The sequence below is a fragment of the Melanotaenia boesemani genome, chromosome 11, assembly GCF_017639745.1.
Source record: "Melanotaenia boesemani isolate fMelBoe1 chromosome 11, fMelBoe1.pri, whole genome shotgun sequence".
NCBI classification, from domain to species: Eukaryota; Metazoa; Chordata; class Actinopteri; order Atheriniformes; family Melanotaeniidae; genus Melanotaenia; species Melanotaenia boesemani.
In genome coordinates, this window is record NC_055692.1 from 18,746,252 (window position 1) to 18,981,622 (window position 235,371).

Genomic DNA, 235,371 nt, shown 5'->3' on the forward strand with positions numbered 1-235,371 from the left:
TGATGTCCCCAAGAAAGACTGGAGGATGTGTTTCTAACATCTGAAACTACAACACTTTCCAAGAAGGTTCTGCTTATGAATCATTTATGTTTAAATAATGGTTTTATAAGTTAGTCACAAACGGCTAATCCGTTTAGTCCTGTAGATAATCATTAGTCTACACTGTAAATTAATGTAGTATAAATATTCCTTTATTAGAAAATATGAAGTTATTTTTGACACAAGTGTGTAGTTTCTAATGTAATACGTTTAAGACAATAAGGAATAAACAAATCCAGAATGCAGAAAGTCAGCAGCTAAAACTTCGTGCCAGGGTCTAAAAATAATTTAGCCAGGATCATGAAGGATATTAAATATCAGCCATATAGGCTTCAGTTTATTGGGTTCATGAATGAAGTGTAAAAGCAGATTTTTTTTGGTGATTTATCCCTTTACCTTTAAAAGAAAAACAGTGAGGTTACGCCCCCTAGTGGAATGCTTTCATCACAGAGGATGAATATAATAGATCATTCATTAGAAGTCACCCGTCACAGATTTCCACACAGATCTTTCTTCTAGTCAGCGTTTCTGCATAGCTGGATACAGCGGACACTTTTTTAAACACAATCTTAAATTAAATGTATTTCTTTCACATTTGCTCAGCAGAAGTCCTGGTTTTGCTTTAAAAGAAGGCTGGACTTAGAACACCTTGTTGCTGCAGTCCTGCTGAGAGGACATGGTGCCTTGACCTTAAACTTACTTAAGTCAGTTTGTAAACAAAAACTGTGAACATTGCCAAGTCTGTAAAAACTGCTAGCTAGCAGCCCATGAGAGGAGCCCTGAACACCTCAAAGGTCACTGAGGATGATGAAGTGGTGTGAAAACATTGCATGTAGACTCAGGGCATTTGGGAATGAGGACTTTATGAAGCAGACAAAATAGTTCATACCTCCTGCAACACTCTGCTGCTTTCAGTTTTAGCATCTAGTGCAAGAAGGAAGGAAAGAAATGGATTCATCAAGACATTTAATAGTTCTTTTCAAATGATGTACACACAATGAACAAAATTAACTCAAAAGGTCTGATTAAACATTTGATTTCTTTTATACAGCATTTAATATGAATCAGCTGTCACCACACACACACACACACACTGAATTCACAGCCTCTATTGTAATCTGATAAAGGCAGTTAGCATAGGAGCACTCACACTGTAGAAATGATTTAAAAAACAGCTTCAGCGCAACGCCTTGAAAACAAATCCAGTTAGATGGACTGGATGCTGTCTAGCCTCGCTTTAGCCAAGACAGTTTGCTACCTATGTCTACGCTTTTTTACTTAAGAGTGGAACAAATCGTGACATCAGTTTGTCACCTGGGCCTTCATCTCCAGTGGCCATGGAGCTCAGGAGAGCTGCTCTGAGGACGCAGAGAGCAAAGAGGCAGAGAGCCCAAGAGGCTGTTGATGACGTAAGTAGAAGCAGTGAATATAAAACCCTCGCATCCCGAGGCTCTCTTCCAGTTTGCCACATGTACACTAACAAGACTACAGAAACACAAACACCAAAAGAAATGAAACCATTGGAATGACTATGCAAAACAGCAGTCAGGTGACACCTGCTGCTAGTTTATAAAACGTCAATATATATTGATGTAAAAATTAAACAGACATTTCCCACACACACACGTTAGACATTCTGTTTCCACAGATCCCACGGCTCCACAGATACTAAAGAAAAACTGTAAAATGACAAAGACAATAGTGTATTTTAAGTATATTTGTGTCTCATTTTTGGGAACCTAAAGCCAAAACCCCCTCACACGGGCAGTGGATAAGTAGAGTTCAGGACTCTTTATCGCATCTCAACTCAATTTAAGCCCAAAATAAAGGGGATGAAAATGATGATTCACCTGCAGATATCAGATCCTAAAAATAGATGGAAATTGGCAGAGAAGTGCATCTAGAAAACAATCACAGCGCGTCCTGCAGAGAAAGTCACAGGGACAGAAGTCAGACCGCCATCTGTCCCCAAATGAATAAGGGTCATTAATGGAGGGCTCAAGCAGAGAAGAATGGAGCAGCTCTATTAATTTAAAATAAGGTCCTGAAACTGAAGCAGGTGGTGGAAGCAAACATAAGTGGAGGGGACAGGATGAGACTGGCCAAGAGAACAGACCAGGAACTATCTAGTCTCAGTAAATGAGGGGGGAAAGAAGATGATTCAAAATGTCACAACAGGCCCTTAACCATACTAACGAAAGGGCTGGATGATAGAGACTGTAGTTAAACACTGCAGGGAGCCGTTTCTGCGCTGTGTGAGGTTGTAAAAGGCTTAGCAGATCAGGTGCGAAAGAGCAGGAAGAGGTGTCAGAAGCTCTGTGAGGGCAGCTGCTGGCTGGATGTAGAGGCGGTGGTTCAGTTCTTCAGCACTGCCTCGTAGCTCTGGAAGACACACTGGGCCACCTCTGCAGCTCTGCACTTCAAAGAGACCTGAGAGAGAAGAGTGGAAGATGATTTATGAAATAAAGAGCAAAACAATCACAAAAGTGAGTTTGAAGAAAAAGTCTTCCACTTGTGCAAAATCTAATTCTTTTCTTTGTTATGTTTTTAGAAACAGCAGATGTCTTCACAAAAAAAAATTCCTCAAGATTCACCTAAAATTAATGACAACCTGCAACTTAAAAATCTCACCCAGCAACTTCAGATTTGAGCATGTTTAACAGTTCTTTAGCTTATAGTGAATCAGGTTTTTGGTCTTTTTCCTTAAAAATAATCAGGTCAATCTCATCTTTCATTCAAATGCACTTTTATACCAGGAGGCAACATTCATTATTCACATGGGAGGAGAAAAAGATATTTGGATTAAAACCTTAATTCAGTCTTATCAAGAGCAGGCAGACCCACTGACAGAAATATAGATACATAAGCACACTAGAGGAAATAGAGACAGCCTGCCCACTCTTTGATGTTAGTCCCAGCTGGGAAAGGTTTTGGATTTAATGGAGCCTCTCATATCAAGCTTCCCTCCACCTCACTGCAGATACCATTTTCTCACATCCAAAAGCGCAGTGTTTACAGGAAACACAACACAGCTGGAGATCTGGAGTAGTTGCATCAGGTCAGGTTCTATAAAGCCGGTGCAGAAAAGACGTCACAGATACAAATGACAGCGATTCAGACTATTTAAAACAGTTTAATAATTAATTGCTGCACAGTGAAAACCAGCTGTGCCTTCCCTTGTGGCAGCTTGAACATTTAATAACCCACGTTTGTGTGGAAGTGGAAAAGAGCCACTTCCATTTGTCTTGCGTTGACAGCAAAACACACAAATCATTATAGTGCAGCTGATTCTGCTTTAATCACTCATTTCTTTTAATCACATTTGTTCCGCTGGAGTGAGGCTGAAATAGTTTGTAATGGTGGGAGAGATTCACAATGCAAGATAGTGACTGATAAATATTAGATATCAAATCTCAAGAGAGCAATGTCCTTGGAAAAAAGGGTGCATTTTAAAAGTCTGCATTTTGGATTAAGTGCTTGGATCTTGTACCGCTTTTCTGTTCCAACAGTCAAGACAGTCTGACCTGTATTTTTCATATATCAGTGTTCATTGCACTTGGTTTGAAATGGCTTTTTTTTGTATAATGTTGTTCAATAATTCATTATCCTGATTACAAGGTGCTATGTTCAGTCATTTTGTTTTAAGCCTCCAAATGTCTATCAATGACACTCGTACACTAATGTTTGCTCCATCATCTTAATTACAGTGATCAGCTATTCACCTGAAATTTGATGGTGTGACTGAGTGCGGTACAGTCATTAACACAATGTAGTCATTAAATAAAGCAGTCATACAGCACAGCCTCCCCCAACTCTGGCGTTGGTACACTCGGCACTCTTTACTAATGCATGCCGCTGCTGGCAACACTTAGACACAGCCGCGCTCTTATCAGCAAGATGTGAAGAAACGCTGAAGCTCCAGCTACAGTGCAGATGCTGCTACTGAGACAGCCTTAAACTGCAGCACTCAAACTCGGCTTAAGGCTTGTTGTTCAGATACCTGTGTGGTGAAAGTATGGAGGTGAGGAAATAACATATTGGATACGGAAAGACAGGTTTGCGTGTAATACAAATGGAATATGAGACGGGATTCCTGACTTTGTTTTACTTCTCCACCGTAATCTCGGGTCCTTCTTTCCTTTTTATCTTTAAAAATGAAGGACTTGTGACTGAGAACAGAAATTACGGAAGCAGACAGACTGAGCAGCAGCAGACTGTACATTTGCATATTTCTGAATTCAATGTGAAAAAATGGGCAAGAAAAGGTAGAATTTCATAAATGCTGCTCAGTTCATGATGACCAAAAAGTAAGGCTGCAAAAGGAAAGTGGTGTGGTGAAAGGCTTGTGTAAGCAGAAGGCAGGTGGGTAGGCTGGAATTAGTAAAAGAACATGCACAGAGAGACAGTGGGCTTTGAAGTGTAAAATTTCAGATGAGTCCCAAACCAGCCAACATGACTCAGGGGAAGGCTAGAAACCAGACTGCAATGAGCACAAGAGGAAGCAGGATGGAGAGAAAGACTGTTTGGTTATTAAGTGCTGGAAGTAACCATCATCATCATCATTATCATTATTATTATTATTATTATTATTAATGTTGTTGCTGTTGGGATCATTAAGCTAAAGCATACAGATTTTTTTTTAATTTATTAGAAAAATCCAAGAGACAGAAGTGGATTTCTCTGTAGGATAATGATCTAAAGCAAACCAGCTAAGGGAAATCCAAGAGATTGTCCCCTTCAGAAACCTGACCTAAACCACACACTGAATTTATGAATGAAATGAAAAAAATTTTTTTTTTTCTTTTTAGCTTAACTAGCTAAAACAAAGAAAACATTTAAACTGTTTGACCTTCACGTCTGAATCTTTTTCAGCAGGTCCTAAACAATGGCAAACTAAATACACTGCAACAGACCTTCAGTGAACTGCATCTATGCTGCCTTACAAATATATACCTACGATGCCTTTAAAAAGTGCTTCCAAGGTCGACTGGAATAAGGTTTTGTGGTTCGATGATACAAAAATTCAGCTTTTAACACTATGTTTGATGGACATTAAAACATGAAAATCACCACAAACACAACATCCCCATCCTGAAGCATGGTGGTAGCAGTATCATGATCTGGAGATGTTGCTCAGCAGCTGGCCCTAAAAGACTTGTCAAAGTGGGGGGGGACATGAATGGAGACAAACATTGCCAAAACCTGGAGGATAATCTGACTCAATTTGCACAAGAACTACAACATGGGAGAAGATTTATCTTCCATCAAAACAACAACCCCAAGCATACAGCCAGCACTAAACAGAAACGGTTCAAAGACAAGAAAATAAATGTTCTGATTTGGCTAAGTGAAGACCATATCTCAATAAAACTTGAGAATTTGTGGCTGGACTTGAAAAGAGATGTTCACACCTGATCCCTAAACAACCTGACAGTGCTGAAGATGTTTTGCAAGGAAGAATGGAGAGAGTCCAGATGTGCCAGCCTGATTGAGACAAATCACATAGACTCAGTGCTGTGATTCAAGCAAAAAGGTGCATCTGCTAAATACTGAACTACAAAATATGTTTTTAATTCTAAATGAAAGAACCTAAATTTCTTTTGTTGTGTGTGGGTAAATTCAGTAAAAAAAGTGTTAATGCTTTACTATGTGCCAAATTTTAATCAGTTATAAACTTGATCAGGTGAGAACTGATTAATCGGTTTGCATGTTAATTGGTTAACTAGTAGTGGTCATATCCACTGCCATCAACCCTTAAAGATGTGAAGTTGTTCTGACATTCAGATGAAAATCTAGATAATGGCATACAGCATTATTTTAGCAAAAACATCAACCAAGATTATAAGGTGAAAAAGATGTTTAAGTTATTTGACAGAATGTGCTTGTGTAGAGGAGTGGTGCATATGTTTCATGTGTACAGGAGCTTTGCGGTGTTAATTTCAGAGTTTTCTGAAAACACCAAGAACCAGCTCAAGAGGTGGGTAGAGAAATATCAGCAAACATCACTGGTCACGTTGTTGCCATGGGGACAGGAGATGGCAGATGAGGACACCCATGTCTCATGTCCACAAGATGAGCAGCATCCCAGTGCTCCACTAAAAAACACTATACAGTATAAATGAGCTTTAGGATGTGGGAGAAATGAGCTAAAAACTGGTAGCAGCTGCAACTGATAACAGTCTGATATTAAAATAAAACATGAAACAATGTGACAAAGTTAAAAATGGAGCTGAATGTGTGAATTCCATTATTTTTATTTTTGGCTGCCTGGCCTGCTACTTTGCACTTTTGCTTCACTCACCACCTGCACAGAGTTGTTTTTGGCTGCAGCAGGCAGCTGTTTTCAGCAACTGGAAGGTGTTAGAAAATGACTTTCTATTGTAGATGTGCTGCTGTGCTTGGGATTATTGTCCCGATGCATGGCCCAACTTTGGTCAAACTTTAGCTGTTAGACTAACTGCTTTTTAGAGAAGAAACTGCAGTTTAGTAAACTGCAGCTAAAAGCAGCGTAGGATGTGGAATTGGGACATAGCTAAAATAATCTCATATAAGTAGTGGGGCATCCTGGGAGAGTTTCGAGACACGAAAAAAAAAAAAAAAAATATAGGCCAAGCCATATTCAAACTGTAAATAGCAAGGGTGCTCGGCAGCCAAAAAAAAAAAAAAAAAAAAAAAAAATCCAACATATTCCCTTATTAATCCTTACAAGAAATAAATTATAAGAATTTTTGTCTTTCTTTAGACAAGTCATAAACCCCAGCAAACAAGCTTTACAGCGTTTTACTTGTTAATGTCTAAAAATAGCTGTCGACAAAAGGCTCTAGCAGATTGCTTTAATGTTGTGTGCCAAGAGAGTGCTGGGACCATACAGCACGCAGCAGCTTTCAGGACCAAGCACCAGATTACATACTGGGCTTGTAGCACAGTTACTGTGAAAGTCAAGCCCCATCTTTTCTATACAATTTGTGATCCATCTGTAAAAGCTAAGCAAGCCCTTCCAGCCATACTGAGGAATAATGTGAAGAATTAAATCAAAAGACAGAAGGCAAACATAACAAAAGCAGCTGAAGAACAAGAACACACTCCTGAATTATTGAATTTAACCTACAAATGGATGCACTGGGAAGTAAAAAGCAAGAAGTACATTCTTCCCTCTCAACATATAATCCTTAATCACTTCATACACATCATGTTTTCTCCTGTATGAAGTTATGATGTGTGACTAAACCGTAGGAGGTTTAAATCAGTGCAAGTCTGTAGATTTAATGAAACAAGTCTGGGTGACTGACAAATTGACTAGGCTGGACAGGAGTAAACAAAAAGACAGTTAAAGCCACCTTATAAATAAAACATGATGTGAAAGCAGACTGACTGATGAGCAGAGAGGAGAGTCACACCAAGGTCATTGCCCAAGACTGCTGATGTTCATTCTCTAAGCCAAACACAATCCATCAAGAATGGAGAAGGTGACAAAACACAGACACACAACATCATAATGGGCAGAGAAAAACATGTGCACCATCACATAAAATACCAGCAATGCACTTCAATCACTGACCAATCAGCCTTCACTCTTCAGTACGTTCATCACTCATTACTGCACATCCATCTCAGTCACATTTGCTTGTTCAGTCTGAGGCAATTGTGTCATTTGTCTCTGTCTGTGACATGCAGTGATGACGGTGTATGGTCACTCCATCATACTGGTTTCATTCAGTAAATAGATTTTTTTTCTACATTGTGAAAATTAATAGCTGTGAGAAAATTATGGATAGATATGGGAAGATCCTGGATAAGTTGCATGGTTAAGTGTTTCTCATGAAAAGGTATATTTTCTGTTATTTGTTGGGTATTGATGACCCCCCCCCCTAAAATTCACTAAATGGTAGATGTTGTGTCGTTATAAGAATTTCCCCTAAAATTTCCCTGCCAAAAATGAACAGTCTGCTAGCCATAAAAAACACATTATGCATATGACAAATAACACTCACTCAGTTGTTATTATGCAAACTCTGTTAAGAGATCATTTTATATAGTTATTACATTAAAAGGTTGAAAAAAAACAACAATAAATTACACTGTTGCAACTTAATATTCTTGCCATCCTTTAACTACCATCAGTCTCTGTGGGGTCTAATGCGCTAAATAAGAGTCGACTGCTCTGATTCGATTCACCAACTTTAGAGTGATATTATGGGCAGTGAGGGGTAGTGATGGGAAGTTTGGCTCTTTTCAAAGATTTGGTTCTTCTGGCTCGTCTCCCTAATAGAGTCAGCTCCATGGGCTCCCAAATGGCTCTTCATCGAATAAAAGTGGATTCGATTTATGTTGCGCTTTCCTGCTGACATTACTCAAAGCGCTTTACAGTGAATCCATTATTCATTCAGACCTCATTCATACTTGATGGGGGTAAGCTGCATGTGTAGCCACAGCTGCCCTGGGAACCACCACCAAACATTCATACACCAGCAATGCCAACACTGGAGGCAAGGAGGGTGAAGTGTCTTGCCCAACGACACGACAACAGATTGACTGGGGTGAAGCAAGATTCAAACCAACAACCTTCCAGTTTTTGGACCACTTGCTCTACCACCTGAGCCATGGCCTCTACTTATTTAGTATCACTTAGAACTTCATTTCCAGTCTAATCAAGCAGTTATGTTTGGTTTGAATGTTAGTAATCATTAAAAAAATTACAAGTTACTCAGCTATGATTAAATATTTCCGTCAAATCTTTAAATGAACAACTGAACTCAGAAAGACAACAAACAAATTACATAAATAAAAAAAGGCCAAAGACGTAACATTATGACACTTTTCTTCTATATGAGACTTATAGAAGATGTCCAACATCACGGTGCAAACACTGAATGATCTCAGCTTCTTTGAGAAAGAGATTCTGCTCTGTCCCGTCTTGTACATGGTTTCTGTGTTGCATTCTTGTCTAGTTTGCTGTCTAGCTGAACTTTGAGGTACTTGTATTCTTCCACCTCCTAGAATGTAAGGAGTGTTTTGTTTACTCTTGCTGCTCCCAAAGTCAACAATCATCTCTTTTGTTTTGTTAATAGTTAAGATGAGGTAATTATTTCTGCACCGCCTCACAAACTGACTGACCAGTTCTCTTTACTCAGCTTCTTGTCCATCACTGATTCACCCCACAACTGCAGATTCATTAGGAGTATTTTTGCAGATGTCAGGACTCAAGAGTTGTATTGGAAGTTTGAGGTGTACAGTGTGAAGAGAAAAGGTCAAAGTGCAGTCCTTTGTTGTGCTTCAGTACTACTGACCACCATCTCAGACACACAACGTTTCAGTCTCACAAACTGTGGTCTATTTGTTAGGTAGTCATTCATGCAGGTGGTGGTGGAGGTATTCATTTGGAATTTATGGAGCTTCTCACATTGAAGAGCAGGCTGAATTGCATTAAAAGCAATTGAGAAATCCAAGTAAAATGATCCTCAAAGTGCTGCCTGATTGGTACAGATGAGAGTGGGCTCTCTGATGCAGGTAGATGATGGCGTGTTCACTTGCTTATTAAGGTGAACCAATAACAGTCTCTCAAGGATGATGTGAGATGTTAGGGTAACTGGTCTGTAGTCATGTGGTTCACATGGTTGGGATTTTGTAGGTACTGGAACAAGGCAGGATGTTTTCCACAGCACAGGAACTCTTTTTGAGTTTAAATGTTCTAAATAAAGGTCGCTTGGAAAATCACATTTTTAGAATGTGTGAAAACCATAAAATATCTGATCAGATTTTAAACAACTTGGAAAATTTTACATTTTTATTTATGACACTTTTTTCTAATTGTTTTTATGTAGTTGTACAATACATTTACAAAAGAAAAAAAAGAAGAAAAGAGTCTTTGTTCATCACTAGTCTTTGTAATTTATAAACATTCATTTTAGCTGAAAAAGGCTATGATAAAAAGGAAATTAAGTCTTCAGTTGTGCAAAATCATTGATAATAATAATAATTCATTAAATACATACAGTACCAGTCAAAAATACAAATATATAACTAAACACAAAAGACATTCATAAAAAATTAACAGCAATTTCAACTTTATTAACAGCATACCAAAGGTTTTTTTTTTTTAAACAGTATCTTAAAAAAATGCAATACTAAAGATGCCACGTCTGTTACCAGTGGTATAAAACAATAAGTAAAGTACTCACCGTGTAATTTGGATTTCCCGCCTGGACCCTCAGCTCTGCCAACACCCAGATACCATTGGTGAGTTTCATGGACTGATACAGCATGTCCTGGCCATCCACTGTGCGCTTGGCTATGGTGAAGATGTTACTACCTTGCAGTTTGCTGGAAGCTGCATCTGTAAACAAAATAAAATAAATAAATGTTACATTTTCCCACTGTTATTCTGCTCATTTTAAATTTGGTTCTCTCATTGATTCCTGTCATGCTCCATGGCTGTCTGCATTAAATGTGTCAGACCGTGAAGAAATTCTTTTATCCCCTTATCATATCGGAACATTTTCACTCCAGCCCGCCTGTCCAACAAAGATATAGTCACAAATTCAAAATGAACTTTATTCCTCAGCATCGTTCTTGCTGAGCCCCAGCAGGATGTGAAATCCTCCATCTCTGTTCACAGAGCAGAAATCCAATCTGTCAGGGGAACTCTCCATTAAGCTGTCATTAGGAATTCTTCTCCACTTCAGCTGCTCTCACACTTGTGAAAAACTAAGTTATGAAACAAAAATAGGGACCGGAGCTGATGAATTCTCATCAAGAATGATTTGCTTCATTAGCAGGGGTCTAATTTTGAGGTTGACATGGCTCGTCGTGTCTATTTGCATATAGAAAAATGCTTTAGGACACAGCTGTATGGTAATATCTAGTCAGCTAGGGCATTCTCTGTTCTCCAATCATCCTTCTTACCTGAGCTGAGATGACAGTCTTTGATCTGAAACTGGGACTCATTGTCATTCGGAATATCTTTCCATGTGGCAAGGAAAACTTGTCGCTCTGTGGATGACGAGATGTGATCACAGGATAAGTCCAAAGAAAAAGCAAAGACTAACATATATATTGCATTTTTCCCCCCACAGTGCAGTAAAAAATATAGAAGTAGTGCATAAGCATTTCATTTTTACTGTAGACAAGGTTTCCTGCTGTGGTTTAGACTCTGGAGCATTAGCGTGCAGCCCCTGGCGACAATCCTGCTGCTAGCCTCATCAAAAGGCTCCACAGGAAGAAATGCCAACATGTTTTTAACCAAATAAATCAAACAGCAACCCAAAAACAAAATGAAACAAAAACAGACTACACTAGCATTGCTGTGCAATCTGTGAGTAAAGGTTCAGCCATACAGTCTATCAGAGTTCCAGCAGACGGACTGTGACATGGATACACGTCACACATGCATCAATCTTTCAGCGGGGGCTCATAAAGATTGTTGACGTCAGCAGGGCTTCAAAGGGGTTTTGAGTAAAGCATTTAAGGTAAACACTCACCCATCTTTCCGTCCTCTACGAACAGCATGCTCATGGGATACTGGCTGCTGAAGTAGAACACATCAATGTTGTTCTTAATAGCCACCTGCAGAAAGGTTTACATCCAAAGAGGAGGTGAGAGAACAACAGTGACGGGAGAAACAAGAAGCAAAACCTTCATAGACACACCATCAACAAAATTATGACAACTACTTTTAATTAGCAATTTAGAGTTCAATCAAAATCAAATACATTTTTATTTATAAAGCACTTTTCAAACAAAAAAGTAGCAAAGTGCTTCTGTCCTAAATATTCAACTAGAAATCTGCTAATTGTTTGATTTGCTGGAAAAACTTTTTTTTTTTTGCCACCTTCTGCTTTATTCTATTCTATTCTACAGTCATTTAGCAGACGCTTTTATCCAAAGCAACTTACATTTGAGAGTAAGAACAACACAAGCATGAATTCAAACAAGATGGGACATCATATTTTATCAACAGTATCATTCAGGCTGTCAATGACCCCACAAGTTTAAGCAAAATAACATTTCAAAGAGCTTCTGGTGACGTCAGATGTTAGGATTGTTTGGCTTTTGGCTCCATTATTAGGTGCTATCAAACATTTTCAGTAGAATTGAGGCGTGGTGATTGAAACCGCGACGGGATAATTACTTGTCAGTTTAAATAAATCAGAGACAGACAGTTTTCTTCCCACCGCGTCGGCCAATAATCATCTCAAGGGCAGAAAACAAACCAATACAAAAAAAAGAAGAAGAAAAAAAAGAATGAATAAGCGTCAGCTATTGAAAAAGCCATCACATAATCTCAGTGGAGGAAGGAGAAAAGTCAGTGACCTGTGAGGTGTGTGGGCTAGTTAGGCTGCAGCAGTATGAAAACACCACAAAGACTGAAGACTGAAGCCATCTCGAGATGGAAGCATTTCTCCTTCAGACAAAGTCTCACTGTTTCAGTGTGACCGTCATGTTATATGATCATTTTTGTCCAGTTCTTTAACTCGGATTCATCAGAAGACAGAAACTTGCTGGTATGGCCAAACCAGGTGTTTTCCCGTTTCTCCTTCCAAGAGGCAATTCAAATGTCCTTAGATTCAACTTAAAGACAGCTTCCTATAAACACAACCTTTGCGGATTGTGTTCTCCATTTAGCAAATTCTGAACCTGAGATGACATGATTTCTCTACCTTTTAGAGAACAAAGTTCAACAAAGTATCGATCTCTTGTTTGTGTTCTTACTCTCCGTCTGCCTGATCTTGCTCAGTATAAAACAGATGAAAACTTGCTGCATATTGATTTTCTTGAACAAACCACTGTAAAGTGGATCAAGTCCACGTATGGTTTATGAATGCTACTTCAGTGGATGAGATAAAGTCAAGGAAACTATCTAACAGGCAGCGCTGCTATATGTAGATTTTTTTCAGTTTCTTTAAAGTCTCAGAATTATCATTTTTAGGTTTACATGAATAAATCTCAAGTCTTCAATACAGAGTTTTTCAGTTGCCACAGACTGTCACTGGGTTTTTATTATACACGAGGCGGATCTTCTTTTCAACGGCACATCAAAACATTAACTTACAAACTAAATATATAAAAAATTATTCAACTATAAACCAGCTTTTGAAGGTGTTTCAAAAGGAGATGCAAATAAAGATTAAAAACATGGGGAGAGATAAGAATAGCAGACATAAATGGATAAAAGAGAAAAAACTGAAAACTACCTCAAACAAGATCTGTATTATTAATTCATCATCTATTTTCTATACTGCTTAGTCCAATTCAGGGTCACAGGGAAGCTGGAGCCCATCCCAGAAATTAGCAGGTGAGAGGCAGGGTACACTCTGGACAGGTTTCCAGTCCATCGCAGGGCCAACACAGAGAGAAACAGCCAGTCACGCTCACTAGGGAGAATTTAGAGTAACCAACTAAACTTACATGCATGTCTTTAGACGGTGGGAAGAAGTCGGAGTACCCAGAGAAAACACTAAAAACACATACACAGGGACAACATGCAAACTCCACACAGAAAGACCACTGTTCGTACCGCCGTATTAAAAATAGTATTAAAGTGGTATTAAAAATTAAAAAAATAAAAAGCAAATGTGTTAGCTTCAGCCTCTCAAAAGACACTTAGGGCCATGGAGACTCAAACTACACAAGGGCCCAAATATGAATGCTATGAAAAATAAAACTGTATACTCATCTTGATGTGAGGTTGTAACAAGAGGCTTTTAACCATCTGTACAATTAGTCCTTACAAGATATTCAAACAAATGAAGGAGCAATAGTGGAGGGAAACTGCACACACATTAAGAAAAATGGAAAAGATGCTGCCAGATGCTGATCGACTACACAGATATGGAAGATGTCCACAAAGAACAATAATTATGATGTTAGGTGCCCAAGATATGCTGACCTTTCTTATGTAACAATACTAATTTCAGCTGATTACTTCTGAACAAACACTCATTTGCATGCTAATACAAACAACTCCTCAGCCAATCACATGGCAGATGGCAGAAACTCACTGAATTCAGGCATATAAACATTGTCAGAACAACTTCCACAAGCTCAAATCGGTCTGAATGGGGAAGTTGGGGGATTTAAGTGTCTTTGAACATGACATGGTTTTAGGTGCCAAACGTGTTGGTCTGAGTATTTCACCGTGACTTGTATCAATGGTTCAGGCTGGCGCCGATGGTGGTGTAATGGTGTAGAGGATATTTTCTTGGCACACTTTGAGCCCCTTAGTGCCAACTGAGCACCATTTAAAAATCAAACACCACCTGGGTATTGTTCCTGACCATGTCCATCTCTTTGAGAGCACCAGTGTCCAGTTGACTAATCACGAAAACCTTTGTGATGCCATCATGTCGATATGAAACAACACCTTGTTGCTGTTTAATTTAAAAGAAAAATAGGTTTAATTTCATGGGTATTTTAAGTATTTTGCTGGACCTTTCTACTTTTCTAACAGTTTTCTGAAACTGAATAGATCAACTGAAACCACATTTTATTTAAAAAGACAGCAGATAACGGATAATAAAATTAGCAAGTCTTTGCACCTGTTCCAGCAAAACATGTCCATATGAGAAAATCATTTTTTACTAAATATTAAACTCCAGGAAGAAGGGTCATGGATACCTAAGATGCATATTTCCCTTTTTAGAAGATATGGTATGCATCTAAATTAGATAAATGAAAAAAAATGCTATTCAACAAGATGTATTTTTTTTTTTTAGAACAATTAAGCTCACGTCAATGCAGTCTGACAATTCTTTATACTTTAACACATTTATTTTCTATTAAAGGGAAGGATAGGTCACTGGCTGGCTACCTTAAAACAGAGGTATTCACACCATCAAAGACTAAGTGCTTGTAAGTATTTTTAGGCCCTCAAATAGCACAGTAAAAAAAACAAACCATACGTCTTATGACTATGTCGTTTCCTTTGATACATAAGTCTGGCACATGTTTGTCAGTAAAAATATGTTCTGGTTGTCATCGTTTACCACAGCTCCAACATATGTACAGCATCATGTCACTGAAGCCTTCATTTTAACCACACTGTCAGATTATAAACGTTTCACACTAAAACAGGGAAGAGATGCTGTTAATTATTCATGACCTTCACATGTGGTGTTTAAGTTGTGGTTATATCTTCAATATGTGTGTGTCTTTAGTGTTTCTTATTGCTGTTCTTGCTTGTACAAGCTGCCTTAGCAACCAGTAATTCACCACGACATCTCAGCAGATGAGCGTTTCGGTTTGTTGTGATACAGCTGTTCCTAATCGATGTGCTACAGACTTTTGTCCAATTTTCCCTTCTTCTTAAAATGATTTCCAGATGTTACATTTAATGGTGCATTGTTGCAAGCACCACCATTGTTGGTTGGGTATGTATTTACATTTACCCTTGCAAGCAATGACAGGGGTCATTTAAACCATTTTCACCACTAGTTTTGTATGGTGCAACCAGTGAACAGGTGGGTCGACTGATACATGGCTTACAAGGTTTGCAAACTCCTCTCACTCAACAACACCCCCAGTATAGTAATGGTGTTGACCCACACTGGTATTTTCTCACTCATGTTGATACAAAAATCATATTTTGACTCTGCAGGATTCTGTATAACTGTTGTCAGTTGGATTTTAATGATAGAAATTGCCCATTGACTGGTTTACAATACATTTAATTCAATTTAGAAGTCTGCATACCAAAGTAATTACATCTTTAATTGGGTTCCAATTCCAACTGGCTAAGCTTTACACCCATTATGAATCCTGTACAACAAAAAAAAGCTGTTTACAAGGTCACAGAGAAACTTGGTACAAAGATTAAATCATCTGTCTGGTGCAATTCAGCAACTAAAACTAATTGTTTTGATGCTTACTGTGCATTTCTCAGTCCAGAATCACAGTACTAGAGGGCTTTCTGGAATTTCCCTTATAGTTGACAGAACATCCCATTCAAATCCATTTCTCTAACCAGAGAACTTCATATTGTCATGCTAGTTTTAACTGCTGTGTCCCTGCAGAAGGGCTGATGGCAGCAAAGCAGTAAGAAAACCTGCATCCAAATTTAGTAAAAGCTTGTTCCTTAAAGCCCTGATTTGTGAGGGTTAATATTTCTTGGCAGCAGCTGCAGTAAATGTAAAAATGATTTTTCCCACACACCAGTAGTTAAAAGATCACTAATATGGTATCACAGGACAGCATCCTCCATCATGATGAGGGATGGGTGGGGGTAAATCATTTAAAATAAATATCTGGGAAATTGTCAAACAAGACAGCAGATCACATCAAAGCACGGTCCACAGGCAGCATAGTAGAAAGGTTTGCAAAGCTGCCGAGGCCAGGAGAAACAAAGGAGCCATGTGTTGTGAAACTACTAATGGCCACCCCCACCTCCATTCCCTCCCTCACACTCTTATCTTCTCTCTCCAGCTGCACATAGCAGCCATCTACCATTATGACCAGTTTAAAAGAAGCATCCCCATCAAAACCAAGCCAGGTTCATACACTTTTTTTATATGCAAAATATCAAAGTAGCTCTAAAGTTTTTTTTCTATGTTTAGACCCTATTTTATTCAAAGCATGGGAATTAAACAATGAGCAGTGAGAATCTATTACTGACTGATTAAGATATTTTCAGGGCAGTGTTGGAACAAGCAGTCAGCTCAATGGGATATATAAAGTTAAATGACTCAGAATTTAAAATATAGCCAATTTTAACAGAGTGAGCAGCAGAGTAATGCTTCCGTTTTAAGTATGAAAAACTCAGTACACAACCATTTAGACCTCAGAGTCAGAAGGGAAAACCTCATGCTTCAGTGTCCTCATGTTGCTGGTTGGCACACATAACATAGCATCTTTGGTTTGTACCAATTTCTGATAATAACCTCGTTGAGTTGCTTTAAAAGTTCAGTCCAGGATTATAATTCATGTAAAAATTACTTTGGAATGTGTAAAAAAAAGACAACAATCTCCAACCAAAACAAAAACTAGCCCAGTCAGACAGAATCCATGGGAAAATATTAGTGTGAAGGTGTTACCTGCAGGTTGTTGAGAGGATCCATCTTCATAACAGGTCCTACAGTATTAAGAGGAAGGGCCACTTCAATACTCTGGTTTGGGCTAAGAGGGGTCAAAACCTGGAGGGGACCAGCTGGAACAAGACCAAAGCTAAAACGGACAAAAAAAAACAAGTGTCACAAAATGTGTGTCCATACAGACAATGCTTGCTGAGATGTTTCTCCCACCTGTTCCTGTTAAACTGGACGGCAAAATCCGTCATGACACTCATTGCTTTATTAGTGAGAGTCATCTCCATTTGGATCACCCCAGAACGGCGGACAAAGGTGCCTGATATTTCAAGCCCCTTGGCCTTCATGGCTGGCAGCCAAACCTGAACAGAGTAATTATTTATAAAAATGGGTCTCTGGTTGTTTGCATCCTATCGAGGCCACATCCAAGTTTTTTTTTTTGCTGTTTTTTTTTTAAACTCACAGTTTTTGGTGAGCTGTAGGCTCCCATTGGCATCCCAACCCCACCTCCAAGATCAAACAAATCATCCAGACCACCGCTAACAGGGGCACTGAAAGGGACAGATGCTGCAGCTGGAGCAGCACCAAAACCAGCACCTATCTGCAGGTCACAAGACATAAAGCACATTCAATGTTTCAGTGTCATCCTGCATTAAGCAATCAAAGCCCAATAAACCTCATAAATCATAACTTACAGCAGGACTTCCTCCCAGGTCTCCACCAAGCTGAGCATGAGGAAGAAGAACAAAAAGGAACATTACAAATCATTTCCTGTAGTTGCAACACTAAACAATACTACAGGTTTAGACGAGGTATGATGGAGGTGAGTGAGGAAATGTCTTTCTCTAATTAATGACAGCTAAAGGGTTTAAACTATTAACAAGTCACTTAAGAATACATGAGGATCCTTCATGCTCTATAGCAATTCTAGTTGAGGGTCTATTTAATCTGACAGGTTTTATTCAAATGCTGCTGAATAAACAGGTCTATTGTGGTGGTGACAATGTTTTGGATAAAGTGAACTAAACTGCCAGTGCGGTACCATGGCTACAAAGTTGAGCTAATAACTACAGAGCAACACTCTGACGCAAAACAGAAGTGTGTTTTACTAAAAACTGAGCAAGTACTGAAAACAAATAGTGGAACAGAAAGTGCAAACAGGAACCAGTTACTGCTGGGGTTGACTATGCATGACACAGTGGTACAACAGGGCACAAGAGGGGTTGGGTTCTAGGCTAGTGCTGGCCTTTACTGGTCCAGCTTGGTCCCTTGGACCAACCTCAGTGGGGCTGTAATCTGGGGGTGATGGGGACTGATGTGGGATTTGAGGTGACTGAGGAGTGTCCGTCCGCAGGGGAATGGGCGGCTGATTGAAAGATGAAACACATCACACAGCCCACATATAAGATAAGAGGTGGACTCAAGGATTTATCGTCATGCTTACTGGACATATCAGAACAATAAAAAAATATATAAATGATGAATGAAAATGTTAAGGCTGATGAAACTATAAAATTAAACAACAGGGATTAAAGAGCCCACAATACACTTTGTTTTTTATTTTGCCTTTCTTCTTTCAAAGCGGTACATAAATGTTTTGTTTTGTTTGTTTTGCACATGTAAAAATCTGCTGAGTTATGAAGGTCTAAGTCTACAATAGAGGGTAGTTATTCTATCCCACAGAAAGCACTGTGTCTGAACTGTCCTATAACCCCTTTCTGGTTTTATGCCTGCTACTTATTTATAGCTGCATATGAACATTTTGCAGGATCTACAAACGTTTGGACAGTTCATCTATTACAAGGATTAAGTGCTAAACAACATGCTGGTCCTGGTTGGCAGCAGTTCTTATTAGAGTTGCAGGGCTTGCCAGGTGTGGCTTGCAATACTAAATATTTCTGATTGGTTCTGTTCTTCCAGTAACTTCTTTTGCAGTTTTATGTTTTTTCGTCTCATTGATCCCTATGAAAGCTCAAAAATTCTGTTTACTAAGCTGTATCACTATATCGGTTGTTAATTGAAATAAAAAAAGATTAAACTTTGGCCAAGCCCTCAAGTGATCCACATGCTCAGAGGAAGATGTGACATCGTACCCTGCATATTGTGTTTACGAAGGTAAATATGGATGCGCATGTGCATCAATTTTAGTTATTGTGTAATCAGAGCCAACAAAATTATGATATAATAGTCCTTTCATTGTTTACATTTGATATTGCCATGTCCTGAATCCTCCATTGATGAATTGTAACATCTGTCTCTTGTCAATGATGTAAAAATTGGATGAAATACTATATGACCATTCAGACAGAGGTCGCTTTGACAAATATCCGATATGCATCTGATTTAATACCACATTTGAAAGGGTCCCGGGTTAGATTAAAAAAAAAAGAAAAAAAGTCAGGTCTGTGCAGTTCAGACTCTCCTAAACAGATCCGATATGGGTCACATTTGAGCCACTTTTGCCTGCAGTGTGAACGTAGTCTTTGTGAATCCCTTGATGTTTGTCAACAATTACACTGAACATAATTTTCTTTGTAATATCATTTGAAGGTTCAATAAACAAATAAAAATTTACTCTTGTTGCATTTTAGAACAAACTTCCTATCTTCATTAGAAATGGGACTTATTAACCCAAAAATTACATTTTGAAATTTCACAAATGTGGGCTCTTTAAAATAAAATTTTCATAATAGCCTGATATGGTTGTTCCCCCTCCCCCCTTCATGTAGTTACCGGCTCAGACTCATCCCCCATCTGCAGGTGCAGCAATGAACAAAGAAAGAAGAACATAAACAGTCAAGGAAAAAATCCACAGGCAAAATGTTAAGATAGATTACCATCACTGGCTCCTATGAAGTCAGCAACTACACCCTACAGCTGCACTCAGAAAGTGGTGCGTAAATAGACATACCAGGCTGTCCAGTCCTCCTCCAAGAAGATCCATGGCACCCATCTGCATGCCAGAAGTAGGGGCTGGTGCTGGAGGTCCAGTGGTGGCGGGAGGCGTCAGATCCAAATTGAGAAGATCACCAAGCAGATCTCCCTGGGATGGAATGACAGCAGGGGGGGCATCGGAAACTCCAGCAGCAGAACCAGTGTCTGGGCTGTCAACACTCTCCCCACTGGAAGAGATAAAAGAAAACAAAAAGTTAAAGCGGACCTGTTATTTCCACTCATTCAGTCCTTTATTTTAGGTACCACAATATATTTACACCCATAATAACTTCAAACTGGTTGTAATTATGTAAGAATAAGGTAAGTGTCCTTCTAAAAAATAGAGGATTTGAGGGAAATGTAATTTGACTGGTCAAAGTCTTGGAGGATTTCTGAGGACGTTGACAAAGGGATAAGAGTGACTGGTGACAACTGGTCTGGAAGTTACGTTGTCTTGTAAACAAAATAAAAGCTGACAAACAACATTTTTAATAATGACATGTCCAATCCAGCTGTTCATGTCTGAGCCAAAACTGGATCCAGAGCATGAAGATGAACAGATGACAAACTGCCACAACAAAGTTTACAGCAGAACATCTTCAGTATGTTCATTACCTGCATCTGTGCAATATTATGAATTACTCTAAGTTCTTCTCCATATATATATTTTCTGTCTACTCCTGTGTTTGTAGGTGAAGACATGGAAAGTGTGGTAAAATGCCAACTGAAGCAGAAAAACATCCACTGCAGATATCTAGAAATGTAATGATGCTTACACACTCCCCCACGGTTACCTGAGCCTAAGTTACCTACTGTATGGTTTCTCTGTGCACACAATGAGTGAAGTACATGGGGGTTGGCAAATACAAACTATAGTTGCTTTGTGAGTAACTTCATGTTTGTGAGCAGATGTAGAAGCAGCAAATGGATACGTTCGGTTTCCCTGTCATTAAATGCTTTAGTACAAAAATACCGTCAGCCCCTTATATGCCTTTTAACCAACTCCAAGTTGTTAATGGCTTCTCTTTTAACATAATATGTGAGGCGCTTGGGGCACTCTGCCTGGAGAATTTAGCCGTATAAGGATATCCAAAAACTATGACATGATAGCAGCCAAGTTGTTAAAAAAAAAAAAAAAACAGTTTGAGCAGAATTCTGAGTCTTAATCAGATAAATTAAGTTCCTTCTGCATAAAAATATTAAACTATCTGATACATACTTCAGAGATACATTTTACTAATTGCTATGTTGCTACTTTCTTGCTAGTACATTTGTTAATTTGGGTGGACCAGCAAAAAATTAATTAAAAAAAGTGCACCCGAACAATTTTTACAATATCACTCTCAACACCTCCTTTAATACATTTTAAGGATTGCTTTTTGATCATTACCCATAGACATCGGTGGTTATTTATGTCATTGTGAACAATAATGAGGTAAACGAACATGTTCATCTTTATTTAATGTTAGGTAGGAAAAACCTACTTATTTTAAAAAATAAACTGAACTCAATGAAACTAAACCTTTCAAGCTATGAAATGGCTCATGATATTGTGCCGTTTATGGCTAAATTCCCTCTTCTGGATTTAGAATGAATTCTTTTTGGTGATAATTATCTACTTGGACTTGTTACGAAAGGCAGCTTGTCTTTTGCAAAATTATATACCCCGTTCAGGCTGATCAGCCATAAACCTCTAGTTTTTTTTTTTTTTTTTATAAACGACAGTCTAAACAAATAACCCAAACGGCTCCGGTCTACCTTCACTCCTTAATCCAGAGCTACACTCCCTCTCGACAGTTACGCTCTGCCAGCGAAAAACGCCTAGTGCTCCCACCACAACATGGTGCAAAGTCAGTAGCTAGACTCTTCTCTGTTGTCCGACGGATCCACAGAGTCCTTATCCACCTTTAAAAGCAAGCTAAAGACTCAGTTGTTTTAGGAGCATTTCCACACTTAGCTTAACTCTTCTACTCAATAGAATGAGTTAGAAAGATTTGTCCAGCTCTTTGGCTCAACCAAGTACTGAATAAGCTGTGTGTACCTATGTCCAAGTTGATATTGTTCGATGAAATCATGATCTTGTATTAAAAAAAAATTACTTTTTGCACTGCCTCTAGCACTACATGACAGCACCTGGGTCCAACTGGACTCACAGCAGTCTGACTACCACTTAATTATGACGTCCCTTCTAGTTTGAATTCTTGCTTGTGTTGTTCTTACTCTCTAATGTAAGTCGCTTTGGATAAAAGCGTCTGCTAAATGACTGTAGAATAGAATAGAATTGATTCCCATCAGTTCAGTTACGTCACACAGACATGGAGCTGCAGCAGGTTCAACTCTCATCCAGCTTTTCTTTTTCATTTAGCTCAGGCACGCGAAAAACTCTTAAATAAGTGTTGGTAATAGAAAACCATGTTTGAGCAAATTCTATAATATTCCACGTCTTACAATTAATTCCAGTTTTCAAGATCCTCATCTGCTCTTCACCGTAGTGGATGTTTAATGTACATTTCAAACCAACACACAACACATTATACAACTGTGGATCAGAACCAATCAGAGGGGAAGACCCATCCCTTCTCTGTCTTTATTTATCAGGGTGTTGTTCTTCTCTGAGCTCAGGTAAGAAGGAGAATGAACACTGATATTCAAGTAGGTCAAAGTCCTACACTTAGATCTGTAAAATGTTAAGCGTACCAGTATAAAAAAAAGTTAGTTGCACTAGACAAATTTTTGGTTGCACATGGTCACACTCTAGAGCCTTGATATTTTATTGAGATAGTAGACTACTACTGCCTGTAGTATTTAAAAATAAATAAAAAAAAAAGGATATTGTGCATAACTCACGATCCTGCACTGCCAGGAAGTCTCTTGTGCTGAACACCTCGGCTTCCTTCAACAAAAGCACTGGGAGGCTTGTGGTAGACAGAGGCCAGAGTGCCAATGTGACAGATAAGCTCCTCCAGAAGAGTCGGCTCAATCAGATCCGTCTCCTCAGAGATCAGGGGCTTCTCAGCCAGAACCACTTCCTTGGCAGCCACAGGGTCTGTGGAAAGCAGACGCCAGTAGATGTAGCCACGGTCCCTGAGGTCTGGGTTATCAGAATCCTACAGAAAGACATGGAGGAATGACGATTATTTTTCATGGAGTATATATAATAAATACTTAACATTAAGACTCTTTTCCCTGTAGCCTCCGATATGAGACGCTTAGCAATGACCAAAGGTATCAAAAACTGAGCAAGCCTCAGGGTAGTGATAGGATTTAAATAATGTATGCGGCAAATTGACACTGTAGATTTATCCAGAGTTTAAACAAAGTAAGTGAGTGTATCATTTCTGCTGCTAAGGATGGAATATTTGTACAGGGAAGCTGATGTCTAAGATCTATTATGGCCTGACAATACAAGAGATTAAATAACAGAAAATATATTTGGCGAGAAAATAAAAAATGGAAGCTACATTTGATGAGGACAAATTACACAAGAGAAAAAGACAGAACTGAAAAGCAGTAGATGAGAGAGGAAAAATTGTTTTATTTGTAGACAGATAATGGCAAGAAATGAAAATTATCAGTTCAATTGTTTTGGGTTTTTTGTCTCACCTGTGTTGCCAGGCTTAGGACCTGCTGCACCAACTCCTGTGTCTCTGTAGGCTTTTTCAGGAACAGCTTCACAATTGCAGTCAATAACTGCAGCTGCACCTAAAGATCACAGTAAACGTGCACAGTAAGTTAAAACTGTCCCTTTTTTTTAACCAAAACTGTAACATAGTGGCAAAATGTATCTTCATGACAATTTTTTACATAAAATTTTGTACTAAAACCCCAACAAATAAGTAGTCAAACACGGATATAGCTAATTTGTTCTTTCGAGGGCAGAGATGTATTTTCCATAAACTAAAATGTTCAAAAAGGGATCATTTGATGTTAAATGCATTTATTTCTACCCACAAAAGCCCCTCAATATGAGCAGAAAACCTTCTCTATGGTAATATTATGAAAACAATCTAAATATCTTAATACTTAGGAGAACCATCCTTTAATATTTTATACCCCCCTCATGAGCTGTGTCTTTAATAAAGTCTAAATTGAAACGAGTAACTACACAAGACTTGGCATACCCCACAGCGAGCTATGACAGACCATGAAAAAGAACAGCTATTCTATAAAATGTGTCCAATGGGTCAGACAAAAGAAGTTTTTTTTTCAACTGTAATGTCTTTGCATCAAACAGTTTGATAAAATGTTCAGAAATATTTCCCTACAGTGATTCCTCCCTTTTTTCTTTTTTAAATGAGCATATTATTATATTGATTAAACACAAGCCGTTCTTTTGTTGTACTGCTGTATGTGCCCCCCTCCTTTATCTGTGCTTTACAGCAGCTAACCAGTGGCTTTAATTATTTCCAATTAAAAAATGTGCTTTCTACTGACAGCAAAGACTATAAATAATTAGGTGTGACTACCATTAACATGTTGATTAAAAATGGAACAATCCCAAGCACTCTCCTAAACACACCTGAGTGCTTTCATCATGGAAACCTTCCAAAAAGCTCTCCAGCAGCTCATCAGCATTGTCGATGCGCTCAGCATATTCTCCCACAATCCAAATCATGGCTGCACGCGCCTCAGGCTCATCCAAGGAGTCAAGGTTCTCACACAGAGTGGCAATCACGCTCTCATACCTGGAAACAGTCACACAAAACAACATTATATGCATGCAAATGTTACAAGTGTTAAAGGAGGAAAAAACACAAATTCACAAAATGCTTGTTACTATAATTTACTGTACAGATAGTTTTGGGGTGTTTTTTTTTTGGAGAAAAAAAAGTACAAAAGAATTAAAGAACCACTACATTTGAATTGTGAGTAGGGTAGTAAACCACTGCCTACAATCATGTAAAAATGCATCATCCAGTAGATGTAGAACATCAGCAACTGGAGTCCTGTTTTCTGGGAGCCTGACAAATGTAAATTTATTCTTTACTCTCTTTACTAGCAATAATTTGGTCTTTAGAGTCTTTCTACTAACTGCTTAACCATGATGTCCCCTAAAATAGATGAGGTACTCCTGATTTGCATTAAATCCATGGAAATAAATAATTTATTTTACATATTGATCGAACTTCAAAGATAATTAAGCCAAACATGTGTTATTATTATATAGGACAAAAGTTTAACTTCATAGTGATTGATTCAGCTCAAGGTGCGAGCCACGCCAAGCTGGAGGTTTTGCAACGCTGCTCCCTATGAGGCTCTCCACTTCAGGATGATGAAGCACTGCTGTGTGGGAGAGGTTTGTCTGGCACATAAATCCAGTTCACAGAACAAGTGATGTTTCAGCCAAGTCACCCTGACCTTTGGCCAGGTGCAGTAACAACAGGGTCTCAAAAGAGTTGTCAACTACAAACAAATGTTCTTGTTGATGCTGCATTTTTCAGCTTTTTAGTCTGAATTTAAATAATGAATTAAGTGTTGGCAAAATATGTAAATAGATGACCACACTCATGTATAGGAAGAAACCTACTTGTTGGGGTATTTGCGGAAGATGTCCTTGATGACGACAATGGCTTCCTGCACCACATAATTGACCTTGGTCTGGATAAGATCTAGCAGAGTGCTGACACAACGCTCTGCTGATTGCTAAGAAATTCAAAGATTACACAAATACAGAAAGAAGATCTGTGTTTATAACATTTATGACAACAGACAGGACCACAATAAGAATGGAAAAATCTAATTTAGAATGACTTCTTTTTTTGTGTGTTGCTTAAAAAATGTTAAAAACAGACAGTAGCGTTTTACTGGAGTTATGCTGTAAAAACAGTTTCACTGATATTTTTTAGGCTGTGCTAATTAAGGCTTCATAACCCAACAGAGTAGATATTTAAGGATACTAAAGTCATTTGTCCCTCAGTCTGCAGTGTTGCAAACAGGCATACTAGCCTACCATGAGCCAACCATGCCACCTAGCTGTGTGTCTGGCTAACTGCTCTTTCTTCATCGTGTCCCTAGATGGCAGAATCTGCAGGACTTGGGCTGTTTGATTAAATTAACAAGGAATTATAAGGAAGAGGAAAAAAACAACTGAATTAATTTAGTGAAAGTTAGAAATGAGGCACCACAGATGTTGGGTGAGCTAAAGACAACTCAAAAATCATATGCTGGTGAAGTACAGGGCCAAATTAACATCCCTGTACTGCAGTTGTTATTGACCTGTATGTGTACATATTTACTAGAGTTACCACACACTGTGGATTAGTTTTGTGGCCAGTCAGCACCACATGGCAGAGGTCAGAGTGCTGCATACCTACTGATAGAGTTGCACCGTCAGTGGATTGATTTGATGTAGCGCCATGGTGACAGAAAGCTCAGGGTAGTTTTACAAACTTGATATCTGTAGTGTGCATTGTAGTGTGTAGTCACATCTAAGCAGTTCATTCCAGTTAAAATGAACTCCACTTTGTTTGTGCTTCTTTTGCACTGATCTGAGATTAGTTCTAATCATTGTCTTCAGCAAACACACAAACAAACTCATTTTCTTATCTTTTTAAGACCTAACTGTTAACTTAGTAATTGTTTTAATCGTTCGTGTTTGGCTGGATGGTTAACTTTAAATATGTCATCATGCACAGCAGCACACTCCTACACAACTTAACTGAAAACACCAATAAAATGGAGAAATTTTACTTTTTTGGAACAAAACCACTTTGTATCTGAAACTGTTTTTTGGTGGCCATGCATCACTTGCTATTTTGCTTTGACTGAGTTCAAGTTAAAGCAAAAAGAAGCACAAATATAAACTTGTTAAACTACACTGATGACTGCAGTTGACCATTATCTCCACCCACCTCCACTTTGATGGCACAACGGCCAATGGCCCTGACAGCTTTACGCACAAAGTCCACATCCACCTCGGTGGCGTACTCCTTTAACTCAGCCAGCACCTACAGCGAGACAGATAGCTGTGTTACTAACAATATCCATCTTCCAGGAGAATTCTAAGATCAGGATTTATTTTAGATGTGGGTGTGTTACCTGGGCAATATTAGCTTGAGATGCAAGACGAATCATGATGTCCAGTTTCTCCAGTTTGACATAAATTGGGTCATTGTACTTCACAAAGAAAACCTTCATTTCATGTTTCATGATCTCTGGGCTGAAAAACAAATGTTTGTAAAAGAAAAAGTGGTAAAACTGAAAAACAGCACACTACAAAAATATTAAGCTCTTCGTAAACAAACGTATAAAGAGCGTAAAAGAGAGCATCTTCCCAGGCTTACCGTCTCTGGACGATGAGGTTGATGTTTCTAAGAGCCACATACTGCAGCTCAGGCTCAGCAGAGAGGAGAGTGACCAGTGGAGGAGCGAGCTTCTTCAGCAGAGTGCCATAGTAGTCCAAGTCTTTGGGCAGCATCTCCATGAATTTCATTAAAACTTTAACTGCTGATAACACCACTGCAGAGTTGGCATGGGAGAGCCGTGGAGTGACACGCTCACAGATGCTTGCAGACGTTGAGAACATTGGGTGAGAGAGATGAGGGAACATAAGCCAAATGACACCCAGGAGGAGAAATTATTTTAATATTCTGGCTTACCTTTGGGACTCACGGTCATCACGAGGTGTGTAATTGGCAAGACAGTCAAGGATAAATATCTGTCCCCACTCTGTGCATTCATTAAGAGCTGTCAGCAACTTGTTTATGGTCTGAGGATTCAGGTCCAGTAGATTACTGTTGGGATGGGACTCTGCGATCTCAGACAGCGCTGCGACTGCATTTGCAACAACCTGCATTTGAAGACGAGTATAAACATTGACTAATAAAAACTTGGAAACAGCTATCTTAAAGTACATAAAGAATGTAACTGTTCTAACATTTGCAATTTCCCTCAGTGATATTAAGTTTCCTTTCATTCATAAACCTGGAAAGTTAAACATTTCAGTTCCTAGAAAGAGTTAATAGTATAATAAATAGCTAGGGTTTGTAACTAGCTCTAAAATGCAGAGTAAGAAATCTATTTGGCTAAATAACTAGCAGAGCCCAGTTTGATAAAGGATGTGTACCATGGGGTTGGAGTCAGAGATGAGATCTTTAAGAGTGTCCAGGAAGCCTTGGTCCTCCACCAACTGGGCATTGATATCATGGAGCTTTGCCACACACACAGCAGCTGTCTTTCTCACATAGGGGTCTTCATCCTTCAGACATTTTCTCAGAGGCTCACAGAGGTACTCAGTGATCTTGTCCACACGAATACAGCCCATTGTACGAACAGCAAGGGCCCGAATAAGAGGGTTGGGGTCTTCACAGTCCTGATAGGTGGAACAGAGATGTCACAAACTTAATCTTACATTTTATTTATTTCATTACTATAATAAAATTATTCTGTCTTTCTACACTTTATTCTATAACAAGAGCTGCTGTAACAAGTGAATTTCTCCACTGTGAGATAATAATGTCTAATCTAATCTAATCTAATATTTAATCCGAGATACATTCGGATTGAATCTAATATTTGTTTTCATTACTAATCTGCAACATGTCATCACACATTTTTAGTTGTCAGTACTTCTTAAGGATAACAAAAGACAAAAGGTAAAACTATGAAAACTGTATTTAAAGTATTATGTTGAGGATTGGTAATTATCATCCTCAAGTCAAAGAAACTCATGAGGGAAGTAACAAGGGACTTCCCACGGCTGTGGCAAGTGTCGCCCACAACAGCCTGAACAAAAACAATACTTCACCACCAAAACATTGATGCATGTTTTATAAAACTGCAAAAAAACAAACAAAGAAGAACAATACAGTCAGAAAATCCCATTACAAGATGCTAAAATTCTAAATATTCTTTTAACCTGTGACTTCAAACACACTTCTATAACACATATAACAAGCTCAAATAAAAGATTACTTTACTCGAATAGGAGATTTTTAAGTGATAATGTCAGATTGCTTTACCTTCACGAAGGTGTTAACAGCCATGATAGCCATGTCTGGCTGACTCTTGGCATAGTTCATCAGGTAAAGGTAGACCAACTTTTTCAGTTCCAGGTTGTCTGTTTGCATGCAGTTCACAACATCTGGGAACAGCGCACTGCAGGAGGAACACACTGTAATGTGACTACTGACTCAAAATGAAAGAATATCCATAGTAGATGCTTCTGCTTTACTGCCATTTGCTCACCTGACATCCTTGCCCACTGTCATTGATGCAATGACCTTCTTAACAGCCTCCTTCTTCTTTTCTTTCTTATCACTGTTGAGCTCTGCTTTGAGCTCAAAGATCTCCCCTGCACACACAAGTAAGAAAATAAATAAATCCCAATATGTAATCCATTTGGCATGAAAGCTTAAGGTATGCAGAAGTGTGTAGTAGTGCCCACATTGCAATGTGTTAACTGGAACAGAAAGTGAACTTTAACAAGTAGAGGAAGTTTTTGCCTATCACACAGAAGTATCTACTTGCCCTTTCTCTGCCTTGTCTTTTTTTCCTGACAACTTGCATGACTTCAGTGCCTCTTGGGAAGTGTTAAAAGAACACCCTCTTTGAAAACCAAATCTCTAATGGTCTCACATGTACCACTCCATAACAGTTGGAGAAATATACAAAAACAATAAAACATTTTAAAACCATGTTTTATTTTGTATAGAATTTTGTGAACATATGTGTTTCCATCATTGCAATTTCCCTGTGAGATTAATAAAGTATTTTTACTTCATCAGCTTAAAATCTGCCGTTAATATCTACAAATGGTGCAGGTTCCTACTTGGCAGAGTAGCCCCAAGCAGACACATCAAATACTTTCTACTGCCACAATCTTTTTTTGCAGCCACAATATTTTCTAGCTATGCTTGAAGTGTAGGGTGAGGCAACAGATATTCAATCAATTATAATCAGCAACTCAACCAGCAGATGAAAACTCCAGGAGAATTTGTAATCGCTTCTTGAAGTAAGTAAATTTATATTGCACTTTTCAAGAGCAAATGTGCAAAAGTGCTTCACAATAATAAAAACATAATCAGACAATGAACAAAACATCTTAATGATAAGAGCAGAAAAATTTTAATAAAACACAAATATAAAAGGCAAATACAAAAAAATCATAAAAATGATTAAAAGGCGTGTTTAAATGTGTTTTAAGCTGCTTTTTAAAGGTGTCCAAAGAACAAACAAATCTTAAATTCAATAGAAGAGAGTTCCAGAGTTTCGGGCGACAACCTGAAACGAACGGCCACATTTTGTTCCAAGTCTCGATTGAAGGACAACCAGCAAACCGATCAGATGATCTCTGATCTGCAGAAAAAGTTTGGGAACCACTGTGCTACGGTAAGGTTGTAGCAGAGCTGTAAACATGCCAAGCAAGAACCAAGATTTTAAATTGAATTCTAGATCTCATATTACAACAAGGCAAATATTAAAACCTTCCAACTGGGTCCTTGGGGAAGACCCTTAACGCTACTGCAAATGATGTAAGTCGCTTTGGAGAAAAGCATCTGCTAAATGACTGTAATGTAATGTAAATGTAATGATAGGGAGGCCAATGTAAAGAATGCAAAATTGCAGTGATATGATGCCTTCTGTGTGTTTTGGTCAACAGTCAGGTCAACTACCTGCAGGAGGTTCTGAGATGAACTGCTCAGACCAGTAAAATAGAAATGCAGTAGTCTAAACGGGAGGAAATAAGAGCCTGAATGATCATTTCCATCTCCAATGAGGTAACAACTTCTCTTAAGTTGGTAATATTTCTCAGCTGATAAAAACAGGAGCAAACAAAATTTTTGAATGTTTGTTCAGACTCAAAAACTCTGACTCAAAGATACAGTGGATTTACTGCAGATTTAAAAATCGAGCCTCTCTATTATACTTGGAGCCAAAGCTGATGGAGCACAGACAAGGACCTTAAGACCTCAAAGATCTTAAACATATTTAATGAAGCAGCATAATTATTTAAAGAGTGAATGCTGATATTACAAAGAATATACCTACTTTATTTATTTCTAGAGTTAGTAAAAAAAAAAAAACACTCTAAGCTCATGATGACCACCATCTAGATGACCATGACACAAAATGGCAATGATTTTAATATGATAACTTTAACCTCTCACTTAATGTTAAATATTGTATTTAATTTATTATAAAATATCAGACCTTTCTTGGTAGTGGTGAAGTACTTGGAGTCTGTCATCTTGGATCCAAACTGTCGGTTCTCCTGCATGAGATAGAAAGGATGGGAGAGATGACTCTAATGTCTTTGCTTAAGTGGAAACTTGCAGAAGCACAAGAGCAACAGGAAATATTAGAAGTGCAAGCAAAGGGAAATAAAAGGATTTCCTGTCTTCTCCTGACAGATTTCTTGGGGGGGGCAGATTTAAAAGGGAATGTTTTAGGTTAGCTTGGAAGGGGCAAACAATAACTTTTAAAGCCAACTTGGAAGGTTTTCTGCAGTATGTGACAAGTATTTCCTGCTCCTGTTTCCTGATTTCCACTTAAACAACAATCCCTCTTTAAGAGATCTTTGCCACTGTGTAGAATAACATTAAATTAACTGAATTGTTATCACTAATGTTTCTATTAAGGAGATGCATGTTCAAACTTTGCAAAATAAAGCAGGTATGCAAATTAATCACTGAAACATTCTTAAGAGTTTAAGATTCATTCACAAATCTCTGGCTTATTGAGAATAGTATAATAAAATTTGAATTTTAAAATACATGTGGATCATTTATATAGTTTTGTATGAATGACCCATATCTCCACTGCATATTCTTTCATCTTTATTTCTTTAAGGTGTTATTCCATGAACATTTGTAGTGAGTGTATATTCACAAATGTTTACCTGAAATTAAATAGACTGATGTAATCCCAGTAAAATCAATAAACATACTAACCTTTCATTAGTTCTACAGACATTACATAAAAATCAGATAACAAAATTGTCTTTTCGGAAACTAAGTGTTCCTACATAGAACTGTATAAAGAAAGTTATTATAAATCTCTCAGTCAGGACAGAACAACTAAGAGGCTATTAAGTGTATTTCGAAAACTTTTATCTAATGAAACAAGCAAGCATGGCGCTGTTATATGCGATAAGAGAACTGAAATCAGCCATTCATGTTTAGCATAAACTTGCGTATGGATAAAGTTTGTAAATAGTCATTGCTAACTTGCCATTTGCAAAAATAAATAAAAGTAGTTAACGTGTCAAGTTGATCATTTATTGGGTTTCAGTCGGATGTCAACATCCGACAGGTTGCTAACAACGCTACAGACGATTTAGCTAGCTGATTACGGGGCGTTTTTATCTATACATCATGGTACTGTCTCACCAATTAACACCAAGTGTGCTTTTGCGTAGTTTACAAGTGAATAATAATACCTTACTCAAGATGACCTTAACATATACTGCCAAATTAACTATAAAGTAGGGGAACGCTTTTTAACTGGCTAGCATCAGGCTACACTAAAGTTAGCAAAGTAACTCGAGTGTGTGCGGCTAGAAGACAATAAATATACTGTTAACGGCAACACAAAGTTGGCTAAAAATTTGCAGATTGTTAAGCATTTACCAAAACTGTTTGGGTTTTTACTCACGTAAAGCTGATTGGCCCATTCCTGCATGTTTAAAGTTGTTACAGTATATGAATGAGACTGTTGCTAAAAGGCTAGCGGTGTGTCTGCTGCAGTATGCCTGTCAGTGTCAGCTAGCGCCCGGCTACTTCTACAGCTAGCAAAGCTGAGACATGACCTTCTAAGTAGAGGCTTAAGGAAGCCTTTGCCGGGATAGTTAAGCTCTTAATCTATCGACCTAATTCAGACCTTACCCAACGAATTAGCGTACCTTCTGGAGTTAAAATGAAGCTCGCCACATAACGAATTAAAAGAGAAAACCTCCACAAACATCTTACCGTTACAGGCGTAGTAGGAGCAGTGATGGCCTTCGTCCCCTCCCACTTGATTTACTTCCGTCTTTCAACAAAATAACAACTGTCAAGGCAACGTCAGCTTTCATTGTGAATGTTTCCTATCACGAGCTCTATCATTAAGTGGTTTGAGGAACCATTTTCTACACTAAGTATTATTTGGATGCACAACAAACATGTGGTTGCTCATTGACATCATAAACAGGATCTTACTTATATGTATACATAAATATATCAAACACCGTTGACATGTACTCATCTGTCAGTTTAAGCCCCGAAAAAAAATGTGAATTGATCATATAATATATTTACGCGACGTTCAAATGAGTACTTCATTTTCACGGATTCAAGTAAATTAACTTATGGTTAAAAAGTGATGATCTGAATGTGATGCAATGCTCAACAAGCCCTCAAAATTAGTTAAGAGGCTGTGAAACTATGTAAAACCATTCTAAACAGGTTAAAACATTGTAAATAACTGTTTTCCTGAAAATAACAGTATTGGCATTAAAATTCTGGCATGTTTGAATCCATAATCCAAACCAATCCTGTTCTCTACACTTCTGGAACCACATGAAGAAAATGGAAGCATATTTATGAAGTTCAGAAGAAAGAATTTATTACAACAACAACTTGATAGCATTGTTCAGATTCAAAAAGAGTAGAATGTTGCAGTATTGCTATTTCATACACACATATTTCACAACGTCAAGCAATCTGTACATCTTACTGAAGATTTTGTGAAAATGGAACCAGATCACAAACATTCAGAGTTCACTGGATAAAGAGGAGTGAGAAATTTGCAAAGCTGTGTATAACAAAGAGCAAACTATCTTGTTAATTACTCTTGTTATGACTGACAAGTAAATATTTTCTCATGTTGTTTGAAGTCACAGTTCATTTTACCTGGCAGATGTGAACAACCAGTGAGACAAAATGCAAATAAGTAATAAACTTAAAATGAAAATAATTAGCACACATAATCCTTTTTACAAGCTAAACTGATAATCAGCTACTCATTTAATCAGCACTTATCCAACATACATCGTACATCATTATTTTTGCTTGAAGGATCATTTTAGGTTTCTTTTGTTGTTGCTTATTTAACTGGGACCATATCTAGTGTATTAGTTCTTTTGTTTGTTTTATAATATAGTGCTGTGGTAACTGACAATCTTTAAATGCCAAGCATTATTTGGATTCCCCTAAACACGTATTTACTTAAAATACTTGGGACAGAGATGCCCTATTAGCCCACTGAGAAATGATTCAATAAATAAATAAATTAGACTACCAATGCTCCCCTCTTTACTCAAACTCTGTTTATCTTCTCATACCATATGTACACAAAGATATACACACTCTGTATACTTTAACCTCATTCACTGTTAACATCCTGCAAAGACTACACTTTCCCTGTCATGTTAAAACTGTTGTGACTGTTTCAGTGAGAGTGTTTTGGGTTTTTCTTTTTTTTGTTTGTTTTTTTGCAGAGCACCGACACCACAATTCCAACTTTTCAAAGTCCTCGCCTGCTAAAAAACAGCTCTGTAAACTCTGAATGAAATTTTACCTCACGCACTGATGGCAACAAGCTTCAAGTTGGAACCTTGATATTCAGTGACAGTTTCATCATTCGTGCATTTCTGCACACATGCAGATACTCAAGCTAGAGTCGGTCTTCATTTATCAAACTTCACCATGTCATACCAGTGTTATTAACTTTAACATGTCAATCTGAACCTGGTGGAAAGGGAACATTGTCAAGAAACCCCCTTTTTTCCCTTTTTTCTTTTTTGTCTTTACAGCATATGTCTTTCATGGTTTCATGTGTCATATCTTTAAATAGTCACTAGAAATAAGAGGGAATAGATTATATTGAATCTGAATATATGAACACCTTATCTACATCAGAGATAATAGTTGAAATTGGCAAATGTTCCTTACTTTTTCCACATTCAAGCCCAGTCTGTTTAACTTCCATTATTATAAACCTCTAATAATGGCAATGTAGTGTTACAAATTGAAAACATTCAAAAATTAATCCCATGACTAAAATTTAAGGCAAAGGGAATTGTCAAGGCATTTAAAAATACCAATATTGCATAGCTAAGGCAGCACAGGCCTTAATACAGCAACTATGTACATTGAACTGTATTTTCCATGCCCTCTATATACAAAAATACCCACACCTCTCAGTGAGCACATCAGCATGTATTTACACATTCATTTTCTTCAGTATGTGATTCATGATGCTCACTAAACTCAAGAGTACATTTTGGTCAGAGGAAGAGCTCTCAAGTTTGTAGTTTCAGTGACAATGACACACAACCTCAGCTCCCCTCACATTTTTTACACCAAATCCATTTAAATGAAAGTAAAAATGCTTTACTCCATTAAAAATATTAAAAACATGAAAAATTAAGCATTAAAAAACAAATATCAACTACATTAACTGATTGTTAAAGCTGACAGTACATTAATAACACTTAACAATTGTACAGAAACTAAATGTAAATGTTGTTAACATCAGAGGAATGATGTTTCTACCTGTTTGTGTGTTACCTATTATCATACTAATATTATATTTGCTGAGTCACATGTTAAGATTAATGTGCAGAGACTTTTATGTCATACATAATTTAACTATCAAGGCAAGCAGACAGACTATGGCAACCACAAGAGGGAGCCTTTCCATCCGACTGAAAGGTTTAATATTTGCACTGTTTATAGAGATGAAGCTTCAAATACCTGGCACTTTACCATGCCCCTCGGTGGGGCACATGGCAGCACATATGTTTTCTCTCCATGTTTGTGTATGTGAGAATTTTACAAGTGTCCTGTTTAAAAAAAGAAAAAGAAAAAAAAAAAAAGAGAAAGAAAATCACATGATTGACAAAAGCGTCCCATGCACACTAAATATACAGTAAAGATAAAAACCATTCCTTTGGTAATAAATAATTTGGCTTGAGTGCAAAAAAAAGCAATGTGACCCCCCCCCACACACCCCCACAACTGCATTAATTCAGGGGAAATCTAAACCAATAGTGTGTTTAACATGCAGTGGAAACAATCTCTAGCCCAAACTTAACTCTGTCTTGATGTTTTGTTTTTTTTACACATTAGTCAACACTCAACAACCTCCTGTGTCAGTTCAGTTTTGTGCTACATCCAAGCTTCAGTGTCCAAGCTGCCGGTCTTTGCAGGGTAGGAGCACTCTTTGTTTCCCATGGCTGGAGAGCGAGACTGAGGATGGATCATATCAGTGAATGCCTGGTGCAGGCTCTTGCATGAGGCTGGATGAGAACTCTGAGGGGACAATGGCGGTGTGTGACAGGGCGAAAGAGTATCACGAGCGCAAAGATCTCTGTAGCTGACAGGGGTGGGGATACGTGAGGGGCTGTTCTGTGGTCTGTTGTCAGTTCGAGGCCTGAACCTTCCTCCCAGTTTGTGCTTAGAGATTGGACCTATCTTGTTTGCCTTCTTTTGTCCTGATTCCCCATTAGTTATTGGTAAAGTTGGTGGTGGGGATCCAGAGCGGGATTCACTCAAACTGAAGCACATGGATGAGTTTTCACTAGAAGAATCCTGGAAGGAGCAGTCCTCAGAAGGGAGAAAGGGCACAGGTGATGGACATGCCTCTGGAGGTGGGAGGTCATCACTCCATTCGCCATTTTCTAAGTCATAAGGTAAGTTTGGCTGATGATTTTCTAGTGGAATATCTCCTTCAGTCTGTGAACCCCAGCTGACTGGACCTGGATTACCTGTGTGCCCTCCTGCAGGAAGAGAACCTCCCTGATCTCCGTTCATATTAGTACAGTGAAAAGCAGGCTGCAAGGGGATGTTTTTCATCAGCTCGTCTGACTCTGTGTCTCCAGGACCAGGCAAGGAAGATGGATTTTCCCTCTCTTCTATTGAACTAGAGATGGCTGGGAGCTTCTTGAGACCTCCTCGACGATCCCCCCAATGTTCAGCCTCTTTTTGGACAAAACCATGAGGTCCTCCAAAATTGTGTCCATAAAGAAAATTTAATGGGTCCTCCTGTGGGAAGGGATGGGGGTTAGTCCTCTTGGATTCCCTGAGGTCAGGCAGTGTTCCAATCTTTCCACCCACATTCAAGGAGGAGGTGGAAGAGTTAGAAGAGGAGTAAGCAGAGTCAGTGACATTTGGGTCAGTGTGTGCAAGTACTGAATGTGCCCCTGTTAACTGCAGAGTTGCTCCTCCTGGAGCCTTACCAGCAGAAACTTTCTTGACCTGCTGTGTATTGGCCAGAAACTCAGCCTCAAAGCTGCGGTAAAGGTCCTGCTCCCTCTGTGGGTCTAACGCTGGCAACATCTGGAACCCAAAGCCAAGTCCCTCCTCTTCTAGTTCCTGTCGTTCCATTCCAGACCAGTTTCTATGGTTGCCTCGCCCAGCAGAGCAGGGTGCCTGCGAGATCCGAGAAGAGCGTGCAGCGTGATGATGAGAGTTTCGAGGAGATGAGTGTGGTGAACGTCGCCCTCCTGGGGTGACAGGTGGGAGTGGTCTGCCTTTCCCTGTGGATGGTGAGCGGGGGGCAGGAGGTCTGGGAGTAGTTATAGTCCTCTTGTTGGGGCAGCTGTTGCTGCTCTGGGCTCCTTTAATAGGAGAATTAGAACATGAGGATGATTGCCTCTTAGTGAACCCAACACCCACTCTTGGGGAGGAAGGGGGCACCTGTTTAGGTCGAGGGTCCTCTCGTTTTTCTGATGATGGAGATTGATGGTCTCTGATGGACAGACAGGGGCTGCCATCACTTGACCAAGTACGACTAGTTAACTTACTGTGACTATGGGAACGTGGTGCATGGAGTCTCTTTTGACCCTCATTTCCAGGGGTGCGTCCCCTCTCTGTATGAGATGTTCTTGCTCCATCAGGTGACCCTGATGGTGGGCTGGGTTTGAGTATTGGAGCAAGCGCAGTGCGTTCCCGTGAGTGGCTGCGTGCACGAGGCATTGTGGGCCGTAGGGATGGGGTTTGATTTCCAGCTCCTCCCCTCTCAATCCTATGCCTTCCTTCCTTGCGGTTGACAAGCAGAACTATCTCTTCACCAGAGCGCCGTGAAGTACCACCAAGAGAGTGTCGCACCCCTCCTCCTCCTCCTCCTCCTCCTTTAGAGGAGGCTGTAGATGAGTCACTGTCTCCAGAGAGACGTCTTGTCACGGGCATCATTGTCTCCTTATTCCTGCAATATAAAGAGGATGCAGCCATTTATATTTATAATACCGCCACATACTTAAATAGTCAAGAACCAAGGCACCAACCGATATAATCTTTCTTTATATGGTGACGTGGCATGTTTTGAGCAATGCTGAGGATTTGTGAGAATTTTCAACTTGTAACTGACCTACAGCTCATGTGTGTTTTGGAACAGTGGGCAGTGACAGCCAGGGGGATTACAGGGAAGATGAGAGCAAGTGGGGGCAGGATTAGAAGTCTCATAGATTTTATAGCCCAACACACACCATTTTCCTTTTTCAACCAGACACTGCTCCACAGTCATGCATCAGCAGGACCATCAGGTTTTACTGTAATTAATTAGCTCATGAATCAAAATGTAGGAGGAACAAACTTAGATGATGAATGATGATCAACACAGCTTCGGAAATATAAAAAGGCAAGCAGATACTGTGTTATTTCACTAAAGATTTTAAGTGTGCTTATAAATATATTTTTTAAGGAAGTAATAAACCCTATTTAGCCTGTTTTTTAAACTAATATTGATAAAATATATTAACCTGTTTTACCAATATATAATATGACAATAGGAGTGATTTCCCACCTTTATGTCAATTGTCAATTATTTAGGAATGAAATAAATGTGCAAATAAATGTGGTGCTGAAATTTTTATACATTTGTTCTTCATCACACTTGACTTCTGCAGTTATCCTCAGAAATTCATGCGAAACCATTTTGCTTGTGTGGAGCCCACCTGTTGACCTACTTCCACAGACAAGTTAGCTGTGAACAGTTGTCCTGGGATAGTTGTGAGATTAGCCTTCATCTAGTATGTCACACGTGAAAGGAAATAATCCCATTGACTCAGGGTTAATCTGAATGGGGTGATATCTTGACATCTAATCTGAACAGTGTTTTACAAGAGAAGTGAGCAACATATTGGCTTGGACCCACATTGAACCAAAACACTGCCTTTAAATGAATCATGTTTAACAATGGTGCTGCCACACTGATAAATTTGAATGGTAAGTGAGCAAGTAAACCTGTTTACCATGAAAACAAAAGAAAAAAAGCTTGAAAAACAGCTTTCACATATTCTGAAAATAGATACGGTACAGTACGGTTATCATGACTAATTAACTGAACGAAAGAGGAAGAGAGAAAAGCAAGGAGGATGTAGTTTTAAACAAATTTTTATCTACCTTCTGCCCAGTAGGAGGTGCTGTAAGGTGGCTTTGTGATGTGGATTTGTCAAGGCAATGTCACCTGAGATTAAATAAATCTGCTCTGGTCTAATCTGTGGCTTCCTGGTACATTTATATTTTCTGTATATGTCCGATTCTGTGTGTTTGTGTGCCCTGTCTGCCTGTCCATCTGTGGGCACCTCTCAATGAACAGCAAAAACTGACCTTGCCCTGCACGGCCACTTGTGAGAAATTAATTCTCACACTGATCTGGACATTTACGCTGATACACACACACTCACCTGAGAGGATTAAAGTGACGAGGTTCTGAGCGGTCTCGTGGCGGCCTCGGGAGCAGAGCACGAGCTACACCAGAGTCAAGCTCTGTGGGAAGAGCAGAGCTCTGAGATCGCCCTGGACGTGAGGAGGAGGAGGAAGCGCTCGGGGTAGAGAGGGGCTCCAAGGAGCGTCTGTCAGGGGGTTTGTAAGGTGCAATGCCATCATTTCGCCAGTGTGGGCCTGGGCTGGTGGAGCGAGAGGAGTGAGCACTGGAGGACTTGCTCTGGACTCCTTGACCTTGGCCACTAGCTTTGGCTTGATGGTAGCGGTGAGCTGTGGGGACAGATTGACAATAACTGGTTAAGACATACTTTTAAAACATACTGACAGACATATTGCACAATCACAAATGTTAAAGGCATCATCACTACGATAATTTCAAATTCAAAACCATCAACAAGTAAAACGTCGGTCTCATTCTAGATCCAACACTATCATTTAAAGAACATGTTAAACAAGTGGCTAGGACTATTAACTTTAACCCTCAAACACATCAGAAATAACTTAACACAGAGAGTTTCAAAGACATTCCTTCACTCTATGATTCTTTCTCACGTCGAGTGATGTCTGACGAGCTGCTCACTTGCCTGTCCTACAACTCTCAAACCCATATAAGGATTCTATAAAAATATACTCCAAGTACTTCATAAGAAAACTTTCTTTTCATTATTGCCACATGGCAAACACAAGTTACTAAACTTCCACAACATGACTGATTTAAAAACTGTGTTAAATATACAAGGCACTGCACGGTCTTGCACCTCCCCCAATGACGGAATTTATAAAACATAATGTCAATTACAACAATCCTGAAAAAAATTATAATAAAAATAAATAAAGCCTCTGTTAGAGAATGGTCATGTCGTTCTGCGGTGGTAACTTATGCAACGGCCTACCACCAACAGGGAGAGATGGCCCCCCACATACAATTGTTTCAAAGCTATACGAAAAAAGTTCCTATGATCAGACCAAGGCTGCACTTAAAAGCACAGAAATAATGTTTTGATGTAGTATTATGAAGATATGTGGATAACTGTGTAAAGGTTGTACATATGTGTGATGGTATGTTACTGTGTGTGCATGTATGTAGGCCTTTTTATAAGTCATTTGTATTGTATTTTTTCCTCCTGTTTCTAACTTCCTCCAGGTACAAAAGATAGAAATGAGCTTTTGGCTAAAATCCAGGGTGTTTTATGTGACATGTTTCCATATAATATTTATTAACATTAACTGTCCCTTTTCAAATAAACTATAATTAAAAAATGTTAAATTAAAAAAAAAAAGTAGGAGTGACGTACTTTTAATCACTATCTTGCATAATTTGTTTCTTCAACAGTAGTAGTGTTTGGGAACTGAAGAAATCATCTACTGTAGTTTTAAAAGGTAATTTTCATGAGTTCAAGCCCACAGAAAGAAACTCCATTTTCACATTCTGTTTATATTTTTATTGTGCATGCTAAAGTTTAAACTTGTAGATATAAATTCACTTGCAAAATGTGATCTCTGACGTCGGTCATGAGTGTCCTAGAACAAAATCATATCAGTTTTTAATGCTATCAAGCCCGAGGGCCTGAATATCAAGGCTGTTTGGATGAGCCACTGGAATACAGACACTCCTTCATATTCTCAGAACCTTTAAAAGATTTTATTTTCAGCAGAAGATAAAATCCACAGTATCGTTACTTCTGTAAGACTAAGACGCTCTTGTTTAACCCAAATTTGTTACTGAACGGTTGACAGTTAATTAGTTGTGAGATGCTTCCCTAATGCTTTATTTTATGTCATCTTTTTTCTATTTCCCCAGACCTATTCCAGCATGTTTAACATGTGGCACAGCACCAAACTCAAAATTAGCTTACATTTTTCAAAGATTATGATATATTCTATATTTTTCCAAGTATAGAGGTCCAAATGATAATTGAGAAAATAATTTAGTTTTTTTTTATTTGTATTTGATACAGGATTCTAACATTTTTTGGGACAGTTCTGTATGGAAAAATAAGTTTTATGTTGGGATGACCTGCTCTGCAGGCATTTTATTGGGTTGATTAGCAGAAAAAGATTAAGAATGACCAAATATTTTATTAATACCAATCTTGCGCCATTTTCCACACTTTTTTCATTATTTTTAAATGTGTTGAAAATAAAAAAAAATTAGATCAGTGTTTGCTAATAACAGAGCATAATATGTTAATGAATAATTTGTTTACAACCTTAAAAGTACAATGAAACTCTTGGCCAAAACAATAAAGTAACAAGAAGTGACCTCACCAAAAGCAGCACAGCGACATGGATCATGCTTGTCCAAATAATGCTCTAATGTGTCCCAGCCCCCTCCAACACGCACCATCACATGAGTACGAAGGACCTAAAGGGGGAAAAAAGAGAAAACAGGGCCTGAATAGAATAGATAATGTGACATACATAGATACACATTTATACCCAAATAAAATGGCCAAACATCTTGAAAGATACAACTCAATAGATATGGAAATTTCACAAACGAGCAGTTTGCTGAAGGCAGGCTGACCCTCAGTGTTACATAACATCTAAATGCTCCCCTCCCTCTCCCACAACTCCTCTTTCTCCCACATCACCCCCAGCTGCTGCCATTATGAGGCCTGTTCATTACTATGCCAACCCACAATTAAAACTGAATACAGTAGCTCACAAAGTGCTGTGAGAGACACTCTTTTTTTGGGGTCCCTTTCCCCCTGCCTCTAACGTGGCAGCAGGGTGAATTATATTGTCACAAGTCACCCCTGCTGCCCACTTGGCTTTTCAGCAGAGATTTTATTTATCCCTGGATAGCCATAACAGAGGGGGGTTGGTGGATATGTCACGTCTTACTCTCCTATGCTCTTCTTAGCACACACATCCACAAGATCAGAACAAAGAACCTCACTCCCTCCAGGCAGAGGCTGCTTTCATTGAAGCAGCACACTGTGCTTGATGTGACAGCCTCATGGACGCATCCGCCTGCCTTGGGTTGTGTAACACTGTCTGTCAGCCACATGTTTTAAAGGTTGTACCCACGTCTTTGAGGGCACATAAGGCTAGCTGTAATGTTAACTCTGCGTGGGCTGGCCCAGAGTTTATTTCCACCAAATTGCACACATGTGGCACAGCACCTCATCTCCAGGACGCTGACAATGGTCAAAGTGAGGCTGCAGGCAACACACGTGTACCACAGTCTCCCCCCACCTTCTCTCCAACAAAAATCCCTATCAACCCACTACAGGTCTCTTCATCTGCCATACTACATATGAAACAGTCAAAACAGCTGATCTGCTTATCTCTGTCAGACCTGTGGGCATAAACTGCTTACTCTCCGTTGTTTTGACCTTATGCCAGTAACAGGTTTACAGTTTGTGTGATGCTGCGTGACCATCATGAGCCAGCAGTGAAAAGTAAGGTTACACAAGGTTAATAGCATATTATCATATTTTGAGCATCACTGCAGTCTGCTTTGGACAGCACAATAAAAAGATTAAACAGTCTACTAAAAGACATTTACATACTGCAAACCATGTGCTGCCAACAACATGCAAGGACATAACTTACAACTTCTACGTATTGCCTTTATTATTGCTTTTATTCAGGCTGGCAGAGTAGTTTTATAATGGTACCAGCAACTTTGGATGCAAATAAATTTTCATTGCAGTGTGACAACCATGTGACTATGAGGAGCTTTACTGAAGGTGTAAAAATGCTTACTAAACTCCTATAATTTCAAAACAGCGTAACTTAACAAGAGCCTAATACTGTCTGTTGATAATAATCACTATTTTTACCATAACAGATGCTGAAATGAAACAGAAAAAGTTAGAAAGCAGCACACAGGTTTAAATGATAATATAAAGCAATTATAGCATATTTTGGGTTATAACTTACATATTAGTAGTTAATGAGTGATCAAAATAACATGGTGTACAGGGATTCAATTATTTTTTGTATTCTGCATCATCAGGAGCCTTCTGAGGCTGAATAGATGTTTAGGAACCATGTTCCACTTTAAATATGTGGCTCAGCTGCCAGCTTTCATAACTGCTGAAGGGGTATCACAGTCTTCACCACTACAGAGACCCGATCCCTGTTTCTATGGCAACAGTGAACAGAGAGACTTCTTTTCATCATTGCTGGGGCGTGTTGAACAGATTATTTTTTTTTTACAATCATGCTGTTGGGTTAAAAAACTAAACTCATGGTCCATTTCAGCTGTTGTTCCCTTCAACTGCAGGTTCAGTCTACTCACTGAGGAAAAACCCTCAGAGGCAAAGCTACCCTTCTAACAACCCCCTACCCCCTTCTGCACATGCATACCATTCAGCCATTTGCTTTCAGGCCTTCAATCCTTGTTTCAGCTGAGGATCCTTGTCTCAGCTTTAATAGCTGAATAAGGGCTATAAAAGCAAAGCTTCTGCCAGTTTCCTCTCATCAGAAGAAGAAGGGAAGTGTGCTGGGTGCACTTGTAGCTGCTTGGGCATGTGCATAATCACTGTCTTCCCCAGGGATGAATCAGGAGAGGGCGGAAAAGCATGAAGAGAGTCAGTCTGACAAGGCAAAGGCTCACAGGCAAACAAAGTCCAACCCAAATTTAAATACATCTGTTGAACTGAAATGGCCTCTTCAATAGGCAAACGTGGTTACACTGACCAAACATATCTCACTTATAAGAGATGAATGGAGGCCAGGAAAGAGGAAGGTTTCTGTGTTTTTGTTTTTTCTTAAAGGAGAGATGTCTTGTTTTGTTGTACGTGGAGTGAAATTCTTTCACTTTGTTCTCAAATACTCTCAAGTGGCTGTTTTGCTGTGCTCAGAGGATGCTAAAGACCTGGAGAGGACGAGACTGCTGCCTCCATTTCAACTCTTTGAGCTAGAGCAAACAATACCAACATCTAAATCTGGTTACAAAAACAGAATGTACATGATCTGATAGTCTAGGGATTTGAGCACAAACCACATTGTTGAAATGCCATTAGGCAGATAGTCCTTTTTGGATTCCCTAATACTCTGGGCAGATGTTTAAGCATCTGCACTGCTACACTGCTGTGTCTGGAAGCAGGGCCCTAAACTTGCTCTGCCTCATTTGAACCATACCCCAGCTGACTCTTCATTCAGATGTGAGCTTTCTAACAAGCTGCGGTATGTGAAATATCAAGTTCCCTCATGGAAGCAATAAAAACAACTCAACTAAATCTAACATGATCTAATAGAGTGTCTCAGCTAACAATAGCTGTTCCTTTGAGTAAAATTTTTTTAATAAAAGTTAAATTCTTATTTTTGTAAAGTTGGCCATCTGCACAGCAGTGTGGTGGTCAGCACTGTCACCACACAGCAAAAAGGGCCCTGATTCCCAGCTTTCTGTGTGGAGTTTGCATGTTCACCTCATAACCGCATATCTCACCAAGTAATCTGGCTTCCACCCACAGTCCAATAACATTCATGTGAGGTTAAATTCTCCCTAGAAGTAACTGTGAGTGGTTGTTTGCCTCTCTGATGGACTGGCGACCTGTTCAGGGTGTATCCTGCCTCTTGTCTGATAGCAGCTGGAACAGCTGAATTTGATTACATAATAAAAAGTCTTTTTGCTTTGCCTCATTTCTCAGTTGTGTAAACTTGATACTTGATATTTCACACCATCAGAACAATACTGAATTTCATCAAAAGAACAAGTCAACAGGAAATAACATGAGGAAAAGTCCTGCTTCTCTTTCAGATGAACAATGTCATTAAAGTCCCTTACAAACACTGTTGAATTACACATACTTATAGAAAATCCTGTTAAATATCTAGAAGTGGTCATGTCTTAGGAGGAAAGTGTGCTAAATGATTTATCTCATAGCACATATCACATCTCCTGGCCTGGACAAAGTGGTGCCACCAGAAATAAAATAAAATACTGATATCACTGACTGGCAAGAGAGTTTGACCATGAAAACCATCCAAGGAGTCCATTAATCTGGCTGCTGTACATTTTAGGTAAGTGAGACCAAATCAATTTCTGATATCAACTGGCCTTCCTGCTCTGTCCTCTGAGGCTTTGGTTTGATACAGTATCAACTCGTAAACTGAGAATGAGACAAGCAGTCCAGCAGGAACAGGCTACAGTCGAGATAAGCAGAACTCAGGAAATTACTTAAAGCTCTATTTGTGTCTACATAAAAAGTTGCATCCTGCTAGTGGGCCAGATGAAGGCAGATTGTAAATATTCATGTAAGACAGAAATCACAACACCCTCACTTTAACGAGCAGTTCACTAGGGTTTGACTCAGTCAAGCGGCTGAGTGTTGTATGTGTTGCTACATAACCCTGGTCCTCTTCAAACAACATATGATGCCATATGCCAGCACCATATGGCTCTGCTCAATTACTGCACGCCTTCACTTCTTTGTGCCAAATATACTAGCAGAAAATGTGTAACTTAAGGCATTTAGTATAATTTAGGGTCATTATAAAGGTTTTCTTTTTGGCCTATAATCAAGGTCAAGCTAACTTTATTAATACCTGAAGGTATAATGTGTTTTGCTGTAAAAATAGGAGAGGTCATGCTTTGTACAAAAATAAATAAATAAATACCAGACACAGAAGGACAATGCCAAATGCACAACACAAAACACAACACAAAAGTGGGTACTCATCTAAGCCTTGGATATAAATAACCATAAGAAGTATAAAACATCAGTATAAAAAACCTGGTCACATTTGGTCAAAACCTAAGACTGAAGAACTAAGAAAGATTGGTTTTTATTTTGTTTCTGCTGTTTTTTATTTTCTGATGGCAAAGGAAACATCAACTGTAAGTTAATAATGCTGAGGGTAAACAGAAATAAAAATAACAACAATAATGTATAATATGAACTTAAAGTGTGTCTGAACAGATTTGTTTACCCTGCCATGCCTGAATACCCCTCTTAACTTTGTCCCACATGGGCATTTTTTTTTTGTTTTTTTGTTTTTTTTTGTGCAGTTTTAAATTAAATGAGTTGTTACTGCCCCATCCAATGCTACTGTCATGGATACCTCTGTGAAAATGTGGAGATAGAGAGAAAGAGCGCTAACTGGGTGAGACTCCAATGGGATTAGCTATAACTATTATCTTTTACATTTAAAACATCTAACAAAGCAGCCTGCAAAGTTGAGTATAAAACAAAATAAGGCATGGAAAAATTTCCCAAATGGTCTGATTCTTTTTCCATTGTTCTGGCCTCTGGTGTGGGCTTATGATCACAGCTAACATCAGCTGTACAACATGAACAACAACAAAGTTTCTATTGCTGCAGAAACACTGCCATCAAAAATATAAATAATCACTTAAGGACTCTTGTGCTTTTGCTTCCTGCCTGCATCAGAACATTTGCAGTGCTTTCCTTGTAGTCGAGACATTTCAGAGTTGGATAAAGTGGCTGTGGACAGGAAATAATAGCTGACTGCTAAGCAGCTGCTCAGTGAAAAGAACTGAGCCATGCTGGGAGCTTGGCTGAGAGTGATGACTGTATACAAGAAGCTGTGACTTCAAAACCTTACAAACTGTTTATACAGCATTTCAGCTGCTTTAAAATAAAAATAAGGCAAGGTTATTTCACTTTGTATAATTCAACACCTGCACTGTAAGTCAGCTGCAAGTCAGATGACCCTCTTTACAAGAAGGTAAACTAAAAAGTGAGAGGTAATATTTTGTAAGAGTTCTTCACAGGACAAGACAATTCAATTAAACTTGTTTAGCACCAATTCAAGGCAAAGTAATCTCAAGGCAAATGCAGTCCAAGTCAATCCAATTTATTGTAGTCTAATAATAATAATAACAACCCAATTAAGACAAATGCATCATATCATTCAGAGTAGTCAAATTTATAATAACTATGTTCATATTAGCCAAATCATATAAAAAAATTTTTTTGCTGAGCTATGGAAACCAAAGGATTGCACCAAATCTTCCCTTCCATTGAATCCCCCATCCTGAGCATTCACAGGGCAGCAGGAGACAGTGGAAAGGAAAAACTCCCTTTAACAGGAAGGAAAACCTCCAGCAGCATTGGACACAGGAAGGGCGTCCATTGGCTTTGACTGGGTGGACAACAGGGTGAGCACATGACAGACAAAACAAACAAACAAAAAAACAATGTAGGCCCAATTTAAACTAGACCATTTTCAGGAGGCAGGCATTATAGATTTAGTTTGCCTGCAAATGTTAATAATATTATAACTACTAAATCTAAATATAGGCACACAACTGTCATTAAATTCATGAAAGTCAGAAATCTAACAATATTGCTCATTGAGGTACAGAAAAAAAGGTATAAATAAAATGCTTGCATAGACCCTTAATGCAATGAGAAGACCTACTCTGATGAAGATCAACGCACTGGAGTCTCCCACTTTGTACTTCCCTTCGGACACCTTGATCATTGGAAACTGAGCTGGACAGGAGCATTGGCCAAGAATCTCCCGCACCTGAGGAGAACAACAACAAACATTTTAACATTCAGGACTCAGAAACATTATATCTGCACAAGTGGGACCAAACAGTGACTTCTTCCTATTCTGAAATGGGATCATGTTTAGTCAGAGAAATCTGTGACTAAAAAGCTGGGCCTGAACACTATGTGTCAACAACACAATGACTGTTTTACAGTGTGAGAAATGAGCAGTCTTGGCTGCCAGAAAGCAGGATGGTGTTGGAGTGTGTGTCACCTTCCTGCCAGTTTTTCTCAAAACACCTACTGGGCGATAAAATGTCCTGCCCAGTGGTTTAAAACAAACAAAAAAAAACTCTATTATCTCATCTTATCAGAGCAATTTGGTCACAACAAAATGTCACAAAAATATATATCTGGCATTGCTAATGTAGCTTTGTAGATCTGTGGGCTTTCTGTATGTGACATCTTGAACTGAAAGGGTTAAAGAGCTCAGAAACCAAACTGATGGTGATGACGATGTCAGCAGGGCTAGGGGTGCCAGCTGCTTTTTGAACTGGGAGTCGGGGCCGGCGTCCTTGCTGTGGTCGGTGGGGGTGCTTATTAGTCAACTAGGAGTCAGACACAACTGCAGGGTGGAGTGAGATCAGCTTGTGTTGCACATGCCCAAGCTCTTGCCGGATTGGACAATGTTGATGTTGGTTTTGGCGTCTCTCTCAGACAAAGGCGTGTGCACACTTGTCGACCAAGTCGAGGGAAAGTGGGGCACCAAAGTGGAGGAAAGCACAGGAAGACAGGACGAGTAAATGCTCATAATTATGTGTACAAGAGCAACAGGAGTGTTTTTGTTTATATTAAAAAGTGATCAAATGACATGGGGGGAAATTTCAGGTGGTCCCTTCATGTTGTATACAGAGCTCAAGGGATATATTTTGCTTTGGGTTTGTGTGTACTTAGCTTAGAGCACATCCATTATTCAGAAGATTAAGGAAGCACCATGTTATTTTCTTTAAATAACACCCTTATACTATCCCATGCTAATTAAAAAGGAATCAAATCACCTTTGCCTCTGTTCTTCGTCTCACCTGCTTCTGTAGAGTCTCTGCTCCTTCCTAGGCTTTGTTGTAAACCAATCTTTATTTTTAGCCTGTGACCAACAGTATATTTGTCCCTTTTTTGTTTTGCTTGCTCTTTCTCTTTTTTCTCTTCCCTGCTACCATGTCTTTCATTCAGTCAGTAGGCTGACGAGCCCATTTTGGAAAAACCCCAGCTGGTGAGTTAATGGAAAGACTGCTATGGTAACAGACACACACACGGTCCCACTCCTTCCTTTTTGACTGCACACTTTGCCCCTCCAATTCTTGCTATAGTTGCTAAGTCTCTCATTCCCATAGCTGTACAGCTGAGATCATAAATTTTTCACAAGAGAGACAGTGTGAGACTCACACAGTGTCTCATAAGCGACGTCAAACAGGACAGACATGTACAATGAAGTTCCTGAATAATAACCTAATCAGTGGCGTCTCGGCATCTCTGACAGTTGAAAGTATTTACTCTGAAGACCTTTGGCATGAAGTGTGTGCACTTCCCATGTCTTTTCTGTGTCAACAAAAGCAGACACACTAAAAAAAATGTGATCACACACACACACACACACACACACACACACACACACCAAAGAATGAGATAGAAGGGGAGGAGTGGGAAAAAGTTATGCAGGAAACATGCGGAAGTAGAACAGGAATGCGGCAAAAAACTGAATGATAAATTATGGATAAAGATGCTTTCAGCACAGACTCACAGATGTTTGAGAAAGAAAATAGAGGCAATCTTCTGTGCCTATCTTAAAATAGGAATGCAGATATGTTTTTACAAGAGCAGAAAGAGACACTGTGACACACTCTTTAAGCTAAGCACTTGAATTTGTCTTCAAGGTGTGTCATGTATAAGTAACAATCCTTTAAAGATCCCTCTGCTCATATTACGTCATATCTGCTCAGCATGAGTCAACAATCTCTTCGTTCTTTTCCTTCCTGACCTGCAAATATCTGAGTGTCCATTCATGGAAGGGATTGGCAGAGCTTGAGGACTGAGTGAACCCTGGGGATCAGCACAGGAAATAGGAGGGGCACAGATAAAGATGTTTAGGTTTTGCTCTCCACATTATTTATTGATTTCAAGTCTAGACAACCATTTTACATTAAGATTTACAGCTTTGGAAAATGAGATCATAACAATGCAAACTCCAAGGTTGCCAGTATTGTTCTACAAAGAAAAACTTCTGTTGAATGATGAGATTTTTTTGGTCGTTGTGATACAAATACACTAACCCTGGCTCCAGTTTTGGTTTAGTGGCTTAGGTTATCAGACTGCAGATCAATAATACTCTGAGAAACCACACATCCATTTCAATATTTGTCTGCTCTCATGAGACAACAACTAATTTAAGACCACAGTTTGCTCGAAAGCTTTAATTAAACATACGTGGGTCTTTTTATGAGCTCTGTGCTGAGAATACTCATTGCTGAACTCCATAAAAACACTCACTTCATAGGAATTTATATACATTTCCAAGCTTTGACTTCTAAGCCTTCAAAGTGAGACAAAGGTTCATAAAAGATGACATGGCACAGTACATAAAGTATATTTTATATTACATAAACCTAGACTATTTATATATATATGTATATATATATATATATATATATATATACACACACACACACACACACACACATATGAACCCAACTTCGTCATCAGACTGATAAGCAAACACTGACAAAAGAACCAGGCCAGTGGGGGTGCCTGCTTGAAAAAACAACTATGTTTTGGGATCTTGAGGGACCATTGAACCACCAACCATAAGCCTTCAAGAGTTTGTGAATGCACACAGCTACATATCAAGCTCTATCCTTCTATTAAAACACTGCCAAAACAGCTTGTATAAACAAGCGCTCTGTTTACAACTATGCCACAGCCCACAAACATGGGATGACCTCCAACTAAATGATCTCTTTAACCAATACGAGGGTGTGGAGAGGTGAAAAATAACTGCATGGATGATAATAATGTTTTCTAATTATACTGAAGTTGCAGCCTAAGGGAATGAATTAATGTGCTGTGGCTCTAACAGGCTGAGCCAGCAGAGAAGAGATGGAAAAACTGGAATATATTACTGCCTCTGGGTCAGGTATTGAGTTAACATCCTTACGTGAGGAGGAAAAATAGTTTATACTTCTTCTTAATCATTTAGGGGAAACACTTTAATGCACTTTCCAAGTGATACTGATGGGTGTTCTCGCAGTGTAATAAGGAAAGGTTAAAGGAAAAAAATATCAAATTTTTTACATCTCACCTATGTGTTTATAATTTTTAACAGCTTATTTATTCATTTACACCCTCCTATATTGATCTCAACAGATTCCCCAGAGTGTGGCAGCAACCGTGACTTGACCCCGATATCTAGGGAGGAACTACTGTAGGGAATGGGCTGGAATGGGAGTGTGGCAACATGGAGATTGCAGATAAGCTCCTCTTAAGTAGTGACCTTCTCCTTAAAACCAAATAAGCATGCCCTCCTTTTGCCAGGGTGTTAGCACTTGGAGTAAAAATCTGGAAATAAATGCAGCATTAAAGGAGTGTACTGGCATTTAAGGAAACATAACTACACACGTTCTGACACCGAGTTAGATATGAAGATTGAAGCAAAGTCTCAGTTTAAAGCTATAGCCAGCAGCTGGAAAGCTTTGCAAGTCTCAACAGGGATAAACAGCAATCTTTGATCTGACAAAGGGAAACAAAACTGACAACAAGCACTTCTGAGGCTTACCAAAGAGCCAAAGCACCAATTTACAGAGTTTTTTTTTCTTTTCTGTAAAACAAGACACTTTATATTGATAAGCGTGTCTGAAAGGTGGTGGTCTATAAAAAAAAGTGTTTTTCTTGTCTTGGTACAAACAGATAAGTGTTTCTGAAAGGTCAAACTATTACTGCTAATGTTTTTAAAAGAATCACATGCTTTTATGTGGTTTCATACTGTTTTGTATTTTCTCAAATTGCAAAATGCAATCATCCTTGTTTCAGGATACACATCATCTGCTGCGTTAAGGCAGCCATTCTGTGTAAATTGATTTCTGTCTATTGGCAACATGATAAACAACCCATTGGGAGCAGGAGGGATGGAAGAATTAAACATCAGGGGTGTGCCTGACTCATTTGAATCATTTGTTTTAATGAGGCTCAACAGCATTCTGCACTCTGCTTGTACCAAAGAAGGTTAGAGGAATTTATGTTCACTCTCCACCTGAGACCAGCTTGAAGAGCCTGTAGCAGAAAAGCACTTACTATTCTCACAGACTGAAAGACGCCTGTTCAGATAGCCACCCAATTATATGATAATTATGCAAATGATTAGCTGATAACATCAAACACTACAATAAAGGGATAATGCAGGTAATATGCAAAGTGTGGAGTCAGCTTTTTCCACACACAACCTGCTGCACTGAAAACAGCCAGGAGTGAGACAATCTCAGTGCAAAACAACCTTTAAAACTCAAAACCACTAAAAACATGGCTGCATGTGTCACTGAAGGCTAACATGCTATCTCAGCAAAGCATGTGAGTGTGACCCAAAGCAAAGCAGGATGACCTACTTTTCCCCTTCAGTCTCTCTACTGTAGCTCTGCCTCCCAGAGCAGCATCACTCCAGTCAGGTTTAACAGAGTGTACAGTGAAGTCACTCAAGGCACGCCGTCTGTTGTCTACTCTCCTTTTTTGTTGCCTGAACACATGAATAGGACCATAAGATTAATGGAGCAGTGTTTACACATGAACAATACACACAGTATCTTCTCTGCATCACCCCTATGCTCTGGAGGTGTTTCCATCCAAAGATCAAGATGTCAGCCTTTGATTACTTTGCTGCCAACAGTGGCGATCTATTAATTTCCCCTCTTCCATGACAACATGTAAGACATACGGTTCCACTCTGCTTTATCATCTCCAGTCGAGAGAGGCGTTGGGGGATGGGAGTAGTGGCTCACATATATATGAACTAAACAAGGACTTAATGTGAAGCCTGGGGTGAGAAGAGACATGAACCAGTTTATCTGAGTGAGCAAGAAGAAGAGAAGACGCTGACAGAAGGAATTCAACAATGACTGTGGAGCATTGTGCTGTATAGATGCCGACTCTTTCAGTAAACATGGTATAAAATAGAGAACACATTAAGGAATTGTTAAGTGTGAATTCAATTGTTAGATGTATGTCAGTTTGTATAGCTACTGTATGTGTTAAATAGGCCCAGAGACAAATGGAAAGACCTGGTGTGTGCAGGAGGTATGACCATGAGTATTTGCCTGAGGTTCGATGCAGCTTACAGGAACATACAGATTTGGTCAAATCATAGCCATAATCCCTTTCTAATGGCAATATGAAAGTAAATCCCTAAATGCAAAGGACAGAATTTTGCAGACACATACAGCAAGGAGGGGCAGCTGCTGCCTTGTACACCTCCAGATCAGAGAAAAATGAACATTTTTACTCACAAGTCAAGATAAGACATGTCATACAGGCACTTCCTCAACTTTTAAGTGGAAAGGCATCCCACAGTAAGATGAGAAAGAGGAAGACACGGAGGTGGTTAGAGTTGACATGAGGGTTGGTAAACAGGAATCTCAACAGCTTATACCTATTTTATCCAGCAGGTAGTTGATGTGACACATTATGAGTTTACTGAGTCACTTCCCTGTTATGCAAGTGTTCAGGGACATATCAAAACTACTATAACTTTGTCCCATGCAGTTACTGTGATTCCTGAGTGACTACATGTCCAGAAAGGGAGTTCCTTTTTGAGCAACAGCCATCTGTTTGCATGTGACAACTCCCTAGAATAATAACATATAATCATATTATCTTCACACTCCATAATATATAGAAGAAGATGCAGGTATATACAGCATTTAGGAATAGCTCTTAATTCATAATACTGGACTTTTCTTTAAGAACAAAAAACAAAGTGCCCCAGGAAGAACTTTGTTGCTTTAAATAGTGCCATAAGGTGGTGCTCATACATGCGTTGCACAGCTCACATTTTCTGCTCGAAATGTAATCAGCTTCTTTTGAGTTAATCTGGTTCCACACATGCTTGTACACAATTAGCTCCTCACAAAAATCATGACAACGTAGCTAAATGTTGGCAGCTTATCAGTTTGCAGAAACATTTGATGAGTAAATCTTTGAAATGAAACACCCGTTAACTAATTATAATTATTAAGAAGAAATTTAACTGAAAGGCAGCAATATTAATTAAGTCACTGAGTCTGCATTAACCTGCATTAATAAGATTGCTATATGGAACTACAGATTGGATGCATTCTGTAGGGTTAACTTGACAAGTCCTGTGTCAGTGATCTTTGCTGTTCTGTGCAGTTTACATCTAAGAGGATGAAGATTTCTCCAGACACATGATGACTGAGGTCACTTCCTGTATCAGTCAAACGTAGTCGGATCTGTGAATCTCTCTGACAGATGATACTAGGTTGTGTGTCTTTGTGCTGAGAGATGTGTCGGTGACAGACATAGAAAAGAGGGGGCCTACACACTGGTCGTCCTCCTGTGATTGTTTTGTCCAAAAATCCACTTGGCTTGAATAATCCACGCTGCTTAGTCATATGAGTGAGAGTGTGCAGACTCAGACAATCTGGAAAAGAACAGCACACAACCCTACTCCGTATGCTCTACTCCTATTTCAATCTACAGAGGTCACACAAGAAAGCGCTCCGCTCTGCTGCCTGACAAGCATGAGTGTGTCTGTCGACTGTGTCCCCTCCTCCCTCTCATCATCAGTGTCAAAGACAGACATTGTTCTTCTCATCAGGATGAAAATATTAACTTCAGTCACACTTGCACTGCCCCACCAGCATGTGTCCTGTAGGGCTGTCTGTCTGCTCATTAGCTTTGCTTTGACATGCTCATGCCCACCAGGCAATAGGAAAGGTTAAACAGTTCAGCTCTTGAAAAGATTAAACATTTTTGGAATTGGCTCCCGAAAAAGTGTGTTCTTTGCCTGCAGGATATTTAATTGATTCTTGATGGAAAAGTTGGATGAAAGAGGCTGGAGAAGACTTGTGACATTTAAGAGGGGAGACACATACTGACCCCATAGGTGAACAGGAATTTAACAGTATGGTCTAACAAAGTCCTGCAAGCTCAAACCCACACCACAGGGAATCAATGGAACCAACTTTTTTTTTATAACATTGACATGATACTTTCAGATATGTACTTTACTTCTGACACATTTTTGTGTTTTACTGCGGGAGATATTTGACCTTCTATCAGGTGTTCTAGCACAAGACAAAATAGACAGGATGATATTTACTTTTGGGCAAGGCCAGAAGAAAAGGGCCTGTGGGAAACTATGTTCTTTACCCTGGGAAAATGGCTTAACAGCAAACCCCACTGTGTGATTAAAAATGTGAGCAGTGAGATCACCACTAGCACAATGCAATTATGACTTACTTTGGGTTTCTAGAAAGTCAATATGGTTATTAAGCGACTCACCAACTCATCCAAATTTCGCATATCACATAATACTCTCTTCTGCGGCCAGATGAACGGCTCTGGATCAGGTTCCTCTTCATCCTCCACACTCTGACAGCTCTCTTTCCGACTGTAACATCTGCTGGGTGAGCTTTGCTCGGTTGGCTCTCCTCCATCGAGACGAAGGCTCTCCTGATCCCGAATTTCCTCTTCTATCTCCTCCTCCAACTGGATCAGCATGGGGGCCAACATGCCAAACTTGGACCCTCGCCGCGCCACCTCAAGAAGACATAGGATAAAATTCTTCTCGTTGCATCTCTCAACCAAGTCGTTGGTCTCAAACATAAGGACGTCCTTGATCCAGAGCTCTTGCCTGCACCATGTGATGAAGTTAGACACATTATCTCGCGCCACAAACGAGCCAGGGACAACATTACGCGACTGAAAGACAACATCTTTTGATGGCACCTTCATGGACTGTGCTACCTCTGGGTAATTCAGCTGGAAGTCCTGCGCAGCGCGGTTCACATTGTTGGCGTGCCGACACAAGGCACAGCCCGTCTCCAGCCCATCCATAAAGGTGTCCGCAGTAATATCTAGATCATACAGAGTCTTCAGCCATTCGGCCAAATCCTCCTTCATGGCATACAGGTATTCTTCACTGGATTTAAAGGGCCGAATACTCTTAGAGGCGGCGGACTGAATGTTGCTCTGATCAGCCATATTGTCTGATTATGTATCAATAAAGTCTACTTAATAATTCCCGATTGTCTCATTGCACAACCGCGCTCCGAAACCTCATCCACAAAACACAGCTTAATAACCGCGTTGACGCACCCATGCCGATTTGCATGAGCGGTTTTTTACGGGAGCTAATTGAAGCCAAGCTTTGTGTTGTCTGAAGCATGTCGGGATGCAGAGTGTCCGTGGCGCATGGATGCGTTTTCCGGATGTCTACGAAACCCGTTTCCTCCACACAGCGCATCACTGGCTCCCGGAGTGAAAGCGAAAACGGATCAGCTCTGGACCCCGACACATACCCGTATACGACGACCACTTAATCTACCCGGTGAGTGGAGACTCTGGTCAGTTACAAATTTCCACGTGTCACCATGTCCACCCGAGGCCGTCAGCTTCTCACAGATGAAATCACGACCGCTGTTAGCAGCTCCGAGTCCACTGCTCGTGTGCCTGCGCACAGGCTCAGCCCATGTTGCGCCGCCTCTTGCGCTGAATGTGTTGACCTGCTGTAGCTTAAACTAGCAGAGCCACTCGGTGGCACATCCCATTATGAGGGATAAACGCTCGGCCGAGGAGAAAAACTTAACCCCATGTTCACCAACTTATCACCACACAAAAGTGTCAGATTATATGAAAATCATAGAATGGTCATTACAGACCAGAAAACATAGCAACTTAGAATAGTTGGACATTTTCCTCTAAGATTTGCTGTTTAATTGTAAATTAGCCTATATAAGAGAAATAATTATTCTAAAATTGTATATATACTAGTTAGGCTATAGTACAAATCTCTGAACCATTTGCAAAGGCAGCAGTTGATACAAATTATGCTTAAATTAAACCCCACAGCTGGTTTGGCTTATTGTGAACTTTTAACTAAGTGTTGCTAAACTAAGTGCACTAAATGTGTTCTTTATTCCATCTTACAAGAAACACGTTTTTTGAGTTTCTTTGTTTAGGGTTAAAACACAAAATAGTTTTAAATAACGAACTCACTGTTAAGCATCTACCCCCAAAAAGCCTGAAGCCACTGAAGGCCTTTAAAGCTTGCTCAGTATTGCGAGACAATAACTTGCATTATTCAAGCTCCTCCCTCTCAACTTTCTAATCTTAACAACGACTGAAGGGTATGACAAGGTAAAAGTCGAGCACTCACAGCATTGTCTAAAACAAGTAATCACTACGACTGATTTGTAGAAGACAGCTCACAAATCAGAGATCTCACACTAGCGGGGACAAGACCTGCAAACCCCGTGACAGCAAAACGTGGGACTGATGATAAATAGAATACAATATACTGTTATCAGTAGCTGAACCAACTGTTAACAGGGTACAAGCAGCCAGTTCCACAGCACATGATCTACTGTGGCCATAAAGATATTTGTTTCTCGCAAACTGTAGAAAATAACGGGTCTGTTGCACATGTGGGGAGAACTGGATTTCAAGTAAGCCCAAATTCTCATTGTTATCCTCTCATCAGGAAATATGTCAAGTTAAGAATGACCATGTAAGACTGTCACCGAAATGTATTATTGATCAAAATGCATTTGGAAATTCTGGTGAAACTCCTGACTGGTCTGTAGTTGCGTGCTTTAAAAAGCACTGGATGGGGAATCTGAAAATTAAATTAGAACATTACTATGAATCCAATGTGGTTATTGAAACACATAAAAATAGTAATTGTAGTAGTTCCACTTCTCTTCACCTTTGATTTTAATAAAACAAGACCATTTTCAACTCAACCTCAGTCTGTCATATATCAGCTCAAACCCAGAACAAGTGGTCATGTTGAAGTTTTTGTTTTGTTTGGTTGTTTTTTAAGAGGTTTTAAAGAACTCTTTTTGTATGATAATGTGTAACTTAAGTTTGTGGATGCAGTTGTGAGCAGTGTTTACCGTTTAAATGAAGTAAAGATTGTAGGCAAGATAATCATGGACATTCACTGCCTTGTGTAAGATTCTTTTTAATTATATACAACAGACAATGATGAGTATATTATTTAAAATGTAATGTTTACAAATAGTATTAGTAGTAGAAAGTGTTGGATCATATGCCTTTCACAGAATGGTGAGCCCCTTAATTAGCTTCTCCATAATGTCTTTTTTTCTTGTAAATAAATAAATAAATAAATAACCATCTTACCTTTTGCTAATTAACCTAATTTCCTGCAAGATGCCCTAACATGTTTATTTCTTAAGCATTGCTCAACTTTTGCAGTCATCTGTTGCACTTGCTTCATTTTCTTTTCTTTTTTTTTAAATTTTGCATGACTAAAATTCTGGATGAGCATATACTGTTTTAACTAATTATATGACACTTTAACTTTTTTCTTTTTATAAAACTTTTTCTTTTTATCTTTAAATCTGAGTGACGTTCATGTCATCTTCTCATAAAACTGTCTTAGAAAACCTTCACCCCCATCCTTTAATTCAACTCTTTAACTTCAAGGTTTATAAACCTGTAATCTAAGTTAAAAACTTTCTGACGTGCCTATAATTCTTCCCAGAATTCCTGGTCTCATTTCTACTTGAGCAACTCGTGTTTACTCTATGCATGTGACTGTTTGAATATAAGCATAGCCTTTGCCAAGAAGGAGGGCTTGTTTTCATTTAAAAAAAAAGGGATGTCTGTTTAAGAAAGGGAAAGAAAGGGGAGGGCAGAGGAGAGAGGAAAAAAGGGGTGGGGATTGATGAGATCATTTTTTTGGGCAGGCAGGAATGAATCAGCTTTTCTATCAGGAAAGAGAGCATGTGAGAATACCGCGCTTTATATTCACATGAACAATTACCAGAGCAAATGAAATCAGATGTAAGAAGTCAGCTGTCATGAATTCCCCAGGCTCTGTGGGGAATATTACCAGTTTAGAATGAGGAAGACAATAGAAAATACTTTTCCAAAACCACCTAGAAATCAGAAACAAAGAGGTCAAGTATCCACGTTTTATTAGACAGAAATGAAAGTGTGCAAGTGAACTAGAAATATTTAAGGTACTTTTGACTTCTATACATGTAAGTGTATGGAAAAACAGCCTTTATAGCCATGTGTTTGACAGCGATTCAACATTTGTGACAAAAACTACTTAATTCCATTTAAATAGTTATTTAATCAAAGACCATGAGACAAAATTTTATTCCAATTTTTCTTTTCATAGTTGATTAGCTTTTTTCAGTCCTGTTAATTTTCTCTGGCAGCAAGTCAGAGGAAGCCAAAAAGAATGACCTTCTGGTCTGAGGAAAAATAATTTCTTTGTATAATTTGCAGTCCTGCCCTTTTGTATCTGCACTCAGATGTAAAGGTGCCATAGTCATTTAATCAAGAGCCACTAGTTTCAGTCCAACCTGCCCACCTACTGGCAAACAAGTTAACAGCTTTGACTAGGCTCATCTGAACAAGTGCTCAATTGAAACAGCAGGGTCAGTGATTACTTTCATTTTAAGCCACGTTTATTTGATGTGCATCATTTCTAATTCAGTTATACAACAAATTCTCTTCTTAAGCTACATCATAAAACTGTTTCAGTTTTAACATTAACTACAGCTGAAATGACTACATATGATTAAAGAACCAGTTAACTGCAATGAACACAGAAGTGTCATGTTTGACAACCTGAAAGAATCTCGTTTCATTTAGTGACATTCAGTAAATAGGCGCACAACTTAAAACATCAAATCAGTAAAATTTTATTTCCCAAGTTTACATCATACAGTTCTAAATAATGGGAAAAGGGAGGCAGTTACATTTACTAAAGAAAAATATTGCATTCTACAATACAATGTCAAAGCTAATCTGCATATTAAAAAAAAAGGCAAAAAAGAAAAAACAGTACAAGATGCTGCATAAACATGGATAACCTAAAACAAAAATGGAACCACAAGTTGACCAACTGCACAAGTTGTATGAAAGCAGTTCTATGATAATCAAAATATGGAATCATAAATTAAAAGTTCTATTAAAAATCAAATTCCACATGAAGTTCAGGAAGTTGTCCTTCAGTAAGGTCGGTCTCTACGCTCCAGGCGATGATCCCTAGGAGTGAGATGACAAAATAAATGACAGAGCTTCAAAGTCTTACCATCATAAACACAGAACACATTCAGAACACATCTGAATTATTTGCAACAAAAATGTGAATATAGCTAACAGCAGGGCTCCAGACTGCGACCAAAATGAGAGACAGTGCGAATGAATTTTTTATCTACTCGCACAATGGCGACCAATACATTTGCAGATCTTTTTCTTGCAGTAGTTATAAATGAATTTATTTTGTCGCTAACAAACTTCTGCTTCCCTCTTCGGCCCAGTAGCTCACAGAATGCGCAAATTAGCTGCTGGTTTGCCGACTCAAACTAACTTCAATACGAGAAAAGGAGACGAACACCAACGAAGAAGACGGCAGCCAACGTGCATGTGAGCTGGGACGAACAACCAGTGTGATAACTTATGTGTGAAAAGAGGCGGGTCTTGGGGGGATTGATTATTCCTCAGTGTTGCCAACTTAGCGACTTTGTCGCTATATTTAGCGAGTTTTCAGATCCGTCTAGTGACCAAAAAAAATAAAATAAAAAAAGGGGACTAACAACAAATCTAGTGACTTTTTCTGGTATTATTGGAGGCTTTAGGAGACTGATGTGAATGAATGTAGTTTACTCTTGCCAACGAGGAGCGGGTGCTGTACAGACCCATTCCCCGTCCACAAGCACTCATACCAGGCTTGGTCTTCTCAGAGCAGCACACAGCTCACCAGCTGCATTCAGAGCAGACGACGTTCACCTCTGTTTCATGACCAGGGCCAGGCTGAAAACAATAAATGTGTTAAGCTGCTGCTGGAGGATCCTGCGCTGGCTTACCGTCAGATAGTAATGTCCATTAATGAAGAGTGTGGACAAAAATATTTAAAAAGTTAAGTGTTGTGAAATGTTCCAGACTCCTAATTAAAAAACAAAGTACACTTAAAAAAACTGAACTAAAAATAAAGAAAAATTGACTAAATTATTGCTGTTCTAAACATCTTGCCTTTCCCACGACATCCCTCTTTATGTCAGCATCCAACACAACTATATGTACTAGGCTGATTATGCCAATAGCTACTTTTCTCACTGAGGAGTGGGAACAGTGGCTGGAGAGGAGTATCAGTCCCTGAAGCTGTTTATTGCCAGGAACTACATGGAGCAGTCATACCATGCCCTATGGGAGGGTGGTGCCAAAGTTGCCGTTCTGCTTCGACTACAAAGTGAAAATCAAATCATTTGATTTGACAAGTGTCTACTTGTTTTGTATTAGTGTGGCCAGTAAGATTTTTTTTTATCTCAATTACTGTAAACATTGTAATTTCTGAATTTATTGTTCAAGTATTTATCATTAATACAGTGAAAATGACTGGAAATGTGAATATTTGCTATGCAAGGGCGATTTCAGTGTGCGCCCCTAAATTTTCTGCTTGTGCTCCTAAAAATTTAAGTTAGGGGCCACTGTGCTCCTTGTAAAGAAAAAGTTATTCTGGAGCCCTGGACTATTAATGGAATAATTCCTACCTCATATCCATCTTTCCACCTGGTGGTCCCATTCCTCTTCCACCTCTGCCACCCATTCGGTCCATAGGTGGTCCTCCACGCCCGGCCCCACGGAATCCTCCTCTGTCCATTCCACCACGCCCCCTGAAGCCACCGCGGTCTCCTCCCCAGCCTCCACGGAAGCCTCCTGGTCCACCAGGGCCACCAACTCCTGCTGGCCCACCGCGGTCCATGCCTCTTCCTCCACGCATTCCCATTCCACCTCTGCCTCTGTCACCACCTGGAGGAAAGGGGGGGCCACCACCCAATCCTTCTGGTTTGGGAGCTTTGCACTGGTTACATTCCATCCTCCAGGCAAAGTTCTGGTTGCCACAACCCCTAGGAACACAAACCAATACACACGTTACAAAACTATTTCACACTTCCACAGAAAAAGCACTCAACAATGGAAGACATGAAGATAACGTACGGATTTGGACACTCCCAGTCCCCTGCCCTCTGTTGCATATTGCCTCCTGTAGGTCCACCTCTGCCCATTCCACGTGGACCACCTCGTGGACCAAACCCACCACGGTCTCCTCCACGGCCCATCATACCTGAGGAACAAATTACCACACTTTTCTATATGTTGTCATGAAAATATTAATTATAGCCTCTTTAACTTTAGATGCAAAAAGCTTCAATATGGAACAGGGTTTATCAAACAGGTTGGTTACATGAAGCATGATGAGCCCATGTGTATTTTTTTTTTTTGTTTGTTTTTAACTTATTTACATAGGTATTTTCTCACTAGTAGTCGACTGTAACATGGCTTCAGATATTGTATAAACAAATACAGTTGACATTTACCTCCACGGCCCATCATGCCATCTCTCATGGGCATACCACCTCTCATTCCACCCATCATGGGTTTCCTGCGTGCCATGGACACCTTTATCCTTCGGCCTTGGAATTCTTTCCCTATAATTTAAGATATTAAACTTTGACTAATGCTTTATAGATTAATATATTTCACTGAGATTTGCGTCATGTCTGATGTTCAGTCTATAAAATTATACCATCAAAATGTTCCACAGCCGCTTTGGCACAGATGGGCTCTTCATACGACAGGGTGGCATCTCCTTTTGGCTTTCCGGTGTCTTTGTCTGTGTATATGTTTATAGCAGGCTGGCCAAGTCTGCGATTCAGCTAGATACAAAAAAAGACAATTTAGCTTCCACATTAGCTGTACTTGCAACGATATTCCAATGAGGTCTGAAAACTTTGGTGTTAAAAAAAAAAAAAAAAAAAAAAAAAAAAAAAAGTTGTTTAGTGGCCCATTTACACATGTACTGGACAAGAGGGAGACTGGATGGAGGACAAAGCAAAAATATTTCTTAGAAATCAGTATTCATGACAACTTCAAAGATAAAAGAGAAAGCTCCTAATAAACTAATAAGTTGTGTTGATGTCTGAACTACCATGTAACCTATCTACTACACCAAAGCAGTAGATAGCCACTTATATGTAAGGAATTTGAAACATGTACCAATTGATATCTCCACTAGTCATATTTGGTACAACTTCTGGAATATAACAAGCTGGGCAAACTCTGGAAAAGCTTTTTTTTACCTAATGTGTACATTTTCATAAGCAGCCCCACTAGAAAATATTAATTTTAAGCTTGATTCTTACCCTTATTGGGCCAACATGCTTAAAGAACTCTGCCATTTCCTCCAGGTTAGCCTTTTCAGTCAACCCTGTGATGTAAATTGTACTGTTCTCAGAGTCATCTTGCTCTTCTGGCCGTCCTATAAGTAAGCACAGAACAACAAAATCAATTCATAAAATGTACATTTAAAGTTGGCATGAACTGTCAACAAGAACTTTAGTGAGAGTTCACTCACCCATATCACGTTCATCGCTGTTCATAGGCCCTGTAGTCCCATCAGTTGAGGAAGAAACAAAACAAAACAAAAAACAGATTGAAAGTCAGTGTGTGAAACTGAAAGTCTATACATGTGAAATACTACAAAACAATCCAGCCATTTCCTTATAGACGCATGACTCATATTGGGAAGTTGAAAATGGTATCTTATGGTACAAAATTCCCACAAGTGATATAAATTGAATTGAAAATTGAACACCTCAGACCCTTTGGCAAATTGTGTCATTTGAAAAGCCTTTAAGACCAGTGAGAAATCCTCAGGAAAAAAGTGGATTCAGCTCATTTGCTAGAGCAGCAAACAAACACTTTAAACGGATCATTAACCTGTCAAATGCTTGTCAGACCAGAAACAGTGACTGAATTATATGAAGTACCTCGGACAATATGGTCTCAGGCAAAAAAGAAAAAAAAAAAAAAAAAGAAAATGAAAGAATACTTTCCCCAATATTTTCAAATGCGTTTGTATAAATAAATTTTGTATACCACAATATAACATCAATACTCAAAGAATATTCGCCCAAAAAGTTTCTGGCTTTGAAAGGACTAACCAGTGTAATACTCGTTAACTTACCACCAGGCTTACTGAAGCCACCTCTGTCTCCAGCGCTGCTATGGGGGAATAAATGGAGATATGAAGGCTTTTCCTTTTACAGCCACTTCCATGGCTCGAGCAAAGTGGCTTGATTGAGGAAGTAATCAAAACATTCTAACTAACCGGACAGCAACTTCAAAAAATACGTCCCATAATTAGAAATACACAATCTAATTGAGGGGAAATGTATAATTTACGTGCAATTGCTTAACTAGCTCAGTACAACTTTAGTGACAGTTTGCAAAAGTAGTTACATTTGTGAAAAAGTATTAATGACTAACATGTTTTAATTAGATAAATGTGACAAATCTGAAACATTTGGACACAGGTAGAAAGATTTCAGATGCACTGATGGCACACATCTAGTACCCATAAACAAGCAATCACCTGAAAACATTACTTCTAATTTACAGCCGACTCATTAAAACATTCTTTGAAAAAATAGACAATGCATCTGAAATTTCACAAACGTATTGTGATTACATTCACCAAGTGATTAAAAACAAAAACAAAAAAACATGGTTAAAGACATAACACCAAAAAAAAAAAAAATAAATAATTTTTTACAGCATTTACCAAGCTTTTAAATTAAAGACAAGATCACTTTATAAACCCATCATGCTCATAAGAAAACACCATCCTCAGTTCTTGAAAAAAGGCAGACTTCGAATCTTTGTTTAAGCTCCTTCCTGCTGCTTAAGCTGGCGACTCTGTACTGAGTACAGATCTTTTTTTTTTAGAGAAAAGATGGTTTAATATGGCTCTCACTGTTACCTGTACGGTATAAATGTGACAAAGCATGTTAAAAAGTGCTCAAAAGAAATCAAACATTTGTATTCCAAACCACAAAACAATTTAAAACATTTCAAAATGACAGTGCCCCCCAACCCAGACCACTTAAATACCTGTGCAAAGCTAAAACTATACTACAGCACTAATTTAACATAACGGTTTAATTTATAAAAGTGTATTTTGTACTGTAGTAATGAATCAGTTATTAGTTATATTTAATTAACCACTACTTCAGTGACTTAATTTGACAAGTGCTTTGATTTTTTTTATTTAAGTTGCATATCAGCCTCCTAGGATAATTACCAGAAGAAAAAAAATACAGGAAAGATCACTGTCAAATAAAACAGCTGATTATTCACGTGGCACTTTTTTTTTTTAAAACTGAGCTTTAGTTTTCTGAGAAAGTCAAGGTTTCAAAACCTCATAATAATAATAATAATAATAATAACCTAATAGTCATGGCAGCCTCAAACAGATTTAATTTTTCATCTTTTCCCTTAGTTTTAGACATCCAATAATGAACCAAAACAAATGTGCAATAAAACTTATTATAATTTTAATAGGGCTTAAATTTATCATAACTTTTTGAAAGAACGAGTGTGGTTTTCCTACTAGAGGGGGAAAAAAAGAGAAAAGAACAAAACACTGTATAAACAGTCAGTCTGCTATATTTACAATTGCTTTTCAAGGTAGAATTTGTGCACCCAGGAGCAGTGGCCTGACTATGAAACAAGGTCAATACAACCAAGTTATTTTCAGGTGATCTGGCTTAACCAACCCCCCAAAAAGATTTTGTTGAGCAATACCACTTTGGTTATCAACTCTGTAAGTCAACCCAGGTGTTCAGACTCCAGATATGAGCACAGTCCAATAGTCAGAGTTGGGACAAAAACACTGCATTTCTGGCACCCTTTAACATAAAAGCTGCTACATATGAAGCAGGAAATATAGCTTAAAACTAAGCCTAAGTTAACTAAGTGAACGGGCAAGTGATGATACTTTGGTCAATATCACCCCTCAATTCATTGAGGGTTACTAGATAACATATAATGTACAATGAGATATCAAATCAATGTGCTGCATGTATAGTACCATTACTTTTTAAAAAAAAAAAAATCATATTCAGTCAGATCCCACACTAGCTCCTTTTAAATGGTATTTTCACCAAGAAAAAACTTAAAAGTATTAAAAACCAACCACAGGGCTTATTGTAAATGTACAATTTCATTCTCTGTCATCCCAGCAAAACAAGGTTTTGATGTTTTTCAGTTATCGAAATTTAATTTTAAATACTTTTGATAAAAGGTGGATTGGATGTAAATGCTACATCTTAGTATTATCTGATGCAAATAAAGTTTGACACACTACACGCTGTGTGGAAAAAAGAAAAAAATGATAAATAAATCTGCAATAAAATCTACCATAAACACTTGCTTTAGAGTTCCATGTCAACAGAAACAGCTTTACAGTAGTCAGTCTTTGTTTGGGCTACACATGCCTTTCTTTCTGATGAAATCTCTAATGAACAGACTTCTCAAAGAGAAAAGTCACTGATTGACTTGGAGGGAGATTAAATGGATACCTTTAAAATTTTTCCCCCTCCAAGCAAATTGACTGGCCAGGAAGCATGGCTTTAAATGAGTTGCTCTTTTATTCACAAAACCTAACCCACTCCAAAGAAGGTTATGTTTGATTAAAATTTACCATGGCAACAGTGAAAATTCAGAGCTGAACATAAACTCAATAAGCCAAAACTCCGACTTTTATTACAGGGTCCTATCAGTTGAAGTAAAATTACTTTCATGAAGGCTATACACTTCTGTGATTCATTAAATACAAAAGCAAAAACCTTGAGAGCTAGCTGTTGCATTGTGAATTTAAACATGATCACATTACACCAAAATCATTGTTTTGACGCATCGCAAAAAACCTTGACCACACCAGGAATATTACTGTAATGCATATACTTAATAAGCCCCAAGTTTTTTCATGTTTTTGGTGTAAGCCTCACTAATTTATTTCCCCACCTTCCAACTTTTGTATGTTGGTTTGACATTACAAAATACAGCCAGGATTGTTTTTAAAAATGTATATGCAAGAAAGCTAAACTTTGGTTGTACAACTTAAGACCAGTTTTAGATTGTATAGTTATAGTAACATTGACCACAGAAACTGAGGCAGATTTTATGAAAAAACACTTTTTGTGTGATAAATCTTTCGGGTTCATTGAAAGAAATACAGGTCAGATAGGAGAAATAAAATGAAGAAATATTATTTTAGCTCTTTGAAGTTTGCTTTTGATATTTTGCTATATTTGGCCATTTTTCAATGTTGCAATTTTTGTGTTTTGGTATAATTTCTTCAATCGAGTCAAATAGAAAAATGTCTATTGTCTGTAACCCTTAAAAAATACCTCAATCACACCCTGAAAATACCAATGAATTGACAAAGATAAAAAATGTCTGAAAGCGATACACTGACCCAAGTTAACATACATTTTAAATAAGTTATTTATGTTTTATGGAAATACTTGAAAAACCAAGGCCTGAAAAATCAGTGTCGGGACTTACTTGACTCCTAACTGTATTTTTGCCCAATTGTAAGTCACCCATGTATGAACCTTCTAATGAAATCCAATTGCGTTAATGTATAAATGTTTGTGCAGATGTTCTTGCAAAACGTTACACATTACCAGTAATACCATGACGATATCCACATTCCCAATTACCCCAAAGGCGATGTTATCATACGCAAACAATGTTCTACGATGAAGACTATTCAGCCTAAATGTTTATGCACAGGTCTCTGGTCAGAAAAACAAAATATGTATGAATTAAAAAATGGGATATTGTCTTACCTTCAACTGTAATGAGGCAGGGCTAAAAGAAACTTATAAGACTAATGTCTGATGGTCTATTTATGCCACCATGTGTAAAGGAGAGGCCAATAATTTATTAGAACTGACTGTTAAAAAAAAGAAGAAAAAAAAAAAGGAAAAGAAGAAGAAGAAGAAGAAAAAAGACATCGGTATACCTCAAGACAATGAATTTGCAGAATTTGTAAGAGTATTTGCTTGGTTATTTCATCAATTTCAGCGTCTTAGCCCTGCCTCAAACAGCAAATGTACCTGTAGAGTCAGAATAAAAAAAATGAGATTACATGCTAAGGAAATACACTTACCCCATTCCACGCCCCATGCCTCCACGACCACGATGCATCATTCCACCTCTGTCAAAGCCATCCCTTCCAGGGCCTCTGCCTTCTCCTCCCCCCTGGTACCTCCCAGGCTCAGAGCCAGGGTAACCAGAACCTCCACCCTGGCCATCCTGTCTGTAGTTACCTATAAAAGCGCAAGGCAGAAGCATCAGTACATACAGTCTTCGTGCTTTGATTTTTAAATCCAAATGTTTCAGTAAAGATTCAAATGGAGCAATTTAGAACAGACAAAAATAAACTTACTGTAATGGCTGGATTGGCTGTAACTGGGCGGTCCACCTTGCTGACTGTACTGACTTGCTGGAGGCTGTCCATAGGAACCAGCAGCTTGAGGAGGGTATGCAGGAGGAGCTTGTTGCTGCTGTGGTGTCTGCTGTTGGTAGCCCTGCTGCTGGTTGTAGCCTGCCTGCTGACTCTGGTAACCAGGCTGTTGCTGTCCATATGATGCAGGCTGGGAGTAGCTACTTTGGTTGTAACTAGCTGGCTGGCTGTTTGCATTGTAACTGCAACAGACACGGGCAAAGACCAATTAACATGTAACACAGTAAGGAACCTATTGTATCTTTTGATTTCTACATTTATCGTCCATGAAGGACATACCTCTGAGGTGCCGCAGGGGCAGCCTGTTGACCATATCCGGGATAGGCAGACTGGGCAGTATACCCTGGCTGAGAGCCATAAGACTGGGACGCAGCTGGAGCAGCAGCAGCAGCAGCAGGAGTGCTGTCATAACCACTGGCTCCATAACCCTGGGCTGACTGAGAGTAGCCATGGGCAGTAGTAGACTGGGCAGGATACCCAGCTGTGGAAGAAAGAGAGCCATGTGTAGTGTTTAAAATGTGTGTCAATAAGTCAACTATTTGTTATCAAGCTAGTACTACTGTTTTTTTTTTTTTGTTTTTTTTTTTAAACAAAGTAGCTCAAGGCACTCACATAAAAGTTGAAAATATTGTGATTTTAGGTCACCAACCTGATGCTTGCTGGCCATATGAAGATCCATACTGTTGTTGCTGCTGAGGGTAACCTCCAGCTGCAGGTGTTGTCTGCGTGTAACTGCTGTCAGCAGCAGCGGCAGCAGGTTGAGCATAAGAGCCATAATTCTGCTGGCCATAGGTTTGCTAATAGAGAACAGAACACTGTTTAGGTGCTATGCAGTACACAGCACCAACTTAAAAAGGTCACTGGTGCAGTAAACAACAATACAGAACCAACACATAATGTCACTCACCTGTGCAGACTGTCCATAACTTTGTGATGGCTGGGCAGCATATGAAGCGTACCTGCAGAAAAACATGCTAGTTTTTAGCATAGGCTATGGGGTCCCCTTGCCTCCTAAATTTTAATTATTCGATTAATAATGGGGTGTATATTCAATAGTTTAACAATTAATATATGTCTGTCTCACAGTGATACAATAATTTATCCTGAATTAATGTTAATTATAATTCAATTTTCATATAATTCAGTAATTAATTTATTATAATTCCATTGCTTTTGCTTAGCATCCATCTCAAGCCTCCTATTCAAGGCCTTTGCTGCAGCAATCGACTCACTAAAAGACCACGTCTTAAAAATGAGAGTTAGCATGGAGATTCTTACCCCTGCTGAGCACTGGCTTGATTGTAGGAGCTGTAATCTGAAATGAACAGGTAAAAAAAAAAAAAAAAGTCAGAACGGTTAAACTTTTTAATCAAACTTCCTTTGCGCGCGCGAGGAGCACGTTCTATATAGGCCGCTTGGGTGGTCGCCATTCAATACGAAGGTAACTTTATAATAAATAAACCAATAAGCTGCGCCAGAACTAGCAGAGGCATAAAGTATGCATAGACAACATACTCAACATACACTCTGTTTGAACTGCTTATGCAATGTAGAACAAAGACCATGCGGCAGTTGACCGCAATGACTAAACGAGCTAACAAGACAAGGCCTTTCACGAAATGCTAGCTTTATTCATGGTAAAATAGTCAAGTACAGAAACGGTGAAACGACGGATAATAACGACAAACACGCTAGTAAGATTAATAAACGCAAATAAATGTTTTAGCTTTTTACCCAATTTATTTGAAAACCTATCTATATTATGAAAATTCCACACTCACCGGGAGCTGACGCCATTTTAGTGTACCCGTACGAGACGACTGGACGGAGTTGGCTGCCGTTCTTCTCCTGGGGTAGAGGGAAAAAAAGAAGAAGAAGAAAAAAAAGAGATGGTAATCTCGCGAGATATAGACGGCAAGGCTGCGCGGATTTTCATCATGATACAAAATAAACGTGGGTTTCCTCGCAATGTACCAAGAATATTTTAGATAATCTTTCTTCGGAAGGGGAAGCAGTTTGGAATATAACTGGGCAGCTTACACTTATAAATAATGCGAAGTTTGGATAGTTGTATTACACAAAACTATAAACAAAATCTTGACATTTCATACTGTCCTTTTAAAATATTCCTTTAAGCCTAACACATTCATCATAAAGTTGTAATTACTGTCAATTTTAATATAAAAAATGTAATCGTTTTACTAACCAAAATGTGGAACTATAGTGTCACATTTATAAAGTTCTGTTGTTAAAGAAATAAAATAGATAAGCCTTACTTACTTAGTCATTTAAACATTTAAATTTTCAGCTTTTTGAATGTGTAATTTTGCAGCTTTTCTTCACATTGATTTAGTTTTTCTTTTGGCTTGGTTTTTGTGTCCTTTTGATTTAGCTGTTTAAAATGTGTCTTTAAATTGTAAAAACAATTGAAATTTAATCTATAATAAAAATACACATTAGTTCCTTCAGATGTGTAAGGGTTTATTTTCACTTCCATAAGTAGCCCTATTATTAATAGTGTCATCATTATATTCTTAAACTTTTACCTATAACTTTTTTTATTGCAGAAATTTTACTTCTAGCATACAAATTAATTTTATCACTTAAGTCTAAGTTACCATTCAATTTGCAATTCTGAATTAAATACTTATATCTCGATCTGCACTAGTAATAGTAAAATATAACCATATTGAGATATGAGGGGATCTATTGAAAAACAAATACCTATGTGTTGACTTTCTCTTCATAAGAATGTGTCACTTGCAATTCCTTACCCAATACAGTGTGGAAGAGGCAAATTGATTTATGTATTCTTTATTTTATTGTATTTTATTTTTTAATACCAGATTGCTGATTATAAGTGTAAACCAACTGCATACTTTGAAAAATGTCATCAGATCAATTATATTTTCCAAAATTCTGATGTAAAAATTCCTCATACCAGAAAACAACACATTCTTTGATTTGAGAAGCTGGGGCCAGTTATTTTTTTATTACTTTTTTTTAAACTAAATCTGTTCATAAATAATTGTAAATAACAGTTATTTTTTTTACATCTGACAACCTTATAAATTTACTAATGTATTAGTTGTTAAATATGGTCTTTGTATTTTCAATCTGTGTGCTATATGCTGCTGACCCATTGACCAGGTCGCCCTTGAGATCTTGATCTCAATGTGTGTGTGTATTTGTGTGTGTGTGTGTATGTGTGTGTGTGTGTGTGTGTGTGTGTGTGTGTGTGTGTGTGTGTGTGTGTGTATGTATGTTTTAACCTAGTTAAATAAAGGTTTAATAATAAAAAAATAATAATAATACCATATCACTCGAGAAAATAATGCAGATGTGTTTTTTTTCTTGTCCAGTAGGTGGCGGTAAAAGAAGACTAAACACTGCGTCAGAACGTTGTCGCACATATAGCCATCAGAAGAAGAAGAAGATTGCGGAAGTTGGAAGCCGTTTGGTTTCCCCTACATTTTCAGGCTGACATGTTTTTAATTTGCAGCATTTAATAGTAACTTTTGAACCATGTCAATATTTTAAAATACCAGCTAAAATCGAAGACTTCAAGTTAATCTTGCGTTATGAAAGTGACATGTGAATAAAAGACTATCGTAGTCGGTACAGTAGCCATATCTGTGGATTATAACATAATTATGATTGAAAAAGCTGATATTAAAAAAATGCTGCGTCGTTTATTGTCAGTGAGACTTAGGTTTGGATCAGATCGCACTGGGTTCTGCCTGGGATCAGCTTTATTTCTAATATTGATGCTGTTGGTGTATTATTGGGGTATCCAGGCAAGTCTCCGCATTGGTCCAGGAGGAGACTTTCCAAGTATCACAGGTAACTACTTTATTGTTTAAAGCATCGGTGTCCCAGAGTTAGTTTAATTAAATTATATAACTCATTTTCTCCCCCTCAGATGTGTTTCTGTATGCTCTGAGTCATGATGACCTATCTTCTCTGCTGGTCAGTGTTACTCTCCTGCTGCTGTTTGGACCACATCAGGAGCAACACTGGGGAACAGTTGCTTTGCTGGCCCTGTCTATCCTCACAATGATCATACTGCCTTTAGTTTACACCCTGGGTATCTTTGTGTGTGGAGGTGAGGCTAGTCGAATTTGTGGTTTCTCTGCCATCCAACTGGCTTTGTTTACAGCACAGTGTCGACAGGCGAAACAGCGGAGGCTCCTAAGATGTTTGCCAGTCTGGTTCCTCCCCTGGCTTCTTTTGCTTATTGGCTTGCTGCTGTTACCAGGGACACCTGCCCTGCTTCACTTCTGTGCAATATGTGTTGGACACAACTGTATCCTTTTTCTCATAAAATAAGTCAATTATTGCTAATTTAAAATGTAGTTTGTAGTTATTTTGTGTTTCATATTGGTTATTGCCCCTTTTATAACCATTCTTTGTCTCTTCATTGTCATTCTCTGTGCCTTTATGGCTGTTCTGTATCTTGGTTTGGTTATTTTACATCTCTGTGACTGTTTTCTTTGGTGCTATTTTGCTTGTAAGGGGTTCATGCACAACAATGTATCTCTTGCAGAGATACATTGTTGTTCTTGGATAAGACCCAGGGCACTCAAACTGTTTGGGTCCTTTGGCCAATGCTTAGTGAATACATTTAGTAACCTTTCTGTTCATCATAGATGTGTGATTAGTTTCAAATGATTTTAGCTGAAAATATCCTACCATATCAGATCTATAATGGCATTTATTTCTATTCAAGTCTTTTTATTTTATTTTTTTTTAAAGAAAATACTTAATGTAACTTGCAGATGGTCAGCACTTTATTGGGATGTTGCAGGAACTGGGGGAGTTCAAGTGTTTGGATTTCATCCCTGACTGGCTATATGTTCCAACCTTGGCCAGGTTCAGATTGCCGACCTACACAACCTCACATAGGTGCTGTAACTATTAAATTATTATTGAATGTTTACAGTCATTGTCTGTGTCACAGTGGCAGAATTAATGATTTCTTATTTTGTTTTTACAGCTCACTTCCCCAGTTTACTCCTGTAGATCAGCCAAATGTGCCCCCAGTTAGCATAGCTTTCAACCAACACTCATGGATGGAACCATTACCTGCTTGGATAGTGGAAGAATCTACTGCACTGTCTAAGGCAGAGGTGCTGGAAGAGCAGATGCTAAGGGCAGGAATACTAGCCTCTTTAGAAGATGCTCCTGAGGAGGACCCAGATGCAAAAGTCGAAGTACCTAAATCATCTGTTTCCTCTCTGCGGTTAGTCTTTTGTGTGTGTATATGTGCAAATATGTCTATACTAAAGCAATCATTCAAAAGTTCCTGCTTATGTTTCCTCTCAGACTCCAGCAGCTGGAGAAGATGGGCTTCCCCACAGAAAAGGCTGTGGTGGCATTAGCTGCATCAAAGCAGCTAGATGGCGCCATTTCCCTGCTTATTGAGGACAGCATTGGCGAGAAAGCGGTGGTGGTATCCAAAGGGAAGAACCCTCCACCACTGCAAAGAACTTAAATAACCTCATACTTCTAGAATGAGCCTGTTAGAGTTTTTGAACTTGACTTACACTACGCTTGGGTTTTGCTGAGCTTCTGTATTCTCCCTGTGGGCCATATATTGAACTGTTTTGTGTTAAAAAGTCCTCTGGAAAATGGAGATGTAAGATTATGTGATCTCTAATTAAGTACATGCAAACTGTTTGGAATGTTTTTTGTACCTCTACATCACAAAGAGCAGATGTCATTCATTTAAGTTATAAAAGTATTTAATGAATACATCTGTACCACAAATGAGAACAGGTAACATGTTAAAATGAAAAAAAAAAAACAAAACCAAAACAAACAAATGAACAATATTTTATTACACTGATCATTTTGACAGGATTATCTTAACACGATAACACATTTGTAGGAAAAAAGTTCAAAATATGAAATGGTTACGCAACGGAATACGACATAAACTACAAATGATCATTTAAATAGGTTCACAATACAATAAAAGATGAAAAAAACAAAGTATTTTCATCAACCGACACAACAGTGGTAAAAACAGGTTCAAGTTCCATTCCATCCTTTGTGAGTGTCTGTGTTAAAGATTTTGAAATGGAAAGTCAAGTTTGCAGAGCGCTGTTTTTATTACAGCTTTTGTTTTCAGGTTGCAGCTTTATGTAATGTAAATGATTGTGCCTGTTTTGAACACATTAATGTCCAAAATACATTGCAGTCACATATCAATATGTACTTTCAGTGGGAAAAATAAACACTCACACTAGAAAACTACAAATAACTGTTAGCAACGCATAGCTCACACAGAGATGACTTCATGTTTTTAGTGCACTACATAACACTGAATAAAACAATATGATAGAAGTATAACAAAATGAATACTAGAGGAGGAGGTTTGCCTGTGTAAGTGTGTCCAACAAACTGTACATGCTCAATATACTTAAACAGTGGACTCTCAGATTGCTTCAGACTGCAGATATATATGAAAGGAAAAACAAAAAACAAAGCAAAAACTCTAACCCAGTCTCTCATCTCAAATCTGATTTCTCCTTCACTTGATTTCTCAAAATGACCCTCATTTTCCACAACAATTTATAGTTCAGGGAGCACCATAGAGGATTCAGATTTTCCTTTTTTTTTGTTTTCAAACATAATTTTTGTTAATTTTCTTTAGTTCTGTAAAAAAAAACATGAAATACATAAGCAGCTATTCAGAGCATTTTCTAAGGGTTTGGTTATGGCAATGGGAGATGGTGAAAGTAGTTGTCAGGTTATCAATGTAGCAGGGCAATGTGGAGTATCGGCAGAGTTTCCCTGAGGTGTTCCTCATCCTAAATCTGATGATAAAGCCCAGACTGGGCACCAGATACGGTCTGAATCTGTTGAGTGCCGATGAGACCTATAGGAAAGGAAGTCAACCCAGCCTGTGATCCTCAGGGTGAGCGTGGGGTTATTCCCCTCGAACCTTGGGGTTGGAGGACAGAGGGGAACCAACTCGATGTGGAAGTACACCTGCTCTCTTATCTCTGTAGAAACTAGGGGAGGTTGTGCCAAACGGTCCATCCCCAGACCCTAGATCCGGCTCTGTTGAAGAAAGACAGCAGTTGGAACAGGTCCTCCCTCTCCATCAGTATGTGCAGATGTATGCACTCTACAGTCCTCATCCAAGTCTACACTTAACCTGCTACTTCATTTTGATTGCCAGTTGGAGCCATACGGAGGATACAACAAAGAGGTTTCTGTAGTCAGAAAATATATATTTTGTGATTTTTTGTATCAGCTGAATAGATTTATTTATTATCTGCATAAAAAAAACAACAACTTTGGTTCAAGAAACACCTCTAATGGAGAAATCCCAAATACTAAAGTGATTGGGGGGAATTATTAATCAACTCAGGGTCACATTAACAGACAACGATAAAGTTAATGTTTTCCCTAAATTCTTGTGGAAATAATTTAGTATTTTTGTAGACATTCGTAAATGTTGCCACCAAAATCTCAGAATAATCAATTTGCTTAACTAAATATCTTTCATCCATTTTTTTTCCCCAACACATCAAATAACTCCAACTTATCTGTTAGCTATCAATATTTTGATTTTAATAGGATTTTAATCAATTTTATTTAATATTGTTAAAAATGTATTCACAATTTGCATAATTAATCCATTTTTCTCCTTATATGAATTATTGCTGATTGATTCAATAATTTATTTTGTTTTAGTCTCAAATCTTCTTTCATTTTCTGACATGTCCCCAAGTTCCCAGGCCATGTTTCCATAGTGGTTTAAGCTAAATTAAATTAACTGTGGCCTACAAAATCCACAGAGACCCCCAAAAAAGCAAGTCATGAAGCAAACGAATGAGAACTACATTAAGTGAACAAGTTAATGTTAAATTTTGAAAAAGATGTATTTCTTTACAGTTTTAAAAAAATTATTTTTTACATAAGTAGTTGCTTATATCTGGCTGAAATCTATTGAAATGTGCCAAACTGACGAGATTCTACAGACCAAATAGTCTACAAATCTGTAACCAGATTAAAAATGATCATTTTAGTCGGCCTTACCTTTTGTAAAAGTGACTGACTCAACTTTCCTGATCAAGAAATTTCTCATGGCTCTAATACTTTGGAATTCTGCATTATATCCAATAACCTCCTGACAAATAAAAAATGAACAATGCAAGCTATATATATATATGTTTAAATAAAAAATTCTTCAATTGCTACAAAAGAATTAATGTTGTTTTCTTAAAGGTTACTTGTCTACTAAAACACTGAAGAAAATGTGCATCACAGCACTCCAAAGCCAAAATTATCCTTTAATTATTCGTTTGCATCAATCAACCATCCAAAACAAAAAATCTGCAACTTCTAAGATACAAAGAAGGCGCTCCTAACATTTGAGAAGCTCCAAACAGGAACTTTTTGGCACAATTGTTCTACTAACAGGCTTTAATAAACTTATATGTAATTAGTATGTAAAATAAAGAAAAAAAAAATCCCTGAAAATGTCAAATCACAGATTTTCTTAATAACCATGACCACCCAATACAAGAGTTTACAACTAAAACCATGATCCATGATCCCACCTTTTTCTAACCAGCAGGAACAGACAAAGGCAGGTATGAAAAACAGACTGAAAGAAACAGGATTTTAAAACATTCAGGACTGCATCTTTCATAGCATGACCTTGACAGAGAAAAATATTTTAATATCTGTGCTGCCATCAAAAGATTTTAAAACCAATGAACATTTTAAACAAAATACACATTTTTTTAAATACATCTTGTTAGTAGCTTAATCAACATTTAATAGTTCAGTAACAAGTGGTTATCACTAACACTCCTTCTAACACTTTATCAACACTATCTAGATTATGTCTATGAGGTACGTGAGGGCCGGCGGGACTGTGGGTGTCTCAGCGTTACCTGGCCAGATGATAGCCTCCAGCAGAGTCACCCTGCGAGCCAGAAGCTCAAGGTCTGCCTGCAAGTCGAGGATCATCTGCAAGCTAATGTCCTATCAGAGAGCAGCGACAGGGGGACTGTGTGAGGGAGTGGAAACATCAGCCTGGGTCCTGGGGCTGCTTGCGACTGTTCCCACCTCCTGTCTCAGCTGTGAGGTACAGAGGGAGCATGAGCCCCCTCTGCCTCTGGCTTTGACCCCTGCCTAAAGCTGACCCTTCCTCAGGCCTCCTACTCACCATGAATACCGATCATAGTCTCAAGGATTAAAACCCTCTCGGCTAAGATCTTCAGCGCCTCTCTGATTTGATGTATTCCGTCCCCCTGTGAAGATAGATACAGCCGTCAAGGTAAGGAGCACAAGCTAAAGGACTGTTCGCCAAGATGCAAGTCATTTTTTTTTCAATACAGATCAGCAGTTAGAAGGTTAAAACAGTCAACATATCTGCCCAGCACGTTTATCCATTCCTATATTTCTCTACATCTCCATCATTCTCTAATCATGCTGCTATATAAAGACATTTTCTGCCATGCCAGACTGGGCAACATCAGCATGCACATTACAGACCAGCATGCTGGCAGCATCGCACAGCTGAAATACACTCTTTCAGAATATAGACATGATCATGCCATCTGCATTCTCTTTGTTGGGTATCAGCTCAGCAAGACACATATTTTAAGCTTTGCAGTCTTAACACTGCAGGTACAAAAGTTACCCAATGTCATCTGACTGAGCGACAGCCTGTGTAGGTTCGCACTGACTTCTCATTTGCTTTTCCTTCAAAGATAAGGTAGCAACCTCACGAGTCATACTTTATATCATGATAAAAGTAGTGGAATAAGAAAAGTAAAGCACAGAGAGACAGCTGATGCCATCATGATCTTCAAAGTAGGCATGCAGAGAAGAATGGCTGAAACTTTTTGATGCCAAGGTGAGTGATTCTTTCTAAGAAATATGTTCATAAATAAGACGAAGTAATGACATAATTAATGTGTAGAGTAAAAAAAAGGAAAAGTTACTTCAGGAGCCTGGTTCTGAGGATTGTTCATTGATAAAAATCTTAGGTGTGGATTAAAATGTCTCAAGCTAACTTGACTTTGTTAAGCCTCTAACATCTGTCACACCTTTTAGAGACTAATATTAATTTCTTTTAGTGAAATTTCTTAACAATTGCTGGATATATTGTTATAAAACATGCTGTTCATGACCCTTTTGGGGCACGAACATCAAGCAAAACCTGTTTTCTAACTTTCAGTTTCATAACTAAAGAAAGGTTTGTACATTTTTTACTTTGCCTTATTTCTGTTTTAATGACACTATGTTAGTTAATGCATTAGACAGGTCATTTATTTAAACATTAAGAATAAAGAAGGTTAAAGTAGTGCCATGCTTGTCATGCAATGTTGCATTGTGGGAGAAAAGAGGATAGCTGTATCCACTCCACTCACATCAGAGCACAACACCTCTTAACCCAAAAGGACCCACCACTGACACATAATGGGATGATTTGGCATACACACACTGTATTTCCTTAATGTTTCATTGAAATGTTTCTAAGAGAATATAATGAAACAAACTGATTAGAGGTAATGGAATGAGTGAATTCAAATCAAATCAAGTGTTTGCATCACTCAGACCTTTTATTCTCCTATTGTTTTGCATAACTACATGTATATGCCAAAATCAGATGCTGAAAAGGTGACTGTGAAAGGTAGCCATGGACACAGTAGCTTGCAGAGGGAGTCAGACAGCTTTAGGGTCAAGAGGACAGTGTCGTAACAGGGGCCAGCAGTCCAGCGCACACCCCAAGGACCGACAAAAACACATCAACACACAAAATCCAGCACCAATCACATACACTCAAACAGACACAACAACAGACATTGTATGATTCGTCGACAGGTATGAACGCGTGGGCTTCAGGGAAAAAGAAGTGCAGCTAAATACAACAGTTGGTGGCTAATCACAGCCACAAACACAATGATTGTTACAAGATTGTAACCATGACCTGAAATGCTGGTCAAAGTTACAGATAATTTAGAATAAACTCAATGCAATTTTAATATATTTTAAGATGTTATAACTTGAATGAAGATGTCTTACAACTAGTTTGTTCTTTTAAAATCAAAAGGAGGTACAAGAAACACACATTAAATATCAAATGCATGACAAAGGAATATTTTTCCAATGTTTGGTCTAAAGGCAGAATCTTCCTGCTCAGACCACCATATAAACCACCAACTACTGTCTTACCGGTAAGCCCTTCTCTCCTGGCTCTCCTTTGGGACCTGGAGTTCCCTGTAAACAAACATGATTTTGACTTTGAAAGAAGCGATCCAGGAGTTTACAGCTCCTTTTTAGTGATCGTGTTGTCACTGGTCAGTGGGCTTTGTGCTGCTCTTGAACGCAGATTACAGTAACTTAACCAGCCATGATTTGTTGTTGATGTTTATTTAGAGGTAGCTTACCGGCTCGCCTCTGAATCCCCTTTCTCCTGGGTAACCTAAAGGACCCTGAAAAATCAAAGGCAGGTTGCAGAGACCGGTTACTTTAAAAAAAAAACTTATTGAATCGTATCACATAAGCAGTTTTTGATTAAATTTGCCTTTTACCTAAGTCTGTCATTTGCTTTGACAAAAACACTACAGGTCAAAAGTGTGAACACACTTTCCCATGGAGAAAACCTTCCCTGAGGGGCAGTAGCTGAACTTTAGGGCGATTTTTATTTTAAAGAACTGAGGCCCAGATCCAGATTCTGGATACATTTTTTGCAGTTTAACTCTTAATCTAATATCACCTCTCCAAGAGGTTTCATTAAATTATGCCTTATAGTTTTTGTAAAATATTAGAGATAAAAAGCTGTGATCTTAAACTTGTGCTTGGGAGGATCTTGGCTTAACGGAGGGATAAACTAATTTAAACTGGGTACACTCACTCTCTCTCCACGTTCTCCTTTTGGCCCCACTGGGCCCTGCGCTCCAAGAGCTCCAGGTCTCCCCTGTTCAGAAAGAAATAAAATATAATAAAGAAACATCTGTGCAGTAACTAAACTGACAGACCTGAATTCTGTAAAGTGCAGGAACACTTACATTCTGTCCTTGGGGGCCAGGAGGTCCTACTGGGCCTCTAGGGCCTGGGGGACCTGTGTGGTAGATTGAAAGAATCATTATTTTTGACTGATGAAAAGCCCAAAGTTTGACCTGACATATGACAGTATTTCCAGGTATTTATGACTTTAGACAGGATCAGCCATCAAAAAACTATAGTGTGACAGAAGCTAACGAAGACGTCAGATTGAAACTAAACAACATCTGATGGATAAAGCTGAACAAATTACCAAAGGGGGTTTGTATATAACCACTTTCAGTATTAGAATGTTTCAGTGTGTGGACAGATGCTTTACAGCCACAACACAAACATCCTGCAAACAGTAAACACTCACCGATGGGTCCAGGAGGACCCTGAGGTCCTGGAACAGGCAAACGTTGTGAGTCATGGAAAGTGTTGGTGAAGAAAGGGTCTTTTCCACGATCTGGAAATAAAACAAAATGTGTGTACTAAACAGAATACAGAAGCCACTCTCCTGGATAAAATGGAAAACAGAAACTAAATTTGCCAGATTTCTGCCAGATTTAAACAACTTAAAATGACTGTATGAGGCATCTGTTATTGTATTATGCAAGTGTCATTTTATTAACTACCATTTGTACTATTTATACCCTGTCTAAGTTATGGGTTTCTAAGTACATCCAAATTTCACTGCCATGACATGATGGCGTTGTATGCTTTACTTTGTAACTTGTATGGAGTAATTCATGCGATGTCAAATGGTATTTTGGTATTGTAAATATAAGGTGATATTCAGAATGTAACATTATTATTTAAATAGATTTGATGATTAAGCAATAACTTGCATTGATGAGAAACATGTTGAAAGCTCTTCACTGTCTAATATTTGCCTCGGTTTTTGTGGCTATATTGGAAAACCTGATACATTTGAGTGAATAAAGTGCACAAATCAGACCTTTCCTAATCCTTTCTCAGGAGCTCAGAAGTTCTTCTTAACAAGCCCTCTAGAGGGCAGTGTTTTAAAAGTAACTGAAATTCCTCTTAATGGCTTCAGCAGTGTAATTAAGCTACACTATAAAGAGTAATGAAAAGTAAAGAGATCAGAGCTGCGTATTTATTAAAGTTATGTAATATTATGTTTGAAAATATTCTATATACTTTGTGTAACACTGATCAGTGCCAGACAATGACATGCATACACAGCTTAAGGACAAGAGGAAGAGACTGGTGAACGTGCGTGCTAGGGGAAGTGTGTGGCTGTTAGGTCATTTTACATAGACAGGAAACACATATCTAGTCACAGCATGACACATTAGAGATACGGACAAGAGGATGAGGAGGAAGATGAGGAGGAGGACTGATATCTATAAACATCCTCCAGCTGGCAGATTGTTGTAAACCACTAGAGGTGATATCCAAGCCACAGTGGTTCTCTGTGTGCCTTACTATCTCTAGACAAGTGCTACATGTTCTTCTCAGAACATAATGGCATCTATGGTTTTAATATTAAGCTATCTTCACACAGTCTTCTTCTTCACTCTGTAAAGCCCTGGGCTGCTGTTTTAGGAAACCTCTCCTGTTCTAAGGACGGGAATTCCAGCATTCTGATGCTCATGTGGAAGCTAAATAAGTGAGTGTTTTCCAAAGGAAGCACAGCGCAAGACTACCAGCCCCCGTCTCTACTTATGTTCCCCACTGTTACTTTGATGTTAAAGAAATGGCCCACAGTCTCGGAAATCATTGTGCCAACCACAGCACCTCTGCACAAGAACTCAGACCTTACAAATCTGCATGCTGCATACTTTGTTTTACCACTGAAACCATGTATAAAACCCGCCCATCTGTTGACCTTGAAAGAGCAGTCTAGCCCCCCTGCCCGTCTCTCACAACCCCCTCCCTCCGAGTTGTATGAATGGCCTGCTGTACATCTGGAAACTGTTGAGTGACATCACTTATAGACAGGTTCCCATCCCAGTGTGTGAAGACTGTCAATCCCAGAGTCTGCATCCATTTAACACTGTTTGACTCTTGGCTCCTAGACAAGGAGGAGCAAGTAGCAGATTAACGTCATCCTGTCTGTTTCTTTTTCATTTTGTCTTTTGTAGAGTCTTAAGTGTCAAGCTGCAAGTCTATAAAACCTGACACATCACACTAGAGAAACTAAATAAATAAATAATTGAAGGTGGCTGCATCCAAAACTGATTTTGTTTAAAAATGGGGTCACATTGTCTGGCCTGGTTCAGATAAAGACTTCTTACAAGAAGGATCCTGTAAAAAGGATGTTTTACATAAATCAACTTAGTAATGGGATTTTTTTTAACCAATGGGAGTCTTTCAAATCCACAGAAGTAAGATGTGAGTTTCTAAGCAGCATCATTCAGTCTAATCAAAAGAAAATAAATCACATTAAAGGGAAATACACTACAAGTAAAGTTAAAATGCAAATGGAAGCTGGATGATGCCTGGATAGTTGGTTGGATCAGAAAAGGAGTTTGTAAGTTTTTGTGGTTACATGTACATTTCTGTCCTCATTTCAGCAAGGTTTTCTGATAGCTAATTTGCTAGAGATAAAACAGGATAAACAGCTATATAATAACTCAGCATAAAAAGATGAAGATGCCCAAGAGGCACATTGTTTGTTGGGATCAATATTTGTGTTTCTATTGTTCTTTCTAATTGAGCATCACATACCTGCTCTGCAACATTTAACAGTAGAGTACAAGAGGACATTTACAGCAAATGAAACAATCATACTAGGTTTTCCATATGTCTACTAAAGACCACAACTAAGTAGATTAAAGTATAAAAACTTGCTGGAGAGAACTGAATGGAAGCAAAATTTCCTATTGGCACGATTGTTCTTTTTGATGAAGCACAGTAATGGAGAAGTCTTGTGCTCTAGTAGAGGTGACTGTGATGTTTCAGCCAGAACTGAAAATTTGTTCAGATTTAGGCAGATCAGATTATTCTGTTCAGTTTGAGATGGTTATATAAGCGAAATCTCAACCATGCAATCATCATGCACTTATCTCACATAGAGCATCTGGATAGGGGTTGGCAACCACAGTCCTGCAAGTTTTATAAGTTTTTCTATTTCAACACACCTAATTCACCAAGCAGAACTTGATAAGCTGATGGATCCATTTCTTTTTTAATCAGGCGTTAGAGCAGGGAAACATCTAAAATCTGCTGGACTGCAGCAGCTCTTGAGGACTGGAGTTGCCTAACCCTGGTCTGAACCAGTCATCAAATGGTTAAGAGAAAAATTAATTAATTAATTAAAAGTATTTTACAAGCTATTTATTTATTTCTATCAACAGTTATATAAAAAGTCTCTATGATCTTAAAGTGTATATTGAAAGTGGAAGAAGACCTGTGATGTCTGTAGATATGTGTGATGTCTGCTTTAGTGATGAAAAGAGTCATTTTAACCATTTGTTGTTGGATTTGTGTCATGGAGATTATAAGAAGTGTACTGGTTGTCCTGAGTCTTACTGTGGTCTGGCTCTGGGATGTGGGCACTAGGAGGTGATGGTGGTCCTGGAGGACCTGGAGGTCCTGGCGGTCCAGGCGGACCTGGCAGACCACTTTCTCCTGGGAGTCCTGTTGGACCACGGGGGCCCAAGAGGGGGGAAGAAAAACACAAATCACTGTGGTGACAGACATGCTGTAAAATTTTATCTTAAACTGTCTTGTAGTGATGCACAGCACATGGCAGACTGATAAATGACTGTGGGTGATGTGCTGATAGGAAGATAACCTGTGACAAAAACCAGAGAGAATGAAGTTTATCTGAAGTGTTGATACAAAAGGATTATTTCAGGCTGTGCTGAGTGTGTACACTTTGATATCTGTGAATGAACATGTGTGACAAGCAGAAGGAGTGTGTGTACTGGCTGATTTAGCTACTTTGTAATTAAAAGGAGGCAGATCATTAATAATCTGGTGCTGGAAACTTAAAAAGTGACACAGGGAAACTCAAATACATAGTTAAACTCTGCAAACTGTTACAGCCACAAGGTTCATATTAAATGAAAAACTCTGCAAGCATGCCACCAGCTTTTCTAATGTGTGTATAAATAAATCCTGTAAAAGGTCCATATGAGTTGGTCCCTGAAAGTGTCCCTCCACCTATTTCAGCCATTAATTTCAAGGTGGAAAAAGCATCACAACAACATCTGACCTCAGTGAGGGAACATTGCTTGCTGAACACCACCTCTCAGCCTCTGTCAAACCAACACTCACCACCTTTCTGTTTATACACTGATGCAACTGATGATGACAAACCACTAATTACTGCAATATGATGTTATTACAGCTTTGGTTTGACACGTCTGTAGCATTTTCTTTTAAATCAAGCTTTGGTAAAGAATTGCAGCGCAACTGTCAATGTTTAGGTTGCTTCATGGAGATTCTAAGTCGTAATCCACAGCACATATTAACAGTCCAAATTTTCCTTATGTAACATTTTAGGTAAAACTGTTCACGTTTTTCTTATACAATAACAGCTCCCTAAAAGAGCTGGGGATGCTGTGGCAATATCTGAGTAGATATTTGCAATACAAAGTCCACTTTTCTTACATATCTGGGTAAATTTGCATGACACTGATCACATTCCATTCCTGTGTTTATCTTTCTCTTTAAACTGGAAAAAAAATCTACACAATAAGAAAACACTGCACCTCTTCGGATACTTATGAAGTAATGGAGATAGAAAAAACAATAACAGCCCAGGCATATGGAAATCATAAGGACCTGGGGTTTGTATACGTAGAGCTCATGCTCCTTTTAGATTGAAGTCACATGGCACTTCGCAGAAAGTGGGTTTGTAGTTCAAGTTTCACTCTAAATCTCATCTTTACCCAGCAGCAGGCACAGAGTTGGGTTTATATGTTAGTCTGAAAGGAGAGACACTCCCTTTGTGATCCAGAGCAGAGGAATAACAGCCTATAGCGAGAGCAGATGTTGTGAAACACTTATAGCGCCATTTACTTTATTCATCATTCATGTTGCAGCTGAATTTACTTTTTTCCCCACAAAAGGTTGTTAATTACTTTAACATAACCAAAAAGCTCTAAATACAAAGAAGAGATTCATGATTTTGGTTTCTGTCATGGCTGATGACAATTTGATGACTATAAATAGAAGTATATGTTGGGGAGTTTATAAATATATAGTCAACAAAAAGAAAAAGTGTCTGCTGCCCATGAAGTGCTCCTTTTTTAGAAACATAATTTCAAATACAAACCAACAATATGCACAAATTCCAGTAACCAGAAGAACTCAGAAGTCGCTGGAATGCTCCAACATTTACTGTCTGCGGGCTGACTGAGAAGTTTAAGACAAATACTCAGACCTCTTTGATTTCTCAGCTCTTTGGTCAGTACTACGTCATTTAAACTGTTTGACTGTACATCTTTTTTGATGACAATCACACAACTTTACGTGCATCTTGACAAGCTGTGTCAGCATCTTGTAGGACAAGGTCCATATGTTTATCTAACAGCTGTCCACCAACAATGAGCTGTGTGTGTCTTTACCTTAAGTCCACTCTTACCTATTGATCCCGGAGATCCTTTTGATCCAGGGGTTCCAGATGGACCCCTTGGCCCTGCCTCCCCCCGAGGCCCACTGGGACCTGGCAGCCCTCGAGATCCTGGCTTCCCTAAGAGGAAGAAACAGCCATGAGTATTCACAAAGCTCTAATTGGCTTGACACCAGCTGAACAACAACAGTTACAACTTACCATCTCTTCCAGGAAGCCCATCTCTCCCCTTTTCACCTTGAGGACCTGAAATGACAGAGATGCTTTAATCGAAAGATTTATGTCTATAAAAAATATTTTGAACATGGGCCACTTCGAGAAGATGTTGTGTGAGATCTACTGGGGATGAGATGCATTTCAGCAAAAAGTGCTGCCATTATTGGTTCAAATTATAAGGTGTATAAAGTGTACTCATAACTTGTGTTCTCATGTATGACCTCACACCCTTTCACCTACATCAGCAGCAGTTAATAACTTATTAGACCAAAGCCCTACTTGTAGCCTCTGAAGGCAAAAGTAATTTTTAAAAAAGTAAAATTAGGCAAAGATTGATCAAGTATGGCTTGTTTGGAAGGAGAAAGGATTTTAACTTAAAATAACAGTTTACAAAGTTGCATCTGCACAAACATGATCTCTGCAACAATATCTTCTGGACAACACTACAGTGGAGATGTTTGAATATAACTTGCAGCAGCATATTTGGTGAAAGCTGAACTCACCATGACAGCACAAATATTTCATCCCAATTATCAAGCACAGTGGTGAGGTGGTGATGATTTGGACACCAAACCTGGGCACCTTACAGTTTTTAAGTCAACAATGAGTAACCAGAGTTAATTGTGGGCTTATCTGTCTAATAGCTAAAGCTTGGCTCAAATTAGGCCAGGCAACAGGAACAAAGCAAAGCAACAAATCTGGAACAGAATGGCTGAAAAGAAATAAGGTGTTGCAAAAGTCAAGTCAAAGTCAACCCGACTGCAATGCTGTAGTGGAACCTTAAGAGCTATGTTCTGATACATAAAAACTTAGAATTGAAAGAATATGGTTTTTCTTTTTCACATCTATCTCCACATCTAACAATTTAGCATGAAAACAAAATGAAAAAAAGAGACTAGCTTCTCTTTAAACAAGTCAAAATCATCAGTCTTAGCATGGAACTGCCCTCCCTCTGCAACGTTACCATGCAGAGCTTTGCAGATGCACAAGTACTTGATGCAGCTTTCTGTTCCTGTGTCAAAAACTCCAAGAGGACAGAAATATTCTGTCTGTTAAATAAGGAGCAGAGAATAAATGCACTTGGGGTGGTACTTTGGGCATAGCAGTAAACTACACTGCACCTATTTTCAACAGGACCGTCTCATTTTATACTAATAAAAAGTCTGTTTATAAAGGGACTAAACACATTTTATAGTAGGGTTGGTCAACTGTATGTTTTCAGCCATATCCAGTGCTGGTCATGACTCCAGGAAAGGAGGATGCTTTTATGCTTCCATACAGACACAGAGAGCTGAAAGTGAGGGGTGCAGAAAACTAGGCTCTTGCTTTTGTAGAAGGAAATGGATGTGTGTGCAGTGCAGGAAACAGGATATGAGCAGAGGTGAGCAAGTAGAGGACAGGAAAAGCTACAAGAGCTTATTTTTAATTGAATTATCAAGCATAAATTCCTGGACCCCAATTATTGGAAATACACACATTTGTTTGCTTAAACTAAAAATTTATGAAGACACGTCACTGTGATATGGCTACCTGCAGGTCCCTGCTCACCAGGGGCTCCCTGAGCGGGCACTGCCCCAATCAGTAATGAGGCCTCTGGAGCAGTTCCTCCTTTACTCTGAATGTTACGATGTGATATGGCAGCCGGTGCTGTGAGCAACTGCACCTAATACAGGAAAACATTAAATAAAGCACAGGTAATGTAACAATAAGCTCGACCGGAGCAGGCCTGTAAAATGATTCTGTGATTCACATTCAGTTTTCATTCACCTTTGCCTCGAGTGAGTTCAGCCTGTCACTCAAAGCTGTGATTCTGCTGCAGTTGAGGCAATCTAGAAAACAAAAAAGGTCTTTCTTTAGCTTTAACAGACATGTGAGTATACCTCTGGTATTTTGTCCTCAAGAAAAAGTAGCAACAAATTCATAGGTCTTACTTGAGATAGGCTCTCCTGTGCGAGCAGGCGGGCGCCGTACCATGGAGGGTTTCCTAACAGCCTCTTGGGCGACAAGCTGGTTCCCTGCATCTGTAATAAAAGATAAAGTAAAATAAAGAACATCACTTCTGTTACATGGATTTACTATTGTTGGAATTTTATGCCAAAAAAAAAAAACATAACCATTAGATTTAGAAGTTTCTATTTTCTGATAAACAGTTGATAAGAGATCAGTTTCGTGCCCTGGCCCAAAGAAATTACCCAGTGGGGATGTGTCTTGAATCTGCAGTGTTTTCTGAAAACCTAACAAAGGTAACCTATGTTGTATAAAAGTTTTTGGGAAATTGTCTCTCTTCTCCTTTGGTTTTTACATTAGGAAACATTTCCTTAATACGATTATGGTCACTAGTTTAACAGAGAACTTCTGTTCGGAGCAAAATAGAAAACAAAAGAGGGTTTCTGTAGGGTGGAACAACAGTGTTTCACAGTGTGCCACCCTTTTGGCAAGCACCGTTTCTACAGTTCTCAGTCAAATCCACTGTTCATTTGCAACTTCACTGTCATAAGGCCAAAATGATTAGTGCCAAAATACTGAACTTAATATCTTGATACAGAAGTCTACAATCCAGCAGGTAGCATCACATCAAACATCCCAATCTTTTTTTTTTTAGGATCCTTCATTTCTTTATACAAAAGAGATACACAAGTGAGAATCAGAACTACTAATCCCCCATGTAAACTGTTTATTTTAATACACCTAATTTAAAGATGATTATTAACTATAAAACACAATTGAATTAACTGATTGATCATATTCATCAAAGACACCAAACATCATTTGGTTTAAGGAAAAAGATAAAAGTGTTTGCTTCTGATTATAAAATGATTTACATTCAAAGCAAGCATTAACAGGTTGTTAGCTGTAGTGTATTTATGTATTCAGTGTCTTATCATTCCTGTGATTAAAGACATAAGTCTTTACAACAATCATTAAACAGTGTGCACACTGAATCTCTGTTAAACTGCTTTCCTTTTCCCTTGTTCCTTTTATGGAGGTGAAAATCACAAGGCTGGGATGAGAGACGTCTAAAGACAAACAAAAGTTTTCTTGTGTGAAGAGAATAGCCAGTCTCGGCCCGCATTTAGGTCTTTCCTTCATTTTATGAAGTGTGGTGGGAGTTTGTGTCCTGGAGTTCTGGATGTTTTGAATGGGCGGACCTTTGTGGAAACGGTTAGACTGACTCCATTGTCTGGTCTGGCCTTACTCTGGCTGGCTCAGGTGCTCCTGACACAAATAAGAGACTGAGTTCAGCACCTCATTAGCCAGCAGGAAGCGTGTCTTTCCCTTCAGTGGCCAGCAGCCACAGCTATGTCAAGTGCTACACTACAAGGCATGAAATAGCACCTGCAGTGCAGAGTTGGGGAAGGAGAGCTCTTATACTCTTGACTGCTTCACTGACTGTAACATCAGATGTCATAACCCACTGTTGCACCCGAGAAGGAAAATTAAAGCCTTACTGTTTTGAATAAAAATGAACATTTTTGGAACTTAAGATGCAAAAGAATATTGAGTTGACAGATTACCAAAAGAGGGGGACCAGAGAGGGCACAAGAGGACTTTGAAAAGAGCACACAATGCATGGTTTAGAGTAAATTGAGACTGCTCCAATTATTCTCCCTCCTAAACCTCTGTGCTCATGATTTCACTGTTTTAGGCTCTGGGTATGTCTCAGAGGATTACATGTGTAGATAGATTTAAACCATGTATGACCTGAGAGGGAAATGTTATGGCATGAGCTCTGCATGTTCTCTCTTACATGTTTCAGAAACAATCTAAGTCATGTACAGAGATGAGGAGAATACACACCTCATTCTGCTCTTCACTTCTCTGTACTGCACTTGAGTCCATATGGGGGAAGGTTGCAGAGACAAAGAAAGGTGTGTATGCGTGTACATGTACAAGCACATCCCGCAGACTTTTCCTGCAGAGCTCGAATCATGTGGATGGCTGCATTCAATAACAAAGGGGGCTGTGCGTTGGAAATCTAGTCTCTGCTCCTCCCCTCCCAATGCCACCTCTTCTTCCTCTGAAGTAAAGAACATTCAAGATCTCCCCCCTCACCCACACTCCAGCTTTTGTATGAGGCATTAAGCCAGCTTTGGCACAAGAACTGCTTCCTCCCACATCCACCTCACACACACATTTTTTCTATATTGCAACAGCAAATTTGAAATCCTGCAAGACCCCTAATTTCTTGTGCATTTCCTATGACAGTATCAGTGAACTTCATGGCCTGTGGTGTGTGTGCATGCAGACAGAGAATGCCTAGGATGCTTGAAGTGTGATCCAATGCTCTGTTAGCCAATAATAACATCATCCCATTATATCTGTTCTTTGATTTCAGTGGACAAATTGTCCTGCGGGGAGAGTCATAGTAATGTGATAATGTGTTTGACCTGTTTACCTCCGTGTTGCACTGGTCTCTAATCAGTGACTAAGTTATAGCTCTTCATTAGAGAAATACCCCCGCAGAGAGTTCAGCAGGCTGTGCTGACATCAGCCATCTCTTTGCACTTCTCCCTCTTGCACAAACTCACATAATTTAGTAATTTGTTTACAAACACCTCCCTAAATGATCTTTGCTCCCGCTGGTGCAACATCATTGGCAAAGTTGGAAGATCAGGGTAAAGTTTACTGCAAGAAAGTTATACTTTCCAATTTTAAAATCAGTTGTGTGTTCAAGAGTTTATGAAAGATGATCCCAGGTGGTTAGAGCCTGGGTTTATGATGATATGTAATGCACATGTACAACCTTGTGTCCAGAAAGGTTGTGACATTGTGAAATGATGATTAAATCCAATATGTCATGATTTAAAAATCACTTAAAACCTACAATATATTTAAATGAAATAATACAGATTTCATTGTGATCTGCGTCCCTGCGTCTCCTCTGAGATAGTTAAGCTAGTTAATTATTTCTCACTGAACTGTGGCTGTCAGCTCAGCACAGTGGGACTATTTTTGATTCATCTCAGCTCTTTTGTATAAGTGTTTTTAGAAAGAAAAAGTGAGGTTTTCTCATTCCTGCAGCACCCTCAGTGAAAATTAGTTTGTGCTTTCATCAATGCAGATAGAAGCTGAAGCCGATAAAACTTTGGACTACTGCAGAGCCATTTGATGCGGGACTGAAAGCCAATTAAATCCTTTTTCATTGCATTCAAATGCCAGATGTTAGTGGATGTCAGATAGTTTTTTTGAAGCAGAGTAAAAACAAAGAAAAAAGGCTTTAGAAATGGTTTTATCAGGCCACACATGTACACCTAAAAGTCTTAGTGAAGCACAAATTCCCAAGCTGCAGTAAACAAACAACTCTGAGAAGTGTGTAAAAATAATCTGTACTTGCATCTTATATTAAGCTGTACCTGGGTTCAGCAGGTGCAAATGTACATGTGCCTTTAATGTGGACTGAGTACTGATCATTTCACTACATTACTCACATTACTAAAAGGCTGCATATACATATACATAGACATTTGGCATTAAAACATAAAAATAACAAAAATGAATCTGTTACAAAAGCAAAATACAGAAGTGCTGACAGGAGTGAAAACACTAGCTTTAATAGACTGTGGACCATCATCAGAGACACACCAATGCCAAGTGTTATAAAAAGGAGAGAAGCACCTCATCTGAGCTGACTGCACTCAATAAAATGTAACATTTTACATTTTAGTTCACAAATGCATCAATAACTCAGCTGCTTCATTACAAATCTGATATTATTGACCTAAAAACTTATTTAAAACTCTGAGGAGTTATAGCAAAGAGGTGAACAGCAGTTAAACCTCTTATTTTCTGATCTGAGGAGGGAGGATGTGGGGTCTTGCAGGACTTCACCGCATGTATGACCAGAACACATGTGACCTAAAACATATTGTACAGACTGTATTATTAATGATTCATTGATGGATCATTTTTGCACTGATATCCAGTAAAAATAAACCTACAGAGTGCAGTCACTACTTAAACAAACTTGTCACACTCAGCTGCATGTACTGAGTGACCCTTGAAACTCATCATCTGCTTAAGTTAATTTGTTCTATGCTTGTGCAGAGAGACAAACAGGCCTTAATTTACAATTAAAACTATTGTTGTTCATTCTCAAAATCTGTGTGGATGATGAATAAATTCATTAAGAGAACTGAACTGTGTTGTCTCAAAGTTTGAAATCGGAGTCTGCCAGCTGCTGAGAATGGAAACACCTAGACACAAAAGTGCAGCATGCAGACATTGCAGAGCGCAAAGTCCTGATCCATCTCTGTCTGGTCAATTAGCTGAGCTCAGCGCTGCAGCATCATTAGTGATCAGGCGCTGACAGCCAAGCGGGAGGAGGCGTTTGTCTCTGTCTCTGCACTGGACAGACTGAAGCCTGCTGCTGCTGCCTTCAGACGAACACATACAAAGTGATGTGCTGTACTCTCAGAAACAAGCCAAGATGAATGGGGAGCCTAATCAGAACATATGTCTGCTGAGTGAGCTGTTTCTTTCTCCTATTTTTAAATCCACAAAAGACAAATTGAAACTATATGTTCCTGATATTGTTTTTTCTGCTCTCCTCTCACACGTTTTCTTCTCTATTTCCTTCTGCAACATTCCCACATTCAAGAAATGGTTTCAGACCAATCACGTCACTTTTAGTGTGATATGTAATTATTTTTGTTTTGTTTTTGTGTTGTGTGTTTAAATTAAGTAGCATCCACAAAAACCCAAGAGAGACTCATCATGAGCAGAAGTGGAACACCACAGGAACCATGTTCAGCCTGTGCCAACATTTTATTCACTGAGAAAATGACATTCAGAGGTTTTATGTATTAGTTTCTCATCTGATGAGCACTTATATGAAGTCACTAGTACGTATCGGTGACCCGCAGATTTAAGGAATCTCACGTTAGCACAGAGTGGAAAAGATGGATTAAGCATCCTTTTTTATCTTTATAGGCTGCTTTTCATTGATGACTGACTGAGATCAGTCTCAGGTATGAAGTGAACCACCAACAGCTTCTTGACAGCTGGCAGCTCTCAGTCTGCTGACCTGGCCCGGATTGTCTGCACAGATGCAAATTTCCATCTGAAACCCTTTGTTTACTATGCTTTCCCATGGACTTGGCTGTCTTTTATTAGGTGATTGGCTTAAATTGCAGGACACACTTCATCATTACCTTCCAATTGAAATGCCACTCTGCCTGTACGCCTCTAGGCCTGAGAGTGGAGCAGCCAACGCACTGGACTGGTTCAGCTATAATTACAGGTGAGAGGGAAGTGCAGCCATGCTGTAACAACTAGTCGGGTAATTGATCCCAGAAGAGAAGTTAAGCTGAGCAAAACTGAAGCCTCACTTTCTGATTGTTTGAGCTGAAAAACAAGTGCACTGAAGCAGTCAGCCTACGCTGGCATTTATTTTTTTTTTATTTTTTTGTTTTTTGTTTTTTCATAACTCTAGGTGAAGTGTTGCAATGACCTGATGCAAATAAAACCACAGTGGAGCCTCAAAGACCCTGAGGTGAGAGTATGCAAGGTCAAAGAAGCTCTCACCTCATGTACACACATCTCACCTCATCAGTCAGGACTGACATTTAAACCAAAGCAGCACAGGATGTACAATCACCACATCGCCATAACACCACTCTTAGCAAAATTTATAATTACATTTAGTCTTGTTTTTTCTTTTGAGTGTTTATACACACTTCCTTGCAGGACACTTCCTTGTGTGTTGTTTTTTTTCTAACATGCAAGAGATACCTTTTTTAGCAGCTAACTTTGAAAGCATACAAAGACAAACACAAAAATAAACATTAAAGATGCTCGTTCACTGTGACCAGCAGCATTATCACTTTGTCTCCACTAGTTCTCACATCACTCTTTTCAGCATTTCCATCCCATCCAGATGTGCTCATACACACAACCTCTAATCTTCCACAGGAAAGAGGAGGAGGAGGATCTCCTGCGTTTCCTCCCACCTCTTCGTCCCACACAGAGCTGTCTTTACCTTACCGTCCTTCTCAATCACTCTCCCTATCTTCTTCACTCTCTCTGTTTTCCAGCACATGCCTGAAATGATGCTGATGTCAGTGACAGGTATATAAGTCTGGCTACCCTTTCCCAGCAGGCATGGTGTGTAATTACAGAAAAGACTTGGTCTCAATGGTTTGAGTGGTGAAGATGTATGCCTGGGCTGCAGATCAGTGCACCAACTGGCTCTCGGGACCAAAGGGACCAGGGGTCATTTTGGGCACCAACAGCTACGAATCTAACACAGCCTCCCCTCCTCATCCTCTTGTAAGGCTCCTGCCTATTATATTTTCCAAAGTTTCATAATCTGAAGCCTATAGGTATGTCCCTCACAGTCACTGAGACCAGACAGCCGAGAATACCTGCAAGGCACTTGTAGATACTAATTACAGGAAAATGTATCTTTCTGTCAGAGTCACTCACCACATTCACCTCTAATTACTACGCAGAGCAGACCTATCTTTACCATTTATCTGCTGGTTTTGGGATGTGGAGTTTTTACCAGTAGCCTTAGTAATTGTTGCCTGCCTCAGTGTACAATGCTTCTGCAACAACAGATCCACAAAAAAGAAAGAATCTAGAGGCACAAAATCTGCAAGAATATGAGTGAATTTACAAATGAACAACTTTAAAGTTATATTGTCTATTTATTATTATTTTAAAAAAAGAAACCTAGAAAACAGCCCACAGCTGCACAGGGCAAAATGGAAACAATTCTCCTTGCCATGAAAGAAGACAATGCTGTGGTTTGTGTAAAGTGGCTAAAATAAGTGGTGAGTACTGTGAAACTGCAGCACGCTGAACTGAGATACTATGTGGTTGGGACAGGCTGCAAAACAAATCCACCCAGCAGATGTCTAATGAAAGCACAGGACAGAGGCTGACAATCCTCACAGCCTTCACTTTTATTAAGAGAGGCACATAAATGCCGAAGCTCCAGGAAAACCAGTGCTTTCTTATTAACCTGCTTTGTAAACTTTGCCTTGGTGATATTCTCCCATTCAATGCACTCATTTGGCAACTTACCCACTGACTCACTCAATATCTGTCCTTTCTGTGGTCACCAGGGAAACAAGTAAAAACAGGACAGAATAGAAGCAGACTGCCTAGATAAAACCACACACACTGCTGCTGCAGCTTTAGTGTGGCAGGGAAGCGACCATCATGTCTGTGACCCCTTCCTATAAAACACTCACATCACACAGTGGTATTAATTAAAGCATACTTGGATCAGCCAACATACTGCCACAAGGGGCCAACAAACAAAAGCTCTCAAAACACCCAGGACCAGAATTAGACTTCAGCACGTAGACACACATATGCATATTATGTCTCTGTCTTTGTGAGGACATTCTTTTACATAAATGCAATCCCTACCTCCTTATCCCAACCCCAAAGCCCCTCCTCATCTATTACTATAACCTGAAACGCACTGAGTCTCCAAGCATTAGATAGATCATTGGAAGGGGTGTGAGAAAGAAAAGATGAGTAAAAATGCCCTCTCTTAGACTGCCCAAAAAGCAGCCCTCTCTAAAATAGCTGGAGAAATACACACACACACACACACACACACACACACACACACACACACACACACACACACACACACACACACACACACACACACACACACACACACACAGTAAGTTTTAGTTAAGTCTGTTTGGGAAGTTATTCCCAAGGAGACAACAAAAAGATGTAACTATATGTTATTATGTTATTATATGTTATATGTTATATGTTATTATATTCCATCTTTTTTGTTTGAAGGATTTTTATTTTTTATTGTCTTTAGTCTCATTGAAGGTCGGAGATCTGCATCCTTTTCATTCTTTTACCATCACAATAAGGCTCTGTTGCCTTTTTTTATTTCTTTATGGCAATGTTACTTACTTTCTTTTTATTATTAATATCATTAAGTAAAAAGTCATTTCAGCAAACCAAGAACTACTGGTTTATTGCTGCTTCTCTTAATACTAACTGAGCTGGAAAACAACATTGTGTTTCAATAATGTGGGTTTTTCCATCACCACTTTCCACTGACATCAGCATTGTTAAAAACTTTTAGGCTTAATAATTTATTTGAATGGATGACATGAGTCCAATGAAAGGATGCTAAAATCAGCAAGCTAATTAGACGTTAAGTCTTTGTTTCTTCACTTGATGAATGTGACAGAAACAATGACTAATCCTTTATGATGAGGATATATATTCAACATGTAACTTTAGGTTTTGAAATATAACTTTTCAACTGAAAAATGAAGTTATATTACAGTATTTGTGATTTTTCCCCCCCCCTTCTAAAAGTTTCCTTAAGCCTGTAATGCAGTGATGCAGTAAGTGTGCACTTAGTGTGTTTTTTTTATAATCTTACTGAAGAACATGAGAAAAGATACACAAGAGCAGTTAAGAGAGTTTTTTGTTTACTTGCTCACTTGTAGAAATTCCTCTCTAATTACTTTTTAATGCAGATTTGCTGTATTTCACACATGTGGAGGAAGAAAACCAGTTATTTAGAGGTATTTACAGAAAGTCAAAAGGTAGCTCAGCCTTGATTAAACAGTGAAGCGCTGATTCTCCATTCTAACTACAAGAAAGTCTTTTTTGGAAGAAATTGCTGTGTAGAAATTAAAAATGAGGGATTCCTGGACTTGGGTGCATTTTAGTAATGTAAAATTTCAGTTTCCTGCACAGGATAATTTGTCCAGCACTTCCTAAGACAGAAATTCTGCATTGCAAAGATTAGAAAAGCATTGCAGTTGCTGTATTTCAAGCTGCAATTCAAAAGTCTCAGCAACCAGCTTGAAAGTACTGCATGTGAAGCACTGAATTACTGTAGACTGAAGTTATAATGGGAAGGTGAGATGCCTTAAAGAAAGTTCTGGTGACTCTGAAATATCCAAACAAGGCTGGAAAGACTAAACAATGAAAAGATGGTGAATTGACCAACTGCTATAATAACAGCAGTGTAAAAGCAAAAGTTACACACTGCTGCTCCTCTGCAAACACATCGTGTTAAATGCCTGACCAACACACCTTTTACTCTGACCCTGTTAATTACCGTGCAGAAGTTGACATGCGCTCCAGATCACTGTGCACAGCTGCAGCCAAGCAGAAAGCTGTCCACTTCTACACACCAACATTCTGCCCTTCTGTTGTACACACTTGGAGCTGGGTGAGTAAATCTCTTAGCATTTGAAGGACACATCCAGTCCAACACATACTTTATTTATCCAGCATTGGTCTACGCACTCACTTCTTCCACATAAGAGGCCTGTTGCTACACCAGCCAAATTTAATTTCCCTCTGGTGGTATGATGTGTACGCAAATACACATGAGAGCAAATCTTGTTTTCAATAATCTAGATTTTCCTTAAACACCCATGTAAACAAGAAAAACAATTGAGTCAGCTGCAGCAGAATCCTTGACAACCGAATACAAATGTATAATAATTTCACTGTTTGACAGTGGCTGCACTCATCCACGCAGAGCCAAAACACGGCTGCCGGTCCAGCTCCCCTTAGGTCGATATTCTGCTTCAATAGCAAATCGTAAACCTGCCTCACACTGCAGGGCTATAAATGAACTGAACACATCAGACCTGTGGTAAAAAAGGGGGCAAAACCTTTCCTTACTTTTGTTTCAGGTTTTCTTATGATTCAGCATCTTTCGCAGAACATTGTGCATTTCCACCACCGAAACAAATTATTTGATTTGTCAGCTTCCTTTGGGGCTCCTCATGAATCAGCCTAATCTTCATTTTGGCTTCATAAGATTGGGATTATTTCGCTGTGGAGGTATTCAGCTTTGCTCAGATGTTCGTCAGGTGGGAAATACTAGATTTAATTTTCTGTAATAGCAAAAGACCACTCCTTTACAACATGTTATCATTTTCTCCTTGTAAATATGCTTGACTGCCAATAACAGCAATATGTAGAAGCATAAACTCTCCTGAGTGTTGAAGTTTAAAGAAGGGACACTTTATTTATTACCGACGTTAAAATTAATTGTGTTGAGAGATATTACAGTTTATGATAGGGTTTTTAAATGTTTTCATGAAGCAAGATCCATTCCACATGCGATGGAGAATTAAAATATCTATGTATTTAGATTTGAATCCACACACAAATGCAGCTTCAGGTTTCTGAAAAAGCTCAAAGCTTTTGGAAAACTGTTACATGAACAGATCTTTAATGGAAGCCATTACAGCATATAAATGGACTCTTATTTCTATATGTTTTTACATGTAGAGAGGGAAAAATGAAGAACTTTGGATTGAGATGGAAGCTGTGTGGTTTCTCCTGTTTGTACATGAGGGGCCCTTAAATACAGTAAGTGTAAAGGAAGTATAGCTAAAGAGTTGGTGTTGCAATCTCTGACACAAAGAAGAAAGGTTAGAAATACTTGACAGTGCTTTAGTTGGGTTTATCTGTTATTATGTGGAAATTTCTTATGTTTTGCTATATTTTTTTGCGTTTTTTTAGAGCAAAGCAGGAAACATTCTGTAAAAAATGCCCATGTACATTTTTTAAATAAATTATTCCCTTTAGTGTTATAGCAGTTGAGATGGCTGCTGCAGTACATCTTTTACTACTATACTTAGATTGGACTGGTATTATATGATGGCAAATCTAAAGGAAAAGTTCAATCACTTTAGGCTGATGTGAGATTTAAATGACAGGTATGCAGCTTACAAGGGCAATCTTTGAATACATTTCAATACATTCACACTGTAAGAAATGATCAAATTCAAATAAGGTCAAGTAAAAGTATTAGTTTAATAAAAGAGGCACTTGGTCTGTATTTTGATTGGATCTCTTTTATTTGTCCTCTACCTATAGACAAACAGTGAGTTCCTGTTTAGACAATATGAGAAAAGTGTGAAGTCACAACCATTCTTGTTTTAGGGATATAAGGTTCATATAATCTTGCAGTGCATAACTCCAATTTCTTTATACTGTATCTCCACTTTAGGTAATCAGTCATAAGCCATAAAAACTCCGGTATAAGTGCAAAGCAGACGTGCACATCTGTTGATAAAAACTCCTAAGGCTGTGCTTGTGTCAAACATGAAGTGTGTTGGAGGACATCTTATGTTGTGGACCTGGCTGAGTTACATACAGTTTACAACTGTACAGACTGACTCAACAGTAGGATGTCAAAGCCCCTGATTTAGAGAGCTCATAATATCTCCTCAAATGAAAACCCTATTTGTAAAAAAATGATAATAAAATCACAGAATGGAGAGATTACTATGCATACTCAGGTAAGAGTGTTGTGATATCAGCCCCCTGATGATCCATCACTTGGTTACTTGCGACCACATATGCAAAAGTCCTCAAAGCAGCAGCAGAGAGCCAGAATCAACATCACTACCTCAACACTCCAGGTTCAGAATAGGATTGATGGTTCTTCCACACACTGCTACTTAACTGTCCTCACTAGCAGTGTAACGCTGCATCGGACCATCATTCTTTACATCATTATATATATCTGTGCACCTGTTTAAACACACACAACTGAGACTGGCCACAAAATAGTGCATCTGTGACAGAAGTTTGAATAACACAGCCATCCACCTGATCCAACAGTGTCCCACCTCAGCGTGCTGACAGACGGAGCCTCCACACTCACTTTTTCTTACAGACACACATCATCTTGTTTCAGCGGGAATAGAAACTGTAATTAAAGACAGCAGATTTAAACTTTTACCTCTCTCACTCGAGGACCAGTAGACTATTAAAGAAATGTGTTTAGAGGAGTGGTGCTGGACTCCAACCAGATGGTGATCTGCTGGTGTTGATTTCTGCACTGCAGATGTTTGTAAAACTTCTTGAGTATATCAACAATTAATCACTTACTGAAGAAACGTACATTCACTTCAAACATAACGCAAGCTACCAGAAATTTCTGTAATGTCATGACTGCTTGTTATATTTTAGCAACGAGGACATTTTATCTCATTAAAAAAATTAATAACATTTATATTCTATATAAATATATTTCTCATGTTATGACAATTAGATAAAAAATTATACTAAAAATAATACATTTGATGACCTCTAAGTCTTGGCACAGATAGTTTAGTCTGTTGAGGGTTTGTAGTATCAAAGCGTGTATTAGTGACAAATGCTTATGATTAGTCTTCATCCTAAGGTGACCTGACTCTCTGGCAGTGGTTTCAAAGTCTTACTGAGGTTAGAACACAGCCCAGAATTTGCATACACGTACATATGCACGCTCACACGATGAATCCACACATATAAATACTCCCACAGAATGAGTGAGTAAATAACTGTGAAGCTGAGCTCTTCTCAGTTTAATCCCTGCGTGAATGGTGTGCTGTGTACTAAGCATTCCTCTGTGTCTTTCTAAGGCTTTCTGAGGATTAGACCCCACTTACTTCCAGGGGCCGCAGGGTGGGATCAAAGCCGATTGAAGTTTTTGGGCTCACTGTGGTGGCTGTGGAGCAGACAGCTTGTACTCAGGCAGACTCTGTTGAACACGACACCATGGCCGAGACGTGAGATGGTGACGCAGGTCGCACACACCTGGTGAGGGTCAAACTCTCGCTAATCCAGCACAGCATTAACTGTCGCTATGCTGATTGATGGCTGGCTCGTAGGAGGAAAGACTAACCTCCTACAATAAAACAGGTATGCCGGACTTCGGCCCACTAAGGTTAAACAAACACAAATCACAAATGAAAGATTTTAATCATTGCTTTTCCTTGTCAGTTCTACAGTCTTCACAGCATGACGAGCCTTTTATGAAGAAGACATAAATGAAACATATATGTGACAGACAGTGCAGCAATCTGGACTTAATTCTACTTGGACAGCACTGCAGGCTTTAAACTGGCTAAATGTACATCCAATGAAATAGAAGACAGACAAAACAAACACGATGGTTGATCTGCAGCAACCTTCACACACCCCAAAAGATCCACTCAGCGCCTAACCTTTACCCTTGCAGAGACAAAAAAAAAAACTGGAGGTTTTCTTTAATCCATGTAAGTCAACACACAGGACGTGGATGAAGCCTTTTTGTGGCAATACAATGTGTTAAGCATTTGAATTAGAAAAATAGCCCACAGCAAGACTCACACACAGAAATGGTAAAGAGCTCTGAGATACAGCAGCAGGAATTAAAAAGGCTAACATGACAACACCCTTGAGGCACACTGAAAATAAACAGACTTTATCCACAAATATACCCAACTAATAATGAGGAATTACTGTGTCTGTGCATGTGTAGTATTCAGATGCTGGACTAACACCGGAGTAGACATGCAGTGCGTGCAAAGATTGAACTAATTACTGAATGCTGGAAGTCCAAAAGCTAATCTGTGTATAGTCAAAGCTATCTGCAGCATCTTGATCCTGATGACAAACACTAACACACAGCATGTTTTGGTAACTCCCTGGGAAATAAACAAAATGACCTTCAGGGGATTGCAGTGCCATACAGATAAGCATAATCACAGCCTGGCAAACAAAAAAAAGTTGATTGTGTGTTTTTTATCTTGATGTTGTATCCCTACTCTTTGTTCAATCAGAACAAACGAAGGATTATAACTCATGAAAGCCCTTTTGGGCACCACATGGACCTTCTCTCACAGGTGTCTTTTTGCATCTGCATGTTCTGTCTCAGCTGTGTCTGGAGAAAGACCAAAGCCCTTCACATCCAAGTATCACAACTTACAGTAATGACAACCCCTCAGATCTGGGCAGTGTTAACTCCAACATGAGATTCTGTCCCATGTCTGCTTTCTCTTGACAGATGGAAACAAAAAAAGATCCCTCATGCACACAGGGGTGCTATGGTTTGTTTGTCTTTTGCACCAATGGAGATAAGTAAGCATGCTCTATGTGCTCTACAAAGGGAAGATAAGGGAAAGAGGGCCTTCCAGGACTGAGCTGTGCAGATGACAAAACACAGACAAGAAACAGTTGATTTGTTTTTTCTACAACTCCAAGAAAAGACAAAAGTGAATATGTCCATTGCCTATTTATTAGAAGAATGGAGACAAAAATATCTATAAACGAAAGAAACACCTCTAACATATAATGCAAAAACATTTGATAAAATAAGCACAGATAAGCAGTTTCTGTATGTGAAATGTTCATATTCAGCAATTTAGGAAATTAAAAAGATAAAGTGTTTTTTTCTACTTTTTAAAATTCTACTGCCTTTAAACCTTAATGTCAACAGAATGTTTAAGATTATATAAGCCATCTGTAAATTATCTGCAGTCTGCTTTCACTGATTTATTTTTTTCAACATCTGTGCCATTCATAATCAAAAGACTACTATCTCAAACTCTAACATAAGCACAGCAGCAATGCATAATGCAATAATTAAGTTTTGAATAGAGAAATGAGTAGAAACATTAAAAACCACTGATTTACTTAAGGGTATTTTAAGCCTCAAAGACAGATTTATTTACTGTAGAATGAGTTATGCAAGAACTGAAGAACAGATGTAGGGATTTGGATTTGTTCTCATTTTTTGGCTAAGACACACAAGTGGGGACCACTGGATGAATCAGGCCAGGAAAACTCTCAGTCTTCCTGCATTAGTGTTAGTTCATGTCCAACTCTTTCTTTGTAGCTTCAGTTTGCCAAGTCAGAGTTGCTGCCAGGTGATGGATTGCTGCAACACCCATTCGCAGATGCTCTCAGTGTAAACTTGATGCTGTGGACATTTTACACTCCCACCACAGTTTGCAAATGAACCACAGTTCATTGAATATGCCACAAATCACTGAGAAAGCCAACAAACAAAATGAAAAAGGAATAAAGATAAGAGTGGATATAAAACAGGGGGAGGAAAATGGGATGCATCTATTCAGTGTTTTCAACCCCCCCCCCCCCCCCCTCCACACACACACACACACACACACCACTCATGCTCTACTCTTCTTCCATCTTACCAGAATGAGGGTCTTATCTCTGAAAAGCACTTCAACACAACATACCCACAGACAGAGCTGACTGTGTAAAGACTTCCACATGGGGATGAAAGCCGACACATAGAGGGGAGGCTGCCATGCAGAAGACTGGAGGCAGATTATCAGAGAAAAAGCAGATCAAAATCCAGCAGAACCATCACTGCCTATATGGCAGTGTAAGAAACAACAGGCCAAACAAGAGGCAAACAATGACCAGCCATCAATCATGTCTTATCCTGTCAGCTAATAAAACATATTGTGTGATCACAGTTTCAGGTCAACAAGGGTCGGTCGCCCCTGCTGGGCTCCAGCAGGGGCTGACGTGGTGGATGCAGCTCTTATCTCAGCACTGCATTACAAAGAAACACAAGCTCCCCCTCAGACTCCTCCCTGCTGGTATTCACAAATTTTTTTGTTAACAGCCATCCTGTGCTCCCTCCTCACTCCCACACCACGAGAAACTGCTGATAGAATACAAAAGAAAACTTCAGTACAAACTGCAAAGTAAACTTTAAATAACTGGGGCACCAAAAAAACAGCCATCTTTTTCATGACCGGCTGTTCGAAAAAACAAGAAACTCATATTCACATCCAAAGGTTTTTTTCTGCTTTGAGATTATGATTAATCTGTACTCATATTGCTCATTTTGATTGTTTAGCTAGCTGACTACAGCTTTTAGTCCTGTGCAACACAAGCCATTCAAAACAACAACAGATGAAATAAATGAATGATGAAAAGTTAAAATGGTGACATCAATAGATCTGACTGAATGGAGGGGATAATGCAGTGTTGTCTGGGCTGTGATTGCAGAAACTAGAAGCACGCAGACCTCCACCAGGCCATTGTAATTGTTTTTTATTATGCCAGTGATTGTGGGTATTATTTTAGATTTAGAAGCTCTAATGACAAAATTATCCCTATCTCCCCATAGTAAAGAATCCTGGATCTAGGCGTTGATCTGGATCACCCCCAAAATCTAACCACTTTATTCAATTTCTGAGATTTCCTGAAAATGAATCAAAATTCATCCATACCTTTTTGAGTTATGTTGCTAACAGACAGACAGACAAACCAATGCTACTGTTACATGACCTTGGCTCAGGTACTAACCCATGCATGTGTTTGGACTTGGAGATACCCCACAAATTCACAGAGAGCACAGAAAGTCCATAAAGAAGATCCATCTGAGATAAATTATTACAGCAATGCTGAACCCACCACACTACTTTGTGGGTCCTATCTTCCTTAGTAGTAGTTATTTGATGTGATTTGTTGAAATGTGCAATGACAGACAATGACAGACACATACTTTATCTAACATTTCAGCCATTCCACCAAATGAAGGCCATTTCCACTCCCATGAAACTATGTAAATTCAATACAAAATGACTAAAATGTTTCTTATTAAGCCAAGTGTCCTGCATTTTTATCTGATTGCTTATTAAAGATATACAACGGAAAGGGTTAAGGAAAACTACCTAGAAAACTAAACAAAATAGCATCCACTTTCTGTCTCATACACTTTACCAAGAAATATACTTAATAAAATCCGTAAGACTCTTTTTCTTTTTTTGCATTGTTGCATGTCTCCATATTTCATTGCTTTAATTATTATTTTCATAGAGAATCTATAATATTTTAGTTAAAGTAACACTAACTTTTGGCAGATTTTGCAGCCTTTCATACATTTGTTGTATCTCTTCTTCTGTCCTTTTCTCTCTTTCCTATCCTTTCCTTTCTTTGCTGAATCAGTTATGGTGCACATTCAAATGGCCAGTGGGATGACACCCAGCTGCTGGTATGTGACACAGTCCTTAAAGAAAAATGCAACTGTTCCGTGATGCTCTGTGCCAGAAAAAAAAAATTGATTCTTTAAAAAAAATATTTTTGTAATTTTTCTGGGTTTTTTGCTCAGTTATGTGAACCCATCTGAAAAATTTGGGAGATTCTGCAAGTCCCATGTTAAACAGGAAGTTGCATCAGCTAGATCTTCTGAAGGTCAACGGAAGACCAAACGTGACTTGTAACTTATATTTTGGATCTCTTTGATATATGGTACAAATGGCTTTCAATCTTTTAGAAAAATACAATTTGCATGTCTATCCAGGGATTTTTTTTGTCACACACATAAATTATTTCAACAAGAAACTAACCATTTCTTTAAAAAACAAACTTGGTTGAAGGGAAAACAAAGGAATTTGTTGACATGCTTTTTAAATGTTCCATAAGTTTTAGTAACAGGAATGAGAAAAATGCAACAATCTTTGGCTTAGAAATCTACATACAGCTGCCTGAGATTGACCAGTGCACATTTTTAATAGCAGCATTTATGTTTTACTTGATTTAATTTAGAAAAAAAGATGAGAAACTAAGTTTAAATAGGAACGATACAACAAACTTATGGCATCTCTTTGGTGAAATGATAAATTTTTTCCCCTATTTTTAAGTGCCAGCCCTTTTCCCAGGTGACTTGCTAACATGCCAAGAAATACCTGTAAATATAAACACCAACAGTTTCAGATATTCAATCTATACAAAACAGAAAAAAGCAGCATATAAAAAAAAAAATTACAGCATCAAATATGAGTAGAGATGTCAGACTAAAGAATGTTTGAGTGCTAAGAGAGTGGCTAACCATGTCTGGCAAACATGTTGGTATTTTAGTTACATACTGCCATAATCAGTACAGTTTTAATCACCATGTAAAGAAAGTTGTACTTTTTAGAGATTATATAATATTTGCTCCAGCATATGTCACATAAAGTCAACTGGTCATATTTAGACACTGCTGCATGTGGTGAAGATAAGGTTTTATTATTAAGAATCACAAGAGATAAGTCACACGACTGTTAGAAACTAACAGTGTAATGGGTCTTTTGTGGCTTTTCATGCATAAATTGTGTACAGGAAAGACCCCCCATGGTCAGTAGCGGGCAATTTATCAGACCTGTCCCAGTCCCAGCAGCCATGGCGAAGTGCTGAGCCCCAAACTCCAGAGATTAACACTCCTCCTTTGGAGGCAGCAGAACACTCTGACACACACACTAAGATAAAACATCTGGCCTGTCTCGGCTAAATATGTCTCCCATGTGAGCTCGTGTGCAGAGTCTGTCTATTTTCCTTGAGTGAATATCTGTGTGAGTGTGTATTCTTATTGTTTTGATATCTAGCAGTGTGAGTCGGACCTTGGCTAAGAACAGCCTGATCTCTCCTTCCATTTAATAAAAACTGGATGGATGCGTCCACCGGTTCGCTGTAATCCAGACAATGTCCGAAATATATCAAGCTGTGAAACCAGAAGTGGAATCCCTGAACAGGATTACTCGCAATAGTAGAACACAGACCAGAAAAACTTTCACATAACTTCAAGATGCAATTGTTAACCAAACCAATGGAAGCTTTTATAAGTTCCTCATCCTCTTACTCACCCTCGGTCTCTGCTTTTAAAAGATTTATTAACACATCTACAAACAATACATGAGGGCTAATTTTGCTGACTTTGTACTGTATCTGTTTAATTTGCAGAGTATTAAACTACTAATGAAACCTATAAAATCACAAGTAACAATTTAGGGCGAAGTCACCTTTAAAATTCATTGTACGCCCATTTACATAAAACTATAAATAAAATCGTGAAAGCTACAGAATTATCCATGACATCAGGACTCCACACAAGTAGAACATGAAAGTAATTTTAACTGTTTTATTACTTAAAGTAGGTCACCCACCCTTTTTCTCCCACAAGGGTGGGACTGTCAGAGACATCATAATTCACAAATGAAATGCAGCCCCTGAACCTCAAAGCTGATCCTTTTTTTGCAAACATTTGTGATAATTCTTCTTTCTGTGCACTGGCTAGGTAATAAAAGACATCAGAAGCTGTCAGAGCTTTGATGCAACTGGTGGCTGCACAGACAGGGTGAAGTAATTTTTCCTACAGAACTAGCAAGGTGTGCAAAGAGTTTTCAGGCACGCCAGGAGCATCAAAACTCCAGTGGCAATAGCATCTATCAAGGGCTGGGAGATATTGGGAAGCAAATGAGTGGTCAGTTCTTGAATTTTATTTGGTGGAAGCACCAAAAATATAAGAAAACATAGGGATTTGAGTAATTTGACAAGAGCAAAATTATCCTAATGAGATATTTTGGTCATCTTCAAAGCACAAGCTATTGTCAGGTGCATTAAATATAGTTTAGATTAGGGACCTCAGGTCCACTGTCCTGCTGGCTGTGGACGCTTCCCTGCTCCAACACACCTTAGTCAAAAGAAATGGATCCATCGGCTTGTTGTGAGGTTTAGGACAATGACCTATTAATCTGAGTCAGGTGTGTTAAAGCAGGGAACCATCTAAAACCTGCAGGACCATAGCCCTGGAGGGCCAGAGTTTGAGATCCCTGCTATAGACAATGGCAACAACAAGTTTCCCATGAAACAACAATACAATAGAAACACTATTGTGGCATAAATATCTGCAACCATTAAGGCTGACAATGATGAAAAAAATGTCAAAACAGGCATTGCAGCTTGCTACACAAGACTGCTGAAAGCTGCTTACCACTAAAACATCATGTCATTTTGAGAAAGCACTAGCAGGATGCATGATGGGAAGCAAGAGAGTTGGCAGAGGTGATGTGATGCATTCGGCTCTGGTATTATTATAAAGTTTAGTGTTTATTTAAATAAACCACCTGCCATTTTGCAACTTACAGTACTTGCTGCTTGATGCCACACAATGTCAGTTTTTGTTATTTGAAAATAATGACTGGATAAATGCTAAACACCGTGGCATCTGTCAACACCATGGCTGAATCACAATTCAAATAAACATACGTGGACATAAAAGTAAAGTTAGCTTCATCCATGTATTTTTGTCAACAAATAAACAAATTTTTAGGTGCAGACATTCCCACAAGGTCAGCTAAGCTCAATAGTAAACACAAATTAAAATTTTACAACAGTGTCAAGCCCACAAATTAAGTTTTTGGGCTTCATTTAGATCCAATAAGCAAACAACTACATAAACAAATAATTTAGAATTATACCCAAATAAACTATGTCAATACATACAGAGTTCACCTCAGCATCTCGTCCCTTTCAACCTCTAGATTTCATTGATCCAGCTCTCTCTTAGCTTTTTTTTTTTTGAAAAATAAGTAATATTACTGTCTACAAACAATGCAAGATTTGGTTTTTTGTTCAAGAGACCGTTTGACAGGGCTTGAAATGGCCATTATGTGACTCATACATGAAGATAATTAGCTAACAGTCACCCATCAACCCTTTCTTTTTCTTATTCAAGGTTACTCAAAAGAATAAACTGTGGGCTTAACAACCTCCCTGAAAGAGGCAGTGATGTTTAGGTTTTGTGATTAGTGATGCAGAGTGCCTGGGGATTTCATTTTGGCATATGGAAGAAGTTTGTAGCCTTTGGTATGATGCTGCATATTCCTTAGCCAAAAAGCACCTAAGCCAGGCAGCGATTTTTAGCGCTTTTAATCAACAATGGCTCACAACTTTTTCAAACTAGATCAATCAAACTGCTGATGATAGCCATCCACATTCCACCCGTCTGTTGCACAGTCTCTTACTCTGATCCTTCAGGCACTGTCAAAGAGGAGGGCGGCTGCTTGGTGTTGAAGAGACTGCCTTGATCTTTACCAAGAACTTCCTGAAAAGCTCCAACAAACTCAGCTGCACTTTTAGAACAAAAAGTAAACGGGGAGTAGCTCAGGCTATAGTTTCCGCAGTGTCAGGTGCAGCAACAGGAAAGGAATTCCAGCTTGGAAGAAAGAGCTGCTCTGACAGATGAATGATCCTGAGCTGTGTTTGTAATTCATCTCCCAGCATGCCCTCTCACGGACCTGGGAGTGTGTGAGGCTTTCATCATAATAATGCCTCAGCACTGACTCTGTAAGTTTGATGTATCTCTGATCGGTATCAGTGCTGGTCACAGATTTCAGCCTAACAGTGAAGAACAAAAAAAACATAAGTCCACACCATACAATGTACAATTCCCTATAGATGTCAGTCACCCTTTAAACATTGTGTCACTTGCAAAGGACTCTTTTTTCCTTTAGTCATTCTGTCGATTTACTAATATACTGGAGCTAAAAGAGGCACATTGTGCTCTCGGTGTCAAGCTTTGGGTGACTCAGAAATTTAAGACAGACCCTAAATACTCACATCAAGAAATTTTCTATCATAGTCTGATTACAGTTCTTCCACTTCAAGAACAATACTTGCTATTATTCTGCAGGAAAGCTCAAACCCTGCACCCCTCAATCCTCTGCCCTTTCACCCCTTTGGCGTCCCCATGGCTATCCACTCACACCCAGGGGGTAACAGTGTACTGACTGTGAGAGGGTCAGTCTGAGCAAACAAAGACCCACAAATCTAATTTTACCTACATTAAAATGCATGGCCTAAAATGAACACTGTGGTTATGGCTCATACAGAGAGTATGAATGATGCTCATCATCGTTATTATTTCAATCTGTCTTTTTAGCAGTAACATGAACAAGCATTTCCATTCCAGAAAAACCCTCATTTCCCCTCTCTTCATGTTTTTTACAATGTTTTTTCTTCATCTGGCTTAAAACAACAATGGCATCCCATCTCTTTGTAAGCTTCTGACAACAAGAGAGGAAGAAAAACATCCTGCATTCCACCTTTTCTACCTGGCAGCACTTTGGGAAACCTGTCCCAGCTTTGCTTTGCCACTTCTTCACCAGTGAAGTTGTTCTTATTTTACATACTCATCTCTTTCTCCATCTAAGAGCGAGAGAAATAGATTATCTCCCCCTGTCTGAGTGAGATCAGACAGAAGAGAAGAGGTGAGAGCTGAGCTTAGGCTTTCAGGACAAACTGTAACTCTCCACTTCGATGGGGTCGAGGACCCATCTGGCTGCAGATTTAGTAACTCTGCTTCAATAGAGCTTTGTTTACTTGAGTAGCTAGGTTTACACAGGCAAAGTGGAGGGTTCATATAAAACGCATTAACTGAGAATAATCCTTCTGGTCTTTTATAAATAGGATGTAATGATGGGGGATGTCCAAAGAGGCTAATCATTCTGAAAAAAAAACTGAGAGGCTAATTTGTGTCCAGGCAGTGGTTCAGTACCAGATCCTCTGAGCTGTACAACCATGAATCCAGACGTATCAGTATCACACGGTTTCAGACTGAAAGTCAGCAAAAATAAAAGGTCCTCATATAGGAGCCATGACAGGCGACTTTTGTTCCATCTAAAACAATTCAAACATAAAAGAAATGTTATAGCCGTTTGAACAAGAACTATCTGAATTTTCACACTGTTTTACTTTTGTATCAGTTATCTGTGCTTCGTCTGCATAACATAATTCATGTTCCCATGTGAGAAAATGTAGTGAGAAAGTAAATAGCTGTCTGAAGCAACTGAATCAACTATTTTAATTTTGGGTTTTTATATGAAAAATGAGGACCATACTGAGGCTTTATGGGAGATTTTAGCTTTAAAATAACGCATCAGAAGCTCAGACCTGTTCAGAGCAGAAAGCTGCTTGTAAGATGACTAGAATGACAAATCAAAACCTCAGTATGACTGCAGCAGACACCAGGAGGATTTAACAAACTCTGGAGTTGTGGTGCATTACTTTACTGTGTAGCAAAAAAACACAAATATGAGCATAATTGGAGGAGCCATCACAAGAAAACTTCTCTTGAAATCTCAGAACAAATTTCAACATCAGAAATTTGCAAATTAGAATTTGAAAAAAGGCCTCATTAAGTGCTGTGGACTAGCGAAACAATGAGCAAAGGATGCCCAAACTTTTACAAGCCCCCTTTATCAAAGACCTCTCAAGTGAAGGAAGCCTTCTTGTGCTCTCTAACAGGTTCACAGCAAAGCCAACCTTCTGCTTGACTAAAGTACAGCATGAACTGATAATGTATGACCTGACCGCTGTTGCTATTAATAAGCAGCCCAGTGTTGAATCATACTGTCTATCAAATTATAATCTATAATAACACTGGCAGTGTTACGACTGTTATTGTTGTACATTTGGTTAGCGTAATTTGATGAGTGTTGTCTGGCTGTCGGCCAAGGTGTCTCTACAAAGCTGAGCAGACATGTTTTCATGGGATCACACACTGTCCTCAGCAGGTCAGATGGAGCCCTTTAGAAAAAAAAGTAAATAAGAATATTCAGACTAGCCAAATGAAATAACAGAGCCATGATAGCATGAGTGACTTAGTAAGTTGATCTGATTTTTTTTTTCTTTCAGTTTGTATGACCGAAGTCATCTGAGGTGTGAAAATGTATGTTTGATTTTAGTGTGTGTGTGTGTCATGTGTGTGTGTGCGTGTGTTCAAACTTGATGCACGTGTGCTTGAGGGAAACAGGTGTTTTCTGTACTTTAAATTTTTCTTGTGTGAAAACATGAGTGGCCTTAGCTGAGAACTCAGCATGAATGATTGGGAGAACCATAAACAACTGAGTAAGCAGGAACACACAGACACCCTATCTGGACTGTACTTACAATTCTGAATGAGGTGGAGGAAGGGGAATCATTATTCTCAACTCTGGTCGTGGCGAGGGTCCAATGAAAACAGCAGTGCTGTTAAAGCCCCCCTGGATGAGTCCCAGAGGTAGGTGGAGCGGACAGAATGCGGGCCTGGGTTTAGAGGTTCAGAGGTATGTCCTGTTGTTAATGAGATCACCCCATTGGGCCTCTCTGGCTCTGAGCCCTCACATTGCCTCATTAGCCACACCACAACTGCTACCACCTTAAAAACTGGACCTGGACCACATTGCCAGAGCAATTGTACATCACTGTTTCCTCCTGAAGTGATCTCAACAAGATATGCGTCTCCAGGTGAACACAAAGGAAGTGCCAAACCATGCTGAGATTTTCTGTCGAGTACATAACAATAAACAAGCCTCATTGTGTTTGCAGACCTGTATAAATATATATGCATCATTTGGGCACCATTGGTTGGGTGTATTTTTTGTCTCTTCAAAATTGACTCGGAAAAAGAGAAATTATTACATTAATTTGTAGGTGTGTAGATATCTAAATGAGACTCCACACACATACAAACATGGACAAAATTGTTGGCACCTGTCTGTTAATTAAAAAAAAACTCACTAAAATAGCATAAAACTAAAAAAGGTTTCAAAAATAAAAACTTAATAATAATTTAAAAAAACTGTTAAAATCTTACTAATGAAACAGGTCTAGACAAAAATGATGGGACCCTTAACTTAATATTTTCTTGCACAACCTTTTTAGGCAATCACTGCAATAAAAGCATTTCTGTAACTCTCGGTGAGACTTCTGCACCTGTCAACAGGTATTTTGGCCCACTCCTTGTGAGCAAACTGCTTCAGTTGTCTCAGGTTTGAAGGGTGCCTTCTCCAGACGGCACGTTTCAGCTTCTTCTGCAGATGCTGAATAGGATTTAGATCAGGGTTCACACAAGCTCACTTTAAAAAAGTCCAATGTTTTGCTCTTAGCCATTTTTGAGTGTTTTTAGTTGTGTTTTTTGGGTCATTATCCTGTTAGAAGACCCATAACCTGCAACTGAGACCAAGCTTTGTGACACTGGGTAACTAATTTTGCTCCAGAATGCCTTGATAATCTTGAAATTTCCTTTTATCTGCACAGATTTAAGACACCCTGTGCCAAATGCAGCAAAGCAGCCCCATAACATAACTGAGCCTCCTCCATGTTTCACAGTAGAGCTTTTGCTTAAGTTTTGCATCTCTGAGCATAGAGCTGATATGCCTTGCCAAAAGGTTCCAGTTTATTCTCATCTGTTTAAAGGAAATTCTCTCAGAAGCTTTGTGGCTTCTCAATATGCATTGTGGTGCATACTGACACACAATGTCAGTATTTGTTGAAAGCAAATCCACCACTGTCGATTTGCTTTCCTTCTCCCATGAAGTCAACTTTGGCTCAAACAGCAACGGATGTGTGATCTGACACCGATGTACCTTGAACATGGAGTTGTGATTCACACCATGTCACCAAACAGCACAGTGACTACTTATCACTCTTTAAATAGACAGACTGATTACAAGTTTGAAGGCCCCTGTGGTGCCAATTAGCAGACACACCTTAGTTAAACATGTCCCTCTGGTTTTTTTTTATCTTTTCTAGGGGCGCCATTTTTTTTAACAGGTCTGTTTCATTAGCTTGTTTTTTACAACAACAATTCAAAAGCAATTTTACGATTTTCATTGCTTCATTGTCAGTAAATTTTTATTTATTATTACTTTTGTCAGTTTGACGTTATTTCAGTGACCATTGTGGGTTTTTCTTTCATTAACAGAGGGGTGCCAACAATTTTGCCCATGTCTGTAAACTCAGACAATGTAAGACAGCAAGGGTCCTCCAAGATGTTGTTTTTTAGTGATGCATATCTTATGGTATGTGGTCTATTAGTATAGAATATAAATCACTTAGCATTTATCCTTATTTTATGTGTATCTGAAACTCATACTCATTCCTAATTCACCACATTGGGATGTTTGGTCTAACCATCACTGTTTTAAGCACCAGACAACCCTTTATCTTCATCCTTTACTGTGTAGGACAGCTCAGTGCACCTAAGTAAAATAGTTCCTCAACACCAGAAACAGACGGTGTAGCTGAATGATCTCTGCTGATAACATGGCTGTCACATGACCTGTCACTGAGGGCAATCAGAAAGTCAAAGAAAAGCTTGTTGCAAAGGAGGGAAATGCTGGAAGCCATCTAGCAAACTAGCTTTGCAGCTTTAACCATAAGATACAACAACCAAAGAACAAACTAGGGTTAAAAAAGCCTAACAACAGTCGCACAAAGGACTTTATTTTTATAAATCAGGGTTCGATTCCTCAATTGACCTTGTCAATGTTTAACGCATGTTAAAAATTAGACTATGATAAGGTATCAATGGTATTCAAATATGCAGGAAAGGAGCCATTGACTAAATAATAAAACAGTGTAAAAAGTTTATGTTGTTCTTCTGCTCCTTGTCTCCTTTGTATTAGATGTTTTTTTTCTCTGAATGGAGATTGATCTAGATACACATGTGATCAACACACTAAACCTATTGGGTTACAGGCTGCACACAGTCAGCCGCAAAGGGACCTGGTTTACTGGTGCAGATTATGAAATTCACATCACACAGGCCTCCTGCATGAGCAGACATTGAAACGTGAATTGGCTTTAAGACTGCACTATTGTTCTTTTAAATGGCATGTTTTTATACACAAAACCTTTTCATTGTGCTCTGCAAGATTAAAACATGAAGAAAAACACATTTTTAGTTATTAAAACAAATTAGATCAAGATTGGAGCTCAAGATGTGAGTTCAAGGAAGATAATGAAATTGGGGGTGAAGTTAAAAAATTTTTTTAACTAATTTTGACATATTCCTCAGTTTGGGGTTAGCCTCAGTCTGGATCATAATATAAATCACAATAACTCTTTGTACAAGTATTTGACTTCCAGTGCATACCGCATGTGTCGACATGTGACCACCTGAGTCTCTGATTTGAGTCCTGGCCAGCTGGACCTTTACTGTATGCCACTCCAATGCTCACTTTAGTTTGTTTCCCATTCACTACTCATATCTAAACTAAGACAATGGAATGTCCCAAAATAACCAGTTTGAAACTTTAGCAGCCGGATACAGGTTAAGCTTTATTTATACAATTACCTTTCCTTGCAAGTCACATGAGGCCATTTTTCTATGGCTAAGATATTTGGCGCCTCTAGGAAAATCCAGCTCTTCTGTCAGGTTGGAGCTCTAAAAGCTAACCAGGCATTTCTCCAATCAGACCGACTGCTGGTACAATTCATCCAAAGCTTCTTCCTGTCTTCAGTCCAGGATCACAACCATCAGCATCACTCCTCTCCTCCCAGCTTAAAACAGAGTCAGGCACATGAGCATATGAGAATATATGCAACAAACAGCTCAAAAGTCAGACAGGGCCAATAACCCTAGAATTGTACAGGTTTGCCCAGAGTGCTGTATATAGCGACTGGAAAGCTCAGTCCAAACTCTGAAAGGCTGGATGGCAAGAGGCCATAAATGATGTCACCACAAGAAGATAGCTGTGATGTGGTGGTCTGTTTGTGCTTTAGTATATGTTGGAGTGGATTAGGTTTTCAGTTTTGGTTAATAAAATCCCCACCCACTGTGCCACAACACTGGATCTTCTCTTATGTGGTGTTGTATATGTTTATGAACTTATAACAGTAACCAATGAGCAGCTGGATCACCATGACTACTGGTTGGTGGATAAAACCACAGAGTGATGTGGTATAGGTCATTCTTCTGTTTTCATGTGGGATACATAACTGCATTTACAGGAACTCATGCAACTGAATGGTGTAAGAGTGTGAAAGAATGAATTTATGTGAAACTAAAGCTCAAACATTCAGTTGTATGATATAACATAAATTGTGAAAAATTGATAATTGAGTCATTGTCCAGATTTTCATAGTCCTGCTTTTCAAATGTGAAGATTTGTCTTTGTTCTTATATGAACTTTAATTTAAAACTTTTAGGTTGAACTGAGTGTTCGGTTACACTCAAAGGCACCTTACTTTTAAAATTCCTTTTTGACAACATTTTTGTATAATCAGATCACTAAAATGAGTTAGATCAAGATCTAAATTTTCTTTAAAAGCAAGTTTCACCAGCAAGATGGTTCCACGTACAGGTTGGCATGTTCTTCCCCTGCATGTGTGGGTTCTCTCCGAGTAGTCAAGCTTTTTCCATGGTCCAAAAACATGCTTGTTAGGTTAAGTAGTGTTTTTAAGGTTTCCTTAAGAGTACACTTAAGTGTGAGCAGTCGTCTCGCTGTGTTGGCCCTGTGATGGACTGGTGACCTGTTAAGGATGTACCCTGTCTCTCAACTTGGATAGGCTCCAGTCCCTCTGACCCAGTATGCTGAATGGAATAAGCAGGTATAGATAATGGCTGGATAAATGGGAGATATTTTATTTTTCTTATTAAACTATAATCTGGTTCAAGTTATGTAAAAAATCCTGACAATTCTGTCAAAATATCTGTCAATTGGTCATTCTAATACTCTATTGGGGAAGGGAAAAAAGTCCAGTTATAAATGATTGTTTGACCATTAAACTGGGCATCGGGGCATCCTTATGGCACTTTATATTGAAGAAAGTAGATTAAAGTAAAAAATTATTCATTTTGGTGGCAGGACTAATGACATATCAGTCTATATACTGTAATTTGAAACATCCAGGGTTTTAAGAGATTACAAACTTGCAGAGGGCTGCCGGCTGCAGCTGGGTCCACTGAACTGTAGGGAACCAGCGAGAACCCGAGCCTGCCTGCTACATCAATGCTGCTATTGTGTCAGCACTGATGTCAAAACGTCAAATATGTTTCATTACCTAAGAACAGTGGTGCTGTGTTATGCGGTACCAACATCATGCCACTCCTAACCTGCAAGTTGAGAGATGGTGATATCTTGACAGGCAGGGAGCAGACGGGTTAATGCAGCTTTAATAACATCAGTTGCTGAGTGAATTAAAGATGAGATAATGGAGGTTGAGCCCACACCTTTGCTTGTGGATTTTAAAAGGTTGAATTTTTTTTTTTTTTTTTTTTTTTTTTTTTTTTTTTAGTTTCCATTTTTTTATATCATTCAGCAAAATAACAGCTTTGTCTCTGGGTCACTTAGTCCACCAGAAAGAGAGTGTTTTCCCTTTCCTGTTCATCCCTGTCAGGCTGTAAAGTGCCTGCCTGCTTTTGTGTCACTTAGTCGGAGCACCAGTCCACTTAAACAACAGGACGAGGGGAAATACCTCAGCTTTATTGGGGACAGAAGAATACTCGAGCTGCCATGACCTGCATGTTTGTGTATTTGTGGGGTGTGTGCGTGTCTATTTTCATCCTTTAAAGTTTTTTGCACTGCTGACTCTGCCCGCTTTATTTCTCTCTGACTGCAGGAAAAGCAGTTTTCAATGTATTCCAGAGGGAAAGTCTTGGGAAATAATAAATAAATCAGCAAGCTGAAGAGACATTTCCAGTCCAGGAGCCAGATGCATAAAACTTAACTCAGACTCAAGGCTAAGTGTACATGAAATTTTAAAGAAGGTCCAGAGAAAGTACCTTGCATCTGCATTTTTTGAAGTTAGATTTCAGAATATATGTAGCCCAACAATGAAAGAGATTAAATCAGGTGCAGACAAAATTAATAGGATAGTTAATGTAATTTATTATGCCTTTTAATCATCTTGGATGTATAAGAAATTACCCTACCATTGTGTAATTTTCCTTGGCTCCTGGATTTACAAAAAAATGAAGACAATATCTACAAGTCTTATCATCTCACAGCCTGCAATCATTTTGCTTTACAGTGAAAACTGTATGTGGTTTACATGGAACATTTCAATCCATGCTATAGAAATAGTATCATAATTATTGGTCTGTATTACAATTTAAATACCAATCTGTACTATGAAACATAATTTTGGTAATTTTACAAACCGCTGCAAATACTAGAACTTTTTTATAAAACACATGATGGTGCAGAAAGAAAGGACAGGAGAAGAGAAAAAGAGAATTCCTCCTCTATTTGCTTTAGTTATATTTAGGGTTTGGCTGGTTGATGTTTTCAGTGCTGTTGTTTGGTAATTAATGATCATCATGACAATTCCCCAGAGCCGAGAAGCAAGGGCTAAAAGGGCTGGACGCTCCCATGTCTAACCTCATCTGGGTCTCACAGCCAGTTTGCCTTAACTTCAGCTGCTTCCAATTTGGGCTCGGTGCTTATGAGTTGGGTATTTCCATAACTATGAATATCAGCTGCCATGGCCTTTTCTGGTTTCAACCTGCCATGAATGCAACTGATGCACGGTCATAGACTTTGTGTTCTCAGTACAGAAATAATATTGGGTGTGGGTGTAAGTGCAGCAAAATCTGACATCAAATCAGTTTTCTTTTTTTTAATGAATGAATTGGAGCAAGAGAATAACATTAAGTACACAACACCTGCAAATGCAAACAGGAATGTGACTGAAAAAAAGAGGAGGGTTAAATGAAAAGGTGGCTAAGTTTCTGTTGCAATTTTGACAGCATATCTCTGTGTGGTCTGACAGGAGTGGGAGTGGAGGTCACCTTGCCTTGCTCAGCCCCCTCTTTTTTGACCTCAGGGTGTAGTCCCTCCACTCACAGCTACTAAAGGCTGCTGCCATTAAAGAAACTAATCACACTGAACAGCTGCATCCTTCACTGTATAAATCCTCAATGCCTCGCTCTCCCACCCACACATTGACTCTGGCAGACAAATACTGTAAACCAGCGTCCACACACTCCCACTCTTTCCTTACTAATAGCAAGCTGCAGCCGCCTGATGTTTAAATCACGAGGTTTAGTGTGTAGGCCTGAGATAAGCCGCGTTGAGCTGTGAAAACACAGATTACATTTCTGCGGCTTATTACAGACAGCGTGCTTCTGCCTCCCAGCCATACCGTAATTGTGGCCCAAAAACCACAGCCTCTACTTGGCTGTGAGATACGCCCCCACCACCACCACCACCACCATGCCCGTGGCAGAGCTTTGACAGCCGTGCTAATTCAAGTTTGCATTCACCTATATGTTTTCTGCATGGTAGCCTCCTCTTGCGATAAGCTGCAACCATATTTCTTTTAAGCTTCTTCCTCAATGAATCAAATCAAGAACCACGTCAGCAGCTGTCTCGTAGTGTCACCTTCACGCTTTTAAGAATCTGTCATAATTAGCAAATAGGAAAGAAAAAGTAAAAAAATATTTAAGAAAATGTACAGCTAACCTGACTGCTGAATGTGCAGTCACCTTCACTGCTGTACTGTACGTCAGTTAACCTCTATGAGTCTTCAAGAGCCAGCTAAAATAAAATAATGTTGCTTTTAAGGGATAAATTTGATATTCTCATCACAAAATTGCCTCTAAATGAGGTACAATTTTGATATTTGTGTCTGATGTAGCATAAGTTAAGATATCCCAACTGAAAACGACCACTTACTTAGTTGGAATACCAAAGCCAACCAGGCATACATTAAATCCCTGTTTCTGGCAGGCTATGAAAGAGCCTCCATCTGCAAATACTTAGCCCTTTTTTTTCCTCTGGCTCAATCAGTGATAAAGACCATTGTATTCCTGGTCCAAAAGTAAGACAATATCTCCCAAACCTCATAGAAAACAATTAGGTCCTGTAATTACACAACTGGCCTGGAATTCAAGCCAAGTCCAGAGGTTGGAGTGAAGAAGAAAGAGCTGGTGAGTAAATGTGAAAGGTCCCTGTCTCATGCAGCGTTGTCTTATTCTTGCACTCTGACTGAGTATGTTTGTTTATCAGTATGGGTGTGATGTAATGTTTTGCTTTTGAAACTCTTGCTCTCAGTTTGCATATGTCTAGAGGACAACATGGGGGGATCTTTGGCCATTATGATCTGTGCACCATAGCTCTGGCTTTTGAGGCAAATAATCCAAAGTTTAAACTTGGATATGTTTTCTTTACTGCTCAGTTACATATGTTGACCGACAGGCAGAGAGGAGAGAACAAAGGTTCACAAGAGAAAACAAAGGTTCTCATTTAGATCTAAAATATATCAGTGACTATACTTGCAAATTATAACACACTTCCTTACTTCTTTTAAACCTTAAAACATCTCCAGAGACTCGCTGCTTTGGACGTTGTTGAGATCTGCTGTAAATCAGGCTGGCTTTGGGATCCAGACATGGCCGGAGGCTTTTGGGGTGGCTGGGTGAAAGTGTGGTAGAGCTAAGAGTGTGAGTACATGAGCAGATCATACAAGATTTCCACAGTCTGTGAGAAACAGACAAAGAGAGGAAAAGTAATGATGGGAGCAAAGGTATTTTATGAAAGCTTGAACTCCACAAGACTTCTTTAGAGATGTACACATCCTGGGAAATACTTGTTTTTAATGTCTCACCTAGTTTTTGTTCTTTTACACGGTACATTTGATTAGTAAGCAACTAAGTAGTTATACATCTATTTGCTTGTTAACAGAACTAATACTTGTGTGTCTCGGAACCACACACAAGTATTAAGAACCTGTTTTTCACACCGCATGTGAAATGAATGAATGCAATGAACTGTGAGTGCAGATTTAATTTCACTTAGCAACACTGTGGTAACAGATTTTCGCATGATCTGGACTCCAGTTTTTCCTGTATGGCAGCATAGTTTTATTTCTTCTTAAAGTGCAGAGTGAGGCAGACAGTGGTGGGGATATCAGGTTCTGAGCTGGCAAGAGGTTCTGCTCACATGGTAGAAGCAGAACAAAGCGCCGGTGGCCCTGGATGGCATCCATGGTGCTGAGGAGTAAAGGCCTGTGAACGGAGCCTGTCACTTCCACTCAGATGTGCCTATGATCTGAGCCACCCGGAACGACGTTCAGATAAGTGGCTAATCCCAGCATCCCCGCTGGTTTGACAGCCCCCTGCTGCCATGACAACTGGAGGGGAATCTCCTTCGGCAACAACTTAATTGGATAATTTCCTCCCAGATTCACTTTATGTTTCATTCCTTTTGTTAAGTAAAGTCTGTAATTTCTGTCAGTGTGTTTAGGTTTGTATTTTTTTCTTTTACTTTGAGAGCGTGGTAAGTCTTAAACGGGGGTAATATTCTGACAGTTTGACCGTTTCAGCAGGAAAACTGGAGATATTTATCTAATCTAAATCACTCTGCAGCAGACCACAGGCCAGTGGTGACTGCTGAGAGTTGTTCTTAGCTCACCTGGCAGTGGGAGCATAAAAAAGTTATATAGCCTGTTTTCAGCACCACAAAAAAGTGACCACTTTTACCACTGTAAACATTTATTGTCCTTTGTGTTACACAGCTTGACAATTTATGTTACACCCATTCAAGCCCTGGGTCACGACATAAACAGACACTCCACCCCTCTCCACAGACTGCAGAAACCTGCAGATTAGTGCCAGAGGAAGTCATTATACACTCTCTGTCTGTGTGTGTGTGTGTGTGTGTGTGTGTGTGTGTGTGTGTGTGTGTGTGTGTGTGGTGGGCAGCTACTGAAGTAAAAAAATGAAAACAGAAGTGCATGTTACTTTAAGAGGAGAAAGACTTTGTTCCAGTTGGATCACAGAAAAGAGCAAACCTTTACGTGGTACATTTACTTTTGGAATAATGACATTAAAAGTGATTAATAAAGTGGGGGTATCTGACTCACCCAGCAGAGGCCGAGGGATCTTGTTTCTTAACTTCATTTAGAGGACAGAAGCTGCCTTATGTAAGCCTAATGGAAATCACTCCTGTTTTAAAGTATGACTCGCGCAAGCACATTGGAAAGCATGCACTGTATTCAGGTTATGAGGAAGCAATGCAAAATGCAGGAATGATGATAAGCAAGTGAGTTTGAAGGCATTAAGAATACTGAACAGAAAGTCGGGCAGCAGAGGAAAGGCTGTAGTTAAAGGCAAAAAGCGCAGTCATTGATTTCTCTAACATTTCCAAACGTGGGATGGTGGTGCCATCCCAAACTCTGACTGTTTTTCATTGCTTCCAATTGTTGTTCAGTTCGTATGTGCACATGTCTGAAAACTTCTTCTGTCTTGACTTACCTTCCTCACAGGCGGTGCCACTGAATCCTGGACAGCATTTCCACTCTAGAGAAGTAACAGTGCGGTATACCATTTTGTACGAAGGTCTGACCACTGTCTTGTAGCTGAAAAATACACACAAAATCTGAAGCCATCACATGGACAAAAATGATAGCAGTAAATTCATTACAAAATCTAATATCAGAATGGATATTTTATCACTGCCAAAATCCTAAATGCAGCTACATTCAGCTTGAATGTTGATTGTTTGAACATTTTCTTGAAAGGAGTCAAAAAGAAGCCATTTCATAATGAATAAGATGGTGCGCTGCATGCAAGAACTGCACTGGACAATGAGTGTTTCAATCAGCGGTTGGTCGTCTCTCTGTTGGCCCTGTAATGGACTGGCAACCTGTCCAAGGTGCACCCTGGCTGTCACCTGATAGCAGCTGGGACAGGCTCCTTAACCCATTGATTGACCCTGAATTAGAGTGTATAGAAAATAGACAGTTTGTTTCACTCCACCACAAAAGAGATCTTTGACCTCTTTATTACACCAAAACTGACTAAGGATAAAGACCCAACTTTAGTACCCATACAATCAGAAGCAGTCCACACCATAGATTGTTCAACATATTTATGAGATTGCCAACAAGAGGCAGCAAGTCTCTACAACATGCAGACGTGCTTTTGCAGAGCCCCAACGCACAGTAGGTAACAGATGTTACAGGGCAGCTGATTAAATATTTTTTTTCAGTCAGGTACTATCATCAGAACTTCTCCCAAACTTTAAATTACAAATGAGAAGGTGAAATTAGTGTTGCTGCTTTTTGTTTGTTTTTTGTTGCACTTGCCCACATTCATATGTGGCTATAGGACAAAGGTGTAGAAACGAATAGTGATGCTAAAGAAATATCTCACATGTTAAAAAAAAACAATATAAATGCACAATACAAAAAAACAATGATTGAAAAAGGAAGTTTCCACAGTGGATCGGTATTTTAAGGTTCTTATCTTTAAAGATGAGTGTTATAAAAGTCCCTTCGCCTCTCACCTGCCTCCTGAGCATCCCTGTGGCCAGCGGCATGTCTGGTAAACCCGCTGGAGGATTGTCCCGTTCTGCACCTGGCAGGTCACTGTCTTAGTGACTGTATGAGGACACCAGTTCCTGAAGAGAGAAACAGACAAATGAAAGGAAGTAATACAGTGTAAAACACATCAAATGCAAACACATCATATCATAGAATGCTCACAAAAGCTAATTAGCCATACAGCTACATTTAGCATGCTGTGGTCTTCCCTCGTCCACCCTTTTGTTTTTAGACTTCTTTACAATGTTTGCAATGTTTAATCAGCCGCAAGATTCACGGGGGTGTATTTACACTGAGATCTGTGTTCTTATCAATACACATCCGTTTTTACATTAGCTCTCAGAGGAGGTGAGGTCATTCAGAAGGGAATAAAGAGGACAACAAGGTCTTAAACAAACATGAAGGTTTCTCATTGCAGGTTACCACTGGGTCACAAGTTCACTCCCTTCCCCGAGGGGCTTCATAAGATATTGTCAAGACTCACTGAGGCTGTTAAACAAGACAAAAAGCTTACATGAAGACCAGAGATATAGATCTAATAATGAGGTGTGATCATAGAGCAGCTATTTTTAAAGCCTCCAGAGGCAAAGTGTGATATTTGACCAATATCTCATTAGGATATTAGAAAAGATATCAAGTTATATAAAAGCTGATTTATTTGTGAGAAGAATGAGAGCTAAATGGTTTAGTTTAATCCACCTTTAACAAGAGCTGATGCCTCTTCCTGAACATACAAGAGAGATGTTTCTGAAAAAAGTTCAGTTTGAAAGCCAACTTTTATCTCAGTCCGCAACTTAACACTGAACACTTTAATTTGTGGAAAATATTGTAAGACTGCTGAGCTACTAAATACAACAACTATTTTATCAACAATGAAATACATAAATACCTGCATCATATTCATCAGAATATAAGAGAAATGAGGAAACAATTACTAAGGCCTGTTTTGGTACAACCACTATATATAAAGACAGGAGCTCTAGAAACCACAAAGCAGACTGTGAGGCCAGCAGCACAAAATACAGTGTGTGTGTTGTGTTGCCAGTGGGTTTGCAAGAGTAGTGGGATATTCCCTCCCGCCAAAGTCTGTTTGTCAATATGTGAGACCATATGTTAGCATGTATCAGACACAGTTTACACTAAAAGAAACCGCCAAAGGCAAAGGATGTGAAGCAGCCCTGAACCAGCTCCCTTTAACAATCCCCACATGTTGTGGTGGCCGCACACACAGACCTGAGTCAGTGAGCAGGAACACCTCTATACATGCCTGAGCAAAGTCTGTGCAGGCATATTTTTATTTGAATTATCAAGTGATGTAGACCTTTTCTATTGATGTAAAATTCATTAAGCCTGCACTACAATGATTTTTTTCTACTATTTGCTTCTTTCTGGAAACTTAGAGTGACAACATTTAGGGTATAAACAACATATTGGAGGCACTCCTAAAAAGGGCTGAACTTTGCAAAACTACAGCACAACCTGAATTAATGATAGACTTCTCCAGTATGGGAATGAATTTGCAACATATTATATAAATATATGTCCGACATTCATGTATCTTATATCAATCAGCTGTGAGACTACAAAAATGAAAGTGGATCTATATAATTTCCCTATGACTATTTTTCCTGATTTGAAAAAAAAAAAAAAAAACTGACTTTGAAGGAACTGTGGTCATGTAGAGCTGGGAGGTGGTGGTAGGAGAGTCAGTGGTTGTACCCTGACTCCTCCCTACCACTTATCCTCCAGACCCAGCAGATAAACATCTGAGTTTCCCAGGCTGAGAGCAGGTTTCACCTGGGAACAGCCAAGCTGTCACCAGGGGGTACATGGAAAGACGTGGGAGGTGGGTTTTATGTGGGAGGTGGGTTCCTTGCATTGCACATATGCAATTAACAAAAAGGAAATGACAAATGCAGTTGCTTCAGTGAATGAAATAACAAGAGCATTTACCATATGATTTACAATTTCTTGAGTGGTTTAAAAACTATTATACACACAACTGGCAATATAGTATTTTATGAACAATATTTTATTTAATTTTTTTTTTAATAATATGACATATAAAAACAAGCTTTTTAAAAGAACACTTGGCCTTCTACATATAGAAAGTAAATTTGAAGATAATCTTTAAGAATATTTGTATCAGTTGGCTGCAGGCAACATCATGAAACTCTCTTCCTCTGCCAGCAAGCTGCTGAAAACTCCTGCACACAAAAGGAACACAGGTGTTCAGCACACTGAGTCTTTTACTTTTAAATGTTTTATAGTCAACACCTTCCTCTTACCCGAGGCACCCATGTGTTATGAAGTGTGAAGCCCACCAGCACCATGCTGTTTCACTGGCAAAACACCAAGCAGGCCCTCAGTGAGTATCAGGTCTCAAAGCACACATGGCACACTCTGAATGCTGGGCCCAAGCTAAATAAATCATCAACCATCACAGTCATATGTAGCCACAGCCAACCATTAGGAAAGAAATCCAGAAAAATCGCAGCTTTGTCCCATCTGTTCCTCAGCGCTACAGACGCCAAAATAGGAAGACATTGGATAGAAACAAAAGAAAGCTGAACCCGTTAAATGTAATGTATGCAAATGTAGACAGTAAGCTAGTTAAAGAAAAGAAAACCTTATATGCTGCATTCTTACAGAGTGTGCCCTCATTTCACCCCGTCTGCATCTTTTTTCCATTATGCTACTGAGTTGGTGGACTTTCAGCAGCAGACTGTGTGAGGAGGAAGAGCATGGGAGGCAAAGCCGTGTGAACTGACAAGAGGGTTGATGAGGGCAAAACGCAGATAAGACCCTGGAAGAATAACATCTCAGTGAATCCTTCTCCATCCAAACATCCATTCACGTACAGTAGGAGGAGGAAAGCTGAATGCTCAAAGATATGTTTGAATTGCTACAAGGATTGAAATCTGGAGGAATTTCTTCAGATTTCTGTCTGTGGGAAAATGCTTGTGGAGAACAAAGGACAAAAGACTGATGTGGCAAATGGCCAGACTGAAGAAAACTAGAAGAGATGAGAAGAAGCAAGAGGAGAAAGAGAGGGAAGTTAGGACATTTCTTCATGAAGGTCATACTAGGAATGACAACAGGGAGATGAAATAAAAGAAAATTATAAAGCAGCGTTGGTCTCTTGGGACAAAGGAGAGGTATATGATTAATGTGGCACACCAACAAATGTCAAGGAGACAAATAGAGTACAAGTCAAGGTGAAATTAATGAAGAGAAAAGGTAACTACATTCCTGGAGTTGTAACTGGCAGGTTAGGAAAAACAGAGAGAACCAGAGTAGCCTATGAGTGAACAGTGTAAAAGAAAGTAAACCTGATAAGAGTCACATTCAGTCTTTAAAGTGGAGGAAGAGAAAAAAAACTACAAAAGAAAAATGAATAGAGCTGTTGTGGATTTCCATTAATTCGTAAAAATATCAACAGTATTATATCTGGGAAGATGCTGGATAATTATCTGAGTTTATTATTTCATGGCTTTTATTGGAATCAGCTAGTGAATTATGTCATTTTAATTTTTAACGTATTCTTTGCCAGGTCAGATGCAATTTGAAGTGTTGTTTCAATTCCTTCTCATGCATAAAAAGTCTTTTTCCAAACAGGCAAAAATCATCTGAAACAAGTTCATAAACTTCTGCATAGGTTGAACTTTTTTTTTATTCATATGTTCTAAATGCTTTGATAAAAATTATCAAGCTATTAATATGATCATATTGTGACTCATTTGATAACAAAATCAGAAAAAAGGGTTGTCCTGAGGTGTCTGGAACTGAGATGTTGGCAGCAGATAGTTTGGGACCTACAGGCTGGGGTCTATGGAGTTTCAAAGCTGGGTCAACGGCTTGAGCATTGTCCCAATGGGGGAGGCCACTGCCATCAAGGAATGTTTTTGGCATGGGGGAGGGTATGCTTGGACTGCTTTGTCAAAAACTGGTGATATAGCAATGATCGAAAAAAAAAGCTGATAATTTTCCCACTATAGAAGCTGTAACTTTGTCATTTTGATTAATTTGATTATATAAAGTTTGATCTGCAATCACCAATTACAAAAAAGAGCCTTCCTGCGTCTTTCCAATGTTTCCATAAACTTTAAAGTTATATGAAAGGACAAACTAAAGCCCACTAAAGCCGCCCAACTATTGTCCTACTGGAATCTCAGTCGCTTTCATTCCCGTGCTTAAAAAGAACATGGATTTGGTTAAGATAGAGGAGGAATGAGGGTGGCCACAGGGCTCAGGCTGCTTGTCAGACCATGACAAGTCCTCCGAGCGAGGATAAAGAAGTGAGTGAGACAAGAAGTGAAGAATCATCTACCTCAGTAACCTCACAGTGTACTGTGCTAACATGGTCATTAAGAAAGACAAGAGCAAATTAACACTTTTTAGCTCCTGATAAAATGATCAAATCAGTCAAGAAATTATGCAAGAGTTCTTATCTCCTTTGATTTTTGTAATCAGATAGGGACGGTGCGAGAGAACATTGTTGGCAAAGGTCTCTTTGTGACGTATTCCTTTCCCAGTCAGCTGAAATGAAAATCTACCTTTGTACGCTCTAATGACAAGTTGTTGTTTTTTGCTTTATGGGTTTTTTTTGTCACCCAATATCAAAACAGCTTCCTGAAATCCCCCCATCTTTGTTTTTTTTTTTTTTTTTTTTTGTTTGGTATTGTAAACTTACCATAAGTGCTGCAGATCAGGTCAGACAGCAGGTGGACTGAGACATTCAGCTCATCGCATGTCACCTAAAACCCACAAACCCCTCTGAGGACAGTGGCAGATTCAGACCAGCAGCTTTCTCTCTGTCTATTCAACCCTCCCATCCGAAAATACTTAAATCTTCCCAAAACAAGCCGGGATGCAGTGAAGTCCCAGCTGCTCTTATTTAGTAAACATGTCCACAAATGTCTGGCTGTGATGGATGTGGGAGCTGAGCACAGAGGTGAGCCAATGGAGCGACGCAGGCTGGGGGGATGCCAAAAGCTACCTGGACACACCCTCATCAAGAGGGGCTCACTGCCTCCAGCCATTTTCAGCCCACACACACTCAGTGTGGCAGTGTAAATATTTCATCATTCTCATCATTACAAGATGACCTGGCTTTAAACTGAGTAACAGTGCAGCAGAGCTGTGGTTGCCTTTGTGTTTAGTCTAGAGACTCCTCCTAGAGACTCATCAACAACTGTGCTGTTATACAGAAGATCAATCATTACATGAGACTATCTAATCCCCTTTTTTTCATTCATTGACTATTAAGATCATACAGATCAATGCTCCCTCATTCATGTGACCCTGTCCTCATTAAAGAAGGATTTCTGTGGATGAACCAGGGTTCTTAAAGGCATTCCCCTCATCATCTGAGAAGATGACAGAACTGCTGCTGCATCTTCTGCTGAAAGGAGAGCAAAAACACACCTCAGAGATGGTGGAGGTGCTAAGAGGAGGTACATAGAGAAAAGGTGGGCCCACAACGAGGACCGGACTCAGCAGAGTAATGTGTGCTGCCAACACAGGAAAAAGGAAACCAGCTGTCAGGAAGACAATAGGAGCTGGTAGATGGATGGAGATGGGAGTAGCTCTGCAGAGTCATTCACTAAATAAAAGACTCACAAAACTTAGAAATACACTAGAGTGGTCATTTTATACAACAAGACACATTTGATCAGTAGCCTGTAGCAGCAAACAAACGTTAATGATACGAAGAGGCCATAAGTGAATGCATCCTTACCTTTTCTGATAGATTGAGGTGTGAGCGGCTGCTGCCTGGTCTCTGCTCAGCTGCCTCCCGGCTGAATATGTTTTGTAAAGTCCCGTCTTCCAGGTCCCGTTAACAAACGTGGCCAGCCAGAGTATCAGCACAGTCCAAAGCAAACTTTTTCTGCATAGTGCGGACACGCTCTCCCGATGGTGCGGTCCCATTTCCGTGGCATCAAAAGTGTGGCCAGGGAAGTTTTTAACGTGTCCAAATTGCTCCGGTTAGAAATTTGTCGAGTCCAGCTTGGAGGGGAGATGTGTCAAACTGCACCCGGTAGGCTGAAGAGGACGCGCATCCTTTTCACTAAAGTAGAAAATACACACTTGGAAATGAGGATGTATGACACTGACTCATTTGTACAAGAGCAACTCCTTCAGTCCTAACAGAGCTACAAAGAACTACACACGCAAAGGACTCACGCTTCTCGTTTGCCTCCTTTGAAAGTGAACCTTGAACACAAGTGTGTGTTGTCCTTCCCTCTCTGTGTGCTCTGCCTACCTCCGTCTGTCCGTGCTCATATCCAACAGAGTCTTTCCAGCAGCGGGCATGAAACCAGTTTTATAGTCTCCTCGGGTCTTTTAAAAGCACATCCCGCAGTCTTTTTTTTTTTTTTTTTTTTACCTTGCCCCGTTTCAACAGCTCGCAGAAGACAATACGCGCTCAAGGGGAAGGTACTTTTAAGCAGCGTGAATGAATTATGGGGGTGCAGTCTTTTAAGGTTGCTCCGAAATCATGGGAGCTGTGCAGCTATTATTTGGTATAAACAACAGAGTAAAGAAACTGATGCCACAGTCGTTTGAAAAGTTACTGTTAACGTTTGTAAACGTATTATTCACACACCACAGGCCTAAAACATATATTTTAAGAATAAATAGAGCAATGAATTAAGGACTATCCATCCATCCACTAATGTAGACCATCAGTGCAAACAGCCGTTAACCACAAGGCTGTGGTCTTCTCCAAACTAAACACCTGCCTTGCAAACCAAAACTAGGAGCTGATCTGTGGTTGGAGCCTCGCCAGCTACAAAAGATGCTACAGACTGCAAAGTTTGTCCGTGCAACTGTCTTGTAAGCTAAAGTTCCATTATGTCCTGATCTACTGAATGTGCTATTAGTCAATGTTAACACTTTCACACTCAGAGGAGCCTTCAGACTGCCACTTTCAGTTTGGGATCTTTTTTGTACAACAGAGAGAACTGGATTTTTTATAAAAAAGGTGATTGAGCCCACCTGTTTACAATCACAACATATGGCAAGTTATGGATTGGGGTGGGCCTGAGCTGAAAAATGGTGTGTAAGAGATTTTTTTATTTTCTTTATTTCAGGCACCTCTATGTGTTTTATGAGGTCACTCAGAGCAGACAATGGTGCCAAGCAGTTAGAGGTTGATGTAAATCCCTGCAGACACATACAGCTGAAAATAATTTTAGCCTCTCAGGATAGAAGTTTAGTTTTACTGAGATGATTTTTTTCCTCACTGGTCATTGCTTCAATTACTCTTCTGCTTCTATTATTTCCTTCCTCTTTACTTCACAAACTGAAAACTATCTATTACCTATTGTGATTGTTGATGTAAGCTCTTCCCAGTCATGTAAAGGTTCATTAAGCAACACAACAAATCATTCTTTCCTTCTTTTCATCTGGGGAAACAAGATACCGCCGTCCTGTGTTTGGTTATAAACATGCTCTGATCTTAACTCTTTATGATAGTTGTACCAGTTAAAGCTGGAAATGCTCCTGCTTAACCTTTACCCTCCACCATTCAGACAGGATCCTTTTAGAATACATAAAATGGTAATGAGATTCATTCTGGTGAGCTCATATGAGGGTCAGGGATTTAAAAGGTAAAAAAGAAACTTAAAAAAATATAGCATTGCTTTTCTTTTATTCACATCCAGAGACTAGAGTTTAATCCAAGCAGCACATGCCTGATTACAGCTGCATTTTCATAGTGAAGGCTACAATTATGTATCAAAACTGTCACAGTTTTCATTTATGTTTGTCAGTGAAAAACTGCCAGATCTTATGAGGATCTGGCAGCTGGTTTCTCCAGTGTTTCCACTGTGGTGTGGAGAAACTGCTGCCTCGACTGTGCAGGAGGCGGCACATGATGCAGAAATGACCCAGTGGAAATTGCTGTGTATTCTCTCCAACACACTGAGAATGGAAGATGAATCTTCTGTGTGAGACAAAGCAGCATGCAGGTCAACAGAAAGGGCACACTCTCTACAGCACACACACACACATTCATGCAGTCAGTGAGAGCAAATGGTCCGGAGTCCAGGCTATTTGCTGATGCATTTGTAAATAGTCTGAATATCTGGAGATTTTACTGGCAGACTTGGTGGACCAACTCTGTAGAAAGTATGGAGCAAATCTTTGGGACATTTGTATTCTGACATGCTTTGGAACACCCCAACAACTTTTCTGGACTCCTGTGCATGTGTAAAAGCAGCTATAGAATTTTCTTATATTTGAGCTCTGAATTTTCACTTTAATTTGAGGGACAGGGGTCTCTTTAACCTGCAATGAACACTGGATTGTCAAAATTAGAATATTTAAATTAGATTTGTGTTTTCAGCACAAATTTCTGCCACTCAAGATTGAAGAATTTTCTTTAATACAACTTATAGTTTTTAAAAAATTATAGGTTTTAAAAAGTATTTTTCTTTTTTAGGTTATTCAGTAAATGTAATTGGGACTGTAAATGAGACTGCTTTTCTCAACAGAACTCTATAAAATCAAGGTTAAACAAATCTTTTAAAAAAAAGTTTGTATTTGCCCTTTCTTCCTCTGTCTGCTCCACATAGTGTCTCTATGTTGCCCGTATCCCTTGTGCTACACAAAAGGGGGGATAACCATAACAAGCCCTGACTTAGCTGGTCCTGGTTGCTCAGTGAAGTACTTCATTATGGCTGCCCCCACATAGCAAGTCAAACAGCTCCTTTCTTGTTGTCTTCCTATATTACCATCCCTGTATGTCAAAGAAGAGAACACAATAGAACACAGGTGCATCAGGTTCGGAGCAGCTGCAGATGTTGTTCTCCTTCAACTTCTCCAGAAAACACATTTTAAAAAAATACTGTGAAACTCTTGTTTGTCTTTTGTTTGTTTTCTTTTGAAAATAATTATTCCTCAATGTCTTTGTCCATTGTTATTAAAAAACTATATATAATTGTGTATTTAATGTATTTCTAATCAAAGGTCTTTAAGAGAAAAGTCTAATTTATCATACATACATAGACACACACACACAGCATCCATTTATTTTTAAGCATGTGAAGCAGTTTTAATTACAATACTTATTACCAATAAAGCACAATGTTTAAATTCTTTCATTTTTTTCTTAGTAATTTAAAATCTTGTGAAGTGTCACTACACAGATAAGATAGATGAGGAACTTTATAACCATGTGCTGGATATAATCTACGCAAGCGATGAGAGTGCAGCGCATGGCTCATGGATGAAGGAATCTCCAGAGATGGTGGGTGTATCTGTAGGTCTCATTAAGACCAATTAAGGGTACATGTTACAACCCCGGCTCTGCTGGGGGAAAAGGGGTAGCAACATTAAAGACCAGAAATAATATTGTAAAGGTAAAGGGATTATTAAACAAGAAAAAAGGGACTAAAAGTAAAAGAACACAATCTGAAAACAAAAGACAAAGAAACTCAAATCCAAACAATCCCAACAAAAGAGCTATACTAGTGCTTGGTCTTAATAAAACCTAAGACCTAAAGCCATTCACAAAACAATAACAAAGAACAAAGACCAAAATCAGACCACCTAAGGATTTTCCACAGCCTTTAAAAAACAGGTTAACCTAAGTCACAGGTTAGCAAACACACAACCACAAGTCCAAAGACCTCAATTGGCAAGCTGGTCTACACAAGCACAGCTGCCCTGAATGCCTAGAGCTCCAGGCAACTGTCAGATGATTGGGTCAATCGCAGGTAGGTGATGACGCAGCCAGCCAATCACGGATGGGACATGGCACTGCCAGGTAGTTGCTGTTGGGTTCCAGACAACCAGCCAATCACCTGGCTGCAAAAAAAACACAGCAATTTAAATGCATTAACAAAGTCCAAGGCCTGGGGCCGTAACAGGACAGCTGACTTATATTGTTCTCCTTACAGCAATAGTGACACTGTTATGGGCCTGTTTTGCTTTAAGAGGGAGCAGCAACTGAGGAGTCACAGACAAATGTCCCCTTTGTTAAGTTTTTGTATAAACTGTCTGGTTCAAAAGCTTAAATAACACCACAAAGATATTTAAGTTCTCTTTGAAGCAGCAGCCACCTTCAGCAGACAGTCATGGGTCAGCTGCTAGAGCCACAGTGGTTAATGGCAAACAACTCCGGTAACTGCAGCAGCAGACCATGGAGGTGATGAGGCAGATGGCCAGAGGGTGGCAGCAGTTTAAGAATATAAAATAGTTTTTGACTGATTTGAAACCATCTAGGTTCCTTTCAACCAACTTACACTAAATAAACAAAAAAATGGGCTGTGAGTGGGGTGAAAAACATTTAAATGGACACGGAGTCAATTTAGGAGCTGGTATGTCTGAACAGACCGAACATTTCTTGTTAAGAAACATTTCCAGTGTTACAACATTAAAACATCATAACAAGGGGTCTTACAACATTTCGCTCACACTCCAAACATATGTATGTTAGGTTAATGTGTGTGAGCTAAAGTGTGATTGTAACTGATCGTCTGTCTCTGATTTTTGATAAACTGACAACTGACTACAGCTCTTTCCTGATGTACACTGACCCGGATCTGCACAAAATGTATTTGAACTGAAAAAAACAACTATATTTGTTTATTATATCATTAAAAAAAACAATTAAATAAAACATGAATAGGTATTCAAATGTAGGCGTTTTACACCTGAGACATAATAATCACTGAATCTTATATAAGTGAACATGCTCTTACTTTAAATGCTACTTTAACACATCCAGTTTCATTCAGGCTTACCAAAACACACCAACACTGCCTACACTAAGCTTTGTGCATTTTTAAAGTCGTTACAAGTCTGAACTAAAAGCAAGTAGAAAACTGTTAATAGTGTTAGCCTTTTAAAACGTGCACAGTCCATCCTCATGCAGGGAAACATAATAAGAAACCATATAGTTTCTTTAATAATTTGTAGACAGCACACATGATATCATCAATACAATTAAAAATCTACGATGTAAACTTACACTTATATGAATTTGGAGCTGTCATAGACCAACGTCTAGACCATAATAAAATAAAATAATAATAATTAAGGCGTTAGTAGAGTTGTTGGAGAACCAAATGGCAGTGGTTGATGCTACACTGCCATCTGCTGGTGAAGTGACTAAAAGAATTAGAAATGTTATTTGAGAGAATCCTCAAGAATCAGCCCAACTCCTGCTTGTGGATTACCAACTCTATTTAGGATTTCCTCATTCTGCAAAGATCTTTAAGGTGAAACTCTTTGTCGGTTTATTTTTGCCAGACAAGTTATCAGGTTATCATCAGCTGGAAGGGTGATAATTTAACATATACAATCAATGTGTTACTACAACATTTAAATAACTTGTTGCTGTTTTTAAGAAAAAAAATATGTTTTAATGTGGATACTAAATTGGTATAATTTGGTGTAATAAACAGTAGTTTGCAGAGGATTTTTTTTCTGAGTTAGTCTTTCTTAGTTCTTGTATACCAAAGCTAAAACAATTGAATGTTAGCAACTATAATTTAAACATTTTCAGTATATTTACATGAACTTTGATCCTGTGAGTAGGACGTAACATTTCCTGTTAATGGTGACAAGCTGAACACGAGAGTACATACTCTAAAACCTCAGATGAGGCTTTGACTGTATTCTCACACTCTACATCCTGCAGACTGGCTCTGTGCTGGTCGTATGCAGAGAAGGAGAAGCACAGTCGTGGAAACCTTGGTTTGATTGTCACCTATAACAATTCAGTAGCTGAAAAAGTGTAGTTAACTGGTTGTATGGAGATCCTGAACATTTACTTGACAAAATCTTACAACAAAGTAGAAAAGTACCCTGGGAGAGTCTTTAATATGTTATTGGTGAAGTAACACTATACTGATTGTTATGTTTTCTTTATTATTATATATTATTATCTTACATAAGCGGTACATTTAGAATATGTATTGTTTCATGAAATGATTTGAGGATTCAAAGAGTTTATTGTAATTCAATCAATAGATAAACAAACAAGGTAAATTAAAAATCTGAATAAAAATGACTAAAGATATATACAAAAAGGTTGTTATAACTAGACTAAACCCAATGAAGACAGTATAACATGCAGAGTGTAACATATCTCAGCAGTTACATTCAGGTGTCTTGAGTGACATAATTGTACAGTAAGGTACGTTAGTCCAGATTGGATTACAAATATTGTCCATCTTCCCGAGGTATGCAACCTAAAGAACACCACCAGAGTTCAACAGTCTCAAAGCGGTCAGGAAAAAGCTGTTCCTCAGTCTGGTAGTCTGTTTCTGATGCACCACAGTGTTCGCCCCAAAACATGAGAGTTAAAAAGTGCATGTGCAGGATGGGTGGAGTCCTTCAAGATGCAGGTAGTGCTCTTGTGTTGGAATTTTCTGAATTCCTCTTTTAACTGTGAATCAGAAACCATCCCCAGAGGTAATACCTGCTTTACTTTTAGAATTAGAGGAAATCCCAATCATTTGTACAATGCTTGATTTACCACAATTTCCTCCATATCTAACATGCTTCTTTATGCCTCAGATGAATCTGGCTGAAGTATCAGTAGAGAACTAACCAGTGGTCCACATGCAGGAGTCTATAGTTGAGCTGCAAACCAGCTTGGATTTGTTGAGATTATCTTGTGTCTCACAGGTGTTGGCTGGTGAGGTGGGTTTGAGCTGTAAGTTGGGTGAAGCAGCTCAGGGATATTTCAATGGTCCAGTTCCTACTTTTTGGAAAAATTTTGGCACCTGACACTTTGTAGTCCTGCAGCAACTGGATGAGCCATTTCAACAGGATTTATAAGTGAATATAGCTAATGGATATGGATGGGGACATCCCACTACACCAAAGAGCTATCTAGAAAGGAGTAAACAATGACTTGAACAACTCATTCTCAAAAGCTTCCCAACTGAGATGTATTGCATAGGATTCTGTTGTGGACAACAGCCACTGCACACTTTTACACTTTAGTGTGCTTTACTCTTTGGATGTTTCTCCCTGCTTATTCTGTAATTTCTCATGTTTTGCACCTCAGGATACACTGAGGACACCTGTGTACACATTTCCAGATCTATGAACTGATATGTATATCTCCCATGGGGAACACCAGGGAGTGTATTTGTGTTTAAATAGTGACTGAAGATGACCTCAGAATTAGTGTGCTATTCAGCTTATAAAACTGCTTAAACGCATTGTTTAATATTAGTTAGTATTATATAATTTATACATGTAAATCGAGTTTGCATCTGGCAAATAAAAGTCATAGCATAAACTTAATTTCCTAATGAGTAACCCAAATAAGACAAATACATGTGCAAGTAGATATACAAGTTTCGAAAATAAATGCACAGATATCATTACTTCACAACTGTATTTGTTCTCATTATTTTCTCACTAGATGGCAGCACATAGCAGCACTGAGGTTTGGCGTTTGGTCAGTGGCTCCAAGTGTCTGCGTAAAAATAATGAACCCAGGGTAATCAGAATCTGTTGGGCCTAAAAGTGTAAAGATTTTGAATAATGAACTAATGTTTGCTATTCAGGTGTTACAGTTGCATAGATATGTAATGAGGGCAGTGGCTTTAGAAGACTTCTGTTGATACTGAAGAGAGACTGAAAGGGTGGGATTATGGTTCCCTTGTTGAACCCTCATAACTGGGGAGAGGTCAAGGAAACGCACATAAATACTGACAATAAGCAGCAGATGTCTTTCATTTTTGGAACAATATAAATAGAGCAGGACAGCAACTGAAGCAATGACCAGTGAGACAAAAATCCAGTCACTCTGAGAGGTCAAATCATTTTCAGTTGCTCATGTCTGCAGGGATTTACATCAACCCTTTACTGCTCTAGTTCCCCCTTGGCACCACTGTCTGCTCAGAGCAGCTTTTTAAAATGCTGCTGGAAGCAAAGACCTGGCAGACCATTTTCCAGCACAGACTCTCCCCAAAATATGACCCTCCATACATTTTTTTTGTGAATTGGCAGGCTTGTAATTCCTAACTAGTTTCCTGAATCCAAACCTTCTTATAAAATCACAGTATTTGTATTTGTAGTCCACATCAAACTACATTTACACTGCAGATCACGTCTAAAATCAAGCACTGGAAAGAAACACTTTTATGAGCCTGAAATAAAATTAAAATAAATAATTACACACATTTTTACTGGCATGAAGAAAAAAAAGTCTTTAATATAAAAGAATTACAACCTGGAGTGTCAGTTAATGAGGAAAAAAAAGGAAAAAAAAAAAATCATGATTCTTTATATTAAATAAAGGAGACAATTAGGGATGTATTAGCAGTAATAACCAATTACATCCAGTTTTAATTAACAATCATTGAACATACCTTGCATTAATAAAACAGTGGCCCTTTTCACACAGCCCGTTGTCAGCCTACCATGAACGTGAATGTGCCTGAACACACCCGTAAATCACTCAACAGATATCAAGCAAAGGTGAACATTTTAACCTGGTTTGTGCTGTTACAGCTCAGATGCTGTATGAAAAGGGCTCCAGATTCCCAGCTGCCTCATTAAAAATGTGTGGCAGTACCTTTATGTGGCAAACTGTGTTGCCAGAGTGAAAGTGCAAAAGATAATGAACACAGTGATGATATTTATGTTGGATTCCCTTTGAGATAGAAAAAAAATCCCAATACCAGTTCCAGGCAGTAATAAAAATATTCAACTACTTGTGCCTGACATCAAGAGAAGAGATAATTTAATCTTCTTGCATTAAGATTTAATACAATCCAGCCACTGTGCTAAATACAGATGCAGGATCTTTCAAACCGAAGGGCTCAAACCAGCAGAGCTGAGTCAATAAATGGATGCAGCAAACTTTCCAAACATGGAGATTGGACTGAACAGCAAGTGGAAGGTGTAAAAGGCAGCACTGTGAAAGTACAAATGTTAAAAATACACCCCATTAACATTCATCTGTAATTCTGAGACAAAATTTTATAATAAATTAAAAAAATAATTCTGTAAAAGTATATACATCTTATAACACACCTGCCCAAACACCAATTAACATCAAACAGACAAAAATCCTTTGCTGTGTCTCAGCATCATAAATGAGACACTAAAATTTAGGGAATGATACGACGAGCCATTGTGTGGATGGACTTTTGTAAAAGAACTCAACCACACAGTGGCACAGGAACTACTTCTCTAGTACGGTTCTTTTATCCAGTGTTTCAAAACCAGATCTGCCAAAACAGAAGCTCAGTGAAAACACTAAAAAAGGCAGCAGTAATACGGGCAATTAAGCTAAAATTAATACCGTAGAGAAAAAAAAAATTAGGGGAAAAGATTTTTTTCTTGTCTTTAACAGCTTTTCCAAATATACCTTTAAAATACAATGTCAATGACTTTAGCCTCAGAATATTCTGCGGTGAAGCGTACTGATCCTGGAAGAAAATACCCTCTAATACATACATTTGCAATAAGAACTAATCTGATCTGTGTTCTTCAGACTGCTGGGATGGAAGAGGTGGTTCAATTCATAGTTTGTGAAACCTCATAATTTCTTCTAATAACTAAAATAAATGTGAAAACCAGCTTTGTGCCATCTGTAAAACGTGTCTTCATCAGCACAAAGCCCTGGCTTGTTCTGACTCCATTTATCAGCTGTGATCATCATTACATAGTCTCTTCACAATAAGCCGTCATGCTCAAAGCTGGAAGGCAGGAGGGAGAAAGAAAAGGGGCAAAACTTGACTCCTGTCCCACTGTAGAATTTATTCTGGAACTCCACCCTGGAAAAGAGACAAGAAATTGTGTTGGGAATATTAAAACAGAAATAATTTAAAGCACATTAACACTAATAGTACCACAAGTGCTTACCAGTGCAGTCGAAGAGCATGAAGGAATGCAGACAGACCCTCCATGACAAGGAGGATAGACACAGTGAGAACAGCAAACAGGCCAAACACTGGAACTAGGAATAAAACCCCAAGAGTGGTGTCCATTCGTAGCCCCACTCTCATCACCATGGCCCACAGCACCTCTGACAGCTCTGAAAGCAGTGAAAAGAACATGTGTACTGTCAGTTTACATAAATACAAGAAACAAACAGTCGCTTAACTAAATTCAATCAACATATCACTTATTTTTTTATCTGAAATCTTTGGCTTGACTCCTCTTACCATTGTGTGTGAGAAGATTTACTTTTTATAGAACAAAAAAACTCATACAGACAACAGCAAATGAGAGGGATTAAAATGTGACATGGCAAACCATCATACTCACGAGCATGCGCCAGGCTCAGAGCCCAGAGCCTCAGGTAGGAGGCTGTGTTGGAGATGCAGCCCAGACAGTACTCTATAGTGTGAATGGCTTGATGAAGCAACTCATCTGCAAAGTTAAACTGTAAAATAAAAACAGAAGTCAAGATTACAGAAAGAAACCAGAGAAAAATGACTGTTTCTAATATTAAGGAAGTTCAGGCTTATTGTTTGCTGTGCAGACCTCCTCTGAGTGGTGTTCTCCACTACTGGAGAGATCGCTGTGACTGCTGCCTTCCTCCATGTCATGAGCCCTCAGGAGGTAAAGCTCCTCTTCACTGTTTCGCCGCACACGCTCATATCCCTAAGAACATACAGATATACAGCTAAACAACATAAACTAATTATTTCAATAACTACAGATTTAACAGTATTCTATAAGTAAATGTCCACATTAAATCAAAAACATGGCATGTAGGTGCACGTTTAACGAGCTGATGCATCTCAAACTCTCACCCTGTACATTCCTAGACGGCGGCCTCCATTCTGAAGCCAGTAAAGGTAGACTGGTTTCCCCAGCAGTAACACCGGCACTGAAAGAACAGCAATGACCACCAGAAATGCCTGAAGGCCAGTCTGTTGGAGGAAACATAACATTTAGTACTGCATGTTTCCTCTCACTGAGTACTGTGCTTTAAGCTACATTAGATTGGATCTAATCTGAAAAAAAAGCACAGAGCTTTGCACCTGTCCTGGATAGAGGGGCTGCACTGCTTCACCCTGCATCAAGAACATGTTGATGAAGTGGATGAGAATGCTTGGAGCATGTCTGGAATCCTTTGCAGAGAAGACCAGCCACTTGTATAAGATCATGAACGCCAGGTAGCCAAATAAACATAACAGGAAAAGGAGCTCCGGCAGAAATACCAAGTAGAGGTTGTACTTCTTCCTGAAGTATCTGTTTTTATTGACAAAAAGAAAGAGGATGGTTAAACCATAAAACTGCTTATTTAGGGAATTTTTCAAATAACAAAACTAGTAATGTAACTCACAGATGATTGTAGGTGCTCAGAATGACCCCAAAACTCATGTGTATGATGCCCACTATCACTGACATCTTCATCTTATAAGAGTTAAGGAATGTGAGGCGGTTTGATGCCAAGTTCCATATCTTTAAGATAGATAGATGATCAAATATTAGTTGTAGGTAGTGAATGATTTATGCAAACAGAGAACAGCTTCACTAAGGAAGGGGGGGGGGGCGGATTTTATAACATCAGTCCCCAAGTCTGCACTTTACCACATGTGTGTCTCTTTGCACTTCCATATGTTAGTATAGTGATAACATTGGATTAACATTTCAGCGCCTTTAAAAATATTAACATATTGTGTCATGCTGGTTTGCATTCATTTAACACAGGTGATCTTAACCAATTATATTTCTCCTAATCTTAAATGGCACTGGATTACATCCTTAAATGTGTTACCAGTAGCTATGCTTGTTTGGTGCATCTACATGTTTTTTAATTCGACTGTTGATAAAATGCTGTTGTATAAAGACAAGAACAAAAGAATATTGCTCAACAAAAATAGTAAAAAAGCCCATTATGACTTCCGGTAATGGCCGCACTCTAGACAGTCACGCGTAACCTGCTCCGATATATTTTCATTTTAAAATCCTGTTGCAACTTGCAGACTTGAGATTTAATTAGCACAGGCGAAGTGTCCCAGTGAAGAGACAATGCCAAACGTAAAGACGAGCAGGGAGAAAGGGAAATTAACGACACAGTCAAAGCTGCCACCGGACTTTGGGAAACATCAAGAGCAAAAAGTTAGCAAAGAGGCTAATCCTGCAGAAGAGGCTAACACTAGCCTGGAAGATGCTGTTTCCCCTTCGGCGTATTCTCCAGAGCAAGAGAGCGAACTCAGCCTTGTTAAGAAAGAAATCATAACAGCGATTCACGATTTAAAAGGCGAGCTAAAAGGCGAGTTTACGGGCAGATGTGATGAGATTTTAAAAGCGGTAGATGAAACGAAGACTGAGATAAGTAACTGCACCGAAAGAATTGCACAAGCGGAGACACGTATTTCTACAGTGGAGGATGATTACGCTACACTTGCGGACATGGTTGAGAAGTTGGAGAAAAGGAATAAAGCCCTGGAGAACAAGGTTATTGACATGGAAACAAGATCCCGCTTAAACAACGTGCGCCTGGTGAACCTGCCCGAGGGAGCGGAGAGCATGGACCCGTGTTCGTTTTTGGAAAGCTGGCTGCCAGACGTATTGGACTTGGCCCCATTGAGGACGCCGATAGTACTGGAACGAGCGCATCGTATTGGGCCTAAAAGGAGCGCGGAGGAGCCACCAAGAGCACTAATAATGAAGTTCCAAAACTATAGACAGAAAGTGGCCGTGATGAACGCTGCAAGAAAGAAGGATGTCATTTTGTACAAGAATATACGCGTGAGACTTTACAATGACTTGGCCACAGAAGTTCACAAACAGAGGAGGCAGTTCGACTCGGTACGTCAGCAGCTGCGAACCTTGGGCCTGAGACACGGGATAAGACCGCCTGCTAAACTACTGGTAACACATAATGAACAAACGTACACATTTGATAAGCCATCTGAAGTGCAGCAGTTTATAAACAAGATCCAAGAAGGTAATGTTACAGTGGTCAATGAGGCTGACTTGCAGTAAGTTGTGAATATAGTATTTTTTTTACAATCAGGGCTTGATGATGGAATTCTGCACTTTTTGACAATTTAAGTTTTTAAATACTGGCCTTTAATTTACATAGATACCTTTTTTGGTATACAAGGTGACACTTATCTGAATATTAATGGTGGTTTGTAAAACCTAATGTTTTTTTTTTTTCTTTTTTTTTGGTGATGCTTGGAGTGAGCACAGGCTAGGTTTTCTTTCTGCTTTTCACGTTTTCCCTGCTTTAATATTATTATATTTTAATAATATTGTCTTTTACGCCTGTACACAATTTACAAGAACAGGTGCTTTATATTTTACAAGGAGTGAGTTTATTATATATTTTATTTTTACTTTTTAACACATTAGAAGCCAGTGGGATTGATCCTAGATCTGTCCCTTAAGGACAGGGGAAGCTACATAGATTGGGGGGAATTTATCACTTAGTGTGAGATATGGGATTATTTTTTTTCACGTTCAGTGTGTTTTGTGTTTTGTTCCGTAGTTCAGTGGTTAACCTTCTCAGACCAGTCACTTATTACAGTAAATCATATTATGCTTTCTTTAATGTCACAGAAGGTAAAACTTAAATTTTTGTCTTGGAATTGTAGAGGTTTGCAGAAAATTAAAAAGATAAAGCAAGTTATGAATAAGCTAAAAGATTCAGATGCACAAATTGTATTTTTGCAAGAGACACATACTGCTAAGGAAGATCATGTAAAAATACGTAGAAGATGGAAGGGTATCGTCCATGCAGCATCATTTAACTCACAGGCAAGGGGAGTTATGACTCTCATTCACAGTTCAATTCCTTTTCATGTATCTAATGTGATTGAGGATAAATTTGGGAGATATTTAATTATTCAGGGATCATTAATAACAGCAAATTTGAATTTGGTTAATATCTATGGCCCAAACGTGGACGACCAAAAATTTTTCACAGACCTCTTCCTCACTTTATCTGCTCTCCCTGGGGAGTATATCATTGCAGGGGACTGGAACTGTACATTAGATCCAGCTAAGGACCGATCCACAGGTGTGGATCAAACTCATAATAGAAGTAGGACCATCATTAAACACTTTATGAAAGAATTAGACTTAATAGATGTCTGGAGGTATCTAAAACCTAATGATTTAGCATACTCTTGTTATTCTAGTACATATAGGATATTTTCTCGAATTGATTATTTTTTTGATCTCGGCTACGTTGATCTCCAGAATAGAGAACTGCTTCTACGATAGTATTTTGCTATCCGATCATGGACCCTGTGGCTTTATTTATACTGATCAGAATCTTCTGAAAGACCCACCTAGATGGAGTTTAAATCAAAAATGGCTTTTAGATGACAAATTTATTGAATATATTGGAAAAGAAATAGACAATTATTTTAAAGATAATACAACTGAAACTTCAGCAGGAATTAAATGGGAGGCCTTTAAGGCTTTTTTGAGGGGGCATATAATAAGCTATACCGCATCTAAATCTAGAAAATTTAAGGAAAAGAGATTAGTGATAGAGGCCAAAATAAAAAACGTTCAGGAACAGGTAATTATTAATAATTCTCCTACTTTAGAAAAAGAATTACTACTTTTGAAAGCAGAATATAACAAATTGTCAGCCGATAGGGCAGCTGCCGACATCATTAGGCTTAATCAAACATTTTACGAAGAGGGAGAAAAGACTGGGAAACTGTTGGCGTGGCAGATTAAACAATTAGAAACAAGGAAAACCATAAGTTCCATTATTAAGGGTAATGGGGATGTGGTAATTGACCCTGTAGAAATAAACAAAGAATTTAGATACTTTTATGAGAAATTATATGATTCCCAAATACAGTATGACCCAGGTGCACTAAATGCTTTTTTGGATAGATTAGAAATTCCCCAAATCCCTGATCATTTTGTGGAAATACTTGATGCGGACTTAAATGAAGGAGAAATTGGTAAGGCTATTGATGATATGAAAGCGGGTAAGACCCCAGGCCCAGATGGGCTTCCAACAGACATTTATAAAAAATTCAAATCAAAACTGCTCAAACCACTTTTGGAAATGTTTTTAGAAGCATTTCAGTGTGGTAATCTACCAAAGTCTTTGACAGCTGCGATTATAACATTATTACCAAAACCTGGGAAACCTAGCAATCGTTGTGAAAATATGAGACCGATAAGCCTGTTAAATGCTGATCTTAAAATCTTATGTAAAATTTTAGCAAGACGGATACAGGATACATTACCCTATATAATACATAGAGATCAAAATGGGTTTATCCTTGGACGACAGGGGTTTCACAATGTTAGGAGGGTCCTTAATATCATTCAGGGTCTGGGGGATACTACAGATAAGGCGTTCCTATCGTTAGATGCCGAAAAGGCTTTCGATAAGGTGGAATGGCCTTATCTTTTTAATGTTTTGAAGCGATTTGGTTATGGGAATATATTCTTAAAGTGGGTACAGTTACTGTACTTAAATTCAAGGGCAAATATAATAACAAACAAAAATATCTCAAAGTCAATTTTGATAAAGAAAGGATGTCGACAGGGGTGCCCCTTGTCACCTCTTTTATTTACTCTGGCGATAGAACCTTTGGCAATAGCTATACGGACACATACTGACATATCTGGAATATATATTCATCATATTGAACACAAGGTGGCACTATACGCAGACGATGTTATTCTGTTTGTTTCTCAACTTAGGAAATCAATCCCAGCTGTAATGGAACTGATAAATGCTTTTAGTAATATCTCAGGATATACAATTAATTATATAAAGTCGTCCATTTTACTACTTAATGAGAGGGACATTGAAGATCCAGCCCCAGAGGTTCTGTGTTTTAAGGTCGTGGATCAACTTACATATCTAGGTATAGAAATTAGGCCGAAATTGAATCTGGTCATTAAATCTAATTACGAGTCTTTGGTGAATGACCTAACAGGTTCGGTGGATAGGTGGACGTCGTTACCCCTCTCATTAATCGGTAGAATCAATGTAATAAAAATGAATATGCTCCCTAAATTGTTATATTTATTTCAGAATGTACCTTTGCCCCCACCTGATGATTTTTTCAAAAAAATTAAAAAGTTATTTATAGGATTTATTTGGAAGAACGGTCAAGCTCGGGTTAGACTGTCACTGTTGCACTTACCATATAATAAAGGAGGATTAAAATGCCCAAATATAATTTGGTACTATTGGGCAGTTCAATTGAGATCAATAAAATTTTATTTTGAGTCAAAAGATGTCCCCCAGTGGGAAGAAATGGAGTCAGAAGATCTAAACTTACCTCTGCCACAATATCTTTACTCCAATAATTCCTCTAATCTAATAAGGCAAACTACAAATCCTATTGTTAAAAATATGATCAGAATCTGGTTTAGGGTACGCAAATATATTAACGAGCCAAGTAAAATATCTTTGTATAGTCCAATTTGGGGAAATCAGTACTTTATCCCAGGGAGAGCAGACCCCGTTTTTCAACAATGGGCCTCAAAGGGTTTGAAGATAATGCAGGATCTATTTATGCCTAACTCAGAGAACATGATGTCTTTTGAGGAAATAAGACAAAACTACAATATAGATAAAAAATATTTTTTTAAGTTCCTTCAACTTAGAAGCTTTTTTAGAGCCAAACAGAATAATACTCTATCCAAACCTCAAAAAACAAATTTAGAGAAAATTGTTTCTAAAAAGAGTTTAAGTAAAGGTGCTATATCAGAGTTGTATAATTTACTACTGTCTAATTCAAATGAAAACTCTATGACAAAAAAAATGGCGTGGAATGATGATTTATCGATAAATATATCACAAGAGGACTGGGAATTAGCATGTACTAAAATCCATACACAATCAATTAATACCCGATTTAGGCTCATACAATATAAATGGTTCATGAGAACATACATCACACCAGCAAAATTGAATAGATATAACCGTAACATACCAGATGTATGCACAAAATGCAATGAGGAGAAAGGGACACTGTTCCACTGTATGTGGCAGTGTACTAAAGTTCAACTCTTTTGGGAGGAAGTTAATAAAGCAATGAACATTATTATATCAAAAAATATCCCAAAGAACCCTGCTCTTTTTATTTTGGGAATTTATCCTGAAAAACATAGCTTTACTAAGAAGGAACAAATAATGATCAGTATGTGTCTCCTGCAAGCTAAAAGAGCAATTGCCATATTTTGGAAAAAGACAAATCGGCCCAGCCTAGTGTATTGGGTAAAACAAATGCTTATAGTTTTTCCTCTAGAAAAGATCACATGTATTAGAAAAGGGAAATTAGAAATGTTTGAGGATATATGGGGACCTTTCAGAGACTTTGTGGAAAATGTGAACTTGGCAGGTCTTAATGAAGAAGAAGAATTGTGAACTTGTGTTTGTAAACTGCAAACCTTATATATGTATGTATTATTGGAATTATTTTGTTACTTTAATTTTCTTATTTAAATATTGTGACATGGTGAATGTATTTACTTATTGAGCGTGTCTATGGAAAAGTGCTGTGTCTAGGAGAAGTGTTTTGCTTGTTGTTGAATGTTTATTTTTGTTTTCTAATTAATGTTTTTGTACTGTGCTGAGATTCAATCCTGTTGAACAGTTGTAAAATTAATAAAATACAGTGTTCTAAAAAAAAAAAAAAGCCCATTATGATCAAACACGATGGCCATCCTTTTATATTCTACTCACCGGGTCAATCCCCAGAGGGTAAGGTCCTTTGAAAACTCCAGTAATGTTTGGATCCAGAGTAAGAACACCATTTCCACGGAGGACCTCATTTCTATGAAGCATGAAGAAAAACATTAGTGCAAATTACATGTATGACAATATCCTACCACAGCCTTTGTGGGAGAGCTCTTAATCTGAGTCCTGCTGTTAAGTGAAGGCGATATTCTGCATCTTCTAGTGATAATAATAATAATAAATAATAAGACATTTTATTTAAAAGCGCCTTTCAAAACACCCAAGGACACTGTACAAAGGAACATTAAAATAGTTTAAAAACCACTATGTACAAAACAAACATTAAAACAGTTAAAACAATAAGTGCAAAACTAAACAGAATGGAGGACAACAGAAAGATGGAGAATGACTAGATGGCATAGGACTGTCTGAACAAATGTGTTTTGAGTTGTGATTTGAAGAGAGGAAGAGAGTCTATGGTACGGATGTCAGGGGGAAGAGAGTTCCAGAGATGGGGAGCAGAGCGGCTGAATGCTCGGCTCCCCATGGTGGCGAGACGGGCAGGGGGGACAAGAAGCTGGAGAGAAGAGGAGGAGCGAAGTGAACGGATCGGAGTGGCAATGTGCAGGAGATCAGATATATATGGAGGGGCCAGATTGTGGAGTGCTTTGAATGTAATGAGGAGAATTTTAAAGTTAATTCGTGGTTTTACGGGGAGCCAGTGAAGTTGTTGTAAGATGGGGGTGATGTGAGTAGAAGGGGTCCGTGTAATGATGCGTGCTGCAGAGTTTTGGAGGAGCTGCAGTTTCTGGAGGGATTTATTGGGGAGACCAAAGAGAAGAGAGCTGCAGTAGTCAATCCGGGAAGTAACAAGACTGTGGACGAGGATGGCAGTGGTGTGGGGGGTGAGAGAGGGACGGAGACGAGAAATGTTTCTTAAGTGAAAATATGCAGACCGGGTGACACGGTTAATGTGGGAGTGAAAAGAGAGTGTGCTGTCGAGGACGACACCCAGACTCTTTACCTGAGGGGAGGGAAGGACAGTTGAATTGTTTATGGAAATTGGATAACTGTTAGTGATGTTACTGATGTGAACTTGCCCTGAAAAACGTCCATTTTACGCAAACACAGAAGAGAAGATCCAATAGTCAGAAACTTGGCTTTCTTAAAAAAATAATTAAATAAATAAATTAGTCTTTTTTTTTTTTTTTTTCTATAAATATATACATTTCTTTCCAATAACCAGAATGGGTTTTCTTTGTCCTTCTGTTTTTTTTCCTTCATTGTTCATTCAAAGTTCTCAGGCTATAAGACAGAGAAGAACTAGGTGGGGGAAGTTCATCTTTAAAGACGTTGAGCAGGAACAAATCGAGGACATTACCCACAATTACAATCAGCTTCAACCTCATTGTGGAGGAGAATTCTTTACTGGACAACACTGGTCACAAACCACCAAGAACACTGAAATGAACCAATGCATACATGACCAAGCTTTTGGAGGACAAATTAAGTTAAATAAATTAGTCAATAAATAAATATCAAATACACAAACATTTTTTCCACTTCAGGGTCTTAAAAGGAAAAGAAACCTGGAAACACATCTATATACACATTTTATACTAAAGGCTGCATTTCTAAATTCCTCTTTGTCAGCACATACTTACGTCCACACTTGTGCCTTGAACATGGCATTCACACTCCACCCAGAACCAAAGATATTCAGGGACTTCGAGAAACAGTCATTGTATATCAGACCAGTGTAGATGGAGAAGAGGCCCATCATCAGAATGATGTAACGGCCCTCAAAGAAGGTGTTCCAGATCTGCCAATACACAACAAATACACAAATTAATTTTAGACACACTGCATGTCTTACATGCTTCAGAAGACTTCCTCACCTCATTCCTGGTGTTTTTAAGTTTGCGGTTGTTCTCAGAAAGCACCATCCAGAAAGCAAAAAGAGCCATGATTATTCCGTGACCCAGGTCCCCAAACATCACAGCAAACAAAAACGGGAAAGTTATGATTGTGAATGGAGCTGAAAATTGGAAAAGAGAGAAGAGCAGAAAACAAAGGCTAGTTGTTGTAGAAACACTGAGATTTACAGACAGTGCCAGCAGTAATAATCACGAAAGCACGGCATGAAGTTTACTGACAGAAAAAGATATAATTCCAAAAAAACAAAAAGATTGTTTGAGTTGTATCAAATGGCTTTTATGGCTTTTTATTACATTTTGACCCCTGTAGTGTATTACTGAAGGAAAACAAAATAAAGAAACAACAAAAAACCAAAATAATGATACATAAATCACAGAAAGACAGTTAATCTCACCCACCAGGGTTTACCTCCCTATAAGTACACACTCCATATGCATCCACAATATTCTGGAAGCCAGAGGTAAACTTGTTGGTCCTTATCAGGGTTGGAGGAGTGTCAGTGGTGGGGATACGATTGACAAATGAGGGAACTGTCGCTCCACTTTTTCTCTGAAATATTCATGTGAAATGTAAAGTTACTCTTGAGAGAATTACACATACTAATTAAGTTTGCATAAAATAAGTAGCTCATGCAGTTAAAAAAAATGTTTAAACATGAAAGGGCTGTGGATGTTATGTCCATTGGTGGTTCAGATATTTTAGCATAATGTTCTCAGAGAAGGAGCTATTGGAAAACAACACATAAAAAAGTAGGGCCATTCTTAGAATTATTTTATTGCATTTTTTCTAATATATATGACTAACAGCCTCCAAACAGTATCAACAATGACCCCTTAGTGCTCAGTCCACACAAAAAGTATTTGTCTACACAAAATAACTTCATTTCATACTTCTTTTCTCAAAACCAGAGTTCTTGAGAAATGTGCTGTGATTATATAAAAAGAAGTGGCTGCTGGGTGACCAGAGTCGAAAACAGAACCACTTTGTTTAAGGTTTTCTCACCGATCCAACTTCCAGGGCTCTTCGAAGTTTGGGAATGTCACAGACAGGACACCACACCTCCGCGATCAGGCACTTATTAGTCACATCAAAACTGCACAGGTTCAAAATGTAGTAGATGGCCTTCATTTTCTTGACCTGGACAACCCAGGTGTAGACAGATTCTGAAGCCTTGATCAGGACCTGTCTCAGATAGTCCTCTGTCCTATGAAGTACCTGGATACAGTAATACATGATGGATAAGACTTGGTGACATTTAAAAGATATAGAAAAAAGAATAATAATGACAATTTTAAACTTCTATGATTTTGTGAAGGCTGCAAAAAATCTGATAAAAGATAAAAGCAGAGTAGAAAAGAAGTAATGAATGAAGGGTGTGTACGAATGAAAAAGTTGAAAAAAAAGGAGTCTCGTGTTGATCATGTGCTTCAGATGTGAGCTCAATTCTTTCTCAGTCACAGCAGGTAAATGCTTTGCTCCTGAGATAAACCCAACTACAGTATATAAACTGCCTCAGAACAACAAAGTTCATCTTTCAGAGAATACATGAGACGTTTCAGTTTGCGCTGTGACCACCTTAAGCAAGTTTTATACTCGCGCGGCATCTGCATACGGTCGGGCCGCTGTAGCTGACGCTGGTGAAATGTGCTCTCACTCTCGAGCATATGGTACTACATCATGTTGCAGTTTCTGTTACGCAATTTCCGCACAAATTCAACAAGAAGCTACAGAAATCCAGAAAAAACGTAATCACAAACCGACCAATTACAAAGGAGCACTTCCATGCGCTGGAAGAGGTTTGCATCAAGCCTCTGCGGACTTATGCAAAGCATACGGCGGTGACACCGTGACCAACCATACACGGACACTGCATGAGTATAAATCCAGCTTTAGTCTAAAGTGTGTTACTGTTTCACAAAATATGAAAAAGATTTTCCACAAGACAAAACAAAACAGGTAAAACTCCTGATATAAATTACATAGGTTGCTTTTAAAGCAAGGAGATGGTAACCAACCCTCTGTCAATTATTTAACACCTGGATAATTAAATACTTAATGAAATAAAAGGCACTAAAACATACTGTATGTAGATCCTGAATACGAGTTCTTAGTCCTTCCACAACATCGTCCCTCTCCTCGTTGCTACTGGGATACGGGTACAAGTGACAGTGGTAGCTATGGACAGAAAATAACATATTACTCACAACACACTACTTGCTGGCCATGAAAAAGAAAAATATAAAAACAGATGTCAGCCTGTGTATAGTTTAGTTACCAATCACAGATCTTCTTCACTTTCTGGCCAATTTGATCTCCCCAGTAAGAGATGAGGAACACCACACTTTTGGTAGACTCGCCCTGCAGACAGAAACAATACAAAGTCAGAGACTTGATACTGTCCACAAAAAGAAGCTTCAAATCCAGAGGCTTTCAAGTCATAGCTATATTTTCCGTAAGAGAATTTTTCATAAGAATGGTCAAAAATAAAGATCTATAATTGTAAAACAAAACTTCCTTTTAAATAGTTTAGTAGTAGTAATAGTAGTAGTAATAGTAGTAACACAAGAAACAGCAGGAAAAAGCATAAACTTTTCAACCTAAGTTTTTATTTCCTAAGAAGCATGAACGTCCAACATTATGGAATAATTCAGTAGTATATGTTAAGTCTGCCTGTAAAGTTTGTCTGATTTTCTTGCATTGAAAGCATGTCTGACATTCCTTTGGTGATCTGCTGCAGCCTTACATGCCTCGCCTCTGCTCAAGCAGAGGAAATGGATAATGTGATCAGTGCCGTTTGTCTAAGTGGACTAGATCTCAGAACTTATTGTATACAAGGACAACCAGGAGCAAAGAACTTTCTTATTTGTCCCTTATCTAACAAATTCACACATGGTGACAGATGTAGGACTTTTCTCTACTTTTCTTTTATTAAAAGTGATCTGGAATTTTCCATTTTCTGCATTGCTTCTTGACTCAATAAGACACACAAAAATGTGATGTTCATTATTTTTTTGTGGGCTATGGACCAGATCATATCAAACAACTTTTATTTACTCATTTAATTATTTTTAAATATTACAATTAAGCTAACAATGAAGGAGAAATATTCAGATGGTATAATTGGATTAAAAAGATTTTACTAATATACATCTCTTTCTTTTAATTATAACTTTTTAAAAATAAATTATAGTTTATTGCTTAAATTATTGTGTTTTACACAATGTCCGAGTGTACTGAAACATTGTCAGTTGCTCTTAAAGACATTTATTGGTACTTGTGCTTTTCATCTTGTCATGTTTGTCCTGAAAAACATCCATTATACGCAAAACATCCTGACTGAAATGTCAAGCGTCTTATCAACAATGATTTGAAGCATTGTTCTTATATCTAAATAAATCAAGTTTGTTATCTTGTTGTACCAAATCAAACATCTTGTGAGGAAAAATATTCATTCAATGCAAATTTCTTAGAGAAAAATGCAACATAACACTAAAAGTCAAGTCTTCTGTGCCAATCAAGAGCAGCGTTTGCTGCGAGCAACCTACTGTATCAGGATCTTCTAGGTACTCTTCAACCTCAGCATAGCTGAGGATAGTATAGCCTTTACATACTCTCCACAGCATCCGCTCAAAGGCCTCGATCTTTACCCTCTGAATAAGCCCAGAAATGAAACTGCAAGAGAACGAGGAGAACAGTCTAATGTATGGATCCACTTGGGAACACAAACTTCATTTCAAAATATCCACAGCGTCATAAATTCACAAATGAAGCTGAATAAAATAGTTTAAATTCTTCTTAAACGTTGTTTTCATAATCCCTTTTTCATTTTTTTAAGAAAGTCTGCTGTTGCATCAAAGAGGAAAAATGTGTGTATTGCAAACCCCTTATTTTACTTAACCATGATGCCTAAACTCTCACAATAGGGGATTTTAACAGTGTGTGAACATTGTTATTGAATGTGTGGAATTTAGTTAATGTCACCGCAACCTCAGCTTAGCTTTCATCCTTATAATTAAGCACACTGAAACAGCTCTGTGTGGCTGTAACGCAGAGTGTCTCTGACGGGACTGCAGATATAGGATTTCTAGAAAGTATTCAGACGCCATGAACTGTTGAACACTTGGTGCTGAATATCTAATGATGAAAAGACCATCTTTCCATAAGCCTTTTCTCAATAATCCATGTTGGAAAATGAAAACATGCTTCAATAAATATGTGTATATGTACCCACAAGAAAATGGGGGGGAAAAAAAAAAAAAAAAACTAAACCTCCCTCATGAAGGACTTTCCAGCTCATTTTTATTTTATAGTCTGCTTCCTGTTCAAACCCCTTCTCTTCTTAAAAATCACTGGGGCCACTTGAAACGAGTTTGAAAACCCTGATTCTGATCTAAGCCTGCTCACTTCTTACAGCAGCAACTGTCCCTAAAGATTACAGAGAACTTGAAACATTCCTCATCTGAGGCATGAGCAACTGTGCAAAACCAAACTATTCTCCTTCACAATACTACAAACAAGATCTAAACTAAATTTATCCCCAAGAAACACTAATATAAAAGTCACTCACCCCAGTTTGGCCCCTAGCCTCTGCATGCTGCTGTAGTCCATCATTGTGTCTTTTTCTAGGAAGGGAAACTCCTCATATTGAACCTGTAACGGCTCCCTCTAAAGGAAAGACAAAACACAAGAAGGTTAAAGAATCTAAATCAAATTCAGCAGAAGACTGTTATTGCCATATTAAGAAAAACCTAATTAGAATAAAAAAATTCAGATGAAGTTTCAGACCTCAGCAGGTCTTTGGACGAAATTGCGGGTGATGCGTAGCATGTGTGTGTACTCTGTCAGCTCCAGCAGATTCTTTTGTAACCTTTCCTTATTCCTGGTCACTTCCCCCAATTCCACCTCAAGTCTCTGCAGTTGCTCCTGTGAAACAATGTGTTTGAATATGAGTAACAAACATAAAATAGCAACAACAACAACAATAAGGAATTTACCATTATAGATATGACATGCTTGGGTGAAGGAGCCACAGGGTTCACGTCTCTATCTGGCAGTGAAATGTCGGCTTTCTTGACTTCCCTCAGAAGATATCCTATTAAAAACAGACAGCAATGCTTTGTTAGACACACACACAGAAAAAAAAAGTTTCTACATGTATCCAACTTTCCAGATACCAAGGACCGATAACACTGGAACTGAATCCATGTCTGACAGTGTGTTATTCCCTTCTTAATCTAATAATCCAGGGTTTAGTTAACTAAAAGACTGCAGTCCATTCAACCAAGTCTACAACCAGCTGACATTTCTCATGACTGTAGGACCACTGGCTCTCAATTCATCTGCAAGAATATCCTCTTTGGCTTTGTGTCCCTCCTTTTACCTCAACAGTCACATCATTGCTTTATCTTACTCCTGTGAGGGGAGTATAATTATATTTCCTGCTCAAAGACTGACAATGAATGAATGGACACTAACAAAACAAAGAGCCTTGTTTAAAAAATAAAAAATAGCAGTTTATTCTTACCAAGGATCCTTTCCATTTCTTCACATTTTTTGATCTCGTTGACGTGTTTTCGCTGGAAGGCGTTAACATTGGGATTGAGCTGAAACAGGTGTAAGAGAATTGATCAGCCAGGCTTTGAATGATGAACAATCTTCATCCAATCTCATCACTGAGACAGTGTGAAACACACTGATATTTTCTGTTCTTAACCCTAAGAACAAACTGTAATGAACAATTTCTCTTTGCCATGTGATATTAACGACTTAAGTGTTTTTGCCATTTTCATACAGCACGACTATTTAAAGAATTGTTATACATTTTTGTCAAATATACAGCTGTTCGGATATTAGTTACCTGTAAAGTGAGATTAGTTAGTAAATTATGTTGTAATGATCAGAATAATAGTTACTTTCCCAGCATCTGGGCGGAATTTAGTTAAAGAGCAATTCAAACAAGATTACAATGCTTCATACAAACACCAAGTAGTGGTAATTTCATTCACATGTGAACAGATTAAACCAATGCAAATTACAAGAAAATCATGTTATCATAGTAACCATACAGCTTGCTACAACTTGTATACACTTTCTGATGACATGGACACTTACATGAGAGGGGAATACAGAGTATTGTCAACTTTGCGTGAACGTAAAGTTGGGCATTAAGTTGTTTAAATGTTTATATCTATTCGGGTACTTACGTCTCTGAACTCCACCAGCCCCTGTTCTCCAAGTTCACTGATGCAGTCGTATGCTGATCCAGACTGCAAAAACAACTGGGCCAGGCACATCTCCTCACCTCGGAACAGAGAGCCCATCTTGACAGCTGGTTCTGATATTTCCCTGCTTTTCTGACGAGCTAAAGAAACTAACTTTAGCGATTCCTGTGAAGCCTATGTCAGTGATCGTCAATCAAGTCATTCCTTGTCCTTTCATGATGTCGCTCAGGTGATACTACAAAATTGGACTTGCACAACGCTGACTTTAGATAGCGATTGTCGCTGCAGCAGAGGCTGTTCCGGTTAGCTTGCTAATTGGTTAGCCGGGTAAGCCGTGTTCTTGATGACAATTACTTTCTTCAAAGTTGAATCTGAATATATGAGAAAAAAAATATCGCAACGGCTAGCGTGGCTCTTACCAATGTGTTGAGACAAGTTTTCTCACAGTTTACAAAGTTTTAGACGTGCGTTTGTCATCTCTAAACTCTCCACGTCATTTGACTTCGCGTTACTGAATGCGATCAACTTCCACAGTAGCAAATGTTTAGACCAATGAGCATCATCCTCTGGAGTCTGCGCAGTGTAACTCTGTATTTATGTTTTTTATCCCTCAACGCTGTCTGAAAGTGGACGCGCGCCTTCAGACAAACGCCTATATGCATTTTTTCCATTTTCCTTGTTTGGATAGCCTTTATTTATTTACTGTATGATAAATTGGTCGTTTAAGTGCACATTACTAAAACGTATTCACATGACAAACCATTTCTGTTTTCATGACTGAATTAACTTGAGTGTTCAGTTGAGGGAAAATGTGAAGATTGAGGCTGTAAAAAGTCTTTTATTTCAAGTACAACACTAACAAACCAGAAAATGTTTCAGATGAGTGGGGGCAAAGATAAACATTTTAGGAAACTGTATTGTAAGTGATCCATGAATTTCTGCTCTTATGTTATCCACTGGGTCATCCAAGATTTGAGTCATCCACACAGAAAGTTCAGCAGTATAGGAAAAAGTACTCTGATCTTTTAATTAGTTGAACCATTAAAAATATTACAATGGTGCATTACAATGTTGTATTTTAAATGTACATTACTACACAGAACCATTTCACATAGAAGAATAAATGTGTAAATGGAATTTCTCTGTACTAGCTGCATGGTGATTGTCTTATCAGCATTAATTAGTTTAGTCAAATGACTATCAACATAGATGTCATGACCCTGAGTCAGTCATGAGACTAATCTCAGGAGTGGAAACATGATTAATGAGGTACCGCAGGAAAAAGAAAAACAAACTTCCGCCTTATAAACCTTTATTTTTTTACTAAGATAAAAATCAAACATTTGATAGCCTAATTTACAACTTAAGAATTCATGTATTTATGTCAGAAAATATGTGACATCTTAAGTTATAAAAATACACAAACACACACACACCACATCTCAATCATGTAATTGAATCCCAGCCAGACACTGGGCTGAAGTCATAGGGTGGGAACCACCAGTTATAGCTTTAATATGTTGTATTTAATGTAAAACCTGTGTTGTTTCCTTGTTAACTGAACCAGATTAAAATCTGACTTATTAAACATATAATAAAAAAAACAAACTTTTTTTTACAGGGTCTAGATGATGACCTTTTGTAAACCTTCTGTCCCTAAAACCAGAACCCTGAAGTGACTCTTACTGCACAGAAACATAATAAAATGACTAAATTGGACTGAATTAGATTGGAAAACAGTACAAGTACGACGCTGTGATCAAAAGCACGTTCTCAGAAGTTATTATAAAAATATTTTATTACAGAATGGTGAATCAGTACAACTGGGAATATTCACACAGTTATAAACATTACAATAAAAAATAAAATTACATACTCCTTTCTATTACAACATTTTAAAAAGTCTTTAATGGACAATGAATTACAACACCCTTTAGCCTCTGGCTCTCCAATTATCTGAGAGTCATCTTTTACATATTTTAGAGAGCGGTGCTATACCAGACCTGTCTGATTTGTCTCCATGGAGTCCCAAGAATCGAGGCAGCGATAAAAAAGAAAACCAGGATCATGCCCTTAGCCAATGACTGAGAATATGGTTCACCTGTGAAAAAAGTAAAATAAGTATTTTTTTCCACTCTGACATGAGCATAAAGCCACCTGAACATTAGCAAGGATGAGACTCTGCTGCTTTTGTTCAGCTCTACTGATGCAGACAATCACCTTGACAGTGTATTTAGCTCAGATTATACTTTTTGTTGCATTTTACTTATGAAAATAAGTTTCTATTTACGGAATGATAACAAAAAGGAAGAAAATAATTTCTTCTCACATTACATAAATTCCTACCTGTGTAATATCTGGTGATGGGAAAGGCAAGCTCAGGCCAACACACATCATTCCTGCTACAGTCATATTCAGTAAAGTTGATCTGAAAACTAAAAGGTAAAAAGCCAAAATAAAACAAGACTGTATGTTAGAATCAAGCAGGTAAACGTAAATTAGTTTAGCTGGTTTGCAACTCTCTGTAAGAACCTTGTCATTGTTACAGCACCTGGTTTTTGGTGGTTCTGCGTTGACAGGGATGTCAATGAAAGTGACTGAGGAAGTGATAGGGAAAAGCTGAATCTCCTCACATAAAGACTTCCCTCCACAGTCCCACGTCCAGGTGGACAGGCTATAGCTGAAAATAACCAAAATAGCCTCATTAGTGGCGGTATTATGACTCCCATTGATCTGAGAATAAAATATGAAATGTGCAACTCCATGAATATATATCTGATACACACCTTACTTGTAGATCACGGATTTCCCTTTGAGGTACACCTTCTACCAGGCCAGTGATAAGACTCCAAACCAGAATATCCTGGTGGGATGGAATACCACTGCAAGTGCTTGCAGTGTCGTTCACAGTTGTGCTTGAGTTCAGTGTCACAACTGAAATGAATACATTTTGTGAAACATTTAGTTAGAACAGCAAAAAAAAAAAAAAAGTCCACAATTTGGCAGAAATGTTCTAAAATTCATTTCACAAATGGAGAGAGTACCATAGCAAAACAGAGTTAGTGATATTAACAGATATATGATCAACAAACACACAAAAACCAGTTTCTTTGCATTATAAACTTACAGCTTATGTTCATCCAGTCTGTTAGAGTTAGAAGATCAGGGTTCCCACGCTTTGCCACATATGTGGATGTAATCAAATCTGCCTGCAGATTAGTGACCACCTCTCTAAATGAGAAAAACAAGTTTAAACCACACAGTATATTCGCGTACAGCATTTTGCAGAAAAAACATTAACTCATGCTGAGCTGCTGACCTTAAGAGATTACACTGAGTTGGGATCTGTTGTCCGACAGGTAGCAGGCATCCTGACGTTGAATTCTCCCCAAATAAAACTACTTTCTTCTCAGCAGTGGAACAGAGTCCATCATGCACTGGTAGTCAGACCAGACAACAGTGAAGAGAACTTGTCTTTTAGCATGGACTGAAATATATTTAATTCAATATAAATCTAACTACATACAGCAAGCTAGCAATCAACAATATGACTTGAGCTTTACCTGGTTTCCAAATACTGATGGACGTCCTTTGCATTGACTCTGAATTATTGTCCATAATTCCAGCTATAACAGGCTTTCCCACCTGATAACCTTTATGAAATGCAGGTGTTATTCAGTTGTGACTACTGTGCTTTTAACAAGGAGCCCCATTTCTGGGACAAAGTACTGTCTCTTGCTCCTACCTGGGTTCCCGGAGTTGGGTTCAGCAATGAAATTTCCATTGAGAAACACAGCAGAATATCTTGTAGTTAATGCTGCTACTTAGAGGACAGAAAAGGAAACTGAGTCACAACCTCAAGCACATTTATTAACTTTGGTGATAAACTGTGTTATGGCCACTCGTTATAGCCACTTACCACTAACATCTGAGATAAGAGTCCCAATGGTGCGTGTCAGTGTGATAGCTGTAATACTATTTCCTTGCCAGAAGAATTTATAATCCAAGGCCAACGTCACATTTTCACATACCAGCCTGTGAGCTTCAGAAAAATATCAACACATTTCAACATTAGGTTAAAGGTCATCTTAAGCTGCTCTAGTGATGATACTATGTTGTAATCTAGATACTATACCAGTAGAGGAAACTGCACTGATTTCAGAAATAAATGGATTTAAGTCAGTGGCAATGTCATCAGTTACATTTACCACGACATCTCCTGAAATAAAGAAACCAACCAAAATTAAAAAAGTTTAAGAACACAGAAAAGTACTGCTGCAGTGTATTTAGCAAGTAAAACCCACCGCCTTGACCATTCATCACTTGAACGCTCAAATCTGCTGGTAGTGTCTGTAATGGGAATCCAGTTGGACAGGAGTGGAGAAGAGTTACACACTCGACTTCAAAATTTTTCAAAAATGCAACAGGAGCACTGTTTACACACTGTCCGAGGACCTTCTGTGGGGCATAAAGATACATCTTTAATGTCACAGCTCTGGCAACAGATACAACGCAGGATATTATCAAATATATTAAGAATATTAAGAAACAAAATACATACAACCAACCTGAGGAATACTGAAGTACTGGTTGTTTAATGTTACAATTGGTCTACCTTGAACATATAGATTAACTGGCATGGGAGCGGACAGTGTCTGCCTTTGGAAGGATGGGCCAGACTTAGGTGAACTAGATCAAATAAAGAGCAAAAAATATGTGATGAAATCATGTCACAAAACTTACCAAATGATGGAAAAATAAAACAAAACAAACAAAAAACATTAAATCCCTTCTCACATTGTGCTGCCATGGTAAAAGAAGCCAAGATAGGGGTTGTTTTCAGGTGGAGAAGTGACACAAAGAAATGGAAACCAATCGGGGGAATTTTTAGAGGACTGCACAGAGCACTGATAATCTGGATCGGGAGAGACCTGTCCCCCAAAGGGCCCTGGCAGACAATAGGATGCAAACAGCTTCAAGTCTTCACTAGAGCAGTCCTGTTGAAATAGAATGAGTGCATTTATGTGCCAGGAAACCCTCATCTGCTCAAAAAATAAATTAATAATATAGAAATACCTTGTCACAGCAGCAGCGAATGTCACATGATCTGACTGTTAGGTCACAGGGACAAGGCCCCAGTGGTTGGTACACTTGATTTGGAATGACTGTTTTATTATCTGAAATGGGAAAAATACTTTATAAAACTTATGCAACTCTCAAAGTGCTTTTATCCATAATTAGAAAACACATTATGATAAGGCACAAAATAAAAACTTTATTTGAATTACCATATCCAGTCCAAGCAGGAAACAACCGGGCATGTATGGTGGCCTGGATCAGTAATGATGCCTTGGGTGTATTGCCAACACAAGCAGTCACCTGAAGGGTTTCCAGGACACACAGCAGCTTTGTACAACAGTCAGTGTTTGTATCATTGTCACTACATGCATGTAGACTTTGATTTCGTGTCAGCTGAACCCGAACTGCAGTCTGGGAACAAAAAAATAAATAAAAAATACAACAAAAAAATGCATGAGCATAAGGCATGGGTGCATTATTTGGTTATATTAAGTTCTGCAGTCCTTGTGTCTTACTTCAGCTCAGACTGGCTTCTTACCTTTTCCACCTGTTCCTTTGTGAGCATCCATCGTGTTACTTCAGGAACACATGATGGGGATCCAACGCTCCCTGTAAAAAACAATCATCATTACCAAGCACCAATGCAACCCAAAATGGAGACAAAAAAAGCACAATTACAAAGCAGTCCCATATCTCTTTACTGTCACTGAACAGCTTTATGTGCAGGCGATAGTTCTCAGGGAGCATTTTTACTCATTTTAAGGCTTTCTACCTGTTGTGTTGGATGGAGACACGGTTCTCAGATTCAGAGACACGTCTGATGTGTTTCCGAGCAGAAATGCGGTGACTGTGGGTCCAGTAGCAGTTAAGAATGACGGCTGGAAAACTGTGAAACAAAATATTACTATTCCGTTTTAACATCGCATGTCAGCTACATAAAAACGAGCTTAAAATAAAAAAAAACTTTTGACCTTAAAAGATGACTGATAACATAATTATCTTACCAACAATGTCCTGAGCGTGAACCAAGGAAATGAAGAGCAAAACATATGTAACCTGGCGCGAAATGGACGCAGAAATTAAGTTTACACCCACATTAGCCATTTGGTAATTACAGAGTCGACATTTGTAAACTGTTTGTGATGTCTTAGCAACACAGATTTCCACAAATCACCGTCGATAAATTCTTGTTCTAGGAAAACAGGAGCTATAAAAGTGCTCTGAAGTGAGCAACAGTGACCTCTTTTGGCCTGGAGTAGTAACTGTATTCAATAAGTACAGGACTCCTAGTCGTATTTATAGGTTTCCTACTTTTACCTGTTGCAATTAAAGACATTGCTTTCACAACCTAATCCAGTGACGTGCGGTGAAGTTTATGGTTGATGATTTATTGATTTACAATTGTAAGAACTGAAAAGAGCATCTTATTTCAAAATTCATTCAATGGCATGCAACTACTGGTGATGCTTCACATCCTATCAGCATTCCTCTATCAGTTACACTCACACACCCACTGTTACTGACTCTTCAGTGAGAAAAGTAGCTACTGGTTGTCCTAAAAGTCGCTAGAAGTCGCTAAATGACATAATCTAATGTGAATAATAGCCTGGTACATATAGCTGTAATGGAGGCTGCAGTGGAGAGGAATGTCATGGGAAAGGCAAAAATGGACGAAAAGACAAGCTAAAAATGTTTAAAAAGGCAAAACTAATAAATATTAAACAAATTCTTTGGCTAATATTTTCTTTTATTCTAGTTTAATTTTATTAAATGTAGGTTGTTTTCTAATTAGGAGGCTGCAACATTTCACAGCACTTGTATTCCTCCACACTCTTCATTAATAGACATTAATATCTGACGGTAAGCCAGCGCGGGATCATCCTGCACCAGCTTTGAACGTTTCATTTTCAGCCTGGTCATGAAACAGGTGATCATCTCCTGCTCTGAAAGCAGAGCTGCCAGAAGGCTCTTTTCATTGCTTTTGGACAGGAGAGGGGCCTGCGCAGCCCCTTATTATTATTATTATTATTAATAATAATAATAGTAGTAGTAGTAGTAGTTATAATAGTAATAATAATAATAATAAAACAAATATCTTCTAAAACTGGGCTTTATGTTACAGACCACACTTCCAAGTGTTAAATCTTTAACATTCAATATGAAAGTTTACATTTGATCACAAAAGCAGGCAGTCCAAATATATTTTACTTGAACCTTCAAGTTTCATGCTGATGTTTCATGTGTTTGCCAGTGTTAGCGTTTCTTTCGGCAAACGTGACCGGTGAGAGCTGCTGAATATTTCAGCCGCTAGATGGCAGCATGTCCCCGTCACTATGGGAACTAAGATGGTAGAAGTAGAATTTTGCCACGTGACCAGCAAAGCAACGTGTTTTTAGTAATATGTCAACATTGTAGTGGGAAGCTAATCAAATATAAGAATGTCGTTTGAAAATCTAATGAAAACTCTGCAAGACTGTGTGATCACCGAGGATCAAACAGGTGAAAATGTCAGCCAAACCCTCAAACCTTTATATGACAAACTGTCGGAGTCCTCCAGGTTGGTTCTAAATATCGATATGAATGACAACTCACTCTAATTGTTGCTGTATTTAGTTTAAATGTCATATCAACGCCATGAATAATTCTACTTGCATGAACAGGAGTGGCGTGAAAAGATATAAGGAGCGATGTTTAGAGGAGGGCGTCCAGCTGCTAAGGCAACTATCAGAGCCTCAGCTTCGTGGTTTGGATGACAAACATCTCCTTCTCCTAGTCAGACTCCTCATATCCCTGCAGCTACAGATGGTCAACATTTCCACAGCCTGTCGTAAAGTGGACCAAGTCAGTCAGTTTATCAGTTCACCGTACATTACCCGAGGTAAAAATGTGATGTGGGGATGTATACTTATGTATCTGCTCGACAGATGTTACAACATTTGGCGAAGGTGGACCACCAGTTGGTTTTTAGAGAAACCCTTCATAGGTTCACCTTAATAGTCCAGAGTGATCAGGTACGCAACTCTCGCTCCCCTTTATTTGAGTTTATCTTATTTAAAGGCCTGCAGGTAATTGATCTCTTGTCTTTTCCTTTTTTTTAGATTTTGTCTTTGGAGGATTTGCAGAGAGGTTAGTTAAGTTAGAGGCTGTTTTTATTTGTCACTAATTTCATATGCAAGTTTTATTTATTTATCTATTTATTTTTAGTGTGTATGTTCTTGGAGGACAGCACAGTTGGTCGTGAGGTGTGGCGGCAGTCATATATGTCCATGCTAAGTAAAGTGTGTGAGTTATTCCCTGCTGTATTGCAACAAGAATTCCACAGAGATGGACCTCTCTGTTATGTTACTGTGAAGGTACACACACACACACACACACACACACAGCATGAATAATTGTTAAAATCCAGTGCATTCAAATCTTTTGTGTGATCTTGGTTACCGACTTGAGAACTGTGTTCCCTGCAGGTGTGTTTGCAGATATTTCAGTTATTGTCCAGTGAAGTTGCTCCTCTGGTGTGGGAAGAGAATCACAGGGGCCAAGCTGTGCAGACAATCCTGCAGGCGCTTATGGACATAATACTTGGACAGGTTGCTTACTTATTTGCTAGTTCAGAGTAATCTATTCAAAAGTCTGTTGTTCCAACTGTTTTGTGGGTCCTGTTTTGCAGTGCTGCAACAGGGATACTCGTCTTTTGGCAGGCACTGCCGTGGCCATGCTGATTAATACAGCATCAGAGAGCAAAGCAGGAGGGGCTGCCGCCTGGAGCCTGTTGCAGGTCTTTCACACAGGTGTGTAACTACAGCTCCATAAGCAACGTAAACAAGTCAGGCCGAAATAGTTGCTGAAAAGAAATAGTAGTTGTTGATAAAGGTGGCTCAAACAAAAGACACATAAGACTTTGATATTTTACAGATCAAGGTCTTTGTAAAGATCTCTTAGTAGACTAGATTTCAAGTAACTACCAGTTTGTCCAGCACTGGACACCCCAAGACATTTACCTCAAGAGCAGAATGTTTTATTAAAAGAAGTTCCAATAATCTCAGTATTTTGTGATGAGATCTGCAGGCAGTTGTTGGTGTCCATGAGTGGGTGATATGCCAGGAAAAGCCTTGTCTCAAAACAAAAGTATAGAATACAAGTTAATACACAAAGACCAGGTCTTTTGGAGTAATGAATTTGTTGTATATTTTTTGGCTTCAGTTACAGTTTATATTTGTAGTGCAAACCAAAGAAACCCCTTCACCTAAACATCTGGAATCTTATGGTAAAATTATACGGTTTGGAGCAGACCATGTTTTAGGTAAACTAGAAGTACAATTTTTAACAGGATGATGATCCTAAACAAATTAGAAAAAAGGCAAAAGCAGCCAAAAACTTTCAGCGTGTGGGGGAAACGGAAATTTTTATTTTATTTTTTTATTATTTTTTTATGATATAAGGACACTATTGAAATGTGAGACCACAGCTGTTTTTATTTTTTTTAATAATTTGGCTTCTGCGGAATTTATCATAGCAAAAAATATAAGCAAGTATGTATGTATGTGTATACAGAATTAGTCAAAAACCAACAGATTCAATGAAGTGATGATCATCTTTTTCTCATAACTGTATTGCATGTTTCTACTATATGTGAGAGATACATAAATAGATTTAATCTTTGTTGCACCAAGGTCTAAAAAGGTAGAAATTACACTACACATTCTACAAATGAGTGTGACTGTGGTGAGATTTCTGACTGAAGAGTTATTATTCCTCAGAGCCCTGGCTGCTGACTGTTGGTGCTCTGCAAGTAAAGTGTGTTCCTGCAAGGAAAGATGGAGTGGACAGGCTGGCCGTGACCAGGGGCCTCCTGACTTGCTGTCGTCCTCACATTTTACTCAGTTCCTGCGATGATGCTGCACCAGTAAATCTACTTAAATTTATTTAAATTAAAGATCTTTGTTGTGCCTGATTTTATAACTAAATCCTTTTTTTTTCTTTTTCAGACGTGCTTACTGCTGGAAGGTTTGTTTCCTCTGGTGTATGTGTTGTGTGAAGAGAAGCTAGATTTTCACTACTTTGTGTTGGAAGGTGAGTAACATCCAGAATTTGTGTGTTTCAATAATCATATCACATGTTTAAATGTGACATGTTATTGCAGTATTAACACTGTGGCTGAAGAGAGTGAAAGAATGTGTGGTGGATCTCTGGAAGATGACAGCTGCCCGTCTTCTGCCTGACAACAGCAGCCTGCGGCAGCAGCTCATTCATGTTATCTGGACCAACGCAGAAAGCCCAGTGAGTCACTGAACATCATCAAACAGTAATGTTTAGGTTCAAAGCATGATATCAAATCTAAGGACTTCTTTATAATACAGAATGTTGTTTATAATTAAGTCTTGCTAATAGTTCATATTACACTAAACTACTTGACATTCTCAGCTTTTGATGGTGTGACTTTACATCATGATCTGAGAGGGCTGTGTGTGAAGTCTAAATTTGTTAATTAACACATTAACAGCTTGCTTGTGACTTGGGAGACGATTAAAATCTGAAAATTCCTATCTAGACTGTGTTTCTGTTTAAAAGAAATTAAGACAAAGGCATTATCTTGTATGTAAAGAAGCTAAGAACGAGGCTTAATTGGAGACTCTTAATCTTCCACTGTCTCTTAAAAGAGCTGTATTTGTCTGCTTTATGTTACTAACTCTTATGTCAATGGTGAATAATCACATTACTGGCAGAGCTGTTTAATGACATCTGTCTGATGTTGCATTGTCAGGTGGAAGGGGTGCCTGAATTTGCAAGCAGTGCCTTTATTCAGCTGCTGAACCTCTATGAGATGGACTGTGAGCAGTTTTGTGATGCAGAGAAGACATTTTATGCTACACTGCTTCAACGAATAATGAAACTACCTAGGGAGGCCAAAGCCAAATATCATCACCTTTCTGCCCTGTTGCCATATCTGGATACTAACATGGTGAGGATTAAAAGTTATTAGTGCCTTAATGGCTTTTAAATTATTGCTCAGTATGTCATTGGTGCTATTTTATGTTTCTCTGTGATCTTTCAGGTGCTGGATCAGTACGTTGAAATACCCAGTCATCTCCTGAAGTGCTTATCGACCAACCACCTATCTCCATGTGGATCAGAGCTGTATAAATGTCTGATCCAGCAGCAGAGGAGAGAGCTACAAAAATCTGCCTCACTCACAGAGCTGGATCTAGCTGGACACTGGGCGAAGCTTTGGCAGCCTGTCCTTCATGAAGCTTTGACATCTGAAGTGACTCTTTTACAGAACAACGGCTCAACACACTTATTACCCTGCACCCTTCAGGTTTTCCCCTCTTCTGTGGACCATCTGCTGGCCTCTCTGGATCCTCATGTGCCCGGCCACCTCCACGCCTGGGCTTGTATCTTGAGCTCTTACCGAGCCATAACTGGTGGCTCTCCGTGGGCTCTTCAGGGTAGCTCCACCTTTGAAACGCTGCAGCTAGCTCTGGGGTCTGCAGATGACAAAATCCGTCTTGCTGCCCTTAATCTGCTCAGCTGCAGCTCAAAGACCAAAGATATCCCAACCACAGAGGAGTTGACTATAATGAGGAGGTTCATTCCTCAGAACCTGAACTGTGAGTCCTCGCCGTTTCGTCAGCATCTTCAGGCTGGAGTGAGGAAATTTCTGGTTCGTATCAGAGATGGCTGCTTAGCACATATCAGAGGACCAAAGGGCAAAAAGAAAGGGGATGCTGCCTACTACCAGAGCTCACAGGATGTGTTGGAGCAAAGAATAGGTGAGAATATAGTGAGTTGCTTCTTTATATCTGACTTGTATAATTAGCTTACCTTTTTTGTTGTGCTCTTTAAAGTATTTTAACATTTTAAAATTCCACTTCTGACAATAACAAACATTATTTATGTAGCATTATTTCAATAATACTGTAAGTACTTTATAAAATTGTTCCTGTTACATGAGTATAGTACAGTAGTTGTTGTGCAATAGTCAATGCAAGAGCACACAAACATATGCCTGTTTTTTCTGTAAATCACTAACTGACCAGATTTCTAAGAAAATCTTAAACTGGAAAAAAATACAAATAAATAAACAAACCTGAACATAATCTTAGCATCAAAATAGAGGTTGGCATCATATAATGCTGTATAAAAGTCCTGAGCCACCCCTCACTTCTTCATACAGTATATAGCCAAAAAAATGGAAAATATGTTCAGTAAGATTTTGAAACTAGACTTTCAGTTTCTGTTTTAGAAATGAAGAATAACAGGATCATTTAGGTAAAGAAGGTAATAGTGAGACGTTATCAGAGATCTAATCGTAAGTCAGAATCAAAAGTTAGGTTCAGAAAAAAAAAAAGTCATATTTGAAGTGAGGTTGTTGTAGATTGTTGTATAAATTTCCCTTTACCAGTACCCACTGAGAAATTAAGAAAACAATTAAGTCCTTGATGACTGAATAGGACAGCATGTCTTAAGAGTCAGTACAAGAATAACAAAAACTGCCTCTGATCCATCTTCCAGACCCTGTTCATTTTTTATTTTATTAAGCGGTCTTTTTTTTGTTTAGAAAAGCTTTATTGTTTGTCTTACAGGGTTTGTGGAGTGGTTAAGCCAGCTTCCATACAGCTCTCTGGCACCAGGACACAGTTATCAGAGAAAGAAGACTGCACTGCTGTTGCTGTCTGCAGTGTTGGAGACCTGCACAGACACCTGGAGCCCTGACAAGAAGAAGGGACAACCTCCAGGTCAGTGTCTTTAAAAATGTTAACAGAAACAAACCCATTTATATGGCTGAATATAGTGCAGATATATACTCTATTGTATTATTTTTGTAGCAAATATAGGAACTCTTATTAAATGCGCCAGACAAAGAGGACAGTGGGATTTCTTCTGTAGGACAAAACAACTGGTCCTTATCAGCTGTTTAGAAGATTCTACTAGTGAGGTAAAACTGACTTGTCTGACCATTAGATTTTCTTTTTGTTTAATCTGAAAAAAGTATATGATGCAGCCTGTTTTTTCCATCAGATTCGGGAGCTCTCCGCTGGGTTGTTGTTGAGATTTTTTCCACCCAGTTTCCCAGCTGATATCACTGAAGTGCTAAACCTGAGATCTAAGCAGCTTCTTTGCAGTCCTCGGGTGCAGGAGGCTCAGATGGGAGCGCTGATGATGAAGGTCCTCCTCCAGAAGTAAGCCACACCTCCTGTCATCCCCTTGTTCATAGACCTGCTTTAAATGATCAGTTCTTTGCTCATCTTTCCATAGATCAGGAGATCTTCTTGAGGACTGCAAAGTGTACTTTAAAGGCAGCAGTGGAAGGAACTCCAAATCATCATGTGTGGTCACATGTGTTGTGAAGGAGCTGGAGCAGCATTATGAGACCGCCAAAGCAGACATGATGTTTGCTGCCAGAACCAAGCCCATTCATGGTAAAAGCTAGGGTCTACATACATTAATTAAAATGATACTGAGCTTTGGAAACATTTTTCCTTTCTTTAAACCCTTCCATGAATTTATTTTGCAGGCGTGCTGTGTGCCCTTCAGAGGTGTCTGCTTGAGATACCGAACAGAGTCTGTGACATACTGGATCACCATGTGATCACTGAGGTGCTGGACTTGCTGGAGAATATAACTCTGCTACTTCTCGCTGTTCTGTATGGAGACTGCAGTACTTGTATCACTAAAAAGGGTAATAAAGCAAGCTGCAGAAATATGGCTGACTTATTTCAAATTTCATTTTGACACCATGTGCTCTGCTGCTGTCTTGCATCTTAGACGCCCCACCTTCTTTTTGTGATATGGGAAATGCAATCAGCTCTCTCATATCCCAGGAGTCTGGAGCTGGTCCAGCTGACGGAGAGGAATGTGTCCTGCTGTCTGAAGAGCACAGCCTTGTTCTCACATGCTGCTGGGTCTCCCTCAAGGTTTGACAGAAGCACATGAACCATTTTGGATGCATCATTAAATATCAAAATATTTAAGAAGTGTTTAAGATGTGTTTTTTCTCTTTTTTTTTATTTATTTATTTATTTTTAGGAAACAGGAATTCTTTTAGGTTCCCTAGTGGAGAAAATTCTTACAGAAACCAAACAATCCAGCAATCATCTTCTAACTAAACAGGACCTTATTAGAGCATCAAAGCTATTTAAGAATATTCTTCTCAAATGCCGTCACTGGGTACGTTTTCCAAGTATATTTAAAGGCATCAACCCTTAATCTCAACGGTTCCTTTCTGAAAAGTAGATTTTTCCTCACCAGGGGGCAGTGGAGGGTTGCAGTCTGGGCTTTACAAAGTTCTGCGTCTCCCTGTTGAGCAGCAGTGATCCAGAGCTTAAAGATATTCCAGCCCAGATGCTCAAACAAGTGAGGGATGCTTGTACATATTTTTCTTTGATAAAAGAAGATCCTGGACTGCCGGTGTATTTATCTATCCCACTCCTATTTCTAAACAGGGATTGGAGGTTGTGCAGTGCCCTCGTTCTACATCGGTGACCCGGCGGGCTGCGGGGTTGCCCCTGTTGATCCTGTGTGTTGTGTCAGCAGAGGAGGCCAGTAAAGCAAGGCCGCTATTAACCCTCAGTATGCAAACCTTACTAGACACAGCCAAAACCCCTCTGGATGAGAACTGGGATCAAAAGCTGGATCTGCCACAGGTGTGTAAATGCAGCAGCAAGAACCAGGTTTTTTATTACTTATAATGTGAAAGATGGATATGATCTACATGAGAGGCCCTGTCCATTTTAGGTGTGTGCAGTTCATACTCTGCAGGCTCTGGTACGCGGTGCAGGTTTGGGAGTAGCCGTCCTTCGGTTTGCACCTGCTATAGCCATCTTGTCACTCACTCTCCTTAGTTCTCCCTCCTGGGCCATGAGGAATGCTGCTCTGCAACTTTACAGTGAGACACAGACATTTGTAATTTAACACCTGGCTTTCTTTGTAATATTAAATACCTTATATAAGGAGAAATTGTGTATTTATCTGCCCATTAATTATATTAACTACTGTCATTAAGTGTATAATGTGTCAGAAAATTACCCATTTTGATTTTTCCAAACAAATTTGACTTTTCCTAACTGCACTCAAATTTTGCCATTATAACTGATCAATTTACTGCTGTTTTAAATCAGTTAGATTGTTCTTTAGTAAATACTGCCTCTATAACATTAATTAAAATCTGTCTCTAGGCTCTCTTTGCTCGCGAATGCTCGGCCAGCGGTGTAGTAGTGGTGAGGCTGGCCCTACCCAGCTTAGCATGTCGCCGGCTGCGTTCTTTGTCCACTATCATGGGCTCCAGCTCTTCCTCCTGGGTGAACTGAGAGGGGCAGCACAAGACCTCCAGGATCCAACCAATAATGCCAAGCTACACCTCCAGCCATCACTCTTCCCTATCCTCACGCTGCTGGCACAACTCCAACCTGGCGTCCAAGACTCAACAGAGTGATTACTGTTTATATGTTTTTAGATAGCTTAATTTGAATTAAAGAGGCTGCATTATCTTTCAGTGTTGAATAGTTTTCTGGGCAGTAAAAGTGCTGCAAAGATACAAAGTTCCAAACTATCAACCAGATGGATTTTTTTTTTAGACACGTCTAGTTTATTATCTGGCTTTTTTCTATTTTTACTTGTTTTTATAATCATGAAAAACATTTAGTGACATGTTTGAAGATTTATTTGGCCAATTAGAGCAGAACTGTCTTTCCCATGTCCACAAGAAACAAAAATCTGTTTTGTGCATAAATCTCCAAACTGAATTTTATGACTGATTGCCCTCTTTTTTTTCTCTCTCTGTCTGTCAGAACTTTGTTGGACTTCCTGCCTCCCTTACTCCAGCTGTCTGCCAGCCCTATTTACAGTGTGAGAGTGATGGCCTCCAAGGCTCTGGTTGCCATGACTCGCCCCTCAGAGTACATGAGCATCCTCATCAAACTGACTGCTCAACTACCCGGTCCTCAGGATCGCTGCTGCCACAACCAGCTCCATGGACAGCTGCTGCAGATCAAAGCCATTCTGGAAAGAGCTCTCTGCACAGACAGGTGAGACTTAAAAGAGCTGTTTATTACTTCATCAAACACTTTTCTGGCTTTGAAATCCTGCAGTGCTTCTGTTGGTAGTGGCCCTTCAGATGACCTGAGTGAGGTGCTGAGCAGAGTGCAGGCATCGCTGTGGATGGCCACTGAAGCTCAGCATTGTCCCCTAATAAGAGCGGTTTACATCAGCGTGGTCGACTCTCTACGAAGACACTACTGTGAGAGCTTCACATCACAACTCAGTGATGCACTCATGCATGACCTCCAAACACCTCAGCAGAGTCTTCAGGTGTGTGACATGCAAACAACCATGTGAGACAGAATTATTCTTTTATGGGGAAATTTTAGCTTATTTTAAGTGTGCATGATTACTAAAAAGCCGGATAGTTTTAAAGTAAACAAGCATAAGTAAAAGATTTCATCAAAACCTGAGGTTTCTCTGTATAAATTAACTTTTTATTACAAGTTTTGGTTGATAGAGGTGTTTATGTTGTTGATTCTCCGTATTCCGTCATATTTTGATGACATTTATTAGGAAAATAAATGCTGAATTCAAGCTGCCGGTTTAAAATGGTAAATTTCTCCTGGCTCAGAATACTTGATATCAGTGCTCATGAATGCATAAACAGAGCTGGAAATGTGTCTGGTGCCAAGTAAGTTTTTATTATAAGTGAGATTAACTTATAATTTTATTATAACTTGTTCTGAAAAAAATCTTAATGTTTCCAAGGTATTTGTTAGTCAAATGAGTTGACATTATTCATTGAGTTCATTCATGTGTTTATTCTTTTTTTCTGGTGCTCAATCTGTGTGGTCGACACAGGTTGGGCTGTCATCCTTCCATCAACGAGCCATCCGCTTCCTGTGCATGGATCTAAAGTGGGCTTGTAAAATCTGGCACAGCTTCCCTGAAGCGAGCCCTGATCTGAGACTCTCACTGGTTGCCTGGGTGCTGGATGGGCATGGTGTGGAGCAAACTGGTTTGAAAAAAGTCATCCAAAGGGTGTTGCAGGTAATATGTGATCTGCTCACGACTTCAGCATAAAACCAGCTTTGCAGCTTGAGTCGTTACGAACTTCTTACAAGACAATGTCAGGATAAGTTGGAGTTAATGATTAGATTAAATCTAATTCTTTCTGAGTTTAATGAAATTTTCACCCTCCTGCATACCAAAAGGATTGTCTGTGGGCTTTTGTGTTATTTAACGAAGGGCTTAAAATGCAAACATGCAGAGAGCTTGTATTTACTTGTGTTAAAGTTTGTGGAAACCATTCAGATTAAGTCTAACAGATAAATTATCTCTAGGTCACCCAGCTGTGTCTTGTGTATTTGAAGATGGTGTTCACCTTACTCAGCTTGATAAGATGTGGTAGATAGTAGATAGAATACTGTTTTTTGGCCTTCTGATTGATTTTACAGCATATGCTTACATTTGTTTTCATACATTTATGTTTCATTGTGATAAATCAGCACTGCTCAGTATGAACTGTAAGTGAGGAATTTGGTAACATTCCTGTTGAAATGTTTTCTGTCTCCAGACAAACTTAAAGGAGGCTTTATTAAGCCACAGTGTGGCGTATCGCACAACATACCTTGCAGCCTTGGTTGTAGTGATGACTGCCGGTAGAACTATGTTAGCTCAACCTCTTCCACACTCAACCTCACTAGTGGAAAACATTCTGCCTGACTGTCTGGATTTGTTGCTGAGGGACCTGGAAGACCAGAGAGGAGGGCCAGACCTCCTCTCCCAGGCTCTTCATGCTGCTAGTCTGCTTCTTTCCCAGTGCTCAGATTCCAGGTTTTTAGTTTATTTTCTAATTCTCCACTTTATTTTGTAATTCCACCTTTGAAGATTTCATTCTGTAGTTTTGACTTTCTGCTTCTGTTTTGCCATATAGTCTAACGATTGCCATGCTTCAACGCTGGTGTAGCATCTTGGAAAACCAACGAGCTCCAGATGCACCTGAAATACTCAGAATGGCGTGTAGTGAAGCTCTTTGTGTTGCTGGAGTTCCTCTTATGAGCTGCAGCCTGAGGGAGCACAGTCCTCCCCCTGCCATCATGATCCGGTAATGGAAATCTGATCATATTGTCTGTCAGTTGATACAACAGATATACAGAATTTTAAAATATTGAATCTTTTATGGTTTAGGCTGATCAACACAGGCCTTTACTTGCTGCAGGACCAAAGCCAGCAGGTGAGGCTGAAAGCAGCCTGTTTTACCTCTTTGCTCCATCATTCAAGAAGAGGAGAGAACCAGAGCAGCGTCTACCTTGTGCAGGTTAACCAGGCTCTGCCCCTCCTCCTGGATTTGTTGCTGGAGGAATTCTGGGATTCTCCTGCCACACTAGAAGTGCTGCTGTCTCATCTGCCTCCGTCTGATCTCAGATCTGTGCTAACAGAAGCCTTGGCAGAAGGCGGGTGTGTTACTTCACTGAATCTGTTTTCTTTACAAACTGAGAAGCCTCCTCAGAGTGTGCTTAGCTGTTTCTATTCCTCTTTTACTCAGGTGCTCCATCCTGTATGAGCAGGATGAGGCGAATGTGTTTGCAGAGCCCTCTGTCATGTCTGCACAAGTGCTGCCTTACCTCCTGCAGATGGCTGAAAAATCCTTTCAGTCATCTGCTATGGCAGAGAGCCTGAATTCATGGGCAAAGGAGAATGCTGCACAGGTGCTGGATAACCTAACAGTCTGCCAAAAGCTCCACACAGGTACCACATTAGCTTGTCAGTTTCAGCTGTGATATATTCCCAATTTTCTTCACTTTATCACAATGTTTTATCTTTTTTTAGCTGAGACACTGACTCCCTCTTGGCTGGCTCTCCTCATGGATTCTCGTTTCCACAGCACTCTGTGTGGCCTCTTGACCAGGGCTACCCTTCTGCTCCGTCTGCTGACAACATCTACGCGTGTACAAGACATTTGTAATCTTTCATCGATGCGCACGAGTCTACAAGATGTTTGTCGACTACTCAGTCAGAATGGTGTCCACTTACAGTGTGCTTTAACAGCTGCTGTGGCTCGAGAGCTGATTATTTGACAGAGCAGGAGAGCTGTTTATGAACACTCAAAGAGTGCAGCCTTATGATGTGACCCAGTATAAAATTACCTGTTGATACTTTAAGAATGCACATGACTTACATGTCTCTCCCTAGTCTTAAATGAGTAACTCAACTGCTGACACTGCAGCACACGGGCTAATGAAGTTGCATAAGAGTCCAGTGGCAGCTATTACTTGAGTCCAAAAATTTGTTGTGCAGGAAAAAGACCCTCTGATTACTGAAAGTCAGAGTAGTAAACATTTCCTACTATGACATGACTTTCTGAAGCTTTATTCAGTTTTTCAAAGCAAGCTTTATTATGCAGAGTTACAGTCACCACAGCAGACCGAGGTCAGCCTCTCTCACCATCACCCCAAGCATAGCTCTTTTCTTTTGTTGTAAGGTGTATTCAGCAGCAACTGCAGCAAGACTCACGCTGATGCAGTGATGTAATGCAACAGCATCTGGGAAAAAAAACTGTGTGCTTGGTAACCAGCAGGGGAATATGCTGTGCAGTTTAATGTTCCATTAGAGGCCTTCTGCTTGGATAAGTGTCCATTTGACAACCTCATGAGGAGTGCTGATGATTGAGTGGATCTCATCGAGAGCAGGTGGTTGCCCTGCAACAGACCACACAGTAGTGCAGTGTTACATCATCAGATCTTCCTCCACTGCTGTTGATGAATGGCTCACAGGATTAGACAAACACTGACAGCAAAGATATGCTATGATTGGCTGTGTTAGTTTCCTTGTAGTGATTCAGTTCTTAGTGTAGAGTAGACCAGTGTTAACCAGAACAGTTTTCAGTTATTTATTTGTTTTTTGCTTCTAAATGCACTTGCATTGTACATCCATCAATTGTTTAACTGTTGAGTATTTGGATAATACCTCAGTGATGACAATAAGCTTGTGTTCATGATTCATACATAAATCTTCTGCAATGTGTCTCCATGACCCACCTAAAGTCCACGCCCAATGTACAGAGCTCAACAGCATTAACATCTGAAGGGAAACCGTTTATATCATAATAAAAATTGAGTTGATGCTAAATAACGACAGCTGCAGGGCAAAAAAGGTTTTAAATTTTTGTTTTTTTTCAATATGTCTGAAAATTAAGGTGTCATTTTACAGTAAGTTGTATGTGAGTTTAAGGTGAGCATGACTAAATTTCCTGAGGGCAAAGTGTTTATACAAGTGGAAAATGGCCATCTGCCTGAATATGAGCGTTTGCCATCGTAACTGAGGGTATCTGGGCTCTCTGTAAGCCATCATCCTGCTACTTAAATGATTAACTATGGCAACAGGGAACAAGGCCAAGTACAGTGGGTACAGCCCTCGCCATGAGGAGTGTGTGCATAAATATGGACGTTTGTGTTCCATTTAAAGCATGAACGTGTGTTTTTTTTTCATTGTTTTTTCAGGTGTAGTCCTCTGAATTTATTGTGTATTTTGATCCTGACAACAGTTGAATGAGATGAGGATAATTGGGGCTTTTTTTCTGCAAAAATGTGTCTTTCATGTGATCAGAGCTTCAAACTGCGGAAGGAAAACTCCACTATTCATTCCAAGTAGTGCATTTGAAGACACTAGCTCTTTATATTGCTGGATTTTGGCTTTTGGTTTATTTTGTAATGTAAAATAATTGAAATATTTTAATAAATAAAGAAATCAACCAATAGCAGTTGCTTCCTTTTCTGACAAAAAAGGCTTGACTCAGTTTATCTTTCAGCTGAGATAAGTCCTAGATCTGGAAGCTCATTTCTTAAAAATCAGTGATAGTGGGAAGGGGGGATCTGTTATCAATTATTCATTTTTATTTATTCAAGTGTAGACTTTTCCAAGTTATTTCATGCAGTTTTTCCACTTCAGAATATATATATATATATATATATATATATATTCATCTTAATGTCTACATATACATTACCTACAAATGGGATTGTTCATACAAACTCATTTGGCACAGTTTCAATAACTTTTTTGAGTTTTCTGTGACTGTATTTGAAATAGGACTTCTTACATTGTAAGACAAAATACAATTTGCGGAACATGTATTGTTGTTGACAAGTGAAACACCTCTGTCAAAAAAATACATATTTTATAACATGGCTCATAATGTTTATCATCTTATGTGAAATTCATTTAATCAAAAAATATATTGTAAATCAATATGGAAAAATTTCCACTGTAATTATGCAACATGAAAAATATAAAATAGTTTTAAGGAGATTTTTGAACCCTAAACTTGGTCAATAATTTAGTTTAAAAGATTTGAAGGTGGTATAAAAACAAATTATGTTTATCTTTAAAAATATAAAGATTAAAAAGTTCAAGTTTTATTTAATTGTGCTTAGAGATTATAGCAAATCGTGTTAAATTCATGGGCAACTGAATAAGAAAAAAGAGATCAGACAGGAAAGTTCAGAGTGATGGACAATACTTGGCAGATGCTGTGTGTTTGCTCTGGTGATTGTCTGAAAACCAGGTAAGCATCTAATTGAAAAGTGGCTTAGTGAACGCTGACTGAGTCATGAACTGTGTGGCCTTATTAACAGTCAGCCAACAGTCACAGGGCCCCCTGTGCTCTAAACACACAGCTCCCTGTCATCAGACAGAGAGTATTGGCAGCTGTCCTTTATTACTCTCTGTAGGGTCCACTTCTGACTAAATCCACCAGGAAAACAGGCCTCATGGGTTGAAGAGGAAGACTGGGAAATGGGAAGATTGCAGATGCTCCCCGCACTTAGAGCCAGATAAGACTCTACAGGGGAGTGGTGACTCAGAGTATATTGAAATGGAAATGGGGAGCAGCTATTTTTAAACAACCACAGAAAATAGACATGAGTAGATGTCTTGGATATGAATAAGATGGATGTATTACAGAAATAAACATGAAGATCTTGTCTCAAACAAAAATATGAATGAATATCCTTGATTTTTTTTAGGCTGACTGTTCCAGAGCTCTCTGAGAGCTACAGACCATGATAAGATGTCAGATTACTCTTTAGCTGATGTCCTCGACTGGGTATATTTTGCAATGCGCGCGTGAGTGCATGTCTGTGTGTGTTAGAGAGAGAAAAAGAGAGGGAGCGAGAAGATTTGTGGTGAGGCTTTAGGACCTTGAGGTTTGTGCTGCAAAAGGGCAGCTCCTCCTCCACAAGGCTGTTTACGAAGAAAGCTGAGCTCTGACAAAAACAAGGGCTGGGGCTTTAAGCGAGTGGAGCAGTGTGTTCCATGCACAGGCTCTTTCTCCATTTGAAACAAACAGCATTTAATAATACTTTCCCTCATTTTTAGAGAGAGAGAGAGGGGAAAAGCTCATCATGTTCAGGGTTAATTCTTCCCATCAGCTCTACAAAATGTTTTTCTCTTTGCACGTTGTTTTCCTGAGCGTGGCCATTGTGCACAGCAGCGCATCAAACGGAGAACAGAAAGGTAAAATTACGCATGGTGGACTGTTTTGTTTTGTATTTATTGTGTTAGAAATAAGAAAAAAAGTGGTACATGTACCTAATATACCAAAACATGCGTAATACTCAATTTTTGATCTTCTTTATTAAATGCACAACATGTTTTAATGGAGTTTTGCTGTTTTGTTTTCAGACTGTATGAGATCCAGTGGTGTGGACTACCGAGGAGAACAGCAGAGCTCCTCCTCAGGTCTGACCTGTCTGAACTGGATCAATACTACAAGGGACTATGATGTTGAAATCCGTCCAGATTCACAGACAGGTAAACAGTCTAACGAGTCTGTTCCTGCAGCCATCAGTGAAGGAGATCAAATTATTTCTAATTTATATATTCATCTATATTATCTGTAAGTTGGAATTATGAAATTATCCATTGTTTCCCCGATAGTTTAATTACACTGAGGACAGGATACTCAAAATGTAACACATGTTGAATCAAACAATGTCTGTATAACATCTGGAGAGGAAACACTCCCCCCCCCCCAACACACACACACACACACATACACACACCAAACCACCACAAAAAAAAAATACAGCACACATTTGAGATTTGGTGCCACTGATGGGCATGTTTGTATTTTTAAATGTCTTCTTGCAGCAGCAGCTGTTTCCATTGTTTGTGTTCATGGCAGCCTGTTCATTGTGGTGTGAATGATTCATGAATCCAGTGCTTTTTTCACACAGTGTGTCAGATACTCAGAGACAGGTCTGTATTTCCACAGGGAATCGGTAACACACATACTGTTTTTATCGCTCCTCCTGTAGGTGCTGGAGATCACAATTACTGCCGAAACCCAGACGCCTCTGAAAGGCCTTGGTGCTACATTGCTGGCCCAGATGGGACGATTCAGAGACAATTCTGTGCAATTGAAGCATGCAAAGGTCAGTAAACACTGAACACAAAAATATTACGAATATATTTTTTACTGTTATATATAATATAATTAACTTTCATGTAAACATGTTGAGAATTTGTGGAAAGACTTATAAGTCAGCTGCAAAGAACATGAACAGCACTTGTTTCTTCTCTGAATGCTTTGGATTCTCTGAAAGATTATATCCTTAAAATGATCATTATTAAAAAAAAACTTGGATGGTTTTTAGGGGGAAAACAATGTGAAACTTTTTGTAAGTAGGCCAATATTCTCATGAGTCAACACAACAGTGATGCAGTCAAGTTACTGCCTTTTATAGCAGAAAACATTTTAAAAACTTTTCTCTATTGCTTTATTTCCTACAAAAAACAAGTTGCAAGTCAGTATTCGAGATGGATTACTCACAGTTTACTTTTCTGAGTTATTATTAACATTTAGTCAGTCAGTATTAAGCTGCTGTGAGAAGTTTTTATGCTTTACTTCCTGCTGAAGCCAACAAAAGTCAAACAACAACAAAGCCCTGCACACGTGTCCATAAGTTCACACTGAAGAAACCCAGCCCCAAAGCTGTGCTCATTGGCACAGAGGAGCTGCTTCTCCTTGGAAACAGCAGCTAATTGGCTGTTGCACTTTATGCCTTTTTTTTCTATCTTGGGCAGAGTTCATAAACAACTTAGACGGAGGAGACAGAAAAGAATTAAAGAGCGGATGTTCACATTGTACCTCTCTGCTGAGAGGTGAGCACACAAAACTTGTTTATGTCTTGCACTTATAAAAAAAAAGAAACATGTTTCCAAATCATCTAGGCAGTTTACGTTCCAGCAACTTCATGAGAGAAATCTTGGAGCTGACCCTGCTGTCAGGGAGGGATTGGCGTCATTGGACCAGCACTAATTTTAAACCACACGGTCCAGATGATGGACTTCTAGTTAAGTCTAAATGATTGTACAGATTAAGGTAAATCAGATGAAGCCTTATGTATCTAAATATGAAGACAGAACACTGTGGTAACATTAGAGGGTGGCTACATGGATTGTTATTCTACACACACACACACACAAAAAAATTTTTTTGTGTGTGAATGGGATATAAAATTTAATTTAATGGAATAAAAGAAGAGGAAAATTTGTATAAAAAAACTGATCATGGCACAAGTACTTGATTTCAGATGGAAATCCAACAGCAAAGCACCCACAATAATTGTTTTTAATGATCTATACACATTTAAATATTTAAAGAATTTGTGTAAAAATGGTATAAATTCATATTTTGCACAGCTTGAAAAGAGGAAAAAGAACAAGAGAAACAAAAGTGATCTCGTGGTTATGGATTAAGATCAGTCCCCTGGTGTTGGAGATAACATGGGCCCAACTGAACAGGATGTGGTTAAAGGAGGACAAAGGAGTATAGCATGCAACCGAACACACACCTATATTCGTACATCACAGACTGTGAAAGGGCTCTGCCTCAAATTCTTCATAACTGTACAAAATCTAGTTTAGAAAATTGAAAGAAAATCCAACTATACCATTTACTTGCATGTAGACATCCAAGGTAACACGCTTATCTCAGCTTTAGTGAGTTATACAATGATAGAAAAGGTAAATAGACCATCTTTGTCTATGCTATTTGGTAAAATGATCACATACATAGTCATAATGTAGCCTGTCAACTGATCAGTGGATTTTAATTCTGTTAATAGTATTTACATGATAAATATTTGGACTATTTGTGTTCAAATAGCAAAGGAATCAGGGAATTTTAAGCCTATAAAATGACTTAGAAAACATTTAGGAACACTCCGTGATAGAAGCGCGACAAAGAATTTCCCTTCAAAAAAGTTGTTTAATCTTGTCGTTTTGTTGTGTCTGTAGAGCAAACTTCAGCTGTGCCAGAAGAGACTGAATCCCTCAACGCAACAGGAAGCACATCCTCCACACAGAGCTTCCAGCCGGTGAGGTCGGGAGCTTCTCATGGAGAAATCGCCGCCGTGCAGCCAGTGATGGGAATCAGCCAGCGAGTGCGCACAGGACCTAAAAAGAAGAAGGATCTTGGGACTCTCGGTATGTTGCACTATGGGTTTTTTTGTAAGATTTTGGGAATGCACACTTGCAGTTTGATTTATTGGAGAAGAATTGACAAACTTATATTCAAACCCTCTTTTTGGTTTTCAGGCTATGTCCTTGGCATCCTCATGATGGCCATCATAATCGTTCTTGGAGTGGGCATCACATTTGGCTACTTCTATAAGAGGTCAGCATGGGTCTTTTCATTTCAGTATTGGAGAGGTTTTTATAATTTATCTACATATTAGCTAGCCCAATGTGCTGCTTTTTTCCTTGGTCTCTTCATTGTAAGCCATTAATATATTAAATACATTCACTTTAACTGCAATGTAATGCCACAATATAATAAAAGCACACATCAAGGGTCTCTTGAGTCAAAACTATCAACTGTTGCTGATGTTCCCAATTCAATTGTTTTATCAAAACAGAACATGAGGAGGAGCATGACAGGAAATTAAATGCTTGCAGTCTATTCTGAGCGTTCTTATTTGATGTTCTCAGAATGGAAAGTGCATGGAGGACAACAAACAAAGGGATGTCCTAATTGCTGTGAAAGAATGTTCTCCGGTTCCTGTAGGCACATAACAAAATGCCCTCTCAGAATCTGTAGAGTGACATATCTGATTAGTAGTGCCTTTGTCACCACTAATTTCTATTTATAGGAGGTGATTATTGATAAGGAGGAGAAGCATATTATGTCATAGGGCTTATATCTGCCCTCAGTGTACAGTGACATCACCTTCAGCAGTGTGGTAGATGAGTTGCAGGTATGTTCCAGTTACAAGTTGTTATGATCTTACAATACAAATTAAGACAAATTTTCATTCTTCAAATGTTAAGAGAACACTCTATATGGATTCTTCTCCTAGTGTTTTATTATGCAGTCAGCCTTTTTATTTAAAAGAAAAGTTTGAGAGGAGCATGGTTACATTAGCTTCTGTTAAATATGACAATCTCCAAGGCTTGAATCAATAGAACACAGCTATGATGGGAAGTTTGCTTGGCAACTTGCTCCAAGAGTTTCTGGAAATAGTCCTTCACAAAACAAAGGTGCTCATAAATCCATCATAATACTTAAAACTGAAATTAAAAACCCTCGTGATACATAGCGAAGCAGAAGTTGAGTTGCAGGATATGATGTGCTGCCGTAGGCAGGTAGGAGGTGTTTTGAATCTTTGGTTTGTTTTGGCTCTAGATCGGTATAAAGCTGCAGCATGCAGCTTCATGTCACATGATAAACTCCTTGTCAGCTTGTCAGTTCTCTTGTTTTTATCACATTCTGTCCCATTTCTTTGCTGCAGACCAGGCATTGCTATCTACACACAGTTTATCTGAAGCCTTTTATCACAAACATTATGCATGGATGTCACTACAAGACTACTGAAGACATCTCTATAAAGGATGTATAACTATGTCTTAGTTATAAAAAAATGAGCTATGATTCAGAGCTCGGTGATAGCTGCTTATCTGTGTGGAAACTATTAAAACAATATTCAAAAGGAATTAATCAAAGAGTGAATAATGGGTTTACCCATTAAATATGTCACTGTGGGCCACATGTAACCATAGCATGCAATGCTCAATGAAAATCTAAAGTTAATATATGTTGGAGACCCCTGCTGATTCTAAATATAAGAAACCCACACTTTGGCTTTTCCATTGAGAGCCCTCACTATTAATCCCTGGAAGGTCCTAAACATTTCCCTCTTTGGCGCCTATTGTGGATTAGCCTTTAGTGACCCCAGAGGGGCCCTCTGCCCTCTGCCCTGTTTTCTGTGATCTAGATCTAGTGCAACTCATCTTTGGACAGCAAAATGTGGTCTTACATTCGCTCTGTCATGTTCTCTCAAGGAGGAAAACCTCACTTTAACTTATCCTGATCCAGGATCATTTAAATAAGGATAACTATAAACTTTTTATCACCAGAAAGGGGTCAAGCACAACAAGTTTGTTGGAGTAAAATAGAGAGAAGGAACAGACAAAAGGCAGAAAACAGTTCAGGAAGTATGCAAAAGCTAAATATTAAAAAAAGCTAGGAGATAATTAAAATAACCAGTGGTCCATGCTGAGCTTCCTTTGTGGATGTGCTTGTACCCCTTAGAGGTAATCAATATTTATTTTTAAGTCTTAAAAAAAAACACAAAAAATTAAGTGACACTTCTCTTTTTAAACTAAGGTTTTGCACATTGGGCAGATTTCCCTTGATATTTATCAAATTCATGTTGAGATTTTTGCATGTTTTATGTGAGCTGTCTGTAAACGATTTTCTATTGATTAACAAGAAAAAAACTTGTTAGACCAACATTTGCCAGATGGTCAGAATCACAGCTCCAGATGATTTTATGTCTGTTTTTTCCCAGCTTTTTGTAAATAAAGCTTTTGTGCTTGAACTCATTTGTGACAACATGATGAAAATGTGCTTTGATTTTAGGGGTCGAGACTTGAAAAAGCAGCATGAGCAGCGAGTGTACGAGCGTGAGATGCAGAGGATCACCTTGCCCCTGTCAGCCTTCTCCAATCCCACCTGTGAGCTCATAGACGAGAACACCATTGAAATCACAGCAGAGCATGAGACCAGCCCTGTGCAGGAGGGCGGAGACCCTTTAATGGGCCAGCACGCTGGCACGCCTGGAGCATGAATAGACATGTAGTCCTCCAACAGGACTGTGATATGTTTTGTTATTGTTCTTTTTTTTTTGTGGACCAAAACACTCCCATTTTCTGGTTTCTCCTCTTCACCTCCTTGAGTGACCTCGATTGAAAAGGAGCTGAGGAGCAGTGTTGACTCCAAAGAATTTCTTGGTGTGTCCGCTGTTTCTCTTCTCCTTCTTTCCTTTCAATGGACACAGTTTTAACAACCGGATCCACAAAGGAAAATCTGTTTTTAATGAGGACATGCCACGAGCTCTTTAATATTCATATCTGATTATTTTAAGAGGTGACAAAATGAGGTCACAGGCTCTCTCCTACATAAAAAATAGCGTGAACATCGAGCCAGATGGATTTTGACAAGTCAGTGTTTGATAAAACCAGGTCTTAATGAACAGACGGTGTTTGGAACTGTCGATAAATCTTTTGTTTTCCAAAGAAGAAGTGATTACACAATGAGTATGTGCTAGACTTTGACCTGTGTGGCACACTGTCTGTGCTGAGGGAGACGAGAGCCATGTTTGTATAAAGACTTTTTTGTCTTTGACACACACTGGTTACACAGATGTGTCTCTGAAAATAGTCATCCTCCCCTGTGACAGGATGCATGAGGTAAAACAGGCCCGCAAAAGACAAGGGAAGGCTTCCAGCTCAGAAACTGCCTTAGCATGATACTTATGAATGTATTTTATCCCATTTGTACACTGCTGGGCCAGTGTAGGTGTAGGTTGAAAAACAATGACGTTGTTATTGACAGAAGTGAAAGAAGACTTGCCCTTTTCTTCCACAGGTTAAGGAGTGACAGGAAATATACAGTGCTCTCAGGATGCATGAGCACAGTAGTTAGTCCTCAGGACAACAGACAGGATGAGAAAAGAAGAAAGCCCAAAGTCTGTCTTTGCAGCGCAGGATAGTATGTGTGTGTGTGTGTGTGTGTTGTGGTGATGGAGCCTGGTGTCTAGATTAGATTCAGATTTTTGAATGATTCACTTGATGCTTCAGAGTTGACACAAGAATGAAGTAGAGTAGGAACAGTCCTGAGTTTGGTGTTCCTCATGTAAAACATAATTGCATGTACATGGTTACCTGCTGTATGTTTGCCATTCAGGGGCCATTTTTCCATCTTAAAAACTACTCATTGAAAAAAAAATGTATGAATGAAAGAAATCATCACAGAGAAGATTTTGTCTCTTTCATAAGGTGCACTGTTATTTCTTACTGTATGTTATGTTTCGTTTGTCATGTAGCATGTAGTCACTCCAGCTCATCTGGTTTTGTGGTTATTGCTGGACTTTCATCATTGGTAAATCAATGGTTACTACTGCCTAATTATTTCAAGCATCTGTTGTAGTTTGCAATTATTTTGTCATAAGTTATCAAAATAAAAAAAAAAGTCCCAACATTTGGTTTAGGCACTTGTATTTGTATGAATGTTGCCGTTGCTAAGACTGAAATAAAAGGAACTCAACCTGAAGTCAAATGTATTTTGCCCATTTTAGCAAAGGAGAAATTTATAAAGACACATTCCAGTAGGAATTTTTTGATTCTAAGCATCTCATAGCAGGAACATTTTTTACAACAGCGCCCTCTGTTGGCAAGTACGGAACAAACAAGTCTGCGTCAACAGGAAATAAAACATGTTAAATAAGTACAACTGAGGCTGAGATTACCTTTAAACTTATCATAGCTACAGCAACATTTAATCAAGATGATGTAAATTATTTATCATTCTTACTGTATTTGAGAATCTGAAGGTAAAAACCCAACAAAGGATGTTCGCTGTTAAAAGTTGTGCTGTACTGTTTCATAATACTAACATTCTTTAAGTCTAAACTAAAAGAAATAATTGAGAAATTAGTATTTAAGTCTTTTATTTATTGTAAATCATAGTTTAGAAATTGGGTATCCCAGGTAATAGTATAAATTGTAAAATTGAACAAGATTTTTCTATATTTAAATATTTTACTTCTTGTCAATTACAGAAAAAAATGAGATGAAAAACATTGTTCTTTTTAATCACATGACCAGTGCCTCAGCATATTTAAATCAAATATTACTGATTTTTATCCTGAATTATAACATCTGTTTTACTGCCATAAATAAGTAAATGAAAAAAAAAAACTAAACAAAAAAAAAGAGGTTTAATTATGAAACACTACAGTAATATAAATAAAAGTGGTTACAATTAGTCATCAGTACCTTGCATGATGATGGCAAACTGTTGCCGAAATGTCTAAAAATCTACAAACTCCCCATTAGAAAAATGAAATCCAATTAGAGGTATCATATGTACATACTTATATACATCGCTTGAAAAGAAAAAGTTGCTAGTCAGCTCTCGCATGACAGATGTTCGACAACAATCAACAGTCCAACATTCCTACAGAGCTCTTGTCATGTTTCACTTAAAAAAGAAAAAAAAATAACATAAAGTGTCATAATACATTCTGAAAAATAAATCATTAGACTAAAAGGTGCATATTTGAAAAAGAAATTACATCAGTGGTGCTTAGAAGAAAAAAAGAAAACATTTCCACCATGTTGTGCTTTAACTGCTGCTTCAAGTTGCACCTGTTCTGTTCATGCTGCGACTTTTACCGACACTACAGCTAAGTGTTATTGGCACCCCTGAACTTTAAGCAGGTTTTTAGAAAATCAGAACAAATACAAAGCAAATAGTTTTATGAAATAGGAATAATTGGGTAAAAAAAAAATCCTGTTAACCAAAAACACGCTTTTATATTTGTGAAGCACAAAAAGTGACTCACCCGTGCTTAATTTCAAGTTACCATGCCCTGAAAAAAAGTTGTTTTATATGAGGGACAGTGGAAACAGTGGTTGGCACCCTTACCTCACTACAACAATGCTTCTCTTTTAAAGTTCAGCTCTGCAGGTTTTTCATGCTCTCCTTGTGTTTTTAAATTTGGGTACATCAGTCTCCATCAAAGACTTCAGTTTCATCAAAGGTTCTCACAATGAGGAGTTTTTTGAGTTGTTTAAAAAAATCACTAAAAAGATACAGAAAGCCCAGTTTAAGCAATCTGAAATGTTATCAAGACTTTTGGACTGTGGAAAATGATTAAGCAAGACACCCAGGGAGCATCAAGGTGACCTAGTCCTATCAAGAGTGGACACCACTACTGCAGGTATGAAAACCCAACTAAAAGACAGCTGTTCACAAAAAATTACAATAAAATGAAACCAAAATACAAACATTTGGTTAGCAGTCCTGGAAAAAACCCAAACTTCAGTAAAACATGGTACAAGTTCTATCATGCTTTTAGGTTTCTTATGAGAAAACGAATCCATAAAAAAATGATGAAATCACAGATTAAGATGACTGAAATTAAAGAGTCACCCAGTGTAAAATAATAAAAAAAAAATTCCACTGAAAACCTTGAGAAAGAGCAGTAATCTGCTAATGCTGACACGCCTCAAACTTAAAGGATCTTCATGACTTAGTAATGTAACAGCTGGTATTAAAGGCTTTGTAACCAAATATAAGTGCCGTTAGTTGAGTTTTGGGTACATTTTTGTTTGTATGTTTGTTCAACTACATCTGGTTTAATTAATTAACAAAAACACAATTGACTCAATTTCATTTAATCCTCAGAAAATTCTAAATTGTGCAAAAGAGATTCAGTGGTGCCAACAACCTTGACCAACACCGTGCCTTGACAACTCTCACGATTTTTGTTTTCTTTACTGCTGAGGTGAAGCACCTCCTCTTTTAGGCAAGGACTGGCATGTGCATTCCATGCACAGCAAACAACTTCAGAGCCAGAAAAAACAAAGACTGTGGTCACGTGAGAGTTTAAAGTTTTCCACCTGAAAATGATGCCTGACCGCCAGAAAAGAGGCACCCTTTTTTTCTGTAGACTGTAAACATTTAAAACAACCATGTGTGTGATAAGTGGCAACTTGGCAAAATTAAATAAAAAATTTGTAACTAACACTTATTTTGAAATGTCTTTCCACTCTGATTGCAATTCACTGCCACACACAGAGCTATTCTCCCACACTGCGCGATTGGTCCAGCTATCTCAGGTTATCCAGTTCTAAAATGGCTCGGGTTAAATCAAACGTTCCTCTTTTTCTCATCCACGGTATTAGTGCAGCAGTAAAGAAGCATCATAAAAAGTACATTACTGGGCGAACAGGCACAGAGTCCTAGGTGCCATTTTCTGTCCTGCAGGAGTGGTCTGGAGAGGCAGCTGTTTGGGTTAGTGGCTGATCGGTGCCCTGGATTGGGTCTTTAGACCAATAGAGTCTACTCAGACTCTGGTGCAATTCGTCTAATTCGGTTGGCAGGGGGATTCCCAGCTCCTGGTTGAGGGAAAGAGCTTCAAACCAGTCCTCAAGCTTCTGGGAACACGGACTGTGGGAGGAGAAGGAAAGATCAGTGAAGGCACACAAAGGGGTTTAAGGTTAGAACCAACCTGACAAGGTTGAGAGAAAACATGAGGAAGCAATCTAGCAGTAGAGGCGTGTCCCTGTTCAAGCACATCCAGATGGCATCAGAAAGCTCCTTTTATTTTCTCAATTTCTTTCTCCTGTAAACTCTTGTATAGAGGCAATACTCAACAACACTAGACACTGGACTGGAGGCATGACTGCCTTCATAAGTCCCTTAAAATGTTTGAGACCGGTCAAGGTTTAATTATTGTAATTATTTAATTATTGAGGTATTGATCACTGACAAGACACCAGCTACCAGAAAGGATTAAGAACTGCCTGCATTCTTTTACTGGGTAACGCGCAGACAGGAACAAAACAGTCGGCAGCATCGATGGCTTTATTTATCTACTTAAGATTATCACACTGTTTGGGTTTTAAACCACCTTGTTTTGTTCATGACAACTATATGGTAAAGGTCAGTGTGTGTGTGTGTGTGTGTGTCTCTTGCACAACTGGATCTTAGGTGGGCATCAGCAGCTTTTTTTGGTGTTATTTGGCTTTGTTCTTGTGTTTTGCTCAGTGTTATGCTCTCAGGGTAAAGGCAGACACACCTGTCATGTGATCATTTGAGTAATCAACTCTATTCTTATGGTTGGTTTTAATCTTTATTACTTCGTTCCTGCCCATCGTTGTATAGTTAACAGCTATACAAAAATAAAACTTATGCAAGTAAATGAAATGTAATATGTTAACCATTACAAAACCAGCAGGTGCTCACCGGTTTTCAGGTGTGAGGTCACAACAGGCCACAGCCAACGGAAAGAAAGCTGGTGGGCAGTCTTCAGGGAGGAACTTTTCCACAAACTTGCCAACATTTAGGCCAAAATCCAGAGTCCTGGGGAGGCATTCAGGGTCTGCATAGACTTTTCCAATGATCTGAATCATAGCAATTATAATTAGATGTTAGGATTAAAGAAAATAACACATTATCACAGATGAAAGTATTAAAAAAATGTTATGGTGAATACATCAAGTACAGGCATCAAACAGTGGGTTTTTGACCATTAATGGATAAAAAAGCATGCAGCCTACTTTATGTCATAATGTAATCAGTAGGTGACATGATTGCATAACATGTTGAGGGTGTGCAGAACTGAACCAACAACCTCTTTAATCCAGGATTAAGAATAAAAGTTAAAACCAGCTCCTCACCTCACAAAGAACAATGCCGAAGGAGAAAATGTCCACCTTCTCATCGTAGCGTTTACCTGAGAAAATAAGGATAACTATATGTGCTTGCTGACCCACAGAATGTCTGATCATCGTACTTTAAGCTGATAATTAATTTTTCCTTTCTTTTTAATGACTCACCATTTAGCATTTCTGGAGCCATCCAGTAAGGGTTTCCCACAACAGTGTACCGCTTCTTTCGATCAATGCGCCTGAACACTCTCTTCTTAGTGGAGGGTTTTTCGGGGGGAGGCTTAATTTTCTCCTCCACTACCAGTCTGGACAGTCCAAAGTCAGCAACGACTACAGTGTTGTCCTGTTGATAAAAGACAATGTTTCACTAGAAGGTTACTTGATAAAATTTAAATATGATTTAAAGAAAGAAATCTCAATGAAATGTTCAAATGTTGTAGTTGTGAAATTTTACTGTATTAAATAAAATGCAATGTTGTAGTTTTTTATTTTTTTTTGGAATTTATATTAATGTTGTGCTTTTGAAATGTTGCTTGTCATGCACAATATCTTATATAATGCTGTATTTTCTTCATTTTACATCTTTTTATGACAAATTTAAATAAATCAAGCTTTTACCTTATGAAATTTTAAAAAGCCAAACCCTCCAATTTTTACTCTTCACGTTTTGTGATGTATAATGGCTGGTGAGATTAAATCAAATTCAGCTTTATTTGTATATCGCCAGTTCACAACAAAGTCATCTCATGATGTCACCTACCAGTTTAACCAGGCAGTTGTGCGAATTGAGGTCTCTGTGGATGATGCTCATTGAGTGAAGGTAGGCCTACGAAAAAAAAAAGTAGTACAGATTTGATTAGATTGGCCAAAGACAGATTTCTAATTAATCTTTATATATTATGGAATCCAAATTATGAACCACAAATTCAGATATCAAATCACTGTTGGACAGTCGCACCAATTTTAAGGCATCGCAGTTCCCTGTTTGTTTTGATCCCTCACTGCAAGGCTGCGTCAACATGTTAAACATGTCAGCTGCTAAGTAGCTGATTAAAGGTCATTTTAGATCAGATCAAAATAAAATACAATAAAACAGAAAATTTAGTCATTTTATATATCATAAAAATCGTTCTCTGCTTGTCACATTCAATTCATGAGCTTTGTGTTGGCTTCAACGTGCCACAAATTTGCATGTTTATGCAAACTGAGTTCTGCTAAAAAAAAATAAGAACAATAACATGAGAAATACTCACCATGCCAGAGGCGATGCTCTTTGCAAAGCTCACCCTTTGTTCCCATGGAAACAGATCCTGTAAAGAGACAATAAAAATCTTCCTCAAAAGATGTATGTACAACAATCTTACAATTGTTACAGTAATAGTAAAACAATCCTTCATTGGAGAAAAAAAGTCAGAACTGGTCTTCTTCCTCATACGTCTAATACTTGTAAGATTACAGACAAAAGACCCCCCCTCTCTCCTCCCCTAATACAGCCTCTGAAAAACATTCATTTGTGGGAGGAGGGGAGCACAAGTCTTTGAATTTCACCTGGGAACACTTTCTACCACCTTTTCATTCCATGTCTTGGCCAGTTAACGGGCCTGCTGCTAATTACAGAGCTGAGAGCCTGGTATCAGTGTAGAGTTTACCTCCGGCCATCCCATGCTACACAGCTCTGAGCAGCAGGCAGCTCCATCTGTGGCCACTATAGGGGTTTTGTGCTTAACTCTGGAAGATGAGGAAGGTTGTGTGGGGGGAAAAAACAAACAAACAAACAAACAAAAAAAAAATCAATTTCAACTCACCATGTCTCTGATGAAATCCTTAAGGGTGCCTCCCTCAATAAACTCTGTAATCAAATTGAGCCTCTTGTCCTTGTACAGTACACCGATAAACTTCAAAACATGGGGGTGATCGAGGTTTCGCATTACTTTGACCTGAAATTTACACGTGTGACAAAAAACAAGAAGTTCCTCATTATGATAAGCAGGTTATCTGTAATCAGTTCCAGGTAAAGTGAAGATTAACTCACAAGGAAAAGCATTCAATTTAAATCAAACTAATGTGTTCCCACAAGACCAAGGCGACAACCTCAAAATAACACTGTACAAAGAGGTAATTGTTGGGAAAAGCAGTGTGCTTTCAGCTGTGAATATTCATACAGAGACAGTTCTGTCTGTGAGAAATCACAGACCACCTGCTGCTGATTACTGACCTCCTTTAGGAAAGTTTTCTGTGTCTCCTCATCACAACGGATCAGCTCCTTCATCACCATCACCTCTCCCGTGGCTTTATGAGTCACCTGTGGCAAATACAAGCATTACTTCAAAAATTCCTGAAAAGTGGATTAACATAATGATCAAACTTGGTGGCTGACCTTGATGGCCTGTCCAAAAAAGCCTTTTCCTAAGATCTCTCCATGTATGAGGTCACATGGTCTGAAAATGCGATGAGAACAGCTACTGGAGGATCTCAAGGATTCAGAGCGCCCAATATCTTTTGTAATGAAAGGTGACTCTTTTGGAGAGTTTGGCCCAGGAGACTTGCATATGCTGTTACTGCGCCTGATATAGACAGAAAATTATGAATTACAAGTTGTGCAGGCTCATCTGTTGTCTATTACAGGCTAAAAATGTGGAAACTGCATGCATTTTTGGTTTCTGCAACATACCTCAAAGACCTCCTTTTCAGTGTACCGTCATCAACCACATCTGTTCTTTCCAGAACCGCATCAGACGGCGAAGAAAGGCGCATGCGGGAGGTGGCTGGGACTCCAAGCCGGGTCCTGGGTGATCCCAGTCTGAGCCGATCTAAACGCTGTCTGACTGGGTCATATTCTATCAGCAGCTGCAGCGTGTGACTGGTACAGTGAATAAGATCGTCCACCTAAATGAGTAAGAAGATCCAGGATTGTCAACTTATTTTCAAATCAAATGTATCATACTATTCCCAGGATTGGATGCAATGCCATAAACTTTTATCTGATATGAGTGAGAAAACCATGTTTACTGAAAATATCTATTTATTTATCTCTGAGTAATTTTTTACTTAAGCAAAAATAATTATACTCAGAGTACATAGACACAGCTTAAGTATTTTTTTTTAATCAGGACATGACGATTAAATGTGGGGTTTCTATTCCGGTTTCATAATTTAAAGCAGCGAATGAAGACTACTGTGGAATGCATTTTAACGGTGCAAGGGTGAGGTTGGGGGAATGAGCCTTTAAGTCATTCATGTACCTTCCTCTCCCAGCTCAACAATGTATAAATAATGTTGGAATGCAAGAAATGACAAAAATCACATCTAAAGCTGTTGTATAACAAACATGGGTTTGAAGAATGCACTTAAGGAAATAAACTAATGAGAAAGCTCATTAGTTTCACTTCAACTATTTCAAATCACTGTGTGAACATCAGAACAATAAAAAGGTACAAGCTCACCTCTTCCTCCATCAACGTCCCAACAGGAAGGCCATTGATCTCCAGGATCCTGTCTCCAACATGAATGGCATTTCGCACCTCTGGACTAATAAGCATCCCTCTAACCCTGCAGCAAAACAGTACCAACATGAACATGCAAGTCTTGGAAGAAATGCAGCAATTAAAAAACAGAATGATGAACTAAACAGAGCCAGGTGTGTTTGCCAGGTCAGTCTGAGACACTCTTTAACAATATCAAACTATTTACAAATACGTTTTCCTTGCAGTGACACACTTACACACACCTGCCATTTTAGCAACCTGCAATTAGTCTTACGTAAAGCATTACTCATGCTGTTCATACACACAACAGCAAAAACAGGTACACAGAACAGCTGCCACTTACTCTTTGACCTGAACGCTTGCTGAGCCGTTGACGTCCCTCACCACTGACACAGAGAAGCCCCTCTTGCCGTTGGCTGCAGAGGGCATGGAGATGAGGGTCACTGTGTGGGGCAATGAGTCTAGGACAGAGTCATGGGAGCGTTTTTCCAACATGGGTGTGAGGACCACCTGCTTGTAGCACTGTCCACTGCACACAACAGACAAAACACATTGTTTAGGCATGTGTGCATATTGTTTAAAGGACACAAAAAAACAAAGAAGTCATGGAAAAACAACTTAGTTAAAAATACAATTTACATGAGTAAAATTCACGGTAATGACACTGTACAAATAAATCACAAGCAAGAAGCACTAAAGAAAAGAGTTACAGGAAGCACAATAAAAGGAAATATACTCATGTGACGATAATATAGCAGCAATTTTTTAAGCTTTATTTTTAAATAATAAAATGAATCCAATTAAAAGTTATTGACCATGTAAACAGCTTTAAACAAGGTAAGTAACTTACCAGTAGAGTTTCGACCTCTCAACTAAGGCGTAGGTATCTGTGTCTTCAATCACCACTTTGCAGCTCAGACAAACAAAACACTCTGGGTGGTACTTGTAGTCTCCGGCCACCTGTAGCCAAAAAACAAACCAGCTAATCCTCCACTCAGCAGAAAACAGAAAGCAGTTGAAACCCAAGTGCCTACTGTCCTGCTCTGCTGTTCTTTCCTTAAGACAGATAAATGTGTTGTACAGCCTGTTGCTTTCTGCTCTCCTCCCACTCTGAGCGGTGACACAGGCGTAACACCTGCTTTACTCTCAGTCCTGTCTGGAATCTGCAATGACGTCACCTTCGGCAGGTCTGAGCCACTCATCTCACTGCTGCTCTCACTTTCAAGTCTCTCTCTATCTCATCGTCATGGCCTATGCATGACTGACCAATTTCCCTTTCTGAAACACTCACGCCACATCTGCCTCCTTTCATCTCTCTCACATGCAAGGTGAGCTAATGTGTCTTGCACTTGAGCGAGGAGGTTATCTAATGAAATACCTGTCAGCCAAAAATACTAATCGAGGTCATTCATGCAATCAAAGTGTCATCAATAAAGTTATAGCCCTTTGTGATGGACAAAAAAACCCAACAAAAACAAAAACAAACAAACAAAAAAAAAATGTGAAGAATGTAGATGTTTTTGTTGACATCATCCCTGAACCTGTTTCACCTGTGAAACGCTCTTCTGTTTTCTTTTTGTGTTGCTTAAAAACAATACAAGAGCACGCCTAAAAATTAGGGACTTCTTTTCTGTTTTTTTGGGTTTAATTCTCACTTTTTAGTTATCTGCTATTCAAGCACATTTAGAATTGTGGAATAATTTTCCAACATTTACCACATGTCTGAGTCAGATAGTGCTGGGAAAGGACTCCCTGCTGCTTCAAGGTGATCTAACCCAAATAATTGTGACATCTTAAAAGTCTGCCTGCAATTTCCAGCCTTCAAGCCAAACACAAAAGTCACCACCACAACCTCAGTCATGACCTGCCTCAGGCTTTAACAGCAGGACAGAGGTACAAAAGCCTGGTACAACAGAACCTATAACAGAACATTGAAAACTGAAGCATTAAAGAAGCATAAACTGATCATAAAAACACAATCCTAAAATACAAAAAACAAACAAGCAAACAAATAAAAACAACATAAAAACGTCCCAAAGAATCAATGAACTAACAAATAATTAACCAGGACAAAAACAATAGTGTTCTGGACTTGAATGCCTAACAAGGAGCAGCAGCTCTGCATGACCCTCCTCCGCTGTTGGTCCACAATGATTTCCTTCTGGGTGAGAGGCTGCAATGCCAGTTCATCTCTGCCAAAAACACTTGGCTTCACTGGCTGATCAAGCAGGGCGCCAGCACCAAATAGAAGAGTCCATTATGTGTGTTGCTTGGTGGCCAAAAGAAAAACTTCAGTCTGGCTCCATGTTAGATAAGTGACCCTGTTTGTGACCAGCAAGAGCTGCTGTCACCTGAACTTCATGTTTGAGCTTGCAGACTGAGTCTTCTCTGAGAAAAGTTATCCCTTACTGGTTAGCTTTCCATTTGTGGAGCAAATAAAAAATGTGCTGTTTCCTTTGTGAAATATTGCTTTAACAACAGATGATAAAATTCTGTAAAGAAATGAGTGGGGCTCATAATACAAGTGTGGGTAATATTAACAGAGCCTCCTTACCACAGAGGACTCTGCATGCTCCAAAACCACTACCCTAGCATCTTCCCACTAGATCCTGTGTGTAGGGAAGTGAACCGTGGAAAACTTCTGTACAGACAGGGAAAAGAGTGGGGCCTGAAGTGGGTGGGTGGCTGGTGCTAAGTCACATGTGAAGTCTATATCCCCTTATGCAGTCGCCCAAGTATTACTCATCTGTAAACCTCCTTAAAAAACAGCCCTTTGCTAGCCTTTTATGCATGAAACCATTTGTATGGATCAGTGAAACGAAACTAGAGCCCTGAGAGTACCAACATGCTCTGTGGCCTTTCTGGTATTATTTAAGTAGGGGGGGGACTTTAATTGATGTTATGTGATCATGGCAAGAGAGACCCAGAGAGCCTGGCAGTCCCATGCAATAATGGTGGTCAAACAGTCCTGACCCAGTGCTGAAACTTTAACTTTAGTTACATAAAATTGCAGTGCAGGCAAACAGATAAACGGGAGTACAGAAAAATAAGCTAACAGTCTGGTAGGCAGTAAAGTGTGGTCATCCATTTTCTATACATGCTTAATCCAATTTAGGGTCGTAGGGATGCTGGAGACTTTCCCAGCTGCCACTGGTTGCAGGCAGGGTACATGTTGGTCTGGCTGATAGTCCGTTGCCAGGTCAACACAGAGACAAGTGAGACAAATAACCATGCATGTTCACAATATCTTCAAGCATCAACGTAGAATAAGCAATTAATCTAACATTGCATGTTTTTGGACTATGGGGGGAAGTTGGAGGAATGGAAGAAAACCCCTGCATACACAGGGAAAGCATACAAACTCAACAAGACTGAGTAAAAACTTGGCAGGACTCTGTGTGGTTACACTGAAAAGCTGGAAAGAGTTTGTTACAAGGGCATATTGCATGTAAATATTTATTAAACTTCCCCATTAATGACATACAAAGTTGAAAATCTAAAAAACTGTTTTCACAGAACTGATTTTTTTAACACTATTTCTATTGTGCGTTATTAATACTTCTGTTTGAAAATGTTTTTTGCCACTACCACTGCTCTGGTGTTCATAAATTCACTTTCTGTACCACTTAGTCCAATTAAGGGTTGCTCTGAGATTGAATGGCTAAAAATGAAAGAAGACAGTGTTTGGCTGCAGCTTGTGAACCACTTGAGCCACTGTTCTCTGAGTGCTCTGATTATTTGAATTTATTTAAATTTCTGAACACACTCATTTGAATACAATCTTGTTAACTCTGTGTGAGCTTGAGGCTGGAAACACACATTAGATACCTGTTACAACATGCACTGATCAATACATGGAGAATGATCATTACAGGCATCTGCATGCTGCTCATATTTTCATCCTATTATACAAAAAAATCCAAATTGCTGCAGATGAGGGCATCAGCTGTTGTGTAGCTGTGGATCCACAGTTTTGAGTCTTTGGTTCTTTCTGCATTCGTGTTTCATGAGAGTACAGCTGCTTACACCATATGCTGACTCAGATTAGGAGAAGTTGTGGTAAAATAGATTAATAGGAGCAAAAGCCAGTAAAAAAAAACTTTAGTGCACGGCTTGCTGACACTCAGTAAGCCACATCTGCATTTAATGGGGCTGGTCATTCTACTGGAGTCTCAAAACAAAAGAAAACAGCATTATCTAATAAAGACAAATCTCTTTCTTCATTTCCTTTCCTTCCTTCCTTCCTTCCTTAATTATAACCAAGATAAAATGTGAAAGCACAGCAGCAGCTTTGGCCATAAAGAGATATGAAAGCAATCAAAATACCAGGCTAGGTCATAATGCCAAACTGTAGTATGCAAACACAGGAGAAGGAAAATTTAATGAGAGTTTTTAGTTATGAGACTCAAGAGTCAGCTAGTTATAACCAAATACATTATTTTAATCTCTCTTATGTTTCAAGTTTTACATTTTTTTTTATAATTTAAATTTCCCATAATGCAATTTAATCATGCCAAATGTTACATCCATCCTGTCTGTTGAACGCCCACCTCTTTCACCGACCACATCTCTGCGTTTCTCAACAGTCAAAAGATAGTTCGTTTTAACCTTGGTTGTGGGCCAACAGACTGGCATAGCTTAAAAATCTCTAGATAAAGGGTATTAAGTGTAAAGCGATGACTGTAGCAGACATACCATTGCAGGTCCAGTCATGAGGAGAGAACAACCGTGGCAAAGCTCGCCAAACTTCTCCCAGTAGTGTTTCCGACAGTACAGCTTCCCGTCCTTCTCATAGTACCAGTTAGTCAGGTGGTCAGAGCACACAGAGCATCTAAGAAGATAAACACAATCATCATTACACACCCACAAAGAGCAAAATAGATGAAGAGATGAAGGATTTTCTATGGCCTAAATGTACACTAGAGGCAGGGTACAGAAGATCTCAATCATAGTGTTGAACTCTTTTCACTCTGAGGTGGATTGACACATTAGCACGTTTCAGATGACATGTTCTTTCCTTTGACTAACAAGGTGCAGAGTAAACACTTGAAATGAAGGTCTTCCATGGGTGTGGTTATTTGTAGAGTGTTGCACCTTTAGAAACAAAGAAAAAAAAGGGTTTAACCACACAGGAGAGAGAGAATCTGGAAAGCTTTTGCAGGTGGTGGATTTATTTGGTTACCAGACTGCATCGACAATCCCGGCCAGGGTAAAAACAAATCTCTACAAGGGCAAAGTCTACAGATCATCTGCTTGTTTACTGCACATTTTGCTTGCAGTTCCTTAAAGTTATCACTGCTCTAATTCTTATCTCATACAATGTCAACACTAACAAGTCACCCTGTTAACCTTGAGATCAAGAGGTGCAAACCATTACATGATTCCTGGGTTCAGTGAGGATCTTAAGTTACAGAAACTTCTGACAAATTTCTACAATTCCTGTCAAAAATACTAAATCACTTCGTGAACCATTTTTACTCATCTCCTACAGAAGTTTTAACTCTCTCTGGCCATGTCATTGAGCTAAAATGTCTTTGTCTTTCTTGAGAAAACTTCGCTCTGTGATAAGATGCATGATTATTTTCACAAGCCTTCACCCAACTTACTTTAGATCAGTGTTTTCCAATCTTGATCCTCAGGACCCACTACCCTGCATGTTAGAGGTTTTCCCTAGATCTCCATACCTGGCTCAAATTAACAGGTCAAAGAAAGGCTTTTACAGATCTTGATGACAAGATTAAAGAGAAGTATTAAAGCATGGAAGCTTCTCAAACAAGCAAGGCAGTTCCTGGAAACAAGACTGGAAAGCTTTCCTTTAAATAACAGAATCAGAAAAGTGTCCAAAATTTTAATGCACATCTGTGCTTTACTGTCAAATCAATGACTACCATCTCCTTTGGTCCTTTACTTGACATCATCCCAATATCATCAGTGTCTGAGAACAGTTAACTTCATATGTTTCATTAAGCCTGCAGCAAATTAAAGCTCTGACATCATCGATCTCACCAGATGCAGATTTGTCCTTAAGTATCACTTCCATTCAATCATCCACAGTCCACATCCGCTTCCCTTTAGCCTGCTGTCACCTTGTTTTCTTCAGTTCAGTGTTGGTAATTATTTATATATGAATTTTCTGAATCTCCAGGCCTAACAATAGGCATAATAGTCTCTGCAGTTAACAGGAATGTTAACAGCATTGTCAGAGAAACTACAATCAAAACTGTTGCTTTTTTTTTTTTTTACTGCAGTTTCTGTTGTACTTCAGCTGCTAACTGATCTAACCTGTCACCCGAAGAGATACTTGGCAAAGTAAAGGGATGTTTATAGCCACAGTATTGGGACAAAATGTTCTGAGGGAGGAATGCTAAAGTTGCTATTTAAGGGGAAAGCCACTGCAGGGTAAGAGTGTTCCTTACAGAAGCAGAACTGGTTCGACAAACCCTGGAAGAAACACCTTGTCTGAGGTTAGGTTGCAAGAATTTCTGCAGTTAGTTTTTTGGGATGTTTTGCAGTTTTCATATTGGCTTTGCAACCATTCCTTAACATGTTTTTCTCACTAACTAAAGCAAGTGTGCTGAGAGATTTGGGATTAAAGTGATGACGTGCAGACAAATGAATTAGAATGAATAAATAAGTGACAGTGTTCACAGGACTAGTTTCGCTTAAGCTCCAGATAAAGAAAAGCAAAAAGCATGCATGAGAAAATATTCATGTGTAGGTAGCCTTCAGGAATGACTGCAATAATAAACTCCAGATGCTATACAGACTTCTTCATTAACAAATCTTCTTATTTCAGGACAAACTAACAAGACTATGATAGTTCAGCTGATTCATTTACCATTTTGTGAAAAGGGCTGGCATTGTAATGAAACTAAACAAAATCAGTTTTTCTCTAATGAAACTATTTATTACTTTGAATGTAGTTTGTCTACATTTCTGCTGTTCTGGAGATGAGCTCTCAGCTACCTTCAGCCAGGACTCACACATTACGTTGTTCTCTGTGCTGCAGGTATCGCTGATCCAGGATTATTGACTTTGGCACCGATTCCAGATATTTTAGAGTTTTCTGGCATTACTTAAGACGGAGCAATCCCTCAGACTGAATACCACATGTTTGAGACTCAGCTGCAGAGAGAAAAGCAAGGAACTGGAAAATCACTGGCTCTAAGGCCAGAGGGAACGTTCCGTCTAACATCCACACATCCATGTTGATGCCTCTGTAACACAAATGTGAGGAAACAAACTGCTAAGGATGAACATAAGGTCGACATCATGACTCTTGCTTGACACATCTCACTGTGATGTGATGGTGGGGAAAAAGGAGCAGAATATTTGCGAGCACGTCAAGACTGCATGAGTCATGGTGGCTCTGCAGCTGTGGTTACACCTGCATTAAAGACCAAATGTCTGATTTTTGTGATCTGTGTGAAAAATTACCAAAAATAAAATCTAACTTCTGCATGTGTAATGGATTAAACGGGATCCTTGGCCAACCAACAAACTGACTGTGGTTATTGCTTTATAAAAGACATACCTTCCATGTACTATTGCATAAGCAAAACTCTTTGGACTTAGCAGGTTTTCTAAAAGATTACTCATGAAAAGTTGTCTGATCTTGGCTCAGTTCATAATTACAGACAAATACAACCTAACAGCATTAATATCTTTATTAAGCCAGTAATTACTTACAGTACAGGCTGGAAATAATAAGTAAAACCTCCAACAGACACCTTGTGTTGTTGCTAATAAAAACTGCACAACAAACGTGTTATAATTCTTTAATTTATCTGGGACATGCTCTTTAGGTTATGGTACTTCATCTCAAATAAAGTGCAGTTTTGATGCATTGCTGAATGGAAAATAGTATCAGGTGTGCTTCCATTTATTGGTGTGGAGTAAATATAAACGGTTTCTTGCATGTATTTTACTTAGTGGGCATTAAATCTCTTCAAAAAGTCAAAACCTCAAACAAGTCTTCTTTCTTTGTTAAAGAAACTTATTTACATCATTATGTAAAATATATTCATACAGTTTTGAATGAATTGTTTCCTTATTGCAAGGCGGCTGTGTCCTGGTATCACATCTCCAAATCATGAGGTTTTGTCCGTCATGCAGTACTTTCCAAAATAGCTTTAACTTCTGTCTGTTGGTGTAACATTATCCTAGAAATATTGCAAAAATTCCAAGTACTCTTGTAGTCTTCTGGAAACATCAGGCAGGTCGAACTTTTTTTATTATTTAGTTTTTAAAAACAAAGTTGTAGGTTCCTTTGTAAAGTCCAACAGAATTCTTTTTAGCATTTGTCTTAACATGTGAATTAGAATTGTATTAAATTGAGATTTCTGATCTTATTTTCCCATTACTGTTAGATTCCTTTGGGTCCCTTGTTGTCTTGTGGTCTTTGCTGTCCTGAATTACCTCCGTTTGATTGTGACATTATTCACACTGACCACACTAACTTGAGAAGAGCAGAGTTTGACTGTGACCAAACTTTGGATGTTTCTTCATTTTTAGAACAGGCTACTTGGAAACCCATGCATTTGATCTTGTCTCCTGACTGTAAATCCTTTGAAGAAACTATTTGAAGATTTTATTTTTCTATTCTTGACTGTGAGAGAGTATTCAGTACAGACTAAAAAATACAGCTGCTTGTGAGCAATGCGTTAATTTATGTCTTGGACAAAAATCAAACTGCATTTTCTGGGTAATCAGTGCAGATTATCCAGTGCTGCTAAATCTAAAATGATTCAGATACTTTTTCATGCAAATCAGCTAAAATTTAACAAGATATTACTGTGTTAAAATGCTAAGACAGTAATATTGATATTAGGTTGTTTATCCCTCTGACAACCTTGTTTTGTTTTTGTTTTTTTTTTAAATCCAATAGTTAACATTTAAAGAGGTCCTATTCGAAAACCAACAAAATACATTTAAGAAAGAAACAAAAAATATGTACAATATATTTGTTTGAATTTTATGGCTTTCAAATATTGTCATTAAACATAAAACAAAAACTAAGCCATACGAAAAGACAAAGGACCAGTACATTCCTAGCTGCGTCAAACACAGAACACCACTGTGAGGATCATTGTTATTGTCTGGCAACAAAAACATTCAAACTGTCTCACTAGACAAAACACACACAGAGGAGGAAAAAGAAAAATGCAGCATTTCAACAGATACCCAATGAGTAACTTTCAGCATCTTTCTGAGAGTGCTGGGGAAAACAAAAACGTCCCCTTTGATCCGAACACAAAGCCTTCTTAAGACTAAAGCAGCTGATACACTGTAATTATTGTCCATTATGCCCCTATAATGTCTAGATGAAGTAATGTGAGCGTGCTTATAAAAACACCTGACTTCCTTTCGTACATGCTGCTGAATGGGCCGGGGGGGGTTACACCAAACTCAGGTGGTTCTACAGAGAACAATGCTATCCTCATGTCTGCACAAACACTACCAAGCAAACATTACTCATTTCCTAAAATCCACATTCCTGTCGGTGTATTCCTTTGTTGGGAGTGTGGACATAATAGAAGGGGGGCATGCACAAACGGCCTTAAAGACCTGCAGAGGGAGTGTTTGACTTCTCTATATGAATATACTATTTTTATTTACTTATTTTTAACAACATCAGTCCAGAAAGTTGAGAGCAATCAGTAATTCTTATTATTTAGAAAATTGGGCTTGTGAGAAGAAGAAAGATGCTGATTCATGTCAAGACAAAGAGATACAGCTGTGTCATCTTACCAATTATTATACCACTTGTTTTGCTCATAAAAAGCACCAAAACAAGATAAAACACAACAATAAATTCTTAATACTTTGTTCAGCATAATGCAATGTCTTGTTGTCTGCATTCCAATCTAAACCCGATAATATTCAAATAGGTCAGAAGCATCACATCTGCACACTTGTACAGCTAAAACTAAACATGTTTCTGTTTATTAACTTAACAATTAGTGAACTTATCTTTTCTGTACTGCATTTAACTGAACGTATAACAAAAGCTTCTTAGGAACATCAGATTTACACCCCCAAAAAAAAGCATTAAATCAGGATGATTAAAGCACTAAAAGGAACCACTGTGTATTGGACCAAAGCATGATAAGATCAGCAGCCCTGTACACACTAAGTGAAGGACAAAAAATAAACAGCTTTCTTTGTGGAAAACAAAGGCTTCTGTAGTGTCTGAGACAGCAGCTTACATCTCTGAATCGCTGTCTAAGAATGCAGAACACAGCAAGTTGAATTTGCCATTACCTCTGGGTCACTATAACACTACCAGGTTTACTGGAAGAAGAATGACGACGGCTTGTAAGAATGTTATGCAAGGTGGAGGTACATGGAGGGCAGAGTGGCAACGTGCAGACAATAGGAATAGGATCACTATGAGATATTTCAGAAAAAGGCATTTTTATTTTTGCTTTCTTAAGGAGTTTTTTCTTGCAAAGAATGCAATAACAGACAAGGGTGTAAGATGCCTTCAGTAGTGGTATCTCTACACTTAGGAGTCAAATCTCAGAGGGCCAACAACATATAAATATGTCTGCAAATATTCTAAAAGTGTTGCTTTGAAAATATGGTAAAAAAAAAAACAAACAAAAAAAAACAAGTGAGAATTTCTGAAAATACAGAATTAGGGAGAGAATCTGTAATAGATATTGTGGCACAGATGTGTTGCCTCTACATGATACAAGGAGCAGGAATCTGTTATAGTGGAGTGTTGTATCAGGTTATGCAAGGACACTGCTTGCTTTAAACCCAGAGCCAGAGTGTTACATGTCAGCTTAGGTTATTTGATTCTGAAGAATTTTTCATTCACCTAAAAATGCCATAATAAATAAATAAATAAATAATAATTAAAAAAAACATAAAAAGCACATTCAGTGATTCGTCCAGGATTGTTTTATACAGCTCAAGTCAGTCAACTTGACTAAAAGCTGACATCCATGTACTTTTTCACGTAGCTCTGAACAAGATCAACCAAAATGTCACATGTCGGCTTTCTCCAGCTTTTGTTTAAAAACACCTAAAACAATTAAGGCCTTTTTGTCTGACGTGGGAAAAAGTGAGTGTTGCTGTTAACCAAGGGGAAAACCCTTTGAGGCCAACATAAGGTTGGTATGTACAATATGTACATGTATGTGGGTTCACTGCACCAAAGAGATACCCCATTCAGGTGCTGTGACCTGTGACTATCAGAGAGCTCTCAGAATTTCTACTGTGGAAATCATTAAACCTCAGCACAGGGGGCAAAGTACTCCTGGAGAGCAGGACCATAACGTGAGGAACTAGTATATGTTCAAGAATCTGGTCCGTCAGCTGTGGCATGAGTAGGAATGGCATCTTGGATGGAGTGTTTTATGGAGGAAGGCATAAATTTCATGTTTAGGCTCTGAGAAGCTTGGATCATCCACATGAGCATTTAAACAGAGAGCAGTTAACATGTTGACTAACAGGGGGAAAAATGGGAAAATGTCCCCTCTCTGCCTGTCAAAACTGGCTCATTAACACAGAGGTATGCCCAACTTCACAACCTAGGACCACTTACTGAAAGCAGGCATTGTGCCAGGTGTCCTGGAGGACTTTCATGTGAAACGAGTCTTGAATTTTCTCCCCGCATCCCGCACAGTTATAGTTATCTGCAAAGAAAAAAAAACAAGAGTTGCAGAGAAAAATCGTCTAAGAATAGTAGAAGCTGTGTCTAAGTGAGTAAACGTGTGCCAGGCGCGCCACTAAAACTTCAACGTTTTGCGTTTAAAACTCGCAGCTGTGGACCCGTTTCAGCCAATTAAACGATGCTTTTTTAGTCGATATGAAACAATGTAACATCACTGTAGTGTAGAGTTACAACCAGAAACGCTCCTTACTTTCTGGCTCCTCCATCTGCTCTCCGAGAGCGTCGTCGAGGTCCGGGTCCCTCTACAAATTTCTCATACAGGAGATCTGTCATGTGCCGCTTCAAACTTTCATCCCTCAAACGACTTCCACTCATCCAAGACTCGCAGATCAGACAACAGCATGAGGAGATCACAACTCCTTTAAACCTACAAGGAAAAAGCGACTAACGAAACGAGACGCTTTCTTGCCACTGGCAGGATAAGTGACGTAATGTAGTCTCCACATTCCTGTACGGAGAGCGGAAGGGCTCAACTGGAGCACCTGGAAGCGGGAGAGAGAGCGTTGAGATTCAGACCCAGACTTAAAGGAAACAATAGTAGCGCCATCTATTGGCAAAATGGCAGCTCTGCAAGACGTAGCAACATGCCGGACGGCGTCGGTTTACAGGACATTACCTTTTAAAAACCACATTAATTAAAATAAACTAATATATCATCATAAAACTTGAAACAAAAAGTAACTAAATTGTGTTTAGTGGATTATTTCGTTGTTGTAACAATGCTTCTTGGCAATAAATCTATACTGTAGGAAAGCTTGTTTATTTCCCTTCTAAGTGGCCAAATATGTAGGGCATTTTTTAGGATGAGCAGTAGAGGTTGAACCAATAAAAACTTCTCTATCAATCCCAAACAGTTTATTCTGCTACAGATGTTTGGGCATCTGGTACCCAGGAGCCTGTTGCACAAAATCATAAGGGAGGTTTTATATATACACATACATACACTGCCTGGCCAAAAAGAGAAAGTCGCCACAAACAAAAAAATAGGTCACACTCTCTTAATATTATGTTGGATTGTCTTTAATTATGGCATTGTTTAGATAAGCTTCTGCAAAGTCACAAGATTTATTTCCATCCAGTGTTGCATTAATTTTTCATCAAGATGTTATAATGATGTATGATGGTAGACTCTGACCACTGCGCAAAGCCGTCTCCAGCACATCCCAAAGATTGTCAGTGGGGATAAGGTCTGGACAATATAGATGTCCAATTAATGTGTGAAAATGATGTCTCATGCTCCCTGAACCACTCTTTCACAATCTGAACCAGATGAATCCTGGCATTGTCATCTTGGAATATGCTGTGCCATCAAGTAAAAAGAAGAAGAAAAAAAAAATCCATATTCAGTAGAGGTAGTCAGCTGACCTCATTCTTTGGGGACCCAGTATGAAAGAAGCTAGTCTAAGATAGCACTGAAATAAATGCAGGACAGATCAATACACTATTAATTAACAGACAAATGCAGTAGCCTCCCTGCAGGCTTGTATACACACAGTATACAGTGCAAATATAATAATAGTCAAATCTACTTAAAATTACACTAATTGCTCTGCAATTCCAGGTCATATGTAACTTAAATTGAAAGCATGCATATTAAATAAAATTATTTGAGACATACTGGTCTCTGACCAGCCAGCCACTGTTGTCATTTGGGAAGATGGCAGCATTGACCCAGGTCACATGTGGAGGCACTCTGGGGGCCCTGTCCTTTTTCAGACAGGCCACATTGTGGATGACATAACAGGCCACCATGTCACATGTCCTGCCTGGGTCCTGGCCTGGGCTACTGTTTCCTTTTCTTTCCTTCTCAATTACTTTTTCTCAGTGTTTTATAAGTGTCTACCAACATAATATTGTAGGTAAACTACTTAAATTGTACAATGACAATAAAGCCTATTCTATTCTATTCTATTCTATTCCATTCTATTCTATTCTATTCTATTCTATTTTATTGGTTAGTCAGCATTGCTGACCATCTAAAATGAGAAGATGTAAACTATTAGACCAATCAATGCACATCACAAGCAATGTACAGTTTTGATTAATGGACACTACCAAAAAGTCACGTTTACCTGAAGATTAATGCTGTGAAAAGACTTCCTGTTCACCCCCATGAGCACCCGAGGGGGATTTATTTTGATGTGAGTACAGCCCAGTGCTCAAATGACATTGGGGAAACCTGTAAAACCTGTCCCGTAATTGTAATTTGTCTTACCTACAATCCTATAAACAACCTCTTTAATGTTAGAGTCGTCTGTGGTCAGGGAAGGAGATAAAGACATCTGATAGTGCTTTAACAGCCAGACACACACATTTACATAATTTCACTCACATGTGCCGTCAATTTCAACTGCTATGTCAACAGATTCATAATCAGAGTACAGCTACCTTTTCTGAGATGTTAATTATGTGGATTGTAATTATGATGGTTTCGGTGAAGAAGTGAGTGTGTATTTGTCTCCTTCTTCTGCATTCAGACAGCTGTCTGCTCATCCTGGTCTGCTGATTTTGGGAAATGAGCAGTTTTTTTTTTTTGTTTGTTTGTTGTTTGTATCATAATAAATCATGCCGATGCAGATTCTCAGTCATCCAGGTCATTCTCATTCAGAAGGTTGAAGCAAGTTTTCTTGAAAAAAATACCTTCCCTTAACAGAGGTGGTGGACTTAGACATAATCTTTCCTCCACATGTAACACAGTGCTGTCTTCTATTCTTTAGAATGAAGCTGCTTGGAGGAGCAGAGAAACTCTACAAGTCAAGATGCCTCGCTTTAACCTTTTGAATCATGATAAATCACAATTTTATTGAAAATAAGATTATCATGCAATAATTTAATGTGTATTAAACATATTTGGTAAACTTACTTTCCACAAAGTACTGTCACCAGATTTGGCAAGGCTGTAGGATATTGCTTTTTATATTTTGTCACTTGTAGGTATGAGCCAGCTGCTGTGACATATCACCTGAGTACTTTGAATCACTTTGTGGCGTTCCACAAACTGGGTACAGACCAAAAAATGGCATTTCTATGATGGCCAACCAGAATGCCAGCATCCCGGGAGTGGAGACACAATAATCACTGAGAAAAATATCCCCAAAAAGTTGCGTCCAACGTCCCATGCTGGGCACATAGTTATGGTCAGGGTAAGCATCAACACTTAATCTCCGGTCTAAAATTCTGAAATTTAGGTTGTTGCAGATGGAGAATATATCAGCAAGTGTGTTTGCATAATAATAATATCAATGTTCTCATATATTGCTCTATACAAATAATTTTACTGATCTTTTGTTGCAGGACAAGGCAGCAGAGGCTGCTGCTGAACGTTCAGAAAAAAAATGAAGCTCTTGTCAAGTTCATTGTGGAACAAAAGGGTGCAGAAGATACACTGCAGGTACACCTTTTTCTTTTTGTTCATCACGTAACGCTTAATCATTATGTGATCACTATGACCATGCCACCTCCAGCAAGCAAACAGTACGGTTTAGTTTGAGTACATTTATTTTTCAGGCCGTTGTGTCTGGAGAGAAGCAGCCCCACTTTGAATTTACACAAAAGTGGGTTCCAGTATTGTTTGATGACCAACAGTTGGACAGGATAGTTAAGTACCTGACAGGCTTCCTTCATAACTGTGAAAAAATCTCAGATGAAGTCTCCACCATGCTGTCCTATGACAAGCTTAAATACATCCTTGTTGTGATGTTGCCAGAGGTAAGTCAATAGGTGTCTTTTTAAATGTAGAGGTATGAGCATAATAACATTGACAATAATATGGATGCATAATCGGGATATGATACCTGTAACAAAGGTGACAGTAAAGGCCTTGGAAGAAATAAGCAACATGACAACAAAAGACGCAGTGGCAGAGGTTGATCATGGACCACTGGATGAGAGGTTAGTGAAACATTTAAATGTCCTTTAAAAAATAGCCCAAAATCTCTGTCAAAAAATGTGATTTCTTTTTCTAGTGAAATGGAGGCCATGGAGATGGCAATAAGGAATGACATGGAGAGGTGTGAGCTTGTGTAAAAACGATCCAATAAAGGTTTCTTAAATCAGATTCACCTGTGTTTTTCAGATTCAGTAGGCTCTGTAGAATAATCTAAGACAGGTTTGACCTGACTCAGTGTGATAGTATAACATCTGGACCAGGTATAGTGTGTAAAAACGGCAGAAAAATGAGTGAAATCTGCCTTTATTGCATTTTCACAAATCAGAAAAAGGTTTCACAAATCACAAACTATGTTTTTCAGATTCAGTAGACTCTGTAGATTAATCTAAGACAGGTTTGACGGCATTGAGTAGCAATAAAACGGAGGGTTAAGGGTCCCTTAAAATTTCCCTTAACTAGCGAATCCGATGCTGCGCGAATCGGAAGCTAAGTTCAGCCTCGTTCCCCTCAGCCCACTGTAGTGGCTATAACTTATGAGAGGTGAGTCCAGAGTCAGACACGCAGACACACACACACACACACACACACACACACACACACACACACACACACACACACACACACACACACACACACACACACACACACACACACGGGATGCTCACTTCACTTCGTCAGTCATATTGCAAGAATACACCATGCACAAGCAATACCGCTACAAAACCTACTAACCGGACCAGCAGCTATTTACTTCCTCAGTTTCTAGGCTACCTGTGTACAGCTGCTTTGCTACAGGTGCGTCTGGGAACGTAAGGTCATCTACGTGGATCATGTGAACTACCGAATGGAGAACTAAGTTATTATTATTTTGTGTTATTTGTTATATTTGGGCCACACCGACAGCCTTTCACACAACACACACACAACACACGCATAACAAAACAAAAAAAAAAAAAAACGTGGACAATAGGGCATCAAGGGGCAAAAGTACAGGTGCTCCAACACTCCAACCTCCGCACGTGTATAGTAATAGCCATGTTTTGTTTTTGTTTTTTTCCTTCAATCTCCCCTTCTATGGCGTCCCCTGTGGGTCACGGCGTTATTTGCCTACCCATCCTGCATAACTGTCTTTGAACAAGTTAAGTAACTGATTGCAGGCAACGAACGGTCACTGTCGGTATAGCTTAGAGTTTTACGCAGGGCCACATATTATTTTGTCTGGTGGCATTCAATTAGGATAATGAATCGATATAAGAGATTTTAGAGAGCCTTACAGCAAAAAAAAAAAAAAAAAAAAAAAAAATCGCTACCATTCAACTCTTCTTCTCTATAAGCTTAATGGAGGCTGATGCAGAAAACTTGAAGCCACTCTGTGATGACGAAGATCAACGAGCTTTAGATAAAGTCATCGCCGAGAGGACCGCAAATGAAAAGGCGAAGAGACCCACATGGAGCGGGCAGTTGGAGTTCATCTTGGCATCGGTGGGGTACGCCGTGGGTCTGGGCAACATCTGGAGGTTTCCTTATCTGTGCTACAGCAGCGGCGGAGGTAAGCCTGGATCTGATGTAATTAACCGTTTAACCCCACTGGTAACAATTCTCGCTAATCTTTTTCTTTTATTTATTTTTTACTTCTGAAAAATCTAAATCTGTATTTTTGGCTTGAGGTAGAATTTTAAAAAATATTTATTTATTTGAAAAATATGAATAAATTGTTTCCTCTTAATTCTATTCGTGTCTGTCATTTAATTCCGGCCATCAAACACTCTCCTGCAGACTTTCGATGTTTCCCTGCTTCAACAAATCTGACTTAAATTAACGGCTGAACAGCCGACTTGTGCAGAGCTAGTCAGAGATCCATTTACTTCGAACCAGGTGTTTTGCAGCAGGGAAACATCTGCAGAAAAGTGGGCATTGAGGACCAGGGTTGGAGATCACTGATTTAATTTATATAAACGATCATGTGACCAGACCTCTTTACTTCTTGCCTGCATGTCAGGAAAATGATGTATGCCTCAAACTTATACAAAAGGAAGTTAGACGAATACCTTAATTAACAGATATAACTGAACTATTTTGTACACATGTTTTTAATAGGTATTCTACTGATACATAATGAAGATTATATGTCTGCATTAATTTTTTTATCATTAAAAGAGTGAATATGTGAATATGTTGAATCTACACTGTTGCTTAGGAATACTATGAGGTTACATACTTACTCAGGAGTTTCCCAGAGCTGTATGCTAACTTTTTCTAATTTTCTGCTTCAGGTGCCTTCATAATCCCTTACTTCACCATGGTGCTCCTGTGTGGCATTCCTCTACTCTTCATGGAGTTTACCATAGGGCAGTATACTGTCTTAGGGCCAGTGCATGCTCTCGCCAAAATCTGTCCCTTGTTAAAAGGCGAGTGACTATCCAAAGAACTAAAGCTTCTCTCTTGTGATGAAGATGAAGATATGCTAAATTGCTCTCCCCCTCTTTCCTTCTAGTTTGCTATTAGAAACTATGTATACAAAGTCCAGCTTTGCATGCAAACAAAGCTCATGCTTATTTGTTGACCTTTAAATGCAACAACTAACATGATTTTAAGATCCCCAAACATGAGTATAAAACTTCCTGTGAAATTTTTAATACACCACAATACAAACCAGTGGTTGTAGTAATTCCATCAGTCTTTCATACATATAAACTCAGTAAGCATGAAGAACAGTGATTAATTTTATGTGATTTGTTTTTATTTTTTAAAAACCTACAATCCATTGTTGAAGAATATCCATACCATTTATTAACCATTTCTCCTTAAAACCACAGGTGATCAGTGCATGTGTAAACAATGACCCCAAAATAAACTTTTTTTGGAAGGGTAACAAATAACAAATGTAACAAATAGTGTGACTTCATCAGATGATATGGAGAAGCAAGTGCATATTTCATGTATATATTGTTTGTTTTAGTTGAAGAGTATTTATCTCCCTGCGTGGATACTATCAAAATGATAGTAGTAGCAGGTAGTTTTTCTCTGTATGTTCTTCTGAATGATTTCCCTGTGCAACTCACTTGCAGTTTACTGTGATATGTGATCAGTGGTTGAGTCATCCACAAATGTCACAAACCAGCACAGGACAGTGAGAATCATCCATCGGTGCATGGTGTTCCAGACTCTACAACGAGCAGGAGAAAGTTATTTAGAGATAAAGTTTTATAAACTGTTGTAGAAAGACATTTTCTTTTTTCCTAGCAGTGGGATAAGAACCCTTTCCTTTTTTTCCCCAAACACTTGAGAATTTTTGTCTCAATCTGACCAGATTCACCCTTGGAATTTCATTGGAAGTTTCTGCATGAATTGGAATCTTTGAAGTAAGCAAGATTCCATATTACATATCTGTGATCATGAACTTTAGCTCTCAGTATAGTATGACCACTTGTGCAGCAATATTTTTTATCAAAATTTTTACAATAAATGTTTGCTGAACATCAGCCTGGAAGATTTGTTTCCCAGTTTTTTTTTTACATCAAGTCCTCAATTCAGATCCTTCCCAAACATTTCTACTAGATCAAGATCAGGACTTTAACTTTTTTTAATCAGTTTGAGTTCATTGACAGATATAAATAGGCTGCAATATTTACTTTGAAGAGCAGTGGCTTTCTCCTTGTTGTGCCATGCACATACTTGTTCTTCAACAGGACTTGAACATTGCAGGCCAATGAAAATTTAAGCTGCTAAGAAAGGTAACATGGGTGCCTTTAAGACCTTGCAGACTTCACTTACTTTTCTTTTAGAGTGAGCTGTGTTGATTGACTGGGAAGAATGACTAATATTGAATTGTGTATTGAATTGTATTTATACACAATTCATCTGACTGTGGACTGGTGGAGCCCGAACTCTGTAGATGGTTTTGTGGGTTTTTCCAGCTCAATGAGCATCAGCCAATTCTTTTTAATAGGTCTTCAGAAATCCCCACTGGTTGTGATTAAATATTTAGACAACAATGAAGATCAGAGTTTAGTAAATTTCCTTTTGATTAAAACATACCTCTAACTTCAGCTTCAGTTGAACAGCTAACACTATATCGTCACATATTCTTTTCACTTATTGCATCGTTTTTCCTTTAGAAATAATCAAAACAAACACAATAAAAAGGTATGCTTTTTTTATTTCATTTGGGGTTTTTTTAATCATCTTGCAGGACTTATAAGAAAAAATTGAGGATATTGTAGGTCATTTTTATAAAGAATTATAGAAAATTTAGCATTCATACTTTAATTGCCAAGCTCTTTAGCTGAGTCATTTTTCAGAATTTCCTGAGAATGCAGGTAAAAGAAACAAACACTGTGTGTATATGCATTCAGACATCTGGTATACCCAGCTAGAAATCACAGGTGTTAAAAGACTGAATAATTTACTTCTGTAGGGGACTTTGATCTCACCTTGACTCATTTCATCTAGGGTCTGTAATATTCAGCCGCCGCAGTGGAATTTAAAATCCACAGCTGAGGAATTCTTCTAATCTGTGCCCGAGTTTGGCTGCACAATACTGGTTCTTCTCTAGCATCTATCTCTGCACTAGACATAGACATCTGCTACTGTTATCCGGAGCCCAATATTATTGACACTAAGTAATGCGTTGAGCATAAGAATGATTACCAAAGTGATGATATTTTTCCCACAGATCTGCAGACTTGTCTCTCACTCTGTCCCCCCCTCCCTCATGTTACTCCGCAGGTGTTGGTCTGGCCACAGTTGTCATCTCTGTTGTATCCTCTACATACTACAATGTGATCATGAGCTGGGCACTTTTCTATTTGTTCAACTCATTCGGAGCCACTCTCCCCTGGTCATCCTGCAATAACACTTGGAATGCTTTTGGAAATTGTTCCAGCGGTTTCCCTGGCAACGCTACCCACCTTCAGTCTTCGAGCCAACAATTCTTTGAGTGAGAAGACATCTCTGCTTTTTCAGCTGCTCGACTTTAATGTGGTTATATGAGTATCCCTTACTAAAATCACATGTTTTGCTTAAGACCTGAAAGTGTTTCTTGATCTGATAGTTTTGGTTTGCTGAAAGGATGTGTTCTCACATACTCTCACTGGCCAGTTTATTAGGTACAGCTACTCAGTTGCTTGTTCGTGCAAATAACTAATTAGCTAATCACCTAGCAGCTGCTCAATGCATTTAGGAATGTAGGCATGGTCAAAAAGATTTGCTGAAGTTCAAACTGAGCATCAGAAAGGGATTTAAGTTACTTTGAACATTGTATGGTTGTTTGTGGCAGTCAGGCTGGTCTGAGTATTTCAGAAACAGCTGATGTACTGGGATAGTCATGCACAACCATCTCTAGGCTTATCAACAGCATCAACAGTTCAGGCTGGTGGTGGAGGTGTAATATTGTGTGGGATGTTTTCTTGGCATATTTTGGGTCCCTTTACACCAACATAGCATCATTTAAACACCACAGCCCACATGGGTATGGTTTGTGACCATATCCATTCCTTTATGAGCACAGAGTACCTCGGATGGCAACTTCCAGCAGGATAATGTGCCATGTCACAGAGTTCAAATCCTTGTTTCAACAATTATATTTTACGTGTATGGAATAGTGGGTTCCAAGCATGCAACCCATCATTCCATACATGAACAGCACATTGCCAAGCATGTTTTTTTTTTTTTATAATGAATTATATAAATAAAGTGGATTAGAAATTCTCTCCAACTGGCTTCTTGAACATGGCAATGACTTCACTGAACTCCAATGGCCTCCACAGTCCCTAGCTCTCAGCCCAAAAGAGCACCTTTGGGATGTGATGGAATGGGAGATCATCATGGATGTGTCACCAACAAATCTGCAGCAAATGTGTGATGCTATCATGTCAATATGGAGCAAAATCTTTGAGGAATGTTTGGAACAGCTTGTTGAATCTATGCTACAAAGAGTTACGGCTTTTCTGAAAACAAAAGGGAGTCCAACCTGGTACTAGCAAGGTGTATCTAATAAAATAGCCAGTGAGTGTATTTCTGTACAACAAGCTCTGGCAACATGTGATTCAAAATATCTAAACTTTTTCCTACTTATTTCATTGTTACTCCTTTAGTTGGGGGCATCTGTTACATGCTACTCAGGGCTTTTAACCCTGCCCTAATGCCATACTAAAGTGGCATTAGGTAGATTGAGTGGTTGTCCTTTAGTTGGAAAGGTGCTAATGCCAACCCCAACTTCCCCAGTCTTAACATGTTGAATCCTATATTGCCCCAAACTTTGTTCCACTTTTGTCAGTCACTTTGGATAGAAGCAACTTCTAAACGAATGAAATAATGAAAAAATCGCCTCTTTTTCCATTTTTTCTAGTCACAAGCTTCTGGAGAAAACCAGCAGGATTGAGGAAGTTGGTGGCCTCCACTGGGAATTATCAGGCTATCTTCTCATATCATGGATCATCGTTTATTTATGCATTTTTAAAGGGGTCAAATCAACTGGCAAGGTCAGAAAAATGGCTGTTTTTCTGCCAGTGTGTACATGTATAATAGTCATTATGACAAATGTTGTTTAAGGTTTGTTCTTTAATTTCATTTAAAAGTTAATTCCAGTAATTTAGCAGTTCAGACTTATCTATACACATGCACACATTTATGCTATACAGAAATTTTAATACTCATACACAAAGTGGCAATTTCATAAACTTAACAAAACAGCACACTGATCAGAGTCTGATCAGCTTTTCCCTCTTTTTGTCACACAGGTTGTTTATTTCACTGCTGTTTTTCCCTACTTCATCTTGTTTGCCCTGCTCATCAATAACGTGCAGCTGCCTGGAGCCAAGAACGGTATCCTCTACTTTGTGACACCTGTCTGGAGTAAACTGCTTGCAGTGAAGGTGAGATTGTCTTAACATCATTAAAAATATAGGACAACACTGGTTGACCTATTTTGGTACCCAGTATCACGAGGATACCAAAATAAATTAAATATTACCTCATGCAGTGAGTTAAAAGGTGCAGCGTGTAACAAAATCAGTGGTCAATGGCAGAAAAAAATAAATATTAATCTGTTTCTATTGGTATCTATCATCTATCACTTTACTAAAATAGCTTTTTATTGTTTTTGAGTGAGTCATTTATATCTACTTGCCATGGGTCCAAATACATGTCAGCTGTCATATTTGTACCACCATTTCTACTATGATGTCTCTGAATGGACAAACAACTCCAGTGTGAATGGAGAACCCTCTGAGCTTTAAAACTGAAGTTCTGGCTAGAGCACCATTTAGGACGAGTAATAGTTAAAATGCTTTCTTATGATTAGTTATATCTTAAAAAGCACGTAGAAGAAGACAGTGACATGTTCACAATTTTAAAGTAGTTAACTGTAGTGCAGTCATTGCTGCACCTGAGGCTACTGGATCCACTTGCAGATAGAAACGTGATTATGTCAGGATGAATTTTGGCCACTGATTGGCACCGTCCATTTACATGCATGCTTGGCATTTGAATTCATTGCTATCTCCATCTTTACCATTAGATGTCAGCAGTTCTTACACACTATACCTTTAACATAAATGCTACCAAGTTTAATACTTGTCAGAGATTTAAAGTTTTTTTTTTTTTTTTTTTAGACAAATAGAACAGACAAAATCCCCAAATCCAAACTCACAGACACGTTTAACTGTGTTGCTCTATCCACAGAAGGCTGATCCTTACAAGTATGACGGTATTACTAGAGGGGAAAAATAATCGACCAAGCACAGATTTCCTTCATTTTGTGCAAAGTTTGGGTACTGATGTGTAGTAATCTAAGTTAAAGCTACAAAAATCCTCAGTGCTTTAGGCAGTTGATATCTCCTTTAACCTACTGAGACCCAACACCACACAAAACAATGACACAAAAAGTGGTTTCAAAACTAAATTTGATGGAATTCCAGTAAAATTAATCAATGTGTTGTTTGTCTCCATCACAGGTTTGGGTTAATGCAGCAGCCCAGGTCTTTAACTCAGTTGGAATAGCATTCGGCTCCATGATTTCAATGGCTAGTTACAACAAGTTTAACAACAACATTCTGAGGTAAAAAGTCAAAGTACTTTAAATTTTTCAAAATACAACATGCATTTGGTTTTCTTGCTAAATATATAGAACTGGTGGCAGAGAATGCAACTTTATTTTAAGTAGGTTCGCCTCATCCTACAGAAATTCCAATTAATTACCAGCGAGGTAGAAAACTGAGAAAACTGGGATGTTGGCAGTAAATAATAAGTTTTTTTTTTCCATAAAAAATAAAAAGGTATGGGGTTGTTAAACACTGTGTCTACATCTCATTTTGAGGAAACAAATATCTGTTTTATAATCTAACAGATTTTTCTAACAGAGTTTCTTTGGATACCAAAAGTGAACAGTGTTTCATTGGTCCTTTTTTTCTACAGGGATGTCTTGATTGTGTCATTTGTCAACTCCTTCACTAGTATCCTGGGTGGCTTTGTGATTTTCTCAGCTGTTGGCTACATGGCTCACATACATAACCTACCAGTTGACAACATAGCTACAGATGGTAAGGATCCCAGCAGGAAGAAATGCAACACTACAGTGCTGTGGAATTTTTTTTTCCTTTTCTTATTTCAAGGATCTAAATGAAACCCCAGATTCACTGGTGTAACGCTGGGTAACAATTCATCAACGTATTGAGACTATTTTGTTGTGGTATTTATTATCTTTTCCTTTAGGATTTATTTCCTCTTCCTGTGGAAAAAAACATGACACAGAATTCAATATCTGTACATCTGGACTTGACTTATTTGACAGTCTATTTAAGGATAAATATTGAAAATCTGGGAATTTTAAATGCTGCGCTCCATAATCTAATCTAATCTAATCTATAGACTGTATGGAAGAAGTTTACTTATCATTGGATAACATACATCAATTGTCTTTATCTGCTTATCCCGATGCAAAGGTCCTGGATAACAGTAGGAGCAAAATCAGCTACCCAAAGACCGGAAGCTGATTTCTCATCACATCCTTTCTGATTTATATGAGCTAACTGTTCTCACATGGGTTGATTGTTGTAACCTTTCAAAAAGTTTTACCCATTATTACAACATACTACATTACTAAATGCTCTTAAACTTGACAGTGTTCTCAACCATTCAGAATATGAAAACAACAACATATCAAATATGTATTTTCTGAACTCATTTAAACGGCCGTCTCTCATTAAATTAATTAATTAATTAATTAAAAACTCAGCCACCAAGTCTTTAACATATAGTAAGAGATGTCTCTCTCGTCTTTGTTACACTACATTGGACTTTTTTTTTGATTAAGAATAAATTTTAATTAAAGTCTTGCATGGCTTTGCTCCAACATTTACCCATGCCACAGATTTACTTGAACCACAAACACCATGTGTTCCTCAGCTTGCGCCCTCTATGCTGGTCCCATAGTCCCCAGGCTTTGACCCTAACTAGTGATACCTCTTTACAAAGGTAACTTTTGCATTGTTTGCTGTGTTTCTCAGGCCCTGGTTTGGTGTTTGTTGTGTACCCTGAGGTCCTTTCCACCATGCCTGTCTCTCAGCTGTGGACCCCCCTATTCTTCATTATGCTGCTGTGTCTGGGCCTGGACAGTCAGGTAAACATCAGCACCTCACTGAAAAATAACTTGTTAGGTGGACATAATAAAATTATGGAAATAATTGTGACATAAATCAAATGCTTTAATTTACTTAGAAAGAATTCTGTAGACTGAACTTGATGTAAATATTTTAGGTCAACTTGATGTATAAGGGTTAATGTTAATTACTTGCTATGCTTCTGTTTAACTAGATCTGTGAGGGTAACAAATTTACCAAAGATCTGACTTTTTTTGGCAGGTATTCTTGTGCTATTTGCATAACAGGAGTATGAGGTACTTAATTTGATAGGGTAGTTACAACTTTTTTTCTTTTTAAGATAGTACAGTTACATAAATTAATTTGCTTATTCAACAAAACAATTGTATTTTGTTGAGAGTCACTACAGTTGAGTGACTTTCAAAATGTATAATTCCATGTATAGTAATACAGTTCCAAATCCAGATAATCCAGATATTATTTTAAGGAAGAAGACAAAAACAAAACTACAAAAAGGGTATATTAAAAAATAAAAATAAAGGATTTTTTTATTTTCTGTTCACTTTTTTATCATTCTCATTTAATTTTAGATAAATTTATAAATAAAAACAAAACCTCAAATACAATCAAAAAGAAGAAAAAAAATGGCCGCAATTACAGCTTTAATTATTGTAAGGGAAATAAAAGAAGAAGAAGGGAAAAAAAAGATTCTCCACCTTTTCCTGCTTCAAGAAAAGTCTGCCATACACTCTCTGGCATTAAAAAAAACCTTTAAGTTAACAGAAAATGTTATTTTTTCCATCCTATAAATGGCCTTTGTCACCTCATTCCTTTCCTCAATCAATGGTTCACTTTGTTCCATCCATTTTTTAGTTATTGTTTTCTTTCCTGCTGCCAACAGCACATTCCACAAATATCTATCCCTTTCAAATTTGGGGGTTTATACCCTAAGTACATTATTTTGAAGTCGAAAGGAATTTTAATTTTGAAAATCATCTGCATAACCTCATGTACCTTTGTCCAGTAACTGTTAACCTGTGGGCATCCCCAGAAAATATGGTAACGGTGAGCCTTCTGGCAGCCACAGTTTCTCCAGCATTGGGCTGAGCCCCCTGAGTACTGTGCACTCTGAGATGCAGGTGTCAAACAAAATGTATAATTCTACTTTAAACAAATGCAAACATTCGGTGGAAAATGCCACCAGAGACAGTACCACTGTTGTGATCTCAGAGTAATTGTGCATTATTCCCGGCAGTTTGCCAACGTGGAAGTGGGTGTGACGTTTTTAAAGGATGAGTTTGGACCCAAAATTCTGCGTTTCGTAAAGAGAGAAGAGCTGTTAGTCCTGACTGTGTGCGTTGTCTGCTTTGTTTTGGGGCTTCCTCATGTTACTAAGGTAAAGTAAGAAACTTTTTAACTTTGCAGAAAATCCTATTCTTGTGTCGCCTGCATGTCGTAACAGTTCCTTACTGCTGTCACTCAGTCTTTCTCGCCCTGCATTGTAGGGAGGCATTTATGTGTTTCAGCTGATGGATCATTGCACTGCTGTAGTTTCCCTCATATTCCTGGCATTCTTTGAAGTTGTGGCTGTATGCTGGATCTTTGGTAAAATTACAGAATAAGTTCAAACTCAGACTTCCTGATTATCGTAAAAGCATTGATAGGGTCTTAGATTTTTGTTTAATGAGAAACCTGTTTTAAATGCCAACAAGTAGATGACAAGTTTGCATGCTTGAGGAACTAAATGAGGGATTTTATTTATTTATTTATTTTGTCTGTCAGGTGTGCCACAGCTCTCTCTAATGGTAAAGAGGATGCGAGGCAAATCTCCACACGTCTTTTTTCGCCTCTGCTGGCTGCTGGTTTGTCCTATACTGTTGTTGGTGAGTTCGGTTTCAACCATGAGACAAAAATGTCCATTGAATCTAGAGTAAGACTGTCCTTTTCTCTCTTTGCATAGTCTATACTGACCTCCAGCATTGTTCAGTACACCCCTCCTCACTATGGTAACTACTGGTACCCACTTTGGGCTCAGTTGGTGGGCTGGGGTATCTCACTAGTCTCTGTGGTGTGGATCCCACTTGGTGCCATTCATGAGATCTGCAACAACAAAGGAACTCTTGTTCAGGTGATAAAGACTTGTGCAGAGAATTTAAAGAGGGTAGAAATGAGGATGAAGAGGCTTTGAACTTAAAATCAAACTCTAACACCATACAGAAATTTAAAAGATCCTGACAGCCAGTGAAACTGTTTAGTTCTTAAACAGATTTTATGTGATCAGTTTACTGCAATGAGCAAACAAGAAAACAACAATAAAGGAGAACTAAACGACTCAAAGCTGGATCAGAAATGTGTTTACAAGCCGATTGACTGACTTTGTTGGATGGCCATTCACATTTAATCATAGCAACATAAATTTAGCCCAAATTTATGTTTAATAGTATATTTCCCCAGTTTTATTTCAAAAGTTGATTTTCTGAGTCAGTTACAAAGACAGGAGAATATTTAATTCGGTTTTCTCTTTTCATGAAGAATGAATGAAAAGTACAGTAATTGCTAACAAGGTGGTGGACTGAGAAGTTGGCAGAGCAATAAGATGCTGACTGATTCATGGTCACGAACTAATCATTAGATCAGTTTGTTACCAAGTAACCTGAACAAGATAAAAGATTAAAGTTGTGTACTTTATGTTGGGTGCCAACAGAAAGTACAGGAATTATGTTGTTTTTTCCCCTATATGAGTTCATCCTTAACTTGGCCTGTGTGTAGCTATATTATATATAATCTTTAAAAACAAACAAACAAAGAAGACTAACAAAAAACTTTGCCTTCTTTAACCCTCAGAGACTTAAAATAGCTGTTACGCCAACATTGGACATGGGTGATGTGGATCCAGTGCTGGAAAAACAAAATCATGACATCTCAATGGCTGAAAAATGTTTACTTCAAGAGTCAGAGACAGCTAAAGTCATGTGATGTTAAATGGCACAAGAGGACCTCATTGTTTTGATCATTGTTATATTTTTTTCTATTGATAATTTTACATTAGACCACCAACTAATATAGTTCACTTGCACTTATCCATCACTTCAGTGGTTCCCAACCAAAGGCCGCTGGACCCCCAAGGAGGTCCTCCAATGGGCACACGGGGTCCCAGAGGCTTTGACTGTTCAGAGCCAGTGTGATTTAAATTAAGACCATGTCCACACAAAGACGAGCTGAGGTGTGTTCCCTTCAGCTTTTATCATTTGGGTGTTTCATGCACATGAAACCAGTGTTATGGGAGCCCAAAAACACTAGACTAAACAAAAGTAAGGCTATGTGCTAATTATTACCTTAACTTTGGTTTTAGCACAGGAAAGGAGTCAGCCTGAATGCATCATTTATGATGAGAAGCAGCTGATGAAAGCATAAAACAGCTTTTTGGTCTTCAGTGAAAACAGGTTGGGAACCACTGAGTTAAAGGACTTATTTATTCGTTTCTATTCTGGTATGTTTAGATTATACAAACATACCATAAATTTCAATATTCTAACCCAATACTGAAATTTAGCTGATTATTTCTAATTTGATTTGCCTAAATGTGCAGAGATATTTTCTCTGCCTGTTTTTTATGGTAAATGTTGGTGAGTTTGTGTAGTTTAGAATGTTGCAATCGACTTATGGACCAGCCAGTCAGATGCCTTAAAGAATAAATAAATAAAATATTAATACATCTACTGTATAAACCATGATAACAAAGGCATTTCTAGATTAACTGCACTGCAGTGAGGCCAAAGAGACTTCTTTCATTTGAAAGTCTTGGCCAAATGCAGCCTTGTTCACTCTGTTCAATCTTTGTGGACCAAAAACTTAGAACTTACATGTCTGTTTTTTTTAATGCATTTTTTGGGTAGTCCCCATCAACTTACATTTAAAAGATTGCTTTATTGAGCTCACCCTTGCTTTATGGTGAGCTCAAATGTCAGCTACTCCATTTAATCCTCACTGGTACATCATCACACCGCTGTGACGACTCAGAAATGTTTGACTTTGATGAGACTGCCTGAATGAATCATTAGTTAGGATTGACAGCTTTAGGATTGCACTGTAGTTATAGAGAAACATTGTTTTAATAAGTGACCTTTGTGTGAGAGTAAAGTCTGAATTCCACCTGAAAGTTTGTCAACTCTAGTTCTTTCTTTCTTTCTTTCTTTCACAAATAAGCCCCATCAGGGTTATTTTTTTTATTCCAAACCATAATTAACATATGATCTGATAACTGATGCAGTGGACATTAAATTATTGAATGGGAAAAAATGCCTTTCATGTGTTTTGTTTTTTCAGTTTTGTAAGCTGTAATCAAAAATTATTTTTTTTAAATGATTAAAAAAAAATGTCAGTTATCTTTCCTTCCTTTTGTGAGGTCATATATAATTATTTTTTGTGACAGCAACAGAAAAAGACTCAAGTGATGGGGAATGTTGTTGAGGCAAACTGCACCATGAAGTGGGTTAGCTTTCCTGGACATGGTCACAATGGATGATGTATCAATCAGTGACAGACAGTGTTGTTATGTAATTTGTTGCAATGAATAACTTTATTTGTATTAGACTCTTTGAAACATATTGACACGTATAACATTAAAAGAACAGATAAAATATACAGGTAGAAAATTGGAAGTGTATAGAGAGATGAAGATATAAATAAATGATTAATATTATTATTACTAATAAAAACAATAATAATGTAGAAAAGCCTGGATTATTGAGCAAAAAATGAAAGATGTGTGTAAAAGAGTCTGATCCTCTTATTTTTGCTTAGGTTTTGTGAACTTATGCAAACCCACAATTTATTTAGCAAATCACGTGTAAAAGAAAGTCGTTCTAATTTAAAAGGATACAAAATATTTGAAAAAAAACAAGATTTAGAAATAAAGTGTTGGAGGTGTGTGTTTCACAGAATCCATTTATGGAACAATCTGGAAAAAGAAACTAAATAAATTATTGCGTTTAAAAGAGTGTTAAAGACTCTGATAAGAAAATATAATGAATGAGTTTAATTGTTGTGTTCTGTTTTGTTATTTTGGCGTTTTGCAGATAATAAAGTGTAAAATGTGAAGTGTGTTAGAACTCAGCGGCATGTTGGCCTGCAGCTGTTTTAGTAAAATTTTTATTGTTACAGAAATGTGACTTATTATTGGTTTAATTATTTTGTGAGAGAGGGGCAGATTATATACGATTTTCCTCTTTCTGCTCCTTTTCATTCAAATTTTAGAAAATTTTGTTGTATTGATTTCTTTTGTTAAGAATTAAATAAATATTTTTAAAAATTCTGATTTAACATTAATTAGGCATGCAATTTTAATCAAACCCCAGGCATTATGCAGTTTATGCTGTTTGTTTTGTAAAATCAGAATGACGTGGCAAAGCTTCATGTTATCTGAATCATTGCCACCAGGTGGCAGCAGAGTTGCAAAAATAATAATCATTACGATTATACACAAAAAAATCTATACTTTCACAGTATAACCAATTGTCCTGTTGAGCTGTTGTGACCACATTGACAGGGCTTTGCTCTCATGCTTTTTCAGTGACATTTGATCTCTGGTTTGTTCTTTAGTTTTATTTCTACACATTACATTTACAGTAACTTAGAACAAAGAACTACTTTTGCCATAATGCTATTTGATATTGGTGAAGGTCCATATGTTAAAGTAAAAATTATGTGAATAGAATGAGTTGCTGCTCTGACGTTGATACAAAAAAGATTATTTTTTAAATATATAACATGATAATTTAACACACAGTACGACATCTATATACAGTGAGGGAGAAATCTCATATCTTAGTATTGAATCAAGTTAATTCTTTCATATATACTTATCTTGCTCAGCACATGTGTTGAGAACGAATGACCCTGATGATCTCTGCTTGTGTGGTCATATTGGCTAACTGCAGATATATTTCAAGTAAAAGAGAACACAGTGCTCTAAGAGGTTTTCTGAAGTTAATTATTCCCTTGTCATAGTGTGCTGCAGTAGAGCCCTCAGCAGAACTGTAGATTAATCAATACTCCCTTCCTGCTTCCCCCATGACAGAACGTATCATGGGCATTAAATTAGCACTGGGAGCGCCGTGTGATCAATAACTATAGACAGAGGAGCTTGAGAGGAAGTAAATTAAAGGCCAGACTTAGCGGAGAGGAAGTGATTTTGAGCACAAATAAGCGGTGAAAGGCCAAATGGGTCAGTATCTAAATCATGGATGAGTGGTGCAAAAGCATTTATATGTGCGAGTCAATGAGTTAAATCAACTGAGCCTAATGTTTGAGCCACTTCAGATATCTACCCTTTCTTTAGAAGTAACTTATGTGGTCAAAGAAATCCAACAATGAACGCAATCATCAGAGAGAAAATCTCTCTGTGAGGAAACTTGTTATGACTTGTTTTTTATTTTCACTGAGAGTACTTTTTGAGAGGCAGACTCTGTTTTAAGGTGAGTTAAGTGTGTGGTGAGGAAAGCTGATTAAGTAAAGGGAGCACAAATCAAGGTTGATTACTGATACTGGTCTTGGGTGTGGAGTTGGGAATTATATGAAGAACTACATCCAGAGTACTTCTACTTCATTAATCACTCCATGAACGCTCCATCATAATAACATAAATACAGACTGGGGTTCTTCATCCGAGATATTTATAGTAACAGCGCATTTTCTTTAAGCTCTTAGAGGTGACAGATATGAAGGGGATGTCACCCATAGGTTTTGAATGTTTACATAGATTATTACTCATGTGGCGTCACAGACAGGCTGAGATTCATGCAACATGTGAAAAAGTGTGCAAACCCAAAGAAAATTGTTTTACAGATTAAAGATTAACATGTTTATCCAGCTTTGAAATACAAATTTCAAAGCTGGATAAACATATAAGAACTTCTGGTGGTTTTTTGAGTGTGAAAACATCTCTCACCATAAAGTTCTGTGTCAAATGTTTTTAAATGAACATCAGAATGTGGGTATACGATGCATTAAAACAACAAATACTATGGACTAATTAAGTTGGGAAAGACTTTTTTGGCCCAAGTGATTTGTCTGAAAATAAAAAGTTAGAGATTTTTCAGGAAAGGATTCCAGTTTTTAGGCAAAGGGGTGGATAGGCCATGCTTCAGGCTTGTTTTACAGTCAGTGAGACAGATAACATGCCACTGGTTGATGGAAGAATGGATTAAATTACATGCTGGCAAAGACTGCAACCAGAAGATCAACAATGTTTGACTAGCTACAGATCTACAGCAGTTTGTATGTTTTGCCATGTTCTTTATTCAGCCTTCTCTGAAAATCATGGAAAATCTGTTGCTAGAGTGCATGCAAGAGGATCCTTGAATCTATCAGAACAAAAATTGTTTTGCAGGAAGAATAAATAAAAATCGAAACAAGAATGGAAAATATCTTAGCTTCTTAAAAAAAACATCCTCAAGCTTTGACATTTGGATGTGCATGTGCCAAATGAATGCAATTATGTACTCATTTTCCTTTTTGCTTGTTTTTGTGAAATTGCTTAGGGTGGTAAAAGAAAAAAGAAGTAAAAGTCCAGCTCTGAACATTACAGAATTGTATCATCTTTGACTACATACAATTTGGAAGTCAGGCAGACTTTGACTCATCTTACAACTGACAGTAACAGTAATTATGCCTACAATTATTTTCCATTCTTCTAAACATTATAAAAAACAAGTAAGAGAGGTTTGTGAATTGACTGATCTGCAAAACTCTACTCTTTTCTGCAATGCTGACTAATTCTTTCATGCATACATGCACTCTTCTTTGCTTTCTTTGCAGCTGTTTTTTTGCAAGGAGCATATTTTCATTTTGCTGAAACATATCTTGAAACAGATCTCCTCTTCACCGCCTCTGTGGCGCAGGTTATAGATTTTCTTTCTTTGTGGTTTATTTGATTTGCATTTAGCAGCACAGTCCTGAGGCAGAGCTGGTGCATCTGGCAAGTAACCTATAAAGCATAGAAACAACCTTTTAGATGAAGCCTGGGTAATTACATAGCAAAGAAAAAAGAATGAAATGCTAAAATCTTGAACATCAGAGGTTTTGAATTAATTAAATCTCCTATACTCAGCCTATTAAAACTTTAACATTACATCCTTATGCCTAAATCCTGCAGGATATGTCCAGTATGTCTGAATAAACATGATTGTTTATTTAAGTTCTCCATTTTAACCTATTCAAATGCTAATGCACATATATTGCCAACTATTAATATGCAGATAAGAGCTTCTGATGCTTGGATGCTACAGTGCACCCTACTGCACAGTTGCCTTTGTTTAATGAGGATTTTTAGAGCTTTCTTTCAGGCTGTTTAGGATGTGCATGCATTAATAAGTCTACTCCTAAACAGAGCTTACCTCCTGCTGGTAATGAGGCCACAGCTCACAGCGTTAGTTGGCATTCATTCAAAATGTGATGGAGTTTTCTATTGAAGGAAGTCTGTGTAAGGTGTATTTATATAGTTTCCTGACTATTTATTTTTACTGTCCATAAGTAAACTCAGTGTTACCAGTGCTTTACTTGCTAACAATGTTCCTCAGTTGTGTAACAAAAATGTGCACACTAATAACAACACATGCTTTTCAGACATGTTTTTAAAATGGGAGATGTTTCCTGCATAATGCTCTTCTTCTTGTTACTATTCTTTTTTTAATCAATTTTTCACAAATAAATTGTCTTATTTACATACTTATCCATATAATGAGGTATGCCCTTAAAGAAATCATGTGGTTGAGCTAGGGATGGAGTTTGAAGTTATATTATGCAGATGTCACTAATTATGCATGGACTGCACCACACAAATGTGATAGCGTTCTTAGAAATGACTTGTGTAAAAAGGATCTTTTTCTTTCTGCATATTGAAGGCTGGCATTAGAATAAAAACAGCATTGCTTCTACCTATTCAAAGAAATTCACTGCAAAAAAATTACAGAACAAGGTTGGAATAGATGCATGTGTTGGGCTATATATTAGCAGTTTGTGTTTTATCTGACAAAAAAAAGCCCACTTTTTTTTATTTGTCTCTTTTGGCGTGGGAATGAGGCTAACCTAATGTGCTCACAGAGACATTTAAAAGTGGAGTATGTAACAAAATCAAAGGTCAGTGACAGAAAAAATGTAACATATCATCAAAAAGCTATGTTGCTATTAGTATGTAATCACGCAGCTGTTATGTTTTCATTCTCTTAATAATAAGCCATTAATATCTAATATCTACGTTTAGTGGGTCAACATACATGGCAGCTGCCATATTTGTGCCACAAATTTTACCATGGTGTCCCTGAATGGACAAACAGCTCTCTGTGTGAAGTGAGAATCCTCTGAGCTTTACAAGTAGGATTAGCTTATTAATTAATTAGCCGATTAGTTAGCTAATCGGCTAATTAATTAGCATAGACTTACTGCAATTTGTAGGAGAAAATCTGCCTGCTGACTAACATACAAACAATAAACATGCTGGATTAATAAATTAGCTAATTGTGACGCCTTTTCTCGATTCACCTATATTAGCATCAATATCAGCGTCACACTTTTCATAAAGTGACTTGAAGGCATCAGCATTCATATTAATAGTTTCTGCAGTGCTCATGTTGTACCATCATTTTATCCAGTCTATGCAGGTGTCTGAAGGAACCAAAATAAATCATTAGGCAGGAATGAGCCGTGTCAAAATAACATTGTTGAATGACGATGATCCAGTCTCTTCATGCACAGAAGAAAAGGCAGATGTTATCTTTCCTTCCTTTTTGAGGCCATCTGAACTTATTTATAGTGACAGCGACAGAAAAAGGCACAAGTGATGGGAGATGTTGTTGAGACAAATTGCACCATGAAGTGGGTTAGCTCTCTTGGGCATGGTCACAATGGATAATGATGAGACATCATCATCATCATCCCCCCATCCCCACCCCCGTATCAATAAATAACAGACGCCCACAGAAAATTAAATGTCAGCACTTAAAATCAAAGAGTTTTCTTAATTAGAACCAGCCATTTTAAACATTGATAACTAGACGTCTGTCATCATTCTATTCAGATGTTTGTGCTTCTTTTGTCACAATTTTGAATGTGTCTGTTATGGATGTGCGTGATTGTTAGTGACATTGTCAGTAAATTGCTGCTGTTCTAGGCCTGGATAGATAATATGACACTCTGCAATTTCCTGAAGAGACACAAACCACAATTACCGAGGACATTTTAGTTAAACATTATACAGAAACAAATCTTTCTGTAAGCACCGAAACAAAGTCCTTTAATGTAAAGCAGGTTAACACAATGTACATTGGCAAACATGTTAAAATCAATTAATTGGTTTTAGATTAGGAATGTACAAGTATAATATCTGTTAGTTTTCACAACTCAATAAAGAGAATATAACAGCATTAATATCTTTTCCAGGCTGGTCTAATGTCACTGAAGAGTTTGGAGACACAATATTTTATTTTCAAGATGTCAATTTTTTTTTTCTTTTTTTCTTCTTCCTTAAATGATCTTTTCTTACTTACTTACAGACATCATGGCAAGCTCACCATATCCCAGCCCCATCTTCACTAGTTCAGGATGTGGTGTTATAGAAAGATGCAATACGACCATTTGAAGGTATTTTACAGAGTAGTATCTTCAGCATGCACTATCCACAAGACTGAGTCTTTGTTAACCATGAGCAATGAGAAAAGAGAGACTAATTACCCCACAGTCAGACTAATTTTTTAAGAAATGTTATGGTCTGCGACGCAATGATCAGTGGTAATATTTCCCTCTCAAAATGTCTAATACTTTAATTTTCTGGCTTTGACATTTCTAAGAGAGCTGAACTGAACAGAACATCCCCATTAAAAAAAAAAAAAAAAAAAACAAAACTCAACAATTGTCACAAGTACAGTACACCCCAACAAACTTATCTTTATCTTTGTAGTCACTCATCATACACACGATGGTCAGTAAATAATAAAACATTAAAACAAAGCTACTCAAAGGCATATGTCTGTAGTTCTTTAATATTGTGATCTTTAAAGAGAAAGAAGTATCTGTAATTAATTTCAGCTGTTTAAAGTAGCTGAAGAAGTGGTTATTATTCTTAACATTTCCATACTGTGCTGGAATGTCAGATGAGAGCTGTTAAAAACACACACAGTGAGATCAGCACTGAATATTAATGCTTATTGACAGACAGGCAGTTTCCCATCATTTACACTTTAATTAAGAAAACATGCAGATAAACAGAATCACAACATGAGGAGGCTAAAGTGGGTATTTCTATCTGTGACACAGACAGCAAAAGCAAAGTGACCCAAACAAACCAAAACAACAGTGTCAGATGTGTCTGATGAGACCTGACAGGCAGCAGGGTCAAAAGGATCAAATGAAAGAATCATTATTTTCTTTATAGAGGCTAAAAGAGGGCTTCAGTAATATTACCCCCTGCTGCTGCAGTGACATTGAGATGCTTCCTGAATAGCAATTACTGTGTGTGGTTGATTTAGCAGCCTCTGTCTTCCAGCAGAACATTTCTATGTGTACAAAAATCTACAGTAAAACGTCATTTGTCTGATAATTGCTTCAGTAGCCACTGTCAGAGATTGAAATTGAAAGCTTAAGAAAATCTCATAATTAAAACATGCATCTAATAAATTCGGTAAGACTTTTAAATAATGCAGGATATTTTTTTGGTAGTTTTCAGAGGGACCACTGAATTATTAACGCCAGCAGCAGCCATCACCAGGTTTAATAGATGAGGGCTGCTACCTTGCTAAATCCTGCTCCACCTATTCCTCCCTCTCAGGCTTTGTGAGAAACAGACAAACCAGAACCTTCATTGTTTTACATCCTCGACCACTACATCACCTACATCTCAGGACATTTCATCACTATTCATTATAGCACAACCCAGTGAGTCACATCTTTACCAGGGCTGTCAAAATGAAGCGATATATTTTTAACTCATAAACAACAATGTTAGTACACATGCCATATTTAAAATCTGAATTTGAAAAATATCTATGTGAAAAAAGCTGATTTTGTGCTTGTAGGTGTCTTGACACTGCAGTAAACCGTCAAAAACCAGTTTATCCTCCTTATTTATAATGATTTTGACAGTTTTCCAGCCTCATATTTAGAGGATGGCTGCAAGATAATCCATTTGACACATCATACAAAGCTGTCCCGTGGGGGTGGGGGTCACAAACACCAAGGCATCTTATCAAAAAGTTTGAAAACCACTGATCTAAATCATCTAAATCTTGAATAAAGGAGTCTAGACACTGGTGGTGGGTGAGCTGTGGGTGGCAGAGACCTTTGATGAGGCCCTTCAAAACATCAGGAAGAGGTAGAGAAAGGAGGAGCAGGCAGATCAAAATTCATACAAGAGGAAAAGAGAAGAAAAATGAGTTTTAAAAAACAAAAATAACAAGGATCGATTAAAAAAAGTAGAGGGCAAGAACACCAACAGAACAGAGTAGTTATGAAAGAAATAAGAATGAGATGAGGGGGGAAGTGAGAAAGCTGAAACACCAGGAAAAGGGGAGAACAGAGCTTCCTTGTGCAAAAGTTTCCAAACAACATGCATATGGATTCATACAGCATTCTACTGCATGACAAGCTGGTAAATAAAAATGCCACTAACAAGCTGCAGTCTTATAAAAGAATAGTTGTTAGCAGTAACATAATCACAGTCATGTGGCTGGGGTGAAGAATTTGTTTGCAATCCCATGCTACCATCATCAGGAAAACTATGTTGGGGTTGGCTGAGTCATGCAAACATTGACTCATGAGAAAGTATAATGAGCATATCCCAGTGGCAAAAGTGGTCATGGGGCTCCTTGGCCAGAACCTTTTTTTAAAATAAAAAAGAAATTACTACAAACATAAAAACCATAACAAAGGATTACAGCAAAGAGGCACATTTCAGCCACAAAAAGGAACAAAATAGTCAAAAAAGAGCGAAAAAGACACAATTATGAAACAACGTTTTTTACAAAGACACATGAAATGATCAAAGATTGAAGAGTCACTGGAATGCCAATAAAAACTAAAGAATTACAGAAGGACTGGAAAAAAATGTGAATAAAAAACTTTTTCAATAATTTATTTCCTCTGTATGAACGTCGTGGAAATTGAACATTTAGAAAATACAGACAGCAGACTGCTTATGTAAGTGCAGCTGATTAAAAAAAGATGTCTGCAGAGTGGGAGACAAGTGTGTTTTTACGGAAAAGTACTGACTAAATTTCTGACTGTACAGCCACTAAGCTCATTGATTGTGTTATTTCTGTTTCGAAATCAACTGGAAGTATTCCAGGAAAAAGCCATTCCTGGAATACTTCCATTTGTATAGCACAGAAACCCCATACATAGTAGTATGTAAGATAGCCTATATCTATATTTTATTGCTTATTTTAATTGATTTATTAATTTACTGACCATAACTGGATAAATTGGCATCTCTTCTTAATTACTTACCTTCTTAGTCTTCAACAGATTATGGAGCTCCACTCATGAAGGCAAAGATACTCATCCTCAAATGTCATTCACATGCATTTTTGTCAAGAATTTAATCAATTCCCACCTGCTCTGGTTATGGATGGATGTATTGCAGGCACCACCAGGAGCTGTGGAGTAGCTGCAGTGGCAGCAGCACAAACCACCTCAGTCTGGTCTCTTGCTGCATTTAACTGTTGAAATTTTTCATCTTTGTATCGTGGTTAATTTAATACTACAGCTAAACCAGAACATTTTTGATAGTTTCTATGTAGTCTAACACTGTTATGTAGTGGAAATAAGTTCCAAAACTGCAGCTTAGCTAAATGGACACCAGTTATTGTTTAAATCCTGTCATGCTGTCATAAGCTTCTTATGCACATTGCCCTTTGCACAGGGAAACTGTTGACCTTTTCAGTCCAACAAACAGAAAATAGTTCCCTCTAGTTCCTGATAGTTCCTAGTTAGATCATACACAAGACAGACATTATGCGAAATAGAGAAATTCTAATAATAATAATAATAATAATAATAATAATTATTATTATTATTATTGTTGTAATTGTTATTATAATTTATTAATCTCAGCTGGGAAATTCCTTCTTTGAATTTAACTCAACCTAGTTATACTAAGAACACCACAGCTAAGAGGAGAAATTAGATAATTTGACTTGTGCGTGACATTTCCCTTCAAGTCAAACAGCTGACTGGTCCCTCAGTTGTAAATCAGATTAGCATAACGGAACAAATGGATTGCCATTACATTTAAATGTATTTATAATGACTGTTGTTAATCTTCTGACTCCTCTTTAGTGGAATAATGTTGATGACGTTGACATTTGTGCTGTGAGTGCAGAGTTACACCTTTTAAACATTAACACAGTGACTTTGAATACATGCTGATATTTGAATTTACTGTGGTCTGAAGAAGTGATAAGTCACACTATAGTCTGCTTTGTCTTCATAGTGAAGAGAAAGCTGAGCTTCCAGAGTCATTATGTGGAAAGGTCAGAAGGTTGTCTTTGAATCAGATGATTACAGGTTAAGTCCTAAATTCCCAGCCTACATGTTGAGGTATCTTAGTGGATAATAGCGAACCCTCCCATTGCCCCTCAAAGCATTCCTCATTTTTAGGTCACTTTGGATTCAAAGCATCAGCTATTATGAATGTAGTGTAAAATGTTTATTTAATGTTTATTTTGTCACCCACAGTAATACCTAGATTCTCTTAGATCAATTGAATTCTTCGTTTGGAGCTTGGCTCTTGGGTCTGCCCATACCTCAGATCTTTCTTCATCTTCCATCCAGCTTGCTAGTTTCAACCACCATGTGACTGGTGGCCATCCACATCTTCATCCATGCTTCCATCCAAGCCCACCACACCCTGTCCAACACCCTTCACAACCAAAACTTTCACTATTCATACTTTATTCACTGTCTTCTCACACAGTGCTAAATCAATCCCTGCAGCTCTTTCTTCTATAAAAAGTCTTCTCCCCTGCTTCCAAAACTTCCCTCCTGCCCTTCAGAGACTAGTGTTGTTAACTCAAAATTAATACTGTTTTTAATATTTATTACTACTAAACCATTCCACCAGTCATTTTGGCCCAATGTGTTACAGCAACATGACAAAAAGGAATATGGAACAAGTTATTTTCTTTTGCTGCTTTTGAAAGTTTCCTTCGTGTTTGCAGACAGCAAAGATTTCAGTTTATTCAAATACTTGAGCGTCAGAGAGCTGATATTTTTTCCACATGGTATACCATTGGTGGTCTGTGGGATTTAGGTCAGAGCTCTGGGAGGGCCAGTCTCAAGAATTTGATGTTCGTCAAGAGGCAGCTGCTGTGCTTTGGATTAATATCCTCCAGTTGAAAGATTCATTTCTACTGCTTAGATATTTTTTCTTTTTGTTTTCTGTGTTTTGTATTTTCTGGATGACATTGCATCACAAAACCTCAAAATGAATGCCAGTGACTAATGTCCTTCCCAGCCACTTATAATCAGAGAACCCAGTTAGAAAACAACTTTGTCTTCCTCACTACCTCATACTTCCGCCTCTGTTTTATTGTTCCATTTGTGTGAAATTAAGCCACCTCCACAACAGTGTGTTTACAGGTATTACTCATGCCAATTGCTCTCACGATTGTGAGCTAGAGTTACAGTGTTGACATTTTATGTTTCCAACGTACTACAGGCAATACTAACTTTCCCAAATACACTTAAATGGCTTCTAATCCTTTGTGAAAATTGAAGTAGTCTTAACAAAACACTTCTTAAAAACAGCCACAATGACTATCTTACAGTGGTGCTTTTGAAACTAGTGGGTGTTTGCTTTCTTTATAAGTTTCCATTACAAAACCTGAACCTGAAAGACAATAATGATAACGTGATGGCCTCTGACATTATTATAAGATCTCTTTTCCATGATGTTGACAACGACTACAGTATAAAGAGAGCATCTTCAGGATGCAAGAGGCTGAACATTTCTACCCTGTCACATTGCAAAGACGTGACAAAATATTTACATCATGATTTCTAAACTCCCAGTATCCAAACTCTTTCCACACTGTGGCTTCAGCAGATTTCTCATGAGGCTCTGTTTACAGCACAAAAAGCTGGGCAGAGCTCGGGGGGGCTTTCCTAAGAATGTAAAGAGCTGGCGTGTGTGCTCACAAGAAATTATGTTGGAAAGAACCATTTCTTGCTGTTGTTCTAAATGAAGTGAATCAATTTCGCAGTTCATGCTGTTTGTTAGTCTGTGTGCTATCTGGGCTCACAACATCCATTTATCAGGTGCTGACATGAGAGAAGATGGTCAAAATGTAAAAAATGTATCTCCCTTTTCAGCCTGCCGCCAACAAATCCCCATGAGAGAGCACAGATTTCACACAATGAGCCTATTATCCATTCTTAGATCTGTTTTTTCCTACATTTGAGGAGGGGATAGACCAATGTTTGTCACATGAAAGTCAATTCACAAAGCACACATGCTGTGACAGCTGCCTTGTCATTTAAATGCTTTTGGTTTTATCTCTTTAACCAAATGACTTATCTCCTATTTGTGATCTCAAATCCATCTTGTATTGGCAAACATGTAAAAATAGTCTATGTTTTGCATTCTCCTGCAATATCCAGCAGAGCATTTGCATCCATTTGCCATCCTCAAACATTGGACTGAGTTTCATTGTTGTTTGGACACTGTCCTGTTTTGGCTGCCTGATTCAGCATAAGTAACGTCACTGCTGCTCGCTGGTGATTTCAAGAGTGTGCCTGTGAGTTGAAGTCTGCAGCTGAGTCACCATGTAGCGGGGATAATTATAGATGACGGGGCTATGGGCGACAACACAGGCAACAAACAAGCCATGAACTGATGCTGCTGAAATTTGCAGTCATCTGAGTCAGCACACCATGCATTAAGACTAGACCAACATTAAACTTGTTATAACTCAGTGGCTTTCTCAAACAGCAGGTATTAGAGCAAGTATCTACAGAGGCTTCATTTTACCTTTAATGTTAATCAAACCCACAATGCTCCCTCATTAATGCTTAATCCTTTAGTTACATGACCTTCTACATTTGAGCCAGGTGGACTGGAAACTTTAAAATCCCTAACACTGCACCTTATCCATGCCATCTGCGCCCTCTATTCAGTGGATGCCTATTTGTGTACATGCCTTTGCAAATGTGTGTAATGAAGCAATTTATTTAACATGACTGTGATGGACAGAATGATAAAACTGATTAAAGAGCACAGTTTGCACACAAAGAGATTTGTGGTTAAACAGAATGCATGATTACCCTCCATCTCAGCAGAAATTCCATGTACAGCAGAGCCACACATGGTTGAACATGTGAAGGTCGGTTTGAGAGGGGTTATGCAGAAAAGATTAAAATCAGAGAGTAAACCAAGGAAAAATAATAAATAACAGAGAAAAAAATCATTTTTGAAATAGAAAGCGTACATAAAACACATTATTATTTTTATTGTTATTAAAACACATTATAAATATTTCCAACCTTAGTATTTCCAATCATAACTGTCAAGCATAACTTACCAAAATATGTGTTAACACTCATCTGGTCATGTTTACCAGTTCTCCTGTCAGTTTGTCTTGCCTGTCTTGTCCCACCGGCTACACATCATCCTGTCTTGTCTCCTGTCGGTTTTGTTCTGTGTTCTTTGTTTCACATTTTGCATATTTCTGGTAAAGCACTTACCAAGGATGTAAAAGTCATTTACCACTAGATGTGGCAAATATGCAAAGTTCATTGTCCAAGAAGAAATGCTGTTAAAACTTTGGCTCAAAGGAAGTTTTTCCTTATCATTAATGAAATAGCCTATACATCTGTGCAACAGTGAATAAAAACATACAAGATAACCCTAAGTAAACAGTTACTGATGAAAAATATCAAATGATAAAAAAACAGAACCTTTTAACTGAACAGACCCCCGGTCTTTAGACCTGCCACTGGCTAAGTGGTTTAAACAAAACAAAACAAAACAAACAAAAACCACATTTCTTTTTAAAATGTTCAAGGA

The 235,371-nt window shown here is 38.5% G+C and overlaps 11 protein-coding genes across 24 annotated transcripts; 4 read left to right on the plus strand and 7 right to left on the minus strand.

The window, feature by feature from the left end:
- Positions 1-988: 988 nt before the first annotated feature.
- On the minus strand, positions 989-32,971 carry ap1b1 (adaptor related protein complex 1 subunit beta 1). Of its 5 annotated transcripts, none has more exons than XM_041998852.1 (23): positions 32,897-32,971; positions 31,140-31,200; positions 29,175-29,280; positions 28,949-29,084; positions 28,054-28,299; positions 27,587-27,777; positions 27,272-27,493; positions 27,027-27,147; positions 26,840-26,935; positions 25,516-25,631; positions 24,508-24,673; positions 23,592-23,690; positions 22,836-23,095; positions 19,966-20,176; positions 19,788-19,808; positions 17,750-17,779; positions 17,518-17,655; positions 17,271-17,416; positions 17,064-17,193; positions 11,517-11,601; positions 10,942-11,028; positions 10,218-10,372; positions 989-2,469 (listed from the first exon to the last, which is right to left on the minus strand). In XM_041998852.1, the coding sequence occupies exons 2-23, from the start codon at positions 31,174-31,176 to the stop codon at positions 2,395-2,397; spliced, it is 2,874 nt and encodes a 957-aa protein (XP_041854786.1). In that variant the 5' UTR covers positions 31,177-31,200; positions 32,897-32,971; the 3' UTR covers positions 989-2,394. The 5 variants fall into 5 exon arrangements, with proteins under 5 accessions (XP_041854786.1, XP_041854787.1, XP_041854788.1 ...); XM_041998853.1 differs by lacking the exon at positions 32,897-32,971 and adding an exon at positions 32,830-32,848; XM_041998854.1 differs by lacking the exon at positions 32,897-32,971 and adding an exon at positions 32,813-32,831.
- Positions 32,972-33,513: 542 nt separating this feature from the next.
- Positions 33,514-56,837, minus strand: gas2l1 (growth arrest-specific 2 like 1). Its single transcript, XM_042000212.1, has 5 exons — positions 55,612-56,837; positions 47,978-48,085; positions 41,903-41,999; positions 39,595-39,904; positions 33,514-38,114 (listed from the first exon to the last, which is right to left on the minus strand). Exons 1-5 carry the CDS (start codon positions 56,311-56,313, stop codon positions 36,077-36,079), a joined length of 3,255 nt encoding a protein of 1,084 aa, XP_041856146.1. The 5' UTR covers positions 56,314-56,837; the 3' UTR covers positions 33,514-36,076.
- Positions 56,838-59,995: 3,158 nt separating this feature from the next.
- Positions 59,996-70,558, minus strand: ewsr1b (EWS RNA-binding protein 1b). 2 transcript variants are annotated; one of them, XM_041998765.1, is made up of 15 exons: positions 70,471-70,558; positions 69,968-70,004; positions 69,597-69,648; positions 69,339-69,486; positions 68,969-69,170; positions 68,612-68,871; positions 68,333-68,492; positions 64,340-64,374; positions 63,728-63,757; positions 63,516-63,631; positions 62,900-63,029; positions 62,691-62,801; positions 62,311-62,437; positions 61,863-62,219; positions 59,996-60,357 (listed from the first exon to the last, which is right to left on the minus strand). In XM_041998765.1, the coding sequence occupies exons 1-15, from the start codon at positions 70,484-70,486 to the stop codon at positions 60,321-60,323; spliced, it is 1,818 nt and encodes a 605-aa protein (XP_041854699.1). In that variant the 5' UTR covers positions 70,487-70,558; the 3' UTR covers positions 59,996-60,320. The 2 variants fall into 2 exon arrangements, with proteins under 2 accessions (XP_041854699.1, XP_041854698.1); XM_041998764.1 differs by having other exon boundaries at positions 64,340-64,377.
- Positions 70,559-72,125: 1,567 nt separating this feature from the next.
- rhbdd3 (rhomboid domain containing 3) lies at positions 72,126-74,366 on the plus strand. Of its 2 annotated transcripts, none has more exons than XM_041999903.1 (5): positions 72,126-72,532; positions 72,612-72,995; positions 73,468-73,594; positions 73,686-73,931; positions 74,015-74,366. In XM_041999903.1, exons 1-5 carry the CDS (start codon positions 72,343-72,345, stop codon positions 74,181-74,183), a joined length of 1,116 nt encoding a protein of 371 aa, XP_041855837.1. In that variant the 5' UTR covers positions 72,126-72,342; the 3' UTR covers positions 74,184-74,366. The 2 variants fall into 2 exon arrangements, with proteins under 2 accessions (XP_041855837.1, XP_041855838.1); XM_041999904.1 differs by having other exon boundaries at positions 72,612-72,794.
- An 894-nt stretch (positions 74,367-75,260) lies between these two features.
- Positions 75,261-129,430, minus strand: emid1 (EMI domain containing 1). 4 transcript variants are annotated; one of them, XM_041999898.1, is made up of 16 exons: positions 128,824-129,430; positions 123,047-123,160; positions 122,014-122,117; positions 88,403-88,492; positions 88,239-88,300; positions 88,002-88,134; positions 86,457-86,501; positions 86,268-86,375; positions 84,206-84,331; positions 81,084-81,173; positions 80,731-80,783; positions 80,577-80,639; positions 80,110-80,154; positions 79,895-79,939; positions 77,605-77,695; positions 75,261-75,757 (listed from the first exon to the last, which is right to left on the minus strand). In XM_041999898.1, exons 1-16 carry the CDS (start codon positions 129,012-129,014, stop codon positions 75,624-75,626), a joined length of 1,494 nt encoding a protein of 497 aa, XP_041855832.1. In that variant the 5' UTR covers positions 129,015-129,430; the 3' UTR covers positions 75,261-75,623. The 4 variants fall into 4 exon arrangements, with proteins under 4 accessions (XP_041855832.1, XP_041855834.1, XP_041855833.1 ...); XM_041999900.1 differs by having other exon boundaries at positions 84,206-84,313; positions 128,824-129,429; XM_041999899.1 differs by lacking the exon at positions 77,605-77,695 and adding an exon at positions 77,880-77,964 and having other exon boundaries at positions 128,824-129,429.
- A 7,792-nt stretch (positions 129,431-137,222) lies between these two features.
- Positions 137,223-155,377, minus strand: atp6v0a2b (ATPase H+ transporting V0 subunit a2b). The gene is made up of 20 exons (XM_041998998.1): positions 154,839-155,377; positions 154,160-154,238; positions 153,630-153,727; positions 153,421-153,558; positions 153,203-153,300; positions 152,181-152,307; positions 150,911-150,993; positions 150,717-150,810; positions 149,638-149,850; positions 149,034-149,184; positions 148,596-148,735; positions 148,362-148,519; positions 146,704-146,794; positions 140,359-140,477; positions 140,054-140,264; positions 139,823-139,942; positions 139,551-139,670; positions 139,332-139,449; positions 138,927-139,098; positions 137,223-138,838 (listed from the first exon to the last, which is right to left on the minus strand). Exons 1-20 carry the CDS (start codon positions 154,953-154,955, stop codon positions 138,736-138,738), a joined length of 2,550 nt encoding a protein of 849 aa, XP_041854932.1. The 5' UTR covers positions 154,956-155,377; the 3' UTR covers positions 137,223-138,735.
- Positions 155,378-156,636: 1,259 nt separating this feature from the next.
- tctn2 (tectonic family member 2) lies at positions 156,637-161,103 on the minus strand. 2 transcript variants are annotated; one of them, XM_041998271.1, is made up of 18 exons: positions 160,940-161,103; positions 160,708-160,821; positions 160,474-160,544; positions 160,145-160,346; positions 159,933-160,033; positions 159,654-159,853; positions 159,425-159,545; positions 159,161-159,314; positions 158,992-159,075; positions 158,776-158,898; positions 158,602-158,676; positions 158,420-158,509; positions 158,176-158,293; positions 157,984-158,087; positions 157,643-157,790; positions 157,408-157,536; positions 157,203-157,291; positions 156,637-156,957 (listed from the first exon to the last, which is right to left on the minus strand). In XM_041998271.1, exons 1-18 carry the CDS (start codon positions 161,037-161,039, stop codon positions 156,836-156,838), a joined length of 2,145 nt encoding a protein of 714 aa, XP_041854205.1. In that variant the 5' UTR covers positions 161,040-161,103; the 3' UTR covers positions 156,637-156,835. The 2 variants fall into 2 exon arrangements, with proteins under 2 accessions (XP_041854205.1, XP_041854204.1); XM_041998270.1 differs by having other exon boundaries at positions 158,602-158,679.
- A 1,214-nt stretch (positions 161,104-162,317) lies between these two features.
- si:ch211-225b11.4 (thyroid adenoma-associated protein homolog) lies at positions 162,318-175,658 on the plus strand. 3 transcript variants are annotated; one of them, XM_042000123.1, is made up of 32 exons: positions 162,318-162,492; positions 162,596-162,776; positions 162,860-162,946; positions 163,034-163,061; positions 163,140-163,288; positions 163,400-163,522; positions 163,603-163,723; positions 164,693-164,838; positions 164,921-165,005; positions 165,076-165,212; positions 165,697-165,894; positions 165,988-166,705; positions 167,519-167,671; positions 167,762-167,871; positions 167,955-168,115; positions 168,192-168,355; positions 168,451-168,615; positions 168,702-168,850; positions 168,963-169,103; positions 169,185-169,289; positions 169,379-169,579; positions 169,671-169,821; positions 170,111-170,363; positions 170,723-170,959; positions 171,023-171,242; positions 171,777-171,965; positions 172,492-172,751; positions 172,852-173,022; positions 173,106-173,151; positions 173,236-173,375; positions 173,464-173,666; positions 173,748-175,658. In XM_042000123.1, the coding sequence occupies exons 1-32, from the start codon at positions 162,374-162,376 to the stop codon at positions 173,993-173,995; spliced, it is 5,559 nt and encodes a 1,852-aa protein (XP_041856057.1). In that variant the 5' UTR covers positions 162,318-162,373; the 3' UTR covers positions 173,996-175,658. The 3 variants fall into 3 exon arrangements, with proteins under 3 accessions (XP_041856057.1, XP_041856055.1, XP_041856056.1); XM_042000121.1 differs by having other exon boundaries at positions 173,106-173,375; XM_042000122.1 differs by having other exon boundaries at positions 171,038-171,242; positions 173,106-173,375.
- Positions 175,659-177,178: 1,520 nt separating this feature from the next.
- pik3ip1 (phosphoinositide-3-kinase interacting protein 1) lies at positions 177,179-184,533 on the plus strand. The gene is made up of 6 exons (XM_041998783.1): positions 177,179-177,431; positions 177,600-177,728; positions 178,235-178,351; positions 180,219-180,407; positions 180,519-180,597; positions 182,842-184,533. Exons 1-6 carry the CDS (start codon positions 177,320-177,322, stop codon positions 183,047-183,049), a joined length of 834 nt encoding a protein of 277 aa, XP_041854717.1. The 5' UTR covers positions 177,179-177,319; the 3' UTR covers positions 183,050-184,533.
- Positions 184,534-185,176: 643 nt separating this feature from the next.
- On the minus strand, positions 185,177-204,301 carry limk2 (LIM domain kinase 2). 2 transcript variants are annotated; one of them, XR_006011996.1, is made up of 17 exons: positions 204,019-204,301; positions 203,700-203,790; positions 196,841-196,976; positions 192,996-193,105; positions 192,489-192,674; positions 192,104-192,209; positions 191,332-191,546; positions 191,038-191,224; positions 190,876-190,962; positions 190,466-190,597; positions 189,914-189,970; positions 189,421-189,486; positions 188,829-189,003; positions 188,670-188,725; positions 188,236-188,393; positions 186,300-187,437; positions 185,177-186,171 (listed from the first exon to the last, which is right to left on the minus strand). XR_006011996.1 is itself a non-coding variant. In XM_041998782.1 (16 exons), the coding sequence occupies exons 1-16, from the start codon at positions 204,032-204,034 to the stop codon at positions 187,230-187,232; spliced, it is 1,986 nt and encodes a 661-aa protein (XP_041854716.1). In that variant the 5' UTR covers positions 204,035-204,301; the 3' UTR covers positions 185,177-187,229. The 2 variants fall into 2 exon arrangements, 1 of the variants encoding a protein (XP_041854716.1); XM_041998782.1 differs by having other exon boundaries at positions 185,177-187,437.
- Positions 204,302-208,870: 4,569 nt separating this feature from the next.
- si:ch211-225b11.1 (uncharacterized protein LOC561694 homolog) lies at positions 208,871-221,366 on the plus strand. Its single transcript, XM_041998376.1, has 13 exons — positions 208,871-209,266; positions 209,991-210,125; positions 212,446-212,656; positions 214,067-214,199; positions 214,458-214,592; positions 215,673-215,776; positions 216,133-216,257; positions 217,224-217,336; positions 218,572-218,712; positions 218,822-218,921; positions 219,099-219,199; positions 219,277-219,444; positions 220,161-221,366. The coding sequence occupies exons 1-13, from the start codon at positions 209,056-209,058 to the stop codon at positions 220,290-220,292; spliced, it is 1,809 nt and encodes a 602-aa protein (XP_041854310.1). The 5' UTR covers positions 208,871-209,055; the 3' UTR covers positions 220,293-221,366.
- Positions 221,367-235,371: the final 14,005 nt, after the last annotated feature.

Excerpts from the sequence above, each read along its gene's own strand:
- ap1b1 (XM_041998850.1), bottom strand. The coding sequence starts at position 32,609 with ATGCAGGAATGGGCCAATCAGCTTTAC. Across the intron at positions 27,494-27,586 it reads GATGACCGTGAGTCCCAAAG|CATCTGTGAGCGTGTCACTC; the intron begins GTAAGCCAGAAT and ends AACGTCTGCAAG. Across the intron at positions 25,632-26,839 it reads GTTGTGCCATCAAAGTGGAG|CAATCAGCAGAGCGTTGTGT; the intron begins GTGGGTGGAGAT and ends TGAATTTCTTAG.
- gas2l1 (XM_042000212.1), bottom strand. The coding sequence starts at position 56,313 with ATGGCTGATCAGAGCAACATTCAGTCCGCCGCCTCTAAGAGTATTCGG. Across the intron at positions 42,000-47,977 it reads GTGCGTTGATCTTCATCAGA|GTCCTTCGTACTCATGTGAT; the intron begins GTAGGTCTTCTC and ends TTCCCCCTTTAG. Across the intron at positions 39,905-41,902 it reads ATGTCGCTGTGCTGCTTTTG|CTCACCGCTACCATCAAGCC; the intron begins GTGAGGTCACTT and ends CTGTCCCCACAG.
- ewsr1b (XM_041998764.1), bottom strand. Across the intron at positions 63,632-63,727 it reads CAGCGATGAACGTGATATGG|GACGGCCAGAAGAGCAAGAT; the intron begins GTGAGTGAACTC and ends GCTTACTTATAG. Across the intron at positions 60,358-61,862 it reads GGTGGAAAGATGGATATGAG|GGATCATCGCCTGGAGCGTA; the intron begins GTAGGAATTATT and ends TCTCACTCCTAG.
- rhbdd3 (XM_041999903.1), top strand. The coding sequence starts at position 72,343 with ATGATTGAAAAAGCTGATATTAAAAAAATGCTGCGTCGTTTATTGTCA. Across the intron at positions 72,533-72,611 it reads AGACTTTCCAAGTATCACAG|ATGTGTTTCTGTATGCTCTG; the intron begins GTAACTACTTTA and ends TCTCCCCCTCAG. Across the intron at positions 73,932-74,014 it reads TCATCTGTTTCCTCTCTGCG|ACTCCAGCAGCTGGAGAAGA; the intron begins GTTAGTCTTTTG and ends GTTTCCTCTCAG.
- emid1 (XM_041999898.1), bottom strand. The coding sequence starts at position 129,014 with ATGGGACCGCACCATCGGGAGAGCGTGTCCGCACTATGCAGAAAAAGT. Across the intron at positions 88,493-122,013 it reads TGGCACCGCCTGTGAGGAAG|ATGCAGGGAACCAGCTTGTC; the intron begins GTAAGTCAAGAC and ends CTTTTATTACAG. Across the intron at positions 80,640-80,730 it reads CTGGCCCCCAAGGACAGAAT|GGGAGACCTGGAGCTCTTGG; the intron begins GTAAGTGTTCCT and ends CTTTCTGAACAG.
- atp6v0a2b (XM_041998998.1), bottom strand. The coding sequence starts at position 154,955 with ATGGGCTCTCTGTTCCGAGGTGAGGAGATGTGCCTGGCCCAGTTGTTT. Across the intron at positions 153,301-153,420 it reads TCGTCCAAAGACCTGCTGAG|AGGGAGCCGTTACAGGTTCA; the intron begins GTCTGAAACTTC and ends TCTTTCCTTTAG. Across the intron at positions 140,478-146,703 it reads ACCCTCTGGGGATTGACCCG|ATATGGAACTTGGCATCAAA; the intron begins GTGAGTAGAATA and ends TCTATCTTAAAG.
- tctn2 (XM_041998270.1), bottom strand. The coding sequence starts at position 161,039 with ATGGCTAATGTGGGTGTAAACTTAATTTCTGCGTCCATTTCGCGCCAG. Across the intron at positions 158,680-158,775 it reads TCTTATCTCAGATGTTAGTG|TAGCAGCATTAACTACAAGA; the intron begins GTAAGTGGCTAT and ends CTGTCCTCTAAG. Across the intron at positions 158,510-158,601 it reads ACCCAACTCCGGGAACCCAG|GTTATCAGGTGGGAAAGCCT; the intron begins GTAGGAGCAAGA and ends CATTTCATAAAG.
- si:ch211-225b11.4 (XM_042000121.1), top strand. The coding sequence starts at position 162,374 with ATGTCGTTTGAAAATCTAATGAAAACTCTGCAAGACTGTGTGATCACC. Across the intron at positions 163,724-164,692 it reads GTTGCAGGTCTTTCACACAG|AGCCCTGGCTGCTGACTGTT; the intron begins GTGTGTAACTAC and ends ATTATTCCTCAG. Across the intron at positions 165,006-165,075 it reads TCACTACTTTGTGTTGGAAG|TATTAACACTGTGGCTGAAG; the intron begins GTGAGTAACATC and ends ATGTTATTGCAG.
- pik3ip1 (XM_041998783.1), top strand. The coding sequence starts at position 177,320 with ATGTTCAGGGTTAATTCTTCCCATCAGCTCTACAAAATGTTTTTCTCT. Across the intron at positions 177,729-178,234 it reads CCGTCCAGATTCACAGACAG|GTGCTGGAGATCACAATTAC; the intron begins GTAAACAGTCTA and ends CTCCTCCTGTAG. Across the intron at positions 178,352-180,218 it reads TGCAATTGAAGCATGCAAAG|AGCAAACTTCAGCTGTGCCA; the intron begins GTCAGTAAACAC and ends TTGTGTCTGTAG.
- limk2 (XM_041998782.1), bottom strand. Across the intron at positions 189,487-189,913 it reads AGAGCATCGCCTCTGGCATG|GCCTACCTTCACTCAATGAG; the intron begins GTGAGTATTTCT and ends TTTTTTTCGTAG. Across the intron at positions 188,726-188,828 it reads GGCTCCAGAAATGCTAAATG|GTAAACGCTACGATGAGAAG; the intron begins GTGAGTCATTAA and ends TTATTTTCTCAG.
- si:ch211-225b11.1 (XM_041998376.1), top strand. The coding sequence starts at position 209,056 with ATGGAGGCTGATGCAGAAAACTTGAAGCCACTCTGTGATGACGAAGAT. Across the intron at positions 212,657-214,066 it reads TCGAGCCAACAATTCTTTGA|TCACAAGCTTCTGGAGAAAA; the intron begins GTGAGAAGACAT and ends CATTTTTTCTAG. Across the intron at positions 214,200-214,457 it reads GGGTCAAATCAACTGGCAAG|GTTGTTTATTTCACTGCTGT; the intron begins GTCAGAAAAATG and ends TTTGTCACACAG.